The following is a 288358-nucleotide window of genomic DNA, read 5'->3' as shown; positions in this document are numbered from 1 at the left end:
GGTAGTAGAGGGCATGATACAAAGTGTGGGAAGAGCTGCTTCAATCCCAGCCGGCAGAGGGCAGTGGAAGGGTGCGTTTGCTTAACTGGAAGCAGGAGCTTCCCCATAAGAGAGAAAGAGAAAGAAAAATCCTGACCAGGCTGAGCAGAGCCGCCTTCCTGTTTGCAGGCCAGCCTGATTCTTTCAGGCCTCTGCCTTCTCCCTGTTCTGACGCCATTAAAGTCCAAGCTGATATAACTAAGCTGATATAAGCTTTCCCTCTTGCTATTTTGCTCTTCTGCTTTTAGCTCTTGGGGAAGTCTGAGCCTGATGTTCTCATAGCCAGTCCCACCCTCTGCCCCCAAAGGCATGCGCTTCTCAAGACTCATCTTTGAGCTTGCTGTAAAGTGTTATTAGTTTCCCTTTCAATATAGCAAGTCTCAAACTGCGTCCTGGCTTATTAGTGGCTTTGTGTGTATAGTTAATAGACCATCCACAACAGGTTATTTTTAAAAAGTCAACCTTAGAAAGTAACCCTACAGCAGATCTGGTTGTATTATAGGGTTGCCAGTTGGGAAATGCCTGGAGATTTTGAGGACAGGACCTGAGGAGGGCAGGGTTTGGAGAGAGGAGGGACTTCAACGCCATAGAGTCCAATTGGCAAAACGGCCATTTTCTCCAGCGGAACTGTGAAAGGCGGTGTCCTGCATTGACTACTCGTCAGCATGGTGTAGTGGTTAAGAGCAGTGGTTTGGAGCAGTGGACTCTAATCTGGAGAACTGGGTTTGATTCCCCAGTCCTCCACATGAGCGGCAGACACTAATCTGGTGAACTGGGTTGGTTTCCCTACTCTTTCACATGAAGCCAGCTGGGTGACCTTGGGCTAGTCTCAGTTCTCTCACAACTCTCTCAGCCCCACCTACCTCACACATTGTCTTGTGGGGAGGGGAAGGGAAGGTGATTGTAAGCCGGTTTGAGTCTCCCTTAAGTGGTACAGGAAGTCAGCATATAAAAACCAACTCTTTTTCGTGAACATCATTGGATACTTGTGATTTCTAGTATTACGCAAGATAAATTATATTTATCTTGGAAACTTAGTCTGCTGCCTCTCCAGAGGCCTGCATGAGGTGGCTCGCAAAATACAAAGCAACACAGCAATAAAATAAAAACCACTAATCAAATTATCTATATTAAAATAAGCTGTGAACCTACCAGGGCTGTGTACAAAGAACCCGAAAAGGGATGATAGCAGCTTAAAATGGTTTCCAAAGGATAACCCGCTGGCTAGGAGTAGGCTATAAAATATAACGTTAAAAAGTTGGAACCCTTCAAGTACAAGTCTGGGCAAAAAGCAGTGTTTGAAAGGGAAACAGGATCCTTACGCTCGATTCGTTCCCGCTTGAGAATTCACAGAATCATAGGGTTGGAAGGAGCCACCAGGGTCATCTAGTCCAACCCCCTGCACAATGCAAGAAATTCACAGTTACCTCCCCCCACACACACCCAGTGACCTATACTCCATACCCAGAAGATGGCACACACACACAAAAAAACCCCTGCAGGATCCCTGGCCAATCTGGCCTGGGAGAAAATTGCTTCCTGACCCCAAAGTGGCGATTGGCCCTACCCTGGACATGCAAGAAAGGGCCATGAGAACCAAACACTGACACAAACCTTCCTGCCCTCCCTCTCATGATCTGCCTATGGTCATAGTATCAGCATTGCTGACAGATGGCCAGCCTCTGCTTAAAAACCTCTAGGGAAGGAGAGCCCACCACCTCCCGAGGAAGCCTGTTCCACTGAGGAACCGCACTGTTAGGAAGTTCCTCCGAATGAAGAAGCATGGGTGCAGAATTTCTAAGGTCACATGAAACTGCCTCTGATATATCTCAGAAGGCAGCATCGGGTCAATGGATTAGGATGTACAGGTCCCAGAAAATATGGGTCATTGGTTTGAAATCAGACCAGCCATGCATAACTGATAACGTTCTCTTCACCGTGCATCCGCTGTGGTTTCCACAGCACCTGGAGAGCTTAGCAGGCCTCAGCTAGAAGTCAAAACCAGAGGCCACAGAGCCTTCGTGACATGCTTATTTCTCAGGTACTACCTGGCTTAAAGACGAGCTAACCGCAGGAGGTTGACGGCTGCTAAGATTCCTAATACCTGCCTATTTTAGCAAGGTCTAATCTGTTGAGATCTTCTGGCCCCACCAGGCTAATCTAGTTGAACCCTTTTTAAAATATATAGTCAGGTTTGAGAACGGACACCCCTTCCTGCAGCCAGAAAGAAGCATGCTATTTAAGGAGGCGAACAGCAGTTCCGGGTGTCTCTTGAGAACGATTGAGACACCCTCCTTCCCCCCCCCCCAAAAAAAAACCACCTTGAGGAATGGATGGACCCTGGGCCTGTGGAGCACCTGATAGTTTGCAACCAGAAGAGATTGTATTAGATCTGGCACACAAGGGGGGGGGGGTGGCCAGTTTTGAGCATGTTCAAGAATTCGGAGCTAATGAAGAATGCAGTTGTGTCTTCTGTAGGCCCCAAAATGCATCAACGGGAATGCAGGGTATAAATCACCCCCTAACGTGGATTGTCTCCATTGTCTTGCTGTGGTGACAAACCACAATGTTCAGTATCAGGGACAGGCATGTTTTAAGATACGACAAAACTTGGGTTGCTGAATCTCATGATTCAATTTGAAATGTCAGGTGTTGAGCCTCATTCCTAGGCCCTCCAGAGGAAGGAGTCAGAAAGAGAGAGGCCAGAATGCCAAGAGTTTTCTCATAGGTGTGAGAGCTTTTGCTGTTAGCTGTGCCCCCACATGAGAGCCAGCATGGTGTAGTGGTTAAGAGTGGTGGACTCTAATCTGGAGAACCGTGTTTGATTCCCCACTCCTCCACATGAAGTCTGCTGGGTGACCTTGTGCTAGTCACCGTTCTCTCTGAGCCTGACTTGCCTCACAAGGTGCCTGTGATGGGGAGAGGATGAGATTGTGATTGTAAGCCGCTTTGAGACTCCTTACGGTAGTGCAAAGCAGGGTATAAAAACCAACTCTTCTTCATCCATCAACCTGTTTCCTAGTCATGCTCATTCTGCCTAGCCTACCTCGCAGGACTTTGATAAGAATGGAGGGGGAGAACTGTCTATGTCAACCTGAGACCCACCCTGAGAAAGTTATTTTTAAAATAATAAAATGATTTATTGTGTCAGAGGTGCTTGTGAAAATTGGTACACTTGGTGAGCTACGTAAAGTCTTAGATGGCAGCTATAAAGATCCAGTCAAAAAAGCAAGTGATCCCGTCTGAGTGGGAGTGGACCGGTCCTGACAAGTGAAAGAAAAATAGCGCACATAAATCCTCCACACAAGATCAATTCCTTTCTCTGGTTCTTGTAGGTTATCCGGGCTGTGTGACCGTGGTCTTGGTATTTTCTTTCCTGACGTTTCGCCAGCAGCTGTGGCAGGCATCTTCAGAGGAGTAACACTGAAGGACAGTGTCTGAATTCCTTTCTCTGTTAAGCCTGCCACTCCTACTTGCTGTCTAACCCAAGTTTGGTAATCTCAAACGTGCCAACGAATACCAGTTCAGCAACTTCACATTGGAAGCTCCCTCTGAAATGTTGGATCGAGTGGGGATTCAAACGGGGAGCTCTCTGGAAAGCAAACCCTCTAACCGCTGGCTCCCATTAGGGATACGGAGGGGTCTCCGAACGAACCTCATCCCTGATTTCGCATAACACATCTTTCCCATCACGAATCTCTTATGTCTTGTCTGATAAGGGTCTTGCCCTGGGTGGGGGAGACAATAATCTTTTGTTTCCTCAAGGGAGGGGTCCGGTTCTCACATGCCTTGCTCCTCCGCTGCTTTTAGGCACTTCTCCCTTGGGGAACTGGGGAATCAATTGTGCGTCTCCAATCTCAGCAGCGGGCCTTGTCAGCCGCCTGGCCATGCTGTCCCTTTTGCCGACTCTGGTTAAGTGGAAGAGAGAGCGAGAGCTAAGAGTTTTTAGCTGGTGTTAGCGGAAACAGGAGGTAGCATAGGGTTGCCAACCTCCAGGTACTAGCTGGAGATCTCCTGCTGTTACAACTGATCTCCAGCTGACAGATATCAGTTCCCCTGGAGGAAATGGCCACGTTGGCAATTGGACTCTGTGGCATTGAAATCCCTCCCCTCCCCAAACCCCGCCCACCTCAGGCTCTGCCCAAAAAGCCGCCTGCTGGTGGCAAAGAGGGACCTGGCAACCCTAAGGTAGCTTCTTGAGTTGCCTGTTTACAAAAGCTGCCATTGGCAGCTGAGAAGGGTCACCTTGTATGTTACTAACAAAAAGGGAACAAAAAGAAAAACTCAACCTTAACTAGACAAGGAACCTAAAAGTTGAGCTGAAAATTATAACAAAATACTGATATTATTTATTATGCAAGATAAAGGTAAAGGTCTCCTGTGCAAGCACCGGGTCATTCTTGATCCATGGGGTGATGTCACATCCCGACATTTTCTAGGCAGACTTTGTTTACGGGGTGGTTTGCCAGTGCCTTCCCCAGTCGTCTTCCCTTTACCCCCAGTAAGCTGGGTACTCAATTTACCGACCTCGGAAGGATGGAAGGCGGTGTCAACCTTGAGCCGGCTACCTGAAACCAACTTCTGTCGGGATCGAACTCAGGTCATGAGCAAAGCTTTGGACTGCAGTACTGCAGCTTACCACTCTGTGCCACGGGGCTCATTAAATTAAAAACACTGGGTCTTAAGTATACAGGCTGATCAATTAAAAGAATATAGAAAAATAGTTGCTATTTTTCCAACATAGTTGATGATTTAAAAAAATCAATGTAAATGACCAATAAATAACCCAAATGCGTTTCGGCGTATGTGGCCTTCTTCAGTGGTCATATATACATTTACGTATTTAGGAAGCACATCCAGAAATACATATACATATAAAGGTATGCTGTAAAGTAATAACTTTAATAGGAAGGGGGAGGGAAAGAAAAGATTTTTTAAAATTTACTCATCAATTGATACCCAAAATGTTAATTTTTTTAACCTCTGTATTGTGTGGTTCGTTGTCACTGGTTGTAAAACATGGAATTTTCACCATTTAAATTGGCTAAAGAGGTCTAAATTTCAAAAGGTGTCCATAAGCAAGGTTTTAATCACAATCCTAGAAATATAAACATTTCCCCACAGGATTCTTGTCCTCTGTCTCATACAAAGGGTTAGGTATAAGGGCAATCAGCCCTGCAGCGTTGCCCTTGGAACGTCTCCTTGCTTGAGAATGAGAATAGGACTCCTCACGCCGGAGCCGTGATCATTTCAAAGGCTCGAGCCTGTCTGATATTCTTTCCGAGCCCTGCAAAGTAGGCTGATCTCTGGCTGTCCATTTGGATTATGCGTTATCTGTATTTTGGACACATCAGTTGGTCCAGGGTTCCAAAACTCTGGTTTCCTATGTCAACCCAGCCCAACTCGACCTGCTAGATGGTCCTGTAGAAGATGCAGGCATAAGACAACTGTGGTGACCCCACTGGTCAACCCTCTCGGTTCTTCTTCCCCCAGAGACCTCTGCTGTCTTGTAGCACTGCTGACACTTCATTCCCAACCCCCCCCTGCATTTCCAGAGAGAGCTGCAGTCAATTGACTCAATTCTGTTTTCCCCTGTGCTTTCTCCAGAAACAGAGAGGCCCCTGCCCTCTTGGATTGTCTGTTCCGAGTCTCCCCTGACCTCCTTTATCGCTGTCTCTGCCTCTCCCTTCTTCTTCACCAAGGCCCCGAGATTAAGAATCGTAATGAAACAATGAGCTCGATAATAAGGCCCTGATGGGATTCATTACGGAGAATGGAATATTGAACTAAACGAATCACTCCAGCCCATTTCGTACAAAGATCCCAAAAGCAAGTCAGCGGTACATTAATTAATGACCTTAGCCCCGTAATTTGGCCAGAACACAAGCATTGCGAGGGACTGCAAGGGTTCAGATTGCCAAGGGACACGGCTCTCGGAGATACGGCTGGGCAAAGGAGCAGCGTGCCACAGCGTCGGAATGAGGCAGGCACCGGGCAGTCCACGCCATCTTGGCCGAGAAGAGTCAGAATGGCGTACGCCACCTGCGCCTTACAGGCACGTCTTTTTCGGGGTTTTGGCGAAGCCAATCAGGGCACCCGCTCGTCCCTTGGGATTATTTCAGCTGCTAACAGAACTCAGCCAGAAGAGGGTAGGCCTGTGAGGATGCTTGGGGAAGTTAAGCGGGGGAGGGGGTGGTTTGCTGTAATGTTGCATTTTGAGCCGGGATCCCAAATTGGCAATCTCAGGGCTGCTTCTCGCCCAGTCTCCAAGACAGTGCCCCTGGAGGGCTGCAACGCCATGCCGGATCTGGAAAGAGCTGATCTACTGCACGATATCCGCTTACCGCTGGATATAGCAGGGATGACACTTGGGATTGTAATCGAAAGATTCTTTGCAGGACCAAGTGTGCCTATTGGTATGTCTGAATGCGAACACCAGTGTCTGTTGCCATAGTTGTAAATCAGGGGGCTGCCTGGGGCAGCGGCTTCTTCCTGGTGCTCTGACGTAAGATCATCACGACCCTCGATCTACCGTCCACACGTTTTAGTGTTCAGGTCACCATTTGCAACTGCTGCAGTCCAACCAGCAGTGACACTTGTGTTACTTCCAAGATTAAGGTTTGTTGTGGCAGAAGCTTTTGTGAGCCAGGCCCCAACACACACACACATTATAGAGGGAAAGGGTGGAAGGGGATTTCTGATGCCGCCCCATTTAGAATATTGTTTACAGTCCAGATGGCAGCATCTTGTTCGAGCTCAAAAAGATGCAGGGCTGGGCAACCTAGAGGATGGAAGGGTCTCCTACATGGAAAGTCAATGGTGTTTGTGGCTTTTGGTTTAGAGAAAAGATTACTATGGAAGGGACAAGGTAGAGAATGGGGAAATGGATAGGAAAGCACTTTTCCTGTTTCTGTCATGGGAATTTCTTCACCAATTGAATGTCCATGTGTTATGAACATTTGAAAGACGCCTGTCTGGGTTGGGAAGGAGGGGGATTCAAGTGTTTCGACCTCCCTACACTGATTGCTCCTTGACTCTGCAAACCAGTTCTAAGGTTTAAGGAGAATTGCAGAGGATGAGAGAGAGAGCGAGCGAGCAGTTGTATCTGAAAGGCTAGGAAATGTGGAGGGTAGAGGGTCTCGGTGGATCCCCTACTTTGTTCTTTTACAGTTCTAGAATTTGTGACATGCCACTCCTCCTGAATTCTCCCTAAAAGGAGAATTTCAAAAATTAATTCCATAGTTGGTGCCTCTCCTTGTAAGTTGCAGAAGTCAGGTCCTTCAGCTCATTTGTATTTCCCCCATGTTACTGATACGCACGAGCGTTTGTGTGTGCCGTGAAGTCACAGCTGACTTATTGCAACTCCATAGGGTTTTCAAGGCAAGAGACACTCAGAGGTGGTTTGCCATTGCCTGCCTCTTATGCCTCTAGATATAATATGAGGGAAATACGTGATTGCATATAGGATTGAATTGAGATTTGTGTGTGTATGGTGTTTTACTGATGCATGCGTATCGGTGTACATGTAAAACACCACGCAAAAACAATGATAAACCACACACACACACCAGATTGTTGTTTTCTTTGCAATGTTTTATTAGGACACAAGTACAGATCAGTAAAGATGGAAGGACACAAATGAATGGAAGGAGCCAAAGGGTAGGGTGAATAACACATGGTCTTTCTCGAGTTCAGAAATAAAAAAACGGAATAATGGAGGATTCCTAATGCATTGATTTCCCCTTCAGAAACAAGACTTGGAGCTACAAAATTCTGGGAGAAGTTTGGACAAGGAGACTTTTGGAATCCTCCCAGGAAGGCGTGACGGAGCCCTTTTCCCATGATTGCTCCCTTTCTTGCATGCTTTGGGCGCTCTAATCAGCTGCAGAAATTCCACCGTTGAAGGTTTTCCTGGCAAGACAGTGCAGTGTCAGGGGGAAGGTTCACCTGTCAAATTGTTGGCTGACCTGTAGTTGTCAAATAGGTGTATGTCGGGGAGGCTAACCAAATGAAGGAAGGACCCCCGTATCTTCAGGAGCAGCATCACAGCAGGGTTTTGTTTTGTTTTTAAACGCTTTTATGAAAGAATAAGAGATGCTGCACCATATCATTATGGGGAAACCCCTAACTGCCAAGAAGCCTTATCAATGATAATATATTGTTAACATTCAGATTAGTAGTCTGAACACCTGGCAACAGTTTCTCTTCTAGACGAGTATTAAACGTTCAGGAGCCTGTCCTCTTTGGGGTCTGATCCTCCTCCTCATTGCTTGCAGTAATCATACAGGAGCATGCTCCCCTCCTGAGCAGTCATAAACCGCTTTCTCTTCTCTATCGAGTACACCCCTTTTCCGGTGCTCACAGAAGTCGGGCATTATGGGGACAGATCTTCCAGGTCTTCAGCACCCGTCTAGCTATTAATTTTCGAAAACCCACGACTGTGCAGAGGGAGGTTGCAAAGCCCGCCCAATTTCCCTAGGTTGTTTTCCTTTATAAATCATTGCAGATGTTCCCCCTCACCCACCCTCCGGTGCCGCCACCTGTCAGTCCATTACCCTTCCCTGGAATCTTTTGGGTCAGTTCTATCCCCCAACCTTTTGCCCCATCCGACAAAGTCTTCTTAATGAACTAAAAAAGTGCTAAGTCCTTCTAAGAGCTGGTCACATGACACACACACCCTTCACTGGCCTTAGTCTGGTCTTACTCCCCACCACCACCACCAACCCCCCATCCCTGCACCCATCCCAGTAAGCTGACACAGCGTCTCTAAGTGTTAGCAGCTTTGGGTGTCTAATAGGATTAGCCGAGTTTAAAACTGTCATTTGAGTGAACTAAACCCCCTTGATACCCTGCCTTGCACCTTCTTAACCAATTTGCCATCAATTAGGGTAATTGGGAAACTAGCAAAGGAGTATAGAATTAATATTTTAAAGTGATGAAGTGATTATGGTCCCTGGCCTAGGAAGGAAATCAATTTGCCATCCGCGCTCGGAGAGGCAATCATCATCATTTGCCAAATGATCAGCCCCCCCGTCCGCCTCCGCCTCCTTCTCGCACACCATCTCTGACGATGTCTTAAGGAGGTTAGGTGGGGAAACTGGAGGAGGAGCGCCCAGCCGTGGTATGGAAAAATTAAATCCTCATGCCACCAGGGTAGGCAGAGGGCATTTGAGTCTGCCTCTTCCGTCCTTCCTGCGTCTCTCACTCCAGGACACCTAAATTTAGGCTGCTTTCAACTGCAGGAAGTTGGCAACTTTGCCCAGTAGCCAAAACAGGCCCGTTAATCTCGGGCCTGGCCTACCCCTTACCGCCGAAAAAGTGGTAGAATCCTGATTAGATGGCATAATTGCAGGTGATAGTCTGGGGATGTAATTTTTATGTTTTAAAAATAAACCCCCCCCTCTCTCTCTGTCTCTCTCTCTCTCTCTCTCTGTCTCTCTCTCTCTCTCTGTCTCTCTCTCTCTCTCTCTCTCTCTCTCTCTCTCTGTGTGTGTGTGTGTGTGTGTGTGTTTTCCTTGTAGGGAGGGGGGGCATTTCAAAATTTCAGCCCCTACAGGCTGACATGGTACAATCAATTTTACCATTGCAGGACTCTACCACTTTACTTTAATGCATAGGTAGACATAGGTAGGGTTGCCAGGTCCCTTTTCACCACCAGCGGGAGGTTTTTGGGAGCCTGAGGAAGGTGAGGTTTGGGGAGGGGAGGGACTTCAGTGCCATAGAGTCCAATTGCCAAAGCGGCCTTTTCTCCAGGGGAACTGATCTCTATCGACTGAAGATCAGTTGTAATAGCAGGAGATCTCCAGCTAGTACCTGGAAGTTGGCAACCCTAGACATAAGTGTTGGACTTTTCCACTCTCCTATAGGGATGCTTCCAGAATTTTCCTAATCAAAACTTCTCTGGATGTAAACTTTTTTTTTTAATGGTTGTCAAACCGAGATAACAGCCTGACAATGGTACAGGCACTTGCACATGCACAGTGTGCCTCCCCTTAAAGTTCCTAACATCCCTTTTGCTTCTTTTCTCCCCTCTGTTACTGATGCGCATGGGCAGATTGACAAAACGTGGCACAAAAACGGGATTCTTTGATGTGATCGTATGTCTGGTGGTATCAAGATTCCTGGGATATTTTACCCAGGTGGGGTAGCACATGACTGCAACAATAAAACGCTGTTTATAAAATGTCACATGCTATTTTACAAACCATTTGTTTATTTATTTAATATATAAACAAGTGAGAATCTGCAAGGAATTGTGGGGACGTCTCATTTCCCCTTCCCCCACTAGTTCTTCTTTCCCTTCCCCGAGAGCCCCTATAATCTTTCTCCTTTTCCTGCCTCCTGCGCCCAGCGCAGTCTCCAAGTTCCACATGGTACCCCGGAGGCTGCGGCGGTAGAGCTCTATCCCGTCATGGTCTCCAAGTCCCATGTGGAGTCAGGAGACCATGGCAGTAAAGCTGACTAGCAGGTAGTGAGGGGGGAGAGGGTTCTTTAAAAAAAAAAATGGCTTCAGGGCCAAAGCAGCCTGGATCATGCTGAAAAAATCCATGCCGCCCTTTTTTGGTTAAAAAAGGGATTTTCGGTCTGGCTTTGCCGAATGCACACACCTAGCGCATCCTTCCCCCCTTGCTTCTTTCCCTCTTCACGCTTCTCTAACAATCTTAGCCTTCTTTCTCACCTCCTCTTCTTTCAGTCCTCCTCCTCTCTCTTTCTCCCACATTTCCCTCTCTGACAACCTTTCTCCCCCTCCCCTTATCTGTCAACTTACCCCTCTCTCCCTTTTGCCCCCACCCTTCTCCGTCAGTCTATCCCCCTTTCTCTAACCTACCCATATTTCCCCCTTTCTCCCCCTCCTCTTATCTGTCAACCACCACCCCACCATCACCACTACCACCACACAGCTCCCTCATTGCCGGCTCAGCGGGGGGGGGGGAGTGAGGACTCCTATGCCTCCCCACCTAACTCCCTGGGTGACACCTTGGTAGAGGGGGGCACTGAGGACTCAAGCAACCCCCCAATTCCCTTCCAGCAGACAGGCAGGCATGCTGGCTTGGCAGGGGGTGGCGGCGGCAAGGACTCCTGTGCCCCCCACTGGATCCCTTCCTTCTCGGCTCAGTGGGGGAGGCCTTCGAGACTCTCAGGAGGGGGAATCCCATCTCCCCTCCCCTTTCTTGCTGGGCCCAGCATGCCCCCCAAGTTCCACTGCTACTGCTGGGCCCAGCATGGCTCACAGGCTGCGCTGCCACCAGTCCCCGAGCAGCTCCCAGGCTCCTCCAACATCACCAAGGACCACTGGAGGTAAGCACAGATAATGCTCTTTTATTTGTGTGGGGAGGAGGGGGAGGGGGAGGGGGGAATTAAGATTTTTCTGCAAATTTAGGGTATTCCCCAAGTTTGCAGAAACATCTATTTTGGGTAAGCGTGGCCCCAATCTGCAGATTTAGATATCCACAAATGGGGGCCACACCTGAGAAATAGTATAAAGATTATAAATATAAAGGATAGCTTTCTTCTGTACCCCCTCCCTTCTGTTGGATGGGGAAGGAAGGAAAGGAAAGCCTCAGGAAAGCACTGCGACAACAATAATGCACAAACATTTGCAATACAATTTAGAACTCTTACAAGTGTTTGGTAGAATGTGATTTAAAAAAAAAAAAAGCATTTATGTGTCCTGTTTTGGGTTTGCTCTCCAAGTATGATTTGACCATTATCTTCTCATCATTGGTTGTAACCATCTTAGAACCAACTACTGGAGAGGAGAGGATCAGTGGAGAAGAGTCCCTGATATGGTAAAACCACAGACAGAACCATGACTTTAGGTGGCAGGGCAAAACACCACCAGAGCTGCCTAAGATACTGGGATTCAACGGTAGCAGATTCCCTCAAAGGGCATGGGGACAGGGACCTTCAATGAGGGCCCAATTTAAATGGATTTGTGAGACCAAGGATGGAAATGTCAAAATCATCCATGTTCACGCTTCGACCCTGAGAAAGGCTCAAAGAACATTTTGCCTTTACTCTTTTGCTCTGAAAATGTTCACCATCAAATGTTTGGCTCAGCCTCCAGTAGTGAAGAAGAAGCAGAGTTGGTTTTTATATGCCGACTTTCTCTACCACCTAAAGGAGACTCAAACTGGCTTACAATCACCTTCCCTTCCTCTCCCCACAACAGACACCCTGTGTGGCAGGTGGGGCTGAGAGAGCTCTAAGAGCTGTGACTAGCCCAAGGTCACCCAGCTGGCTTCTTTTGTAGGAGTGGAGAAACAAACCCGGTTCACCAGATTAGAGTCCACAGCTCATGGGGAGGAGTGGGGAAACAAACCTGGTTCTCCAGATCAGAGTCCACCGGTCCAAACCACCACTCGTAACCACTACACCACGCTGGAGATCCTAAACCTACATTCTCTTTTTGCATATTTACCACAAGTTGGAGGACCACATAAGATTGAAGTCTGTCTGTCTGTGTCTGTCTGTCTGTCTCTCTCTCTCTCTCTTTCACACACACACACACACACACACACGTTACACCCTAGGAACTGAATCTTCTCTCAAACTGCTTTCGACTTTTGCAAAAGCAATTATCTCTCCAGGGTCCAAGACCAAATGAATTGACATTACTGATCAGAAATGGCGGTGGACAGTGCTGTGAAGTCACAGTCGACTTATGGCCACCCTGTGTGGTGTCCAAGGCAAGAGATGAGCAGAGGTGGTTTGTAATGGCCTGCCTCTGCATAGCAACCCTCGTCTTCCTTTGGTAGTCTCCCATCCAGTTTCTAACCCGGGCCGACCCTTCTTAACTTGCAAGATCTGGCAAGATCATGCTAGACTGGTAGGGTTGCCATGTCCCCTTGACCACCAGCATGGATGTGAGGGCGATCTGGCTGCGACATCTGTCACCCCATTGATCGCCAGGGTTGATTCTGCTGATCTGGCTGGCTAGGCAGGTGTCCCCTACCTCCCTCACCGCTCCATGTGCATCCCTCCCGAAGCTGGAAGAGGAAAACCATCCCAGATTGCAGGAGTGTACCGTTCTTCAGTCAAGGGTATATGATAGCTGTGCTCCCCTGCTAGAGCCTCCCTGACCACCAGCACAGGATGCTGGTTGCCACATCCAGGTTGGGAAACTCCTGGAGATTTGGGGATGGAGCCTGGGGAGGACAGGGACCTCAGTGGGGTACAATGCCATAGAGCCCACCCTCCAAAACAACAATTTTCTCCAGGGGAACTGATCTCTGTCATTCTGGATATGAGCTGTAATTCCAGGGGATCCCCAGGTCCCCCTCCCCCCCCCCCGGAGGCCGGCATCCCTATCCCTGGGCCATCTAGGTCAGAGGCTGCTCAGATTTATTAATTTATTTTTGCCGTCAAGTCACAGCTGACTTATGACGACCCCCTGGTTAGGTTTACAAGGCAAGAGACGTTCACGGGTGGTTTGCCATTGCCTCCCTCCGCATCACAACTCTGGTATTCCTTGGAGGTCTCCCACTCAAAATACTTGCCAGAAGTGACCCTGCTGAACTTCTGAGATCTGACGAGATCAGGCGACCCTGGGCTGTCCAGGTCAAGGCGGCAACCCTGATATCCCTTGATTATGATGGGATTTTTCTCTGCCCCGGCGGGACTCCTCCCTGATTCCCGCTTAAGGCTGAGAATGTCTAAAATAAATTGAGGAATTTTCGAGCATGTTCGATTCCTCGCTGTTCGATGCCTCTCAGTCTTTTCCTCGTTCATGTTCCTGATGTGCAAATGTTCCTTGATCATGGCTCAGAGGCAGAGCATCTGCTTGGCATGCAGAAGGTCCCAGGTTCAATCCCCAGCATCTCCAGTGCAAAGGCAGAGCTTGCACAGAGCTTGCTTTAGGGGAGGGGTTGTGGCTCAGTGGTAGAGCCTCTGCTTGACATGCAGAAGGTCCCTGGTTCAATCCCCGGCATCTCCAGTTAAAGGGACTAGGCAAGTAGGGGATGTGAAAGACCTCAGCTTGAGACCCTGGAGAGCCGCTGCCGGTCTGAGTAGACAATACTGATTTTGATGGACCAAGGGTCTGATTCAGTATAAGGCCGCTTCATGTAGGCTGCCAGAAGAACAGTTTTGGTGAGATCCTAACAGATGAGTGCTTTGAGATTCTTTTTCCACGGTGTTTTACTGACGTGCACGTGTGCGTGGGTCAAAACACTGGGCAGAAGGACTCTTGAGATATTCTTTGAATGACACAGATTTCCCCCCTGCTGAGGTTTGATCAACGCATCTTTGTCAGCACACCAACCTACCCTTTACACCCATTTAGCATCTGTGCTGCCAGTAGGAAACCATCCCCCTTCCCCCCTTTCCCAAGGAGGGGCTTATTCCTAAATTGTTAATTTAATGGGCGGGTAATTGAATTAATTAAATGAATTTAAATGGAACCCTAGCCCTCAATGTGGCTCCTGGCAGATGGTGGAAGTTCCTGAGTAGTGGCGAAATCTCCTGTTTGAAAGGATGCCAGCAGCACGGCTCTGCGAGGAAGTTGCCGGTTCATTCTGGAGGTTCATCGTGCCTAGAAATATACACTCTGCCTACGCTCAGAAGTACCGTTTTCAGCCACCTTAAGGCTGAGAGTTTTAATGCCTATAGAAAAATCAGGATATAGGACAGCAAGAGACTGGATTTGTAGTCAGACACATTCACGACATTTCAGTGCTGAACCTCCATGTTCACAAGCAGCATACCTATTTTTATTGCACTGAAGCTTGATACTCATTGGGGTTATAATCTGCTGTGGAATTTTGCTGCCCTGTGATTTCGTAAGGATTATTGTCTTTTAAAAATACAATTTGAATCTTGGTTTGGGGTTAATTCTTTTATTCGGATGGATGCTGTATTTCCGTTTACTGTTTGCCATCCTTTGCATTTTGGAAAAAACAGGGTATACATTTCTGATATTATCTGAACGTTTCATGCGCCTCCTGTGAGCTTCTTAGAACCATCTGGTTGTTCGCTGTTGGAAACAGGATGCTGGACCAGATGGATCTTTGGTCTGATCCTGCAGGACTTCTCCTTATTAAATAGGGACGAGATAATCTTGTAGAGGTGAGGTCCAATAATGGTGGTTAGCCATCATGGCTAAATAGAACCTCCAGGTTCAGAGGCAGTCTATCTCTGAATTTGAAATTGGGGGACCAATGGGGAAGGTGCCCTCATGCCCTGCTTGTGGTCTTTGTAGGGGTATCAGCCTGGCCACTGTGGGAAACAGGATTCCGCATCGGAGGGACCGTTTGCCTGATCCAGACCCAGGGTTCTTCTTATATGGAGAAGTTTATCAGTGACCATTTGCCATGATAGCTCAATGGAACCTTCATGTTCAGAGGCAGTCTACCTCTGAGTACCAGATGCTGGGGAGCGAAAACAGGAGAAGGTAGCTTTCATGCTTTGCTTAGGGGCTTCCTGAAGGCCACAGTGGAAAACAAGATGTTGATGTACCTTTGGGTCTGATCTGGCAAGGCTCCTTGGATGTTTTTGCAGAGAAGCCGATAAAAGGCTTTTAGCCAAATATAAATAGAAACCTGAAAGTGAAACCTCCAAACACAGAGGCAGACTATCCCTGAATACCAGAGAGTGAGGACATTCAATCAGCTTCATGCTCTTCTTGCGGGCTTCCTTGAAGGCATTTTGCTGGCCATTATAGGAAAGACGATGCTGGATACATTTGGACCAGATGGGTCTGATCCAAGAAGGTTCTACTACATGTGTTTTTAAGTTTGATCATTTTATTACATAGGGTACTTCATATGTTTATGGGACTCTCCATAGGTAAGAGCCCCTGCTTTGCATGCAGAAAGTATCCAGTTCAATCCCCAGTTCCATTTCGGAGAGGACTTTGCACAAGACCCTGGAGAACTGTTGCCCGTCAGAGAAGACAATGCTAAGCTAGGTGAACTCAAGGGCCATTTTTTGCATGGTCAATTTTGATGCTCGCTCAAAGCTTTCTAAAAATGTGACTTTAAAAATGCCTTTACACAGTCCCGACGCAAAAGGAGAAGTTCCACTCCCCCCACTCTCCTGCTCCTTTGTTTCTGTTTGCATAGCTATTAGCATATGCACAGCTAACACGCCTCTGTTGTTTTGCATTGTTCCTTGAGGGTGATTCTTTGTGGCAAACACCAAAGGTCGGGTTAAATGGGCTCTTTGGTAACGCAAAGCAGGTAAGCACCGGCTTCGCAGTCACTTCCGGTATGACGGTTCAGTGTGCAAAATTTAAAAAAAATATATGCGGGGCAATTCAGCCTGGAACGGGCTGCTAAATACCATGCAAAAATGGCCAAGGTCTGGCTCCATATAAGGGAGCTTCATATATTCAAGGGGCAGCCCCCAACTCAATGGTAGAGCACCTACCTTGCATGTCAAAATGTCTGGTTAAAAAGACTGAAGAGGCATATGGCTGGGGGAGTGGATCCCCATCTTCCCAACACTGTAGAGGCCCTCTGAAAGTTAGAGTAGACACAAAGGAGGAGGAGGACAAGGAGAAGGAAAAGAAGAAGAATTGTTATTTATACCCCACTTTACCTTTAAGGCGTCTCCAATCCAATCACCTTCCCTTCCTCTCACCACAACAGACACCTTGTGAGGTAGGTGGGGCTGAGAGAGTTTGGAAAGATCTCTGACTAGCCAAGGTCACTCAGCAGGCTTCATGTGGAGGAGTTAAGGTTGCCAACCTCCAGATAATAGCTGGAGATCTTCTGCTATGACAACTGATCTCCAGCCGATAGCGATCAGTTCACCTGGAGAAAATGGCCACTTTGGCAATGGGACTCTATGGCACTGAAGTCCCTCCCCTCCCCAAACCCCGCCCTCCTCAGGCTCCGCCCCAAAACCCTCATGCCAGTGGTGAAGAGGGACCTGGCAACCCTAGGAGCAGTGGGGAAACCAACCCGGTTCACCAGATTCGAGTCTGCCACTCATGTGGAGGAGTGGGGAATCAAACCTGGTTCTTCAGATTAGATTCCTCCGCTTTTAACCACGACACCATGGTGGCTCTCAGTAACAGATGGACCATGCTTTGCAAGTCCATGAATAAATCTACAGCTATATATTTGGACTTTTTGCTAGAAAGATCAGTGACAGAGCACACAGGTTTCTGCATGCAGAAGGTGCCAGGTTCAGTCCCTGGTATCTGCAGTTAGAGGATACCATATAGTAGGTGTTGGGAACACCCTTTCTGGGCTCAAGACCCTTGCCTGTGGGAGTAAATATTTCTGGAGTACATGGTCTATGGCAGGGGTGTCAAACATAAGGCCTGCGGGCCGGATCCGGCCCCTTGAGAGGTCTTATCCGGCCCGTGAGCCAGCCGAGGCAGCCCCCCCACACACACACACTCACTCTTGATCTGGGGTGGTGAGACACGGCCCAGCCCGACCAAGTGATATTTATGTCATATCCAGCCCTCGTAACAAATGAATTTGACACCCCTGGTCTATGGGTCAGACTTGGTATGTAGCAACGTGCGCTTGGATTGTGGGGATCAGCTATAGCTCAACGTCTTTCCTGCAGAAGGTCCCAGAATCAGTTCCAGCCTAAAAGGATCTCAGGTTGCAGGCACTGGTAAAGGCCTCTCTCTACTTGAGATCCTGGCTGCCGATCAGAGCAGACAATTCTCTGGGCTAGAAGGCCCCAATGGTGTGACTCGGCAGCTTCTTATGTTCCTGTGTCGGGGGGCACACAAAAGGATAACCATTTTGTTATCGCAAAAGGAAAACTTCCCTCGAGGGGGACATGCACCGCCTTGAATTTTTACCCATGACACCCAAAATGTCCCAGGCCCAACTCAGTCAGGGTCTTCTATCCCGTACTATGGCAATACATGCCAATTCCATGAGATTTCCAGCTCTGAGCAGAGGCTAGTAGTCCATGTGCCTCTGGGTCCCACCAACTTTTCCTGCTGTCCCTTCAGCCTTGTGCAGAAGACAAAAGCCATTGTGTTGCTTTGGACCCCCCCCCCCAGTGCTGTCCGGGCTGTTCCTCTCTCGTCCTCCCTACCCTCTCTCTCTTTCTAATTCTTTCCCTCTCCTGTAATGAGGGGATTACAAAGAAAAACTACAGCAGGATTCTTTTGTGTGGGAGACAATCATAGTGTGTGGGGGGAATCTTGCTTGGCCCATCATTAGAGAGCCTTTCCACCCCCCACCCCCATTCCCAACCCCACCCCACTCCGGTCCTTCTGCTGGGTGGACACTTAGAGCAATTACTTCTCTGGAGAGTGACTGTCAATCATTCTTAAAGGGGGAGGCCACCAATTAATAACCTCGTCTTAATCCCGTGGACTCATTTCCAATCTGCAGGGCCCGTAGACATCTGCATCTGATTCTAAATAAAGAATCTCTCAGGCTTTAAGCAAAGTTGGGTCCGTGAGAAATAAGGCAACTGCTGAGAACTTTGGCAGCCAAGCCGAGAGACTGGCGCCGTGGAACTGCCTGTCGGCCTTCCAGGAGGGACCCTGCACAGAGTTAAATAATCTTCTGCCTGGGGCAATTTGGGTCCGTGCAGGTAACAGAGGCAGATAGATAGATAGATAGATAGATAGATAGATAGATAGATAGATACTGACTTCTTGCATTGATGAATTGTTTCTCCATCACCGATCCAAGTGACATTTATTACCAAGCAGGTAACACAAGTTTTTTTTTCATTGATCATCAATTTCTTAGTTGTAGAATTGCTTCTCCTCCAATAATTGTAATGACTGGGTTGTATTGCTGAATGGAAAATGGGGTGTTTTGTATTTACATAATTTACTAGTCGCGAAAGTGATTTGCTTCTCCACCAACAGTTAAAGCAACTTAAATATATATTACTGAGCAGATAATGTTATATATATGTCATATACTTGTTGCAGTGGTGACTCACTTCACCACCATGAAGTGACTTAAAGACATATATCATTAAACTGGTAATGGGGTTCTGAAAAATAAATATCTTTGTTGTTTTGATGAGTTATTTCAGCCATACACCAAATTAATTCTGCCCAAATTCCAGGTGAGGAATGTGGGCTAGAGGGGCTTTTTTTTCCTAAAAGGGTAGTTCCTTTTTTTAAAAAGATGGAAATGCATACGGGAAGATAAGATGTGATTCTGAAAGGCCAGAAGTAGCAAGCCTTCACTATCAAGTTGCTCTTAGGCATCCTGCCATTTAATGGTGGAACCCTAAGAACATTTTTCTGAGAGTAAGCCCCATTGAATAGACCTGAGTAGGATTCTGAGTAGACCTAGTTAGGATTGCTCTCTAAATAACTTCCGAATTTGCCACCAAAGAGATGCAATGTAAAGGTGGACACCAATGGCCTAGGTTACTATAATCTCTTCTGTTCGGTGGCTGATTCTGACCGGCTGAAGGCAGAAAATCACTCGGTGTTCACCCCGATTGGCCCAATTGTAACCCAGCAAGAATGCAGCCCCCAATAGGACACTATTCTTCAATAAGTACAACTGACCACTCTATACTTCCCCCAGGTTCTTTCTTGTATCTCCTCTTCCCTCCGATATTGAAGATCTTGTGAAATCTACTATCTGCTCGGTCAGTTGATTCTGATGCACCCAGCCTAAGACATGCCTTCCCTTGCTGCATAACAATTTGAAGAAATCAAAAGTGCATTTAAGAAATAAACTTTAAAAAGAAAACAAATCCCCCGAGAAATAGCTTTCCTTTGCGACATCTTTCCTTCCAATCTCTAAGCTTAAGCACTTAAAACCAAAAAAAGAAATTAAAAAAAATTCCAGGGCAGTTGTGGAGTTTAGCCTCCTGAATGAGAACATAACTGGAGGAGGCAGTATGGAAAGAAATGAAATTGATAAACCAGCTGTTTGTGCAGAATGAATTCAGTGAACCCCTTGGTGCTCTACAAAGATCGAGCACGAATTTTGGAATTGTCACTCCCTTCTTAAGCACAATTACTTTGATGTGAACGATGGGGTCAGGAGGCATATCTGTAAAAGGTCAGCTTTGGCTCAGATTTTTTTTTATGGGGCTTTAACTTTCTAATTGGGGAACGATTCCAGAGAGGTGGAATGTGGATTCAGAGTCCTGCTTGTCAACAGAGGTGAAATGCAAAAGAATGCAACCAGCACTTTTACAGAAATGGGAGACAAGCTAGAAAACCACGAACCCTGGAGCTCCTTAAAACAAACAAAATTACTGTGGTGCGAGTTCCCACACTCCACAATCAGAGGTAGATCATGAAGCAAGGTTCATGGTAGACATCTATTAAAACTAGCATCGTGAGAAAGAAATTCATCTGACTTATGGGTAGAGATATGAAACAGAGAGAAATTCTCCCGCGAAAGCTTCCAGCGTGGAGAAAAATGCTAGTTGCCGCAAGTTGAAAAATTCAGCAAGGCGATCGAAAATTCGGCCAACTTGGCTGGTGGGTTTCTTTCTGTCTTCATTGGCCTGGCTGGCACAAGCTTATAAACTGATCGTGGCTTTCCTTTGGATGGTCATAGCGGAAGTCAATCTGGGACTCCCTGATTTAAAAAAAAGGTACTCCCCAAAGCAAAAAAGCCTCTCATGTCGCAACAAATATGTCATGCCAAGATCTAAACAGTTCGTTTAGGAGTGTCCAGTGTCGGCACCGGCCCAATCAGTGTTTGTCTTTTCCTTGGAATGGCAGATCCTCTCTCTCCCCAGGTTGCTTCTTAGAACATGTTTGCAAAAAATAATAGTTTGAAAAACAGTTTGCAGGTTGCGGGGAAACCGGTGTGTGGGAAGTCTGATTTCACTTGTGTCATTCTTTGGAACCTTGTCTTCATCTTGAAGGCCTCAATAGCACTATTGTGGATGTTTAAAATTTGTGTATAGGAAAGAGAGAGACACGTGCATACACCCATGCTGCAGAGTATGGAATCAAGGATCAGGAGGACATAACCGGTCACCGAGGTCCAAAGAAGTTGCTAGAATATTAAGGACAGGCCAAAGAAAATCCTCCATCATAGAATGAATTGTTAACTGGCGGAACTCACAGCCACAGGGCGTAGTGATGGTTGCTAGCTTGAATGGCTTTAAAAAGGGATTAGACAATTCATGGAGAAATGATCTGTCAATTGCTATCAGCCATGATGGCTGAAATGAATGGAACTTCCACGATCAGTACCAATCTGTCTTGGAATACCAGCGGCTGGGTGCCGGGGCAACAACAGAGAAAAGCTTCGGCCAGTTTATCCTGCTTGTAGGCCTCCTTGGAACACCTGGCTGACTATGGTGGAAAAGAGGATGCTAGATGACATGGACCTTAGGTCTGATTCAGCAAGGTTCTGGTTATGTTCTTATGAGAGGTACCCAAGACCAAGCCAGACAATGAAAGCCACAAATGGATGCCTTGAACAGAACAGAGATGCATTTTGAGCGTCACAAGTGAACACACCTGAAGCTGCCTTATACTGAATCAGACTCTTGGTCTATCAAAGTCAGTATTGTCTACTCAGACCGGCAGCGGCTCTCCAGGGTCTCAGGCTGAGGTCTTTCACATCCCCTACTTGCCTAGTCCCTATGCCAAAGATTGAACCTGGGACCTTCTGCATGCCAAGCAGATGCTCTACCTCTGAGCCATGGCCCCTCCTAAATTCCCAGATAAATCACTGTCTTTATTTTTGCCTTTTTGGGTTGCCCTGTCAAATTTTTGTGAGCGTGTATTGTTGGAGTAGTTATTCTTTGCATTTGGTTCTTTTGGTAAGATTTCTGAACAGTGCAATCCTAAAAACACTTTCCTGGGACTAAGCCCCACTGAATAGACCTGAGTAAGATTCTCAGTAAACCAGCTTAGGATCGTTGTCATAATGTGAGTGTGGAATGCATACCTTTCGTCTCTAGTGAGCATTCATAATAATGTACATGCTTGAAAACTAAGCCACTGTGTTATGCGCAGCCTGCATACACCTGCAGCTATGAGGTAGCTTTTGAATTGCTGACATATCAGAGAGCCAGTGTGGTATAGTGGTTAAGAGCGGTGGACTCTAATCTGGAAAACCAGGTTTGATTCCCCCCTCCTCCGCATGAGCGGTGGACTCTAATCCAGAGAAACGGGCTTGATTCCCCACTTCTCCACAAGAAGCATGCTGGGTGATCTTGGGCTAGTCACAGTTTTCTCAGGACTCTCTCAGCCACACCCACCTCACAAGGTGCCTGTAGCGGGGGGCAGGGGGAGACAATTGTAAGCCACTTTGAGACTGACTCCTTAGAGAAAAGCAGGGTATAAAAACGAACTTTTCTTCATCATCATCATCATCATAAGACAATTATATTTTTCAAGTTTATCTCTCAGCAAAAGAAACAGGTCCATTTTGGGCTTTAAATTCAATGGAGTGTCTAAATGTAAATAACAGCTACAATTGAGTCTTTAGCAATTGGAGATCACAACTGGGGGCACTCAGGAAGTGATTTTTGGTATAAGAATTAGGGTGTTACAATAGGGTTGCCACGTCCCTCTTCGCCACCAGCGGGAGGCTTTTTGGGGCGGGGCCTGAGGAGGGTGGGGTTTGGGGAGGGGAGGGACTTCCACGCCATAGAGTCCAGTTGTCAAAGCGGCCATTTTCTCCAGGGGAACAGATCTCTATCGGCTGGAGATCAGTTGTAATAGCAGGAGATCTCCAGCTAGTACCTGGAGGTTATACCAAAAAAATCACTCTACTGTAAAAAGTATTGATGCAAATAAACAGTAGTAGGCGAAAAATGAATCAGACAACGGGCAATAGATAGCAAGCAACAAAACAGCCAAAGCTGTAATTATAATACATAACAATGAAAATATGCAACAAGGCTAAGCAACCGAGGTTACAAAGCTGAGACTAACAACATGAGGAAGAAAAGCAACCAGCTAAAAAAGCTGATGAAGTGCAAAAAAGTTCATGTAAGACATAGAGTCATGTTCTAGTCATTATCAATGTGTCTTTAGGCGACGGAGATGCAGATGGTAACGCGGCTCCTGATGTATTCCAGCGTTTTCGCTACAAAAGTAGCTTCATCATGGAGCTCCCTGACGGGCTGCTAGCTTGATAAGTCGACTTATCAAGCTAGCAGCCCGTCAGGGAGCTCCATATTTATCCTAGGATAAATTATTATATTATTAAGCCTTTTTTGGCTGATGAAGCTACTTTTGTAGCGAAAATGCTGGAATACATCCAGAGCCGCGTTACCATCTGCATCTCCGTCGCCTGAAGACATATTGATAACGACTAGAACATGACTCTATGTCTTACATGAACTTTTTTGCACTTCATCAGCTTTTTTAGCTGGTTGCTTTTCTTCCTCATGTTGTTACGTCTCAACTTTGTAACCTCGGTTGCTTAGCCTTGTTGCATAATATTTTCATTATTATGTATTATAATTACAGCTTTGGCTGTTTTGTTGCTTGCTATCTATTGTCCGTTGTCTGTTTCATTTTTCGCCTACTACTGTTTATTTGCATCAGTACCTGGATGTTGGCAACCCCATGTTATAAACATATCCCTGTTTTCATTGGTGGAATGTTGGAGGGTATGACTCACAGCCAGAAGTGCCTGCAGAGCAAAGCATTCTGGGTAACTTGTGGAAGCAACTCAAAAACTATGGAAAGTGAAAATTAGGGGGGGGTCAAAATAAACCTTGTAAGTTCATTTTGGAAGCACCTTCCTTCCTATCCTCTGATCACAGTGATCATTCAGACCTAAGAAGAAGAAGAAGAGTTTTACTGGGACCTTCCTACTACTTGGGAAGCTAAGGAGTATGAAAGCTTTAGACAGGGCCAGCAGAGGAGGAGGAGGAGTTGTTTTTTACATGCCGACTTTCTCTACCACTTAAGGAAGAATCAAAGCAGCTTACAATCACCTTCCCTTCCCCTCCCCACAACAGACACCCTGTGAGGTAGGTGGGGCTGAGAGAGTGTGACTAGCCCAAGGTCACCAGCTGGCTTCGTGTGTAGGAGTGGGGAAACAAATCCAGTTCACCAGATTAGCGTCTGGGGAATGAAACCCTGTTCTCCAGATCAGACTCCACCTCTCCAAACCACCACTCTTAACCACTACACCACGCTGGTTTCCAATAAGCAATGAACAACGATATAAGCAATGAACAATGATCAATCCATTTCATTCCTGATATAGTTATGCCTGTAGCTAATAAGCTACAATCTCTGCTGGGTAGTGGTGATCCAGCTATCACAGTTCCATTCGTGACATTATTTTGGGTTTATTTGAATTTAAGAGACACAAGGATAATTTAAAGAACATATATACAAGTAAACACTTATATAAAATGGAAAAGAAATTAATAATTCTGCCTAGCAGTTCAGTGTGGTTAGCTCACATCCCATTGGCTAAAAGGTGTACCATTAATAAGGTTGCCAGGTTCCTCTTCGCCACCGGACGGAGGTTTTTGGAGGCGAAGACTGAGGAGGGCGGGGTTTGGGGAGGGGAGGGACCGCAACGCCATAGAGTCCCGATTGCCAAATCGGCCATTTCCTCCAGGTGATCTGATCTCTATCGGCTGGAGATCCGTTGTAATAGCAGGAGATCTCCAGCTAGTACCTGGAGGTTGGCAACCCTAACCATTGAAGGAAGTGGCAGTCTAGCAAATGAGCAGCAGGGGAATCTAAAGGTCAGCGTTGGCCCCTCATTGGGGTGCAGGCATTGGGAGAGATCCCAACAATGCCAACTTCCTCACTCCTACACACGAAGCCAGCTGGGTAACCTTGGGCTAGTCACAGTTCTCTTAGAGCTCTCTCAGTCCCACCTACCCCACAGGGTGCCTGTTGTGGGTAGAGGGAGGGAAGGTGATTGTAAGCTGGTTTGATTCTTCCTTAAGTGGTAGAGAAAGTTGGCATGTAAAAAACAACTCCTCCTCCTCCTCTGCTGGCCCTGTCTAAGGCTTTCATACTCCTTAGCTTCCCAAGTGGTAGGAAGGTCCCAGTAAAACTCTTCTATGAAGTGAGTTCTCTTGTGAGGGGGAGAGTCCCAAAGACTCGCAGCTGCCCTTCATAAGAAGCGATTTAACTCACAAATGTACAGGTTGAGCAGGTAGGAAGCAAGTCTGCACTCAAGGGAAGTTTCTGCCCAGACCATATCAATCCGGCGTCTTTAGAAGCTGCTGTGGTCACAATGATAGCATCACAAAAAAAAAAAGAGAGAGAGGCAAAATACCCAACTAAAAAAGATAGGGTCAACCAAGGAGGCTGTCGTATTTTGGTCACATCATGAGAAGGCAAAGAGTCACTGGAAAAGACAGTCATGCCAGGGAAAAGTTGAGGGCAGCAGGAAAAGAGGAAGACCCAACAAGAGATGGATGGACTCAATAAAGGAAGCCACAGCCTTCAATTTGCAAGATCTGAGCAAGGCTGTCAAAGATAGGACATTTTTGGAGGACGCTGATTCATAGGGTCGCCATGACTCGGAAGCGACTTGAGGGCACTTAACACACACACACAAACCAAGGAGGTTGGGAACACAAAAAACAGAAAAAGTATGATGATGCAAATCAACCGATTCAATTAGGTACACAAAAACATAACGCTAATATTTTAATATATGAGCACATCAAAAACAAGAAACAAATATGCCCGTGCAATAAGATAACACACAATGCTAGGTAAAAATAAAGCACATTGCCAAACAAGTTTCTGGAAGGAAGATAACCCAATAAAAAACTTCAAATATATGATAAACCCCTTATGCTCAAGCAGGCTTCAATTATTTCTACACATCTAGTATCTCTGGTCCAGTTAACAGCATCAATATATGTGTGTGAGTCTAATATTTGATATTTGTTTGGCGAGAGAGACACAGAAGGGTATTGATTGTGTTATGAGCCAGCGTGGTGTAGTGGTTAAGAGCGGTGGTTTGGAGCGGTGGAGTCTGATCTGGAGAACCGGGTTTTATTCCCCCACTTCTCCACATGAGCAGCGGAGGCTAATCTGGTGAACCGGGTTGGTTTCCCCACTCCTCCACACGAAGCCAGCTGGGTGACCTTGGGGCAGTCACATTCTCTCAGCCCCACCTACCTCACAGGGTGTCTGTTGTGGGGAGGGGAAGGGAAGGTGATTGTAAGCCTGTTTGAGTCTCCCTTAAGTGGTAGAGAAAGTCGGCATATAAAAAACCAACTCCAACTCCAACTCCTCCTCCTCTTCTTCTATATGACTGTTCTAATTACGGGTATAAGCGACGGGTATAAGCTTTGGGACGAAACGTGTTTGGCAATGGATTTTATTTCAGCTAGCATTTTGTGTCACTTTATTTGATTTGTGTATATATTAAAGTATGGTTCTGTTTTGAGCACAGAATTGAATTGGTTAGTTTGTATATTGGCTCATACTATTTTTTTCCTGGTTTTTTTATTTTTTTATTTTGTGGTCACAATATGACCCTAAACATGTTTATTCCATTGCAAGTCACACTGAGTTTTAGGGTTGCCAGGTCCATCACAGCCCTGGTTTTCCTTGGAGGTCTCCCATCCAAATCCTTGTCAGGGTTGGGGCTGAGAGTGTGTGACTAGTCCAAGGTCACCCAGCAAGCTTCCATGGCAGAGTGGGTCATGTGGAGGAGTGGGGAATCAAACCTAATTCTCCAGATTAGAGTCCACTGCTCTTAACCACTACACCGCGCTGGCTCTCGATCTATCAATAGTCAGACAGACAGATATTCTGTCATGACAGCTGACAGATGTGTTATGCTGTCTGATTGAATGGTTTTCTATATTTTGTAATCTACCTTGAGCCTCAGTCGGAAGGGAGAGCAACAAATGAAGTAATTACAGTAAATCAGTCTGTCTTTGGCACCACAAAACTCTTGTTCCTTTTGGCTGCCACAGACCCCCCCCCCCCCCCGTTCAGTTTACATGCAAGAGGGCAATCATTGGTAAACACATTTAACAAGGAGAAGGGGCAAAAAAACTCCAAAGATTTAAAAAAAAAAAAAAACCTTACCAAAAACTAAACTATACCTTATTGAAATCAGGAATGAACATATTTCCCCTGTTTTTTAAAAAAATATCCACTCTGTGCTGAGTTCCATTCCTCCTGATTTCCAGTTCAGCTAAGAGAATTTCTACAATAAATTCCAGAAGCCGAGCATCCACATTTAGCTGCAGATTTCAGTTTATTTATTTTTTTACTTATTATTTCCCCTTGCTACCCGGCTCTCCCCAGCCGAGAACCAGGCTCCGAGCTGCTTACAAGAATATAGATATCCGATTAAATAAGTAAAAGCATTAAAATGATTTAAATAGCCCTATAAAATCATATGAGCATTATCCTAGTTTGCCTAAGGCGCCTCTAGTGCGCAAAGCACAAAACACAAACTTCAGCTAGGCGAGCAGGTGTAATAAATCCCAGATTGAATAGGGAAAGATTCTGTTGATTTGCAGGGTTGGTCTTTTTTTCCTCTTGAAGATCTCAATTCACCTGTGCATATGGATGCAACATAAGGGGAAAACACCTACTTTTCCAAGTGATTCTCATGCTTCTCAGCATGTTCCTTGCACTGGCAAAAGAGACACAAAAGGAATCCTCACACAGGGCCATGTTGTATACATGGTATACATAGGTATATTGAACATAGGTATCTTGAACATCCCTCCCGCCCAGCACTCCGTACAAAATTCAGAAATAAAAATAGAACGATGGAAAATTCCTCATGCTTCACTTATTCCACTTCGGGAATAAGTAAGGGCAACTCAGAACTCCAAACATTTTGGGGCAAAACTGGATGAGAAGAATTCCACAAGAATCCCTCTTGAATCTCTTTAAGTCCAATTAATATATTGTTAACAGCTAATCTCCAAGCTTCAGAAAATGACTGATACTTAACTGTGGACTTTTAGTAAGCCACTAATTTAATCATGGTTAGCAATGCTTCAATTATTCCTTCGCCACTCAAATATGTTGCATTTGGGATTTCCTCCCCCAAATTATCCTTACCTCAATCAGTATGTATGAAAAAGGGATTCTTGTTTTGAAACTGGAATTATTATTATTTTTTTACAAACAACCAGGCAGAAACATTTGGACACAGACTCCTTTGGAAGCATCTGCCAACTCGATTCAATAAGACGATTGTCCGTATGGAAAATGACAACAGATCAGACAAATCCATGCATTTATTAAAAGATTTCCTAGGCTGCAGCTAAGTGGACTCTTGCAGCAGCTTCGAAACCACACATCCGTAAAGTAGGATGCATCAAAATTATTCGAAGCAACCAACCACAAAGCACTAGATGACGAAAACGATTACAAAATCAAACACCACATCCAAAAGTGTCAGGAAAAAAAGAATCAGGGAAATAATCTTACAATAAAGCTGATTTTGCTATAAATGATGACGTATTCTCCAGGCACTGCAAAACATACAAACAAACAAGACCAAGGCCTGTTTGGTGACCTCCCATTTCCTGTGAGTAGGGTTGCCAACCTCTAGGTTGACTTATCACAGCTACTCTGTTTTACAGCTCTGATTTTACAACCTTGTTTGTATTAGGCACGAGTCTTCAGCCTTCGGGGTAGTTCTGACACTGGGATTCATATGGTTAGGATCACTTGTGGCATTTTGTGGTATAACCCTTGTATTTAAACATTGTACTTGTATGTTGTTGTGTGTGTGTGTTAAGTGCCGTCAAGTAGCTTCCGACTCATGGAGACCCTGTGAATCAACGTCCCCCAGAATGTCCTTTCTTTGACAGCCTTGCTCAGGTCTTGCAAATTGAGGGCTGTGGCTTCCTTTATTGCGTCAGCCCATCTCTTGGGTCGTCCTCTTTTCCTGCTGCCCTCAACTTTTCCTAGCATGACTGTCTTTTCCAGTGATGCTTGTCTTCACATAATGTGACCAAAGTACGATAGCTTCAGTTTAGTCATTTTAGCTTCTAAGGACAGTTCAGGCTTCATTTGATCTATAACCCAATGATTTTTTGTTTTTGTTTTTTTGGCAGTCCACGGTATCCGTAACACTCTCCTCCAATACCACATTTCAAAGGAATCTATTTTCTTCCTTTCTTCACTGTCCAGCTTTCACACCCATACATAGTAATAGGGAATACGATGGCATGAATTAATCTAGTCTTGGTGGCCAGTGACACATCCTTACACTTCAAAATCTTTTCTAGCTCCTTCATGGCTGCCCTTCTTAGTCTCAATCTCCTTGTTATAGACTTTAAGATTTGTATGTTCAAGGTATCTTGCCAGTTACAACGTTATGCTTAATTGGTTATGCTTATAGCATTTAATAACAATAGAGACAGTATATGTTATTATATGTTGCATCTATCTTCATTCATAGTAAGAACAATCTTGAAATAACTAATGAACAATTTGATTAAATAAGCAGATTATTTAGTTAGCCATTAGTGCTGGTAATTTTTTATTCAATCACTTGAATTCAGCACGAGTTCCCTCCTTTTTTCTTGAATTCTAAAACCTCCAGGTAGTAGCTGGAAATCTCCTGCTATTACAACTGATCTCCAGCTGATAGAGATCAGTTCACCTGGAGAAAACGGCCGCTTTGGCAATTGGACTCTATGGCATTGAAGTCCCTCCCCTCCCCCAAACCCCGCCCTCCTCAGGTTCTGCCTCCCAAAATTCCCACCGGTGGTAAAGAGGGACCTGGCAACATTACCTGCGAGAGAGGGGTATCCGGGGAAATAGCAGAGCTAATTGGGACTCAAAAGTAGCACAGTTATTCAACATTAATCAAAGAACAAGTTATAACAATAACTTGGAGTTCCATAGATAGGTATAATGAGGCCGGCAAACGTTTATGTAATAATACCCTCTAGTCTAGAAGCTGAGTTACCTACGAAATGTTTAAAATGCGTAAGGTTTGGCTCCTTAATAAGCCAGGATAGAGCCATATTTCAAAAGTTTTTTTGTGGATCTGATGTGTTCCCATGCATTCAAAATTGGTAGCCATCTATTTATGGACTGTTGATAATTTTGGTGCTGAGAAGAAATTTTGCCCAAATCTTAAAGTATTATTTTTATTGATAATTAGTTATTTTTTAAAGGAGCCTAAGGTGGCTATATTCCATGCTGCGCTCACATATCTGTGCGATGGGGCTGCCGACTCAGGGCGGGGAAATTCCTGGAAATTTGGGGGTGGAGCTTGGCAAGAGGGGTCTTGGGTAGGGCTGCCAACCTCCAGGTACTAGCTGGAGATCTCTTGCTATAACAACTGATCTCCAGCCGAAAGAGATCAGTTTCCCTGGAGAAAATGGCAGCTTTGGCAATTGGGCTCTATGGCATTGAAGTCCCTCCCCTCCCCAAACCCCTCCCTCCTCAGGCTCCGCCCCAAAAACCTCCCGCTGATAGCAAAGGGGGACCTGGCAACCCTAGTCTTGGGGGAGACACCTGTGGGGTATAGTGCCATAGCGCCCACCCTCCAAAGCAGCTATTTCCTCCAGATGAACTGATCTATGTAGTCTGGATATCATTATTTCAGGAGGCCTCCAGGCCCCACCTGGATAGGGTTGCCAGGTCCCTCTTCGCCACCGGCGGGAGGTTTCTGGGGCGGAGCCTGATTAGGGAGGGGTTTGGGGAGTGGAGGGACTTCAATGCCATAGAGCCCCATTGCCAAAGCAGCCATTTTCTCCAGGGGAACTGATCTCTATTAGCTGGAGATCAGTTGCAACAGTGGGAGAGCGCCAGCTGCCACCTGGAGGTTGGCAACCCTACACCTGGAGGCTGGCAACCTTAGTGCAATCACGTGTGAAAGAGGAGCGACAGGTAGTCATTTGGCCAGGGCCCCCATAAACTGGAGCTGACCCAGCCTATTTCCTTGCCCCCTCTCCCAGGAACAGCCATGCGAGGGGGAGAGAGGAAGCGGAGAGTCGTGTTAAAGCAGATGTCCAAGGCCAAGATGATCCAGGGATTGAAACAGGATCACGGCTCTGCGTTGGCCGGCGGCCAGCATCTAGCACATGCGGCGCAGCCGACCTGGGAAGCGGCGGCTGATTTTAGAGCCGCGGATCCCTCTGGAGGGCTTTGTTGGCAACATGTGACGGTGAAAACTAAAGTAAATAAAGCAACCAGTGCTAACACAGCACAACTAAGAGCCAAACCCAGCACTGAAGCCAAGATAACAATGAGGTACAGTACTAGGGTTGCCAACCTCCAGGTGCTAGCTGGAGATCTCCTGCTATTACAACTGATCTCCAGCCGATACAGATCAGTTAACCTGGAGAAAATGGCTGCCTTGGCAATTGGTCTCTATGGCATGGAAGTCCCTCCCCTCTCCAAACCCCGCCCTCCTCAGGCTCCGCCCAAAAAAAACCTCCCACGGGTGGCAAAGGGGGACCTGGCAACCCTAACTATTGATATGCCTGTATTATTGTATCAATTCGCAATGACAATAACACAGTAGGAGGTTGATAGTTCAAAGCAGTCTGTTTATTAGGCCCAATATACACACCGGGTGAAAATTGCCCAAATGCGCAGGACAATTCACACAAACATCAAAGGAGTGCAAGTACGGATATAATCTTTGGTAATGGGAGGTGCAAAGTCGTAATACCTGGCGTCAATACATACAACCAATAATAGATATTTAAGGATTTGAATACCCTATTAGAGATTTGGAGGCGTTACACAGAAGTGGTGATTTCATTCTCACTAATGAGCAGTGAAGACCCTCATGGTCAGGTGCTTTTCTATTTGATCCTAAATTACTGCAGTTCTTCTTATCTTGGACCCTGGCAGCTGCCAAGGCTAAGGGAGTTTTCCTAGCTGGCCCTTATGAGTGGGGTGGGGGGGGGGGCAGCTTATGAAAACATACTCGGGCCTTCTATGGATTCTCTAATTAGCTTCTAACGAGCAAAGCTGGGCCTCTTATACTCAAGGCCTTTAACATATATATGTGCTTGGTGTGACTTTGATCCTAGATGCCAACTCTTATACACTGAGTATGGCATATTCATAAATGCAGAGTATACTTTATTGATTACAAAGAATATATTTCAAATCAGAGAATACGTTTCCAATACATTTTTAGTAAATGAATACATTTCTTCAGTGAAAGAATACATTTTCAATAACATATAATGATTTCAGGCATTTCACTATTGCCCAGTTTGAGTTGCTGACTGTACTTGGTACATTTTGCAGAAGGCTTTATTTAATAGTGTTTCATTGAGCCATATAACTGGTCGTATTTATATGGTGGTGTGGTTTTTCTATTGATTGTATTGTTATTGTGGTACTGTGTGTCACACATACCTGCCTATATGATGTGGAATAAGTCACTTTATGTAATTATATATTATATATACATAGTGTACCTCACTGTTATCTTGGCATCAGTGCTGGGTTTGGTTGTTAGTTGTAACATGTGACAGTGAACAGATCCGGGCCCCCTCTGGGAGCCCCCGGGCCCTCACCCACACCCTTAACTTGTGGTAGGGTCGGCAAGCTCCAGGCGGCACCTGGAGACCCTCCCGCTATTACAATTGATCTCCAGATGACCAAGATCAGTCCCCCCCCCCCGAAGAAAATGGCTGCTGTGGAGGGTGGGCTGTATAGCAATATAACTCGCTGAGGCTCCTCCCCTCCCCAAACAACACCCTAGGCTCTACCCCCCCAAAAAAAATCTCCAGCTATTTCCCAACCCAGAGTTGGCAACCCAACCTTGTGACCCCATCACGGTTGAAAAAACAAAAGTTAATTTTGAAGGCTCTAGCAATTTTTTGAAAAGACCTTACAAAATCTACATGTGCCAAGATTTCAGCCTCCCCCCCGCCCAATACCATTTTCCCAAACATGAAACGGCTCCAGGAGATGTTGTTTCCCCCGTGGGAGGTTTGCAACTGCCGTATCCAGTGCACATAAGGTTGCCAACCTCCAGGTGGTGGCTGGAGATCTGCTATTGCAACTGATCTCCAGGCGACAAAAATCAGTTCACCTGGAAAAAATGTTTGTTTTTGAAGGTGGGTATGGCATTATGAATTATTGAAGTCCCTTCCCAAACCCCGCCCTTCTCAGGCTCCATTAGGGTTGCCAGCTCCGGGTTGGGAATTACGTGGAGATTTTGGGGGCGGAGCATGAGGAGGGCGGGGTTTGGGGAGGGACTTCAATGCCATAGAGTCCAATTGCCAAAGCGGCCATTTTCACCAGGGGAACTGATCTCTATCGGTTGTAATAGCAGGAGATCTCCAGCTGCTACCTAGAGGTTGGCAACCCTAAGCTCCACCCCCAAAATTTCCAGGTATTTCCCAACTCGGAGCTGGCAACCCTAAGTGCATGTGCAGCCCCCAAAGGGGCAAAGAAGAAGAGTTGGTTTTTATATGCCGACTTTCTCTACCACGTAAGGAAGAATCAAACTGGCTTTCAATCACCTTCCCTTCCCCTCCCCACAACAGACACCCTGTGAGGTAGGTGGTGCTGAGAGAGCTCTAAGAGAACTGTGACTAGCCCAAGGTCACCCAGCTGGCTTCATGCGTAGGAGTGGGGAAACCAACCCGGTTCACCAGATTTGCGTCCGCCGCTCATGTGGACAAGTGGGGAATCAAACCCTGTTCTCCAGATTAGAGTCCACCACTCCTAACCACTGCTCTTAACCACTACACCACACTGGCTCTCTAGCATTATATCCTACTCAGGTAGGGTTGGAAGCTCTGGGTTGGGCAATACCTGGACATTTGGGGGTGGTAGACGCTGGGGAGAGCGGGGTTTGGGGAGGGCAGGGACCTCAGCAGGGTCTAATGCCATAGACTTCACCCTCCTAAGCAGCCATTTTCTCCAGGGGAACTGATCTTGGTTGTCTGGTGATCAACAGTAATGGCAGGAGATCTCCAGGTGCCAGCTGGAGGTTGGCAACCCTAAGCTCAGGTCCTTCCCCTCCCCAAACCCTGCCCTCCCCAGGCTCCACCCTCCAAAATCTCCAGGTATTTCCCAACCTAGAGCTGGTAACCGTACTGAGTCCCTTGCTAAGAAAATCGTTATGCCAGCCAGTGAGTTGGTCACATTTCTTTTTGCAGGAAATCCCAGGGGGTTATGTTTTAATTCTTCTCTCTCTCTCAACCCTCTCTTATATTTTTTTATTTAAAGGTTTCTACTAGATCCCCACAGATTAAAAAAAACCACAATTGTGGGTTGCTGGGTTGTTGTTGTTTTGGGGTTTGTTTGTTTTTTGCTAATCCTGATCAAGCATAGCAGGAAGATTTCAGAGTCTGAGGATAAAAGGCTTAAAGGGAGAATGTTCCGAGGTTTGAAAATGCTTATCACAGCCAGTCTCCTTGGCATCAGGATGAGCAGGGACACACACATGCACATGTACACACATAAACTGCCCCTTTATCACAGCGGTAACAGGGCAGAGTCTTGATCCAGGGAGAAAACATGGCAGATCTGCATGGGCCTTTTACGTAGGGACGGTTCCCCGCGGTCACACCCACCGACTGCTTCGGGGCTTCCTTTTGTTTATGCTAGGGTTGCCAGCCTCCAGGTACTAACTGGAGATTTCATGCTATTACAACTGATCTCCAGCTGATAAGAGAAGTTCCCCTGGAGAAAATGGCCGCTTTGGCCATTGGACTCTATGGCGTTGAAGTCCCTCCCCTCCCAAAATCCCACCCACTTTAGGCTCTGGCCCCAAAACCTCCTGCTGGTGGTGGAGAGGGACCTGGCAACCCTAGTTTATGCATGCCTTTTCCAACAGTCAGAGGTTGCCTCGCTCCCCGTGAGTTTTGCCCGGGTTTTCTGGATGCTGTTTTAGTCTGAATCTGGAAAATGCGGGCAAAACGCACGGGGAGAGCGAGGCGAACTCTGACGGGTGGAAAAGGCATGCATGATCAAAAGGAAGCCCCAAAGCAGTCGGCGGGGTGACTGCGGGGAATTGTCCTTGCATAAAAGGCTTTATGCCTATTACAAATCAAGAAGTATGGTGGTGTAGGAGATTAGGTTGTTGGATGAGGACTTAGGAGATGCCCGTTTAAATCCCCACTTGTGACATGAAGCTTAGCTCCCTTTGGGGGGGGGTGTCTGTTGGGCCAGTCTTCTCTCTCAGCCTAGTCTACCTCACAGGGTTGTTGTGAGAAGAAAACAGAAGAGGGGGGAACTGGGGCCTGAGATTCTCAGAGGAACAGCAGGCTCTCTGCAGCAGCAGTGTGTGAAATAGGCTTGCCAGCTCCGGGTTAGGAAATACCTGGAGATTTTAGGGGCAGAGCCTGAGGAGGGCAGGGTTTGGAGAGGGGAGGGACTTCAGTGCCATAGAGTCCAATTGCCAAAGCAGCCATTTTCTCCAGGGGAACTAATCTCTATCAGCTGGAGATCCGTTGTAATAGCAGGAGATCGCCAGCTGGTATCTGGAGGTTGGCAACCTTATTGCAGGCAGTGCACCGCTACTTATGTCCATCTACCCGCCCACATGAGGTTTCACTTCTAGAGACCTGAAGTCCGAAGAAGGACAGGTCTCGTCATTAAAAGCAGCTCACAAAATTTATAAAAAGTATTCCCCCTCCAAAAAAAAAAGAAAAGAAAAGAAAAGTGAAAGAAAACAGGAAAAGCAATTTACCTGGTATATGGACAACAAAAGGGATAAATCTGGGGTGTAGAATTCATTTGTTAAGAGGGGAGGACATGACATAAATGTAACTTCGTCGGGCCGAGCCATGTGTACCATAAAATTTAATGCCAGGTACCAGAGATACAAACTTTATAGAAGACTCTGGTTTCTCTTCAGATCATATAAATCTTTCGCCTTATTAGAAGACACAGGCCAATTAATGATATCATTTTTTACTTAAAATACAAACATGCTTAACGTAATAACACCCTTACAGTATTTTCTTTTATTTAACAGTCTTTGATCATTGACGCCTCAGGACTGGGAGGGTGGCTGCCTGGGCAAGCTTGCGGGCCGGATAAAAGCTCTCAAGGGGTCAGATCCAGACCCTGGGCCGCATGTTTAAAACCCTTGTAGGGTTGCCAACCTCCAGGTACTAGCTGGAGATCTGCTATTACAACTGATCTCTAGCCGATAGAGACCTGATTCAGTATAAGGCAGCTTCATGAGTGACAGATGCATTGCTAATGCACAGGAGGGAAAGGGCACAAATGAACTGAGAGGTGTGGCTGATCGCACATGCACAAAATTTGGAAATAACAAAATGGAGTGGGGGTGGGGATTCCTAAAAAATCGGTTCCCCTTTGCAAGCATGACTAAGCAATTCGGAACTCGAAAGTCCAGGGAGAAGGAGAACGCCAGGAGCCTCTAACCGATGTCTTCTTGGACCTCCAGAGGCGAAGATGTTCCTCAGTAAGTGCGACGGGGAACTGAGCGAGTTGCGGAAGAGCGTGGACAGCGAGGGCACGACCCCGGAGAACCAGGACGAGGAGCAGCCCAAGAAGAAGCACCGCCGCAACCGCACCACGTTCACCACCTACCAGCTGCATGAACTGGAGAGGGCCTTCGAGAAATCACACTACCCCGACGTCTACAGCCGCGAAGAGCTGGCCATGAAGGTCAACTTGCCAGAGGTCAGAGTTCAGGTGAGAACAAGACATGCGACTGACCAAGGGGGGCTCTCGTCCCCCAAAATTTATGCTAGAGTAAAACCTTTTATGAGCCCCGTGGCACAGAGTGGTAAGCTGCAGTACTGCAGTCCAAGCTCTGCTCACCACCTGAGTTCGATCCCGACGGAAGTTGGTTTCAGGTAGCCGGCTTAAGGTCGACTCAGCCTCCCATCCTTCCGAGGTCGGTCAAATGAGGACCCAGCTTGCTGGGCGTAAAGGGAAGATGACTGAGGAAGGCACTGGCAAACCACCCTGCAAACAAAGTCTGCCTAGGAAACGTCGAGATGTGACCCGGTGGACTGACCCGGTGCTTGCACAGGGGATGACGTTTTGTGAGGAGGTTTTTAAAAGAAGGCTTAGACGCTTTGACTTATCCTTTTGGGAAACAGATTTATCTTTCGGGGGATATATCCATCAATGGAACGATCCTTCAGGAAGCCTGGTCTTCAGACATTCAGCGCACTGCAGGTTAAACAACAACAACAGTGCATTGAATTGTGCTTGGAAATAAATTCATAGCCAATGAAGCAGGTTGAGCTTTGGGGTTGAATTAGTTACCCATCTTGCAGCTGCATTCTGAGGTAATGGTCTTTTATGCATGGCTTATTCACTCGCCCTCGGATGACTTCGGGTCTTCATGCTGATTAAGCATGCTGTTTCCGACCGTCAAAGGTCGCCTCTCTCCACCTGCGTTTTCCTGCGTTTTCACATGTGAGATAAAACAGGTCTCTGAAAACCCGGGCAAAATGCGGGGAAATGCAGGGGGAGAGCGAGGCGACCTCTGACGGTCGGAAACGGCAGGCACAATCAACACAAAGACCCGAAGTCTTGGGGTGTAGCCTGGGGAGGGTGGGGTTTGGGAAGGCAAGGGACCTCAGCAGAGTATAATGCCATAGATCCCACCCTCCAAAGCTGCCATTTTCTTCAGGGGAACTGATCCCCTTTGCAGAAGAACCTACCTGCTGACTAAAGCTCTGTTGGATATAGGGTTTACATTGATTAGGTTAAATTTTTATGGCTAAACCAGAATCAATATACTCTGAATCAATGAAGGCAGTCTCTGGCTGATTGCTTTTTCACTGTTAAATCACATCTGATTTATGGAGACCCCCTGTAGGGTTTCCACGCAAGAGAGGCTCAGAGGTGGCTTGCCGTTGCCTGCCTCACGTTCCTGGTATTCCTCAGAGGCCTCCCATCCAAATACTTACCAGGGTGGAGCCTGCATAGCTCCTGAGGTCTGATGAGATCAGGCTAGCCTGGGCCATCCAGGTCAGGGCGGATAGATTGTCAAACCGAGCTAATTCCAGACCTATCAGTAGCACCACCTGCTGGGCAGTTGTTGACCTGCATGGCATGGCATTCAGCATTTCTCTGCTTCTCAAGGGCCAAGATTCAGCCTCAGCCTCTTGTGCCCTTCAGCAAGTGAGATGGTAATAAAGACTACATTGCTCTGAGCATTTGAGAAGTAATTTCTCCAATCAACCCTAACACAGTGTGCGCCCACATGCTAGGGATGAGAATTTGGTGTAGTGGTTAAGAGCGGTGGTTAGGAGTGGTGAACTCTAATCTGGAGAACTGGGTTTGATTCTCACTGCTCTCCATGAGCGGTGGACTCTAATCTAGTGAACTGGGTTGGTTTCCCCACTCCTCCACAGGAAGCCAGCTGGGTGACCTTGGGCTGGTCACAGCTCTTAGAGATCTCTCAGCCTCACCTACCTCACAGGGTGTCCGTTGTGGGGAAGGTAAGGTAATTTTAACTGGTTTGATTCCTCCTTATGTGGTAGAGAAAATCAGCATATAAAAACCAACTCTTCTTCTTTCATTATTTTGTATTGTCTCTAGAGGGCAAGAACATATGGTCACTTTAGCGTCCTTTATTCCCTGTTTCAGCCAGGATTTAGCCAGGATTGAAAGCATGAGTTTCACCAAACGTGCGTTCTATCCTGGCTGAATCCTGGCTGAAACAGGGAATAAAGGAGGCTAAAGTGACCATGCATTTTCACCCTCTCTCATATTGAGACTATATTTACCAGGGTGTTCTTTACTAAAACATTGCACAAAAAGAAACAAGATGCAGTCACATGTATGATCATAGTCAGATTTTTTTTTTTTGCCATGTTTTATCAGTGTAGTACTGGGCAATGGAAGAAGAAGACATGACTGAAGAAAGGAACAGTGGCAATCTGTGAATATACACACTAACTGGTACAAAATTCAAAAATAAAGATAATAGAGAGAGATACGCTGATGTACCAATTCCATTTTGGAAATGAGACTGGGTAACTCAGAAGTCCAAAATCCAGGGATGAAAATCAGATGAGAATTTGGGAAGTATCTCTGTTGCTAGTATGCTCACAATTGTCTATTCGGATTTAATCATTTAATGGGGTGAAATTATTCTTTTCTGTGTTTAAATCACTGTCAAATAGAGCTTCTAACGCAGAATCTATCTGTGAGCATGTGTTCTCACACATCTGCAATTTTGCAGAAGCTTTGGGCAGTTTTTACTGTCTTGCTCATTTTATAGATTATACCATTTCATTGCATGGCTCTTCAGTTTTGTAGTCATGGTCCAGTTTTTCTAGTGCATTTTCTAATTTTGAAACCCAGTTCTTACTACATTTTACATATGTTGTGCATTATATATATATATATATCACAAAAATCACAAAACCACACAAGGTTGGAAGAGACCACAAGGGCCATCCAGTCCAACCCCCTGCCATGCAGGATCCCACAGTCAAAGCGCTCCCGACAGATGGCCATCCAACCTCTGCTTAAAGACCTCCAAAGACGGGGACTCCCCCCCCACAGGCAGCGCATTCCACCGTCGAACCGCCCTCACCGTCAGAAAGTTCTTCCTAATGTTTAGGTGGAATCGCTTTTCTTTTAGTTTAAATCCATTACTCCGTGTCCTAGTCTCTGAAGCAACAGAGAACAAGCTAGTTCCCTCATTTACACGGCATCCCTTCAGATATTTAAACGTGGCTATCATGTCACCCCTCAACCTTCTCTTCTGCAGACTAAACAAACCCAGCTCCTTAAGTCTCTCCTCATAGGGCATGGATTCCAGACCTTGAACCGTTCTGGTCGCTCTCCTCTGGACACGCTCCAACTTGTCATATATACGCATACACACACACACACACACACATATATACGCATATATACACACACACACACACACAAGGAGCAATATACATATATATATGTATATATGTATGTATACTGGTTCTTTTGTATTGTTTAATAAATTATATTATTTATTTAAAAAATAGAGCTTCTAATGCAGAACTAAGCATAGGTTTGCATCCAGGCTAGATGTTTCCTCCAGTGCAAAAATTTTCAACCACAGAGTGCAATTTCCTCACCTCCTCCCTCCCTCAGCAACCTGACCCCCCCAACCCTTGTACCTGGGGAGAGAGGCCCCCCAAGAACAGAACTGGGGGGCATTTCAGAATGCCACAGGAGGAGGAGGAGGCAGGAAAATTGCCCTTCATGGGCAGAAATCCTTGCATCATCAGAAATAATCTAGATTGGATCTGAGCCATTAATAGGGTTGCCAGCTTTGGGTTGGGAAATACCTAGAGGTTTTTGGGGTGGAGCCTGAGGAGGGCGGGGTTTGGGGAGGGGAGGGACTTCAATGCCATAGAGGCCAATGGCCAAAGCAGCCATTTTCTCCAGATGAACTGATCTCTGTCAGCTGGAGACCAGTTGTAATAGCGGGAGATCTCCAGCTAGTAACTGGAGGTTGGCAACCCTAGCCGTTAATATGTACTCAAGATCAATTAAATTCAGAGTACAAGAGTCTGTATGATCTTACGCAAACTACACTGATGGTTTGAAAAATTATTTCCCAGTTGTTGACAAGACCCCCTATGGGCATGGGTCATTTAATGCCTAATTTCCAATCTGTGAAGGATGACCACCCCCCATGTCTTATGGATAGGGGAAAGAGGCTTAGATGGGGCAGCCGGTGCAGCAGTGTTCAGTTGCCGCCTCTCTCGTTGCAGGTCTGGTTCCAAAACCGGAGGGCCAAGTGGCGGCGGCAGGAGAAAATGGAGGCCAACTCGATGAAGCTTCACGACACCCCCATGCTGTCCTTCAACAGGCCCCCCATGGCTGCTAACGTCGGACCCATTGGCAACTCTCTCCCCCTGGACCCATGGCTCACATCACCTATCTCCAGCGCCACCACAGTGCACAGCATCCCAGGTTTTATGGGCCCCACCCAAGGCCTACAGCCCACCTACGCTGGTCACTCTTTCCTCAACAGCCCACCAGCCATGCCCCAGAGCATGCAACCTATGGCACCCACGCCGTATCAGTGCGCCACACCTTTTGTGGACAAGTACCCTTTGGAAGATGTCGACCAGAGGAGCTCCAGCATTGCTTCCTTGCGCATGAAAGCCAAGGAACACATTCAGACCATTGACAAAACATGGCAACCAATCTGATGGGGGGGGGGAGGGGGTTGATAGGTCAATGCCAAACAACCGAATCTGTGGCTCTCCATAGTAGGTGTCTCTGGGACACAAAGAATACCTCTTTGCCTCTTCTCTTCACGGCACTTGCAAATGGCTACTGTGTGATGTATCGCAGGCTAGAAACTCGCCTTTAAATTTACTTGAAGGCCCAACTAGGTGGGTTTACATCGGTCAGGACGTGGCGTCGGCCTTCTGTGGTTGGACGCCATCTTGAACGGGCACCTGCATTCCACAGTGTTAACTGTAAAACAAACCAAGCAACCATCCCACGAGGGGGCAATGAGGAAGTAGTAGGGGAGAACATTTGCGATGGGTATGTCTCCTCCTAGTGGGTGTTCGTTGTGTCCTCCAGGAGACTCAGGAACTCCATCCCTGTCACAAAATCGTCTTCTGCCTCTGACAGAGGAAAATTGTTACGTTAACCATGGCTGTGATGAAAAGGCAAAGGGCTCCGAGATAATAGGACCAACAGTCATCCCCGTTCTCAGTGTTTAAGTGGCCGGTCCTCACGGTGGGCTGATGGGTTGCCGGCACTGGAGAAGAACATCTGGCGTTACTAATAAGGGGACAATCCGGCTGCCACCTCTACAAACTGGCACCAGCCCTGATAAACCCTTCCAAACCAAATGGACAACCTACGGGGTTGAATGTTTTTACTGACCAAAGGTGGTACCGAACAGACCTCACCACGAATCCCCGTTTATATTGCCGCTCCCCTTTTGATCCTGTTTTGTGCTTCTCCCCCTTTTTCCTTCCCCTGGGTTTACTCCCTTTCAGAGTTTTGTCTCCCGTGGTCATTCTCAGTGTGATTTTTATACTGCAGAGTTCACCAAACAGAATTGATGAAAGAAAGAAAAAAAAAAGAGAGAGATTTAGTTTCTTGGACAATGTCTCAATTTCCTCTTTCCTCCTACAGCATTGTGGAACAGCAACCTTGATTTTTTCCCCAGTGTACACAAAATATTTAGAGTAAAAAATGGGAGACACAATCCAGCCTAAATGAAACACTTTAATTCCAATGGCGATCAAGGTAGACTGGCCCATTAATTTAATGGGAGAGTTCCTGAGGGGCTGCTGCCCAGAATAACCAATCTGACACCCATGGTAGTCTAAGGTTCCCAGCCTCAAGCTTGCAAATGCTAGAAGATTTTGGGGGCTCCACCCTGGGGAAGGTGGAGTTTCAGAAGGATACGCCATCATTCCTGGGTGATGTTCTAGGAATTTCCCCTATTCTCTATGGTAAAGACCAAAGAGATTGGGGAAATTCCTAGAGTGTCACCATCAATGCCTTTTACCTCCCCCATTTTTATTACCACAAATTATTGATGGGATTGAGGGCAGTGGTGGGGAATTGTCAGGGGTCAGCAGGCAAATGGAAAGATTATGGTGGCCGCTGCCAGCTGGAATGGGGGACTGATCGGTAGTCCTAGACTGGCCCTCTAAACTGAAAGTCTTCTTTAACACATCCTTGGGGGTGAGGCTGACGACATATGCTCCCAAAGGAAGGAAAATCCAGGCCGAGGGAGTTGGGAATGTTTAGTCTGGAGGACAGGAGGTTGAGGGGGGGCATAAGGACAGAATCCTTATGGGTGACGATTCCGGGCCCCAAAGGAGACTTAGTACTGGGGACGTTCTATCGGCCCCCTGACCAAATGGCTCAGGGTGATCTTGAGATGGAGAATGAAATTAGGGAAGCATGTGAAGGTAATGAAGTAGTAATAATGGGAGACTTCAACTTCCCTCATATCGATTGGATAAATGTATGCTCCAGTCAAGCCAAAGAGATAAATTTTTTAGATATCCTAAATAACTGTGCCCTCGAACAGTTGGTCATAGACCCAACTAGAGGGGAGGCGATCCTGGATTTAATACTCTGTGATGCTGCCAGTGATTTAGTGCGGGATGTGGATGTAGTTGAGCCAGTTGGCAATAGTGATCACAATGGCATCAAATTTAATTTATATGTAAGTGGTAAAGTGACTGGGAAACCTCACACAATTACCTTTGACTTTAAGAGAGGGAACTTCTCTAAAATGAGAAAACTGGTAAAGAGGAAGTTGAAAGGAACAGTTAGGAGGATTTAATCTCTTGAAAAGGCTTGGGGGTTACTCAAGTCCACATTACTAGAGGCTCAGCTAGCTTGTATACCGCAGGTCAGGAAAGGTAGTAATAAGTCCAAGAGGTCACCACCATGGCTAACATGTAAGGTGAAGGAAGCAATTAGAGAAAAAAAGTCTTCCTTCAGAGGCTGGAAGGTTTGCCCAAACGAGGCGAACATGAGCAAACACAAACTTGCACAAAGGAAATGCAAGCAGATAATTAGAGATGCAAAAACAGATTTTGAGGGGCTTATTGTTAAACACATCAAAACAAACAATAAGAAATTCTTTCAGTATATTAGGAGTAGGAAACCAGCTAGGGAAGCGGTTGGACCATTGGATGACAATGGGAGTAAAGGAACTCTGAGGATAAAGCGATTGCTGAAAAACTAAATGAATTCTTCTCATCTGTCTTCACTGTTGAAGATACAGGGCAGATTCCTTCTCCTGAACAGAGATTTTGGAGAGGGGAAAATGAGGAACTGAGGCAAATAGTGGTAACAAGGCAGGAAGTCACAGGGACCAGACGGTATTCATCCTAGAGTTCTTCAAGAACTCAAATGGGAAATTGCTGAACTTCTAACAAAGATATGTAATATGTCCCTTCGATCAGCCTCTGTACCAGAGGACTGGAGAATGGCCAATGTAACACCCATTTATAAAAAAGGTTCCAGGGGGGACCCAGGAAATTACAGGCCAGTTAGCTTAACGTCTGTTCCGGGTAAATTAGTGGAAAGCATTATTAAAGATAGAATTGTCAAGCATATAGAAGGGCAAGGTCTGCTGGGCAAAACCCAACATGGCTTCTGTAAGGGTAGGTCCTGTCTCACTAACCTTTTAGAGTTTTTTGAAAACATCAATAAGCATGTGGACAGGAATGAGCCTGTGGATATTGTGTATTTGGATTTCCAAAAAGCTTTTGACAAAGTCCCCCACCAAAGACTGCTAAGTAAACTTCATAGTCACGGGATAAGAGGACAAGTCCTCTTATGGATTGAGAGCTGGCTGAAAAATAGGAAGCAGAGAGTAGGAATCAATGGTCAGTTCTCCCAATGGCGGGATGTGAGCAGTGGGGTGCCTCAGGGATCTGTGTTGGGACCGGTGCTTTTCAACCTGTTCATCAATGACCTGGAGTTGGGGTTAAACAGTGAAGTAACCAAGTTTCCTAGGGAGGTGGCGAGCTCCCCCTCACTGGCAGTCTTCAAGCAGAGGCTGGACAAGCACTGGTCAGGGATGCTCTAGGATGATCCTGCATTGAGCAGGGGGTTGGACTAGATAGCCTGCATGGCCCCTTCCAACTCTATGATTCTATAAAATGGGCAATCACCCCAGTTTCTATGGCATTTTATTTCTGCACATGCTCAAAGGCAGTTGATTGTTGTTTCATCTGCGGCAAGGCTCCAACAATATATCGGTTCTGTATGCAGAAAGTCCTGGGGGCACATTAAAGGACCTCGGGTAGCCTGTTCTTGGTAGAACAGCTCCGTGTGGCCACCAAATGTGTTAGAGATAGGGCTGCTGGGTCCTTCTTCGCCACCGGCGGGAGGTTTTGGGGGCGGAGCCTGAGGAGGGCGGGGTTTGGAGAGGGGGGGACTTCAGTGCCATAGAACCCAATGGCCGAAACGGCCATCTTCTCCAGGGGAACAGATCTCTATCAGCTGGAGATCACTTGTAATAGCAGGAGATCTCCAGCTAGTACCTGGGGGTTGGCAACCCTAGTTAGAGATCAGGAGGCTGTTCTCAGGACCTGCAAAAGGCATAATTGACCTGGTTTCGGTTATCCTCATTCTCCATTCTTTGCTTAAGGCTACAAGGAGCTGCTTGCAGAACTGACCAACGGTCCTCACAAGAATCCCAAGCAGCGGCGACAACGAACAGCCCCTGCTCCAGGCTGATATCCAGCCCCCAATTTCTGCCCAGCCGCCCTAGGCCCCCTTTCTTTCTCTCTTTCCCCCGGCCTCTCTGGCCCCGCCGGTGCCCTGCGCCTCGTCTCCTGCCTCTCCGGGTGCGTGTCAAACCCGATTCCGTATTGCACGCATGGCTTCCCCCTGGGACAAAAGGCCCGGCCAAAGCCCCTTTCTCCCAGGCCCCGGCCTGCCCCGGGAAAGACAGGGGGCCTCCACACACCCGTTTTGGCTTGTTATCAGGAATCTGTCCTCCCATCACTCTGGGGGACTTTTGAGGAGGGCGGCGGGGGGGGGGGAACCCTCTCCCCATAACCGCTTCCAAGTCAGACTGCAGACAAGTTGATTCTTGCAATGATACTGTCAGGAGTAGGGCTCGTTCCCAATACAGAGCGTTAAAGAGCGTCACCCTTCCGTTGCCTCAATTTGCCAAGGCAGCCACACACAACCCCTCTCCCCGGTACCACTATTTTGCTCGGGCTGTATCTGCATTGGGGAAGGGCCGTAGCTCCGTGGTAGAGCATCTGCTTGGCATGCAGAAAGTCACAGGTTCGATCCGTGGCATCTCCAGTTTAAAGGGACTAGGCAAGTAGGTGATGTGAAAGACCTCTGCCTGAGACCCTGGAGAGCCGCTGCCAATCTGAGTAGACCAGCGGTTCCCAAAGTTCATGTCCTTATCCACTCATTGCAAACCGAGACAGATACAGCGGGTGGCCCAAGGCAGTTTTGTGAGTCTGTGGCAGAGGAAGGATTTGAACCCAAAGTCTCTGGGCCACTGCACCATGCCTCCTTTCAAGTACACATGTGAGTGTATCGTCCCCTTTTCCTGGAGTCTCTCTGTGCGTTCCCCCTCCCCAGAATTCCAATTTAACTATGGGGATTTCAAAACCAGTTTTAAAACTGAAGCTTATGCCACCTGCTAGATAACGCCTGCCTCTTACCTAGGGTTGCCAACCTCCAGGTACTAGCTGGAGATCTCCTGCTATTACAACTGATCTTCAGCCAATAGAGATCTGTTCCCCTGGAGAAAATGGCTGCTTTGGCAATTGGACTCTATGTAGGGTTGCCAACCTCCAGGTAGTAGCTGGAGATCTCTTGCTATTACAACTGATCTTCAGCTGATATAGATCAAATGGCTGCTTTGGCCATTGGCCTCTATGGCATTGAAGTCCCTTCCCTCTCCAAACCCCACCCTCCTCATGCCCCGCCCCAAAAACCTCCTGCCAGTGGCAAAGAGGGGCCTGGCAACCCTACTCTTACCCCCCATAACAATGTGACGATACGCACAGCCGCATCAAGATATTATTTTGCTGAGGCACAACTGGGCTCTTGAGCATCGGGAAAGCTTTGTGTAAAAAGAATCATGATATGACATACACAATCAGGTCCAATTATTGCTTCGTAGGGTTTTATCAATGTTCACATGTTCAGTATTGTGTTAGCATGGCAGGGGGAATAATAGAAACCATGCACAAGCTCTACACAGAACCGGGGGATTACTAGAACAACTGGTGAATCTTAATAGGATCCAAGTTTTAACATAAGACGGTGTGTCAAGCTCAGAATTTTAGACTGGGGCAAGGACAACGGAGAAGAAGAGTTGGTTCTTATATGCCGACTTTCTCTACCACTTAAGGAAGAATCAAACAGGCTTACAATCACCTTCCCACAACAGACACCCTGGGAGGTAGGTGGGGCTGAGAGAGCTGTGACTAGCCCAAGGTCACCCGGCTGGCTTCCTATGGAGGAGTGGGGAAACAAATCCAGTTCACCATCTTAGTCTCTGCTGCCCATGTGGAGAGAGTGAGACTGGGGGCAAAAACAAACAAACAAAAACACCCTTCTTGAGGGAGCGTGGATTTGAACCCAGGTCGCTCATCATTCCACTGCACTGGCTGTCATTCTGTGGCCGAGGGAAGTGCAGGATACCATCTCCTATTGCATCCCTGAACAAATGTGCAATAGCACGGGGCTCTTTTTCTTTTCATATCTGGAAGGGGGTCGAAGGAAAGAATGCAGCCCATGCTCAGGAGCACGCAGAAGAATGTGGATGCAAACAAACAAAGCAATAATCCTAACTGGTTGGGGGGCTAATAATGAGGCACAAAAAATAAAATAAAGCTCGTCTCTCTGCCCCCAAGCCAATATTGTCCCTTCCATCAGTGCTGTGCAGAGACCTGATGCTCTGATCGCATTAATTTGCAAGCCCGTCCCTCCTGTCAATCAGCTCTTCTCCCCCACCAGTGGTTCAAGCTGGCCCCATTACCCACCCTGACAGGTCACCGGAGCAAGTAAGTGCACGATCCCTTCTCCCCCGCCGGCCCCACGCCGCTCAGGCTGGCCTCCAAATTATCCCTCCCTGCGGGGTAGGCGCTTCGGGGGAAAAGGGACCCGCTGCAGCGGCACTAATAGGGCTTGATCGCCGCCAGCCAACGGGGTCAGGCGGGGCTGTGCTTTCTTCGGCGCTTGGCACAGAGGCCTGGGTGCAGCTGGCGCCAAAGTTGGAAGCCTGGCGAGAAGGCTCAGGGGGGACGGCCACTTCCACAGCTGGTCAGCGGCCCCCAGTCCCCTTTTAATGGGGCATTAATCAGGTCAAGCGGCCAGGCCCAGCCGCTCGGAAAGATGTCCGCCCACGACATGCAGCCTGCCCCCTTACACAAACAACTGAAGCCGCTTTATACCCAGGCAAACGATTGGTCTAACAAAGCCATTGTCTACTCTAACTGGCGGTGGCTCTCCGGGGTCTCAGGTGAAAGCCTTTCCCATCACCTGCTACCTGATCTTTTTAACTGGACATGCTGGGGATTGAACTGGAGACCTCCTGCATGCAAAGCGGACGCTTCACTACTGAGCCACAGACACATCCCACAAAGGTTTGACCTAAGATGGGGATCTCCTCCCTCACCTATAAGGAGGGTTAATCCTTGGTGGACAAACCAAGGACCTTCTGATTGCATAGTGTAGTGGTTAAGAGCGGTGGTCTCTAATCTGGAGGACCAGTTTGATTCCCCACTCCTGCACATGAGCAGCGGAGGCTAATCTGGCGAATCAGGTTGGTTTCTCCACTCCTCCGCATGAAGCCTGCTGGGTGACCTTGGACTAGTCACAGTTGGCCAAACTCTCTCAGCCTCACCTACCTCACAGGGTGTCTGTTGTGGGGAGGGGTAAGGAAGGTGATTGAAAGCCTGTTTGATTCTTCCTTACGTGGTAGAGAAAGTCAGCATATAAAAACCAACTCTTCTTCTTTGCTCCTTTGGGGGCTGCACATGCACTTAGGGTTGCCAGCTCCAAGTTGGGAAATACCTGGAAATTTTGGGGGTGGATCTTAGGGTTGCCAACCTCCAGGTAGCAACTGGAAATCTCCTTCATGTGAAGGAGTGGAGAATCAAACCCGGTTCTCCAGATTAGAGTCCACCGCTCCAAACCACTGCTCTTAAACCACTACACCACACTGGCTCTCAGTCAGTTTCAGCAATGTTCACATGTGCATGATGCCCAGTCTCTCCACCCCCCAGGTAGCCCACTTAGCCCTTCCCCCTTCCTTCTCACCCACTTTTTTCTGTCTCTTCCCCCAGTCTTCAGCTTCATTTCCCTTTCTTCCTTATCTTCCCTTTCCCTCGTTCTTCTTTCCCTCCATCACTTCCTATCTTTTACCATTTTTAATCTCCCTCCCTGCTTTGGATGATACTAACCAAGACATAGAAGGCCAAATAATGACGCTCAGCATTGCCCCTGCAAACATGGGGCTTCTCCAGGCTTTCAAAGATATCTCCCCTCTCTGTATGTAGCCCCATTGTGCACATTTTTTGATCCACAACCAGGGGGCAAGTCTGGAATTACATATATAAAGGTGAAGGTTAAATGGTGGAACCCCCTGCCCAGGATGTGGGGATGGCTGCCAACTTGGAAGGCTATAAGAGGGGAGTGGACACGTTCATGGAGGAGAGGGGTATCCATGGCTACTAGTGTAAATGAATACTAGTCATGATGCATACCTATTCTCTCCAGGATCAGAGGAGCATGCCTTTTATATGAGGTGCTGTGGAACACAGGCAGGACAATGCTGCTGCAGTCGTCTTGTTTGTGGCTTCCTAGAGGCGCCTACTTGGTCACTGTGTGAACAGACTGCTGGACTCGATGGGCCTTGGTCTGATCCATCATGGCTTTTCTTACGTTCTTAAGGGAGAAAGATACTTGAGGCTCGGGCACCCTCCCACAAAAGAGGCTGTTGTGTCTCTGCCCAATTAATTGCCAACTTACATATTTCTTATCAGCCTTCTCTGGAGCCAATGATTCTGTACAGAGTGCCTGAACTGCTCCCAGCACCCCACCCCCAGGAGGCATTTCTACCTGCTCTGTCCGTCTCAGGGGTCAGAGCAGCTCTGCCAATAGGAGTCAACACCCCCTTCTTAATGGCTGGCTCCTTGCCAACCAGCTGAGCCATTCATAGGCATCACCCCACTTCTCACACCACTGGTCTCTTCACACATTAAAACCCAATGATACATGTATCTTAAGTTTATTGCACAGATTGGATTTAACAAAACAAAGAACGGTAATTCCATGAGCCGACTTGTCCCCCCTCCCCAAACACACAGACACAGTAGCAGCCAACCACAAATCAGGAAACGGAGAAGATACACCATCAACATTCAGAGCAATTACACAAGGCAGAAAGCCAAAAAAACCTTTCTGGCACCTTCCCCAAATTCACATTTTTTAATGTTTGCCAAGACGTATTATGCAATAGATGTGCCTTGTACCCCTGTTGGATCCTCCCCCCCCCCCTTGCCCGAGAAAACCTCAGAGTGGGAAACAGAGTCCCAATTTAAAGCCTTTCAGAATTTGCAGACCGCGTCTTCCATTGTGACCCCCTCCCGCATTAAGGAAGCTGCGGAAGGGAAGAGCACCAAAGAGCCAAGAAACCCATTAAAGCAGATAGGCCGCCTACGCTGAAATACCCTCAAAGCCTCCGTATTTCCAAATCGTACCATCAGGAGGCGAGCCCGTGCCAGTTTCCCCATTATCTACCTAAAAGCACTCTCGACAATGCTGGCAAAGCACGCCCGAGCGCATTGCGGGAATGGCATCTGCAGGTCCCCACTGGGTTAACAAAGGCTCAGGTGGATCGCTGTACCTGGGCCGGGATAGTGAGAACTATCAGACCCTGCCACAAACTCCATACAACCACAATCTGGGGGGTGGGGCTGTGCCTCAGTATGTCCTGTCCATACACATTCCATCTCCGTGATTTGCAATCACCTTTTCAAAACCGCCGTGGGGTTCTGGCGTTGCAAAATCTGCAATCTCGGGGAAGGCCTAAATGTATTTTGCGTGCCTTCCTCGGCTCAGGCAACTTTCAGAAAATGGGAGCAACCACATGCAGTTTCCAAACAAAATCGGGCGGGGGGAGGGTTGGTGGTTCAGTATTGCCATTTGTCCCGTTGTTGTCTTGGATTGGTGCTGTCTCCCTCCCCACCCCCGGTCTGCCCCCAAAGCATGCAACGGACTTTTAAAGGCCTTCAGAGGAATTTAGTCAACTGGCCCAGATCAGGGGACAAGCAGCAATTCTCTTTCATTTCAAATACCAAGTAGTTGCTTAGCGGACCCAGGAAGAAGTAGCTCGCCTTGGTTTTTGACTCGTTGAGCGGAAATATTTAAAGGTTGAGGCAGAAAAAAACTCTTGACTGCAGCTCTCGAATGGCAATAGTAATTAGGAGGGGAAGAGCGAGACCATTCAGGTGTGTCTCCCTGCCCTCCTCCCAGAGAATCCTTTTTTTTAAAGACAGGAAAAGAAAGTTTAGATGCTTGAGAGGTTGAACGGTTTTGATCCTGCGAACTGCCCCCCCCCCCCGTGGGCTGCAAATTCTCCAGAGACCCCCCAAAGCAGTGGCGCCCTCTGCTAGAGCCTGAGGGAAATACACAAAGCCCTTTTGGGTGGCAGCGAATGAACCACCAAGCTCTTTCTTTGGGGAGGGGAGGGAGGGAGAACAGAAAACAACTCGACACGTTTTAAAAAGCAAAACAAACCCTTTCCCAAAGGCGTTGCATTGGAAGCTGCGTGGCCAGCTCCTGGGGTGGGAGAAGAGACCCAAGAGACAGAAAAGAAGAGGCATTCATTCACCGATGTACAATCAAGTCTCGTTCTGTATTTCACGGTGGGGGGGAAACGAGAAATCCAGTCTTTTATTTTGGGCATTCGTCTTTTTTAAAACACGAAGTCGTCATGGGGGGGTCTTCATTCTCGATGGCTCATTTCACGGCTTCTTTGGATACTGCGGGAAAGGGGAAAAAACACAGAATAAGGACACCTGTAAATGAGAAGGTAGATTTGCGACTGGTTTTCAGAGGTAGTCTGCCCCAGTTCATGGAGGTTCCATTCGGCCCTTTTGGCTCATAGCTGTTGTTGGACGCATCCTCTGTGAAATTTGTCTAATCTCCTTTTAGAAGCCAAATGAAAATGGTGGCTATTGCTATTATCTTGTGGCAGGGAGTTCCACAAGCCAAATAACTCACTGAGTTAAAAAAAAAAGAGACGTCCTTAAAAAAGGTTCCATCCTAGGCCTCTCCAGTTAAAAAAAAGTATCTCTGGTAACAGAACTTGAAGAGCTGCCTGTCGGGGGTAGGCTACCCCAGGCAAGATAGACCAGTGGTCTGATTTGGGGTTAGGCCATCTCGTACATGTGTATAATCAGATACGTTTATGGGCCGAAGTCTCAGAAACTGAGCACACGTTTTGCACACAGAAGGTTCACCTCCCGAGATCTCCAGCTAAAGCAAAGCTTCTTAAACTGGGGCAACTGAATGTGGGGGTCGCAAAACAAGCACATCCATCTCATTAGTAGGCAAATTTGCTTCCGTCTTTAATAAATGGTAAAATTATACGTATCCCAAAGAATTGTTTTTAAATAAATTTCTTTATGATTTATTATCAGTAAATGTTTGATTTGTATACCTATTTTATACACCTATATACCTGGGGTCGCGTAAAATATTTCTCGGGCAAAAAGGGGTCTGGAGTGGAAAAAGTTGAAGAAGCTTTGACCTAAAGGACCTCGGGAAGAGGGCGGGCTAGAACCCCCGAGAGCCCCCTCCCCTGATAGGCAGCCAAGACAGACAGGCCCAAGGCCCAACTCTACACAAGGCAGCTTCACAGACTTGACCTTCCGAAGACGCATGGAGACTAAGAATAGACTTTGTACCTTCCCCCCTCCCCGCCAGATATCCCAGCCTGTGTGTTTCATTGGCAGGAAAGCACAATGCCTCCCTAATCCACTTTGTACACTTTGGCTAAGCCAGAGCTGAGCCGAAGCGCTGGACTTCCATGGTGGGTGGAGGGGTCATACACAGTGAGGACAGAAAGGGAGTCCTGAGATCGGAGTTTACACACCCGTGGCGACATATTCCTGATTGTGCCAGATGTCATTATTTATTACAGCTACTGGGTGGAAGGAGGGTGGGGAGAGAAGAAAAAGAAGAAGAGTTGGTTTTTATATGCCAACTTTCTCTGCCACTAAAAGGAGAATCAAACCGGCTTACAGTCACCTTCCCTTCCCCTCCCCGCAACAGACACCCTGTGAGGTAGGTGGGTCAGAGAGCTAAGAGAGCTGTGACTAGCCCACGGTCACCCAGCTGGCTTCATGTGCAGGAGTGGGGCATCAAACTGGGTTCTCCAGATCAGAGTCCACCACTCCAAACCACTGCTCTTCCCCACTACACCCCCCCAAAAAGGTAGCATCTCACACCCAATTGTAATAAGCCATACAACAACCTTGTAAGGCAGACCATGCTAATGATACCCCAAAATACAATGCCAATTCGAAGAGCTTCCCATAAATTATCACACTCTTGTAACAGCCTTGAAAGATAGTCTGGTAAATCATGGTGAGGCCAGCAAGGCAATGACTTAAACAGGATATAAATGTGGGGTGAAGGGGAGAGAAGAATAATTTTCCTGGGGTATTCATGAGTTTCCTTTTTACCCCAAATTGAACAGATGCTTGACCACGTAAAACTGCACTGGCTCACAGCCACACTTGCTCTTTCTTCCTTTGCCCTCCCTTCTTGTGGAACTCCCTGCCCCAGGATGCGGTGATAGCTGCCAACTTGGAACCTTTTAAGAGGGGAGTGCACATGTTCATGGATAGGGTTGCCAACCTCCAGGTATTATTTGGAGATCTCCTGCTATTACAACTGATCTCCAGCTGATAAGAGATCAGTTCCCCTGGAGCAAATGGCTGCTTTGGCAAATGGCATCCCTCCCCTCCCCCAAACCCCGCCCTCCTCAGGCTCCGCCCAAAAAACCTCCCACCGATGGCGAAGAGGGACCTGGTGACCCTATTCATGGAGTATAGGGCTATCCATGGCTACTAGTCAAAAGGGATATTAGCCATGCTGCATCCCTATTCTCTCCAGTAGCAGAGGAGCAGGCCTATTATCTTGGGTGCTGTGGAACACAGGCAGGATGGTGCTGCTGCAGTCGTCTTGTTTGGGGGCTTCCTGGAGGCACCTGGTTGGCCACTGTGTGAACAGACGGCTGGACTTGATGGACCTTAGTCTGATCCAGCAGGGCTTTTCTTATGTTCTCTTGTTATTCTGTCCCCCCCCCCCCACTCCAAATTGAGACTGTCACTTCCTTGGGACACTGCCCTGACTGAAGCTTTTCTGCTACTCTGGGAAAGCATCGCGGATGTGGAGGGTGGATTATTATTAATTTTAAAAAGGGGCTTGTACTGCAATCGTCTTTGCATTCCTGCAGTGTCTTGGCCTTCCAAAACACAGACGTCAACTTGCTGCAGTCCTTCAAAACAACCCTAGAAGGTGGACCTGCATGACTGTTCTTAGACAGCCAGCGTGGTGTAGTGGTTAAGAGCGGTGGTTTGGAGCGGTGGAGTCTGATCTGGAGAACCGGGTTTGATTCCCTGCACCTCCACATGAGCAGCAGAGGCTAATCTGGTGAACCAGGTTGGTTTCCCCACTCCTCCACACGAAGCCAGCTGGGTGACCTTGGGCTAGTCACAGCTCTCTCAGCCCCACCTACCTCACAGGGTGTCTGTTGCGTGGAGGAGAAGGGAATATGATTGTAAGCCGGCATTAAAGAGGGGGAGAACAAAATGGCTTCCACATCACGATTGTGGGATTTTGCCCTGAAAACGCTTTGTTTTATTTCTGGGGTTGAACGCGGGGTCTTGTATGCGTGTTGCTTTGGTTTAAAATGCGGGGGGCCCGGCTTAAGAAAGGAGGGGTGCTGGAGAGGCGATTGAAGTGTATTATGAGTGGATGGCAGCTGTACCCCAGAAGGTGGAGCTGACTTGTCTGGGGAGAGAGAGAGTTTGTTCTCTGTGGATGGGAGGAGAGTTGAGTGAGTTGTTGTGGAGCATGCGCGAAAAGTCTGTTCTTTGGGGACGTTATTTGCCTAAGTGGCCAGTGAGAAAATAAGACTTTGAGGCTAGGCCGATTTAAGGAACTTTAGAAAAAGAATAAGAACTGTACCTATCTGAAACCATTACGCTCATGATCTTTACTTCTAAATAAACCCGTTATACTTCCTTTTTAAAAAATTTTTTATTGCTTTTATAATTAAACACAAAACAAAAAAAAAGAAAAATACAAAATAAAACATAACATACAAAAACATATATAGAGCACTATTACATCTATTACTAATACATTGTTTACTATCTTTTAAAAAGTATATAGTGCCCAAACCTCTACCACCCACCTCAGTGCCCTCCACCTTTGGACTTCCGGAGAGGTGTTATGACAGTATATAAAAACTTATTTTTATAATCATTGTTTAAAAAAAGCACATAAATCTATAATTCATTAACTGTACCTTTAAAATATTGTCGCAGGCTTTCACGGTCAGAGTTCATTGGTTCTCGTAGGTTATCCGGGTTGTGTGACCGTGGTCTTGGTATTTTCTTTCCTGATGTTTCGCCAGCAGCTGTGGCCGGCATCTTCAGAGGAGTAACATTGGAGAGACACTGTCCTTCAGTGTGACTCCTCTGAAGATGCCTGCCACAGTTGCTGGCGAAACGTCAGGAAAGAAAATACCAAGACCACGGTCACACAGCCCGGATAACCTACGAGAACCAATATACCTTTAAAATCCATTTTTGCCAATTTATCCCAATATGCGGGGGCTTTTGACCATATTTGTTTAAATTCATCCATATCTTTACCATGTAAAGAGTCTGTAATTTTGGCCATCCGCATATACATCCAAAGCTTTTCTCTCCACTCTTTGATTGAAGGTTTATTTATTTGCTTCCATTTCTTAGCAATTGTAATCCTAGCCGCGGCAAAACTATATTGACATATGACTCTATCAGCATAATCTATATTCTTATCGGGAATACCCAATAAGCAAAAGGCAGGATCTTTTTTTATATTTGACTTAATCAAATTGTTAGTTTCTTTTAAAACTAATCGCCAAAATCTCTTGATTTTTTTGCAAAACCACCAAACATGCATAACTGTACCTCTCAGTTCCGCACTTCCAACAAAGACCCTCCTCCTCTTTTTACGCTTTTTACGCTCATGATCTTTACTTCTAAATAAACCCGTTATACTTCCTAATATGCTGACCATACCTACCGTTTTGAACAGGACAGTCCTGTTTTTATCATATTTCCCGGCCGTCCCCATCGTTTCAATTAAAATGTCAATTTTGTCCCATTTTGCACCTCATTACACTTCCAACATTTGTTTCCTTTGGCTCTGACATTTCTTATGCTGCATGCAGGCATGGCTGGGTACATTCTCAAAGAAAAAGTGCTCCGATCGGGTTACACTAATATTACATAACCCCTGTCCCATTTTTGCCATCCCAATGTCCCGTTTTTGTCTTAAGGAAATATGGTCAGCCTACTTCTAAATAAACTTTATTTGTGTTTTAAAAAACTGTTTTATTTACAGTAAAGAATCCACTTTTTACCTCAGAGCCTTCCCGGTGCACTGACCGTTCTGTCATTCTACCAAATGTAACTAAGCCATTCTGTTTTTGGGGGGTTCAGATAAGAAGTCTAAAGCAAGAGCCTTTGGTGGCAGCGGAAATAAGTAGGAAACGTAGGAAAAGCTAAGGAGGGCAAGGGCTGTCAGAAACGAAGCAAAAGATTACAGTGATGCTCTAGGAATTTCCCAGAGTCTCTATGGTAAAGACCACAGAGACCAGGGGAGGCAACCTAGAGCATCACCCAGAAGTGATATCACATCCTCTCCCAACTCCGCACTCCCCAGACACTGTCCCCAAAATCAACTTCTGACATTTGCCAAGGCAGTGCTCAGCACCTGATTTCCAGAGGTATTGGTCAAATGTGCCAAATCCCTTGCCTGAAACTGGAGAAATCCAAAACCTGATCCAAATCTTAACTGCTGAAGGCAGTTTCCTAAATATCCGCGCCCGTTTTCCTACTCTATAAAAAGATTCCCTGGGAGTTGAATATAGAAAAGAAGGGAGATTGTTGCTACCTTTGACTCAGGGAGTGTGACTGTTGGCCAGAGACTGGAGAACTGAGCAGAAGAAGGAAAAGAGAAAGATACAGAAGTAATATTATGTAATGCGCCAAGGAAAGATGCAGAATATGGTAGGCTGATGACATTGCTTTTTTAAAAAATGCTTCTAGTCCTCATTAGAGAGCCAGAGTGGTGTAGTGGTTAAGGTGTTGGACTAGTCAAAACCCCCCCCCCCCACTTGTGCTGTGGTGGGTGACCTTGGGCCAGTCACTCACTTTCAGCCCTGACCCTGGCTAGTATTTGAATGGGAGACCTCCAAGGAATACCAGGGTCATGTATCGGAGGCAATGGCAAGCCGCTTCCCAACCTCTCTTGCCTTGGAAAGTCTTTGGGGTCGCCATAAGTCAGCTGTGACTCGACGGGGGGGGGGGGGAGGAAGGCCCCATTAAGGAATCTTGAAAACAAGAGGACAGTGCCTAGAAAATGCTCAGATCTAGGTATGAAAGGAGCTCCTCCCATTCTTCTCCCCTGGTGTTCCAAAATTTCCACCTGCTGCAATCTACTTCCTCTGAATCCTGGCTTAACTCTAAAAAGTCGGAGCTGTGACATCTGTAGTTAAACACAGCGGGTCGCACCGGACTAAATTTTCCATCAGCGGGACAGAGTTTGCCCGCCTCCCCCCTTCCCACTGCAGTCCCACTGATCTCCGTGGCTCCGGGTAAAAAATCTAAATAAACAAAACATAATGCTGCTCCTGGGAGAAAGGAGACCACAAGAAACAATCAGTGCGCATGCGGGAGGGGTGGGGGTTGCAGCAGGAAGGGGCAATAGGTAGAAATGGCCCATTTAGTCTGAAATTCAACCCAACTTCTGCGACAACTGATGAACATCTCCCCCCACCCCATTACCAATATGCACACACAAACAAGGATAAAACACTATCAAAAGCAACCACAATGCAATTGCATGCATGACCCTGCTCACATGACAGGTAGGGTTGCCAACCTCCAGGTACTAGCTGGAGATCTCCCACCATTACAACTGATCTCCAGCCGACAGAGATCAGCTCCCCTGGCGAAAATGGCTGCTTTGGCAATTGGACTCTGCGAAATTGAAGTCCCTCCCCTCCCCAAACCCCGCCCTCCTCAGGCTCCGCCCAAAAACCTCCTGCCGGTGGCGAAGAGGGGCCTGGCAACCCCGAATGACAGGCTAGCAATCCGCACACGATTTACTAATTTAATAATAATTTAATAATTTAATAATAATTAAAGCAATAACTAAAGCAACCGTGTGATCACAGCAAGACTCCTTTTTAAAGAGAGAAACATTAACAGTGTGGCACTGATAGTGTGTGTTGGGGGGGTGAGATGCAAGTGATCTGAAAAAAGACCAGGAAATTCGGAACTCCAAAATCCAGGGAGCAATTTGGAAGCGTTCCAACCTGCATGAGGACTCAGGAAAGAGGGGGGGGGGGAATGCTCTATTGTCAAGTCACGGCTAGGATTTAGCACACCACGGCATTACCAGAGTTGCTTCACCCAACACAGCAAGGCAACCCGGCTTCCGGACAACTCCTCTGCTCTGACAATCTGCGACACGGTGCAAAGACAAGAGTTTTACGTGCGGAAGATTCCAGCTGAACTAAGTAAGGGGGCTGTCGATAAACAGGTTTCTAGACAACCTAAGTGGTAGTCCTAAAACCCATCAGGGATAGGGTTGCCAACCTCCAGGTGGTGGCTGGAGATCTCCCGCTATTACAACTGATCTCCAGTCGATAGAGATCAGTTCCCCTGGAGAAAATGGCTGCTTTGGCAATTGGACTCTACGGCATTGAAGTCCCTCCCCTCCCCAAACTCTGCCCTCCTCAGGCTCCGCTCCAAAAACCTCCCACCGCTGGCAAAGAGGGACCTGGTAACCCTAGTCATGGATTGGTGTGGTCAGGAACCTTTCAACGTCTTTGGTGAATCAATGGAAGGGCTGTGGGGGGGGGGGGAGGGGGAGTGCCACCCAAAAAACTTTTAAAAGAAAAGAAAAATACTTACAGGAAATTCTTACAATAGAGTTTCTGGGAATTCCTAGAGCTACCACTTTCACTTTCAGGTAGCTCTAGGAATTGCTAGGAAATCTATGGTAAGAACTTCCTATAAGTAGATGAGGCCTTGTTTTTCTTTTGTTTAAAAAAATTTTTTTTGGGGGGGGGGCGCTGGCCGGCAGACAACAGGAAGTGGGGGCAGGGAATCCCCCACCTCCACTGAGGGGCTTGGCCGCCCTAGTGACACTGCAAAGCATCCTGGGTAGCGCACTTCAAATCCCCTTCTGCTGCATAGCTAGGGTTGCCAACCTCCAGGTAATGTTGAAATATATATATATACAGCATGAAGGCTCAAATAGTACACCAATCCTCAATTTACTATTGGTCAAGAATTATTTAAAGAAAAATATACATACATTACCAACGGGAAAAATGGGTAAGAAAAAAAGGCATTAAATTCATGCCTAGATGCACAATATGCTAGTTTAGTTAACAGATCATCTAAAGGCAGACAGACCATCTAGAAAGACACTAAACATAAACATAACCAGACAATAGGGTTCTGGTACGGTAAAGCACTACTAGCACCCACACTGGTTCTGAGAAAAAATATAGAGCGCATACATGCAAACATGCAAAAAATATATAGAGCATACATGCAAACAGTAAAGAAACCCTCCAGGTACTAGCTGGGGATCTCCTGCTATTGCAAGTGATCTCCAGCCGATAGAGATCAGTTCACCTGGAGAAAAGGGCCGCTTTGGCCATTGGACTCTATGGCATTGAAGCCCCTTCCCTCCCCAAACCCGGCCCTCCTCAGGCTCCGCCCCCCAAACCTCCCACCGATGGCGAAGGGCCCCCGGGCAACCCTGTGCACAGCCGTCTCGTCTCAAGCTGGCCTACCTTCCCTGGAAGCCGCCGAGGCGGCGTTGAGGGCTCTGCCGCTGAGGTCGCTCAGGACGCTGTCCACAGCCTGGTGGTGCCTCAGGAACCACGGGCGGATGAAGCGGCGGTAGAGGAGGTGGGAGCCGTTCCACGAAATGGGAGCCATGCACCAGAGCAGGAAGAGACACTTGGGAGAGAATTGAGGGTAAAGGGGCAGGGAGAGAAGAGACGTTGCCAGAAGAATCGGGACCAGCGACGGCCTTGAGAAGCCAATGATGAGCCCTCCCTGGGGTTGCCAACCTCCAGGGAGTAGCTGGAGATCTCCCGCTCTTACAACTGCTCTCCGGCCGATAAGAGATCAGTTCCCCTGGAGAAAATGGCCGCTTTGGCCATTGGACTCTACGGCATTGAACTTAGGGTTGCCAACCTCCAGGGACTGGCACAAATTAAACAGTAGTAGGCTAGAAAATATTAAATAATAAAGCAACAGACAATGAAATGCATGACTTATCAAGATAACAGCCCGTCGGGGAGCTCCATATTAACCCTAGGAATAGAAATACTAAGCCTTTGTAGCTGATGAAGCTACTTTTGTAGTGAAAACGCTGGAATACGTCGGAGCCGAGTTACCATCTGCATCTCCGTTGCCTGAAGACGAACTGAAACTGACTAGATATTCATTTAACGTATTATATGAACTTTTTCGTAACTACTTATCAGCACTTTTGGCTGGTTCTTCTTATCGTTGTTGTCACTCTCCTGCTTTGTAACCCCGGTTGCTTAGCTTGGCTGTAATCTTATTCTAGTTGTAATATAATGACAGCTTTTGCTGTTTTTGTTGCTTGCATTTCATTTTTCTATTGCTTTATTATTTAATATTTTCTAGTCTACTGTTTAATTTGTGCCTATACTCCTTACAGTTGAGTGAGTTGTTTGCATAACCTCCAGGGACTAGCTGGAGATCTCCTGCTCTTACAACTGATCTCCGGCCGATAAGAGATTAGTTCACCTGGAGAAAATGGCCGCTTGGCCATTGGACTCTATGGCATTGAAGTCCCTCCCCTCCCCAAACCCCGCCCTCCTCAGGCTCCACCCCAAAAACCTCCCGCCGGTGGCGAAGAGGGACCTGGCAACCCTAGCCCTCCCATAGCAATTAAACATCCGCCCAATATCTGCACACCAAACCAGATATAATGCTGGGAATCAGGGATTGGACCCCTGAAAGTGTATTTTATAAAATAAAAAGCTGTTTGTCTACTGGCTCTTCTATTCTAAAATATATATATATTTTTAAAAAAGAGAAGAGAGCATCCAGATTTTCCTTCTCTGTCCCAAACAGTCTTTGGTACATAAACATTACTGTTGGTTGTTAATGCGAACAATAATCTTATCACTTCTTTTGCACGCAGCACCACTCAAAGGGCTGATTCCCACATTACAAAGCCTTCATGTCCACAGGAGGGGGAAGGTTCAACCCCATCTCCCCACACACCGGGGTCCTGACCTGAATCCGGCCTGCTCATGTCATGCCCACAAATTGAGTTCTGAGGCTGAAACTTCCAGCACACGACTAATTCACAGGACCGGGGCAGACATGGGAGCGGGGACAAGAAGCATCTTTAATGTGTGAATCAGCCCTGATCCAGGTCAACCTGTGTTCTCATTCAAGACTTTTCAGAACTGCATACTTGGGGGATTCTTTTAATACCTTGGAATATCCATCTACCACCTTCCCTGCCGCCATTTTCGTTTCCATCCTCAGCATCCGGCCTGATGGAAGCGTTCCGAGGGACTCAGAAGCTTGCCAATTATGCGATATTTTGAATGATCATAATGAAATATCACTTCCACTCACATTTCAGTTCCAGGCTAAGACACATTTACTCAAACCAGGCTTCTAGCTAGAATTTTAACCCAGTTGTTTGCTTGTATTGACCCTGATCTAGCTTCTCACCCAATTTACGGCCCGCGTTTTTATCAATGATCAGTTGACGCAGCTGGCTTTAGTGAAGGACTGCTGGTTTTAGCAAATATAGCGGTATGGATGAATGGCTAGACACGTTTTACTGAAAGTTTTTTTTTAAAAATCATTAGATGCATCCTTTTAAAATGTATCTTTTTATTGTTAGGCTTTCGTTCTTCAGCAGCCTTGAGTGAGAGGCAGGAATAAGGCAGCTAAATAAATATCGTATTTTAGATTCCCCCCCCCCAAAAAAAAAGGGGGATGAGAATTGTAGACACATCCCTAGAAACTAACCACACTTAAGCACAAGGCCTCCAGTGGAAACTCGCCTTGACCGCCCCATCCCACCTTCAAAGAAGTGACAGGAGGGGCAGATTTTGGCCGTCTGGTGGCGGGGACAGAGAGCCAGTCTGCATTCATCCTCGGGCCTGACGTACAAAGAGGGGTGGGCCCAAGGGAAAGGGGGCTTATAGGGTCTGGGCCGGGCAGTCCCTCCATCTTTGGAAGCAAACGGGTGACCCGTTTTCTGTTTGGCCCGTCCCCTCCCGCCCCACAAGCGCCTGACCCTCAGCTTACCTTGCCGGCGTAGTAAAACGGAAACCAGTACAGGAAAGTGTCGGAAAAGAACTCGGCCACGCTGAAGAGGCCGTAAACCACCCAGTAGGTCAGCCACGTGGTGTCGTCGTCCTTGTTGGGACTCTCGATGGCTTTGATGCTGTATCGGGAATCGAGAGATGGCGACGAAGACGAAGTCAGGCCGAGGAGATCAAACACCCCCCACCCTCATTCCCCCCAGTCTCGGTAACGCTTTTGATTTTGCAAAGATCTGTCACGGGCTTGGTTTAGAGCGGGCAGCGAGGAGATTGGTTTCTCTCTCTGCCGAAGATACCCCACATTTGCAAGGATAAAACGGAGGTGCAGAGAGCCACAAAAACCACCCCGAGGTTCCGTGGGAGAAAGGATGGGACAAAAACGTTACTGGCAAAATCAACAGGTGGTTCTCTTTGGACCCCGGATCTTCTCATTCTGCTTCCCAGCTTGGCCGACAACCCCATAGGAACCCCACCACTACCACGGAAATCACAGCTCTATCCCCCCATCTGGTTTTCTGGCAGAAAAAAGTAACACTTGTATTGTGTTGTTTAGCCAAGGTTGCCAACTGATCAGTAGGGTTGCCAGGTCCCTCTTTGCCATCGGTGGAAAAATTTTTGGCCGGGGTTTGGGGAGGGGAGGGACTTCAATGCCATAGAGTCCAATTGCCATAGCAGCCATTTTCTCCAGGTGAACTGATCTGTAGCGGCTGGAGATCAGTTGTAATAGCAGGAGATCTCCAGCTAGTACCTGGCAGTTGGCAACCCTACTGATCAGGAAACTAAACATCTACACAGCGCCTGGTCTGTGCCTTTCGTTTCCAAGCAGGCTGGAAAAATACCAAGGGTGAAGCTGGTTTCCCCTTTCCCAAAATTTACTTAAGAAAAATAAAGCTATATTCAGTAGGTTAAATGAGGAATTCTGCTCTTTCCCTCCCAGAAACCCCAGAGGCTCCGTTTCACCAACTTAAAAAAATATCTCAGCTCTACTACTTGGTCAAACAAGATGCTCATGTGTGATTTTAAATTTCTATCTGGTGGGCGGGGCCGTTCTCTGCTCCTCCTGTTTTAATCCTCACAACCACGCTGCGAGGTAGGACATACAGAGAGAGTGACTAGTCACCTCAATGAGTTTCATGGCAGAAGGGACCTGAATCCAGGACTCCCTGCTTAGTCCGATATTTCACCCCCTAAGCCACACTGGTCTCCTCCAAGATCGCTCCTGAATCGTGATCCCCCAGGCAAAAGAAGAGGGACATAAGCCTAAAATGGGTACTTACGAAGCGTATGCTGGATAGACAAAGCCGATGAGATTGCACAGGAGCGAAGCCCCATATCCAAACATCAAGTAGAGCCCCACGAAAGCAATGGAGCCTGTGGAGGTTGAAGGGAGGTGGTTGGCAAAGATGTACTGAGAATTTCTTTATCATTTAACACATATTGATTTGAATCAGGATGACAAGTATCGACAGGCCACGGTCCTCATAATCAAAGGAAGCAGAGCCTCCAGGTGGTAAAAATAGAGTTACTCTTACAAGCCCCCCCCACCTGCCTCGTACTCACACCAAAGATTACCACTGAGCACCGCTCAAATCTCGAACCAGCGTGGTGTAGTGGTTAAGAGCAGTGGTTTGGAGCGGTGGACTCTAATCTGGAGAACCGGGTTTGATTCCCCACTCCTCCACATGAGCAGCAGATGCTAATCTGGTGAACTGGATTTGTTTCCCCGCTCCTACACACAAAGCCAGCTGGGTGACCTTGGGCTAGTCACAGTTCTCTTAGAGCTCTCTCAGCCCCACCTACCTCACAGGGTGTCTGTTGTGGGGGAGGGGAAGGTGATTGTGAGCTGATTTGATTCTCCCTTAAGTGGTAGAGAAAGTCGGCACATAAAACCCAACTCTTCTTCTTCGAATGAAGCAAGCAGGCTATTTTAACCTCTCCCCCACTCAATTAAAAGCCAACTTTTACCAAAGTGAAGCATTCTTCCAAGTCCAGCTTGCAACGCATTTGCTGTTCAGACTATGCAGCTTAGAGGAAACGAAGAGGCAGGCCGTGCGCCGCATACGGTCATGCACATGCATCAACACTTATAAGGTTGCCAACCTCCAGGTGGGGCCTGGGGATCTCCCAGAATTACAGCCCAACAGACATGATCCTAGCCAATGCCTTTACACAATGTTTGGCTTCCTGCCCAGAGAAATGCCGATCACCGCTTTGGGGTCAGGAAGCACTTTCCCTCCAGGCCAGATTGGCCAGGGATCCTGGAGGGTTTATTCCCCCTCCCCCATCTTCTGGGGCACGGAGTAGGGGTCACTGGGGTGTGTGGGGGGGGAGGAGGTAGTTGCGAATTTCCTGCATTGTGCAGGGGGTTGGACTAGATGACCCTGGCGGTCCCTTCCAACTCTAGGATTCTGAGTTCCCTCGTTTGTTTATTTATTTACTTCATTTATACCCCCACCTTTCTCCCCCACCCAAAGCTGCTTAGATCATTCTCCTCTCCTGTTTTATCCTCACAACAACCCTGTGAAGTAGGGGAGACTGAGAGTGTGTGACTGGCCCAAGGTCACCCAGCAAGCATCCATGGCAGAGTGGGGACTGACTCCCAGACCTAGTCCAGCACTCTTTTGAGCCTTTGGGCACATCTGGAATTCTGGCAGGGCATGGTGGGCACAGCAACAAAAACAGGAGGTGGAGCCAGCCACAAAAGGATTGCCACAGCTTAACTTCAGTAACATGGTGCAGATTCTTGTGGTTTCCCCACTCCTACACATGATGCCAGCTGGGTGACCTTGGGCTAGTCACAGCTCTCTTAGAGCTCTCTCAGCCCCACTTACCTCACAGGGGGTCTGTTGTGGGGAGAGGAAGGGAAGGCGATTGTAAGCCGGTTTGGGTCTCTCTTAAATGGTAGAGAAAGTCGGCATATAAAAACCAACTCTTCTTCTTAAAAAATCTGCATAGCCAATTAAATCTCCAACAGTCCACCAGAACCCTTGCCAGGCAAAAGCTCTACCTGCCTTCCCCCACTTCCTAAAAACACTTGGTGGATGCCAGAAAAGGTTTCAGCAGGTGCCATGGCGCCCATGGGCACCACGTCCAGGACCCCACCAACCGCCACACCACAAGTGGTTGCAAATGGAGATACAGAAGGCAAACAGAGCCGAAGTCAAACAAAACGGGAAAGCCATCTAAAACTCTTCCCCAATACCAGTCACGGCACTCAAAACCAAAATGAAAACAGAAACACGATGTATTTTGCAAACAAAAGCCATGTTGCTTCCTTTGAAAAGCTGGTCGAAACTGGGCTCTGCATTTGCTGTGGCTGGTTATTTATTCTTTAAAGAAATTCACAGGGAGCTTCAGTGTTACTACAAGTTAATCTGACTTTTGGATTTTATAAATATGTTTAAAAATAATTTTTGACCTTATGCCCATGGAGAATATACTAATGATTCCTCTTCCTTGCTTCCCCATTTTCCCCCCAAAGGGCTTTTAGATATTTCTTACTGGCCATCATGTTATGATTATAATATTAGGATGTGTGATAAGTTATAATTTTATACTGACCATTGAGGAAGGCCTATCCAGGCCGAAATGCGTCTGGTCCTTTTTGGATCTCATATTGGTCAAAGAAAAATTATATATTGCAGATGTTGATGTTTGATATATACTTAATGTGTAAGTTTTTGCCTTTACTAGGAGTTTTATGCTTTTAATCTACATGTGCACCTTATTAAAATGTATATATTTGTAATTTTAACATTTTCCAGCTCAACCTCTTTGGTTTGCAATCAGTATTTTGGTTGAGTTCCATCAGGATTTCCCCCCCCTTTTGTTGTTATTTGGTTATTTATTCCATTAAAGGGCCCATCTTGTCGACATGCTAAACAACATAAGCCAACAAACGCCTTTCCAACTGGGGGGTTTGCAAAGCAACAAGGTGGCCACAGCAGGCTAGAAACTGCTGGAGTTACGCTCAGTCAGGGAGGAGGGAGGAAAAACAATTACCTGGAACAACCCTCTCCCCCCCCACCGCCAATGAGAGATCAGAAAATTATCTCAGAGAAGAGGGTCTTTAATCACCAAAAGGCAAAGTTCACAACGGCTGCAAAGCCAGCCAGGAAAACAGTTGGAACGGTTTTCAACAGCCATCGATCGAGAGTGCAAAGGGCAATCTCAACATCGGGTTCTATTCCAGGAGGCTGAAGTTGGTTCCTTATTCCCAGTTCGTTCCCTATTCCCAGTTCCTTATTCACATTTCCTAGTTTCTGAATGATTTTGAGGACATTTCAAAAGCTCTGCACCCCAAGATATGGATTGGACCACCACATATCATACACCCCCACATTCAGGGGACTGTGCCCTTCCAGATGGCGCATGCTGGGTCCTGGTCCAAACTCCGGTTCTTGTGCCAGCGGCTCCCAAGTGGGGTGACCCAGGACAGAGGCCCATACAGACCCTGCACCCCAAAATAATCTTTGGACCACCCCAAATGACACATCACCACACTCCAGAGACTGTCCCCTCCAAGAAGACATACAGCGGTGCCCGGTCCAAACACCGGTTCTGGTGCCATTGGCTTTTTTTGGGTCCACCCCCCGAAACTGGTATTGCAAAGAGGTTTTGAATAAGGAACTGGAGCTCTGCACCCCAAAATATGGATTGGACCACCACATATCATACACCCCCACATTCAGGGGACTGTGCCCATCGAGATGGCACATACTGGGTCCTGGTCCAAAGTCCAGTTCTTGTGCCAGCGGCTTTCAAGTGAAGTGCCCCAGGACCAAGGCACATGCAGACACTGGGGCTCAGCTGCCCCCAAAATAATCTTTGGACCACTCCAAATGACACATCCCCACACTCCAGAGACTGTCCCCCTCCAAGAAGACATACAGCGGTGCCCGGTCCAAACACCGGTTCTGGTGCCATTAGCTTCTTTTTGGGTCCCCCCCCCCAGAAACCTGTATTGCAAAGAGGTTTTGAATAAGGGAGCTCTGCACCCCAAAATATGGATTGGGCCACCAGATACCATACGCCCTCACATTCAGGGGGGACGGTGCCCCTTCGAGATGGCGCATGCTGGGTCCTGGTCCAAAGTCCGGTTCTTGTGCCAGCGCTCCCAAGTGGGGTGACCCAGGAGAGATGCCTATACAGATACTGCACCCCAAAATAATCTTTGGACCACCCCAAATGAAACATCCCCACACTCCAGAGACTGTCCCCTCCAAGAAGACATACAGCGGTGCCCAGTCCAAAAACCGGTTCTGGCACCAGTGGCTTCTTTTTGGGTCGTCCCCCCACCCCGAAACCTGTATTGCAAAGAAGTTTTGAATAGGGAACTACTGTCCCCTGCAAGAGGACATACAGTGGTGCTCGGTCCACACACTGGTTCTGGTACCACCTGTTTCTATTTGTGGTGGCCCCTGAAAATCTTGTATTGTGAAGAAAATGTTTTTGGACATTTGTGAGTCTTCTGCACCCCAAAATTAAGTTTTGAGCACCACATATCATACACCACATATCATACATTCAGAGTACTGTGCACTTCAAGGGGTACGTGCTGGGTCCTGGGTCAAAGGCCAATTCTTCTGCCAGCTGCTCCTAAGCATGGTGGCTCCAGGGACAAATGAGAAGTTATCAGCCCTCTAGCATATGTGTTTAAAGGTCCACTTGCAGGGTCACCTGACAGCAGTTACCTAAGTAATTACTATTCTATTCAGGGATCTTGGAATCATTCCTCTTCCTGGGAAAACTCCACCCAAAACCATTTCACTCATCTGGAAATGTATAGCTAATACTTAACAGTACTTTTTCCGAATAATCTGGGTATTCTGTGTCTCTGTTTCTATCACCTGTCCTTTCTAACTAAACGTTCAAAGGTAATATTCATTGTCCCTGGCAATAAAAATAAAGGTAATATTCATTGTTCATTGTCCCTGGCAATGTTTCGTTGCCAGTTAAGGTTGTGTTAGAACAGTTGCAATGTCTAGTGTGCAAAGCTCTGTCTCTCAGCTTTTCTATCCTCAAATGTCGTTCCCTCAGTGGTCCAATGTGGTGGTCCAATTTATATTTTGGGGTGCAGAGCTCCAGTTCCTTATTCTTTGCAATACAGGTTTCTGGGGGGGAGTGGACCCAAAAAGAAGCCAAGGGCACCAGAACCGGTGTTTGGACTGGGCACCGCTGTATGTCTTCTTGGAGGGGACAGTCTCTGGAGTGTGAGGATGTGTCATTTGGGGTGGTCCAAAGATTATTTTGGGGTGCAGCTGAGCCCCAGTGTCTGCATGCGCCTTGGTCCTGGGGGCACCTCACTTGAGAGCCGCTGGCACAAGAACCGGACTTTAGACCAGGACCCAGCATGCGCCATCTGGAAGGGCACAGTCCCCTGAATGTGGGGGGTGTATGATATGTGGTGGTCCAATTCTTATGTTGGGGTGCAGAGCTCCAGTTCCAGTCTCTGGAATGTGGGGATGTGTCATTTGTGGTGGTCCAAAGATTATTTTGGGGTGCAGTGTCTGTATGGGCATCTGTCCTGGGTCACCCCACTTGGGAGCCGCTGGCACAAGAACCGGACTTTGGACCAGGACCCAGCATGCGCCATCTCGAAGGGCACCGTCCCCTGAATGTGAGGGTGTATGGTATCTGGTGGCCCAATCCATATTTTGGGGTGCAGAGCTCCCTTATTCAAAACCTCTTTGCAATACAGGTTTCTGGGAGGGGGACCTAAAAAGAAGCTAATGGCACCAGAACCGGTGTTTGGACCGGGCACCGCTGTATGTCTTCTTGGAGGGGACAGTCTCTGGAGTGTGGGGATGTGTCATTTGGGGTGGTCCAAAGATTATTTTGGGGTGCAGCTGAGCCCCAGTGTCTGCATGTGCCTTGGTCCTGGGGGCACCTCACTTGGGAGCCGCTGGCACAAGAACTGGACTTTGGACCAGGACCCAGTATGTGCCATCTCGATGGGCACAGTCCCCTGAATGTGGGGGTGTATGATATGTGGTGGTCCAATCCATATTTTGGGGTGCAGAGCTCCAGTTCCTTATTCAAAACCTCTTTGCAATACCGGTTTCTGGGGGGGGGTGGACCCAAAAAGAAGCCAATGGCACCAGAACCAGTGTTTGGACCGGGCACCGCTGTATGTCTTCTTGGAGGGGACAGTCTCTGGAGTGTGGTGATGTGTCATTTGGGGTGGTCCAAAGATTATTTTGGGGTGCAGGGTCTGTATGGGCATCTGTCCTGGGTCACCCCACTTGGGAGCCGCTGGCACAAGAACCGGACTTTGGACCAGGACCCAGCATGCGCCATCTGGAAGGGCACAGTCCCCTGAATGTGGGGGTGTATGATATGTGGTGGTCCAATCCATATCTTGGGGTGCAGAGCTTTTGAAATGTCCTCAAAATCATTCAGAAACTAGGAAATGTGAATAAGGAACTGGGAATAGGGAACGAACTGGGAATAAGGAACCAACTTCAGCCTCCTTTTGATTCCCCACTCCTCCACATGAGCAGCAGACGCGAATCTGGAGAACCGGGTTGGTTTCCCCGTTCCTCCACATGAAGCCTGCTGGGTGACCTTGGGCTAGTCACAGCTCTCTTCGAGCTCTCTCAGCCCCACCTACCTCACAAGGTGTCTGTTGAGGGGAGGAGAAGGGAAGTTGATTGTAAGCCAGTTTGATCCTCCCTTAAGTGGTAGATAAGGTCGGCATATAAAAACCAACTCTTCTTCTTCTTCTGTTTGCAACAGGTATCGTGAGCGTCCAGGCCAAGAATCCCTTGCCACACACATACACAGCTGGCAATGCAACACCTTGTGTTTCTCGCAAACCAGACCAACCTGTCTAAGACCTCCCCGGGCAAAGACATCACCTGGCTCACTTGCTGTCTTAATTTCTGCCTTTGCCTCTGTCAAAGCAACATCTTTCTAAGGCTGGCCATTTATTTTTGTAAAAAATCTACCTCCATTCCTTGTGTCACGCACACACACAAACTATCATACTAAATAAGCAGCACGGAAGTTTAAAGGAAGTTGATTTAAAAAAAAAAAAACAACCTTAGCAGATCAATGCCCCCTCCTGCCCACCAACCTGTTTCCAACTGTGGTGGGTTAGCTAAATGCCTCAGAAGGCCCATAAGTAGAGGCAGAGAGACCCAAGCCTCCCCTATTGTTGACCTCTGCTTTTCAGAGATAGGCTGCCTTTGAACATAAAGGTTCCATTTGCCATTATAATGGGGGGGGGGAACCCAATCATGGACCAATCTTTCAGAAATAGCTGATCTCTTAAAATCATCTCTAACTCCAGCGCCAGCGTGGTGTAGTGGATAAGAGCGGTGGTTTGGAGCGGTGGACTCTGATCTGGAGAACCGGGATTGATTCCCCACTCCTCTACATGAGCGGTGGAGGCTAATCTGGTGAACCAGGTTTGTTTCCCCACTCCTCCACATGAAGCCAGCTGGGTGACCTTGGGCTAGTCACACTCTCTCAGTCCCGATTACCTCACAGGGTGTTTGTTGTGGGGAGGGGAAGGTGATTGTAAGCCAGTTTGATTTTTCCTTAAGTGGTAGAGAAAGACGGCATGTAAAAACCAACTCTTCTTCTTCTATATATAGACCTTAAGGTAACCATATCTTTGAAAGATTTCTGAGGCCTTTCTCCCATCTCTTGGTTGCGCTTATCCAGTTAATTGTAGAATTCCCAGCATTGATGCCAGCATATGTAACCCTAGCTGTGGCAAAAAAATTATCTATGGTTTTAATTATACTTCCTTTTTACTGTACTCCTCAGATTTTGTATCTGTATGTATGAGGAAAGGTTGAAGGAGCTGGGTATGTTCAGCCTGAAGAGGAGACGACTGAGAGGGGATATGATAACCATCTTCAAGTACTTGAAGGGCTGTCATAGAGAGTAGGATGCCGAGTTGTTTTCTGCTGCCCCAGAAGGTCAGACCAGAATCAACGGGTTGAAATTAAATCAAAAGAGTTTCCATCTAGACATTAGGAAGATTTTCTAACAGATAGAGAGGTTCCTCAGTGGAACAGGCTTCCCCAGGAGGTGGTAAGCTCTCCTTCCCTGGATGTTTTTAAGCAGAGGTTAGATGGCCATCTGTCAGCAATGCTGATTCTATGACCTTAGGCAGATCATGAGTGGGAGGGCGTCTTGGCCATCTTCTGGGCATGTAGTGGGGGTCACTGGGGGTGTGGGGAGAGGGTGGTTGTAAATTTCCTGCATTGTGCAGGGGGTTGGACTAGATAACCCTGGTGGTCCCTTCCTACTCTATGATTCTATGTTTGGTTGTTTCTGTATTATTGAATTTATTGTACTTGTTTTGCTCACGACCTGTTGGTCCGCGAGCATAAAGAACAGAGATAAAGGAATAACTAATACCTCCGCGGCAACAAGTTTCACGACACGTTGTGCGAAATAGCATTTCTTTTGCCATGAATGCGCTCTGTCACTGCTTTTCTGCAGCTGTCACCTCCCATAACTACCCAACCCCCAAGAGAAAAGGATGTACCTCACAAAGGTGTGCTTTCCCTTGGTTATCCCAGTATTTATTTACTTCTTTTATACCCCAACTTTCTCCCCAGTGAGGACCCAAAGTGGTTTACAACACTCTCCCCGCCTCCATTTTATCCTCACAACAGTCCGATGAGGTAGGCTAGAATGAGAATGTGCGACTCCCACAAGGTCAGCCAGCAAGCTTCTCTGTAGGAGCAGGGATCTGAACGTGGGCCTCCCAGATTCTACTCCAAGCGGCTTTGCTCTCTCCAAGACGCCAACCTGACCCATGCGGCCAGACAACCAAAAGAGAGCACGTCCATCGCATGTTCTAAATTGGACTGCAAGTATTTCTCACATTCCTGCACTGCCACCTGGGAACTGTCGTTCAATCTGGTGAATTCCGAGCACCTGCCGACAGGAGGACCGTCACCAACCATCCAAACTGCAGCTGAGGAGCCTGGGGTATATGTAACCCAGGCAAGTCTGCAAGTTGTGAGCGTATGCCAGTGGTGACTTACCAGGCCAGATGCCATGCCAAATGCCAGCTGTGTAGCTTGAGACGCTGTTCACTTTTGCTCCAGTTGAGCATCTCACTTGCTAGCACCAATGATTTGCTCACAATTCAAAATGAGCATTGCAAGCATAAAAATTTTGATTTCCCAACAAATTATGAGGTGCCAGGGGAGGGGGGAGAGGGAGTCATAGAATCATGGAGTTGGTACCACCAGGGACATCTAGTCCAACCCCCTGCACAATGCAGGAAACTCACAACTACCTCCTACCCCCACCCCCAGTGACCAAAAGATGGCCAAGATGCCCTCCCTCTCATCATCTGCCTAAGGTCACAGAATCAGCATTGCTGACAGGTGGCCATCTAACCTCCTATTAAAAACCTCCAGGGAAGGAGAGCTCACCACCTCCCGAGGAAGCCTGTTCCACTGAGGAACCGCTCTAACTAAAACAACTGAAATAAAAACAAGACCCTCCCTTTTGTGGACTGGGCAAAATTAACTGGGGAGAGGGGATGAGGAGGCAGTGAAATTAGCCATCCTGGAAGAATGCAAAGTTGTACTTTTAAAACATACATCTTACAATATAGGTTACAAATAGGGAAATGTGTACAGGGGCAGGGCAAGAACCAATGGAAGAAGCCCCAGACCAAAGAGATACATGTTCGTAATGGAGGGGGGGGGAAATAGGATGAGCCCACCTGTAACTCCCCTCCCTCCTCCTCTAAGAACATAAGAAAGGATCAGACCAAGACCCATCAACTCCCGCAGTCTGTTCACACAGTGGCCAACCAGGTACCCCTACGAAGCCCACAAACAAGATGACTGCAGCAGCACTGTCCTGCCTGCGTTCCACAGCACCTAATGTAATAGGCATGCTCATCTGATCCTGGAGAGAATAGATATGCATCATGACTAGTAACCATGGATAGCCCTCTCCTCCATGAACATGTCCACTCCCCTCTTAAAGCCTTCCAAGTTGGCAGCCGTCGCCACATCCTGGGGCAGGGAGTTCCACAATTTAACTATGCAATTTAATTTTTAAAAAATTTAAATCAATTTAAACTTTGCAGGCTTTCCTTTTAATTCTGGGTGGGCCATAATTACGGGGGGGGGGGAGTACACTGCATATGCTCATTAATAGATGCATTAATAGAGCAATAGCCACCAAACCGGACAAGGATATATTTGTGTAAAGTGCCGTCAAGTCACAGCTGACTTAGGGCAACCCCGTAGGGTTTTCAAGGCAAGAGACTTACAGAGGTGCTTTGCCATCGACTTCCTCTGCCTAGCAACCCTGAAAGGATGGGGAGAACAAAAACGTTTAAGTCCAGGCTATGCTCAGCTAAAGAACCTACATCTCCCATCCCCAAATAGGAACGGGAACATTTCTGAGCATGTGCAGAGCCCCTCTCATCCAAACACTGCAAGCCACACAATCAAAATGGGATGATGAGAGGGAGATCATGAGAGGGAGGGCATCTTGGCCATCTTCTGGGCATGGAGTAGGGGTCACTGGGGCTGTGTGCGGGGGAAGTAGTTGTCAATTTCCTGCATTGTGCAGAGGGTGGACTAGATGACCCTGGTGGTACCTTCCAACTCCATGATTCTATGGGAGCAATTAATAACTATTTTTGAGATTAACAGAGCCCCTCTCATAATAGAGGGCTAGAGCACCGTGCAGAGTTTCCTAGGGGCAAAAGAAACGACCAACTCTCTGCCCCAAAGAGCTTACAATCTAAACAGAGACACTGCCTAGGTGGAAAGCGGCGAGATGGAGGAAGTTAAGCAACATGGTGGAGAGAAGGATTTGTTGGCCAATGGCCACCAAAGGCTAGCCCACCAGAGCCCCAGAACCTGAGTTGAACACCAACAAGCTTGAGATTTAAAATCTGCCAGGGCAGACCACCAGACCACATAGTTCAGGAGGGAAGGTATATCCAGGGCCCTCAAGTACCATAGCCACACTCTTAGCCACAGAGCCTATTTTTCTCCAAGGGGGGGAAATTTCCTCCCTTACCCCCTCTTTCCTTTTATATCATCTATTAATCAAAGTGTGTGTGTGTGTGTGGGGGGGGGGCGTTAGCTGTCCACACAGGCCTTGCAGCGGCCCTTTATACTTCAAAATGAGCGCCATCTGCCAATTTCACAAATTTTATGGGTGTCTTATATTCCTGGAAATTATTGATTGATTTATATATGTTATTACTGATTTTATGTGATTTTATTGTACTTATTGTGTTGTGAGCCGCCCTGAGCCCGGCTACAGCCGGGGAGTGAGGGCGGGGTATAAAACTAACTAAATAATAAATAAATGCTTCTGAACAGATCCAGAATCCCTAAACACAAGAATCCCCAAACATAACCTTTGCTGTGGCAAATTTTTTATCTGTTTTTTAATGATAATGATAACTGCACTGCTCAGATATTGTATTTCTGTATGTTTGATTATTTTGTATTATTGAATTTATTGAATTTGTTTTGCTCAAGACCTGTTGGTCCTTGAGCATAAAGAACAGGAAAAAAGGAAAAAGAGCCGCAAATAGTTCTGACCAGGTCCAGAACCATTTTTTTACACAAAGTTTCCAAGCAGTCCCTTAGCCCCAGAGCCTACTTACCCCAAAGGAAAACAATGCTTCTGAACAGGTCCTTAACCCTTTATCCCCCCCAAAAAGGGAAGTGATGCTTTTGAACAAGCTCACAGTCCCTCCACCCCAGAAAATATCCCCCCCCCATATATATAGGGAAAGCAGTGCTTCTGAGCAGGGCCAGAATCCCCCAACACAACAGTTATATTTTACAAGTTTTAAGGAGCAAAGCAAATGCATTTCCCCATTTCAGAAACTTCAGCCTCCCAGGGAAGACTGGCGGCACTGCTCACCTGCAGCCAGGTAATAACATCTAACGCAGTGACCCTTATACTTCAAAATGAGCGCTATCTACCAAATTTAATGGATGTCTAATGGGGCTGGCAATTATTGATTTACTGATATATGTTATTACTGATTTTATTGTACTTATTGTGTTGTGAGCCGGCCTGAGCCGGGGAGTGAGGGTGGGTATAAAACTAACTAAATAATTAATACAATTCTCTTTTTACAAAGAGAAACAAAGTTTCTAAGCAGCTTCTTAGCCCCAGAGCCCACTTACCCCAAAGGGAAACAATGCTTTTGAGCAGGTCCTTAACCCCTTTCCTTCACGCCCCCCTCGCCCCGCCCAAAAGGGAAGTGATGCTTTTGAATAAGTTCAGAGTCCCCAGAAAATATCCCCCCCCCCAAAATATGGGGAAAGCAATGCTTCTGAGCAGGCCCAGAAGTGTAACAACGGTTAAGGTTGCCAGGTCCCTTTTTGCCACCGGCGGGAGGTTTTTGGGGCGGAGCCTGGGGAGGGCGGGGTTTAGGGAGGGGAGGGGCTTCAATGTCATAGAGTCCAATGCCCACAGTGGCCATTTTCTCCAGGGGGACTGCTTTCGATTGGCTGGAGATCCGTTGTAATAGCAGGAGAGCTCCAGCTAGTACCTGGAGGTTGGCAACCCTAACGGCTCCGCTTTTCAAGGCTGAAGGGCCAAAGCAAACGCGCGTCCCCCTTTCAGAAAGTGCAGCCTCCCAGCGGGAGACGGGCGGCGCTGCTCACCTGTGGCCAGGTAATAACGCTTCACGCCGCTTCTGGCTTCCAGGTGAGCCAGGAGGTCGCCCAGCAAGCCCGGCCGCTGGAGAAACTCCTCGAAGCGCTGCTGCGCGGCGCCCATCGCGGCTCCTGCGGTCGTCGAAACGGCCCAGCCAAGAGCAGGACGCGGCTAGATCCGCTTAGCGCTAACGGGGGGCCGGGCGGCCAGACCACGCCTCCCGGGGCCGAGGGGGCGTGGCCGGCAGGTGGCAGGTGGCCCCGCGGAGCGGGCAGGTGCGCGCAGCCTGACACGCGTGGACACACACGAGGCTGCCTGATGCTGAATCAGAGCCTTGGCCCCTCGAAGGCAGGTATTGTCGACTCCAGTGGTTCCCAAACTTTTCGGGCCACCGCCCCCCTTGTTTCCCCAAACTCAAGCCCGGCGCCCCCAGCCTAGCCTATAAAAAGCATTGTTCAAAACAGGGGTTTGCAAAACTCACAAAGAAAGAGAATAAGAATACAATTTCAAAACAGTAACAATTAATTGCACATCTATTCAAAATCAAATTAAAACTTTTTAGTTGAAATTAATTCAACTAAACTGATGAACTTGATCCAGTGGTACCAGCTCTTCAAAGTCTGGGGAATTTTTTTTTATAGTTTCCACCAAATTTTCCAGCATGGTGCCATAGCTTGATCTATTGTAAATTAGTGAACAACACAGGTAATGTCCATAAACATTAGGAAGAATTTTCTAACAGAGCAGTTCCTCGGTGTAACAGGCTTCCTCGGGAGGTGGTAAGCGCTCCTTCCCTGGAGGTTTTTAAGAAGAGGTTAGATGGCCATCTGTCAGCAAAGCTGGTTCTATGACCTTAAACAGATAATGAAAGGGAGGGCATCTTGGGCATCTTTTGGTCACTGGGGGTGTGGAGGGGGGAGGTAGTTGTGAATTTCCTGCATTGTGCAGGGGGTTGGACTTGATGACCCTGGTGGACCCTTCCAACTCTATGATTGTAAGGGGCCCACTTATAGTGCTCCCCTGCTGCCCCCTTGCCTCTTAGTGCCCCCCTAGGTAATCCCACCACCCTCCAGGAGGTGGTACTGCCCACTTTGGGAACCACTGGTCTACTCAGATCGGCAGCGGCTCTCCAGAGTCTCAGGCAGGGGTCTTTCACATCACCTACTTGCCTGGTCCCTTTAACTGGAGATGCCGGGGATTGAACCTGGGACCTGCTGCATGCCAAGCAGAGGCTCTGCCACTGAGCCACGGCCCCTCCCCTCCTTCCTGCAGTTTGGGAGGGAGGGAGTAAGAGTGCCTCTGCGGATGTGCAGAGAGCCCAGAGACGCAAGGATATGTCTGAGGCCCCGATCCAGCCCTTTGGGGGGCATAAAAACGGCCAGGTGTGCTTCCTCGAGAGGAAGCCTCAGACTGGACTCGGTGGGGCTTACTTCAGATAGGGTTGCCAACCTCCAGGTACCAGCTGGAGATCTCCTGCTTTTACAACTGATCTCCAGCCGACAGAGATCAGTTCATTGGGAGAAAATGGCCACTTTGGCAATTGGACTCTATGGCATTGGAGTCCCCCCTCCCCAAACCCCGCCCTCCTCAGTGGCAAAGAGGGACCTGGCAACCCATAACTAAGCACAGGGTCACGGGGCAGGGCCGCGCAGGGTTCTTTTTGGGGGGATGCAAGACCCCCATTGGGATCAGTGAAGCTTGCTTCTGAGTAAACCCAGCCAGCCTGTTATGTCTTCAGTACACCACACAGCCAGCCATTCTCTGCATGCTTACTGGCGAGTAAGCCCCGCTCAAGGAACGAAAGAAAGGATGCTTTTTTCATTTGCTATACATTTTATTATATGTGTGTTGACTGTAAGAACCCATTTTTGGGCTTTTAATCTACATGCATTGTACAGCTATAATTAAAAAAGAAGGGCGCTTTCACACAGGCTGAAAAATAGTTTCGTTTCACGTTCAATGCACCTTAACGATTGCTTGCAAGTGGATCTTGCCATTTCACACAGCAAAATCCAGCTGCAAAGTACATTGAAAATGGATGGAAAGTGCATTATTTGGCATGAGTGAAAGCGACAGAAGAAAGAAGGGATGCTAATAAGTAAACCTCTCCGTGCACGGATGTACACTATGCTTACGAAAAAAAACACTCTACACACAGGCAGAGTACGAACGTCTTTTTTGTATTCCCTCCCTTTTCCTCCAACTAGAATGTTAAATATAAATATTTCGCATCTCGGCTTCCCTAGTTGAACGCTGGGGGGGGAAAAAACATTGTGTTGGGTTCTTTGGCCGTAGTCCTGAGGATCGGGAAAGAAGGATATCGATCCAGCAAAGCAATAGATAACTACGTTCTGGGGCTGAGACATGGCATGGTTGTTGTAAGGCGGCGTTTCAAGAGAAAACTACAGTTCCCCCGAGGGCCTGTGGTTATCGGCCGCTCTCCCGCCCTTCGGCCCGCGCAAGGGACCATGGGATTCGTAGTTCAAATTTCCCCTCATCGCCCGGTCGCCATGGCGACAACGCTCGACTCCGAACACGTGGGGGAAGCCGCTGTTAAGCGCCCGGGGGCGGGTGTGAAGGGAAAAATCGAGGCCCGGGCTTGAGAGGGGCGAGTAGGCCGCAAGCCGGTATAAAAGTCAGACACGCCTTAGCCCGGGGACATCATGAGGGGGGTCGCGGCTGCGGAGCTCGGCCTTTGCTGCCTCCTCCTGCTGCTGCTCTGGTGCGGCTTCTCCCGGGGGCGCGGAGGGCTGCGCATGTACGTGAGCAGCTGGGCCGTGCGCGTGCCCGGAGGCGTGCCGGAAGCGCAGCGCCTGGCGCGCAAGCATGGCCTGCTCTACCTGGGCCAGGTGAGGGAGGGAAGCCTTCTAAAAAAAACAGGTGTGGGGGTCGCCGCTGCACATAGAGCAAAGAGGAGGAGAGGGGGATCAACTCTGGGTTTTGAAATGGCGTGGTGCAGAGCTCCTGAGCATGTGCAGAGTGCCTTACGTGGAAAAAAAGGCTGGTGTTTGAAAATGATAAGCAATTATATCCTTCTGAGACAGTTGGGACCTATGTGTTTTACATGGAGGTGTTTTGATAGGGTTGCCGGCCTCCAGGTAGTAGCTGGAGATCTCCCACTATTACAACTAACTGGTCTCCAGCCGATAGAGATCAGTTCCCCTGGAGAAAATGGCCACTTTGGCAATTGGACTCTATGGCATTGAAGTCCCTCCCCAAACCCCACCCTACTCATGCTCTGCCCCCAAAAACCTCCCCGCGATGGCAAAGAGGGACCTGGCAACCCTGGGTTTTGAGAATGTGCAAAGGACCTTCTCTGAATGGTACCATCTTTTCTTTTTTTAAAAAGACACCCCACATCCTATAAAAAGGGATGGGGGGGGAGGGAAGCAGCTAGTCCCATTAGGTGGCTTTTTTATGGCTTTCTCTCCCCCCCCCCATTTCTGGAAACTGAACAGCTGTGAGAAATTCCAGCCAAGCTGGTTAAAATCAGGAAGGTTTTTTTTTTTTAATGAACATCCAACTGAGCATATGCAGAGTGCTCCTATCTGTTGCAAATAGGGTTCCCAACCACCAGGTAGTAGCTGGAGATCTCCTGCTATTACAACTGATGTCCAGCAGATTGAGATCAGTTCCCCTGGAGAAAATGGCCGCTTTGGCAATTGGACTCTATGGCATTGAAGTCCCTCCCATCCCCAAACCCCACCCTCCTCAGGCTGCACCCCAAAAACCTCCCGCCGGTGGCGAAGAGGGACCTGGCAACCTTAGTTGCAAAGCATTGTTTAAAGGTCTCTCTGCAATGGTGATAAAATATGAGTTGCCCTAGGGCCTAGAAAAACTGGGCGTGGGAGGAAGAAGTGAAGAAAGCTGCCCTTGGAGTGGGTGGGTGCGTGGGTGTGAAGAGGCAGCTCCAAACCCAGCCAGTCATGCACTTTCTTTCTTTTTCCAGAGAAAAGCTGATTTGGCTGCCACTTTGCACTGAGTATGATTGAATAATCCAATTGCGTTTGGTACCAAGCCCCAGCAGAAACTGTCTGGGAGGAGGTGAGGCCAGTGCTGTAAATCTCGCAGAGATGCAGCGGGCAGCTTCTTCACTTTGGTTTGCTCAACCTCCAGGTACTAGCTGGAGATCTCCTCTTATCACAGTCATGTCCAAAGTCCGGCCCGGGGGCCAATTGTGGCCCCTGGGCCGGTTTAATACGCCCCCCCAGCCTGTTTTGCAGAGAGAGAAAAGGGGGCCCGTGGGGGCTGTGCCTGTGCTTTGCATCCCCGACTGAGGGCAACGCTTGGGCCTTGATTGGGTCGCCTTGATTGGCTGTCTCAGCCCCACCCCCCAGAATGAAGGCCAGCGAGTCTGAAACCCTAGAGAGGCCACTTCCTTCTTACCCAGAGCCCTCGCGTGGGGACACGGCCTTTGTTGTTCTGAAGCATGGAAAAGCAGCAGCAGCTTCTCCCAAGTGGGTCAAGGGGGATCCTGAGGATGGGATGGGTTGGGGGGGGACTCGAGGGTGGGAAAGGTGGCGGGGGGAAGGGAAATGCAAGGGAGGTTAGAGGCTGGCCCCAATCCGGGAAAGGAATGACACCCCCCCACACACACACACACAAACACCGAAAAGCCTGGGAGTGGGGGGACTGCTCCGTCTGGCTCTCCTTTTTCCTCCTTCCTCTCTGCAGAAGGCTGGGGTGGGGGGGAGATGCAGCCCCTTCCCTGCATTGCAGAGGCCTCGCGAGGGATCCAGATTTGCAGGGTGGGTGGGAGGGAGGAGGAGAGAGACTGGATGGGTCTTGAGTGGGGGGATTGTGAGTCAGGGAAAGGCAGGGGGGAGAGGGGGCTGGATTTGGGGGCGGGAAGTGTGTGGAGTCAGACCCCCCCCCCCCAGCAGGTTCTCTCCAAGGCAAGTGGCTGCTTCGAAAGAAGGGGTGGGGGAAATAAATGACTCCTGGCATGTATCGTGTTTGGAAACGAGGTGCGTTCAGATGGGGCTGAGACTGCAGAGGACACCTGTGTTCATTCCGGAGGTCAAAGCCCCGAGCAGAGATCAAAGAGGTCAGAAGGAAAGAAGAAGAGAAGGGTTGGTTTTTATATGCCCACTTTCTCTACCACTTAAGGGTGGCTTACAATCGCCTTCCCCTTCCCCTCCCCAGGTAGATAAGGCTAAGAGAGCTGTGACTAGCCCAAGGTCACCCAGCTAGCTTCGTGTGGAGGAGCGGGAGAAACAAATCCAGCTCACCAGATTAGCCTCCACCGCTCATGTGGAGGAGTGGGGGAATCAGACCCGGTTCTCCAGATCAGACTCCACCTCTGATGGACCCCTCCACTACACCACGCTGGCTCTCATGGGGAGAAAAACTCCACATTCCTCCCTGCACGGGAGATGTCAGAGTGTTTGAATCTTGGACTCCATGAGAATTAAAACCAGTTTATTTCCTGGCTCAGATGAGGGGAGGACAGAATACCCCCAGCATGGTTGAAGGGAGAGAGTCGACAGTCCCAGAGAGGCACATGAGCGGGGGGGGGAGGTTTAGAAGCTGGGGGGCGTCCGGTGAGCTTAAAGGGGCTTTGGGGAAAGGAAGGAATGTAGCCATGGTTTTTGTGGTGCAGTCTGTGGTTATGGGCATAATAAGTATGCCGTTTGCAATAAACTTTGCATAAAATAGTTAATTTGCATTTAATTAATTTAATTAGGAATGTCAGGCAAAATGGTCGGCCCTCACGCATGTTCACTTCATCAAATCTGGCTCTCTTTGAAAAAAGTTTGGACACCCCTGTCTTATCACAACTGATCTCCAGCCGATAGAGGTCAGTTCACCCGGAGAAAATGGCTGCTTTGGTAGTTGGACTCTATTGCATTGACATCCCTCCCCAAACCCTGTCCTCCTTAGGCTCTGCCCCAAAAACCTCCCGCCAGTGGCGAAGAGGGTCCTGGCAATCCTACTCTTCACTGGGATTGCTTACAGGAACTGAGAATTTATTCCCTTTTTGTAGTGTACAAGTTTTGGAATGTTTACGCCCAACTGTTACGTTGCTTACTTCGTTAAAATATTCATGCCCTGTCTGTCTTCATGAAGTCAGGGTGACTTCCAGTTATTACCCGTATATACTCGAGTATAAGCCGACCCGAGTATAAGCCGAGGTGCCTAATTTCACCCCCAAAATGGGGAAAAATTAGGCACCCACGTATAAGCCGAGGGGGAAATGCACCCCCTCCCCCCCCCCGCAGGCTTACTTGACCAGGCTCCAGGCGTGCAGGCAGGCGGCGGCGGCCCCCTCCCTGCGCGCAGGAGGCCCCACAGGGTCAGCTGGCAAGCAGGAGGACCGGCCCGGGTGGGGTGGGGAAGAAACCGCTGCCGCCCAGCAGAAGGCGGGGTGGGGGGTAAAGAAACGCCGCCGCGCAGAAGGCGTGATCGCAATCGCACAGAAGGCACGATCGGGTGGGGAAGAAACCGCTGCCGCCGCGCAGAAGGCGCGATCAGGTGGGGTGGGGTGAGAAGAAGCCACCGCCGCTGCGCAGAAGGCGCGATCAGGTGGGGTGGGGGGTAGAAGGCGGGACAGCCCGCCCATCAGCTGGCTGGTGGGAGCGCGCTGGGAGAGGGCCCGCAGGCGAATTACCGTATTGACCCGAGTATAAGCCGAGGTGAGTTTTTTAAGCCAAAAATCATGGCTAAAAAACTCTGCTTATACTCGAGTATATACGGTAAAACCACAGCCATTAAAAATAGATGATGATAAGCCTTGTAAAATCCAACTCATAAAGAGCCAGTCCTCCAGGCTAGTGCTTTTTTTTAAAGGCCCAAAGCAAGATGCCAATTAGAAATAACAATAATCCGGCATCCTAAATCAGTTGGGAGGGGTGAGAGGAAGGGCTTTTATGGGCCAGGGGAGCTGTGTGTGTGTGTTAAGTGCCGTCAAGTCGCTTCTGACTCATGGCGACCCTATGAATGAAAGTCCTCCAAAATGTCCTATCTTTGACAGCCTTGCTGAGGTCTTGCAAATTGAGGGCTTTATTGAGTCAATCCATCTCTTGTTGGGTCTTCCTCTTTTCCTGCTGCCCTCAACTTTTCCTAGCATGACTGTCTTTTCTAATGACTCTTGCCTTCTCATAATGTGACCAAAATACGATAGCCTCAGTTTAGTCATTTGAGCTTCTAGGGTCAGTTCAGGCTTGATTTCATCTAGAACCCACTGATTAGTTTTTTTGGTAGTCCACGGTATCCGTAACACTCTCCTCCAACACCACATTTCAAAGGAATCAATTTTCTTCCTGTCCGCTTTCTTCATTGTCCAGCTTTCACACCCATACATAGTAATAGGAAATACGATGGCATGAATTAATCTAGTCTTGGTGGCCAGTGATACATCCTTAGCTTCAAAATCTTTTCTAGCTCCTTTATGGCTGCCCTTCCCAGTCTCAATCTGAGGGGGTGGCAAATTATTTGGGTCTGATATCTCTGGTGTCGATGAGATCTTATTTTTGCAGAGGCAAAGTGCTTTGATGCCAGCGTTACAATTGGAGCTTGCTATTTGGAACATTACAGGATTTTTTTTTTGTTCCTGATGGGCAAGTTTGATGTAGCTCCCATTATGAACGGATTGATTTTGCTGTTGTTCTGAACTGCCTTTTAAACAAGACCTGGCACACTTTGAGCAAGTTGCATTTTTGCTTTGACATGTTTGGATGCACAAATATCCCCTCTCCAGTTTTCTTTTAGTTTCTTTCACCCTTTGTTTTCTCAATACAATCTTTTTTTAAAACTGTGTTTATTTCGTTTCAAAAAGATTACAAACAAGGATAATAAATAGAAAAATAATAAGTAGAAAACAATATCATACAATACAAATATAAAAGAAAAACAAAATAGAAAAAACAAGTTCTGGGTGATCATATAAAATTTTGATAGCATTTCAATAATTTCCTTTTATTATAGACTAGTCTATCTTCTTAATAATAGGTACTCTTAATTTTTGCTTACTCATTCATTCTCTGATGTTATTACTTTCTCGATTACATAATAACGCTTGCCTTCGCTAAATATTCAACTTGTTTTAGCATTAGTCCTCACTTATTTTAACAATAATTTCTATTGTTTACTTCTCCAATCTAAAATTATATCCAACCATTTTCAATTTTATTTATACAACAATTTATGAAAAACATGAATAGTAAACTCCTGGCTCTGCCTACGTGGTAGGGCTGTAGAAGACCTTACCCATTATGTCCTGGCGTGCCCTTTATATATTGAACCCCAGAATAAGTTTTTGGCAAATATTCTACCTGCATTACAATCATTATCTGATGCTGATAAATTAATTTATTTGTTATCAGATAGGGATCCCTCTATTTCCCCCAAAAATGGCGGGTTATGGCCTGGCGGCCAAGAAAATCATAGGGGGTTACCGCACTTTGTGTTCCCAGCGATGTATTAAGAGTTTGAAAATGTTGTAAAAAACATCGCTTTAAAAGGGTTTTTGGATACCACGGCTTATAAACGGTTGGAAGACGTCTTCACAGCTAAAGGGGCCAACCAAAGTGCGAACAGTATTTTTAATAACGTTTTCAAACTCTTAATACATCAGTGGGAATACATAGAAAGTGCGAACAGTATTTTTTATAACGTTTTCAAACTCTTAATACATCGCTGGGAATACAATTGCGGTAACCCCCATAGAGAAGCGAATATAAAACGGTGGGAAGCTGGATAGAATTGAACGGGCACGTTTTAATGTACTTTTTCTTTTTTAATGATATTGGCCTGTCCATTTTAAAATTGCTGTTACTGTATTTTTCGCTCCATAAGACACACTTTTTTCCTCCTCAAAAGTGAGGGGAAATATCTGTGTGTCTTATGGAGCGAATGCTGGCTGGGCGCGTGCGTGTTGGGACGGCGCGAGCCAGCGTTCCCCGCCCCGACGGCCAGCTGGGAGGTGGGCGGGGCCGCACAGAGCGAGCCGGCACACGCGCCCAGCTGGCTCTGTGCGGCCCCGCCCGCCTCCCAGCTGCCCGTCGGGGCAGGGAACGCCGACTCGCGCCATCCAGATGCGCACGCGCCCAGCCGGCTCTGGGCGCCCCGCCCGCTGGGAGGCGGGTGGGGCGCACAGAGCCGGCTAGGCGCGTGCACTGGCTCACTCTATGCGGCCCCGCCCGCCTCCCAGCTGGCTGTCGGGACGGGGAATGCCGGCTCGCGCCGTCCCGACGTGCACGCGCCCAGCCGGCATTTGCTCCATAAGACAAGTTTTTAGAGGAGGAAAACAAGATTTTTTCTTGTTTCCTCCTCTAAAAACTAGGTGCGTCTTATGGAAAGGTGCGTCCTATGGGGCGAAAAATACAATATATTGTTTTTAGATTGTAATGGCCTATGGTCTTATACAATAAACTATTACTAGTATATGAATAGTATAATTTCCGATTCTTTTGGAACTCTTCTCAATACGGTCTTGTTGTATTCACACATCGAAAGGGGTTCTGTAAGCAGTATACATCAAAAATCATATAGATGTGTCACAATGACATCTTGGCACACATAACGATGAACACTGGTATGTTTTGTGTGAACAATCCATCATGAGACAGTAGAAAGTGGCACAGGACTCATGGATTCAATTTGCTTGGGAGGGCAGGGGAGAGGTGAATTCAAAACAAGAGGTATGACAAAATGAATTGACTTTGAATTAACGTTCCCTCCACGTCCATTTTGTGGCTCAGGTGAATCAAGGTGCTGTTTTTGAACCTTGTGTGTGTCCTGTTGCTCTGGCAGGTGATCGAAGGGGGAGATTATTACCACCTTGAACACAGAGGTGTGAAACGGCAGTCTTTAAATCCGCACTGGGGTTGGCATGTGCGTCTGAAAAAGGAGCCCATGGTGAGCAATTTCTTGATGAACGATTTGCAGGGCGTCTCCCTCATAATGTAAATGACCTTTTAGCTGTGTGGCAGCTGACTGCAATCCCTCTCCTGCTGTGATTCGCCCAGTGGCTTAGAGCAAGCTACTCTGTCACATCCTCAATGGTGTCAGACCTCAGTACCTCATTGCGTTCCTTGCATAAGGGACTCCACTCCAAACGTAGTCGCAAGTATAAAGTTTTATTAAGAAAGCCAGCGAGTTCAGCAAGTCATAGAAACTTAAGGCTAGAATACAGACATGGGGAAACACCGGTACATTTATAGGGTACATAAAATAGGATTGATTAGGTTCAGGGCATAATACAAAAGGACGAGGTGCAGCAGAGTTGTCTTGATGGCTCAGATACAAGGAAACAATACGGAAGGTAACTGCCGGTAACTACTCGTTGAAAAACCCATATATGAAACTAATGCGTGAAATAGCTAGGTGATTTCCAGGGCTCCCAGGCATTGTTCCGCGGGACCTGGTGACACACTAATGATTAGCTGGGCAGGTCTCCATTGAGGTGTAGATGCCGGGGGGTGGGGAAAGGGCAGAGGCAGAAAGCCAGAAAGCCTTAGCTGACCAATGGCCTCCCTCGCAGGCGTGTTGTGAGGATTACACCAAGATATGAAATGCTTTCAACATTCAAAATGTCCCCTCAAATGCCGAGCAGGGGATGTGCTTTTGTGAAGTGGGGCTGGCTCTTCACAATTGAGCTTTCCTGTAAGAACATAAGAAACTCCCTGCTGGATCAGACCAAGGCCCATCAAGTCCAGCAGTCTGTTCACACAGTGGCCAACCAGGTGCCTCTAGGAAGCCCACAAACAAGACAACTGCAGCAGCACCATCCTGCCTGTGTTCCACAGCACCTAATATAATAGGCATGCTCCTCTGATAACTAGAGAGAATAGGTATGCAGCATGACTAGTATCCATTTTAACAAATAGCCATGAATACCCCTTTCTTCCATGAATATGTCCACTCCCCTCTTAAAGCCTTCCAAGCTAGCAGCCATCACCACATCCTGCGGCAGGGAGTTCCACAATTTAACTTTGCGTTGTGTGAAAAAATACTTCCGTTTATCTGTTTTGAATCTGTCACCCTCCAGCTTCAACAGATGACCTCGCGTTCTAATATTATGTGTTGTGGGCTGACCCCAGGATGTGGTGATGGCTGCCAACTTGGAAGGCTTTAAGAGGGGAGTGGACATGTTCATGGAGGATGGATGCTACTCAAAATACTAGTCATGATGCATACCTATTCTCTACAGTATCAGAGGAGCATGCCTATTATATTAGGTGGAGTGGAATACAGGCAGGATGCTGCTGCAGTCATCTTGTTTGTGGGATTCCTAGAGCCACCTGGTTGGCCACTATGTGAACAGACTGCTGGACTTGATGGGCCTTGGTCTGATCCAGCATAGCTTTTCTTATGTTCTTAAGGCGCTATTGTCAGATACCGAAAGATCAACGCTTTTGTATTTATGGATCGCCTGCTCTGGAGGATTTACATCATTATAGACTGCCCTCCGTATACGGAACCTAGGGCTAAATTCCTTGCTGGGTTGGTTTCTGGCTTAAATACTAGCTCTAGTGTTGAGAAGTGAATATTTTTGTTAACAGTCTCTGATGGGTTTGTTTCCTATAAGACCTCCCTGTTTGCCTTGGCAGCAAAGAAAATAAGGTCCAACATATCTGCTAAGTGAGTCGATCCTGTGAGCTGATTTTAAATCGTTGATAACTCTTACAGGTTTGCTGGAATTTCGTTGCAATTTTTAGCTAACATTATTTTGCATTTTACTGATTTAGCTAACATAGTTTTGCATTTTACTAATTCAGAATGTTTTCCTTTTTTATTATGTATATTTATAATTATTGGAGGTAATTGTTGACATTTGTAACGGCCTATGGCTACATGCAAATAAAACTCATTCATTACGTTCTTATATTCTCTAAAGTAGAGACACTTTCTTGCAACTATCTGGTAGGATCTAGTGACATTTAAAATGGGAAACAGAGTCATGGAGTTCTGGAGCGATGCTTAAAGCCCTTTTCAAAAATCGGCCTTAGGTCTATTGGTTTGAGCAGCAGACGTTGAAGAGGCGGTCACGGAGGACTATTACCGTGGTGCCCACTGACCCATGGTTCCAGAGACAGTGGTATATGGTAAGTGGCACATGGCACTGGCAAAATGAATCCCCCAAGACAGCAGGTGTGGGTGAGCAAAGAGCCCGGAGTGTGAGGAAGCAGGTGCCAACTACAGGGGAGTCATTTTGGAGGAAACATTTGGAAAGGATGTTGAATCTGCTCGTGTCCTAGGAAATGCTGCCCCCCTCCCAATGGGGAGGCAGGGTGGCCTAGTTGTTAAAGTGCTGGGAGACCCAGGTTCCAGTCCCCACTCTATGGAAGCACGCTGAGTGACCTTGGTCCAGTCATACACAATAGCCTAATTTCCCTCACGGTTGCTGTGAGTATAAAATGGAAGACAGGGAGAACAGGGGTTGTGATACATCAGTTCCATTTTGGAAACGAGACTGGATAGCTCTGAACTCCAAAGCTTGAGGAGATGCTGGAATGTGGAGAAATTCGGAAGTATTCCTGATCTTTCCCTCTTTCTTGTGAAGCCTTTCTCTTTTTCCTTTTCTTTTTTAGAACAACGATGTGACTCCAGATCTCAATGTGCTGGCTGCCTGGAGCCGAGGCTACACCGGCTTGGGGGTGGTCGTGAGCGTTTTGGACGATGGCATTGAGAAAGACCATCCCGATCTGACAGTCAATTATGTAAGTAAAGCCGGTGTGTGTGTGTTGCTGAGTTACTGTTCAGTGCCTTCTATTTTCCAGTGGGGTGGTTTAAATCATGATTTCTGATTAAAATCCAGAAGTTTCTGGATCATTAAAAAATGTCAAACAGGAATCTTTTCCATCAATTGTAAGTGGGATTTCGGATCTCCCAGGTGTCAATTGCTGATAGGCATGGGGTTGGGGGGGGGGGTTTCACTTAGCTGATTTTGTGTGTAATAATTCCCCCCTCACTTTTCTATTCTACCTAGAATCATAGAATCATGGAGTTGGAAGGGACCACCAGGGTCATCTAGTCCAAACCCCTGCACAATGCAGGAAATTCACAACTATCCCCCCACACCCCCAGTAACCCTCTCCTCCATGCCCAGAAGATGGCCAAGATGCCCTTTAGCTATGTGCAGAGTGCATGTGCACGTCAGCCAAAATAATGTGAATAGAATCATGCATATGATTGCATCAAGGTTGGGGTTTTTTTTTAGAAGAAGAGTTGGTTTTTATATGCCGACTTTCTCTACCACTTAAGGAAGAATCAAACTGGCTTAGAATCACCTTCCCTTATCCTCCCCACAACAGACACCCTGGGGTATTTTTCACGGTGGATTTTGCTTCGGTTTTGAATCGGAGCAAACAATAAACCGATTTAAATAGCTTTTTCATGGCAGCGCAGATTCTCCCCCCATCCCGAGGCATTTTCAATTTTTCACGGGAGAAACAGCGCACTTCTCTGCGCTTCTTACGTCTGCTGCCGCTCATGACTCACTGCTCCAAATCCACCTAATCCCGCCCACTCTTCCCATGATCCTGTGTGTGTTTGGGGGGGGGGCATCCTGAGAGTGCAAATCCAAGCCAAAACTCCCATCACCCTTCTGAAGAGGGGCAGCCAGTCTGCTCTGGGTCTCCCTCCAGCCGGTGCGATCCTGTGTGTGTGTGTGTTGGGGGGGGGGGGCATCCCGAAAGCGGCAAATCCAAGCCAAAACTCCCATCACCCTTCTGAAGAGAGGCAGCCAGTCTGCTCTGGGTCTCCCTCCAGCTGGTGCGATCCTATGTGTGTGTTGGGGGGGGCATCCTGAGAGCGGCAAATCCAAGCCAAAACCCCCATCACCCTTCTGAAGAGGGGCAGCCAGTCTGCTTTGGGTCTCCCTCCTGCCGGTGCGATGCTGTTAGAGTGGCAACTCCCCCAGCCAATCACCGTTCTTGGGGGAGGAGAAAGGAGACGTCCCGGGGAGCGAAGCAAACATTTTTTCATGGGCATCCTGAGCAACAAAACGCTCTTCTACTGGAAAGTACGGCTCAGAAGTGGTTTGGATTGCCTCTCTTTTAACCCGGCTTATTTTGCTCAGTGGGGGAAAACACGGATCTGCAGTGAATAACCAAAATTTGCCTCCGACGCAAATTAGCATCGAAACAGCAGCAAATCTCCGTGAAGAATACCCCCCTGTGAGGTAGGTGGGGCTGGGAGAGCTCTAAGAGAGCTGTGACTAGCCCAAGGTCACCCAGCTGGCTTCATGTGTAGGAGTGGGGAAACCAACCTGGTTCTCCAGATTAGCTTCCGCCTTTCATGTGGAGGAGTGGGGAATCAAACCTGGTTCTCCAGATTAGAGTCTACCGCTCCAAACCCCTGCTCTTGGCTCTCCAGTGCTTTTTATCAGTGATTTATCAGTGCGCAGGCACGTATATGCACATCAGCCTCAATTAATTCCCATAAGGATCTTTCAGCTGGAGTCTGACCAGACCCGGGCTAATTTAGCTCCGACAAGGCTGCTGTATTGTGCTCCTTCAGACCACACCTGGGCACTCTCAGAGCTTTGTGACTGACCTCCATCAGCCTCAATGAATTCCCATAAGGATCTTTCAGCTGGGGTCTGACCAGACCTGGGCTAATTTAGCTCCGACAAGGCTGTTGTATTGTGCGCCTTCAGACCACACCTGGGCACTCTCAGAGCTTTGTGACTGACCTCTTTCTGCAAATTCTACTGTCCGTTCCCGTCCAAGTGTCTTCTGTTATTTCTTTTAGGATCCCCTGGCGAGTTACGATTTTAACGACAATGATCCAAACCCTCAGCCACGCTACGACGCCTGGGATCAGAATCGGTGAGGTCCTTATCCTGATTTGGGAACTTGACCCAAACATCCTTGTCGAGAGCATGGAGCGCGGGGGGGGGGGGGTTCACTGGGGGGTGGAGGTAGTTATGAATTTCCTGCATTGTGCAGGGGGTTCGACTAGATGACCCTGGTTGTCCCTTCCAGCTCTATGATTCTAAGACAGTATGTGGGTAGAAGAAGGGGGCACAGACTAGAAATGAGCAGATTTCCCCCATCCCATTCCTTAACTGCGGGAGAGAATGGAATTCCTGAACATTCCACTTCGTTCTGTTACTGTTTAACTAGGAAAGTTTCTGAAATTAATTCTGGAATTGGCACATTAATTACAAAACTGGTTACATCTTTCAGTCCCATCCGTTTGTTTTTGTTTTTCGCCGCTGTTTTCTCCATACGCACCAAGGGGGGAAAAATAATCTTGATGCGATTGTGCATAGGATTTTTGTTTTGTGTGGTGGTTTCCTGTTGTGCGTATTCTCTGCTGCCCATTGGTGAAACACTGCACAAAAGACATTCGCCTACAGCTGTCCATAAAAATCGCATCAAGACATTGTCCAAGTAACGTACACATGAATAACACATAGGCAGGGGAAGGTGGCAGGGATGTGTGAATGCTCAATGCAGGGTATGAAATGTGGAAATAAGGGATGGGATATGGGGAAGGCTCTGAATGGTTCATTTCCACTTTGGGGTCGTTGTGGGTGGGCAAAAGGTGGGCAGCTGCTTGGGTACTGTGTGAAACAGGATGCTGGACTAGATAGATAGGGGAGGGGTTGTTGCTCAGTGGTAGAGCATCTGCTTGGCATGCAGAAGGTCCCAGGTTGAATCCCCAGCATCTACAGTTCAAGGGACTAGGCGAGTAGGTGATGTGAAAGACCCCTGCCTGAGACCCTGGAGAGCCCCTGCCAGTCTGAGTAGTCAATACTGACTTTCATGGACCCAGGGCCTGATTCAGTATAAGGCAGCTTCATGTGTTCATGTATAGACCCCTGTTCCAACAGGCCTCTTCTTATGTTCTTAGCTTCAGGACAGAAGGTGAATTTGAGCATGGGTCTCCCTGATGCTCTAACCACTACGCCACACTGCCTCTCAGTTTGTCTGATACTAAGGATACTTAGAATATACAGGGAATAGTCTTACAGTCATGCCAGCTTTTAATTCTTCTGCCCAGGCATGGTACTCGCTGTGCTGGAGAGGTGGCAGCTGCTGCCAACAATGGCATTTGTGGAACTGGCATTGCGTACAGAGCAAAAATTGGAGGTAAGCGACCTATAGTTTTGGGGATGGGCTGATAGAGGAGTGAGCAAATTTCCTCCATTCGGTTTCTTTATTTGTTCCAATTTCTCCCTGCACTGCAATCCACTCCTCCTTAAATCTCACTTAATTTGGAGAATTTGGGAAATTCTCTAAATTGCCCAGTTTGCCAAAGATTTGTGTTCCTTTCTTCGTGCACATCTGTTTATCTGCCTCCCAGACTGTGTTACCAATATGTGCTGATAAAAACACTGCCCCTAAAGCCTATCTTGATGGGATCGTATGTGCGATTCATTTGATGTGGGGTTTTCCCTGTTGCACGCAAGCAGTCTTGAACGTTGGTGAGGCGCCGCACAATAGGAATCTCGACCCAACTGCGTGTACGCTACGAAGAATGCTCATTTGCTGTGTTTTAACGATGTGCACATTGGAATTGTAGAGCAGGGAAGACACAGGTGGGCTGAAGGAACTGACAAGTGTGCCTGCCCAAGGCTGTGCAGTGGTTCTGTGTTTATATGTCACATGTCACTTGAAGCTGCCTTATATTGCATCGGACCACTGGTCCATCAAGATCAGTAGGTGATGTGAAAGACCCCTACCGGAGACCCTGGAGAGCTGCTGCCGCCAGTCTGAGTAGACTTTTTTTAATATAAATTTTTATTTTTATTCTTTTGAAACATGATGAAGAAGAAGAGTTGGTTTTTATATGCCGACTTTCTCTGCCACTTAAAGGAGAATTAAGCTTGCTTACAATCACCTTCCCTTTCCCTTCCACAACAGACACCCTGTGAGGTAGGTGGGGCTGAGAGAGCAGTGACTAGACCAAGGTCACCCGGTTGGCTTCATGTGGAGGAGTGGGGAAACCAACCCGGTTCACCAGATTAGCGTCCGCAACTCATGTGGAGGAGTGGGAAATCAAACCTAGTTCTCCAGATTAAAGTCCACCACTCCAAACCACCACTCTTAACCACTATGCCATGCTGGCTTTCCAACATGCACACCAGACAAGCACAATTACAAAGACGATTTGAACACATAACTGTTTTAGAAATAGTAAGGGTGAATCTTTCCTCTCATCTTTCCTCTTTGCTCTTTTTAACATGATAAAATGCAGATAAAGAAAGAAGGTAGAATAGAATAGTTACATCTCAAGCAAGATTTGCTGCATACTAGATTAGTCTTTTTTATTTTTTTTATTTTTATCTATGTTGCTATGTAATATTAAGATACAATAGTCTGTGTAGACAGGACTGATCTTGATGGACCAAAAAAGGTCCAATTCAGTAAAAGGCAGCTTCGTGTAGCATGCTCCAGGACCTTCAGTGCAGTAGAGAAAATACTTTCGGGAGTGGCTATGGCTCAGTGGTAGACCATCTGCTTAGCATGCAGGTTCCCAGGTCCCAGGTCCAATCCCCAGCATCTCCAGTTAAGGATCTGGCATTAGGTGATGTGAAAGACCTCAGCCAGAGTCCCGGGAGAGCAGCTGCCACTCTGAGTAGACAATACTGACTTTGATGGACCAAGGGTCTGATTCAGTATAAGGCAGCTTCATGTGTTCATGTGTACTGAGACTGGCAGCAGCTCTCTGTGGTCTCTGGGAAAGGTCTTTCGCGTCACCGACATCCTGGTCCTTTTAACTGGAGGCTCCAGAGATTGAGGGCAGCAGGAAAAGAGGAAGACCCAACAAGAGATGGACTGACTCCATAAAGGAAGCCACAACCTTCAATTTGCAAGATCTGAGCAAGGCTGTCAAAGATAGGACATTTTGGAGCACTTTCATTCATAGGGTCGCCATGAGTCGGAAGCGACTTGACGGCACTTAACACACACACACACACACACACACACACACACACACACACACACACACACACACCAGAGATTGAACCGGGGACCTTCTGCATGCCAAGCAGATACTCTACCTTTGAGTTACAGCCCCTCCCATGTTGCACTAGGCATGTGAGGAAGAACAAATCAGGGCTTGTTCAAACTGGTCTGAGAGTTGCGTGGAGCCTCCCGGTACTCTGGGGGTTACGGGAAAGCGTTTTGCAATCAAGAAGACGGTCCAAGCAGTCAACCGACACTCAGCTCTTCTCTCCCAGGCGTGAGGATGCTGGATGGGGCTGTGACGGATATCGTGGAAGCCCAGTCCTTGAGTCTCCATCCCCAGCACATTGACGTATACAGTGCCAGCTGGGGCCCAGAGGATGATGGGAAAACGGTGGACGGCCCGGGGACTCTGGCCCGGGAAGCTTTCTACAATGGGATCATCAACGTAAGCTGTGTCCCAACGTCCCCCTGTGTTTGGAGGAGCGATGCATTAGATAAGGCCAAAAAGAGCAGAGAAATGGGGCTACATCAAGCAACGTGTCAGCAAACAAAAAAGGGGGGGAATATGCAAGGTGACTGGTGACAGCTTTATTGTTGTGTACACTCCTATGCGTTTCTCTATTAAAGCTTCATCCGGGGGATCAAGAGTTCTTTTTGCTGAACCTTAGCAAAACACATAGGGGCTGTACATGACCATAAAGCGGACAATAAAGATTTGGTTCAGCAAAAAGGAGCTCTGATCCCCTGGATGAAGCTTTAACAGAGAAACGCGTAGGGGCTGTAACATGACAATAAAGCTGTCACCAGTCATCATGCATCTTCCCTCTTTTTTTCTCAGTTGACTTTTGGCGATCGGGTAGGGTTTTCAAGGCAAAAGACCTTCACAAGTGGTTTGCCATTGCCCGCCTCCGCGTCACGACCCTGATATTCCTTGAACGTCTCTCATAGAAATACAAGCCAGGGCTTAGCTTCTGAGATCTGACAGGACCAGGCTAGCTGGGGCTTTCCAGGGCAGGGCGAGACATTTGTACCGAATGGTTAATTTCTGGCCCCCTCCCCCCAACCCTGGTGTCGGTGCCCGAGTTCCAGCCTGTTTTGCCAGGGTTCTGATTCTGTGATATGTCCCCTCTTCCAGGGCCGCGGCGGGCTGGGCTCACTCTTTGTCTGGGCCTCCGGCAATGGCGGCCACCGTTACGACAACTGCAACTGTGATGGTTACACAAACAGCATCTATACCTTGTCGGTGGGCAGCACAACGGAGAATGGCTGGGTCCCCTGGTACAACGAGGCCTGCGCTTCCACCCTCACCACCACCTACAGCAGCGGGGCAAAGGGGGAAAAGCAGATCGTAAGACCCTTCTCTGCTACTACCGCTGTGTGTTAAGTGCTGTCAAGTCATTTCCGACTCATGGCGACCCTATGAATGAATGACCTCCAAAACATCCTATCCTGAACAGCCTTGCAAACGAAGGGCTGTGGCTTCCTTTACAGAGTCAATCCATCTCTTGCCAGGTCTTCCTCTTTTCCTGCTGCCCTCCACTTTTCCTAGCATTATTGTCTTTTCCAGTGACTCTTGTCTTTCTCATAATGCGACCAAAGTACGACAGCCTCAGTTTGGTCATTTTAGCTTCAAGGGAACTTTCAGGCTTGATTTGATGTGTGTGTGCTCTAAGCTCTTCAGGTCTCTCTGACATCTTGTTCCGTTGTTTAAAAATTTCCACAACAGTTTCTGCAGTGAGCAGTCACTGTTTTCCAATCATGTTGTATAGCTCAGCTCTAGTTGTTTCCTGGGGCTCTACGCTTGGAATGGGAGTGGGATCTGTGTGTGTTAAATGCTGTCAAGTTGCTTCCGACTCCTGGAGACCCTATAAATCAATGTCCTCCAAAACATCCTATCTTTAACAGCCTTGCTCAGGTCTTGCCAACTGAGGGCCGTGGCTTCCTCAATGGAGTCATTCCATCCCATGTTGAGCCTTCCTCTTTTCCTGATGCCTTTCACTTCTAGCATGATTGTCTTTTCCAGTGACTCTTGTCTTCTCATAATGCGACCAAAGCATGATAGCCTCAGCTTGGTCATTTTAGCTTCCAAGGGAGCATTCAGGCTAGATTTGATCTGTGTGTGCATTACATGCAGTCAAGTCACTTCCAGCTTATGACAAAAGCCACTACAAATGATTTTTGGAGAGATGCACACTACTGCCACCAACCCCTGGCTGAAGCATCTTTGATATGAAGACAGAGACGCTGTCATGGTACCAGTACTTTGACTGTACATCTGTGGGTTAGGCTAGTGAACTCAAACAGTGTAGCTTAAAAAGCTTTATTGATAGAAAAGTTCAAGAAAAGGATAAAAATGCAAGTTACATAGTCAATAGTCAACGGCAACAATAAAATAATAAATCTAGCTGGCTACCTAATACTTAAAAAGGTAAAGGTCCCCTGGGCAAGCACGGAGTCATTCCTGACCCATGGGGTGACATCACATCCCGACGTTTACTAGGCAGACTTTGCTTATGGGGTGGTTTGCCAGTGCCTTCTCCAGTCGTCTTCCCGTTACCCCCAGCAAGCTGGGTGCTCATTTTACCGACCTCGGAAGGATGGAAGGCTGAGTCAACCTTGAGCCGGCTACTTGAAACCAACTTCCATTGGGATCAAATTCAGGTTGTGAGCAGAGCTTTTGACTGCAGTACTGCAGCTTACCACTCTGTGCCACGGGGCTCGGGGGATCTTGAATACAGGCTCCTTACCTAAGTTGTTATAAGCTGGATCTTAAAAGCTAAAGATGTTCTTCAAAGCGACAGGATGACATGCTGAAATCAAGGTAAGAAGGTTGCTTAGCTACTACTGATTGAACATAAGGGAAAGTGAACCTAGGACAGGTGACTCCAAACTCCCAATCAGGATGGACATTTAGGAGAAGTCTCTAGATGGTGTAAACCGGTCTAAACCAGAACGAGGCTCTCAGAGGAGACGAGAGATCTCACCCCTCCCATCTTCACAGAGATGTTCTCACCCAGTTAATGAAGAGTGGTAGAAGTTGGTGATCTTGATAGCCAGGGCTGTTGATGGTACAAGCTACAGCAGGTGTAATGGGAATGAAATGAGCTAGGCCCGTGTGGGGAAAAAAATACAAAATTGCTGATTCCCAGGAACACAAAAATGGAGAACACAGGCAGCAAAAATCAAAATGGTTCTTCTGTCTTGACACTTGGCTAGACCATTCCAGCTGCCTACTGACTCCCTTTCGCCCCTCTCCAGGTAACAACAGACTTGCGGCACAGATGCACCAGCAAGCACACCGGCTCCTCTGCCTCCGCCCCTCTCGTGGCCGGTATGATCGCCCTCGCTCTGGAGGCCAAGTAAGAACAAGAACCGCTGTGGATTTCTAGGAACATTGAATTTTAAATCACTGTGGTGTTTTGCCTCTTCACGGCCTCTTTTTTTTGGGACAGCTGCCTTTTTGTTCAATGGCAGGGGAGCGTTGTTCGTTTCTCCCACCTGGATTTTTTACAGTTTTGTTTTACTATTTTACTTGCCTGTTTCCCTAGTGCTGATTTGCTTTATCTGTCACAGGGGTCCCCAGCTTGGTGCCCATGGTGCCTGCTGACACCTTTCCCGGCACCCACCAAGTGTTTTTAGAAAGTGGGCAGGGCCAGGTAGGGCTTTTGCCCAGCGAGGCTTCTGATTGGCTGAACCCCTGATTGGCCATTGGAGATGTGATTGACTGTGCAGATTTTTTTTTTTAATGTTGCTTTGGCAGCAGCTGCTACCACAACACAACAATCTTCACTGTGTGCCTGAAGGTAAGCCGCAGCCCCCATTTTATGGCAGTCATTTTGTGGTTGCCCCCACCATGCTGTGCCGGAGTTACAAAGGTGTCTGCAGGCTCGAAAAGGTTGGGGACCCCTGATCTGTTATGTGTATTTATTTACACATCTTGCTTACCACACAAGGATTAAAAATGGAGTCATTCGCCCTCTCCTTTCTCTGCTCTTCTATGGGACTGGCAAAGTTTTCCTTCTTTGTCATCAGTTTCAGCATGGGGGTGGAGACAGGGCAGGAAATGGCAGGTGTGTAGGATTGAAAGACACCTGTGGGATTGAACCCAAGCTCCCTTAACAGAGGGGTATTGGCCAGCGTCCAGGGTAGTTAGGTGAAGGAATGTCTCTGCCTGCGCTAGCTGGAGAAGGGGTGCGAACTTTTAGATTGGGGAAAACAAAACTCCCGAAGGGCTGGGAACGTGCTGTAACAAGAAGGTTCTAGAACAACCGTCCAAAGTCCCTGAAAGCGTCCATGTGGTTTCAGCCCGACAGTGCAGGTCGGAGTCTTGAGGGCTGCTTGCCACAATTCTCGGGAGCTGATTCTGTGCCGCAGGCAGGAGGCTCCTTCTCAGTCCTTCTTTGTGTTCTAGCCCAGCACTGACCTGGCGGGACATGCAGCATCTGGTGGTGAGAGCCTCCAAGCCAGCCCACCTGCAGGCGGGGGACTGGGCTGTGAATGGAGTGGGACGCAAAGGTGAGGTTGGAGCAGGCTGCTGTGGGCTTAACTAGACTGCTTGGAAGTGGTAGACTTGCCCCTATCTGGACTGGCCCAGAACTGGGATGTGGTGGAATTATCTGTCTTCCCTTTCCGGGTTTTATCAGCCGCTTTTGGCTTTGGTTTTGCATGCTTCTCTTCCACCCAAAAAGTCATGAACGGACAAAATCTTCAATCAGTTTTCTTGTATGGATATAGCACTCGAAGGCTTAATCCGTGTTAGATCAAAAAAATTTTTTGAGGATACAGGTTGAGCAGGTGGAAAGCAAGTAGGTTATGTCAGGCAGGCAGGTCTAAAATTGCAATCAAGGGGGACTGTTTCATAGTCGTTAGGATGTCAGACTGGTGTTAGGGAAACCCAGATGCAGTTTCCCATTCTGCCACAAAGCAATCTGTGTGGCTTTGGACCAGGCTGTCAGTCATCACTGCTTCACAGTTTTGTTAGGTAGACTTTTATCTTAAGAGCAGATTTTTATCCCACCTTTCCTCCAGTGAGCTCAGGGCAGTGTGCCTAGTTTTCTCCCATTTTATCCTCACAACAACCCTGTGAGGTAGGTTAGGGAGACCGATAGGGAGAACCTGGGCCAAGGTCAACCAGTGAGCTTCGTGGCAGGTTGGGGGTTTGAGCTTAGTCTGATGCACCTTCTACTTCAGTGCACAGGAAGCAGTGTGAATCATAAGATGAAGGATGGAATAAAAATGTGATAGAAAGTGAGTGATTTCCCTCCAGCCAACACACATTGTTATAGCTTTCCAGGGTCTACCCTAGAAAAACAGAAGTCAGGGTATGTTAGAGAAGGGACAGAGGACTACCCTAGAATAACAGCAGTTGGGGTATGTGAGAGAAGGGACAGAGGACTTGTGTATACACCTTTATGTTGTAACCTTGATCAATCCATTGCTGTGCAAAGCATGCGTGTGGACACTTTCTTTTTAATAAATTTCGTATTATTTTGAATGCTGGAAGCTTGGTCCTTCATAACCATGATGAGCCCCACTCAAACCAGTATTAAAAGAGCACCAGGGAAGGGATGTGATTGGTCAGTAGATCACTAGATCCTCAGAAGCGTGCAAGTGCAGTAAGCCATCCCTGCGAAGTCTCGTCGGAGTGGAAGTAGGAGAAGTGGGCACCAGGCAGAGCTTATGGACAGCAACACAGATGGAGTGCTAGGAGAGCTGGCTATCTTTGTGGGAAATACTGTAACTGACCAGCTGGTGGAAGCAGAAACACCAGTGAGAAGCGAAGAAACCCTCCAGGAATTGGGTGAATCCGGGACAGCACTGTGCCACTGGGCAGAGACTTGAGATGGAGTATCTCAACCTCTCAGAGGACCCAAATCGGAATAGCATCCTGTAGCTCAGTGGGGCGTTCTGTGACAACTGCCCAAAAAAGGAGCAATCTTGGTATGTTCACATGTGCCACTACATCAACACTCTTTTTCTGTGCAGTGCATAAAAGAAGCACTCATGTGCTCCTGCTCCTTGCTAAAGTACCATACAAAGAGAATCTCGATATACTATACAATTGCGCCAAGATTTGATTTTTTTGCAGTACCATAAAGGCATCACAAAGGCGACACAAACAAAGGAAAGAAAGTGTAGAAATAGAAAGTGTAGTAAAGCTAGATGAGAAGTTTAACCAAGAATAGCCATAATAAATGTTGTATAACTTTTAAGTTGATAATGAAGAAGTAAATGAAAAATTAGGATAACAAAAGCAGATATAATGACAGTGGTCATAGAACAGTATGTTAGGTAGACTGATTTTCCTTTAACGTTATAAAATGTGAGTTTCTGGAAAAGGCAATTATTTACTGGAACCACGAGGAGGGTGAAAAAAAGACTGTGTGGATGTGTATGTTTGTTGTTGTTTTGTTTGTTTTATAAAACTTCAAACAAAAAACATTAAAAAAAGGAAAGGTGAAAACCATAGCAAACGGCACACACACTGCACTGTACAAAATTCAGAAAGTTAAACGCTAGAACACAGGAGACTTCCTAGTGCATCTGTTCCCTTTTGGAAGCCTGATCAGGTAGTTCAGAACTGAGAAATTTGGATGAAGAGAGAGTTTTGAAAACGTCTCTAGTTACAGCAAGATTTCTCTGTTGCTTCCTTCTTTCCCTCTTTCCTTTTCAGTGAGTCACCATTATGGATACGGGCTCTTAGATGCTGGAGAGCTGGTGGATCTGGCCCAAAAGTGGACACCAACTCGGCCCCAGCAGAAGTGTTCCATCAGCGTTATCCACAAGCCCCTGTAAGACACGCATAAATCTCTGTGTCACTTGGTTAGTTAGGAGATTTAGGACAGGCAAAACTAAACTCCTTTTTTTGCCTCGTGTAATTAATTTAAGGAACTTGCTGCCATATATAGTAACTGGATACTGGCTAAGGTTCCAACCATATGTGATGCTGGAAGATTTACGATGACTCCTGATTATTATCAATTTTTTTTAGTGGAATGGGGGCAGGGGGGCACTGTGAATTTTTGCAGTGTTTTTGGAAGCCAAGCCTAGTCCATTTTGTCCATTAACGGCACACACACACACCCTGCTCAGAAAATTACTTGACTTCTGGTTGGGTATCTGTCATGGTACAAAGTGTGTGTGTGTGCTGTATGAGGATATGGGACGTTGACCTGGTTGAAAGCAGAATGCTGATGCTATGATCCCATCCCCCTCTTCCCAGAGGAGTTCTGCAGCTTTTAAAAAAGCGACTGAGGTTTTTTTAGAAGCAGTGAATGTACTTTCAATCACAGAAAGGTGCTAGCAGCAGTTTTGTTTAATGTAAAGGCTGCCACATGATAACTAACTCACTTGCAATCCACTTCAATGCACTTTAGTGATTGTCTGCAAGTGAATTTTGCCCTTTGACAATGGGTTTTTCCTGCATTTTCATTTTCCTCACTTGTACATTCCTGTTTCTTTGCGGTTTTTTCCTGTTCCGCACGTGTTTTGCTCCCTCTAGCGGTCGATTCTATATTACATCAGTTTATGCCGGCATTGAAACCTGCAGTTTAAATCTGCAGGGTGATATACTGGACATAAAAGGATGTAATATATAAATGGACCACTAGAGGGAGCAAAACACTTGCAGAACAGATCACCCCCCCCCAAGAAACAGGAACTTACAAGCGAGGAAAATGACAATGCGGAAAAGCCTGAAGTAAAATCCAGTTGCAAAGTGCATTATATTCAGCATGTGTGGAAGTTCCCAATAAGAAAAATTCAATCAGTGTTTAAAGCTAGAGGAAGCTTGTTGATTGCAGTGTGAAGGTGATGGGAGAGGGTGGCTGGGCTGCTGGTTTCCGGCACATCTAACTGCACTTTGGGTCTCTCGGCAGGGCAATCGGCTCGAGGCTGTCCGTCTCCGCCAACACCTCTGCCTGCTACGGGAAGAATGCTGACATCCTCTCTCTGGAGCACGTCCAGGTGCAGCTTTCACTCAGCTACAGCCGGAGAGGAGATTTAACCATCTCACTGACCAGTCCGATGGAGACCAAATCCACCCTAGTGGCTGTCAGGTGAGTTAGAGCCAGGGTGGAGAAGTGGTTCGTGTTGAACTGGGACGTGGGAGACCTGGGTTCCGATATCGTCTCAATTGTAATAGCTGAATGGGTGGTCTTTGTCTCTGTCTGTCTGTCTGTCTCTCTGTCTCTTTGTCTGTCTCTTGCTCTGTCTGTCTCTCGCTCTCTGTGTCAGTCTCTCGTTCTGTCTTTGTGTCTTTCTGTGTGTGTCTCTCTGTGTTCGTGTCTCTCTTGTGTCTTTGTGTGTGTGTGTGTGTCTGTCTCTCTCTGTGTGTCTCTGTCTCTCTCAGACTTGCCTACCATGCAGGGTTGTTGTCAGGATAAAACAGTGGAGGACCCTTGTGTATACTACCTTGAATTCCTTAGAGGAAGGAGTGGACCAAAATGCGACGGATAGATATTTCTGTCCAGGAGATGTGAAGCCACCACTTCCCATTCTGTACTTCCCTCGTGATGTCCCAGATTGTTTGTTTGTGTGTGTGTGTGCGTGCACTGGACCCCATTTCTCCTTTGTTCCAGTTTAACAAGGAAGATTTCTAAAGTTAACAGCAGAACTGAAGCACACCTTTGTCTCTTGAGAGCCAGTGTGGTATAGTGGTTAAGAGCAGTGGACTCTATAATCTGGTGAACCAGGCTGGTTTCGCCACTCCTACATATGAAGCCTGCTGGGGGACCTTGGGCCAGTCATAGTTCTCTCCAAACTCTCTCAGCCCCACCTACCTCACAAGGTGTCTGTTGTGGGGAGAGGGAGGGAAGGAGATTGTAAGCCGGTTTGATTCTCCTTACAAGGTAGAGAAAATCGGCATATAAAAACCAACTTATTTTCATCAATGGTGGATGTGTAAGAAAGCACAAAAATACTGGAAGATGATACATGCAGAATTACAAGTGATGTTTCAAGTGAACTTAATGTAGAAGCCAAATACTTCTTGCTCGGAATGACTCCATCTCAAATCAAACCAATTAATAAGGAATTATACCAATACTCAATGACCGCTGCTAGAACCCTGTTCGCAAAGTACTGGAAAGACAAGAAGATACCAGAGTTAACAGAGTGGATTACAAAAATGTTTGAATAGGCGTCTATGGCAAAATTAATTAATTTGCTTCAAAAAAAAAAGATAATAGATAACTATAGAGAGGTGGCAACCCTTCTGTGATAGATATGTTTTACCTTAGTATCAGTGCTCGTATGTAAAGAAATAACTGTAGACCAAGATTATAATTTTTTAGGTAATTGTCAACTTTATTGTATAACATGTATGATTGTGAAAGACTATATATTCTGAATAGTGTAGATAAACTAACCACAAGTTGTCAATGGAATATTATTTTTTGATGATGTTGATGGGACTCGGTCCAGACATGGGCCCAACTATGTGTTAATGCCTTGCCTCCCCCTTCCTCTACTTTTCTCTTTCTGTATCATATATAAAAATTAATAATAATAATTTTTAAAAAACCCAACTCTCCTTCTTCTTCTCCTTCTCCTCCCTTGTCCGATCTAGCAATGCACTCAATTCACAAGCGCACATCAGTGAAACATGGCACAAAAGCAATCATAATATGATCACATCAAGTATTATTTTTTTGCGGTATTAAGGGCGGGGGAGAGATGGAAAAGAACTGCTGTAGTGGGAAGCTGCAGGAAGCCTTACATGTGTAATGTACAAAAATTAAAAAATAAAATATGTTAAAAGGGAAGATTGCTAGTGGTTTGGCATTGGGCATTCATGTCTTTGTTTGCTAGGCCTTATGATACTAGTAGCAGCGGGTACAAGGACTGGTCCTTTATGTCCACACACTATTGGGATGAAGACCCTCGTGGCGTCTGGACCCTTCTGCTGGAGAACAAGGGAGATGCATACAACACAGGTAAACTGGCCAGCTTCCCCCAACTCAGGTAAGAGCTGGTCGCCCCCAGCCTTCTCCTGGTTTAGTAACTTTTTTAAAAAAAATTCTCTTTGTAATGCTCAGCACCTTTACCGTTTTTTTTAGTAGATTTTGCAGAACTTGGCCTCTTCTCCCCACCATTGGTAATGCCGGGGAGAGAGAGGATGCAGAGGAACCTTGAGCTGAGGCTCTGTATAACAGGGGTGTCAAACATATGGCCTGCGGGCTGGATCCGGCCCCTTGAGAGCCAGTGTGGTGTAGTGGTTAAGAGGCGTAGACTCTAATCTGGAGAACCGGGTTCGATTCCCCACTCCACACGAAGCCTGCTGGGTGACCTTGGGCCAGTCATAGTTCTCTCCAAACTCTCTCAGCCCCACCACCTACCTCACAAGGTGTCTGTTGTGGGGAGAGGGAGAGATTATAAGCCGGTTTGAGTCTCCTTAAAGGTAGAGAAAATCTGGGTATAAAACCCATCTATTCCTTCTCCTCCTCTTTCTCCTTCTTCTTCTCTTCCTCTCCCCCTCATGAGCCAGCCGAGATAGCCACCCCCTCCAGTCCTGTTCTGGCCTGGTTAGACATGGCCCGACAAAGTGACGGTTATGTCATATCCCGCCCTCATAACAAATCAGTTTGACACCCTTGCTGTATAACATTTGGAAATAAAAAACGGAATCGTGAAAGATCCCTAGTGCGTTGTTTCTACTTCGGAAACAAGGCCTAGGTGCCACTTGGATCTTCAAAATCTGGAGGCTGAGGATTTCAGGGGCACATTACTGCGGGACATGGTCCCGTCTTTCTGGAGCTCACATTTCCATCTTCTTCCACACCCCTCCAAAGGCTTCCTCACCCAATTTGTATTGAAGCTGCACGGGACAGACGAGGATATGTCAGCGAGAAAGGCAGCCACCTCGGTAGTGAGCGAGTGCGTGAGGCGAGACGAGGATGGGACGTGCCAAGGTGAGCTGTTTGGGGCATTTCATCTTGCTTTCTGTTACTGGCGAAAAGACCTTTTTTTGGGGGGGGGGTGTTTTTTGCGGCCGGGGAACGTCCTTCAGCTCCTTGCCACAAGATGTCGCAAAGGCTGATAATGTCAGCAGAACTCTTTTTACGAGGTTCCGCTTCCAAACTCTGCAATCGGCTTTTCCTCGAGGGCAGATTTTCAGGGTTGCCACTGAATTTCCACATGACGTAGCCAATGGGCATTATGATAAACTGTCCCCCCCCCAATTGCTTTTGGCTCTACTGAGGAAATATAGGGGAAGAGGAATAATTTTCAGCAGGGAAACTGAGAGGAAATGTTAAGCCCCTTCTCCATCACTGGGAATTTTAAGTCTAAGCCCCTGTGTATCAGATTTTGGAACAAGATCCTCAGTTATTGGGTATATTTTACATATTTTTGTCCAGAGGGATCTGTGACTGAGTCAAGATGGGGGAGAGTCATCCAGAGTCCGAGTCACTCCCAGATCATCTTTAAAGTTTAATGTAGCTACTGTGTGGATGGGGGGAATAGAATCAGATTGGAAGAGTGGGTTTTAATTAAAGGTAAAGGTAGTCCCCTGTACTGACATATGGGGTGACGTCACATCCCGAAGTTTACTAGACAGACAGTGTTTACAGGGTGGTTTGCCATTGCCTTCCCCGGTCGTCTACACTTTACCCCCAATTTTACCGGCTTCGGAAGGATGGAAGGCTGAGTCAACCTTGAGTCGGCTACCTGAAACCGACTTCCTTTGGGATCGAACTCAGGTCGTGAGCAGAGCTTTTGACTGCAGTACTGCAGCTTACCACTCTGCTTTGGTAAAGTTGTGATTCTTTATTTCCGCACACTGAACTTTCCCCAAACAATCTATGGCCATTTATTCATGGTGATTAGCAGCACGTTCCAGGCTGAATTGCCCTGCATATTTTTTTGAATTTTACATGCTGAACCATCATTCCAGAAGTGACTGCGAAGCCGGCGCATACCTGCTTTGCATTACTAAAGAGCCCACTTAACGCGATCGTTGGCATTTTGCCGCGAAGAATCCTCCTCAAGGAACTATGCAAAACAGCAGCGGAGTGTTAGCTATGCGTATGCTAATGCCTATGCTAACAGGAACAAAGGAGCAGGCGAGTGGTAGGGGTGGAATTTCTCCTTTTGCGTCGGGTCCGTGAATAGGCATTTTTAAAGTCGCATTTAAAAAAAGAGCTTTGAGCGAACATCAAAATGTGTTCTTCAACAGTATTTGCACATCAATAAACCAGCAGTAGTTATGACATAATGTAAGCACTTGCCCTATCGAGAACCACTAACCACAGCAGGAGACGAGGTTGTCCAAAGAAGCTGGTTTAATGGTCGCATAGGTAAACAGAGCATAAAGAACCCAAGACAGCAATGGAGGAAACTAGCTTGCACTTGGTAATATAAAAGCATTGAAAAAAGCACTCAACAGTACAGCTTCAGGAGATTACAGATTACAAACGGTACAGGGGCGCCGCAGTTCCCACGGACTTCTGTCAGCTTCAAAGGGACCAAGAATGCAAAACAATCCTTGAAGGCAAGTTGGTGAGAAAATGAATCTAACTGAGACACAGGCCTGACATTCTGCTCCCCTTAGGGCCCCCTCCCATTCTGCAAGGGGGATGGTTTATCGGGGTAGGCGGTGTGGAAGGCGTGCACCAAGTGTGGGGCAGAGACATCTCGTGCACGCACCCATTCATCGTAGGCAGGGGGGAAGTGTTTCCAACGAACCAGATACTGCAGAGAGCCGTGACGTACACGAGGGTCCAAAATTTTTGACACTTCAAAATGCTTCTCCCCCCTACCATCACAGGCTGCTCAGGAGGCGATTCCGGGTGCCAATCTGAGGAGGCGACATGAGGCTTGAGGAGACTGACATGGAAGACAGGGTGTATACGCCTCAAGGTCTTAGGGAGAGTCAGTTCCACAGTGACGGGGTTAATTATCCGGGCAATGGGATATGGCCCCACGTACTTGGCACTGAACTTATGGCAAGGTCCACAGGTGGACCACAGGTTCCTGGTGGAAAGGTACACTAAGTCACCAATCTGAAAGTCTTTGCTGGGAGAGCGATGCTTATCTGCTTGAGCTTTATATTTGCGTTTGGCTCTGTCCAGATTTTTTACTAGCCAGGGCCAGGTGGTGCGGATAGCTTGAGTCCAAGAGGCTACATCGACATTTCCCTCCTCCCCCGTTACATCTACATGACCAATAGGACCGAAATCCTGACCATACACAGCGTAGAAAGGACTAAAGCCTGTGGATTGATGTACAGCATTATTGTAAGCATATTCTGCAAAAGGCAATAGTTCAACCCAATCATCTTGGTGATAATTGACATAACGTAAATAACATTCCAATACAGCATTGACACGTTCAGTTTGCCCATCCGTTTGGGGGTGATAAGCGCTAGATAAACCCTGTTCCACCCCCACCAACTTGAGAAACGTCTTCCAAAATTTAGCCACGTAGGTACTTCCACGGTCGCAAGTTATCTTACGGCGAAAGGAATGTAGACGGAAAACATGTGACACAAAAAGGCGGGCCAACTTGGGGGCGGAGGGGATACCCGCACACGGAACCAAATGTACCTGTTTGGAAAACAAATCAGTAACAACCCACAGTACAGTTTTCCCCTCACTAAGTGGGAGATCGGTCATGAAATCCATGGCAATTACTTCCCAGGGTCTGCTGGGAACTTCCAGAGGTTGTAACAGTCCTGGGGGCTTGCCTTGGGATCGTTTGACAGTGGCACAAATGGGACAGCTGCGAACAAAGGAATCCACATCCGTACGCATGCCCACCCACCAAAATTGCCTGCGTAACAAGTGAAGGGTTTTCAGGAAACCAAAGCGCCCTGCCGTCTTACCTCCATGGGCCAATTGCAGGATCTCTCTCCGAAGTATTTTCGGCACGTACAATTTCGAGTCTTTGTACCAACAACCACCTCGTTCAAGCAAGCCTTGGGGTAGAGTCTGAGAGGTGCATTCGGCTAGGCATTGAGTACAAAGGGAGTTCAGGAAGGAGTCGGGCAGTATCACACACACCCTGCAGAAGAGGGCGAATCAGGAGTCATCGTCGGTGGTGACGGAGTGGGGGGGGAACCGGTTGATGTGGGGCCCTGGTGACAGGCGGCGCGGGTGAGGGAGTCGGCTCTTTTGTGCTCGGCACTCCGTTGTTCACTGCTTGGGTCTGGGACTGGAGCAGAGTTTGGGACCGAGTCCTTACAGCTAGCACGGGCAGAGCTCCTCTGTGCGCCGGGGTGAACAAAGAGTCTGTAGGACGGTCAATCTTTACTGGATATTGGGGTAACCTGGAAAGAGCATCAGCAAGCACGTTTTGCTTCCCAGGCACATGTTTAAGTACAAAACGGAATTGAGCAAAGAAGTCAGCCCAACGCTGTTGTTTTGCGGACAGTTTGTGGGTTCCCGTGAGGGCTTCTAGATTTTTGTGATCGGTCCAGACCTCAAAGGGGACCCCGGACCCCTCCAAAAATTGCCTCCAAAGAGTGAGGGCATGATGGACGGCTGCCGCCTCCTTTTCCCAAATTGGCCAGTTCAGTTGAGCGTACGCACATTTCTTAGAAAAATAAGCACAGGGGTGAAGAAGACCGTCAGACCCCCTCTGCAGAAGAGCCCCCCCCCATGGCCACATCAGACGCATCAACTTGCACAACAAACATTTGGTTTGGGTCGGGATGCTGCAGTACAGGTTCAGAAGTGAAAAGCTGCTTGAGGGTTACAAAAGCTGTTTGACATTGATCAGTCCAATGCACTTTGCCGGTAGGCAATGTAGCAGAGACCCCTTTACCCTTCGTTTTAAGAAGGTCGGTGATTGGTAACGCCACTTGAGCAAAGTTGGGAATGAAACCGCGGTAGAAATTGGCAAAGCCCAGAAACTGTTGCACTTGTTTACAGGTGGAGGGAGGAGTCCAATCAAGTCCGATTGAACTTTAGCAGGGTCCATGCTGAGGCCCCGATGGGAAATTATGTATCCCAAGAAAGTTAATTGTTCCTGGTGAAACTCGCACTTAGACAACTTTGCATAGAGCTGATGATTGCGTAGACGTTGCGATACTTCTGACCAGAGTAATGTGTTCATCCATGGATTTAGAATAAATAAGGATATCATCAAGATAAACCACCACGCCGCGATATAACAAATCATGGAGGATCTCGTTAATGAGTTGCATGAAGACCCCCGGGGCCCCTTTTAACCCGAAAGGCATCACAAGAAATTCATACATTCCGAAACAGCTAGAGAAGGCTGTGAGGGGTTCGTCTCCGTCACGAATCCGGACCCGGTAATAAGCCTCAACCAAGTCCAATTTGGTGAAAATGCGCCCCTCTTGTAATTGCCCCAAAATGTCTGAGATCAACGGTATGGGGTAGGCGTTGGTTTGGGTAACTGCGTTGAGTTTCCGGAAGTCAATACACAAACGTAAGTCACCCTCCTTTTTACGGACAAAAAAAGCAGGGGCTGAGTTGGGGGCGGTTGATGGCCAAATGAACCCTCGAGCAAGATTTTTATCCAAAAAGTCTCGCAACACAGCTCGTTCAGAAACGCTCATAGGTGTCAGGCATATCAGTGTTGTTCGCTTTGTTCACATCCTGCCATCCAGACTCAAGGAATGTTATCCCTACTGAACCGCAGCCAAGGTTGCAAAGACTGTTATGCCTAACACTTTCTGTTTGGTGTTCTGGGAACCTACTTCGTTCTGGGAACCTACATTTGTTTTCAATATGTAATCTCTCACCCTTTCTGTGCATCTATATTACCAGGTTTCAGCAAGACAGCCCCATAGCTGTCACCCTTTCCTTTATGCTCTGTTATTCTATTTGACCAGTAAAGACCAACTTCTTTGGACCTAATTGTCTATGTCGTGGTTTCTGGTTCTTTGGACCAAGGGCTTACATTGTGACAGCTATCCCTCTCTGTCTACTTTCCTTCGTCAGGCTGGAGCCCAGGAGGATTCGCCTGCCACTCGGTTGGGAGCGTGGGGAGCGCTCCCCGGGTGATTCGTCTCAAATCAGCTGGTTGTGATCCCCGGACTACGGGTGTCTGGCCCAACCCTGGAAGGTGACGACCCCAATCTTTTATGGGACGTTGTAGCCGAGCTGAGCAGGACTAGCGCGGAAGTTAGTCGCCTTATTGGATTACTACAGTCCCAATGGCGTTCTCTAGTGACTATTCCTTGGATGTCTGAACTTGAGGATACCAACGCCTGTCTAGACCTCCAAGTCCTTGATCGGTTGGTAGATGATGCCCAACTAGCAGCGGAGGATTTACAAATACTAACCGGTCTGTTGGATAAACTCATTGCTCGTGAAACTCACTCAACAGGAGCCATGGCAGGTGCTGCACTGACAGGTTTTTCTGGTGCCGAATGCAGCCGACTGTCAGGCAGAGGCGAGACGGATCACTATCCAAACAGCGCTTCTATTTGTGGATCTCACCAAGGATACTACGGTAGCCACTCTGTCACAAGTGTTGACCCCAACTTTCGGGGCTGATGCACCTGCACTCGCGGTCCAGATTCAACCGCTATTGGGGGGGGGGGAGTCCGAACCGCTCCTCGCTCTCTTGGAGAAGGAACTTTTACCGCTTGTGACCGCGGACATTGCCTTGAAACTTGAGACCGCTCAAACTCTCGCGGACAGAGAAGCCGCGGCGGCGGCAGAAGCCAAGGCTCAAGCCGCACGGGACAGGGAGCAGCAGTTGGCTGCGGAACGAGCACGGGCGAGTGTGCGCCCCAAAGATACCGGGCAGACCGGCCCTTCGTGGGGACCAACGTTCTCCCCGGCTTTTGCCCCGTCTCGAACCACCCAACGCGCACAGCGCCTCGCAGAACGGCTTCGGGGATCCGACAGTTCTGACGATGAGGACTTATATGGAGACAACTCGCACTGGGCCACGGGTTTCCAGACCAGCCGGGCACATCGTACGGGGGAACCTGAGGAAGAGGTACACTTGTTGCGAGCGCAGAACCGAGAATTATATGACCGTGTAGACCGCCTCCAGGAACAAATGGAGCGTTTGTTCCAGGAAAATGAACGGTTACAGCGGGCGCAGGTACCTCCGGCGCAGCCCATCCTTCCCGGGCCCGCTGCACCAGTTCATCTACCAGTTCAACCGGTGGTGCCAGCCCAACCCCAGCTAACCTCCCCATGCAACCACTGGTACCCGGAGCGCCAGTTGCCCCCGCCCCCGGGGCACCGGTACAACCGGGACAGCCCATACCCGGTCCATGGAAGCAACCTCGATTGAAAACGACCTATGATGGCTCGCTCGAGACTCTACCCTGTTTCCTACATCAAGTGGACAGTTATATGCGGGAACAAGGGCACTTCTTTCCCACAGAGGATTTGTAGCTTTCTCTATTTGTAGCTTCTCTATTGACGGGGAAAGCCGCTGACTGGATGGTCCTCCAATTTGACACTCGGTCTCGGTCTATCCGCTCCCTCAACAATTTTATGACTGCCTTGCGGAGACGATTCGAAGACCCTTTTATGGGAGAACGAGCCAAAGCAGAACTTCTACAACTCAGACAGGGCTCTTCTCCAGTCCGAGAATTTGCTGATGAATTCCAAAGACTAGCCAGTAAAATAGTAGACTGGCCGGAATCTACCCTAATCCACTACTTCAGGGAAGCTTTACACCCTGACATTTTGAACTGGTCATATATGCGAGGCGATCCTAATACCCTCGAAGATTGGATTCTACTGGCGGAAGAAGTTGAAAGCCGCCGGCGTTTCATATCCCTGGTCCGGCAACGACACAAGGATAAGAATGCTCAGAAAGCCCCATCAAGAGTGCCGCTCCCCAGCCTGCGGAAACCAACGCGACCACCTCAGGATCGCGAATCAAGGTTCCAGAGGGGAGCTTGCCTCGTATGTGGGGAATTGGGCCACTTTGCAGCGACTTGCCCTCAACGACCGGAGGCCACCCGCCCCAGCATGTCACTCCGAGCTCGAGGAAGACCTCAACGCAGAGGCACCGCGGCCACCCGCAGCGCAGCGCCGGGATGACCCACACCCTCTGCACTTCACGTTGAGGAATCGGCTAACCTCTCTGCACCAAACGACCCCACAGGGTCTCGGATTACAAGTGCCCCAGTGGGGGACAACTCTCCGTCTTCGGACGAAGATCAATGGAATGCTCCAGCTCTAAACCTGGAATCCCCTCTTGATCTGTCAAAAAACGGATTCGGTCTGTGGTGAGTGGAGCGTCTCCACAGACTCCTGCAGATTCTTCTGCTAAACCCAAAGCTCCCGTCAAGGTGAGTGAAGTGGAAACCACTTTTTATGTGGACGCAGTGTTACAACACTATAAAGGGGGCCCCCAACTGCCTGTCAAGGCACTTATTGACTCTGGCTGCGGTCGCACTTTAATCAGTGAAACCACATTCGCAGCTCTCAAAGTCAAGTCCGAGGCACTACCCGCTCCTGTCCAATTTGCCCAGATGGATGGAAGCCCTTTCAAGGGGGGACCAGTCAATCATCGCACACAGGGAGTGGCGATGGGTATAGGTTCCCATTGGGAACAAATAGACTTTATCATAGCCCCCATTCGGTTTGAAGTTGTCCTAGGGATTAATTGGCTCAAGGGCCATAGTCCTTATATAGACTGGGAGACGGATACTATTTCCTTTACCAATCCGATGTGTGAACAACACCGGCAAGGAGTCGCAGTGACGTCTCCACCTACTCCAGCTTTAACTTCCAATGCCGCATCGCCCCCGCTTTTGCCCGATGCCTACAGAGACTTTGCAGACGTCTTCGATATTAAAGCATGTGATGCCTTGCCCCCCCATCGTACCACTGACTGTGCCATTGAGGTAGTTAAAGACTGCACACTGACTAAAAGCAAGATTTACCCCATGAGCGTTTCCGAACGCGCTGTCTTACGTGACTTTTTGGATAAAAATCTTGCTCGAGGGTTCATTCGGCCATCGAACGCTCCCAACTCAGCCCCAGCGTTCTTTGTCCGCAAAAAGGAGGGTGACTTGCGTTTATGCATTGACTTCCGAAAGCTTAATGCAGTTACCCAAGCCACCGCCTACCCCATCCCGTTGATCTCAGATATCATAGGGCAGTTACAGAAGGGTTGTATTTTCTCCAAGTTGGACTTAGTGGAAGCTTACTACCGCGTCCGAATTCGTGAAGGGGACGAACCCCTCACCGCCTTCTCTAGCTGTTTTTGAATGTTTGAATTTCTTGTGATGCCGTTCGGGTTAAAAGGGGCCCCGGGGGTCATCATGCAACTCATTAATGAGATCCTCCATGATTTGCTGTACCGCGGCGTGGTGGTTTATTTGGATGATATTCTTATTTATTCAAAAACCATGGAAGAACATGTTGTTCTGGTCAGAGAAGTTTTGCAACGCCTACGTAACCACCAGCTCTATGCAAAACTGTCTAAATGCGAGTTCCACCAAAAGCAGATAACGTTTTTGGGCTACATAATCTCTCATCGTGGCCTTAGCATGGATCCTGCTAAAGTCCAATCAGTACTGGACTGGACTCCACCCTCCACCCGCAAACAAGTACAGCAATTCCTGGGCTTTGCTAATTTCTACCGAGGTTTCATTCCTAACTTTGCTCAAGTGGCGCTGCCAATCTCTGACCTCCTGAAAACAAAGGGCAAAGGGGTTTCTGCAACTTTGCCCTCTGCCAAAATACTGTGGACGGCTCAGTGCCAGGCTGCCTTTGTGGCCCTTAAACGACTTTTCACGTCTGAACCGGTCCTGCAGCACCCGGATCCGAACCAAATGTTTATTGTGCAGGTCGATGCGTCTGATGTAGCCATGGGGGGGGGGGCTACTCCAGAGAGGACCGGACGGTCTCCTGCATCCCTGTGCCTACTTCTCGAAGAAGTTTGCACATTCCCAGCTAAACTGGCCCATTTGGGAAAAGGAAGCTGCAGCCGTCCACCATGCCCTTACACTGTGGAGGCAATTCCTGGAGGGATCCGGGATCCCCTTTGAAGTTTGGACCGATCACAAGAACCTAGCTGCCCTCACTGGGCCCCATAAATTGTCCGCGAAACAACAGCGTTGGACAGACTTTGCTCAATTCCGTTTCGTTCTCAAACATGTGCCCGGGAAACAGAATGTGCTTGCGGATGCCCTATCCCGGTTGCCTCAATACCCAGTAAAACGTGATCGGCCAACAGACTCTTTATTTACCCCGGCGCAAAGGGAAGCCCTGCCCCTGCTGGTTGTGCAAACCCGAGCCCAAACCCAGCTCCGGCAGAAAAACCACACAGCAGCCGACAAAATATCCAGCCCGAACCAGCGGGCTCCCTCGCCTGCCCCCCTTGCGCCACCTGTTTCCAGCGCTCCGCAGCAACCAGTCCCTCCTCTCCCTCCACCAGCTCCTAATTTGTCCTCTCCTACGAAAGGAGAGGGGATGATCATCTCCAATACCTTCCTGAACTCCCTTCAAACTCAGTGCCTAGCCGAGCGCACTGCCCAAACCTTGCCCCAAGGTGTACTTGAGAAGGGGGTTGTTGGTACAAAGACTCAAAACTCTACGTGCCTAAAATACTTCAACGAGAAGTTCTACAGTTAGCCCATGGAGCCAAAACTGCAGGGCACTTTGGGTTTCTGAAAACTCTCCACTTGTTGCGCAGACAGTTTGGTGGAGGGGAATGCATTCTGATATAGACTCCTTTATTCGCAGCTGCCCCATCTGTGCCACAGTCAAACGATCTCAAGGCAAAACCCCAGGACTGCTGCAGCCACTGGAAATTCCCAGCAAACCCTGGGAAGTGATTGCCATGGATTTCATGACGGATCTCCCCCTTAGTGGGGGAAAAACTGTACTCTGGGTTGTTGCTGACTTATTTTCCAAACAGGTACATTTAGTTCCGTGTGCGGTTATTCCCTCCGCCCCCAAGTTGGCCCGCCTCTTCATGTCACATGTGGTCCGGTTGCACTCGTATCCGCGCAAGGTAATTTGCGACCGCGGAAGTAGTTTTGTGGCGAAATTCTGGAAGGCGTTCCTTAAACTGGTGGGGGTGGAACAAGGGTTGTCAAGTGCTTACCATCCCCAAACGGATGGACAAACCGAACGTGTTAATGCTGTGTTGGAATGTTATTTACGTTGCTATGTTAATTACCACCAAGATGACTGGGTAGAACTATTACCTTTCGCGGAATATGCATACAATAATACTGTCCATCAATCTACGGGCTTTAGCCCTTTCTATGCTGTGTACAGTCAAGACTTCGGTCCTATTGCCCCGGTTGAAATACCTGAAGGGGAGGGGGATTCCGATATAGCCTCTTGGGCACATACCCTCCGCACCACTTGGCCCTGGCTGGTAAGCAACCTAGAGAGAGCCAAGCGCAAGTATAAGGAGCAAGCAGATAAGCATCGCTCCCCCAGCAAAGAATTCCAGGTCGGGGAATTAGTGTACCTTTCCACTAAAAACCTACGATCCACCCGACCTTGCCATAAGCTCAGTGCCAAGTATGTTGGACCCTATCCCATTGCCCGGATCATCAATCCTGACACTGTGGAGCTGACCCTCCCCAAAACCCTGAGACGTATCCACCCAGTTTTTCATGTCAGTCTCCTAAAACCCCATATCGCCTCTTCAGACTGGCATCCAGAGCCACCTCCGGAGCAGCCAGTGATGGTGGGGGGGGGGGGAGGAACATTTCGAAGTGTCAAAGATCCTAGATTCACGTATACGGCATGGATCCTTGCAGTATCTTATTCGATGGAAACATTTCCCCCCTGCCTACGATGAATGGGTGCGGGCCCAGGATGTCTCCGCCCCGCACTTACTAACCGCCTTCCACACCGCCTACCCGGATAGACCGTCCCCCTCGCGGGTCGGGAGGGGGCCTTAAGGGAGGCAGAATGTCAGGCATATCAGTGTTGTTCGCTTTGTTCACATCCTGCCATCCAGACTCAAAGAATGTTATCCCTACTGAACCGCAGCCAAGGTTGCAAAGACTGTTATGCCTAACACTTTCTGTTTGATGTTCTGGGAACCTACATTTGTTTTCAATATGTAATCTCTCACCCTTTCTGTGCATCTATATTACCAGGTTTCAGCAAGACAGCCCCATAGCTGTCACCCTTTCCTTTATGCTTCGTTATTCTATTTGACCAGTAAAGACCAACTTCTTTGGACGTAATTGTCTATGTCGTGGTTTCTGGTTCTTTGGACCAAGGGCTTACAATAGGGTAAATCCTGCTTTTAGCCAGTGTACAGTCTTTTATCACTTCAATTGCACAGTCCGTGGGACGGTGGGGGGGGGGGGCAAGGCATCGCATTCTTTTATATCAAACACATCTGCAAAGTCTTGGTACACCTCGGGTAATGGCGCCGGCAATAACGTATCAGAGTTTAAGGCTGGAACGGGTGGAGATACAACCGCGATCTCACGCCGATGATGTTCACATTTAGGGTTGGTAAACATAATCGTGTCAGCATCCCAGTCTATGTAGGGACTGTGACCCTTGAGCCAATTAATCCCCAAAACAACTTCGTATCGGATGGGAGCTATGGTAAAGTCTATTTGCTCCCAATGGGAACCGATACCCATCGCCACCCCCCGTGTGCGACGGTCGACTGGCCCCCCTCTAAAATGGCTACCGTCCATTTGGGCGAATTGGACGGGGGCCGGTAGGTCTTCGGACTTGACTTTTAGGGCTGCAAACGTGGCCTCATTGATTAAAGTGCGCCCGCAGCCAGAGTCTATGAGCGCCTTGACACGTAATTGGGGGCCCTTTTTATAGTGTTGTAACACTACATCCATATAAACAGTGTTTTCAACTTCACTCACCATGACAGGAGCCTTGGGTTTTGCAGGAGATTCCGCAAAACACTACATCCACTCACCACAGACCGTATCCGTTTTTTGACAGGTCAAGAGGGGATTCCAGATTTAGGGCTGGGGAATTCCATTGATCATCCTCGTTGGAAGGAGAGCTGTCCCCCACTGGGGCACTTGTAATCCGGGATCCTACGGGGTCGATTAGTGCAGGAAGGTTAGACAATTCTCTGACGTGAAGTGCAGAGAATGTGGGTCGTCCCGGCGCTGCGCTGCGGTTGGCCGTGGTGCCTCTGCGTTGAGGTCGTCCTCGAGCTCGAGGTGGTATGCTTGGGCGAGCGGGTTCTGGGCGTTGAGGGCAAGCCGCTGCAAAGTGACCCATTCCACCGCAAACGAGACAGGTCCCTCTTTGGAATCGAGATTCACGATCCAGAGGGAGTCGGGAGCCGGGTCTCCGTGAGTTGGGAGTCGAAGGTTTGGTGGGCGGCTTTTGTCTGCCCTTCTCCTTGGCTCTATTCCAGACTAGCGAAACAAATCGCCGGCGGCTTTCAACCTCCTCAGCCAGTAAAATCCAATCTTCGAGGGTATCTGGGTCACCCCGCATATAAGACCAGTTCAAAATGTCTGGGTGCAATGCCTCATGAAAGTAGTGGATAAGGGTAGCTTCAGGCCAGTCCACTACCTTACTCGCGAGTCGTTGGAATTCATCTGCAAATTCCCGAACTGGAGAGGAGCCTTGCCTGAGTTGTAAAAGTTCCGCTTTGGCTCTCTCTCCCATAAATGGATCTTCAAAGCGCCGTCGCAAGGCGAACATAAAATTGTCGAGGGAACGAATGGAGCGGGACCGTGTATCAAACTGGAGAATCATCCAGTCGGCCGCTTTTTCCGTTAACAGAGAGGCAACGAAACGGATGCGGCTATCTTCCGTAGGGAAGAATTGTCTTTGCTCCCTCATATAAATATCCACATGATGCAAAAAACAGGGTAAGGTTTCAACTGAGCCGTCATAAGTAACCTTCAGTTTCGGCGGCTTCCATGGCATCGGGGGCACAGGCGGTTATCCAGGAAATGGGGCCCCTGGTAATCCCGGTGCACCCGGTAAGGCAGGTGCAACAGGCACTCCCCCGGGTGCTGCGGGGCCAGGAGCGACGGGACCCCGCCAGGAGCTGTGGGACCTTCGCCCGGAACTACGGGTCCACCACCCAGCGCAACGGGACCCCCGCCAGGAGCTGCGGGGCCTCCGCCGGGAGGAACCGCCGGAGCAGCTGGTTGTTGCGGTGGCTGTTGTGGTGTCACGGGAGCGGGGGCAACTGGTGCAGCTTGAGCCCATTGTAACTGGTTGTGGCCCTGGAAGAGGGCAGTCGCCCGTGTGGCTACCGCTTTTGCTTCCGCTTGGCAGAGCTTGGGGGGTGGTGTGACCGCGGTCGCCATGTCGGCAGAACGGATTGGGACCACGATCAAAGTCAGTTGCATATCGCAAGTAGTGAGTCCGGCCAAAAGGCTAGTCAATAGTTGTAAATCCTCAGCTGCCAATTGAGCATCATCCACCAACCGGTCAAGGGTCTGGAGGTCTTGGCAGGCCCTGGTATCTGCAGTGTCAGACGTCCAGGGGACCGTTGCGGCTAGGGAATGCCAATGAGCCCGAACAAGTCCAGTCAAGCAATTGACTTCTGCATCGGTTCGATGTAGCTCAGCTATAACGTCCCATACAAGTTCGGGGTCGTCAGTCGGTGTTCCCAACAGAAGGGACCACGGATGGAAGCCTTCCAGGGCTCCTAGCAGGAACCCGCCACCCGGGGATCACATCCGCCGGGCTCGGGGCGAACCACACGGGGCTCCAGCCACAGGTAGATCACTCGGAGAGCACTGCCTTTGCTCCCATCCGAGTGGCAGGCGAACCCTCCGGGGCTCCAGCCTGACAGGTGAAAGAAAAAGGATTGCTGTCTTAATGTAAGCACTTGCCCTATCGAGAACCACTAACCACAGCAGGAGACGAGGTTGTCCAAAGAAGCTGGTTTAATGGTCGCATAGGTAAACAGCATAAAGAACCCAAGACAGCAATGGAGGAAACTAGCTTGCACTTGGTAATATAAAAGCATTGAAAAAACCACTCAACAGTACAGCTTCAGGAGATTACAGATTACAAACGGTATAGAGGCGCCGCAGTTCCCACGGACTTCTGTCAGCTTCAAAGGGACCAAGAATGCAAAACAATCCTTGAAGGCAAGTTGGTGAGAAAACGAATCTAACTGAGACACAGGCCTGACACATATGTATGTATTAAATGTATGTATTAAATGACAGCCACTGTCACACTGCGATCCTTTCAGAAGTGGGAGCCGTCCAATCAGGTGTTTCTGACTGATGCGAGAATTCTGCAAGTTCTCTCCCTTGAGCTCTTTATTTTTTTGGATACCTCTGCCTGCTACTTACCAAGCAAAGCCAGAGTGTGTAATAGGAAAAATGTACTTAGGACAGTCTCAGACCACACACACATAACAGTAAAGCATATAGGTTTATTGAACTTAAAGAGTTTGTAAGGCAAAGAGAAAAATAATACTTAGACAGATTTAACAACATCCCACATAGAGACTGATACACAGACAGACAGAGCCGCTCTGGGTCATTCCAAAGGAGAGACAGAATGATTTCTCCCTGGGAAGGACAAGGACTGGGCATTTGGACCGCCCTTTTATAAGCTGGACCGTGAGGAGAGGGTCTCAAATGACCCCTCCCTGTCACATTCTTTAGGAAATGAGTTTCCACAAATCATGACTAGATTGTTTAGAAGTATCTTGTTCCATAATAATTCTTTCAGTGTCCAAGTCTGATATCTGATCTGTCCATCACTCAATGTTCATAAACAATTTCCTCCCTTGCATGAGCAGACAAGTTGTCGCCTGGTTGAACGGCCTTGCTATTATAAACATAAATTTTGGGCATCTGATGTGCTGTGGGTGATTTAACTGCTAGCAATGCAAATCTCCTGTTACTTTCTAAGGTCAGGAACCTAAAGGGAAAGTTGGGGTCAGCTAAAGGGCTGCTTTCTGAAAGCCTTAGTCAGGTTTTGTGTGACTATAGGTTATAATATTAAGGTATGCATGTGGTTATTTTTAACCCAAACTCATTTAATATAAACTAATATATTTAATATGAACTAATGTTCAATAAAAAAATTTCTCGCGACACTGACCTGCCTTAACCTTTCTTTTCCCAGAGTGCACCAGCCCATTCTACACTTTCCACCACCTGTGCCTCTCCTACTGCCCGCCCAGGTATTACAACCACTCTCGTCATTCACGAGACCCCAGCGGAGCCGCCCGCACAGTCCAGGCATGTTTTGCCTGCCACGTCTCCTGCTACACGTGCCAAGGAGGAACAGCCGATAACTGTACCGCCTGCCCACCCTTCAGTGCCTACGATAAGCTCACCCACACCTGTTCCCAGCCGCTTCGCACCTACCTGTACCGTGGCGGAAACCTTTTTCAGGGGCCTCAGCACCTTCTGCTCCTGGTTGTGGTGATCCTGCTGTGCGTGGGTCCCGTTTTCGTCAGCATCCTCTGCCTGGCGTCCCGCTTGTTGCGTTTCGTGTGGCAGAAGAAGCCGGAAGCCGCTTCGGAATCCGAGGCCGCTGCCTTGGAACTGGTCCACTGCAGCGGTGTCGGCTCGGAGGAACAGACAAAGGAACTGGGACAGAGGCTTCTTCCGTGAGGCACCGGCTACGGTCTGTTCTCCAGAAATACCCAAACGCAACTTGTATTGTTATTTTTAATCTCCCTAAATTAATGCTGCGTTGCCTGAATGTAATAAACAGCTGGCTTCGGCCAGTCTTGCTTGTAGCTGGGTGTCCACTTGCAGTAAAAGCAGTCTCTGCAGGACTGAGGTCCTAGTTCAGAAGAGCCTTGTTAAATCTAAAGGTCCATGTCTTCTCGTATCACTTTTCCAGCAGCGGCCACCCAGATGTCTCCGGGAAGACTGCAAGCAGTAGAACAGGGAGGTAAAGGTCTTCCCCTGGTATCTCTCCCTAGCATTTGGTTAGAGGCAGAGTATCTCTAAACACGGAGGGTCTATTGGACTATCACGACTGGTAGACCCTGCTAGATCTTTCTTCTCTGAATTTATTCAATCCTATTTTAGTAAAAACAAGGGGGGATTCACAAGAAACCTGTGGGAGCACTCATCCCATCACTCCAACATTGGCTTCCTCCCATCTATGCTTGCCCTCTTGTGTAGTGGTTAAGAGCGGTGGTTTGGAGTGGTGGACTCTAATCTGGAGAACTGGGTTTGATTCCCCCCTCCTCCACATGAGTGGTGGAGGCTAATCTGGTGAACTGGATTTGTTTCCCCATTCCTACGCATGAAGCCAGCTGGGTGACCTTGGGCAAGTCACATTCTCTCAGCTTCACCTACTTCACAGGGTGTCTGTTGTGGGGAGGGGAAGGGAAGGTGATTGTAAGCCGCTTTGACTCTCAAGTGGTAGAGAAAGTCGACATATAAAAGCCACCTCTTCTTCTTCTACTACCATGACATCAAAACCAAGGATTTCATTGTACTCACCCGATTCTCATACTGGATCAGAGAATGCTAATCTCTTTGTGTGAATGGGGCAGGCCAGATTCCTACATTCCGGCTTGTTTTTCTGCTTTGCTCTGGTGTGAATAAAAGAGCGCTGAATTGGATTATAAAGCAGTGCAGCATAATCCCAGAGGTTCCTATTTCAACCTGGAACGGTGAACCCAGGAGAAGCAAGCTGCAGGGTGATGTTGGCCCTACATCTCCTTTAACATACATAGAAATTGTGAAAACAAAGTCAGGGGGAAATGCAACATATACATTCGGGGGGGGGAATTCCCTATAATTGATGATTAACGCAGTACTTTTAGCACTCTCTCTGTATATATATTCCCAGCCACCTTTTGAGAGCCAACATGGTGTTGTGGTTAAAAGCAGCAGACTCTAATCTGGTGAACCCTGTTGGTTTCCTCATTCCTCCACATGAAGCCAGCTGGGTGGCCTTGAGCTAGTCACGGTTCTCTCAGAACTCTCTCAGCCCCACCTACCTCACCAGGGGTCTGTTGTAAGGGGGGGGGAGGCGATTGTAAGCTGCTTTGAGACTCGCTGTGGTAGAGAAAAGTGGGGTATAAAAACCAACTCTTCTGCCCGTTATGCTGGTACTCAGAGATATACTATCTCTAAACATGGTGGTTCCACTGAGACGGCAATAGGCCTTGAGTTTGTTTGATGTTCCCTGTTTGAGCCATGTAATCCAGCAGCCAGTACCTTACTATCTGACACAGGAAAGTATGAATGGAGAGGGGAAAGAGGGTGTTACCATGTCACCAACATGATGCTTGGATTAGTTCACAGCCAATGGTTAAATCGGGTGTCGAACTCAAATGTTGCAAGGGCCGGATATGACATAACTGTCACTTGGTCGGGCTGGGCCATGCCTCGCCAGCCCAGATTGGAACTCAGGGGTGGGGGGTGGCCTGCCTCGGCTGGTTTGCAGGCAGGATAAGAGCTCAAGGGGCCAGATCCAGCCCTCGTGCCTTATGTTTGACACCGCTGGGTTAAATGGTCCCCCATCGTAGTTTTGGGATATGTTACCTGTAGTGACCATGACAAATTTGTGACCAGAGGAATGTTGCGCTCCCCTCCCCCCGTGTGGTGTAGTGGCTAAGAGCGGTGGTTTGGAGCGGTGGACTCTGATCTGGAGAACCGGGACTGATTCCCCACTTCTCCACATGAGCGGCAGAGGCTAATCTGGTGATCTGGATTTGTTTCCCCCGCTCCTACACACAAAGCCAGCTGGGTGACCTTGGGCTAGTCACAATTCTATTAAGAGCTCTCTCAGCCCCACCTACCTCACAGGGTGTCTGTTGTGGGGAGGGGAAGGTGATTGTAAGCCAGTTTGATTCTCCCTTAAGTGGTAGAGAAAGTCGGCATATAAAAACCAACTCTTCTTCTTCTCCCCACACCACTGTTCCAGTCAGCTTGAAGGTTAATACATTGGGATTTGAGTTCTGATTTTTAGGCCCATGAAGCAGTGGGAAGAGAAATACAGTCTGCACGTATTCAATGCAACTTTTTATTTGTTCAACCCTTGAATTTTTTAAGGGACTCATGGGGCTGTGGCAACCCAGTTTTAAAAATGAGAGGTACAGGGGCTCAAAAGGGAAGGCTGCAGGGTATAGCCTGATCTCGTCAGATCTTGGAAGCCGAGCAGGGTCGGTACTTGGAAGAAGGAAGACTCTGCAGAGGAAGGCAATGGCAAACTACCTCTGCTTCTCACTTGCCTCGAAAGCCCCTTGCTGGGGTAACCACAAGTCGGCTGCGACGTGACGGCACTTTACACACACACAGGGGCTCAAAGCCTCTCTTGAAGTCGGAAGCTTCCGTTCCTTCTCCCAGTTCCAGATGTGAAGGGGGAGAGAGACGGGTGTTTTGGAGGTGCTCAGAAATACCCTATACAATAACTGACCTGCCACCCAGCAGTGAAAATACTGCAGGACTGAATGCTAGCAAACCCTGGGAGAAATTAAATGCTGTTCTCTCTGTACGTACTCAGAAGTAGTCTAAGTATGCCATCCCATGTTCCACAATGGAACCCAAACAGCCCTGGTGTGTTTGTGTGTGAAGTGCCGTCAAGTCACTTCTGCCTCATGCCGACCCTATGAATCAATGTCCTCCAAACTGTCCTATCCTTGACAGCCTTGCTCAGACCTTGCAAATCGAGGGCCGTGGCTTCCTTTATACAATCAACCCATCTCCTGTTGGGTCTTACTCTTTTCCTGCTGCCCTCAACTTTCCCTAGCATGACTGTCTTTTCCAATGACTCTTGTCTTCTCATAAATGTGACCAAAGTGTGACAGCCTCAGTTTAGTCATTTTAGCTTCTAGGGTCAGTTCAGGCTTGATTTGATCTAGAACCCGCTGGTTTGTTTTTTTGGCAGTCCACGGTATCAGTAACACTCTCCTCCAACACCACATTTCAAAGGAATCTGCTTTCTTCCTATCAGCTTTCTTCAATGTCCAGCTTTCACACCCATACATAGTAACAGGGAATATGATGGCATGAATTATGGCAATAATATATGGCTTCGTGGACATTTTCTTGTTGAAATCCTAACTGCACTCCTGTAAAGTAGACCAGTATTCTAATTCTCATATGGCAGAAAGTGTCATCTGAATTAGTATACTCAGTTCATGCCAAATCAAGATTTGGATGCATGTTGTCCTGGAGTATGCCTACTTCTCTTAGTCTGACAGAGATGGCTTCTATACATAGAAGTTCCGTTGTACAATCACAGTGCTGCTCTGGAAAGCCAGTGTAGGGAAGAGAAAACAAATCAGGATATCTTATTTTGAAGTTTGTATCTGGCAGAGGAATCATTTACCCCTTTGGGACAATCCCTTCGAGTGTTGGGACAGGAGCAGGGTGGACGTAACCTGATGGGGCAGGCAGGAAAAGGAAACCAAAGCCCACCTCGTAGAGGCAGAAGAGGTTGTAGGCGGTCATGGAGAGGCTGGGGAAGAAGGACAATCCGAACCCAAAGCCCCGGTAAGCACTGCAGAGATGCAAAGTCACCCAGTAGCAGAACCTGTGGGACAGAAGAGACAGGAGGAAGAGGAAACGGTGAAACGGGGACAGCAGAGCACCAAAGCTACCTTGTTGTGGTCCCATTTGCTGCTCTCTAAATGCACATTTTCCCCAGCCAAATTCTCAAAACTCAAAAATAAGCCCCCATGCAGAGTTTTGAGAATTCAGATGGGGAAAATGCGCACCTAGAGAACGGCGAATCCAAGGCAAAACCTCCCATGCATTTTCACCCTCTGTCTTACATTTTTACTTCTGCCTAAGCACCATCATTTATTTTACTTACATTATTTAGAGTCTACCTTTTTTGCTGGGACTCATGGTGGATTACACAGAATAAGTCAATACAATCAGCAGGACGGGACATTCAGTAGACATGGAATGTAGCTCTTTTATTAAATCAATTGATCAATTAGATAAGCCACATCGAGCGTTTTCTGGCCAGAAACTTAGAATCTAGGAATTTTTTTTCCTTTCCTATTAAAGTTTTCCTCACAAGGCAAATAAAGAGGTGATTCTTATTAGGAAAACAGAATAGGGAGAAGGATTTTTTAAAAATGCTGTTTAATATGGTTTATGAGGAGCCCCGTGGCGCAGAGTGGTAAGCCGCAGTACTGCAGTCAAAAGCTCTGCCCACAACCTTGAGTTCGATCCCGACGGAAGTCAGTTTCAGGTAGCCTGCTCAGGGTTGACTCAGCCTTCCATCCTTCCGAGGTGGGTAAAATGAGTACCCAGCTTGCTGGGAAGACGACTGGGGAAGGCACTGGCAAACCACCCCGTAAACAAAGTCTGCCTAGGAAACATCGGGATGCGACGTCACCCCGTGGGTCAGGAATGACCTGGTGCTTGCACAGGGTACCTTTTTAATGTAGTTTATATTTATTGGTTTTAATGTATATGTACTATGGCCTTTGTATTATGGTTTTAATGTTGTTATCCACCCTGAGCCCGGCTTTGGCTGGTGAGGATGGGACAGAAATCTAGAGTAATAAATAAATAAATAAATAAATGTATAGAGCAGATTGATGTCCCTTCTAGGTTTTCCCCTGGAAGTGATGTCACACCATTGCCAAATGGCCATTTTTAAAAACATTTTTTATTCTGCTAACGGTAGAAATAAACAAGAGCCAGCGGCAGGGGATCCCTTGTGCCGGACGGGAAGATGGCGGCCCTCCTCTCCCCCCTCTGCCTCATTTTATTCCACAATGACCCCAGGAAGGAGCCTTATGTTGAGTAAGACCATTGGTCTGCCAAGAGAATTGGGTCTGCTCTGACCAGCAACACATTCTTGCTCCTGCTCCATCTCATGACATCCATATTTTTCAAATTTTTCTCATATTAATAAGCAGGGTGGGGGTTACAATACTTTTTTTGGCAAAGAATGTATACATCTTGTTTCAAAGACGAGAAGGGAGACTTTAAAAAATCAAATAGCCAAAAAGAGTCAATTAAGCAAACCTTAAAATAAAAAAGAAAAGGAGGGATTCTCAACCCTGAAAACAAATTGAATAACCTAAAAGAGTTAAGAAAACCTCAAATTAAATATAATTAAGAAAACTTAAAATGGGTTTTAATTATCCATAAATTACACATACACCAGAAGGAGAAGAGTTGGTTTTTATATGCCGACTTTCTCCACCACTTAAGGAAGAATCAAACTGGCTTACAATCACCTTCCTGAGAGCCAGCGTGGTGTAGTGGCTAAGAGCGGTGGTTTGGAGCGGTGGAGTCTGATCTGGAGAACCGGGATTGATTCCCCACTCCTCCACATGAGTGGCAGAGGCTAATCTGGTGAACTGGATTTGTTTCCCCACTCCTACACACGAAGCCAGCTGAGTGACCTTGGGCTAGTCACAGCTCTCTCAGCCCCACCTACCTCACAGGGTGTCTGTTGGGAGGGGAAGGGAAGGTGATTGTAAGCCGGTTTGAGTCTCCCTTAAGTGGTAGAGAAAGTCAGCATATAAAAACCAACTCTTCTTCCTTCCCCTCCCCACAACAGACACTCTGTGAGGTAGGTGGGGCTGAGAGAGCTCTAAGAGAGCTGTGACTAGCCCAAGGTCACCCAGCTGGCTCCATGTGTAGGAGTGGGGAAACAAATCCAGTTCACCAGATTAGCCTCCGCCGCTCAGGTGGAGGAGTGGGGAATCAAACCCAGTTCTCCAGATCAGAGTCTACCGCTCCAAACGGCTGCTCTTAACCACTATGCCATTTTGGCTCTCATAAATAAAACTTGCTCTACTGTACATATGATACAACAAAAAATTGGTCCATGTCGGTCAGTACCTCAGGACACTAGTTGCTGAGGGAGGCAGCAACTGAGGTGGCTCGGGCCTCCACTCCTCTGCTTCTGGACCCTTGGTGGGCCACGGTGGGAAACAGAACACTGGACTGACCCAGCAGGGCTCTGCTTTGGGAATCCAGGCTGGAGGACCGAGAGAGACAGCGGTTTACCTGCCGACAGAGAAGAGCCCAGCACAGATGGGGATGAGGCGGAGATGCTCCTGTGGGAGGAAGGTGGCCGTCACCACCAAGTTGAGGCAGAAGATGGCGAACTGGTCCACAGAGGCTGCAACAAACATCTGGTGGAGCAGGACGGTTCGGGAACGGGCATCCAGCGGGCTAAGGCTGTCCAGACACAAGGCTGAAGAGGCCCTCAAGGCAATGCCTACAGAGGGGGAAGAGAAGAATCCCTCTTTGGGAACTTTGGCAACCTCCAGGTGAGAGATCAGTTCCCCAGGGGGAAATGGCCCCTTTGGAAGTTGGACTCTATGGCATTGAAGTCCCTTCCCTCTTCAAACCCAGCCCTCCTCAGGCTCCACCCCCAAAATCTCCAGGTATTTCCCAACCTGGAGCTGACAACCCTAAAAAAATGAAATCAAAATATTCATGGAAGGGGCGTAGAATCTCGGGACCCACAGAACCGGTTCCTGCATATTCTCCCCCCTTTCCTTCTTGGGCTACCGCTTTCTGCTCAGTTGTATTTGAATGTTACTAATGGAAGTATTTGTCCTGACCTGGATCTTGTCAGATTTCAGAAGCTATGCAGGGTCAGCCCTGGCAAGTATTTGGATGGGCAACCTCTAAAAAATACCAGGCTTGTGATGCTGAGGCAGGCAATGGCAAACCACCTCTGAATGTCCCTTGCCTTGAAAACCCTATGGGGTTGCCATAAGTCAGCTGTGACTTGACAGCACCAGAAAAAATGGAGGTATTTATGGACTAGGGAGGTGTAAATCAGCCCTTTTTTATCCCTTTTGGCTTTGAGATGTTGTTGGAAGCCTTTTTGTTGCTGGTGTTCCAAAGTCAATAATTTCATTTTTGGTGTTTTCACATTTTAATTGTGCTCAGCGGAGTGTTCTGCTCTTCCTAAATTCTGGTTTAACTCTTCAGAATTCCTGAAAATTCTTCTGGAATTGCATTGTGAAACCTTGCTACAGTAAATATGGATCTCTAGCAGGACCCCCCCCCCCAAATTACCACAGTAAACAAGAAATCTTAAGGCAATCGTACACACGATTGAGCAGTGTTTCGCCAGTGTGCATATATGCTCTTGCATATTTATAGAACACAGCACAAAAAGAATCTTGGTAAATCCTATCGAAATTGCTTTCTTTTGACAGCATTTTCCCAATGCTCCCATGCCACTGCCTGAAAAGTATCTGGACATCATGGTATCCATTTTTTATGAGTGTCTTATCAATGCACACATGGGCATCAGCCATTTAGAAGGCAGAAACACAGAAGGATGCAACGGCTGCCCATATGCAATGTGATGTATAAGAGAACCGATTTAAAAACTCATTTGGTTCCACTTTGGAAACGAGGCAATTTGGATACGTGAGCAACGAAAGCTCTGGAGCAGTGAGTTAAAATGTGCTGGAAGGTTTTCTCCCCCTTCCCCGCACCAACATCTAATTAACAAAAGGATGTTTTGTTTCCGAAAACCGGCAATTAACGAGGCCCAAACAATCTTCGCCACACAGAAGCTGCTCTCGCACACGTCCGATTAAGACAGGAATGTGCAGTTTGGGGAAAGGGCCCTGGAGTTCAGCCACCCCGCAAACACTTTTCCCGTCCGGGCATTTAGAGAAATAACAAAAGGACGGCATTTGTCTAATTAAAATGGAGGAGGGGGAAAGTGCGGGGGGGGGGGAGGAGAAGTCGAGCTGCCGGGTTGGAGAAGGGAGGATGGTGATAAAGAGGCCGAAGAATGCACAGGCCTAGAGGACGGGGCATTCTTGGAGTTGGAGGTCACATAGCTGAACCCTGGCAAGAACGCTTTGCATCCTATGAGTTCAACCGTGGATTTTGGAATTTGAAATGACCACCTCATTTCCAAAGTGGCACTCAATGTGCTCTTTTGTTCTTTATTTCCAAATCATGCTCAGGGCTCAGCACATGCGTGGCTGGTGCCCGTTTTACCATTTTTAGTGACCATTGGGTAAACAGGATCCATTTTATCTCCCCGTCTCTTCAATCTGTATGCAGAATATATTATAAAGAAAGACGGATTAGATTTAGATGAAGTGGGAGAGAAAACTGGGAGAAGGGAAATTAACAATTTGAGATATGCCGATGATACCACATTACTGGCAGAAGATGGCAAAGCCTTGAAAAGACTAGTGCTGAAAGTTAAAGGAAAGTGCCAAAGTAGGACTACAGCTGAACATCAAGAAGGCAAAAGTAATGACTACTGGGGGATTACTCAGCTTTAAGGTTGACAATGAGGAAATTGACATTGTTCAAGAGTTTCCATTCCTTGGCTCCATGACCAACCAAAAGGGAGACGGCAGCCAAGAAATCAGAAGGAGGTTGAGACTGGGAAGGGCAGCCATGGAGCTAGAAAAGATTCTGAAGTGTAAGGATGTGTCACTGGCCACCAAGATCAAGTTAATTCATGCCCTTGTATTCCCTATTACTATGTATAGGTGGGAAAGTTGGACAATGAAGAAAGCTGATAGGAAGAAAGTAGATTCCATTGAAATGTGGGGTGGGAGGAGAGTTTTACGGATACCGTGGACTGCCAAAAAGACAAATCAGTGGATTCTAGATCAAATCAAGCCTGAACTCTCCCTAGAAGCCAAAATGGTTAAACTGAGGCTATCTTCTCATGAGAAGAGTCACTGGAAAAGACAATAATGCTAGGAAAAGTGGAAGGCAGCAGGAAAAGAGGAAGACCCCATATGAGATGGATTGACACTATAAAGGAAGCCACGGTCCTCAGTTTGCAAGACCTAAGCAAGGCTGTTAACAAGAGCATATTTTGGAGGACATTGATTCATAGGGTTGTCATGAGTCGGAAGTGACTTGACGGCTCTTAACGCACACTCAAAAGGTCCCGTCCAGAACTGCTCACATTTCTGCAAGAATCCATGTGAAACACTGGACTGATGGCCATTTGGAAGGGATGCAGGCAACTACACACAAACACAAAGGCCTCCCCTAGGGTTGCCAGATACGGGTTGGGAAATACCTGTAGGGGTGGAGCCTGGGGAGGGGAGGGACGTCCATGGGGACGTCCATAGAGTCCACCTTCCAAAGCAGCTGTTTTCTCCAGGTGAAGTGATCTCTGTCGCCTGGAGATCAGTTGTAATAGCGGGAGAGCGCCTGCCACCACCTGGAGGTTGGCAACCCTAGCCTTCCCCTACAGTTGTTTCTTTCCCTGTGGCTTATTTTCCCCATTTAAAAAGTGTGCTTTTCTCAACATTATGTGCAATGGTTATGTATGGGTGGTGTAAAAAAAGGCGTGCAGAGACCAGAGAATAATTTCCAAGTATGATGTCCAATGAAACCCTTGAGAACATCATCCAGAATTTAAAAAATGAAAATGGCTAGAGCGGCTCCCCCCTCTGAGGACCCCCACTCCCAACTAGCAAAACCCACATCCAGCTTCATCCCCTTCCTGTTTTTACCAAGCAGGATAGGAATGCCGGCGATCAAGAGGCAGCGCAGGGCGAACGCGATGCGGCTGGCGAGATCTGGACAGGTGGGCGCTTGGAGAGGCAGGAAGTAGTAAAACCCGTAGAGGAACCACGGCCCGAGCAGCAGGGCCACAAAGGCGGAAGCCGCGGCCTTCATGTGGTCACTGGAGCAGCCGCGACAACACTTGCCTCCCCTGCCACGGGAACACAGGGCTGAGTCCTCCAGCTGGGAAACGGGGTTCGGGGCTTTCACCTCCAGGAAGGGCTGGTTCTCGTGGTGGTCGGGCAAGTCCTGAGACTCAAGTTGGCCCTGCTGTAGCACAGATGTCCGTGGGCTCCCCGATAGCAGCTGGGCAGCATCCAGAAACGATGTCTCATTGGGCATCCTGATGGCTACAGTCTGGTCCCCATCCTGAAAAGAGGCACCCTCCACCAGATCTCTGGGTCCATCCACCATTTCTGGTGGCCCAGGATCCTCCTGGGCTACAGAAACCTGAGATCCACCCACATGGTCCACCGTTACCAGTTCTGCAACTTCCACCATGACGAGACAGCAAACGTTCTCCTCTTTGTCCTCCTCGTCCTCAGTGGAGTGCAGCTCTTCCACCGAAGATTCGGGGCTGTCGGAGACGGGGGCCAAGGAGATCTGGGTGTCCAGGTCGAGAAAGGGCGAGAAGGAGAGGCGGCTGGGGTCGATGTCACGGAGCTGGCCGATGATGTCTGCGAGGGAGTCATGGACGCCGTCAAACTCTTTCAGCGGACGCTGGCTGGCTGGCCTCTGGGCAGTCATTGTGGCTGGACCCTGGGAGAGCCGAAGGAGGCAAGAAACCAGTGAAGGTGTCTGGAGACCCTAGGCCTTAAAGAAGACTAGAACCTTGATGGCCAAATATTTGGCTAAATCCTTCTTCACCTCATTGTTACAATGCTTTATAGAAGCATTAGTATATAAGAAGAAGAGTTGGTTTTTATATGCTGACTTTCTCTACAACTTCTTCACCTCATTGTTACGTGACCCCACCCCCCAAATCTGACATTGCCTCATTTGGCTCCGGACTCCAACCGGACTACCCCAAATATCTCTTTCTCTGATCCTAACCCCCCAGCGTTGTTAATCACCCAATTTTCTCCTGACTGGCCCCAATCTGAACCCTAGATCCCTCCTCTTCACGTACTTGTCTCCATTTCCCCCCACTTCACCCTGAATCATCTTTCTGCTCAGACCAGTCCCCATTCATCGCAAATACTCCTGGTATACCCCCCAAAACCCGAAGTCCCCCTCTAGATCTCCCCTGAGCCCTACCACAAAATCCCCCCAACAGAAAAAGACCCCTGCACAGCCTGCTCCCCTCTTCTAGCCCCCCAACGTCTGCATTTCTCCCCCCTTTCCCCAGCTCACCGTTTCCCACTCCATAGAATCATAGAGTTGGAAGGGACCACCAAGGTCATCTAGTCCAACCCCCTGCACAATGCAAGAAACCCACAATTGCCTCCCCCCTACACCCCCAGTGACCCCCACTCCATACCCACTCCCAGACTAAATCCCCTTCCCCATCTTGGCCCCTCATTCCAGCCTTTGCCCTGCTCCCTCCCCCATCAGATCTGCCCCCCCCTCCTCGCCCCAGTATACCTCCCATATTAGGTCTCCCTCCCCAAACCGACCCCCCCCCCACGATCGGCTCTGCCCTCCGACCGGCCCTCCCCAGTTCAGCCCCCAGAACAACCCCCACGGGAGATGCGGCCAAATCGGCCCCCTTTCTCAAGCCTGACCCCCCACGACCTGCTCCGCTTCTCAACCCCCCCTTTCCCAAACGGACTCTCCTTTTCCAGCCCCATTTCTTCACCTGTCCGTCCCCCCAAAATGCTCCGCATCAGCCACCGGGGCTCCCTTTCCGCGTCTGGCGGTACCCCCTATGACCGCCCCCCTTAACCCTCCCCCAGACCCACCTGGGGCGCCGCCACAAAGGCCCCCCCAAGCCGCAACCAACTTCGCTCAACTTCGCTGCAAACTTTTGACTGATGCCGAGCGCGCCCCCCGGCCCCGCCCCCGCCCCGCCCCCGCCTGCCAACAGCCAATCGCCGCTCTCGGATCCGAAGCGGAGGCTTTAGTCGTGCATTCCACACACACCCCCCCCCCCCAGTTTGTCTAGAGTATGGGAGGGGCTGGGTTCATTCAAAGATTGGGGGAGGGGGCACAGATCCCCTAGCAAGATTGCTAAGTTTTCCCTACAGTTTGAGGAGGGGGGTGAATCTATTCCGTTTCATTTCATGGGGTGGGACTTGGGGTACCTTTTCTAGAAGGAAAGACCACACAAAAATTGGAGGGGGGGGTAGAGGGGTTTAAAGAAATGGTGATTGAAGGGGTCGTGAATAGGGTTGCTGGCTCTGAGTTGGGAAATACCTGGACAATTTTGGGGGTGGAACAGGATTGCCAACCACCTGGTAATAGCTGGAGATCTCCTGCTATTACAACTGATCTCCAGACGATAGAGATCAGTTCACCTGGAGAAAATGGTTGCTTTGGCAATTGGACTGTATGGCACTGAATTGGACTCTATTTAGGGGTCACCCCATGAACTTTGGTAGTAGATTCAGGACCGCTTCACACAACACACGGAACTCATTGCCACTTAGGGTTGTCAGCCTTCAGGCTGGAGATCTGCTGGATTACAACAGATCTCCAGGTGACATAGATCAGTTCACCTGGAGAAAATGGCCACTTTGGAAGGTGCGCTGTATGGCATTATGTGTGTGTCGTCAAGTTGCTTCCGACTCACAGTGACCCTATGAATCAGTGTCCTCAAAAACATACTATTGTTAACAGCCTTGCTCAGGTCTTGCAAACGGAAGGCTGGGGCTTCCTTTATAGAGTCCATCCATCTCATATTGGGTCTTGCTCTTTTCCTGTTGCCCCCAGCTTTTCCTAGCATGATTGTCTTTTTCAGTGACTCTTGTCTTCTCATAATGTGACCAAAATATGATAGCCTCAGTTTAGTCATTTTAGCTTCTAGGATCATTTCAGGCTTGATTTGGCCCACTGATTTGTTTTTTTGGCGGTCCACAGTATCCATAAAACTCTCCTCCAACACCCCATTTCAAAGGAATCTACCCTCTTCCTATCAGCTTTCTTCAATGTCCAGCTTTCACACCCATACATAGTAATAGGGAATACGATGGCATGAATTAACTTGATCTCAGTGGCCAGTGACACATCCTTACAGTTCAGAATCTTTCCTAGCTCTTTCATGGCTGCCCTTCCCAGTCTCAATCTCCTTCTGATTTCTTGGCTGCAGTCTCCCTTTTGGTTGGTGGTGGAGCTAGAACAATTCCAGTTTCCTCACTGTCTGCCTTAATGTTGAGTAATTCTCCTGTAGTCATTACTTTTGTCTTCTTGATGTTCATCTGTAGTCCTGCTTTGGCACTTTCTCCTTGAACTTTCAGCAGTAGCCATTTCAAGTCTTTGCTATTTTCTGCCAGTAATGTGGTATCATCCGCATATCTCAAATTATTAATGTTCCTCCCATCAATTTTCACTCCACCTTCATCTAAATGTAATCCAGTTTTCCTTATATGTTCTGCATACAGATTGAAGAGACAGGGAGATAAAATACATCCTTGTCTAACACCTTTGCCAATGGAAACTATTCTTTCTCCATATTCTGTCCTAACAGTAGCCTCTTGCGCAGGTTGTGCAATGTGCATCAAAACAATCAGATGCTGTGGCACACCCATTTCCTTTAAAACCAGCCATAGCTTTTCACTATCTACATGGTCAAAAGCTTTGTGGTAATCTATGAAACACAAGCAGATTTTCTTCTGAAACTCTCTCGTATGCTCCAGTATCCAGCGTACATTTGCGATATGATCTCTAGTGCCTATTCCTTTTCTGAATCCAGCTCGATCAGGCATTTCTCGTTCCACATATGGAGACCATCTTTGTTGTAAGATTTTGAGTATCACTTTACTTGCGTGAGAAATTAGTGCAATTGTTTTCCATATTTGTTGGCGTATTCTTGTTAAGATTTTGATGGACTCCGGTTCTGTGGCTTAGAATAGCTGATGGTGATTTGTTTCTCTCAATTGCTTTGAGTGCAGCTTTCACTTCACTTTCTAAGCTTCTTCAAAAGTTTCTCCTTGGAAGGAATCTCTCATCCTTTCATTTCTTCTGTATAGTTCTTCAGTGTATTGTTCCCACCTTTTCTTTATTTTGTCCTGTTCAGTTAATGTATTTCCCTGTTGATCTTTCCGCAGGCCTAACTGTGTTTTAAATGTCCCTTTGATTTCTTGGAGGAGCCCCGTGGTGCAGAGTGCTAAGCTGCAGTACTGCAGTCAAAAGCTCTTCTCACAACCTGTTCGATCCCGACGGAAGTCGGTTTCAGGTAGCCTGCTCAAGGTTGACTCAGCCTTCCATCCTTCTGAGGTCGGTAAAATGAGGACCCAGCTTGCTGGGTGTAAAGGGAAGATGACTGGAGAAGGCACTGGCAAACCACCCCGCAAACAAAGTCTGCCTTGGAAACGTCGGGATGTGACGTCACCCCATGGGTCAGGAATGACCCAGTCATTGCACAGGGGACCTTTACCTTTACCTTTTGATTTCTTGGATCTTGTGGAAAAGCGCTCTTGTTCTTCCTTCTTTGTTCTCTTCTATTTCTTTACACTGGTTATTATAATACTTCACTTTGTCTCTACATGCAGGTCGCTAGAACGCTTCATTTGGACTTTCGATTCTGTTTCTGTCGCCTTTTACTTTTGCTTCTTGTCTGTCTTTAGCAATTTTACAAGTTTCCTCAGTCATCCATCAAGGCTTCATTTCTTTTGGCTACAGGCATAGTCTTTGCGCATTCTTCCTTGATGTTATGGCATGATACTGCGCTGAAATCCCTCCCCTCCCCAAAGCGACTTGACAGCACTACACACACACACACACACACACACACATACACACACACACACACTGATGTAGAGAGTGGAATGGCATTTCTGACATTGATGGCATATACAGTGTTAGAAGATGAACAAGTGAATAGGGTTGCCAGGTCCCTCTTTGCCACCGGCAGGAGATTTTTGGGGCGGAGCCTGAGGAGGATGGGGTTTTGGGAGGGGAGGGAGTTCAATGCCATAGAGTCCAATTGCCAAAGCAGCCATTTTTCTCCAGGTGATCTGATCTCTATCGGCTGGAGATCAGTTGTATTAGCAGGAGATCTCCTGCTACTACCTGGCAGTTGGCAACCCTACAAGTGAATGACCCTGAGCTAGTATGGCTGGTGGTGTGTTAGGTCCAGTAACTGTGTTGTCAGAGTGGCTATGGGGGCAGGACTGGTGTCTTAGTTTGTTGCAAGCCCTGGTTTGGAGTTCATGTTAGGAAGGGTATTGCTAAGGATGAGACATTGTTTAAGGTTAGGAGGTTGTGGGCAAGAAAAAGTTTGCCTCCAAATGCCTCTGAGAAGGGAGGATGATTATCCAGCATAGGTTGTAGGTTGTTAATATTAACTGATTCTGATGGGAATGTGTGTGTGTGTTAAGTGCTGTCAACTCGCTTTCAACTCATGGCGACCCTATGAATGAAAGTCCTCCAAAATGTCCTATCTTTGACAGCCTTGCTCAGATCTTGCAAATTGAGGGCTGTGGCTTCCTTTATTGAGTCAATCCATCTCTTGTTGGGTCTTCCTCTTTTCCTGCTGCCTTCAACTTTTCCTAGCATGACTGTCTTTTCCAGTGATGCTTGTCTTCACATAATGTGACCAAAGTACGACAGCCTCAGTTTAGTCATTTCAGCTTCTAGGGTCAGTTCAGGCTTGATTTGATCTAGAACCCACTGATTTGTTTTTTTTTGTTTTTTGGCAGTCCACGGTATCTGTAACACTCTCCTCCAACACCAAATTTCAAAGGAATCTACTTCCTTCTATCAGCTTTCTTCATTGTCCAGCTTTCACACCCATACATAGCAATAGGGAATATGATGGCATGAATTAACTTGATCTTGGTGGCAAGTGACACATCCTTACACTTCAGAATCTTTCCTAGCTCCTTCATGGCTGCCCTTCCCAGTCTCAATCTCCTCCTGATGGGAATATAAAGACTCAAATCTCCATTCCTACTCTGCCGTACCTTACGAAAGGAGCTTTGACTCTTGAAAGCTTACACCATGACAATCTTATTGGTCTCTAAGGTGCTGCTGGACTCAGATCTAACTGTTCTACAGACTCATATGGCTAACCTCTGAAACAAAGAAGAGTCTTGTAGTTCTGGAGGTAAAGGAAACGTTTCGCCTTAATAAAACGTGATAAATTTTAGAAAATGTGTTAGTCTTGTATGGAATCTAAGGAACTTTTTTTTTTTTTTGCTGTGAAGTTACAGTAGGGTTACCAGGTCTTTCTTTGCCACTGGCGGGAGGTTTTTGGGGCGGAGCCTGAGGAGGGTGGGGTTTGGGGAGGGAGTTCAATGCCATAGAGCCCAATGGCCAAAGTGGCCATTTTCTCCAGGTGCACTGATCTTTATTGGCTGGAGATTAGTTGTAATAGCAGGACATCTCCAGCTAGGACCTGGAGGTTGGCAACCCTAAGTTACAGCCGACCTATGGCGACCCTGTAGGGTTTTCAAGGCAAGCAATGTTCAGTGGTAGTTTGCCTATTCATAGCAACCCTGGTCGTGACGCTGGAAATTGCAGACCACTTCTGAACCTCACTTGCCTTGAAAACCCTACGGGGTTGCCATAAGTCAGCTGTGACTATCTTGAATAATGCCCCCCCGAGCCTTGAAAATAAATTCTATACACTATAATAGACTCGATTTTTGGGGAGGGGGGAACCCAGAAATAGCCAAATACTCATTTACCAGTATGGCTATTTGGTTTATTTCAGTTTACCCCCCCCCCCCAAATGGGGCCAATGAACCTGAACCCGAAATTTACTGGACAAAATTTTTTGCACACCCCTAGATGCTACCCTGTGTCAGCAGGGCTTGGGGGGGTGTCTGCTGAGCAACTTAGCTGCTGCAAAACGCATTATTTCTACATTATAAACCCGCCTGAGAGAAAGTGTTCTTTAAGCAGCTGTTGTTTGAAACCAGAGAACCCACAACTCCTGGTTAATATTTATATTCTTTCTGATTTCTTTTTCCCAAGCAAATCATTCTATTCCCGTCAGTTTACCTGATTATCCCTCAATTGTCAGCCTAGGCTTCGGTAGATTTATACCAGGCCCAAATTCCATACCCACAAGCCCCTTTTTAATTCCCCACTGGGAACCGCAATGCAGTGGAGTTGGCAGGAAATTATATTATGTGTGTGTGTGGGGGGGGGGTAGATTTTGGGGGACGGTGTCTAGTCCTCAGGAAATCCGAAACTGCCCCTTGGCCATATTAGTATGTCTCTTATTTTGCTGCCCTCACTGCCCTAAGCCTACCATCTAAGGGAACCATTTCCCCTGCTGCTAAAAGCTTCCTCTGTGCACCAGTCACAAATAGGGTTGCCAGGTCCCTCTTTGCCACTGGTGGGAGGTTTTGGGGACGGGGCCTGAGGAGGGCGGGGTTTGGGGAGGGGAGAACTGCCATAGAGTCCAATGGCAAAAGCGACCATTTCCTCCAGGTGAACTCATCTCTACCGGCTGGAGCTCAGTTGTAATAGCAGGAGATCTCCAGCTAGTTCCTGGATGCTGGCAACCCTAGTCACAAAGTATGGCCTGGATTCCACAATCCACAGATGCAAATTTGTTCCTGGGGTAGTTGGTGGGGAAGGAGGCAAAGATCCTTCCGAGGTCGGTCAAATGAGGACCCAGCTTGCTGGGGGTGAAGGGAAGACGACTGGGGAAGGCAACGGCAAACCACCCCGTAAACGAAGTCTGCCTAGGAAACATCGGGATGTGGTGTCACCCCATGGGTCAGGAATGACCCAGTTTTTGCACAGGGGACCTTTACCTTTTAGATATAAGAGCCAGGAAAGAACTCTTCATCCTTTTCCCCCTCTCCACAGCAGCATCTGGCCCACACGGCTATTAGATCATACAAAAGGATTGCTGTGGGGAGGGGAATGTGGGAAAAGTCTGCAACCACCAGACCCTTCCACTGATGGATCGTGGGATCCTGCCCTATATGAAGTTCATAATGTTGCACATGCACATGCTGTTCAGTGCGTCTGTTTCTAGAAAATGAAACCGTGACCTTTTTTGCTCAGGAAAAGATTGTGAAGGGGAGACAGGAAAATTGGAAATATGCAACTTGTTTTCTGAAACAAGTTTATTGATAAGGAGCGCTCAAAACATCCTAGAAACATGGAGTCATGTGATGCAGGAAACAAGTAATGCAGCCATTTCCCCACCCTCCTAAAACTCAGCCTAAGATTCCTACCAAATGAGACCTTCTCATTAGGACATTAGGAAGAACTTCCTAACAATTAGAGCGGTTCCTCAGTGGAACAGGCTTCCTCGGGAGGTGGTAAGCTCTCCTTCCATGTGTGAGAGTTCCCAACCTCCCTGTGCAAATTCCATAAAACCACTTGCTCAGACTGTCATGCAGAAACAAGGATCTTTATTGAAAGCTTCAGGTGGTACAAGTCTTACACTGGTAAAGTTGCAAGTGAATTCAGATTCACAAAGACAGAATTATAACCCCTACAGGGAAGCAGATGTCAAACGTGTATTATGGGAACCTACGAGATAATTGTGCATGGTACATAACATCAAAAGAACTCAGAGCTTGTTAGTACTATCTACCCACCAAGGCCACAGTGGTGGAAGGAAGTCAGTAAGAGCAAGGGAGGGACGTGGGAAGGAGGAGAGACATTCCAACCAGGGGCCCGTCAGACGCTGAGCCTGAACCAAGGAAAGGCAAGAGGCCTGGACTGCTTTTACGAGTCCGGGGGGGGGGGAGCATACAAGGTAAATGCATACAGACCCTCACACCATGGAGGTTTTGATGAGAGGGAGGGCATCTTGGCCATCTTCTGGGCATGGAATAGGGGTCACTGGGGGTGTGGGGGGGAGGAAGTTGTGAATTTCCTGCATTGTGGGTTGGACTAGATGACCCTGGTGGTCCCTTTCAACTCTATGATTCTATGTCCTCTACAGGAGGAGCGGGGGACTGCATATGCCTCATACTGGCCTTTCAATAACATTATGAGTCCATCTGTGGCTGGTCTGACATTCCTGTCCTACAACTCCCCACCCCCCACCAACACACCAGCAAGGCACTGGATCTCTGGCCTCTCATTAGGGTTGCCAACCTCCAGTTAATTAATAGCAGAAGATCTCCTGTTATTACAACGGATCTCCACTTGATAGAGATCAGTTCACTTGGAGAAAATGGCCGCTTTGCCAGTTGGACTCTATGGCATTGAAGTCCCTCCCCTCCCCAAACCCCACCCTCCTCAGGCTCCACCCAAAAAATCTCCCGCCGATGGCAAAGAGGGACCTGGCAACCCTACCTCTCATTAGGGTTGCCAGGTCCCTCTTTGCCACTGGCAGGAGGTTTTTTGGGCGGAGCCTGAGGAGGGCGGGGTTTGGGGAGACGGGGGACTTCAATGCCATAGAGTCCAATTGCCAAAGCGGCCATTTTCGCCAGGTGAGCTGATCTCTATCAGCTGGAAATCAGTTGCAATAGCAGGATATCTCCAGCTAGTACCTGGAGGTTTGGAAATTAGCACAGAATCACAAGCGTACAAAAGTAGCAAAATATTATTAAGTGCTTACACATAGATGACAGACAATTAGTGAACAACATGATAAGAATATAAAGGAACTATATACATGAATGTACAAGCAGTTTTGATGCAGTCTCTATGCAACAATGGCAAGCAATATATTCTTCTTAGTGTATTTTTTCATAAGTCCATATGATGGTACATGGTCAAATGAATCCCAATAGATTGGGAAAGATGGGGGACGGCCGTTTCAAAGTCTTTTCTTCAGCCCCAAATCCATACAGTCCTTGTTATCCTAGTATTTTCAAATAAGATGTGATCTAAAACATTCACTAGTTCCCAAAGGGATACTAACAAGTGTTGCCATACACTAAGTTCATCTATGTGTAAGCACTTAATAATATTTTGCTACTTTTGTACGCTTGTGATTCTGTGCTGATTTCCAAATCTATTGATACTAGCACAGAGGTGCCTTCTTTGGTTAGTACCTGGAGGTTGGCAACCGTACCTCTCCTGTAGATTTCTGACTTGTGCGCTGTATAAGGAGACTCTGCTGTTTCTCAAAGCATCACCATCTCCCGGATCTGGCATTTTTGACTGGAGATCATGTTCCCGTTTTCCGGTTCTCCACGCTGTTGCAGAAAAAGCTGGATATTTACAAGGTGGGTTATAAATTAATGGTGGCTCGTCAGCCCTGCCAATCTACCATCAGGACTGGCCCAAGACGAAAGAGGCTGACATTATGCTATTCCCTTTTTTCCTCCTCCAGCTAAGCTCATGGAATAAAACAGGATAATAATAGTGTACAGTTCTGGAGGAAGCAGAGATTTGGCTGTCAGGTCTAAGGTTAGGTCTTTCCAGGCCTACAGGAAACAAGAGCGAGCTGGGAAGGGCACAGAGCACGCTTCATCAGGGGCTGGTCAGTCACTCGAGCTGGCTCTAGCTACCCGATTTTGGGATTGCCGTTCGAGGGATGGCTGCTGCCGGTCAGATGCAAGGGGGTCTCTTTGCTGATGCAGCCGCTGCTGCTGTTCAGGCTGGGTGGGGCAGGCCCATTCTTCTTGGCTTCCTTCTCCTGTGCTGTCTTCTTCGCCCTTCTCGCTGTCTTCCGAGTCACTCCTCACGTCTTTTTCCTTTTTTAAAATAGTAGAGTTTTATTTTTAAACCCAAATATAACCAATAAACAGATTATGACATTATATATGGAGCTTACTTTTTAAAATTCCATTTCAATTATTAACTTATTTTAATTACATTGCTCTATGTTCTCAGTATATTTTCATATCGAATAATATATTTATTCTTAAACATGTATTGCCCAAATCTTTCTTATTCTATTTTAATGTAATTCTTTCCTTATTTTTAGCTATACAGTTGGGGGGAGGGGGTAATCTATTTTTCCTGAAATTCTGAAATTGATCCGTTATGTATAATAGATGTTAGTTTTGCCATTGTTGAGTATCCTGTTAGTTTATTCATCCATTCAATCAAATCTGGGTATTTCTCTGCTTTCTACTTTGCTGCATATATCACTCTTGCTGCCGTCACCATGTACTTAAATAATTTGTTATGTATTTTGAGGATATTGTTTGGCAAGATATTTAATAACATATTTTTCAGGTCCAATATAAACTTAAGTTTTAGTATCTTTTGCATTTCATCATTTATTGTTCCTGGGCGGGGGCTAGTTGTTAAGACCCTTCGCAAGAAAAGTGTTCAACTGGAATCTACAGGGTTCCAATCATTCTTTATTTTGAGATCTGCATAAATCCCAAACAGCTCAGGGTTACTCACAACCTGAATAGATGATATCCGCAGTCCTTTTCTAGGTGAGAGTCCTGTTTATAGCTATCCGTGAAAACATAATGGATTCACACACCTCTCTATTCCTCAGTCTCATCAACAGTAAAAAAAAAAAGGCGCCTAGTTTTCCTGGGCGAATTAGAACCTAACCTCTGACCAATCAGTGAACTAATACAGAAACATGTGACTACTGAGTCCCCCTGACTACAATAACTAGCATGCACCTTTCTTAATGGGCAAGTACTATTTCCTAGCATATTACTAATACAAAACATGAACTGCAAACTACACATACTAGAAAGCTACTAATTCTGCCTGGGGGCAGCACATTTATCATTATCATTTTCTTGCTTTCTTACATGTCCACCACATATGATAGAATCTTGCATCTGTATTCTGGCATTTCCAGCTGTTCCTGTTAATGTCTTTTGTTAGCTTTTGCTATATGTTTAGGTGTGATGATACCATCTAAAATCATTTTGTACCAATTCTCTTTCAATAGTTGACATTCTGTAAAGTAAATTTCTTTAGTCCAAAGATTCTCCCACTAACTCGTATGTATGTTTCCTCCAAAGTTTTGCATTCAATTCATCATGCAGTTTTTTATTTGCTCTGTTTCGGTATCATACTTAGGGTTGCCAGGTCCCTCTTTGCCACAGGGTTTGGGGAGGGGAGGGACTTCAATGCCATAGAGTCCAATTGCCAAAGCGGCCATTTTCTCCAGGGGAACTGAGCTCTATCGGCTGGAGATCAGTTGTAATAGCAAGAGATCTCCAGCTAGTACCTGGAGGTTGGAGGACCAAAACAGCACAGAAACAATATATGCAATGCTTAATTTTATAAGTGAATAAAGTGCAAAAGTGACAATAAATATATACAATATAATTCAACAAGATACAGGTAAGTAATATATCTCAATCCAGCATATTCAGGACTTGGAAACCTCTCAAGTCCATTCAGATGTAAGTCCAATATGTCCAGTAGTTATATAGGAAGAATATTTCCTTTGTGGGAATCAGTTGTATGTCTTTTCAGACTATATTTCAGTATGTTAAAAGTCAAGCAAACAGCCACAATGAAGGATGACAGATATTTCAGTATGCTGGAAGTCAAGCAACAGCCACAATGAAGGATGACAGGACGTGTTGTCTAGATCATAATCAATCACGTTTCGCATATGGCTTCGTCAGCTACATGTATCTGTGTACAATAAAATCTGTATAATAACATATTTATTACAATATTTTTAGTACAATAGTTCAAATAAAAAGCTAAGCCCTCAATTATCCATTGTTTATAAGATTCATACTGTAAAAAGCCTAAAAGGTTATATAAATATATAAATATTTTATTAAATAAATATATCTTACCCAAGAGTATAACTTCAAAACACCTTAGTAGGTAGCATCTCATTAGGGACCAGCAGCAATGTCTATTCAGGTCTCCATTAGGACAGAATAAAGTTGAATAAGGCTAGAACGTAACTAAAAGGATTGTAGAGACCCTTAATTAGCTGCAGCTGAACAGACCACTGTTAGGTCAAACAGGATTCTTAAAGGGAAAGTACTGAATTATTGAAACACAAGATAACAAATCATAAGAAACAGGAGTAATCAATTTCATTATTCAGACCATCTGGGGACAGGGTTCTCAGAAGAAAAATAAGTCTGGTTTCCATTTGGTGTAGGAGTTTTTGAATGTTTTGAATATCAAAAGGACGCCCCCGGTATTGCCATAGAACACAGAAGGACATATCACTGTCGCTATGTCCCTTCTCCAAAAAGTGTGCAGTGAGTGGGGCTTCTAAATTCTTCGCATGTATTCTGGACCTATGTTCGGAAATTCTCGTACGTACTGATCTAATTGTGGAACCAATATACATCAGACGACATTTACACAGGACGCAGTATACAACCTGCTTAGAGGCACATGTTGAGAAATGTCTCAAAGAATATTTAAATCCAGTAGTCGTGGATGTAATTTCTTTTACTGGCAAGCATAAATTACAAACCGAACATGAGCCACATCTATAATGGCCAACAGGTGAAGGTAAGGCAATGGAAGAAGAAGAAGTAGAAGCAGTTGGTATCAACATGTCTGTGTGTGTTAAATGATCCTGGATAGCTCTGGGGCGGCATAAGCCGCACAGCGGGGGAGTTTGACATCCCGCAATAGATTGTAATAAGTGCCAGTGTTTTTTTACTATATTGTTAATCATATTTGATTTGGGACTGTATTGTAATGACCAGGTTACAGAATTCAAGGATCGCGTTGAACTTTTTGAGACGAGAAGATCTCGTCTGTCTGCATGATCAGCCCTAAGTTTGGCTGCCTGTAAAACCTGGGATGAGATATCCTTTATTAGCCAGAGCACTACTCAGTTGGGAAGCAGTATATAAATAGTCAGAATGCAAGGTTGAATTACGTTTAACTCTCAAAAAATGGCTGTAAGGTAGATTCTTAATCAAATGGGGAGGATGAAAGGAAGAAAAATCCAATCCTGCATGTTTAGTTAAAGGTTTAGCATAAGATCTTACTGCTAAAGTAGAATGTATTGAAACAAAAACCTCCAAATCAAGAAATGGAATGGAGATTTCGCTACAGTTGCCTGTAAAAGAAAGATGAGGATGGAGGGTATTGATCCATTCATGGAATTGCTTAAAGGAATCTGCAGTTTTAAAATTAAAAAATAAATCATCCATAAAACGCCTGTAAATTAAGATTTCTTGAGAAAAAGGATTATTATGAAATAAAAAATTACTTTCAAAGTGAATTATAAATATATTAGCTATTGATGGGGTCAGGCAACCCCCATAGAAATGCCATTTATTTGTAAGTAGAATTGATTTTTGTACCTAAAAAAGTTGTGCTCAAATAAAATATCCAAAAGCTGTAACAAAAAATCTGTGGGGGGAAAAAGATCTGTCCTGGTATCTAGTAAGTCCTGGATAATGTGACCAGCCTCATTCAAAGGTATATTAGTGTATAGTGAGGTCACGTCTAATGTGGCAAAAACGCTGTTAGATGAAATTATAGTGCCTTCTACCTGAGAAAAAAAATCCCTCGAATCTAAAATGAAAGAGGGAGTAACTGAAGCAAATGGTTTTAAGTAATGATCTAAGTATTGTGCTATGGGTTCAAGCAAAGACTCCAAACCTGAAATAATAGGACGTCCAATGGGGGGGCGGGTAGGTTTATGCACTTTTGGGAGGGTATAGAAAATGGGAGTTCTGGGATACTTATTAATCAAAAATTCTGCAGTATGCTGATTAATATATCCAGCTGAGAGAGCCTCATAAACAGACGTCCTAATTATTAGATCAATTGCTTTAGTGGGATTGGTTGAAAGCGGACGGTAAAAATTAGAGTCAGAAAGTTGGCGTAAGTTCTCATTATCATAGTTGGTGTAATTCAAAATCACTATGGATCCGCCTTTGTCCGCCTCTTTTATAATAATAGATCTGTCCTTGTTCAGTTGATCTAATATTGATTGTTGCTCTGCAGTAAAATTAGCATGAGCAGGAATATGTTTCTTTTCCATAATAGCAACATCTCTCAGAACTAGATGTTGGAATGTTTGAATCAGATGAGTATGGTTAGCGGGAATGAAAGAGGACGCGCGTTGGAATGGTGATCTAACATAGGAGGAGCCCTGAAAGAATTCTTTTAATTTTATCTGCCGAAAAAGTTTGAATAAGTCAAACTGTGTATGAAAAGCTGAATATTTTGGCGTGGGGGCAAAGCCTAGACCTAGATTGAGTACTTCAAGCTCAGCCTCAGACAAAATCCTATCTGATAGGTTGAGTACTAGGTTCTCCCGTCTTGATTCCCGCCTTATTTTTTGCGGACCGATGGCCGTCCAAAAAATTACAGACCTCCAGGCTCCCGCCAACGAGGCAGGAGGAATCAAGACAGGAGAACCTAGTACTCAACCTACCAGATAGGATTTTGTCTGAGGCTGAGCTTGAAGTACTCAATCTAGGTCTAGGCTTTGCCCCCACGCCGAAATATTCAGCTTTTCATACACGGGTTGACTTATTCAAACTTTTTCGGCAGATAAAATTAAAAGAATTCTTTCAGGGCTCCTCTGTGAGCTCTTGACCCAAAGAACCAGAAATCACCACAGAGACACTTAGAATCCAAGCAGATGGCTTTTACTGGTCAAATAGGCAATACAGTGCATTGAGAATAAGATGACAGCTATGAGTGACTTGCTCGTTAGTTGGCAATATAAAGCTTGAAAACGGCGGGAGATTACAAAGCACACAAAGCATAAACAGAGCACACTTTCCCAGGAGTAGAGTTCCCAGGCTTTGGTATGTGGAGCCGTCCTTGAAGTTTGGACGGTTCAGCAGAGGAACAGAGGCAACATAGAAACCGAGATAACAGCCTGACATCCTGCTCCCCTTAAGGCCCCCTCCCATCCTGCAAGGGGGCTGTCCTGTCTGGGTAGGCAAAGTGAAAGGCGTTGACGAGTTTGGGAGCGGAGACATCTCGTGCGCGAACCCATTGTCATAGGCAGGGGGGAAGTGTTTCCAGCGGACCAAGTATTGCAAGACCCCACGGTGAATACGGGAGTCTAGGATTTTGGAGACCTCGAAATGTTCTCCCCCCCCCACCATTATGGGCTGTTCAGGAGGCAGTTCTGGATGCCATTGCTGAGAAGCAAAATGGGGTTTCAGGAGGCTGATGTGGAAAACGGGGTGCACACGCCTTAAGGTTTTTGGGAGAGATAGTTCCACCGTGACAGGATTTATGATGCGAGTGATGGGGAATGGGCCAATGTACTTAGCATTGAGCTTATGGCACGGACGGGTGGAACGCAGGTTTTTAGTGGATAGGTATACCAGGTTACCCACTTGTAGATCTCCACCGGGGGACCGATGTTTATCAGCCTGTGCTTTGTATTTGCGCTTGGCTCGGTCAAGGTTGCTAATCAGCCAGGGCCATGTGGTGCGGAGGGTGTGTGCCCAAGAGGCAATGTCGGTATCCCCCTCCCCCTCCAAATCTTCTACTGGGGTGATAGGACCGAAGTCCTGTCCATATATTCCATAAAACGGGCTGAAACCAGTGGACTGATGTACAGCATTATTGTAAGCATATTCTGCAAAAGGCAACAGTTCTACCCAGTTATCTTGGTGGTAATTGACATAACAGCGCAAATAACATTCAAGTACAGCATTAACACGTTTGGTTTGGCCATCCGTTTGGGGATGGTACGCACTAGACAATCCCTGCTCCACCCCCACCAATTTGAGAAAAGCTTTCCAAAACTTTGCAACAAAACTACTGCCGCGGTCGCAGATTATCTTGCGCGGAAACGAATGTAGTCTAAAGACATGTGACACGAAGAGGTGGGCCAATTTCTGAGCGGAGGGGATCCCCGCACATGGAACCAAATGTATTTGCTTAGAAAATAAGTCAGTGATAACCCATAAAACAGTTTTTCCCCCGCTGAGAGGGAGATCCGTCATAAAATCCATAGCAATTACTTCCCAGGGTTTGGAGGGTGTTTCAGTAGTCCTGGGGGCTTGCCTTGAGACCGCTTGACTGTGGCGCAAACAGGACAGCTGCGAATAAAAGAGTCAATATCAGAACGCATTCCCCCCCACCAAAATTGTCTGCGCAACAGGTGAAGGGTCTTTAGGAACCCAAAGTGTCCAGCAGTCTTTACTCCATGGGCCGAGTGTAAGACGTCTTTTCGGAGAGCTTTGGGTACATACAATTTCGAGTCTTTGTACCAAGAGCCTCCTTGTTCGATTACACCAGGAGGCAGGGTTTGATTAGAGTGTTCCATAAGGCAGTATTCCCGAAGGGACTTTAAGAAAGAATCGGAGACGGGGACCCCCCCCTTGTTTAAAGGGGCAGTAGGAGCAGTTAGGGGGGTTGACGAGGGGGAAGCGCTTACGTGCTGCAGTGCGCAGACTGCAGGCGGCTGGGCGGCCAGCTGGGTTGGAGGAGCTGGAGCGTCGGTCATCGTGGTTTTCCGTTGCGGAGGCAGCTGGGCAGCCGGTAGGGTTGGAGGAGTTTGCACGCTGGTGACTGTGTGTTGTCGCTGGGGCAGCTTTTGGGATCGAGTTTGTACAGCCAATACGGGTAGGGCTTCCCGTTGTGCGGGCGTAAATAAAGAGTCTTTTGGCCGATCGAGTTTCGTCGGGTATTGAGGCAATCGGGAGAGAGCATCCGCGAGAACGTTTTGTTTTCCTGGAACATGCTTCAGGACAAAATGAAACTGAGCAAAGAATTCCGCCCAACGCTGTTGTTTCGCGGATAACTTATGGGTCCCTGTGAGGGCGGCTAGATTCTTGTGATCGGTCCAAACTTCGAAGGGGACTTTAGACCCTTCCAGGAATTGTCGCCATAGAGTAAGTGCATGGTGAACAGCTGAGGCTTCTTTCTCCCAAATGGGCCAGTTCAATTGGGAGTGCGCAAATTTTTTAGAGAAGTAAGCGCAGGGGTGAAGGAGACCATCTGGTCCTCTTTGTAGTAGCCCCCCCCCCATAGCTACGTCGGAGGCATCAACTTGTACAATGAACATTCGGTTAGGGTCTGGGTGCCGTAGCACAGGTTCCGATGTGAAAAGGCATTTGAGGGCTACAGAGGCGGTCTGGCATTGATCAGTCCACAGTATCTTACTGGAGGGCAATGTGGCAGAGTTCTCTTTACCTTTGGTTTTCAGAAGGTCGGTGATGGGCAGTGCTATTTGGGCGAAGTTAGGAATAAATCCGCGGTAGAAATTAGCAAAGCCCAGAAACTGTTGTACTTGCTTGCGGTTGGAGGGAGGTGTCCAATCGAGGACGGAACGGACTTTGGCCGGGTCCATGCTAAGGCCATGGTGGGAGATTATATATCTCAAGAAAGTTATTTTGCTCTGGTGAAATTCGCATTTAGTCAGTTTTGCAAAGAGCTGGTGGTTGCGTAGGCGGTGTAGAACTTCTCAGACCAATGTGATGTGCTCGTCCATGGTTTTTGAATAAATAAGAATGTCGTCTAAATAAACCACCACCCCGCGGTATAGTAAATCATGAAGGATTTCGTTGATGAGTTGCATGAAGACCCCCGGGGCCCCTTTTAACCCGAAGGGCATCACAAGGAATTCAAACATTCCAAAGCAGCTAGAGAAGGCAGTGAGGGGTTCGTCCCCCTCGCGGATACGGACGCGGTAGTAGGCTTCTACTAGGTCCAATTTAGAGAAAATACGTCCCTCTTGCAGTTGTCCCAAAATATCTGATATTAGTGGTATAGGATAGGCGTTGGCTTGAGTAACTGCATTGAGTTTTCTGAAGTCAATGCAGAGGCGTAGGTCGCCCTCCTTTTTCGGACGAAAAACGCGGGGGCTGAGTTGGGAGCATTCGAGGGGCGAATGAACCCTCTGGCAAGGTTTTTGTCTAAAAAGTCCCGTAGTACAGTGCGCTCGGAAGTGCTCATAGGGTAGATTTTACTCTTGGTTAGTGTGCAGTCCTTCACCACTTCAATTGCACAGTCAGTGGTCCGGTGGGTGGGTAAGGCATCACATTCTTTAATGTTGAAGACATCCGCAAAGTCCTGGTATACAGGAGGGAGGGATGGCGGTGATGGGACATCGGAGATTAATGCTGGAGCGGGTGGAGATTGCAGCGCAACTTGTTGCCGGTGCTGGTCGCATTTGGGGTTGGCAAAGGAGATCGTGTTCATCTCCCAGTCTATACTGGGACAATGACCTTTAATCCAGTTAATTCCCAGAACCACTTCAAATCGGATAGGGGCTATGGTAAAGTCTATTTGCTCCCAGTGGGAGCCAATTCCCATCGCCACCCCTATGGTGCGATGATCAACTGGGTCCCCCTGGAAATGGCTCCCGTCCATTTGGGCAAATTGGACGGGGGCTGGTAAAGCCTCGGACTCGACTTTGAGTGCTGCAAATGTGGCTTCGTTTATGAGAGTGCGACTGCAACTGGAGTCAATGAGTGCCTTAACGGGTAGTTGGGGACCACCTTCATGGTGTTGTAAAATTGCGTCCACATAAACGGTGGTTTCTACTTCCTTTACTTTAGTGGGAGCATTCGGTTTAGCAGGAGAATCTGCAGAGGTCTGTGGAGACGCTCCACTCACCACAGACCGGAGCCGTTTTTTGACAAATCAAGGGGGGATTCCAGGTTTAAAGCCGGAGAATTCCATGGGTTCTCTTCATCAGAAGAGGGAAAGTTGTCCCCCAATGGGGCACTTGTAATCCAAGACCCAGCGGGGTCATTCGATGTAGGCAGGATGGCTGAGTCTCCAGCGTGAAGTGCAGAGGGTGTGGGTCTTCCCGGCGCTGCACTGTGGGTGGCCGCGGTGCCTCTGCGTTGTGGTCGTCCTCTGGCTCGGGTTGTCGTGCTGGGACGAAAGGGTTCAGGGCGGTATGGGCAGACTGCTGCAAAGTGGCCCATTTCCCCACAATTGAGGCAGGCACCTCTTTGAAATTGGGTTTTGCGATCCTGGGGTGGACGCGCAGGTTTCCGTGGATTGGGGGGGGGTGCCTTGGGCTGGGGCTTTTGGACGCTTTTCTCCTTGTGTTTTTGGCGGACAAGGGAAATAAAGCGTCGGCGGCTTTCCACCTCTTCGGCTAATAGAATCCAATCCTCAAGAGTTTCGGGATCACCCCGCATGTACGACCAGTTCAGAACGTCAGGGTGTAAGGCTTCCCTGAAATGGTGAATTAGGGTGGCTTCGGGCCAGCCCACAATCTTGCTTGCCAGTCTTTGAAATTCATCGGCAAATTCTCGAACTGGAGTAGAGCCTTGTCTTAGTTGTAACAGTTCCGCTTTGGCTCGTTCCCCCAAAAAGGGGTCCTCAAACCTCCTCCGTAGAGCAGTCATGAAATTGTTGAGGGAACGGATAGAGCGGGATCGGGTGTCGAATTGGAGGACCATCCAGTCGGCTGCTTTACCTGTCAAAAGGGAAGCCACATAGCGCACCCAGCTGTCCTCTGTAGGGAAAAACTGTCCTTGTTCTCGCATATAGCTGTCCACTTGATGCAAGAAACAGGGTAGGGTTTCGAGAGATCCATCGTACGTAGTTTTCAATTTGAGTTGTTTCCAAGGACCGGGCATAGGCTGACCCGGTTGCACGGGTGGCCCGGGTGCAGGTAAAACGGGACCTCCGGGAGGCGGAGGTGGCGCAGGTACATTAGCGGGTGGTTGGACTGGCACCCCCTGACCCGGTATTGGGACGGGCTGTGCCTGGGCTATCAGGGCTTGCTGTAACTGCCTGTTGTCCTGAAGCATACGTTCCATTAACTCTTGGAGCTGATCAACACGGTCGGATAGCTCTCGATTTTGGGCTCGTAAGAGGTGAACATCTTCTCCTGGGCCACCAGTACAATGAGGTTTACTTGTCCGAAAACTCGTGGCCCATTGAGAACTGTCTCCATATAGGTCCTCTTCCTCAGACTCTCCGGAGTCTTGGCGTCGGTCTGCAAGGCGGCGTGCGCGTTGGGTCATGTGCGACGGGGCAAATACCGGGGAAAAAGACAGACCTAACGGATGGCCGCTCCTTACAGTGTCCTTGGGGCGACTGCCTGTCCGCGCCCGATCCGCAGCCAACTGTAACTCCTTATCCCTTGCGTCCTGAGCCTCGGCTTCCGCCTTAGCCGCTTCAGCAGCTTCTTTATCCGCGAGAACCTTTTCGTTTTCAAGTCTCAGGGCTGCAGCTGCGGTAACATGCGGTAAAAGTTCCGTTTCCAGGAGTGTGAGTATGGGGTCGGGTTCCCCGCCCAGCAATGGTTGTATTCGAACTGCAATCGCAGGTGCATCGGCCCCAAACGTCGAGGCCAAACGTTGGGCCAAGGTGGCTACCGTGGTATCCTTTGTACAATCCGCAAAGAGGAGAGCCGTATGGATAGCGACCCGCTTGGCTTCAGCTTGACAGCTGGCTGCATCGGGTATCAGGGAAAAACCTTCCGGCGCGGCTCCTGCCATGGCACCTTTTCCCAGGGCAACAGGACGCATTAGAGCCGTGGATGGGAGAGTCTCCCGGGCAATAAGTTTGTCCAATAATCCGGTTAGTACTTGTAAGTCCTCAGTTGCCAGCCGGGCATCATCCAGCAACTGATCAAAATCTTGGAGGTCTAAACGAGTATTAGTATCCTCCGACGTTAACATCCAGAGAACTCTCACTAGAGATTGCCACTGTGTCTGTACCAGTCCCCTCAAGCGGCAAACCTCTAGGTTAGTCCTAAAAGTTCAGCGACTATGTCCTGTAGAAGGGTAGGGTCCTCAAATGAGGACTCCAGGGTTCCAAGAAGTAGTAGTCACGGTTCACTCGGAGAGCGATCTGCTAGCTCCCATCCGAGTGGCAGGCGAACCCTCCAGGGCTCCAACCTGACTAGGGGATCGTTGAAGAAGGGTTGTAATGGATAGCTGTCATAATGTGAGCTCTTGACCCAAAGAACCAGAAATCACCACAGAGACACTTAGAATCCAAGCAGATGGCTTTTACTGGTCAAATAGGCAATACAGTGCATTGAGAATAAGATGACAGCTATGAGTGACTTGCTCGTTAGTTGGCAATATAAAGCTTGAAAACGGCGGGAGATTACAAAGCACACAAAGCATAAACAGAGCACACTTTCCCAGGAGTAGTGTTCCTAGGCTTTGGTATGTGGAGCCGTCCTTGAAGTCTGGACGGTTCAGCAGAGGAACAGAGGCAACATAGAAACCAAGATAACAGCCTGACATCCTCTTATGTTAGATCACCATTCCAACGCGCGTCCTCTTTCATTCCCGCTAACCCTACTCATCTGATTCAAACATTCCAACATCTAGTTCTGAGAGATGTTGCTATTATGGAAAAGAAACATATTCCTGCTCATGCTAATTTTACTGCAGAGCAACAATCAATATTAGATCAACTGAACAAGGACAGATCTATTATTATAAAAGAGGCGGACAAAGGCGGATCCATAGTGATTTTGAATTACACCAACTATGATAATGAGAACTTACGCCAACTTTCTGACTCTAATTTTTACCGTCCGCTTTCAACCAATCCCACTAAAGCAATTGATCTAATAATTAGGACGTCTGTTTATGAGGCTCTCTCAGCTGGATATATTAATCAGCATACTGCAGAATTTTTGATTAATAAGTATCCCAGAACTCCCATTTTCTATACCCTCCCAAAAGTGCATAAACCTACCCGCCCCCCCATTGGACGTCCTATTATTTCAGGTTTGGGGTCTTTGCTTGAACCCATAGCACAATACTTAGATCATTACTTAAAACCATTTGCTTCAGTTACTCCCTCTTTCATTTTAGATTCGAGGGATTTTGTTTCTCAGGTAGAAGGCACTATAATTTCATCTAACAGCGTTTTTGCCACATTAGACGTGACCTCACTATACACTAATATACCTTTGAATGAGGCTGGTCACATTATCCAGGACTTACTAGATACCAGGACAGATCTTTTTCCCCCCACAGATTTTTTGTTACAGCTTTTGGATATTTTATTTGAGCACAACTTTTTTAGGTACAAAAATCAATTCTACTTACAAATAAATGGCGTTTCTGTGGGGGTTGCCTGACCCCATCAATAGCTAATATATTTATGATTCACTTTGAAAGTAATTTTTTATTTCATAATAATCCTTTTTCTCAAGAAATCTTAATTTACAGGCGTTTTATGGATGATTTATTTTTTAATTTTAAAACTGCAGATTCCTTTAAGCAATTCCATGAATGGATCAATACCCTCCATCCTCATCTTTCTTTTACAGGCAACTGTAGCGAAATCTCCATTCCATTTCTTGATTTGGAGGTTTTTGTTTCAATACATTCTACTTTAGCAGTAAGATCTTATGCTAAACCTTTAACTAAACATGCAGGATTGGATTTTTCTTCCTTTCATCCTCCCCATTTGATTAAGAATCTACCTTACAGCCATTTTTTGAGAGTTAAACGTAATTCAACCTTGCATTCTGACTATTTATATACTGCTTCCCAACTGAGTAGTGCTCTGGCTAATAAAGGATATCTCATCCCAGGTTTTACAGGCAGCCAAACTTAGGGCTGATCATGCAGACAGACGAGATCTTCTCGTCTCAAAAAGTTCAACGCGATCCTTGAATTCTGTAACCTGGTCATTACAATACAGTCCCAAATCAAATATGATTAACAATATAGTAAAAAAAACACTGGCACTTATTACAATCTATTGCGGGATGTCAAACTCCCCCGCTGTGCGGCTTATGCCGCCCCAGAGCTATCCGGGATCATTTAACACACACAGACATGTTGACACCAACTGCTTCTACTTCTTCTTCTTCTTCCATTGCCTTACCTTCACCTGTTGGCCATTATAGATGTGGCTCATGTTCGGTTTGTAATTTATGCTTGCCAGTAAAAGAAATTACATCCACGACTACTGGATTTAAATATTCTTTGAGACATTTCTCAACATGTGCCTCTAAGCAGGTTGTATACTGCGTCCTGTGTAAATGTCGTCTGATGTATATTGGTTCCACAATTAGATCAGTATGTACGAGAATTTCCGAACATAGGTCCAGAATACGTGCGAAGAATTTAGAAGCCCCACTCACTGCACACTTTTTGGAGAAGGGACATAGCGACAGTGATATGTCCTTCTGTGTTCTATGGCAATACCGGGGGCGTCCTTTTGATATTCAAAACATTCAAAAACTCCTACACCAAATGGAAACCAGACTTATTTTTCTTCTGAGAACCTTGTCCCCAGATGGTCTGAATAATGAAATTGATTACTCCTGTTTCTTATGATTTGTTATCTTGTGTTTCAATAATTCAGTACTTTCCCTTTAAGAATCCTGTTTGACCTGACAGTGGTCTGTTCAGCTGCAGCTAATTAAGGGTCTCTACAATCCTTTTAGTTACGTTCTAGCCTTATTCAACTTTATTCTGTCCTAATGGAGACCTGAATAGACATTGCTGCTGGTCCCTAATGAGATGCTACCTACTAAGGTGTTTTGAAGTTATACTCTTGGGTAAGATATATTTATTTAATAAAATATTTATATATTTATATAACCTTTTAGGCTTTTTACAGTATGAATCTTATAAACAATGGATAATTGAGGGCTTAGCTTTTTATTTGAACTATTGTACTAAAAATATTGTAATAAATATGTTATTATACAGATTTTATTGTACACAGATACATGTAGCTGACGAAGCCATATGCGAAACGTGATTGATTATGATCTAGACAACACATCCTGTCATCCTTCATTGTGGCTGTTGCTTGACTTCCAGCATACTGAAATATCTGTCATCCTTCATTGTGGCTGTTTGCTTGACTTTTAACATACTGAAATATAGTCTGAAAAGACATACAACTGATTCCCACAAAGGAAATATTCTTCCTATATAACTACTGGACATATTGGACTTACATCTGAATGGACTTGAGAGATTTCCAAGTCCTGAATATGCTGGATTGAGATATATTACTTACCTGTATCTTGTTGTATTATATTGTATATATTTATTGTCACTTTTGCACTTTATTCACTTATAAAATTAAGCATTGCATATATTGTTTCTGTGCTGTTTTGGTTCTCCAATACTTCTACAGCACTGAGCCTTTGTTTTCTCCACAGTACCTGGAGGTTGGCAACCCTAATCTGAGGGTGTACATCAAAGGGTACCCAGGGGCTGGAAAAGGGTTCTCAATGGTTCTGCCCTGCCCTGGATAGTCCAGGCTGGCCTGATCTCGTCAGATCTCGGAAGCTAAGCAGAGTACCTGGATGGGAGACCGCTGAGTAAGATCACAGTCGCTATGCAGAGGCAGGCAATGGCAAACCACACCTGTTCTCTCTTGCCTTGAAAACTCTACGGGATCACCATAAGTCAGTTGTGACTTGTCGGCACTTTACACACACACACACACACACACACACACACACACACACACACACTTTTTCCTGAGGCTTCTGCACATGCTCAAAGGCATCCCAACCATACCCCAGAACTTCTTCACAGAATGCATACTTGCATCCACTATTGGTCAAAACGTTCATCTAACTATTTTGATGATGACATTTAGCATTTGTGTGGTTCTTTCAGGGTTCAAAGCTGTTCTCATATTAACCTTTGAACCAGCCCTGTAAGGTAGGCCGATATTACTATTCCGCATGTTGCAGTCATGGGTGGGGCTGAGGGGGGGCAGGTTGCTGCTTAAAGTTATTCACAAAAATTGAACCAGGAAACTGAACCCTCCTGGGAAAACACACTTGCTCTTTCCCAATACAACAATATTAAGCAAAGGACTGAATTTTAAAAATATACCGCAGAAAGGAATTGGGCTATGGAAATCAATCTTTTCGTGTACTAAGGTGTCACAACTCCATAAAGGGAATTACATTTTTGGAAGAGAGGTTGACCCCTCCCTCAGTTTAGCATCTGGATTTAGCCCTGTGGAGAGGGGAGAAATAATAACAAATGCTTCTGAGCACATATGGAGAATGTATACCCATAATGAGGGTCCACAAGCCACCCTTACATATGGTTTTTTCCCCCAAAGACCCATGATTTTTTTATTGGTCTTTGATGAGCATTCTCCTCCCCTGACCGCTCTCTGCACCTACCAGGCCAAACACAAGCAACTTGTACACCAATTGGATGATAAGGTAAGACCAGAAGATGTGTAGCAGCTGCAGGAGTATCAGGAGAGCCATCATGACGTAGTAGCCAAAAAATGGTTGGTAGAGTTCCATGAAGTAATAGTATGTGTGGTAGAGCAATCTGGGGAAAGAAGGGGGAATCATGAGAGGACAAAGCTCTCTAACACCTTTGCCTTTGTCAGCTCTTTGGGGAAGGACCTGCATTTGCCCATCTGTGATGCTCTCTAATTACTAAACAAAGGGACAATGCTGTAGAATGACCAATATAAGAAGTCACAGCATGTGCAGCCAAAATTATTAATAATAATACATAATGCGTTTCTGGGAAGAATGTTATTATACACTCCCTTTAAGTAACTTGTGAATCAACTGAGGAAGTTGATTCACACGAAATGGCTTATACCGGAATACTGTCTTATCTCAAGTTGCATACAATTATATACTTGGGTGCTAGCCCTTTGGAACCTTAGGCTAATTGCATTACAACGTGTTACAGCGAAGCTGCCAGTTCTCCAGACAGCACAACAGCCATGTTTCTGCTGCTACTCCTACACTTGAACATCAGAGCAAACTACTAACCTTTCATCACAGTTCATGACTTTAACTCTGTTTGGATAAAGCTGCAGCTGTATTTATTCACTTTATAACGTTGTGTTGTATTGTTAGTTATTGTTTTGTATCTTGTGCGGGTGCTCAATGTTAGAAGTATATTATACATCAATATAATATTTTTCTACAGCACACCAGTATATTATTATCATTTGTAGTATTATTAATAATAATTGTAGTATTATTGTCATTTGTAGTATTATTAATAATAATTGTAGTATTATTGTCATTTGTAGTATTATTATTAATAATAATTGCAGTATTATTATTGTAGTATTATCATTTGTATTATTATTATTAATAATAATTTTGGCTGCACATGCTGTGCTCTCTAATTACTGGCATGCCAAAGGTCTGGAGGACCTCCCCAGACTTCTCCTCCTCAGCTGAGTTTCCCCCAAATTGGATCTCCCATTTGTAGAACCAACATGTTAGGAACCTCAGTTGATCTCTTTAAAAAAATGTATACATACTGCACATGCACCCATTGCCACTAGTGTTGGTTCCTTCAGTTCATGTGCTTCTCCCACCCTACACATTCTCAACGCTCCTTCGTGCATTGACAAAGCAAGGCAAGAAAGCAATCTTGATGTGACTCTACCTACAAAGGTATCAAGATTCCTTCAACGCTCTATATTTCACCTGTGCCCAAGGGAGGAAGTGTGCATCAGTAAAACACCACACACAGAAGAATCTCAGATGTCATCACATGTACGATTACATCTAGTTGCTTTTTTGCACTGCTTCAGCTTTCAAGTACAAGTACGTGCAAAGCAGTAAAGCAGACAGGGAAAGATGCTTGCATATTGAACATGTGGCAATTTTGCTCTTAAAACTGGATACTCACACTATGCTATATATATGATTGGGGTAGGGCTAACAAGAAATGTCTACCCCATCACATCTAGCTGCCCCTCAGTGCCTCATAACCATGGCTGGTCCTCTCCACCTTCGTTCATCTGTCTGAAACCCACCAAAGGCGGCAGCTTTAATGAGACAGAAGGGGCTCAGCGATGGGACCCAGAACTGAAACTTACTTGTAGGGGTAAATCACCAGGCGGGTGACGAGGAAAATGATGGTGAAAACAAAGAACAGAGTGTTACAAATCCAACGCCATTTCAGGTAGTTGAAGATCTTGGAGGGCTAGGAAATGGGACACAAAAAGCATAAAAAGTTTTTTTAAATACCCTTGATGTGCAGCAGTTTCCAGACAGACAAAAGAAAGTCCTCCTTCGGACAGGGCGCATTCTTTATTTACTTTTTTTTTACACCCAGCCTTTCTCCCCAAGGGAGACCCAAAATGGCCTTCATCCATTTTATCCTTATTAACTTGGTGGAATTCCCTGCTGTAAGAGGTAGAGTTTCAATCACTTTATGAGAGGACTATATACATTCATGGAGGAGAGATGTATCCATAGTCTTAGCCATGATCTCTCAACTGAACCTCCACAGTCAGAAGCAGTATACCTCTGAATGTCAGTTGCTGGGAAGAGTTGACAACAGGAGGAATCTTGGGCCTCTGCATCCCAATTTAAGGGCCTTCTGGTACATCTGGTTCACCACTAGGATTGCCAGCTAAGAGCAAGAGACTGGGGGGGGGGGGAGGGTCCCATGATGCCATTTCTGGCTGCATGACCAGAAGTCACATCACCGAGTTGCAGGACCCTCTAGGACTCCCTAAAACAGGTAATCTTTAGTGTCCCATCCTACAGTGATGCCAATTCCACTTATGCAGCCAGAAACGGCGTTGTGGGATGCCGTTCCAGCTACAGTCCTCAGCAGAGTTAGGGTGGGGCAACAGAGTGTGGGGGCAGGAATTCCCTCGCCCTTGGAGGGCTCTTGGCAACCCTGTTGGCCAACATGGGAAATAGGATGTTAGAGTAGATTGCGTAGAGTAGATTGACCCTTTGCCTGATCCATCAGAGGTGTTCCTATATCCCTCTGCCCATACTAAGTATAATTTATTTGTATATGGCCATAGGCCTTTACAAAACATCGTGAACAAATGTCACACATTATAATGCAGATGAACATAGTAAAAGAATAAAATCTAAAAAGGAATTTACAATAATATGAACAGCCTAATAATGATAAATATTATTAAAACAAGTTCGTCATCCACAAATAAAATCATTTTTGGAAATCTGCTCTTGAAGTATCAGCTTTGGCCCTTGTTTTCCTTGCTGCCAAGGCATACAGTGATGGTCTATGGCAAAGTGGGCATCATAATCTGATAGCAAGAATATGACTTTCTCCTTCTCAGAATGGAAATTTACACCAGATAATATCCCATCGAGAAACTTAGGGGGTTACCGCACTTGTATTCCCAGCGATGTATTAAAAGTTTGGAAATGTTATAAAAAATACTGTTCGCACTTTCTATGTATTCCCACCGATGTTTTAAGAGTTTGAAAACGTGATAAAAAATACTGTTCGCATTTTGTTTGGCCCCTTTAGCTGTGAAGATGTCTTCCAACCATTTATTAGTCGTGGTATCCAAAAACCCTTTTAAAGCAATGTTTTTTTTAACATTTTCAAACTCTTAATACATTGCTGGGAATACAAAGTGCGGTAACCTTGTTTGTTCTAGACTGCACATAAAGTAGTATGTAATGGGGTAAATCGTACCGCACTTGCATGTCACAGATACATAAGCGTTGGTCCTCAGGAATTTGTTTATTCTGGCCGGCCAAAACAGCCATTGGCATTGTTTCAAACCATAAAGATGTAAAAGCTGCTCTGAGGTTATGGTTAGAAATCTTAACTAAATAACGGGATCTAAAGGGGTCATTTTTAAATGATTTAAACCACAGTGCAGACTGTGATTTCAGAATTAATGTTCTATTTATCAAAGCATCGCAGTTATATACCCAGTCTCTAAGGTGCGAGTTATCTACTGAAGGACTTCACAGGTTGTCGGGGATGGAATATTGTGACAGTCAGTTATTGAGAAAGCTTGTTCATGGTGAGTCCCTAGAAAGCATAGAATCAAATGATAGTTTACTAAACGAATTTGATTTATCCGTTCTGTTTCCCCCCCAATAATTTTAAGATAGCAAGATGGACGTGGGCTCTGAGAGAAGGTAAGCCCCCTTGCACATAACAATTTAGTTCTTACAGTGGCAGGTTTTAAAGAGGTTCTAGTCCCTCTAGTTCAGTGGTTCCCAACCTTTTTTTGACCAGGGACCACTAGGACTTTTTTGTTCGGTGCAGGGACCCCAAGGTGCAAAATAAAAATTCTGAGAATTTGAAAATAAACTTTAATCATAACTGTTAGTTAAACATTAAACTTAGAATAATATTTGAATATATATATTTTTATAATAGAGAACTTTTAATTGAAAATATTAATTTATTATGGGTTTATAACTTTGTTTCGCTGACCTTAATTTAGTTCTCGTGGACCCCTGGGGGTCCATGGATCCCCGGTTGGGAACCAGTGCCCTAGTTACTGGAATGAAGTGACATGGTGTGCATTGTGTTAGAGTACTCCATTGTTTCTTGCTAGTAGGCTAAAAAGATGTATACCTCCTGGAATCACTTGCACCTTCTGCTCTAGTTGAACAGGTTTCTCAATAAGGATAGGGGACCCAGGACACCTCCCCTTTTGCAGCACCAGAGAGCCTCACTCACCTCCAGGAAACAGTCAGAAACATCATGGATAATCATGAGCAGGGTGCCACAGCGGAGGAAGTTGGCACAGTATGAGAAGCCGATGAGGATGATGGCAGCAGCATGGTGGACGATTTGCTCTTTAAAGTCCTGCAGTGGGGGGAGAGGAGATGGCTGAGGGACCACTGAGGGCACAGGACCACCCCACCCCACCCTAGTGCAGAAGGAGAAGCAAGCAACACTTGGCATTTGCATTTTGCTTCACTGGGATTCAAAATGGGCAGGAGCAGAATGTCAGGCTGTCTGTAAACTCCTCATTTCGCCTTGACCTCAAGGTTGTTTTCTGGTGCAGCTGCCAGTTGCTTTGCTTCGCCTTGCTTCCCAGGGTCTGAGGTTCGTGGGAGCCTGGTGTTTCCAGACTGCTTATGTTATCATGATGTGACTGTGATTCTGTGTCTGTAATTCTCCATATAACCAAGTGCAACCCCATCCCCCTTCGTTCCTGCCTTTTGATCTATAAGCTCTGCATACCACTTTTCAATAAACCAACTCTTTTGGACCTTTGTCTCTTGATGTGGCTATTGGATGTCCAGGGGAAACAAGTGCTTACAGCCACGTTATAACCGCGGCAAATCAAACCACTTTTGAGACGTTCTTTCCTTTTAGTGCGCGTTTTGTGGCTCAGAGACCCATGAAGAATAGTTTGCTTCAGTTCATTTGTCCCTGCCCATGACGGCCTCTTGCCACTTTCCCAACAACGGTGATTGGCTGGGGGAGGTTCATGCTTTGTTGACAGCACCACCCCTTTTGCAGCAATTTGTGTGGCGGCCACCAGGTGTCGTTTCCTTTCAGTCTTCTGACTGCGATCCACAGCATCATGATTGGTTAGTGTTGGTTGACTACTTTCGTGTATTACCTGGTGTGTTCAAATTGTCCCGCTTGATTGCTGGCGGGTTAGAGCCAATCGCATAAAACGACAAGGTCACATGCCTCCCCTTGTCAAATGGCGACTTGGTTTTGGAATGACCGATTCATTTCATTACCTCGTAGGCCAGCAGGCAGAGTACCTGAGCACAGTGTCCTTTTTAGCGATGACCGGGAACCAGAAATCTATGGGTGTTCATGGTGTTTCATGGCGGGAGCGAGAAACACTCGATTTACTGACCGTATGGGGCGAGCATACAATGCAGCGGGCTCTACACACTTCGCATCGGAACATCGATGTGTTTGAGAAGATAGCCGCAGAGATGGCGCAGAAGGGCCATCACTGATCTGCACTTGAGTGCCGTACGAAAACAAAAGCTCTTTGACGAGATTACAAGAGAAGAGTGGCGCATAATAACATCTCGGGCAATAGCATGAAAAAATGCCTCTACTACGACCAGCTGCACATCATTCTGGGCGCTGACAAAACCATTCGCCCACTTAGAGTTGCCCGGAGCATGAACATTGTGCTTGTCATGGAGGAGCGTGCAAACGATGCCACAGTTTCCCCTGGCTTGGAGGAGCTCTTTGGAGATACCCTTCCCACCATCAACCATGAAGATATATGAGCCTCCTCTCCCCTACCTCCTGGTGAGTATTGCGCTTAATATCTCCTTCTCCCCATTTTGAATGATTGTTCCCTGCTGTTCCCTTGGTGATAATTCAAATTCCCTTTTCCAAACTGTTCACAGGATGCTGTGGGTGTCACCACTCCGCCCGGGAGCCAGGAACCAGACCCGGACGAAACACAGCTTTCTGTAGACCAGAGAGCCAATGATACTGCACCAGGTAATCTTTCGGGTGTGTTTGTGGGCTCCCTATCAGAAGGTGTCTGTTACACTTCGGTGGGGTGCTGCTTTTTCAGGTTCTTTGTTGCCTCGAGTGCCCATGAGAAAGCCTCCGTACCGCCCCAGTAGGACCCTGAACGTGCACTAGTAGGGGTGGGACAAGCTTGCAAGGCGCCAGAGGAGTTAGGGAGCGTCTTGGAGAGCAGGGTGCTGGGAGATCAAAGGTGGCCCTCTGCGGTAGCGTGGAGGGGCCACAATGGGCATTTGTGCCGTGGGAGTCTTGCCTGGCATTTGCCGCTACCTGGATTTAGCGGTAACGGGCTGATTGTTTGTCTACATGACAAGCTGCATGTCTCCACCGTCCCACTCCAAGCGCCTCAAGAGCTCAAAGAACGCCGAGATGAACATGAGCCACTTGCGGTCCAGTTCCTGAGAGAAAGAGGAGGCGCGCAAGCGCACCAATTGCCATGGGGGGAAGTGCTGCAGGCTCCGCGAGTCCCATTCCAGGTCGCGCTCCAACACTGCTCCAGCATGCCGGGAGAGGGAGCGATGTTGGGAGCGTGAGCGCACATTCTCCCCGCCCGACTTTTGGGTAGAACGGCCCGCTCGTCATTTGGCGAGCGGGGGATGCTGCCGGGGCGGAGGCTGCCCAGTAAACGAGGCGCTGTGGCGGCCTCAATGGCTTGCAGTCCCCAAGACAGAACCTCGGCTGGTGGGCGGTGGTGAGCCACGACGGAGGGGGGCAATTCCTGAATGGCCGCAAGCATGTACAGGCGCCAGCCCCAGCAGCTGCAATACACTGGTGGGGAAAGGGGGTTTAGGTTGCCTGAGGAGAAGGTGCCTAAGAAGGGAAAACCCGTGCCTTGAGGCCAGCGCTCGCTGGGCGGAAGAGCCAGTGCAGTTCTAAAGCGCAGCCATCAGGGTAGACCTGGCCTCCGGAGACCCTTTGAAGCCATTTGATATGCCTTGTCTGTGGAGGGGGAAATGTATCTCTCCTCAGAGGCCATGTCTACTCACTTTTTTTTAGTACTTATACCAGGACTCCGAGGATGGGTGGAAAGTCCCCCCTCACAGGCCACAACTACCTGTGGCCTACCAAGGTGAGTCTGCCCGAGGTCAGCTTTAACAATAGGATTTTATGGCGGTACACCAGGCCTCCAAACGAGGACTCATGTAGGGGAGGAGGAAATGGCAGGCCATTCAAATGTTATGTTTAGCGAGACATTTCCTTACTTTCACTTATCAGGTCAAGTTTCATTCAGTGTGGGTACAGTTCTATTCAAACTCAATGCTTCGATTACAACTCATTATTCACCTCATGTGAGCACTTGTCCCGTGACAATCCCATAAACAACATCTGTAGACAGGTAGTCCGAAAGAGAGTTGATTTATTGGAAGATCTACAGGTTAACAGCAGCTAAGATTCAAGATGGCACTAATGGGAACTAAAAGCACAGTGCAGGGCATATATTGAAAGCATAGAACAATTCAGGATGCCATGGCAACCCTCCCCCCACAGAGTCCATAGTCAAAATACATAGTTGGCAGTTGTTGGCGCTGACCTTGGCCAGCACCTGGAGAAAGCACAACATCTCTGTCAGACCATGCCTGGTTTTCACTGCACACGGTACAGGCAGGGCCTGACACTGCAGGAGTGCAAAATAATTCGTGACTTCATAGGGGGGAAAATGACTGGACACATTTTTTTGGGGTTTATTGATTTCCTGGCAATTGCATTGGCTGACTAAACACCAGCTGGTGGAATTGGGAGGATAAATATCAATCTATTCTGATCCAAAAGGTTTATGAACTTGGGACATGCGGGCATGTCCTCAACCCTCATCACCCTCTGTGATTCTTCCACCTTAAGGGACAACCGTGCATGACTGAACCCCTGCACGATGGAAGCTAACCTTGTTTTTGGACTCTGGTAACTTTGGGGGGACAACTCTGTCTTTGTAATTTTCTTGCAAGCCTTTGCGTATTTTGCCTGAATTTAAGATTTATTGTGAATTTAGAGATTGCTAAAAAGGTTTCTTGTTGTGTTCTTTCTGCCTCGCGAATATCTTTCTTTCCTGTAATGAGCACAAACCTTTAACTAAATTTCTTAAACTTTATATTGAAGTGCTGTGTAACCTCTGTGGGGCCTCATGGCTGAATCCATAGTGCCTTAATTTGTTTGAAACAACCTACTTATTGTTTTGTGGCAACAATCCTCCCCTGGCAGAAGCTCCACTCTGCAGTGTCGGTTTTTGCCTGTTTTGGGTTTTGGGAAAATAACTAGGGAAGAGCTGCTCTCAACGTCTCCCCGGGAAAGCTAAACCTTTTGGTATTGGGACCTGGTGGTAGACTACCTGTGCTGTGCTCAAGAAAAGACGCTTGAGCGGGAAAATTTTTCTACTCATGAACAAAAGAGGAAATGGTCTGGCGGAGGCGTGAGTGTATAAAGGGTGTGCCAACCTATTTGCCTACTGTCTCAGAGATTGGGCTCTCACAATAAATTTCAAACGTTGTACTGATGATATTTGACACAGTTTAATTATGCATTTCTCCCCACCACAGTACGCCAACATGACACTGACATGGAGACAATTTTTATTTCTCTCCTTAACTCAGGAAACCAAGGAACACAGTTGAGTTCATGGCCCACGGCACAATCAGCAGCAGACAGGATGCTTGAAAGAGAACAGAACAGGGTGAGGCGAGTTGCACTGCTCACAGAAGTGGGTAACCAGATGCTTCGCCATTCTGAGCAGGAGGAGCTGAGTGCAGCGAGACGCCACCATGAGATAATGCAAGCAGAGGAGTGCTGCTTCCTCGCTGATCAACACAGGTTTGATTCAGAGTCCAATGATACAAAGAGCTTCCTGAAGGAGGTCAGGTTGCAGCGCTCTACTCTCAGGAAGGCGATGGCCATGAACCGTGACATTATGTTGAAGGCAGTGGAGGCTATTCTAGTGCTGGGAGGGAAAGTGGGGGTGTACCCATCAGGATCCGGCGGCGGTCCAAAGTTTGTCTACACTTGCTGGGCCTGCTCATGCCACTGTGGAGCGTTGCGGTGCTTTTCCAATACGGTTGGACGTGAGGGGAGGGTCCCAGGAATATGTCCCTGAGCAAATACCAAATCAGGCTTTGCAGCAACCCTCCGTGCCAGCCACAGCAGCTGCCATTATGCTCCCGGAGAATCAGAACAGGGAACCGGGAACAAGGAGCATCATGACTGCAGTGTCACGGGACCACAGTGGTGTCCACGACACACTGCGTGTACCCCCAGGGAGGCCAATGATTGGCTCCCATTCCAAACGCGAGGGGAAATTAACTAGTGAGAAGGGTAAGAACAACAAAAGTAAAGGCAGAAGGCCCCCCACCAAGGGTGCATCGAATTTGTCATCCAGGACACAGCTTTCACGTGTGGTGAGAAGGCGGGAATGTTTGAACCTCTAGAAAAAGACAGGCCAAAGACCAAACAGACATGAGCTCCAATCTTTGCTTAGGGTTACCAGGGAAAACTTGTGAATTATGAAATAAACGTTGTCTTTCCACTGATTTGTCTCCACAATAAATTTGATTCACTTCTCTATCTCTGTGTGTGTGTGTTTTTTCTGAAGGCTTCTGAGGTCAGGTTCAGAGATGGTCTGGTCTGGGTGGTGTGCTTTCCACTTGCAAGCTCCCTGTTTCACTTGTCTGACTCTGCCTCTACAGGGTTTAGTCAAGGGTGCTATGTGGAACACCTTTCATTTTGCAATGTTGAGCACCATCTACTGTGAATTTACCACACTGACCCAGACGTGACATGTTTCTGAATCAACAGGACACAGTCCAATGTGTACTAGTTCAGCCCTAGGGGCCGCTGTCCATCACCCTTTGTCCAGATTTGATTTTGTACAGCACAAGGAAAAAATGCAGTGTTGCACGATTGCTCAGACCAGACAATTGCCTTCCCTTCCACAAAAGAGACAACCAGTGCTGACAGACCTCATTTATAACCTTGAGTAGCGCTATAGATCTGACACTTAATGGGGTGGGTTACTAGAACTTTCACCAACTATTTACTTAATTACCACAACAACACTGGTTACTCATTTCAAGTAACAGTGCGGAATGCAAGGCGGGTCAACCTTGCGCCAGTCCACTGAAACCAAAATCACCTTGGTTTCAGATCTTTAGCACATGAGCAAGAAATTTGCTATCTACACAACAAATTCCACCTATCTGCCATACACCAAACAAGGTAGAGGTGGGGGGCCATGATGGAGTGAGAAGAGGGGAACAGCATGTTGCAAGTGGCGTTTTCCAGGGTCATGGGTGAACATTGCATGGATCACTGAGTCAAACTCAGGGCGGGATCAGTCAGTGACCTGCTCACTAAATTGTCAGGATAAAACCAGGCCATGTTCTGGGCCTCCTAAATCCAAAGGGAGGCATCCGTTAGCATGGACAGATGAACGGATACTGTGCAACTTGCCCAACGTTGAGAGTTTGGGGACATCAGCTTTCACAGAGAAAAAGTGCTGTGACATTTTTGGGCAATTTAAACATTCGCGCCAAATAAGCGCGCACACACGCTCCCGTCATTCCCGCCCCCCGGTCTTTCAGTTCCTCTGGGGATAAAATGGCGGCTAGGAGGACTGGTGTGTGGCGCAGGGAAGAGGTGGTGGGCATGTTTCACTGCATCAGAAAACGGGGCTTAACCGAGACCTTGATGACCGCCAGGGTGCAGCAAACAATGCCAGTTAGAGGAAGGGTTCGCCAAGCCTTCCTGTTGATCGCAAGATCAATGCGCTCGGCGGGCCACGCACGCTCCGCCACACAAATACTCAGGAAGTTTGAAGTGCTATGCACGGCATTTTACAGATATATTGAGTGGGGCGGGGCGTCTGTGGAGAGCGGAGGCCTCCCCATTATGTTTTTATGAATGAGGTCTTTGAAGCAGCCGGCAGACCCTCAATGGCTCACTATGGTGAGTCTCCATGAAGGGCCTTTTTTTTCCTCCAAGGGAAGATTTTGCATCTATGCTTCAAATGCAAGAGGAAGTCATGATGGCTCCTCCGCAGATTTGTCACCTTGGAAACAAATGGGTGTCATTGGCCCACAATTAGGGAAAGGAATGTTGCCTGGAAGGCAGCTGTGACTGAGCTTGCCACTTAGTTCCCACATTCTGCAAACACAACATCACATCACACCATTGTGAGCCTGCTAGGGGGGCCTTATTTCGGTATGGGGCCATCACATTTTTCATATTAACCCCTGTTAGCCCGCAGCCAGAACAAAGCTTTGTTAGCAAAGGGAAGCCAAGGTTGGTTTTCGTGAATGTCTTTCACCTCTGTGAATACTGAACTACAGATGTGACCTGCGTAGCATCCTAAGAAGGGGCTTATCTACAATAGTCAAATTCACTCAACCAAATCTGATGTTGGATATTCCACTGCATTCTTAAACACATATGAGTTGGTTTGATTTTTTGGCTGCACTTACATTCATGGCTTCACACACAAACTCACAGTAAAAATCAGACAGCAAAACAAGATTTGACATCCCAAACTGAGTAAACATTATAACGCACATCCAGGCATTAGAGGTGATTAGCGAATACAGTCCATTTCATATTTACAACAGTGAAATTAAGGACTTGCCCTAACCAGCAAACAACGAAGGACATTTTCATCTGCTCAGAATGCAATTGGACTGTATGGTATTCAAGCCCCTCCCCAAACACTGCCTTCCTCAGGGTCCGCCCACAATACCTCCAGGCGGTAGCACAGCGGAACCTGGCAACCCTGACCAGGGCTCAGTGACACTGCATCAGCTTGCAATACAAAAGGTCCCAGGTTCAATCCCCAGCATCTCCAGTTCATAGGCTTGTGAACCTACAACTTTCCAGCTGAGAGCTGCTATTAGTTCTACTGTACAGCTGACAGAAATTAGTTCTCTCGTAGAAAACGGCTGCCTTGGCAATTAGACTCTATGGTGTTGAAGTCTCTATAGAAGTCTCTATAGATGCACATTTCCCCCATCCTAATTCTCCAAACTCTGCATGGGGGCTTAATGTTTACTTGTGAGGATTTGGATGGGGGATATGTGTGTCTAAAGATTTAATCTAAAGAGAGAACTGATCTCTATTGGCTGGGAATCAGTAGGAGATTTCTAGATAGTAACTGGAGAGTGGCAACCGTAGCTGTGGCCCATTAAGAATCTCACATGGAAATAATTTGTGCATGTTTATTAGGTGCCGATACATTGTTGCTCGCTGGTCATGTAACACCCGTGCTTTTGCAGCTTCCAATAGACCTATTCATGGTACATATGAGGTATTCATGGTCGTTATTTACAATTACTGGCAGTCATGCTGCATACCTACCCTCTCTGGAATTAGAGCAGAATGGCTATTGCTTTGGATGCGGTGGGTGGGAGAAAGGCTTGATGCTGCTGTTGCGTTTGTCTGGTAGATATTAAGGATTCCTAATCATTTCAATACACGCCTATCAAGGTTTCCTTTCTTGCAGATGTGCAAGCAGAGTAATGAAAAAACACCGTCCAAATTCCTGGACTTTGAACTTTGTCCAGACGAAATGAGGGCTACTCCAGAACGTCCATTGAGCCACCGTTTGTGCCACATGTGATTGAAGGAGTTGAAAAAGTTTGAATATGTTGTACATTTATTGAACCATTTGTAGTGGAAGCTTTATCATTAAACGGTAGTTATGTTTGCATATTTTAGTGGACAATTGCAGTTTCAGTCTAACGCAATTCCCCCCCCCCCCAGATGAGCCTGCTGCTCTTCTGATGTGCTGAACAGGCATAGTGACTGCTAGCTGGCCATCCTCTCCAGAGTATCTGGAAGCCTACTGTTATAGTCACCTCCCCAATGACACAGGTAAACTTCAGATTCCACGCAGCATAACAAATTATGCTCAGATCGGTTTTAGCACCTGCATCTGGACACTTGAAGTTTCGCAATGAGCGGCTGCACAAAACCTGTATGTGTGCCTTTGGTCTCAGGCACCCAATTAGATTTAGCAACCTCTCATGGGGCTTAGCCATAGAAGGGGCTTGCAAGCAACTTCCTTGCACATGAACATATGTATTTGGTTTTCCAACTCTACTTTATAAAACCAATACATACATTGTGGGTTGATTTTGCCTAAACCCTTAGTGCGCCGTGGAACTCCATGGCACCAAGCTTGCAGGTGACGTTCTGGAACTGTGGAGATTGCTGGCGAGGGGCCTAAGGTAGGATTAGGGCTGTTGAAAAAAAAATTCAGTAAAATTCAGATTCGGCAAAATTCGGCCCGTTTTTATTCAGGAAATGCCGAAGTCCGAACTCCCCCACTTCGGGTCCGTGCATTTGTCCGGAGTTCAGGGAAAAATTCAGCCGAATAAAGCCATTAAAATCACAACCGCACCTTTCTGTGGCTCTGGGGGGGCATTTTTGGGGGTAGAGATCCCAAACTTTCAGTGTAGCTTCAAAGGACCCTTCTTGCAATAACCCCCAAGTTTTGTAAAGATTGATTGGATCAGCAGGGGCTGAGATATGGGCCCCGAAAGGGGTCCCCCCTCCTTAATGTTCATTTGCAATTAGCAGAGCTTGCCGCCCACTCGAAGCTCCCAGCCCCGACAAACAGCTGGGCTGCGGGAAGCAAGAGCGGGGCAGATGCCAAGAAGTTTGCAAACCATGCAAAGCAACACAACCATGCAAACCATCACGTTTGCAACCATGCAAAGCAACACCTGACACCTGGGAGTTTGCAAACCATGGAAAGGGACAGAAGAAGTTTGCAAACCATGCAAAGCAATACAACCATGCAAAGCAACACGTTTGCAACCATGCAAAGCAACACCTGATGCTTGGGAGTTTGCAAACCATGGAAAGGGACAGAGGCATGCTAGTTAAGCATCAGGAGCAGGAGGGGGTGGAATTTCCCCTTTTGCATTGGACTCGGGACCAGGCAAATGCATTCTTTAAGTCACAATTTGAAAACAATTTTTGAGCAAGCATCAAAATAGACCTAACCGATCTTATGAATGAGGGAAAACCTGAGGACACACAACTGAACCCCCCCCAAACCAGGGAGAGAGAGACTCGAGGGGGCACACCCCCCCAGACAGAATGGGCGAAAGCCCCCTTTGGCTTCCCCCCACCCACAGAAACTGCTCCCTCGCCACACACACACAGACTCTGCTTCCCCCCCACACACACACACAGGAGAAAAATTATAGATTAAAGCCCCAAAAGGGGTCTTACTGTGGATGTCTTCTGTTCCATCAGGAGGGACTTGGAGGACTGGGTAATCCAATACGGTTCCATTTAAGCACGGGAGGTTTTGCCTTGGATTTGCCGCTGTCGAGATGCCCATAGGATCAGCTGATCCCATTCATCCCAATAGGGAAAAGGGGGGGCCATATATCAGCCCCCGCTGATCCAATTTTTACAAAACGTGGGGATTCTTTCAAGAAGGCTCATCTGAAGCTACGCTGAAAGTTTGGAGGCTGTACCCCCCAAAATGCACCCCCTGCAGCCACGGAAAGGAGCGAATGTGTGCTGTAAATGGAATAAAAATGCACATTAAGGGGGGACCCCTTTCGGGGCTCATATCTCAGCCCCCCCGATCCAATCTTTACAAAACTTGGGGATTCTTGCAAGAAGGCTCCTCTGAAGCTACGCTGAAAGTTTGGGGGCTGTACCCCCTAAAATGCGCCCCCTGTAGCCACGGAAAGGAGCGAATGTGCACAAGCACCCCCCCACGGGGATTTCTCTCTCACACAAACAGATACTCTCTCTTTCTCTCCCCGGCCGGGCCGCGCAGCAGCTGGGCTCATGCACTCAATCGCGACTGATTGGCTAGAAGAAGACCCAGCTTGGCCACCAATTGGCCCGGGGGAGAATGCTGCTTACTAACTAACGGTTATGCTGCTGCGCCGAACCCTGAATTTGCCGAATTTATTCACCAAACACCCCGAACTCGCTGAATTCGACTCCCCGTTTTCCCGCCTTTTTTGAGTTTGGTTCCATCAGAACTAAAAACCGCCGAATCAGGGGAAATCCGGCTGTTTTTCGGTTCAGGACCAACCGAATCGACAGCCCTAGGTAGTATGGGAGGGTAATGTTTTCTGATTAGGGAAACAGCACCACACCCACAGCTGCAGAGACAAGTACCATTTATGATTCTATCTAAGCCCCCCCTTACAATCAATTAAAAGTGGAGGGTGGCTCACAGTTATATATGCCGCTGTCTAGGTTGATCGCAATGCTTTCCGGCACCATCTTGTTCCCCCTATTATCACTTTGTGTGGCCAAATGGGAGTAGTGATAAATCAGGGGCTTGTGTGGGTGGAGGACACTGTACATTCCATTGGTACGGCTGCATTCCAAAAAATTATGGCCCACTTCCATGATATCGTGTTGGTAGGTCTGTCAGTGCAGGTATTGTAGAAGTCGGCCGCTACATACGTGGTTTTGATTGTGGAACCAGAGATCTACAACCCCAAAGTATGGATTGGACCACCACATGTCATACACCACCCCATTCATGGCACTGAGCCCTTCAAGATGGCCCATGCTGGGTGGTGGCCCATAATCTGGCTCTTATGCCACCGGCTCACAAGTGGGGTGACCCTGGACAGATGCACACACTGAACTGAATTATGTGCACACGACTGCCAATTGTTCAAGTTGTTTTCAAGGAGTATCTTTCCTCTTCTGGGGTTCTGGTCCAGCCAAATAAATTAAGGAGTGATGTTGCTACCCTGGAACAAGGCAACATGGTGACAGGGAGGGGGGTGCATAATGCAAATTTCAGTCACACATTCAGCTGGAGGCACTTCACAGGCGGATGCCTGTCCTCAGATTGCACAGTTCATTCCATTTGTTCAAATGCCCAGTCTGTCTCCTCCGTCATTGTAGAAGTCTGAACTTTCCGTCGGATCATTCTGATGTAAATTACTCATCCTCAATGCCCGGGGAACCTGCTGGAGTTCGGAATAGTTGTCATGTAGAAATCACAAATTGGTTCTTTGCCCCTTTGTTGCTCTGTCTGTGGCAACAGCATGGATTTTAAATGGCACCAAACAATGCAGATATGCTGAGGTGTTGACCCAATCATTGCTTTCCCCCCCCTTATGGGGAAGCTCATCCATTGTAGAAAGCTATTTGCTAAGATGGTAGTTCCTGCGAACCTAAGCGCTGCCCTGCATGTTCTCCTCATCTCAGTGGTAAACTCCATTGAACTTTTCCATCAATACTTGGATGCCATGGAACTGATCACTCGTGCAGCCGCTGAGCTTCAAAATCCAACTTGTGCACTGGGATGTATCCGCAGGGAACGAGGAAGGTGTTCTCGCTGAGGTCGTAGGTTTGCCCTTGCTAGAATGCCCGTCCCACGTCGGTACTGGTGTTATGATAGAAGTTTGGATTGGTGGGAAAATTTTGTCCTTGCGTCTTGGGGTGACGAGCAGTGGTTGGCGAACTTCCGGATGACTAGAAACACATTCACAGAGTTAGTGGAGTCCGTCAGGGGACTCCTGGAGCAGGAGGCCACCAACATGCGGGCTCCCATTCCCGTAGAGAAGCGGGTCGCGGCGTCTATCTGGTACCTGGCCAATGCAAACACCTACAGGCAAGTGGAGCAGCAGTTAGGTCTTGGACTATCAACGGCGGGAAAACTCGTGCTAGAGTTCTGTTTGGCATTGGAAATCACACTGTACAGAAAGACAGTTTGCATTGGACCTGACGTGAGCAAGGTAAGTTAATCGCATGCTACAATAAATTCCAAGCCGACACCCACCGTTGTGGCATGCATTCGTGTGTTTCTGCATACAAATTTATGTTCCCCTAAACCCCCCCCCAAAGAACTCTTAAGCAGAGACACATGCAGTCCATCAGCGATTATCAAGCCCAACATGTGTTAAAAGCAAGGACCGCTGATTGATGTGTGCACCTCAAAATCTCGACCGTAGATGGGGTTTTTGTAACTGTCAGCCTTCCTTCCCTAGATTGCAAGGCTGCCACCTGCATGACTTCATGGTAAGGATTGAGTTTGCCCCAAAGTGCGCTAGTGTTCCCAATTTTTAAGATATTAAAAATGTCTGCAGATACAGGTTGTGAACTGTCATCTGCGGGAACACATTCAGCGTTGTCAGGTCCAAACGGTCGTTCTGCAATTTGGGCAAAGCCCCCCTGTGTACACAAAAGCACGGTCTGCCTTAACATCCCCTCACCTATTTCTCTGTTCCTCACCACTGTATTGCAGATAATGGCCAGCTTCGCAGAGCTAGGAATGCCTCACTGCGTGGGCGTGATTGATGGCTGTCACATTCCAATTAACAACCCCCGAGGAAGGGTTGAAGAATACGGCAATCGGAAAAACTACTCTTCGATGCTGTTACAGGGAACTGTAGACCATATTGGCCGATTCATCGACGCTGAAACTGGTTGGGCTGGGAGGAACAATGATGCGGGGGGGGGGGGTTGCACAAACTAATCTGTGCCGTGCAATGGACTCAGGATCCTTTGTGCCAGGAGTTAGTGTGCCCGCTCTTATGATCGCGGAGTTAGTGTGCCCGCTCTTATGATCGCGGATGGTGCGTACCCAATGCGGCGCTGGCTACTGACCCCATACAAGAATCCAAGCAGCAGACGGGAGAGAAACTTTTGCTACCGCTTAAGCAGAGCACACAATGTGGTAGAGAGAGCCTTTGGAAGATTAAAATCCCGTTGCCGTTGTCTCTCCGCACTCCTAAAAGTTTCTCCTGTTCATGCCATCTCAGTTATAGTGGCATGCATGATCCTTCACAACATATGTGAGGACAGGGTACACTCGGTGCTCCCCACAGAGGACCCTTCTGTGATTATTTGTAGACAAGATGTTGATCAAGAGATCAACAGCAAAGGCGATGAAGGGTTAATCAAAGTTTCCCTGACTCTCCCGCTGGGTATCTTGCTGTGCTCTTCCCCTCTTCATGCCTTTTTGGTTGCACTAATCATCTCCCCTGCTCCCATCAGGTTCCGGGCATGGGAGGCCAAGGCAGGGTAGGCGTGGTGCATTATTCATAGCGACCGCAAGCATGGTGATCCACCGGTGCAACTAGAAAGTGACGGGACAAAACCCATTCAACATCTGCATGGCCACAAATCATTTGCGGTTTACTGTGCTACGAACACACAGGGGGAGACTGTCCTTCTTCTGTGTAATGCCCACTTCATTCCAAACTCACCCAGCCAAGTCATGTAGGTAAGCTTCCTCATCCAGCACCGTTCCTTATTTGGGCGTTTTTGACAAGGGAGCTGCAGACCAGATGCCCCACAAACGTCCCTCCCCTATTCAACCCCCACTCTCTCCAGGCTCAACATACTAATCTCCAGACATTTCTCAAGCAGGAATCGGCAACACTGTAGTAGCTGCCTGTTAAGGAAGGCAGCTTTGTTCAAGTATTCTGATTTTTCTGATTCTTCTCAGAGTATGAGAATCTTTGTATCGCTGCTGTGGAAATAAATAGTAATGCCCGTCTCACATCTTTGTTTCTGGTTTTAGTACGTCTGGAAAATCAATAATTCATGCAATTGCTCGCAAGCATTCCTAGATTGCTCTCATTATTACAATTATATTTTGACAGTAGGGGCATAATGGAAGACTGAAATGGCTGTGGAATTGGGCCCCATGCCATAGCCTGCCCATGGCCCCCCAATAGAGAGAGGGAAGGAAAGAACAGGGTCATCTTGGCTCCTATGTGGCTCTTGCCCCCTTGCCCTGTGGCAGTAGGGGACCCTGGCTTTGTACAGGGCATGGAATGCTGGCTCGCATGAAGCAGGGGCTGCCAGCTTGCAGAGGCAGCCTGCTTCCACTTTGTCTGAGGAAGGTAGCAGCAATGATAAATGTCTTGCTTGCAAGCGGGATGTTTTGGCATTGGCTTTGCTAGGTCCCTGCTCGCCACCTGTGGGAGATTTCTGACCACTATCCATTGGTACCAGTGTCCATGAACAGCCCTCTCCTATGTACCTGCGGAAACCATGGCAAGATCAAAAATGGGCAGGCCAGGAAATTCATGACACTTATGTCAGACAGGAAACAGGATTGCCTCAATTCGCTAGCAGGCTAGAACAACCACATTGAATGTAACATTGCAGTAGGCATAACGTTTCAGCAACAGTGAAATCACTGAATGAACCGCGATGTTTGTAAACTGACACTGTCATTAATAACATATAAACTGCGATGAGGACATGCAAAAATCAATAAAATGGGCTTTTCAAATGTAGGTCTGCACTGCCGTTTTCCGTTCTGCTTACAAGTTGTAGAGCAAGAGGAGAGAGGTTGGCAGCAACATGCAACCACCTGTAAACATGCATCTACCGACTGCTATTCTGACGGAATTGGGGGGGGGAGCGACAATTTCGAGTCAGTGCCCGTGCACGTCCGGGAGAGTGTTGTCACATCACCAGCAAGAGAGTGACATCTAGAGGCCAGATGGAGCGAAGCAGCATCATGGGCAAAGTGGGCGGGGCTGGGTGAAGGGGGAGGGTGGTGAGTCATGAGCGGAATGAAAGGGACAGAGGAAAGCGGTGCAGAATACTGCGCAGTTTTTCCCGTGAAAAAACAAAACCGCTTAAGGATTGGGGGGGAAGGTCTGCTGCCATGAAAAAATAATTTAAATCGGGGTTTTTTTTGCTCCACGGCAAAAGAGAAGCAAAATCTTCCGTGAAAAATGCCCCTGTGTGACTGGCCCAAGGTCATTCCACGGCTGAGTGAGGATTCATACCTGGGTTTCCTAGATCCTAGTCTGACACTTTAACCACTACACCACGCTGGCTCTCTACTATTTATTTACAGAATGTATATCCCACCTTTCTGCCCTTACAATGGCCGCCAAGTTGGATAACAATTGCTTGCCATGACTGGGTAGTAGGGAACCCTAACCCAACACCTTGAATTGTGCTCGGAAACAAATTGGAAGCCAGTGGAGATAGGCCAAGACTGAGTGATATGGTTCCTATGACCCATTCCAATCAACCTCTGGCTGCAGCATTCTGGATCAGTTGAAGTTTCAGAAAACTTTTCAAGTCAGCCCCACACAGAATTGTAGTAATCTAATCTAGTCAGCCCCACATAGAATTGTAGTAATCAAATCTAGATGTAAAAAGGGCATGCACCACAGTGATGCCGACTTATATACCGACTTTCCATACCACTTAAGGAACCGTACCATTTAAAATATTGTCGAAGGCTTTCACGGTCAGAGTTTATTGGTTCTTGTAGGTTATCCGGGCTGTGTAACCGTGGTCTTGGAATTTTCTTTCCTGACGTTTCGCCAGCAACTGTGGCAGGCATCTTCAGAGTAGTAACACTACTCTGAAGATGCCTGCCACAGTTGCTGGCGAAACGTCAGGAAAGAAAATTCCAAGACCACGGTTACACAGCCCGGATAACCTACAAGAACCGTACCATTTAAATCTGAATCCTTATGGATGTTTTTTCGATGCAAGGTTGTAATTCCCCATCTCACATCATCAACCAGGAGGGGATCCAGTGGGCTGATACTGGAAAGGCACATAAAGACGGGCTTTCTGTAGACCCTGTCTGACGCTCTTCACTCACCTTCCTCTTCACGTCAAACGGGAGGGTGATGACCAGGGAGCCGTAGAAGGAAAGCTGCAGCATGTATAAGGCAAAGATGGAGGGCAGAAATGGCTGGAAAGGAAACGAGAAAGGAGGGGCGAGTCTGAGTTATCCCATCAACACCCAAAGTTCGGCTCAAGTGATCACCTGGTTGCCCTCTATGCCACCAGCATCCAATGGCTGTGGCTTCTCCTGAGGCAGCAATGGGGGAAACCTGCTTGAAACTCACAAGGAGTGACTCCTCCCCCTGACCAGAGAAGTGCCATGCCAGCAGCAGCAAAGATTTAGCATCTTCACAGGGAGAAAATGTCAACAGGTCCAAGCCAACACCTTTGGGGGTGCTGCTCTAGTCCCCCATCTGGCTTCCAGTGCCTCTGGATAGCCCATAAGCAGCATCTGACTATTCAGAGGTAGACTCTCTCTGTGCCTGGAGGTTCTGCTTTACTATTATGGCTTGAGGGGGGGGGGGCTTTCAAACACCACAATCACCCATAAACTGTCTTAAGTAATCAGTGAAATACCAGCAGAGAAGGGTGCCAGATGCAGACCTATTGGGGAGGCTGTTCCAGAGCTGCCTTTGAAAAGACCTCTTTGTGGCTACCCACTGTACCACTGATGGTAGGGGACTTATAGAAGAAGGCCTCTGATATGAAAGAGAGGTCTATCAGTTGCTATTAGCCATTGTGGAAAAAATGGAACCACATTTTGAGGGAGGATACTGAATGCCTACATAGGAGGATGAGATCCTTCAGACACTGCCTTCAGAGACCTTTAGGGGTCAAAGTTCATGAATGAGGCTTAAAAAAAGGAGTAAAGCCAGGTCAGATGGAGCAGCCCTTTACTGGCAGCTGTGCTTTGGGATATCTGCAGTGTCTGTATGCTTGTTTCCATGTTGAGGATTTCTTGGCCACTTACCTGCTGTGGATACCCAGTCCAGCACTCACGAAAGTCCCAGAACCAGGATTTCTGCAACGAGACACAACTTTGGAGAACCGCATCCCACCACCCCAGACACTAGTCACAAGGGAGTTTGACACAAACAGGAGGAGTCGTCAAGATGGAAGTGTGAAGTGTGGGATGTCGTTCGCTCAGTGCGAGAACACCATTGACCTGAACAATCTGGCTGTTGCTCTGGTCCAGAGGTATCGCAAATGGCTTCATAGAGACCACAAGAACACATTAACTATGTGGCCACTGGGCTGAGAGCAAGTGACTACCCACGGTCACCCATCACAGTTACAACTTAGGTCCTCCTCTAAACTTCTGTCTGCCGTTGCCATTTTATATCAAATTTTTGAAATTGGCACTATTACACCATCGCCTTACCCCTACTTCTAAGCAATAGTCCCGGTGTCATGGTGTACTTGAGCAGGGGATATGATAGTACATCTTCAAGTACTTGAAGAGCTGTCATATAGAGGATGGTGCCGAGTTGTTTTCTGTTGGCCCAAAAGGTCGGACCAGAACCAACGGGTTGAAATTAAATCAAAAGAGCTTCCGTCTAGACGTTAGGAAGAATTTTCTAACAGAGCAGTTCCTCAGTGGAACAGGCTTCCTCAGGAGGTGGTGAGCTCTCCTTCTCTGGAGGTTTTTAAGGGGAGGTTAGATGGCCATCTGTCAGCAATGCTGATTCTATGACCTTAGGCAAATCATGAGAGGGAGGGCATCTTGGCCATCTTCTGGTCACTGGGTGTGTGTGAGTGGGAGGTAGTTGTGAGTTTCCTGCATTGTGGAGGGGGTTGGACTAGATGACCCTGGTGGTCCCTTCCAACTCTATGATTCCAGGGGTCCCCATCATTTTGAGCCTGTGGGCCCATTTGGAATTTAGACACGGCATGGTGGGCTCAGCAACAAAATGGCTGCTATTAAATGGCTGCTGCCGGAGGTGGAGCATGCTGCAAAATGATAGCTACAGCTTAACTGGTACTCTACACACATACAACTGTGCTATTTTTCAATCTTTCAGTTTTGAACCTCTGCTGTGACTGGATGGGGACTTTGGGGGCCATGTTGGGGTGCTTTCTGGGAATGATGGCAAGTTGTGTTCCATCGGCCAGATACTGGGACATTCCACCTTGCGCTCAACAAAATAGGCAGCCCCCCCTTCCCAAGTAGGTGCCACATCACAAACACCCAGTTGTGGGGACCATCAACAAACCAGCAGGCTGCCATTTTGGAAATGGTTTATATTAGTTCAGGATACTTCTGTGCCACCTCTTGAGAGTCCTGCTCAAGAAGGCTGACAACTAAAGACCACGGTACATTAAAAAAAAAACTTAAAATAACTGGTTGGAGGCTCCGTACTCACATCATACAGGACAGCCAGGACTGTGGTGAAGGATGTGATATAAAAGGTGGTCCTCCAACTGCAAAACAAGCAGAGAAACAGAAGTCAGGGTTCAGCTGGGTGGAAGAAGCCAGGGGAAGGGGCTTTGTGGACTTGTCCAGCGCCACCTCTCAGAACTTAGTCAATCACAGGACTTTCAGAGTGGAATGATCTTTCTCATAACACACGCATTTAAGGGCCCACCAGTGATACTCAGCGGCACTAGATGCGGGATGGAAAGAAAGTCATTATTTATGTGAAGTTAGCTTCCAGGACTCTCTACTGCAAAACACAGCAACGGCTTCCCAGTTTTAAAGGGGCACTAGATCACTTCATGAGGGACACTTCTGCTCAACAGAACCTCCTGTCAGCACTTGTCCCATGACAATCCCATAAACAACATCCACAGACAAGTAGTCCAAAAGAGAGTTGATTTATTGGAAGATCCACAGCAGCTAAGAGTCAAGATGGCACTAATGAGAAATAAAAGCCTGGTGCAGGGCATATATGAAAGGGCATAGAACAAATCAGAAGCATTGGATGCTATGATAACCCCCCTCCCCTTGAGGCAAGAGTTTCACAGAGTCCAGAGTCAAAACACATAGTTGGCAGTTGTTCCAGCCGACCTTGGCCAGCACCTGGAGAAAGCACAACATCCTCTGTCAGACCATGCCTGGCATTTCCTGCATTTCCATGCCTGACATTCTGCCCCCCCAAAGGCTCCCCCCTTCCATTACTCGGACGCTGGCCTGTGCGGGTAGGCAGCATGGAATTCACGGACCAGACGAGGGGCGGAGACATCGCGCGAGCATACCCACTCATCTTGAGCAGAACTGAAGTGTTTCCAATGAACCAGATACTGGAGGGATCCCTGATGGATACGCGAGTCCAAGATTTTGGCAACTTCAAAATGTTCCCCCACCACCACCATCACAGGCACCCCAGGCGGTGGTTCGGGATGCCTGACACCTCCATGTTCAGAGACATTCTTTTTCTGAACACCAAGTACTGGGGACATTCCACAAATGAGGGCTGTTGACAGAAGTATTGGGCTGGCTGAGGGGTATCGGGGTATCGGGCTGGCTGAGGGGGTCACACATGCGCAGCCACGAGCGAGGCGATCCAGTCACATCCAATTTACTTCCGGAAGTGCCGCAGCGCAATGTGACGATTTACCATTCAAACCCCCCATTTGAGTGGTAAATCATCCCTTTGTGCTGCGGTGCTTCCGGAAGTACACCAGAAGTGATGGGATCACGTTGCTTGTGGCCGCGCTCGTGATTCTTGCTGTGAGCTGGCCGATGGATTCCAAGCCACCTGGCAACCCTAGGTAGAAGGCCCTTTGGTCTGACAGAGCAGTTCACATCAGAGAAGTACCAGAGAAGTAATTTAATGCTCCAGGAACCCCAAAGTTATTTATTTACAAAATTATTTACAATCACGGACACCAAAGCAACTAACACATTTAAAAAACACACATTAAAAACGTGGCTTAAAAACCAATTAAGATCAAAGAAACACACATCATTAAAACCAAAGCTAAAAATAAACATACAACAACAACAACATAAAAACAGCAATTAAAACACCAGACAGAATTAAAAAATGGCCACAAAAGGGGACAGACAAGGCTCCCCTGCCATCTGCACTCCTTGAAGGCAGATATACGCGCATCCCTCGTGAACGTTGCCTCTATCCTTGTCAATCTGGAATGGTGGAAACAGTTGAACATGTTCTCTTACATTCCCCATTTTATCAAGATATTTGCAATATGTTTATCAGCCCAATCCTGTCTAGCTTCCCAGACAGAGCTAGAGATAGCTACACAACTCTTTTATTAGATGACCGTGCCAATGATATTACCTATCAGGTTGCGAGATTTTGTGCCAGGGCATGGGTAATAAGGCAGAAGAAGATGTCATAATGTCTGCATGATAAGTAGACTATTTTATTAAAAGCTGGTGTAATTAAATTCTTGTTTTAGCTGATCAAATATTAGACATTATTTTAATTATTTATGATTTTTTTAATGTAACTGGTCTTTGACCGTAATCAATAAATGATGATGATAAGTCTCCCTGGTATTGGTGATGCTATGTTTAGTAATTGTTTTCTACTGTGTTTTAACCTTAAGTATACATTGGGTGTTGTAAATTGATTATTTGGTGTCGTATTATGTATTATTGTTATGGTTAAGCTCAAGACCTTTGGTCAAAGGAGCTAGTAAATAAATGGAATAGTAATCAATAAATGATGATGACAAGTCTCCCTGGGGGGGAAGAGCCTCAGAGTTTTGGTGCCATGACGGAGAAGTCCCTGTCCCGGGTTGCCACCGGCCTAATCTCAGAAGGCACCCAAAGCAGGGCCTTGGAGGATGACCATAGTGGTCGGGTTGGTTTATAAGGACGTAGGTCCTTCAGTTACGCTGATGCCAAGGCATATAGGGTATTAAAGGTCAGCATCAGCAACTTGAATTGTGCCCGGAAACATATTGGGAACCTGTGTAGATGGGTCAAGACTGGAGTGATATGACCCACTCCAGTCAATATCCTGGCTAAAGCATTCTGTACCAACTGTAGCTTTCGGACAGTCTTCAAGGGCAGCCCCACACTGAGTGCATTGCAGCAAAGAAGATGTTCCCTCCTCCTCCTGGATTCATTTCTGCCCTCCTTCAAAAGCCCACCATCCTTTCTGGCTCACCAGGCTTCGCAGAATTTCTTTGTCAGGCTGGGCCGGTCTTGGATGAGCCGAGATCGAAACCACCTCTCCACCTGCCGGGGCTGCAAGTCGCACTGCTTGGCCAGACCGCTCAACTCCCTCTAGGAAAAGAAGGCCCGAAACGACAGTGAGAAAAAGCCACGTCCGTTCCATGAGAACTAGTTTTGTACATCCAGAGCATCTAAATGCACCATCTCAAAATGTTTCCCTGCATATAGAAAACTAATATATCAAGAGGAAAGTACACCAAAACCTTCTTCCCTATCCAGACGTGCTAATTTCCACCGGAGGGGGGGGGATTTTTACTTTTTACATTTAGCACATAGTGAACAATATTTTTTTTCCATCTGGCCCATCTCTTCAAAGCTACAGGATAGTGAATACACACATCTGGTACATGCCTAGTGTGGAAATCCTAATACACCATGCAGGCAGGTGGGGGGAAGGTACCCGGAAGAAGAAGAGATGGTTTTTATACCCCGCTTTTCTCTACCATAAGGAATCTCAAAGTGGCTTACAATTGCCTTCCCCCCCACCACGACAGTCACCTTGTGAGGTAGGTGGGGCTGAGGTAGTTCTGAGAAAACCGTGACTAGCCCAAGGCCACCCAGCAGGCATCATGTGGAGAAGTGGGGAATCAAACCTGGTTCTCCAGATTAGAGTCTGCCGCTCATGTGGAAGAGCAGGGTTCACCAGATTAGAGTCGGTCGTTCTTAACCACTTCAGCATGTGGGCAGGTGTGGGTGGAAAGGGAGGTGTGACCAGGGGGACAGTGGTAGGCAGAGAAGGGGCCCATGGGAACTCTTTGCCTGGGCCCCCCTAAAACCTGGAAACAGCTATAGATGAGACACTACATAAACTCACCTCTTCTGGTCTCTTTTGGTGCCTGCTGTAAAAGGCTTCCAGAACAGCATTTGGAGAAGGTTTCCTGCACACTTTCTCCTGAAGTCCCATTTTTCTGCTCAGGGGCAAAGCAATGATCCTGTGCATGAGAGAAGAGAGGGATCCAGTCGGGCATCCTTTTCACAGCCTGATTTCTGGGCCAGCATTCAGCACAGGAAGTGAACTCCAGGACCAGCATGTGCTCCTGATACTTAGGGAAATTCATCCCCCCCATTTTATTCTCTGATTATCCCCTAGTTTCTCTTGGTGCTGCATTCCACACTTCCTAAAATCCTGTTAAATGTGGGGATTTTTTAAAAATTGCTTGCAGATGTCTTTTGCACAGCACGGTTTGAAACAGTGGGATGCACCTAACAAAATCTCAGTTAGCTAGGGCTGATGGGAGTCTTCTCTTAGTGGGCAACATTCACTGTGCAGCATATATCCCAATCGCAGAAGGGGCTTTAATAGAACATCTGCACCCCTGAAAACACAGTCCTCAAGTTAAAATTTTCCAGTGTGAAGATCTCTAGAACGGTGCTCAGTAGGGTTGCCAACCTCCAGGTAATCAACCAAAATAATCACCAATACCGTAATGTATATGTCAGCAAAAACTATCAGTATTAGGCTCTATCAACAATCTTTTATATAACAAAAACCTGAGTAACTCTATCTATACATACAAAAACACATAGTGCAATAGTGTAAATCAACACTGCAACATGTAATCATAGAAAACACAAGTGACATACAAAACCATACAACAACCTATATACAAAACAGAAGTCATCCAAAATTTTCAATAGTCCATTGGACATTTCCTCCAAGTATAGTCCTGGACGGACCTAATAAGGTAAGTTTCTTTCTGTCTTCTTTCAACAATTTCTTCACTCAAACTGAAGCCAGAAGATGCTGACAAGCATGGAAATGTCCTCCAGATTAGTAAACGTTTTCACCACTAGGTGGCTTCATCAGCCTTGGGAAACTTGCTCAGAAACTGTAGCACCGAATAAGGCTGATGAAGCCACCTAGTGGTGAAAACATTTACTAATCCAGAGGACGTTTCCATGTCCGCATCTTCTGGCTTCGGTTTGTGTGAAGAAATTGTTGAAAGAAGACAGAAAGAAAAGAAGTCACTTACCTTATTAGGTAAGTGTCCAGGACACAGTTAGGACACTGTCCAGGACTATACTTGGAAGAAATGTCCAATGGACTATTGAAGATTTTAGATGACTTCTGTTTTGTGTATAGGTTGTTGTATGGTTTTGTATGTCACTTATGTTTTTCTATGGTTAAATGTTACAGTGTTGATTTACACTATTGCACTGTATGTTTTTGTATGTATAGATAGAGTTATTCAGGTTTTTGTTATATAAAAAATGTTAATAAAGCCTAGACTGGTACTTTTTGTTAACCTCCAGGTAATAGCTGGAGATCTCCTACTGTTACGACTGATCTCCAGCTGACAGAGATCAGTGCATCTGGAGAAAATGGCCACTTTGGCAATGGGACTCTATGGCATTGAAGTCCCTCCCCTCCCCAAACCCTCCCCTCCTCAGGCTCCGCCCCCAAAACCTCCTGCTGGTGGCGAAGAGGGACCTTGCAACCCTAGTCCTGAGAAATGCTATGGGACAGAATGCAGGGCCTTTTCAGCCATCTTCTGGTGGAAGCATGGGAACATATCTTCCAAAAAAGGTGCAGCAAAAAAGGGGTCCCTGCTCTTTTTGAAACTGTTGGCACATTTGGCATTTTCGCATAGTACGGTGGGTGCAACAAAGGGTTGCCAACCTCTTGGTACTAGCTGGAGATCTCCTACTATTACAACTGATCTCCAGCCAATAGAGATCTGCTCACCTGGAGAAAATACAATAAATCAATAGGGGAGAGGTACCCAAAGCACATATATACAGAAAAAATACCACTATACACCTAAATGTGATCAATTATATAATTTCAAAAAGGTTTTATAATTCCAAATGTACACTTATAATATTCAAAATACTTCTGGTGAAGATGATGCAAAACAAGGACATAATTGTGAAAGCTTGCAAGGATAATTTGAATTGTTTGGACAAGTATTTTCAATATTGTAAGTGTACATTTGGAATTATAAATCACCTTCTTGAAATTATATAATTGATCACATTCAGATGTATAGTGGTATGGCTGCTTTGGCAATTGGACTCTATGGCATTGAAGTCCCTCCCCTCCCCAAACCCTCCCCTCCTCAGGCTCCGCCCCCAAAACCTCCTGCTGGTGGCGAAGAGGGACCTTGCAACCCTAGTCCTGAGAAATGCTATGGGACAGAATGCAGGGCCTTTTCAGCCATCTTCTGGTGGAAGCATGGGAACATATCTTCCAAAAAAGGTGCAGCAAAAAAGGGGTCCCTGCTCTTTTTGAAACTGTTGGCACATTTGGCATTTTCGCATAGCATGGTGGGTGCAACAAAGGGTTGCCAACCTCTTGGTACTAGCTGGAGATCTCCTACTATTACAACTGATCTCCAGCCAATAGAGATCTGCTCACCTGGAGAAAATACAATAAATCAATAGGGGAGAGGTACCCAAAGCACATATATACAGAAAAAATACCACTATACACCTAAATGTGATCAATTATATAATTTCAAAAAGGTTTTATAATTCCAAATGTACACTTATAATATTCAAATTACTTCTGGTGAAGATGATGCAAAACAAGGACATAATTGTGAAAGCTTGCAAGGATAATTTGAATTGTTTGGACAAGTATTTTCAATATTGTAAGTGTACATTTGGAATTATAAATCACCTTCTTGAAATTATATAATTGATCACATTCAGATGTATAGTGGTATGGCTGCTTTGGCAATTGGACTCTATGGCATTGAAGTCCCTCCCCTCCCCAAATCCCGCCCTCCAGAAGCTCCGCCCCAAAAACCTCCCACCGGTGGCAACGAGGGACCTGGCAGCCCTCGTGCAGCAACAAAACGGATGCTGCGTGATGGCGGAGCCAGCCACAAAAATGATTGCCACTGCTTAACTTCAGGAGCACAGTGTAGAGCCTTATGTTGTGCTGGCAGCTGTCGCCAAAGCAACATTTGTTTTAAAAAATCTCTTCAATCAAATCTCCAATAGTTAATCAGAAATCTTGCTGGGGGTAAGTCTTACCTGGCCCCACCCACTTCCTAAAAACACTTGGCAGGCACCAGAAAAGGTGCCGGCGGACACCATGCCATCCGCAGTCACCACATTGGGGATTCCTGCCTTGAGTGCTCTAGATATTGGCATAAGGGCTTATTATTCTGCTGGAGTGTGAACTTCTGAACTTCTGGTGTTAATATATGCTTTTTTTGTGTGGTATCTGACTGGTGCACAAGCAAACATCAGTAAGACGCTGCAAAAACGCAGCCACGATGCAATCCCATGTCGGATTCTTTTTGTGTCTTACTGATGTGCCCATGGGATCCTGTGCATTGCTAAGCATCACTCAGAAAGAACCTTGATACAACTGTACATGAAAATTTTGTTTTATTTCCAGCTTTTTACCTATGCACATTTTTGACAATGTGAAGAAAGGACGTCTAAGCAGTAGCAAGCTGAACACAGCCAGTGCTTCTGTAGAGTATTTAAAAATAAAAGACAAACAGCAGAGGGTTCCTGACATGTCAATTCCTTCTTGGATCCAAGAATGCGTGATTTAAAACACCATATGCTGGGTGGGGTTCAATCAAATGGCCCTAAATAACGGGGGTGGAAGTCAGCTGAAATCGAATGGCAAAAAAAATGGAATCTCCCCCCCCCCCAGTATTTTCCAGGAGTTTTTTACCAGTAAAAAAATAGCGGCAATTAAAGGGAGCCAAAAAGCAGACTTTTGATTTCTGTGTAACCAGTTATATATATATCCTTTGTGTTAATGTGACCCATAAATTATTCAGGTGACATTAATTGCTTGGATCCTACTGCCATATACTTTGTACATGGTTTAATTGCTATGTCAGAGAGGGATCAGGTGTGTCCTCAGCAAGGTTCTTTAACCTAGATAAGCAATACGACTTTGTTAAGAGCATTAAGAAGAAGTTTTTATAAAGATGTAGCCCAGGATTCACAATATTATGAAGGGATCTGATTATTTTATGCAGAAGACAAGCAGATGTAAAATTTAGAAGAGTTCTTTCTATATGCGTGTAAGCTCCTGACCCTTCGAACCAGAAATCACCACAGAGTCATATAGAATCCAATCAGATGGCTTTTACTGGTCAAAAAGGCAATACAGTGCATACAGGGAACTATGGCAGCTATGAGAGTCTCACTAGCCGAACGATAATATAAGGCAGTAAATGGCGGGAGATTATACAACATCAGCATACACAGACAGAGTCAACTTTCCCAGGAGCAGTGTTCCCAGGCCTTGGTATGTGTGGTCGGCCTTGAGGCTAGACAGTACAGTACCAACACAGAAACAATACTGAAACCGAGATAGCAGCCTGACATCCTGCCCCCCTTAAGGCCCCCTCCCAGTCGGTAAGGGGGATGGCCTGTCCGGGTAGGCAGTGTGAAAGGCATCGATTAGTTTGGGGGCGGAGACATCTCGTGCGCGAACCCATTCGTCGTAGGCAGGGGGGAAGTGCTTCCACCGGACCAAATACTGTAGGTTTCCATGGTGAACACGGGAGTCAAGGATTTTGGAAACTTCAAAGTGCTCTTCCCCCCCCCACCATAATGGGCTGTTCGGGGGGCGGATCGGGATGCCATCGTGGGGAGGCCGTATGGGGCTTCAGGAGGCTAATGTGGAAAACGGGATGCACACGCCTCAGGGTTTTCGGGAGAGCTAATTCCACCGTGACAGGATTTATGACCCGTGTGATCGGGAATGGGCCAATGAATTTAGCATTGAGTTTAAGGCACGGACGGGTGGAACGTAGGTTTTTGGTGGAAAGATAGACCAATTTACCCACTCGCAGTTCGCCCCCGGGGGAACGATGTTTATCAGCTTGTGCTTTGTATTTGCGCTTGGCTCGGTCGAGATTGTTAATGAGCCAAGGCCAAGTGGTACGGAGGGTGTGTGCCCAGGAAGCAATGTCAGGATCTCCCTCCCCCTCCACAGTGCTTGTGGGAGTGACAGGACCAAAATCCTGCCCATACACTGCATAGAATGGGCTAAAACCTGTAGATTGATGTACAGCATTATTGTAGGCATATTCTGCAAAAGGTAACATTTCTACCCAGTTATCTTGGTGGTAGTTAACATAACAGCGTAAATAACATTCAAGGACAGCATTTACACGTTCAGTTTGACCATCGGTTTGGGGATGGTATGCAGTAGACAATCCTTGTTCTACCCCCACCAACTTGAGAAATGCTTTCCAAAACTTGGAAACAAAGCCACTGCCGCGGTCACAGATTATTTTGCGCGGAAACGAATGTAATTTGAAGATATGTGTCACGAAGAGGCGGGCCATTTTTTGAGCAGAGGGGATTCCTGCGCATGGAACCAAATGGATTTGCTTGGAAAACAAATCGGTAACAACCCATAATACAGTTTTTCCCCCGCTGAGAGGGAGATCAGTCATAAAGTCCATAGCAATCACTTCCCATGGTCTGTTGGGTGTTTCTAGAGGTTGCAGTAGCCCCAGGGGTTTGCCTTGTGAGCGTTTCATTGTGGCGCAAACAGGGCAGCTGCGAATAAAAGAGTCAACATCGGAACGCATTCCCCCCCACCAAAATTGTCGGCGCAATAAGTGGAGAGTTTTTAAGAATCCAAAGTGTCCAGCTGTTTTTACTCCATGAGCTAAGTGTAAAACGTCTTTTCGAAGTGCCTTAGGTACGTACAATTTAGAGTCTTTGTACCATGAGCCCCCCTGTTCCATTACCCCAGGGGGTAGGGTATGAGTGGAGCGTTCAGAAAGGCAGTGGTCCCGAAGGGTATTTAAAAAGGATTCGGAGATGGGAATCTTGGCGGGACCCCCCCCCCCGGCTATAGTAGTTTTAGGAGTAGTTATGGGGGTAGAGCTTACGTGCGGTGGTGCGCAGGTTGTAGGCGGTAGGGCAGCCGGTGGGGTTGGAGGATCGGGATCGTCGGTTCGTTGCTGTTGCGAGGGCGGTTGGGTAGCCGCTCGGGTTGGAGGTGCTGGAGAACTGGATCTGGGATGCTGTTGCTGAGATCGTGTTTGCACGGCCAGTACAGGAAGGGCTCCCCTTTGCGTAGGGGTGAACAGAGAGTCAGTCGGTCTCTCGAGTTTTACCGGGTATTGTGGTAACCGGGAGAGGGCATCTGCGAGAACGTTTTGCTTCCCAGGAACATGCTTTAGGACGAAACGAAACTGAGCGAAGAATTCAGCCCAACGTTGTTGTTTCGCTGATAGTTTATGGGACCCTGTGAGGGCAGCTAGATTCTTGTGATCGGTCCAAACCTCGAAGGGGATATTGGACCCCTCTAAGAATTGCCTCCAGAGAGTTAGGGCATGGTGAACGGCCGCTGCCTCTTTTTCCCAAATGGGCCAGTTCAATTGTGCGTGCGCAAATTTCCTCGAAAAGTAAGCGCAGGGGTGAAGGAGGCCATCCGGACCTTTCTGGAGAAGGGCCCCTCCCATAGCTACATCGGAGGCATCGACTTGCACAACAAACATTTGGTTTGGGTCCGGGTGCTGTAATACGGGTTCGGATGTGAAGAGGCGTTTGAGAGCCACAAACGCAGCTTGGCATTGATCAGTCCACAGGATTTTTGCGGAAGGTAAGGTAGCTGTGTTTGCTTTCCCTTTGGTTTTTAGTAGATCAGTAATGGGTAGGGCCACTTGGGCGAAGTTAGGAATGAACCCTCGATAAAAGTTTGCAAACCCCAAAAACTGTTGCACTTGCTTGCGGTTGGTGGGGGGAGTCCAATCGAGAACGGCTTGGACTTTGACAGGGTCCATGCGAAGACCTTGGTGGGAGATTATGTATCCTAAAAATGTGAGCTGGCTTTGATGAAACTCGCATTTAGCCAGTTTGGCAAAGAGTTGGTGGTTGCGCAGGCGCTGCAGAACTTCTCGGACTAGAGTTACATGCTCTTCCATGGTTTTTGAATAAATAAGAATGTCGTCTAAATAAACCACCACCCCGCGATATAGCAAGTCATGAAGGATTTCGTTGATGAGTTGCATAAAGACCCCCGGGGCCCCTTTTAATCCGAACGGCATCACGAGGAATTCATACATACCGAAACAGCTAGAGAAGGCAGTGAGGTGCTCATCTCCTTCGCGGATGCGGACTCGGTAGTAGGCTTCCACCAAGTCTAGTTTGGAGAATATCCGGCCCTCCTGTAACTGTCCCAAAATATCAGAAATTAATGGGATAGGATAGGCGTTGGTTTGGGTAACCGCATTGAGTTTTCGGAAGTCAATGCATAAACGAAGGTCGCCCTCCTTTTTTCGGACAAAAAACGCGGGGGCCGAGTTTGGGGCATTCGATGGGCGAATGAACCCTCTGGCGAGGTTTTTGTCAAGGAAGTCCCGGAGAACAGTGCGCTCGGAAGCGCTCATAGGGTAAATTTTGCTTTTGGTTAATGTGCAGTCTTTGACCACCTCAATTGTACAGTCCGAGGCTCGGTGGGGGGGTAAGGTGTCACATTCTTTAAGGTCGAAGACATCCACGAAGTCTCGATAGACGTTAGGTAGGACTGGAAGCGCTGGGACATCGGAGGCCAATGCTGGGACGGGTGGATATAACAGCGCAAAGTTCTGCCGGTGCTGATCGCACATAGGACTGGCGAAGGAGATAGTGTTTGTTTCCCAGTTAATGCTGGGACTGTGTCCTTTAATCCAGTTAATACCCAAGACCACTTCAAAACGGATAGGGGCTATAGTGAAGTCTATTTGCTCCCAGTGGGAGCCAATTCCCATTGCCACCCCTATGGTGCGGTGATCAACTGGACCCCCCTGGAAATGGCTTCCGTCCATTTGGGCAAATTGGACGGGGGCGGGTAAAGCCTCAGAGTCGGCTCTGAGTGCAGCAAAAGTGGCTTCGCTTATGAGAGTGCGACAGCAACCGGAGTCAATTAGTGCTTTGACGGGTAGTTGTGGGCCACCGTTAAGGTGTTGTAAAACTGCATCCACGTAGACGGTGGAGTCCACTTCTTTGATTTTGGTAGGAGCATTCGGTTTGATAGGAGGATCCTGAGAGGTCTGTGGAGACGCTCCATTCACCACAGACCGGAGCCGTTTTTTGACAAGTCGAGGGGAGATTCCAGGTTTAAGGCTGGAGAATTCCAAGGATTTTCCTCATCCGAAGAGGGAAAGTTGTCCCCCAATGGGGCACTTGTAATCCGAGACCCGGCGGGGTCGTTGGTAGTAGGCAGGGAGGCTGGGTCCCCGGCATGGAGTGCAGAGGGTGTGGGTCTTCCCGGAGCTGCGCTGCGGGTGGCCGCGGTGCCTCTGGGTGGTGGACGACCTCTGGCGCGGGTTGTCGTGCTGGGATGAAATAATTCATGGCGGTGCGGGCAAACAGCTGCAAAGTGGCCCATTTCTCCGCAAGTAAGACAGGCACCCCTCTGAAATCGGGCGTCACGTTCCTGGGGCGGACGTGGAGGATTTCGTGGGACGGGCGGTGGTGCCTTGGGTTGAGGCTTTTGGGTGCCTTTTTCCTTGTGCTTTTGACGGACGAGAGAAATAAAGCGTCGGCGGCTTTCCACTTCCTCGGCCAATAGGATCCAGTCTTCGAGGGTATCGGGATCGCCCCGCATGTAAGACCAGTTCAGAACGTCAGGATGCAAGGCTTCCCTGAAATGATGGATCAGGGTGGTCTCGGGCCAACCTACAATTTTACTTGCCAGTCGTTGAAATTCATCGGCAAATTCTCGAACTGTAGCAGAGCCTTGTTTTAATTGTAAGAGTTCCGTTTTGGCTCTTTCCCCCAGGAAGGGGTTCTCAAACCTCCTTCTCAGGGCAGTCATGAAGTTGTTGAGGGAACGAATAGCACGAGAGCGGGTGTCAAACTGGAGGACCATCCAGTCAGCCGCTTTACCTGTCAGAAGGGAAGCTACATAACGCACCCGGCTATCTTCCGTGGGGAAAAGCTGTCCTTGTTCTCGCATATAACTGTCCACTTGATGCAAGAAACAAGGCAAAGTCTCGAGAGATCCGTCGTACGTAGTCCTCAATTTGAGTTGCTTCCAAGGGCCGGGCGCAGGTTGGCCCGGTTGCACGGGTGGTCCGGGCGGAGGAACAACAGGAGCTCCAGGAGGCAAGGATGGAGCAGGCACATTAGCGGGTGGTTGGGGTGGCTGTATGGGTACCCCCTGACCCGGTATCGGAACGGGCTGTGTCTGGGCTATCAGGGTTTGTTGTAATTGTCTGTTCTCCTGAAGCATACATTCCATTAGTTCCTGGAGTTGATCAACACGGTCGGAGAGCTCCCGATTCTGGGCTCGTAAGAGGTGAACCTCCTTACTTGGGCCACCAGTAAGATGAGGTTTACTGGTCCGGAAGCTTGTGGCCCATTGAGAGCTATCCCCATATAGATCCTCGTCTTCAGACTCTCCTGAGTCTCGACGTCGGTCAGCCAAACGGCGTGCGCGTTGGGTCGCGCGCGACGGGACAAACGCCGGGGGAAAAGACAGACCTGATAGCCCTTGTACATTGTCCTTGGGGCGCGTGTCCATGTTCGCCCGATCCCTAACTCTTGCTGCAGCCGCCCTGGCTGCTTCAGCAGCTTCTCTCTCTCTTGCGACCTTAGCCGCTTCGGCGGCTTTCTGATCCGCAAGAACTTTGGCGTTCTCAAGTCTTAGGGCAGCCTCTGCCGTAATGCGCAGCAAAAGTTCTGTCTCCAGGAGTGAGAGTATGGGGTCGGGTTCCCCGCCCAGCAGAGGTTGTATTTGAACCGCCAGTGCGGGTGCCTCGGCTCCAAAAGTCGAGGTCAAAACTTGAGCCAAGGTGGCTACCGGGGTGTCCTTTGTACATTCCACAAGGAGAAGAGCGGTGCTAATAGCGACTCGCTTGGCCTCAGCCTGACAACTGGCCGCATCCGGGACCAGGGAAAAACCCTCCGGCGGGGCTCCCGCCATGGTAGAACTAGAGGAAAGAGTCTCTCAAGAAATAAGATTATCCAAAAGTCCAGTTAGTATTTGTAAATCCTCAGTTGCCAACCGGGCATCGTCCAGTAATTGATCCAAGTCTTGAAGATCTAAACGAGTATCAGTATCCTCCGACGTCAACATCCAGAGAGTCCCTTTGAGAGATTGCCACTGTTCCTGTACCAGTCCCCTCAAGCGGCAAACCTCTAGGGTAGTCCTGAAGAGTTCAGCGACTATGTCCTGTAACAGGGTGGGATCCTTCCGAGAGGAATCCAGGATAATAGGTCACTCGGAGAGCTTCTCAGCTCCCATCCAAGCGGCAGGCGAACCCTCCTGGGTTCCAGCCTGACTAGTAGTACAATGAAGAAGGAGATTGATAGCTGCCATAATGTAAGCTCCTGACCCTTCGAACCAGAAATCACCACAGAGTCATATAGAATCCAATCAGATGGCTTTTACTGGTCAAAAAGGCAATACAGTGCATACAGGGAACTATGGCAGCTATGAGAGTCTCACTAGCTGAACGATAATATAAGGCAGTAAATGGCGGGAGATTATACAACATCAGCATACACAGACAGAGTCAACTTTCCCAGGAGCAGTGTTCCCAGGCCTTGGTATGTGTGGTCGGCCTTGAGGCTAGACAGTACAGTACCAACACAGAAACAATACTGAAACCGAGATAGCAGCCTGACAATGCGTAATTGTCACCTTCGCTATAAAAATGTGTATTGTGAAGGTTTAGAGAACCAGTGTGGTGTAGTGGTTAAGAGCAGTGGTTTGGAGCGGTGGAGTCTGATCTGGAGAACCGGGTTTGATTCCCCACTCCTCCACATGAGCGGTGGAGGAGGCTAATCTGGTGAACGGGATTTGTTTCCCCGCTCCTACACACGAAGCCAGCTGGGTGACCTTGGGCGAGTCACACTCTCAGCCCCACCTACCTCACAGGGTGTCTGTTGTGGGGAGGGGAAGGGAAGGTGATTGTAAGCAGGTTTGATTCTGCCTTAAGTGGTAGAGAAAGTCGGCATATAAAAACCAACTCTTCTTCTTAAGCAGGGTTCTGTTGGTGTTGTCCAGTCAGCAGAGACTTTTATATTTTGGTGAGCATATCTCGTGCGCTGGGCTCCCCGGTTTAAAGCCTGGTTGACTTTAGTCTTAAAGAAAGTGTAATCATTATGCATTTGTATCAAGCTCAGAGCATTAGGAATATTTACAGCTCATTCCTGAGCTTTATGGCTGCCGAGGATGGCATGGCCGAGGCGCTGCTGCGCTGCCTCCAAAGCGGTTTCCCAGCTGCCGAAAGGCTAAAAAAAGCGGTTTCCCAGGAAAAACCTGGTGCAGCACGCTGTTGGTGGAGGGGGCGTTCCTGGGCTGGAAGGGCTTAGGAAGCTGACTAACATCAGCTCTGCCCCCAGAAACATCCCCCCCACATACACACCAGGACTGCATTTCTCTTCTGGGATTAGGGTCGCCAAGGACCCAGTGTGTGTGTATTAAGTGCTGTCAAGTCGCTTCCAACTCATGGCGACCCTGTGAATCAACGTCCCCCAGAATGTCCTATCTTTGACAGCCTTGCTCAGGTCTTGCAAACTGAGGGCTGTGGCTTCCTTTATTGATTCAATCCATCTCTTGTTGGGTCTCACTCTTTTCCTGCTGCCCAAAACTTTTCCTAGCATGACTGCCTTTTCCAGTGACTCTTGCCTTCTCATAATGTGACCGAAATACGATAGCCTCAGTTTAGTCATTTAAGCTTCTAGGGTCAGTTCAGGCTTGATTTGATCTAGAACCCACTGGTTGTTGTGTTTTTGTTTTTTGGCAGTCCACGGTATCCATAACACTCTCCTCCAACACCACATTTCAAAGGACCAATGATGGTGGGTAGGGCTGTTGAAAAAAAAATTCGGTTAAATTCGGATTCGGCAAAATTCAGCTCGTTTTGATCCGGAAAGTGCCGAAGTCCAAACTCCCCTGATTCGGGTCCGTGGAATTCGGTGCCCAGTTCCGAGTTCGGGAAAAATTCAGCCGAATAAAGCCATTAAAAACACATTTGTGCCTTTCCGCGGCTCCAGGGGGCATTTTTGGAGGTAGAGGTCCCAAAATTTCAGCGTAGCTTGAGGGGGCCCTTTTTGCAAGAACCCCCAAGTTTTGTAAAGATTGGGTTAGGGGGTCCCAAGATATGGGGCCTGGAAGGGGTCCCCCCAAATCGCCCACAAGAATAAAGGCATTAAAAACACATTCGCCCCTTTCTGCGGCTCTGGGGGGTCATGTTTGGAGGTAGAGGTCCCAAAATCTCAGCATACCTTGAGGAGACCATTCTTGCAAGAACCCCCAAGTTTTGTAAAGATTGGGTCAGGGGGTCCCGAGATATGGGGCCCGGAAGGGGTCCCCCCAAAATTGCCCACAGGAATAAAGGCATTAAAAACACATTGGAGCCTTTCCACAGCTCTGGGGGGGGGCATGTTTGGAGGTAGAAGTCCCAAAATCTCAGCGTACTTTGAGGAGACCCTTCTTGCAAGAACCTCCAAGTTTTGTGAAGATTGGGTCAGGGCCCCCCGAGTTATGGGGCCCGGAAGGGGTCCCCCATCTGCTCATTGGAATAAAGCCATTAAAAGGGATGTGCTAAAACGAATGACAAGTCAGCCCATTGGAAGCAATGGGAGAGGCTGCCCAGCCCATTGAAGATAATGGGAGAGGGGAATGTCGGTTGACTTGCATTGACTCCACTGAAATACATTACAGGGGATGTACTAAAACAAATGACAGGCTAGCCCATTCGAAACAACAGGAGAGGCTGCACAGCCCATTGGAAACAATAGGAACCAGCCAGAGAGAGACTCACTGACCCACAGTTAACTCCACACGAAGTTCACAACCAGTGAAAACAGTAGAAAGCACAGTCCCACACAGAGGCAATCAAGCCCACCCCCCTTTGGCTTCCCCCTCACACACACACACACACACACACACACACACACACACACACAGAATCTCCCCCCCCCACATACACACACACAGGAAAAAAATTATAGAGAATTATAGAGAAAAGCCCCCAAATGGGTCTTACTGTGGATGTCTTCTTCTCTTCTATCAGGAGCAGGGACTGGGAGGACTCAGGAGTAATCCTATGCAATATGATTCTAGCAGACTCACACACACATACTGTCTGACATGAGAGGTTTTGCCTTGGATTTGCTGCTCTCTAGATGCACATTAAGGATTGCCTGCTCCCATTCATTCCAATGGGTGGATGGGGGGGGGACCCCATAACTCTGGATTAATTGCCTTTTAGTCAGACCCCCGGGCCGGGGCAATGGTACGGCCCAACTGCCGAGGCAACCAGACCCCCAGGCTGGGGTAATGGTACGGCCCAACTGCCAAAGCAACCACCAGACCAGACCCCCGGGCCGGGGTAATGGTACGGCCCAACTCGAATGTGTTTTTAAAGGCTGTAATGGGCAGATAGGTGGGGGACCCCTTCCGGGCCCCATAACTTGGGACCCCCTGCCCCAATCGTCACCAAACATGGGGGTTCTTGTAAGAAGGGTCACCTCAAGCTACACTGAAAGTTTGGGACCTCTACCTTCAAACATGCCTCCCCCAGAGCCGCGGAAAGACCCAAATGTGTTTTTAATGCCTTTATGGTTATGCTGCTGATTCGGAGCTCCTGAATTTGCTGGATTTATTTGGCGATTGCCCTGAACTCACCAAATTCGGCTCGTTGCTTTCCTGCCTTTTAAAAATTTGGTTCCATCCGAACTAGAAACCGCCGAATTGGGGAAAATTCAGCTGTTTTTTGGTTTGAGCCTTACTGAATTGACAGCCCTAGTGGTGGGCAAAACCCCGTCAATCCACCCAGCTTCCCGTCGACCAGCTGAGGGTTGGTGGACAAGCGCCTGGGAGTTTGAGTGGTAAAAGACCCCTTGCAATGCCTTTACACCCAGAGGTGCAGCACTGCGACGGGCTTTTTACCACCCAAAATCCCAGTTGGAGTGGTAAAAGGCCTCTTGTGATGCAGCACTTCCAGGTGTAAACCAGAAGTGAAACGATTGCATTGGCGCAGCCACACGCGATCCCTGCCTCAGCTCTGCCCAAAAAACCTCCTGCCAGAGGAGAGGGGGACCTGGCAACCCTACCTGGGATTTAGGACCCAGAGAGACTGTGGCAGCAGGAGATAGGACCCAGAGAGACTGTGGCAGCAGGAGAGTGGTGTGCAGCTCCACAGCACCCAGGTGCTGATGTAACTGCCCCCGCAGCCAGCATAAGTGCCTCTTATCACAGAATAAGAGAGCCCTTACGCCGGTGGCAGGGTCACGCCGCATCCAAAGAACTTTCAGCCCATTTCTCAGGAATGGGCTGTTAGTTTTAATAGCATAGAGTCCAATTGCCAAAGCAGCCATTTTCTCCAGGTGAACTAATCTCTATTGGCTGGAGAACAGTTGTAATAGCAGGAGATCTCCAGCTTGTACCTGGAGGTTGGTAACCCTAAGGGAAAGGAAGCAGAAAAGACAGCCAAAGATGGCTGCAGTATTTAGAAAAGCTACTTTGGAGCAGTCAGTATTTGCATAAGTTGCATCTACCTGTCTCTACTTCTTGATGGACTTATTGCATCTGTCTGTCTCTACTTAGATGAAGGACTATCTTTTCCCTTATACTCCTGTGAGCCGACTACATTAGTCAGGCAGCCATTTGTTGGCTAGCCCACCAGTTAGGGTGGCCCATCTAGCATTGACCTGGGCCTTGTCCATGGTGGCTCCGGCTTTGTGGAATGGGCTCCCTGAAGAGGTGAGGGAAGATCCTACCTAGGAGATCTTCAGGAAGCGCTGCAAGGCTCACCTATTTGCCAGGGCCTTGGAGGGGATGTAAACAACAGGCATCTTTTCAGGCGGGAGGGATTTGGGGCTCCTTATATTATGTTGGGTTTTAGCTGGGGATGTTTGAACTATTATTGTAGGCTGCCCTGAACCATGAGGAATGTTTTAATAAATAGATTCCTCTCCCTATATTTAAAAGCCATCAGCTATTCATCTGCCATTTCAGACTTTAAAAAAAGAAAAAAAGGGGAAATGAAGATTAATTTCTTCTTGACACTATAAACAGAAAAGTTGCCAGGTCTCTCACGCAATTCACCAATCTACTTGATAGCAGATAATGCAGTATCCGCTTCTCAGAAAGTGTTGTTAGCTGTTTTATCCGGGGAGTGATATATTTATTTCATGCAATATTGTTTTGTGTACATGCTAAAACAATGTGGTCTAGAGAGTCTACTTGGTCTGGGCATTTGGTTCGTCTGCAGTAATTTTATTGTATCTCCCTTGCGTCTCGGCTGAGTTGAAGGCATTATACCTTGCCAATAAAACAGCTCATGTAAAGTTGTGGATTTCTAACCAGTGGAAACAGTCTGGCAAGGAAAAAGTACCATTAAAGGGTACCTGGAAGAAGAGAAGTGAACATTTATTATTTGCGTCCTTGAGCACTGAAGACCAATCCTCATTTAAGATCTATTTTGTAACTGTGTACAGCTTGCTTTCCAAATACTATTCCTTGCTGTTTTCAATCGCTCTGTTGGGAGGGAAAATCTTTTGTCTAACCTACTACTCCAGATGGACACAGAGAGATGTGAAATTAAAAACTGAAACAAATCAGGAGCTCTTGATGGCTAAAGAAGGAGTACCAAAATTTACAACAGACCGAACAGGAGCTTCAGGGCTAGAATCAGCTAAGGAGGCTTTAAATCTCCACGAAGCTGAATTGAGATTAAATCTCTAGATCATGCCCAAATTGATCACCGAGGGAATGGACAAAAATATGTTCAGCGGCAGCAAAAGTGAAGCACGTGGAAGGCAATCAGCAGAATTCACCTTTGGTTGCTGACTCCTACGGTTGAACTGAAGTGGCATGAAGAAGGAAGAGAGAGGACATGTATGCATAGTTGTTGTTTTTAGTTTCCCTGTGTTCAGCGATGTATAGATTCCTCTGCTTTATGAGATCTGTGATTTTTTTTTAAAACTATTTTTATTGCAAAAGTAAAATATTCTGTCTCTTCCCTAGAAGCAATGAGACTTCACAGTAAAACCAGAGAGGTCTGTTTGGGATACTGTTTTGCCCGTCGACAGCAAGGAGGAAGTGCTCTCTGAAAGGGAGCCCCTTTGAACAAGATGTCTGACCAAGGAATACTCGACACGTTGAGATGCTCGCAATGGGAGCCCACTTGCCTTTCAAAGGCCAGCCGCAGACCGATGAGGAGGAAAGTACAAGGGATGCCGAGGAGGAGATGCTGGAGCTGAGGGTAGTGGATCTCGTCGGTCTCTTTCATGTCTTCCCAGGTAAATCTCAGAGGGAGCCAAATTTCAGGTTTCCAGAACCACTCGGTCACAGACAGCATCATCCTAGAGGAAAGTAAGAAAGAACAAACCAGGTGAAAATCAGTATAGTTCCTTGTTGGAGAAATTATGGTACGCGTGCCAGAACCGGCACGCCGAGCCCTCTCTGTGGGCACGAGTGGAGCCGTCGCCAGTCTCTCTCCTGTTCAGGCATAGGCTTGAGACCTCAGTCTGCTTTCCTTCTTGGCCTCCGCCCCTCTGGCATTTAAGTAGGCCCCCATCCTCCTCCCAAGCCCTGCCCCGAGTCCTTATTAGGACCAGGCGGCGCACGCCTGTCCACTTCCTGTGCGCGCCCTGCCGCCTCTTAGCTGGGTGGTGGCGCCGAGGCTAGCTGGCCGCCCGGCTCATGCGGGGGCGGCGTCTTCCCCGCTCTCCTGCCGGCTCCTGTCCCTGCCGACTCGGGGTTCTCCTGTCTCCCCTCGTTGGGCGAGGTAGGTGGGGCCACGGCCCTCATTCCCCTGTCCTCTCGGCCTGTCGGCGGGGCGTCCCTGTTCCCCTCCGTGGTCGGCTCCTGAGGGGAAGATAAGTCGCTGTGGGAAGGGACCGAATGTAAGCACTTGTCCCGTGACAATCCCATAAACAACATCCGTAGACAGGTAGTCCCAAAGAGAGTTGGTTTATTGGAAGATCTACAGGTTAACAGCAGCTAAGATTCAAGATGGCACTAATGAGAACTAGCAGCATGGAACAAGGCATATATTGAAAGCATAGAACAACTCAGGCAACCCCCCTCCCACTGAGGTAAGATTCCCACAGAGTCCTGAGTCAAAACAAATACTTGGCAGTAGAGCTGACCTTGGCCAGCACCTGGAGAAAGCACAACATCCTCTGTCAGACCATGCCTGGCAGTTTCTGTTCACTGCCCAGGCTGGGCCTGACATTCTGCCCCCTCAAAGGCCTTTCATTTTCCGGGCGCTGGTTTGTGCGGGTAGGCATCATGGAATTCACGGACCAGGCGAGGGGCGGAAATATCGCGTGAGCTTACCCACTCGTCATGAGCAGGACCAAAGTGTTTCCACTTCCAGGACCCAAGTGTTTCCTGACACCACCGCCATCCCGCCCGAGTCTCTTGCCTCCCTCTCCCCCGTTCCCCGTGTAGAGGTGGGTCCTCCCTGTCGGGGAGGGGTAGCCAGGTCCGAGCGGATCCCGGCAGGGTCCGTCTCTTGACACAGACTATCTCTGCCACCTAAGGAAGAATCAAACCGACTTACAGTCACTTTCCCTTCCCCTCCCCACAACAGACACCCTGTGAAGTAGATGGGGCTGAGAGAGCTGTGACTAAGCCAAGGTCACCCAGTTTGCCTTATGCGGAGGAGTGGGGAATTAAACCCGGTTCTCCAGATTAGAGTCCACCGCTCCAAACCACCGCTGTTAACCACTACACCACACTGGGGAAAGAAAGAATCTTGCCACGGTCTTGTCTTTTTATGTGTCCAGTCTCTCCTAGCAGTGTTCAGTGCAACTGTGTTGCATGGGGGGGGGGCAATAAGAAGTTGCAAAATGGTGCTTGTTCTGCCTAGCCAGCTGCCCTCCCTAAGCCTCCGAGAAAGTTGGTATTCGGGTCTCCCATCTTGGAAGGAACAGGTTATGTCTTCATCATGCTAATAATTTTCCATATCACACCTGGCCCTGTGGGCCACCTATGGCTCCATCCGGCTAGTGCAGGGTTCCCTTTCTCTCCCCCTCTCCCTCAGGCCACTGATCCCAAACGATTTCAATGCCATTTGCAGCTGGGTTTAACTGTGTGAAATGGCACAATCCACTTGCTAAGGATTGTTAAAATGGATTGAAAGTGCACTATTTGGCATGTGTGAAAGCGCCCTCAGTATGAATCACTGCACAGTTTATCCACCGACTGACTTCCTTCAGTTATTTCCCTATGCTTCATTGGGGTGGGGGGGAATTGGAAGTGTTCCGGATGCTCAAATCTGCGCCTTAATTCCAAATATATGGAGATTTGGCCATTTATGCATGGTCAGTTTTGATGCTCACTCAAATCTCTTTTTAAAAATGCAACTTTAAAACTGCCTATTCACGGTCTCGGAGCAAAAGGAGAAATTCCACCCCTCCCACTCACCTGCTCCTTTGTTCCTGTTTGCATAGCCATTAGCATGTGCATAGCTAATGCGCCGCTGTTATTTTGCATGGTTCCTTCAGGGGGATTCTTCAGGGGGATTCTTCAGGTTAAATCGCCGTGTTGGCATTTCACAATAAATAAGTGGGTTTTGGGTTGCAGTTTGGGCACTCGGTCTCTAAAAGGTTCACCATCGCTGGTATAGTTCCTTCGAAGTGCTACCAAATGTTCCTGGAACGTTGGCGGTGAGAGAAGGTAGGGGAGGCAGACACAGCCAAGGAATTTTGGAATATTCAGTGGTGCTGGCCACCAGCCTGAAAGACTGAAATCCAACAGGAGCATCTACACATTTTGATTCTGCCACATATTCACCTGTACATAGACGCAATCCTGCGGAAGTTGGCTGATTGAAAGTTCCCGCAATAGCAAACAAAGGGGATTTTTTGCGAAGCTCCTGTGGGGGCATTTTTGGGGGTAGAGGTCCCAAATTTTCAGGGTAGCTTTCAGGGACTCTCTTTGCATGAACCCCAAAGTTTTCTGAAGATTGGGTCAGGGGGTCCAGTGTTATGGGCTCTGGAGGTGTCATCCCTCCCTCCTCCATAGACAAGCATTAGCCAATTAGCGAACAGAATTAGACTCTTACCTTCCTGCTTGTGTATGGAGGCATGTGGGGGCGTCCTCTTCCAGACCCCATAACTTTGGACCCCCAACCCTATTTTCACCAAACTTGGGGGTTCTTGCAAAAAGAGTCCCTGCAAGCTACCCTGCATGCTTGGGGGCTCTACCTCAAAAAATGCCCCCCCCCGGGCTGAATTTATTCGGGAAACCTGAAAATAAATCAAATTCCCATATTTACCTGTATGGGAATTTGGCTTATTTCAGGTTTTCTGGAAAAAATCGGGCCCAATAAAGCTGAAACCGAATTTTACCTGATTTTTTTTTGCACACCCCTAGATGGTGTCTTGCTGTATTCAGCTTCTTTTTGTGGGGTGTTTTGCCAATGCATTCCTGGGCATTGGATATAGCGCAACACGCACACACATCAAATTTGCTTTTAAAATTATTTATTATTTATTTATGCAAACTGCTTTCATGCTTGTTCACCAAAGTGCCTGAGATAATTTATACAACAAAATCCAACATGCAACTCTTGTACAATATAAAAAGGTAAGGGTAATCCCCTGGGCAAGCACTGGGACATTCCTGACCCATGGGGTGACGTCACATCCCGACATTTACTAGGCAGACTATGTTTATGGGGTGGCTTGCCATTGCCTTCTCCAGTCGTCTACACTTTATCCCCAGCAAGCTGGGTACTCATTTTACCAGCCTCGGGAGGATGGAAGGCTGAGTCAACCTTGAGCCGGCTACCTGAAACCGACTTCTGTCGGGATCGAACTTAGGTCGTGAGCAGAGCTTTTGACTGCAGTACTGCAGCTTAACACTCTGTGCCACGGGGCTCCTCGTACAATACACCAAATCCTAATTTGAGAAAGCTGAACAGTGTAGGGATTCCCCCCCACACACACACACATGCAATTAATTAAAAGAAAACTCATAGCATTCAATTGAAACCAATTAAAAGGACCTCAGAAAACAGAAGAGAGGAAAAAAGCAAAAAAACACTCAATCAAGGAATTAAAAACCAGCTGACAGCACCGATATGCATGTTAAAGAGCATATTAGTGCCCAGAGGAAGGAGAGCATTCCAAACCATGGGGGAAAATAAACAAGGGCCCAAGATGAAGAACATAGTCCCTATCTGGAGGCAGGATTTTATAAATCTGCATGGACACGTTGGGGTATGTGCAGTGAGAAGAGACAAAAGAATGGACTTAAGCAATGTGACAAATGTTGCATTGCACACCATGCTCTGTACAATGTTTAGAGCTCAAGCATGAAAAAAAATGGAGGACTTCTCATGGTTTGGACCTTATTTAGAAATAAGATCAGGTCAACCCCAAAACACAGAGAACATTTTGGAGGAAGAGAATTTTGGAAGCATTTGATATAGGCTTTGGTTTTCAGCATTCTAAGTCCTGGGAACAGCACGAGACAAGACAGAAGTGTAGAGAATTCAGGGAAGCTATCAGGGGAAGTGTCAGGCCTTGCCTGTGCTGGATACAGAGAATACCAGGCATGGTCTGACAGAGGATGTTGTGCTTTCTCCAGGTGCTGGCCAAGGTCAGCTCTACTGCCAAGTAATTGTTTTGACTCCGGATTCTGTGGGAATCTCACCTCAGTGGGAGGGGGGTTGCCATGGCATCCTGATTGTTCTGTGCTTTCAGATATAGGCCCTGAACCATGCTCTTAGTTTTCATTAGGGTTGTCTTGACTCTTAGCTGCTGTAAACCTGTAGATCTTCTAATAAATCAACTCTCTTTTGGACTACTCGTCTGTGGATGTTTGTTTATGGGATTATCACGGGACAAGTACTTACAGGCAGACTAGAAGGTGTTGGCTCAGGATGATTCAGAGAAACCCGCTCCTGTCTTGGGACTGGAATAGAGGTGGGGAGATGCCCACACTGTTTTCCTCATCCCAACTGTATGTGTAACTCATAAGCGTAGCCAAGACATGGAGCAATTTCTGCCTCACCCAATTTTGATTTGGCCATACGGCTATTTGTAGAGTTACCAGGTCCTTCTTCGCCACCGGTGGGAGGTTTGGGGGGCAGAGCCTGAGGGGGGCGGGGTTTGGGGAGGGACTTCAATGCCATAGAGTTCAGTTGCCAAAGCGGCCATTTCCTCCAAGTGAACTGATCTCTATTGGCTGGAGATCAGTTGTGATAGTAGGAGATCTCCTGCTACTACCTGAAGGTTGTTATTAGACTGAGCAAACCGAAAAATAATATAACAGATACACTAACCACAATCAAGTAATTAGAACATAAGCCTAGACTCTTTCAATATTATGGCATGTATTATAACTCATACATAAAAAATATCAAATGCATTTCAAGATCCTTGTTTGATTTTCTATACTTGCCATTCTTTATGTATGTTATATATTGACTGCTACAATATTGAATGACTTACTCTTTGCTTGATATTCTTTATGTATGTGTTATAATACATGCCATAATATTGAAAGAGTCTAGGCTTATGTTCTAATTACTTGATTGTGGTTTGTGTGTCTGTGATTTTAACGCACGAATAGGGCCAGATGATAATACTCTCTTCCAAAATCTTATAGGGAATTTTGATGAATCTTTCCTGAGTTCCCTATGGTATACTAGAACTTCCAGGGACTCGGTAATCAATTCTTCCGGCTTAAGTCTGGCCCAATTCGCTATTCAGAGGAACCTAATAATAGTAAATGGGCGATCACAGATCGACCCTAATGGAGATTTCACTTTTTTTAACCAAAATGGTGCCAGTGTTATCGATTATTTTCTGGTTTCATTAGATCTCTTACCTCTAATCAGTAATATGGAAGTCTGCGATTACATGGGCAGTGACCATCTCCCTATCTCTCTTTCAATCAACCAATTATGTGTTCCACACTTAATACCGTCCTACCATCAAATATTGCACCAATCCCAAAAAGCCCTAGCTCGTGTTTACTGGAGCCCTGAGCTTGATTACTTGGTGCGTGGCAAAATGCAGCTTTTGGAGGTGACTTCGTTGAAAGCTGCCCTCCTTGAGCAAGAGTCTGCAGCTACTGTCTTAAATGTTTTTTTCAGATTAATTGATTTATTTAAACCTCTATTTACTAAAGAAATCACCTCAAGCTTGCACGCTCTATACAAACGAAATTCTTGATTTAACCGCGAGTGTAGACTACTCAAACGAGCAATAACCAGGAAACATAGAGAATTCAGAAGGAACAACACTATTTCAGTATTGAAGGAATTGTTAACTATTAAAAAGAACTACAAGGACTTGGTAAACTGGAGGAAAAAGAAGCCCTATATAAAAATTGGAGGAGCTTGATTACAGCTATAAACAACAATGATAATTCAACCTTCTGGCGGACTGTGAATTCTTTAAGTAATGGCTATGTCAGAGTCCCCGCATGTATCCCGTCTTCGGTCTGGGTAGCTTACTTCAAGAGCCTCTTCTCCTACTCTGTGGAAAACCAGGGTCTTATACCTGTAGCACCTTCTATTTTGCTGAATTCCTGGGCCAGATGTGTCTCCTAAGGACATTAAACCGCTCATTGATCGCCTACGCTCAGGCAAAGCCCCAGGTCCTGATCTAATTCCCTACGAACTTTTTAAAGTCAACAGCGAATGGTGGGCCAACATTCTTGCTCTTGTATTCACACAAATTAATGCATCAGGAGCTATCCCAAAATCTTGGAGACATACCATTATCGTCCCAATCTTTAAAAAAGGTCAGCGCTCTGACCCAAGCTGTTATCGTCCAATCAGCCTTTTGTCTTGCTTAGGCAAATTGTATTCCTCCTACTTATTAAAGAGGCTGTTGGACTGGGTTGAGAGTAATGACATCCTTGGCTGGGAACAGATTGGCTTCAGAAGGGGTTGGTCTGTCATGGACCACTGTTTAGTGCTCTCCCATCTAGCCGAGAAATATTCCTCCCCCCGAAATGGCACCCTTTATGCGGGTTTTATGGATCTTAAGGGAGCTTTTGATACCATCCCGAGGGAGAGGCTATGGTTGAAACTATCACATTCTACTATGGATAGGAGGTTACTATGGCTTATCCAGCAATTTCATACTGACCTCACAGCTCAGGTTCGCTGTGGCAACCAAGGAGAACTAACCGAGCCTTTTGAACTGGCCAAGGGAGTTAGACAAGGTTGCCTCCTTGCTCCTCTCTTGTTCAATCTATACCTGAATGATATGGCAACCAATTTCTCAGAGTTTTGCCACCCCCCAAAGCTTGCAAGCCATTCCACCCCGATTCTACTCTATGCTGACGATGCAGTTCTCCTGTCCCGCACAAGAATTGGTTTGAAAAGATCTTTGCAAACTTTTTCTGAGTACTGCTCTAGGGAAGGTCTTAAAATAAACCATCATAAATCTAAGATCATGATCTTCACTAAGAGGAGAAAAATGCCTCTTTTTCGCTGGGTATTAGATGGCTTTGAGGTTGACCAAGTCAAGGAGTTTGTTTACCTTGGCATTCTGCTTTCCCATAACCTAAATTGGAATGCCCATCAAAAAGCAGTGTCCAACAAAATTAAACCTGGGGTTGGTGCTATTGCCAATTTTTTTCACACCAAAGGTGGCAAATATATTCCAGGGGCTATTCAGGTTTTTAACCTGAAAATTACCCCAATTATCCTCTTTGGTGTTGCCATCTGGATTACAGTCATCAATGAATCTGTAGATCGTCCACTGCTTCAGTTCTTACGAAAACTCCTAAATGCCCCTCAATGTGTTGCTGGCGTTACTCTTCGTTCCGAGTTTGGCCAAATGTCACTTGAAGCTAGGGCGTGGTTGGCCGCCTTTAAACTACACCTTAAACTGTGCTTTAGCACTGAGGGGTTCCTAGCTTCTCTGAAGCATGACCCTTTCAAATCCTCATGGCAAAAAATCTTAGATGAGAAACTGGCGTTGCTGGGCTTCTCGCAGGATATGTTATCAGATCTTGGGAAAACTGAAGCTTTTGCCAAAATTAAAAAGCGCATTAAAGAGCTCGATTATAACAGCACTACTTTTCGTGCTCGTCGTGTCTGTTCATCCCAGTTCTTCGGAATACCCCCTCCACGTGGTCTGCCTGCCTATACATATTATCTGACAACTCCGCGTCTCTGTAGAGCTTTTTGCTTGGCTAGATTGAATGCTAATCCTTCTATGGTAATGCAGGGCAGAATTCTGAATATACCATACTCAGACAGGATCTGCCCTTGCTCTTCTGGCTCTATTGACACATTAGTCCATGCCCTTTTGGAATGCCGCTTTTACGAGGAACTTCGATCGCACTATATTTCCCCCCTTTTAATATACAAATCCAATGCCTCTGTGACTGACATAATGCCTTTTTTACTAAGCGACAGGGACCCTAAGGCTACATTGTCAGTGGCAAGATTTGTTTCAGTCCTTATATCCCTCCAACACTAGATATATGCTGCTCAAGATCAATTGATCAAGGAGCTTCTATGGGATAAAAGGAAGGAAGGAAGGAAAGGTTATATTATTTTTCGGTTTGCTCACTACCCGGAGGTTAGCAACCTTATCTATTTGGCACAAGGATGGAGTGTCTCAAGACCACAGCTTTGCCTCGTGGTTGTGCAAGCCTTGGAGATTGCGAAAAGTCTTTACCAACCTGTTTTCATGGCTGAAAGCAACAGGAAAGAGAAAAGGCAAAAGCTGGAGAGAGAAAAGTATGTCACACAGGAGAACTTTCCAGGGAGATGTCAACCGATGAGGTAGATTTGTATGGGACAAGGAGGTCCTTTGCATGCCCTGATCCCAGACAATTTAGGTCCTGAAGTCTGGGAATTCTTGTTCTTCTTAATTACCATTTTAACGACAAGAAGCATAAGCAGTGAACATCGTATACTAAAAGGGAAGCCTAAGGTTGACTACCTCAATTACAACATAATTTCACTCTGAGAATTCCTAGCAGCGTTGGCCAGTTGTACAAATTTCTCCCATGCCATTACCCCAAAGAGAATGTAGTGGAACAAGTCCATATGAACGGCGCCCAGATTTCAGTCTGAATGGTTCTACCAGCACCACCCACTTTTAATTTCAGCATTTATTTGTTTAATTCATTTGTACCCTGTCAGTCTCCCCAACAGGGACCCAAAGTGGCTGACATAATTCTCCTCTCCCCCATTTTATCCTCACAGGGTAGGTTAGGCTGAGAAAGTGAGACTCACCCAAGATCCCCCAGCGAGCTTCCGTGCCACCAGTGGGGACTCGAACCTGGTTCTGTCAGATACTATTCCGACAGTCTTAACCACTATACCACACTGGCTATCTTTGCCTCTGAAGGTAGGAGCACACCCATCAGGACTTTCCAGGGAGATGTCAACCAATGGGGTAGATTTGTATGGGACAAGGAGGTCCCTTCATGATTGCGCTCTTAAAATGTCACAATGATCAGGGTTATCCTCCTCCTCAGTAAGGACCTGAGGTTTGTCTACAGCTGAGGACATATTAGGAACAAAGGTTGCCAGGGCTAAGTAGGGTTGCCAGGTCCCTCTTTACCACTGGTGAGAGGTTTTTTGGGGCAGAGCCTGAGGAGGGGGGGGGTTGGGGAAGGGAAGGACTTCAATGCCATAGAGTCCAGTTGCCAAAGTGGCCCATCCAAGTCAGTATTGTCTGCTCAGACCAGCAGTGGCTCTCCAAGGTCTCAGGCAGAGGTCTTTCATATCACCTACTTGCCTAGTCCCTTTAACTGGAGATGCCGGAAATTGAACCTGGGACCTTCTGCATGCCAAGCAGATGCTCTACCACTGAGCCATGGCCCCTCCTAACTAGGGTTGCCAGGTGCCTCCTTGCCACCGGTGGAAGGTTTTGGAGGTGGAGGCTGAGGAGGGTGGGGTTTGGGGAGGGCAGGGATTTCAATGCCATAGAGTCCAATTGCCAAAGCTGCCATTTTCTCCAGGTGAACTGATCTCTATCGGCTGGAGATCAGTTGTAATAGCAGGAGATCTCCAGCTAGTATCTGGAGGTTGTGGTATGAACGACTCACTCAAACTGTACAGTTAAGCTGCAAAAAAACAAAAACAAAAAAACCAGAAGTCGGCTCCGCAAACTGTGATATAATGCAAGAAAACATCAAACACTCATTTAAACAATGTAACAGGACACAGTGAAACAGTGAAAAAGTGACTGACAATAACAATATTTCACAGTGGGTAGCCGTGTTAGTCGTGTATACAAAAAATGGGCCCAGACAAGCAACAAGTAAAGGACAAGTGAAGATGGTGCAAGCAAACGAACGCAACAGCAATGAGTCACAATAATTTCAAAATGCTAATGATAAGGTACAATGTCCAATAAAGTCAACTTGACTCTTGGCTGGGTGCTTGCGCAGTCAGGCAAATCGGAGGAAATGCCTTTCCGGATATACAATAGCGCTTTCGTCACCAAAAGTGACTTCTGAGCAGAAGTTCTGTGGTAGGTCACTTTAAATGCAAAGGCTGTTCAGTTTGTCCCCTAAGCCTCCCTGTTAAAGAATTTAGATCAGCTTCCTCAGATTTCCGGTTCACTCTACAACATTTTTCTAATTGTGGCACCAGCAGAGTGATTTATGCAGTAACCTGCAGTTGTTCTCTTTTGTACATAGGCAGCACCATGAGACAGGTGCGTCTCCGTATTGGAGAACACCGCTCACGCATACGTGCGCATAATCTTGAAGCACCACTCACTAGCCACTTCTTAGAAAAAAAGCATAGTGAGAATGATTTGAGATTCTTTGTTCTATGGGTATATAAAGACCATCCACACAATGCCAATGATGTCCAAAAAGTTCTTTTGCAACATGAGAAGCGTTTCATCTTTCTCTTTAACTCCCTTGCTCCTTATGGACTTAACACTGAGTTCGATTTGTCTTGCTTTTTATGAATGCCCCTTTAAGGAATGATTGCCCCTTTAAGGAATGAAAATGAGGCTGTGTAAGAAAACCCTCTTAATTACACACCACCTCATTACAAGACCAAACCAGAATGAGTTAGCAGCCCTGTTTGGGAGCAGAGAAGTTTGAAGCTGTAAGCTGCATTGCATATTCAAAGGTAACATGATATTTTATGTCTGTGTGTAACTTTTAGCAGTATATAAGAAATTTCTACAGTTAATCTTGTATTTTACAATCAGGCTGAAGAAGTCACTTTTGGTGACGAAAGTGCTGTTGTATATCCGGAAAGGTGTTTCCTCCGATTTGCCTGACTGCGCAAGCACCCAGCCAAGAGTCAAGTTGACTTTATTGGACATTGTACCTTATCATGAGCATTTTGAAACTATTGTGACTCATTGCTGTTGCGTTCGTTTGCTTGCACCATCTTCACTTGTCCTGTACTTGTTGCTTGTTTTGGCCCATTTTTTTGTATACAATATTGTTATTGTCAGTCACTTTTTCACTGTTTCACTGTGTCCTGTTACATTGTTTAAATGAGTGTTTGATGTTTTCTTACATTATATCACAGTTTGCAGAGCCGACTACTGTTTTGTTTGTTTTTTTAGTATCTGGAGGTTGGCAACCCTAGGGCTAAGAAATGTATTAGCCTGAACCATATAATCAACAGATACATCTAGAAGCACCTGAAACCTATTACTGGTATTCATTCCAAAAGTAAAGAAATCTCCCCGCTTACTTTGTTTGGTAGAAGGAAGGTTATCAAGGTCTAAGTCAAAAGGAAAACTTCTTTTCTTACTCATGTGTGTGTGTGAAGTGCCGTCAAGTCGCAGCCAACTTATGGCGACCCTTTTTGGGGTTTTCATGGCAAGAGACTAACAGAGGTGGTTTGCCAGTGCCTTCCTCTGCACAGCAACCCTGGACTTCCTTGGTGGTCTCCCATCCAAATACTAACCAGGGCTGCTGTGAGAGTCCCCAGCTAGTTGGGCAAACTTCGCCAAATCAATTGCTCAGACTTGGATGCAGAAACAAAAGATTTATTGAAGGCTTCAAATAGAGAAGACAGGCTCATGGATTCAAAGTTGCGAGTGACTAGCTTATCGGGGTTACAGTATTTATCTACTACAGGGCATGAAGGTTCACACGCATGGGAGACATGGGAGGTTACAAGGCAAACCGGTGCAGCATAAAACATCAAACAGTCCTAGAGAGACAGTGAGGGCTATCTGCATTTCAAGGCCGGAGTCAGCCCGAGGGAGTGAAGGCAGAAGGCACAGCAGGGGAGGAGAGGTGGCACTGGGCAAGAAGGACGAGGCGGGGGTCTCAGGAAGATACACAGAGGTGCGAACTGCTTGTACGAGTTCAAAGAGGGAGAGATAGAAACAGATAGGAGCCAAAACCAGATGGCCCTCACATTCTGCCCCCCTTAAGGCCCCCCTCCCGCGAGTTCGGGAGGTCGAGGCTTCTCGGGATAAGCGCAATGGAATTCGTGTACGAGCCGGGGGGCGGCCATGTGGGGGGCTGCAACCCATTCATCGTGCGCGGCGCCTAGATGTTTCCACCGAACAAAGTAAAACAGCTTTCCCTTTTTCCACTTGGAATCCAAGACCTTGGACACTTCCATGTGGGTATCCCCACCCACAACAGTGGGCACTTCTGGTTTAGAAGGGGGGTGGAACTGGGGAGCGGAGACGAACTGTTTGAGCAGACTGATGTGAAAAACGGGGTGTACCCCGCGAAGGGTTTTGGGAAGATCCAGCTCCGCAGTTACCTCGTTAATCACCCGAGTAATGGGGAAGGGGCCCACATAACGGTCGCTGAGTTTTTTACAGGGTCGGAGGGAACGCAGATTCTTCGTGGAAAGATAAACCTGTTCCCCCACCCGGAGTTCCCATCCCTGTGACCGGTGTTTGTCAGCCTGTTCTTTGTATTTCCGCTTGGCCCGTTCAAGGTTCTTCTGTAGCCAGGGCCAAGTGGAACTGACCGCCTGCACCCATTCCTGCATCTCGGGCACTGCCTCGAGTTCGGGGGAGACGGGGGCGGCACCGAAAGGGCCGAAATCGGTTCCGTATACTACACGGAACGGACTAAACCCCGTGGAGGAGTGGGGGGCATTGTTGTATGCGTATTCAGCGAAGGGTAACAGGTCCACCCAGTCATCCTGATGGTAATTAACATAACATCGGAGATAGCACTCGACCACGGCATTCACCCGTTCGGTTTGGCCATCAGTTTGCGGGTGGTAGGCAGACGAGAGACCCTGTTCCCCCACCCCCATAAGCTTCAGGAAGGCTCGCCAGAATTTGGCAACGAACTGGGCCCCTCTGTCGGAGAGGACCTTCCTAGGAATCGAGTGAAGCCGGAGGACATGGGCAACGAACATCTTGGCCAACCCCTGCGCCGACGGGAGCCCAGCGCAGGGGACAAAGTGGACCTGCTTGGAAAAGAGGTCCGTAACAACCCACAGTACGGTCTTGCCCCTGCTGGGGGGTAGATCGGTGATGAAATCCATGGCGATCACCTCCCATGGCCGGGTGGGGATCTCCAGAGGTTTCAGAAGCCCTGGGGTTTTGCCCCCCCTGTTTTTGGCGGTGGCGCATGTGGGACAACTGCGAACGTACAATTCTACATCCCCTCTCATGCCCGGCCACCAGAACTGCCACCGTACCAAATGCAACGTCTTGACAAACCCAAAGTGACCGGCCAGCTTGGCCCCGTGGACCAGTCCCAAAACCTCCCTGCGAAGAGAGGCTGGGACATAGAGTTTCCCTTCCTGCACCCACCAGGACTCTCGCTGCTCCATACCGGAAGGGAGCGTCTGCTGCTCTGCTTCCTGTAGGGACGCTTCCCGGAGGCGCTGCTGGAAAGCCTCCGGGATTCCCTTGAGCGAGGGACCACTGGGGTGGCGGGTTTGAGACCGGGTGGAGACTGCCAAACCCGGGATCTCTCCCCTTTGCTCAGGAGTGAATAAAGAGTCCACAGGACGGTCAAAATCGTTGCGGTACTGGGGCAGTCGGGATAGGGCATCGGCTAGGGCGTTTTCCTTGCCGGGTACATGTTTGAGGGTGAACCGAAATTTGGCAAAGAATTGGGCCCAACGTATTTGCTTGGCGTTGAGCTTTCTAGCTCCTTTGAGAGCCTCCAGATTTTTGTGATCGGTACACACTTCAAACGGGAATTCTGCCCCCTCCAGAAAATGCCTCCACACAGTGAGGGCGTGCTTAACTGCCGCGGCTTCTTTCTCCCAGATGGCTCAGTTGATTTCGGACTGGGTAAACTTCTTGGAGAAATAGGCGCATGGCTTTAAAGCGCCATTTTCGTCCCGCTGCAGGAGGGCCCCTCCCATAGCTACATCGGAGGCGTCCACCTGGACCACAAACGGTTTGGTGCAGTCCGGGTGGGCCAGGACCGGTTCGGACGAGAAGAGTAACTTCAAGTCCTCAAAAGCCTGTTGGCAGGGAGGGGACCACTGCAGTCGGGCCGAAGGCAAGGCGGCATTGGCACCTTTTCCCTTAGTGCGCAGAAGGGAAGTGAGAGGAAGAGCCACTTGCGCAAAGTTGGGAATGAAATTGCGGTAAAAGTTGGCGAACCCCAGGAACTGCTGCAGTTGTTTGCGCGTAGTAGGGGGTTCCCAATCTCGCACCGCCTGAACCTTTCCGGGATCCATTTCCAACCCCTGGTGAGAGATTACATAGCCTAGAAAGGTAATGGAAGGCTGGTGGAATTCACACTTAGACACTTTGGCATATAACTTGTGGTCCCGTAACCGCTGGAGGACCTCCCGCACCAGCCGGACATGCTCTTCCATGGTTTCAGAATAAATGAGTATATCATCCAGAAATACCACCCCCCCCCCCCCGAAACAACAAATCATGTAACACTTCGTTGATTAACTGCATGAACACACTCGGAGCCCCAGAAAGTCCGAACGGCATGACTAAATACTCAAACATGCCAAAACAGCTCGAAAAGGCCGTTTTTGGTTCGTCCCCCTCTTTTATGCGAATGCGGTGGTAGGCTTCCACTAAATCCAGTTTGGTGAAAATCCGGCCCTCCTTCAATTGTGCTAGTAGGTCTGGAATGAGAGGGAGGGGGTAAGCGTTAGACTGCGTGACAGCGTTGAGCCTCCGAAAGTCAATACACAGTCTCAAGTCTCCCGTTTTCTTTTTGACAAAAAAGGCGGGGGCGGAGTACGGAGCTTTGGAGGGGCGGATGAAGCCCCTTGCCAAGTTAGTGTCCAAATAGTCCCGCAACACTGCCTTTTCACTGGGGCTCATGGGGTACACCTTTCCCTTGGACAACTTGCCGTCCCCAACTATTTCAATCGCACAGTCGGTCTCCCGGTGTGGTGGCAGTTCGTCACACTCCCGCACATCAAACACATCCGAATATTGGGAGTATTCCGAGGGTAGGTTGGGGGTATTGGAAACGGGTCCTGGGGAACCCACTAGGGCGGTTGCCGGGGTCCCGGTCATGCGGTCCCTGTCATGCATGGCGCAGGGATCCTCAGGGAAGGTAAGGGTCCGCTTGACCCAATCAATAGAAGGGTTGTGGCCCCGTAGCCAGTTCATTCCCAGTACTACAGGGGCAACTATGGGAGCAATGGTAAAGTACAGCCGTTCCCAATGCTCCCCTACAGTCATGACTATCGCGGTAGTCCGGTGAGTGACAGGCCCCTTTTTAAAGTCACTCCCGTCCATCTGGGAGAAGCGGAGGGGACCCGGGAGGCGCTTGCGGCGGACCTGCAATTTCCGGGCCGCCTCCTCGCTAATCAATGTGCGGGCGCACCCCGAGTCCACGAGCGCGGGGAATTCTAAAACTGGGCCCCCCGTGGGTAGTGAGAGGTGAACCCGAATATAAACATTATCTTCCTGGGCGCTTACCATCGGTGGAGCTCCTTGCACGAGGGTCGGTGCGGTCTGCTGAGGAGCCCCCCTTACAGCAGACCGACGGCGTTTTTTGCCGGCACATCCCACTCTTCCTCCTCGCTGGACGAGGGGGACGTGGTATTTGTAATCCGTGACTCGGCGGAGTCAGAGGTTGCACTGGCAATCCGGGGTCCCGATGGACCGGTCGAACTGGCGATCCCATCCAGGGCGTGCGCGTGCAGTGCCGAGGGGGTGCTCCGACGTCCTGGAGCGTTGCTTCGGCGTCGCGGCTGACCCTCTGCGGGGGCTTTCTCTGGTTCGCTCGGGACGGGGCGAATGGAAGCCGGGCGTCCGGAGCGGGATGGGCATTGGGAGGCGAAGTGACCCTTTCCTCCACAGACCAGGCACACCCCTGCCTCGAAGCGCTTGCGGCGCTCCGCTGGCGTGGGGCCGCTGCCGCCTGGGGTGCGAGGGTCCCGGATCCCACCTGCCTTGTCTCCTCTTGGTTTGAAGTCGCGGCCGGAACGTTGCTTGGACAGGTTCAGGAGCTGCTTCCGATTTTCGATGTCGGCAGTGTGGCGCACCCAACCCTCAACGTCAGGGGGGTTGCCTTGCATAAAGGCCCAATGCTGCAGGTCCGGGTTTAGGCCCTCCCTGAACAACTGCACCCGGGTAGCCTCACTCCAGTCCAGAATCCGACTCGACAGAGACTGGAACTCGCTCGCATACTGCGCCACTGACTTGGCCCCTTGGCGTAGTTGCATCAGAGCGGCTTTGGCCCGCTCCCCCAGATTCGGGTCCTCGAACCGGTTACGGAGTGCGATCATAAAGTCATCCAAACTCTGTAGCACCGGGGAGCGGAGCTCGTACTGTAACACCATCCACGCGGCCGCTTCGCCTTGCAGGAGGGAGGCCACATACTGGACCTGAGACTCCTCGGAGGTAAAGGTCCTGCCCTGCTCCCGCATGAAAATGTCCACTTGGACCATGAAAAAGGTCAACTGGTCCCCCGACCCATCATACGTGATCTTCAGGTCCCGGCGGGCCGGGGTGCTGGGAGGAGGCGCGGGGGGAGCCGCCGGTGTCCCATCCGGAGGGTTACCCGGCGGGGGCTGTACCTTCAGCGCGTCCATGGCCACGGCCATCTCCTCCATCACGAGCTGCATGGCATCTATGCGCTCCACCATCGCCTGGCGTTCCTCCTGCCACTGTCTCCGCTCCTCATCCATCAGAGCGTCCCGACGAGCGGGGTCGTCCTCGAACCCCGTACCAGTTAAGGCCAGGCGGCGGTGCTTTGCCTCAGTCCGGGAAAGCGACCAACCTTTCGGCGAGTCCAGCCAAGTGTTAAAGGTGGTCTTGGGACGCGTGCCTGGTCCTGGGCCCGGTCGGGGCGCACCTGGCACCTTCTGGTCCGGTTTGTCTTTCGGGGCCGGCTTGTCTGGGGCACCGCTTCCATCCGGCGAGGCCGGAGGGGTCGTTTTTTCCTCGTCGGCTGACATAGCTGTCCCGTAGGGTACAGATGCAGAACGAAGAGGCAAGGACTCGCAACTTAATGTGAGAGTCCCCAGCTAGTTGGGCAAACTTCGCCAAATCAATTGCTCAGACTTGGATGCAGAAACAAAAGATTTATTGAAGGCTTCAAATAGAGAAGACAGGCTCATGGATTCAAAGTTGCGAGTGACTAGCTTATCGGGGTTACAGTATTTATCTACTACAGGGCATGAAGGTTCACACGCATGGGAGACATGGGAGGTTACAAGGCAAACCGGTGCAGCATAAAACATCAAACAGTCCTAGAGAGACAGTGAGGGCTATCTGCATTTCAAGGCCGGAGTCAGCCCGAGGGAGTGAAGGCAGAAGGCACAGCAGGGGAGGAGAGGTGGCACCTGGGCAAGAAGGACGAGGCGGGGGACTCAGGAAGATACACAGAGGTGCGAACTGCTTGTACGAGTTCAAAGAGGGAGAGATAGAAACAGATAGGAGCCAAAACCAGATGGCCCTCACAGCTGCCCCTGCTTAGCTTCTGAGATCTGACAAGATCAGGCTAGCCTGGGCCTTCCAGGTCAGGGCTTTCTTACTCATACCAGATGGCAAATAGTGGTTCAGTATTATATTATTATAATAAAATACAGTATTAAAACTGGGTACACAGCCCATTCCTGAGAAATGGGCCGAAAGTGGATAGGAGGCAGCGTGACCTCGCCGCCAGTGTAAGTGTGTGTAATTGCGTGATAGGATTACACGCATTTATGCTGGCGGCGAGGCCAGTCCCGGCAGTGGCAGAGCGCCGTGGGACCGCGCCTCCCCCCTCCACCGGTGCAGCAGGCCACAGTGTAGAGAGGCCGCACCGGCACAGGGGGGCATTCCGGGGGCAGGCCAGGGGGAGGAGCCGCCGGTTAGGTGGCTTCCTATCCCGTCTCGGCCCTGGCCGCCGCCGGGAATGCCAGCTTTTGAGGAGGCCCACCTCGCTGTTCAACGGGGCTTTCCCGTGGCATGCACGAATCGGCTCAGGAATGGGCTGATATATCTATAAAATAATTAAAAGAGCTAACGGTAGCTGACAGTGGCTATTTAAAACAATCAATTAATTCTTTATAGTAACTTTATACAATAACTTAAAATACAATAAAATACAATAACTTAATAAAAAACCACCCATCTGGCACTATTTATATATATATATATATGTGTGTGTGTGTGTGTGTGTGTGTGTGTGTGTGTGTGTGAATTTATATGCCTTAACTTGGCTTTTACTACGGTCTGCACTACTATTAATGGTTAACTACTAGCTATAGGCTGGCTCACCCCACCCCACCCCAAAAGGCAGGGTGAAGTGAAATAGAAACTTCAAAAAATCAAAAGAAGGTTTAAGAGAAGGTTAAAAAGTTCAAAAGAAAATTTAAAATAAATAAAAATCAAACAGAAATAAAAAAATAACAGAAAAGGAAAAGATGAGCTCAATTAAATTGAAATGCTCGCAAAACGCAGCGAGACCTGGCAATATTCCTAACTTTAATTAAATAACAAAAGCTCCATAGAACACAAAATATAAAATACTACTTAAACAGATAATAAATAAACCACCACCACCACCCCAATCTCCAGTTTGAATGAGATCACATGAAGCTGCCTTATACTGAATCAGACCCTTGGTCCATCCAAGTCAGTATTGTCTGCTCAGACCAGCAGTGGTTCTCCGAGATCATCTCAGGCAGAGATCTTTCACATCACCTACTTGCTTTAGGGCAAAAGGGCACTTCCAATGTGAATTCAGAGAAAAGAAGGCTTGCCCTGGCCTAGCTGAATGGGAATGTTCAAGTGTCATTTGCATCTGTTTTGAAATGGATTTCAAATCCTTGAGTTACACTTGTTCCATGCCTCTAGTTTCTGGCTCGGAAGTTAAGAGTGTGCTTTGGCACAGTGCCTTCCCAGATGAACCAAGCTTGATCTGTCACTTCCCTTCCACCCAAAGGTTTTACAGTAAGCTCAAGAAGCCCTGCTGCCAGTTACAAAAGGCCCATTCTGGTAACCTCCCCTCCCCATAAAAATGAATGTGGCAAGATGTCAGGCTGTTATCTCGGTTTAGATGTTTCCTTTCGTTCCTTTGCTGAACCGTCCAGACTTCAAGGACGGCTCCACATACCAAAGCCTGGGAACGCCACTCCTGGGAAATAATGCTCTGTTTATGCTTTGTAATCTCCCGCCGTTTCTATGCCTTATATTTCCAACTAACGAGCAAGGCAACTCATAGCTGTCATCTTATCCTCAATGCACTGTATTGCCTATTTGACCAGTAAAAGCCATCTGCTTGGAATCTGATTGTCTCTGTGGTGATTTCTGGTTCTATGGGTCAAGAGCTCACATTATGACAGCTATGACAGCTATGAGTTAGCAACCTGGTTAGCAACCTTGACCGAGCCAAGCGCAAATACAAGGCGCAGGCTGACAAGCATCGTTCCCCCGGTGGGGACCTGCAAGTGGGTAACCTGGTATACCTTTCCACCAAGAACCTGCGTTCCACCCGTCCGTGCCATAAGCTCAATGCTAAGTACATTGGCCCATTTCCCATCATTCGCATCATAAATCCTGTCACGGTGGAACTGTCTCTCCCCAAAACCCTGAGGCGTGTGCACCCCGTTTTCCATATCAGCCTTCTAAAGCCCCACGTTGCTTCCCCGCAATGGCACCCGGAGCCGCCTCCTGAACAGCCCATAATGGTGGGGGGGGGGGGGAAGAACATTTCGAAGTCTCCAAAATCCTGGATTCCCGCATACACCATGGGGCCTTGCAATACCTGATCCGCTGGAAACACTTCCCCCCTGCCTATGACGAATGGGTTCGCGCACGGGATGTCTCCGCCCCCAAACTCGTCAATGCCTTTCACAATACCTACCCAGACAGACCAGCCCCCTTGCCGGATGGGAGGGGGCCTTAAGGGGAGCAGGATGTCAGGCTGTTATCTTGGTTTAGATGTTTCCTTTCGTTCCTTTGCTGAACCGTCCAGACTTCAAGGACGGCTCCACATACCAAAGCCTGGGAACGCCACTCCTGGGAAATAATGCTCTGTTTATGCTTTGTAATCTCCCGCCGTTTCTATGCCTTATATTTCCAACTAACGAGCAAGGCAACTCATAGCTGTCATAGCTGTCATAATGTGAGCTCTTGACCCATAGAACCAGAAATCACCACAGAGACAATCAGATTCCAAGCAGATGGCTTTTACTGGTCAAATAGGCAATACAGTGCATTGAGGTGATTTCTGGTTCTATGGGTCAAGAGCTCACACAACCCCATTTTCATAGCAAAGCCCCTGCAAAGTAGGCCCGGGGGAGAATGTGACCGGCTCAGTTTCAAGGCCTGCAGGCGACACTTAATTCTTTCAAACCTCAGTGTACTCCACATGGACTTAATACTAATATAGATGTATCCAGTTTCTTATGAGGAATAATGGAACAATATACCTTTAAACCACCCTATCACAACATCATTTAAATAGGGGTGGAGTCGCGTCTGGTTAGGTGACTCACTAATACAGGAGGCTATGCACCTATGCGTGGGTATGTTTGTTGCTTTGTGGAGCAATTTGATTTTCTTTGTAATATATGCTAAGAGTGAGTTGTAATGTTTTGCAATAAGATTCTGTATTAGGTGCAAGTCATTTGCTAGCTGCTAATTTGTTTTAACCAACTGGATAAATGTTATACATATATGTTTCTTTCAGAACACATGTTCCATGAAATATTATCATATAATTGCCTTTAATGAAGAACCTGCTGCAAAATGGGACAACTTACCGGTGGCCCATTATATTGGCAATTTTGAACTTAGCACTTGATTGATATCATATTGATACATAGCATTATACTTGATTGACATGTTATATAACTACACCTGCTGTGAAAAAAACCTGTACTTTGTACATTTGTGACAACTATTGGAATGCTTTTGTTGTTACTAGTTTGGAATATATTCACTTGGCATACTATTTGTGTGTTTTCTTGCCAGTAGTGCTATTGTGATTGTTAAACCTCCAGGTACTAGCTGGAGATCTCCTGCTATTACAACAGACCTCCAGCCGATAGAGATCAGTTCCCCTGGAGAAAATGGCTGCTTTGACGATCGGACTCTATGGAATTAAAGTCCCTCCCCTCCCCAAACCCCTCCCTAATCAGGCTCCGCCCCAAAAATCTCCCACCGGTGGCGAAGAGGGACCTGGCAACCCTACCCAGGAGAATTTTAAAACTCACTTCCAGAACTGGCACATGCACACATGTCTGTCAGCCACAAGCAGGTGTATTGATAAAATGTTATACAGAAATCTTTTTTCCCTGTATGGGGTTTTGATAGGGTTGCCAGCTCCCTCTTTACAATCGGCGGGAGGTTTTTGGAGAGGAGCCTAATGAGGGCAGGGTTTGGCGAGTAGAGGGATTTCAATGCCATAGAGTCCAATTGCCAAAGCGGCCATTTTCTCCAGGTGAACTGATCTCTATTGGGTGGAGATCAGTTGTAATAGCAGGAGATCTCCAGCTAGTACCTGGCGGCTTAAACAACAATAACAGCACGAGGGCTCAATAATTATACAATATATTTTACTTTCTATTTTACTTGTTTACTTATTCACAGTCTTATTGTTTCTTTTCACAGTACCTTGGTTGCTTCACCAGAGGAGCTTAACAGAAAATTGTAACATAAATAACAGTCTTATTGTTTTTCTTTTCACAGAACCTTGGTTACGTCACCAGAGGGATTCAATATAGCAAAAGAAGAAGAAGAAAGTCCTTGGTAATCAGACAATCCAAATCAAATCAAAAGTCCTTGGTAGTCAAATAATCCAAATCAAATCAAAACGGCACCTCCGGATTGGTGTTCGTTTTGCAATTACTGCTTGATCAGTTGATTCCTTATATGTAATAAATTCTTCAGAAGAAATTTCTTGCAATTGTCATAATCATTTTTGGGGTCTTTCAACCTCTCACAGGTCAGAGACCTCTGAAATACATATTTATATAATAATGACAGAAATTTGGAACGTACATTAATACAACCATATTTACCAAAAATATTTACAGAAATATTTACAAAAATTCATGTTATAAGCAATGACATAACTCACCCAATATTCTTTGTAATGGTCCCCAAACGGGAGCTTCTTGCTCTGTAAAGATTCATGCAGCCTATCTGAATCACATAGTTTAAATTTACTTTGGGGCTAGTGCAGCTGAAACAGTTTGCAGGAGGCAATTAGCTTCACCAATATCTCTTAAAGAAAACATGCCAGATCGAATTCGTTATTGAGACCTGTGGGGGCCATGGTTTTGAACAGATACACCATTTTCATTTCCTGTCTGCGTAATATTCTGGTTATGTCCTGTTGGTAATAAGCACGAGGGGTTCTGTCCCTGGGATCGGTCTGCCATGACAAAAGTGAGTCGCGGCTTTTTTCCGCTGCCCGAAGTTGAGCCTGCCTAATTATAGAATCGTTGTAACCCCTGCCTTGCAATTTGTCCTTAAGATTAGTGGCAGCATGGACATAATCTTCTTCAACAGTAGAATTACGCTTCAATCTTAAAAGCTGACTGAAAGGCAGATTCCGGCGTAAATGAAGCGGATGGTGTGACTTAAAATGGAGCCCTGCCCCTACATCAGTCGGCTTGTGAAAAGGCTGTACCGCCAAAGTGTTCTCCAGAAAGGAAATTGCATAGTGGACAAATGTTCCTGTAAATTGTAGATGGCTATTGAGGGTGTTAATCCATTCCAAAAAAATTGGTAAAGGAGGAGGCTGAATCTAAAACTAAAAATAAATCATCAATGAAACGAAAATATTTCAAAACATGTCTCTTAAAGCAAGCGTTGTTCATAAAAAGTTCACTTTCAAAAGCGATCATGTACAGATTGGCCAAACTAGGAGTGCATGCCGCGCCCATCGCGACTCCCTGGATTTGTACATAAAACTGGTTCTTGCACCTGAAGAAATTGTTCTCTAATATAATATCCACCAGTTCCATCAAAAAATGAGTGGGTGGGTCTTTTTCCCTACGTTCATTAAATTTAGATTCAGCCAATACTCTCAGTCCCTCTAATGGGATATTAGTATAGAGGAACGAAACATCTAGGGTGACCCATAGAGCTCCGATGGGTATGTTGCAATGTTCTATCTTATTGATAAAATCTCCGGTCTTTTATATATGAAGGTGTGTTCTTGCTGAATGGCTGTAAGAAAAAATCTATTTTTGAAATCTATATATACTGCGAGAGGGCTTCTAAAAGGCTACCTATGGCTGAAATAATGGGCCTTCCGGGGGGATTAATCAAAGTTTTATGAATTTTGGGCAAAGTACATTATGGGCACTCAAGAATATTTAACCATCAAAAAGTCAACCGTAGCCTTACTGATCAGGTCCAAAGAAAGTGCCTCTTGAACAACCACCTTGATAACATTAGCAATTCTAGACGTTGGATCATGATTAATGGATTTGTAAAATCTATCCTCAATTGCCTTTTGATTTCATTCTCATATTGTGAGACATCCATCATAACGATGGCCCCGCCCTTAGCCTCCCTGCATACTATGGATGTATCAGCTTTTGACTAATGCACCCATGTACTCCTGCGCATTGATTAACCATTACAGAAAAGAGTCTTAATACAATCTACTTAGACTCAAGATAGCTTTTCTGCAGAGACGTATCAAAACACACACGCACATCAGTCATATGGAAAGATTAGAAGATACAGGAATCTCTGGAAACTGTGGTGAGCAGCATGGCATATTTCACAAAACCGGAAAATTAAGCACCAAGCAGTGGAGGATTCGTAGTTCATTGGCTTTGCTTTGGAAATGTGAGAAAGTACTTTGGAATGGCAAAATCCCCGGGAGAAATTCAGAGGGAGCGAATTCCAGAAGTATTCCAAATGCCACAGCTGGGGATGTATACGTGCGCATTGAAGTCTCAAATGTTTAGCTTCTGCCAATTGCACATGAACCACCTGTGATCACGTGGCAGGCACTCTGTACAAGCCCTCCCACAAAAAAATTGAGAAGGCTGAGCATTGAGCTAGCTACGGAGAGCACTCATGAGGGATACAAATGGGATGAGGTCTAACCCCCAAGTCAGGATGTTCTTCTGCTGAGAGCCAGAAGGGTTTGTGGCACAATTCTAAGTAGATTCAAACCCTTGTAAGCCAATCACTTCCATGGATGTAGAAGGGTGTCCCTCTGTTTAGGATAAGCTGTTAGCATGATGCCTAGGACTGGAGACATCTTGAGTGCTAATCCTCATTTAACCATGAATAGGGTTGCCAACCTCCAAGTACTAGCTGGTGATCTCCTGCTATTACAATTGATCTCCAGCCGATAGAGACCGGTTCACCTGGAGAAAATGGCCCCTTTGGCAATTGGACTCTATGGCATTGAAGTCCCTCCCCTCCCCAAACCCTGCCCTCCTCAGGCTCCGCCCCAAAAACCTCCCGCCGGTGGCGAAGAGGGACCTGGCAACCCTAGCCATGAAGCTCACTGAGTGATCTTAGACTGGTCCTTTCCTCTGACTCTCACCTACCCCTATATTCTTTCTGTACGCGCGTACATCTGTTCGTCAATGCACATTCACTTTAAGAATGAGATCTGGGACCAGTATGTAGATAAATGTGAGGTTTGTCTCACACATTCGGCTTTATATGCAATTAATGTAATGTGAGATTTACTCAAAGCGCATAGAAGGAACAATCAAGTGTACTCTGTACACAGATTTTGTACATGCGTTCGCTATGACTTGAACAGGGCTAGTATTAGCCTCTACGGATGACTGATGAAACTCTTACAATTGCTAAAAAAGCAAAAGTAAAAGGTGACAGAAAGAGAATCAGAATTCTTAATGCAGCTTTCCAGTGACTTGCATACAGAGACAAAGAGGACTACTATAATAATAAGTGCAAAGAAGTTGAAGAGAACAACAAAAAAGGAAGAACAAGAGATCTGTCCCACGAGGTCCAGGGAATCAAAGGCAAATTCAAACCACAACTAGGGATTTTGATAGATCAACACGTAAATACATTAGCTGGTTAGCACAAAATCAAGAAAAGATGGAAACAATACACTGAAGAACTACACAGAAGAGATGAAAGGATGACAGATTCCTTCAATAAAGAATCTTTTGAAGAAGAACCCACAATTTTAGAAAGTGAAGTGAAAGCTGCACTCAAAGCAATGGGGAGAAACAAATCACCAAAAGTAGATGGGACATCAATAGAGTTATTTCAAGCCACAGAAACGGAGTACATCAAAATCTTAACAAGAATATGCCAACAAATATGAAAAACAAAACAATGGGGCACAGTCTGGAAACAATCTACATTCCAATTATGAAAAAAAGAGACAGCAAAAGCTCCAGCAACTATTGGACCATCACATTAATTTTCACGTGAGTAAAGTGATGCTCAAAATCTTATAACAAAGACTGTCCCCATATATGGAATGAGGAATGCCAGAAGTCCAAACTGGATTCAGAAAAGGAAGAGGAACAAGAGATCATATTGCAAATTTACCTCGGTTACTGGAGCCTATGAATTTCAGAAGAAAATCAGCTTGTGTTTCCAAGATTACAGCAAAGCTTTTGACTGTGGAGCTTGATGGCACTTGATGGCACTTTCAAGAAGCTTGATGGCACTTTCCACCACTATAAAGTCACTATCAACAGAGTTGCAAAACTGGGTCCCTATCCTCTCCCTAAAATTTAGACTTTATTTGCATGCGTACTGGGAGGGGCTGTATTTTCCAAATTAGATCTTAATCATGCTTATTAACAGCTGCTTCTTGATGAAGAGTCTGAAGATTTGCTTGTAATTACACTCATTTTAGTTTCTCATCAGATCTCATCAGATCTCAGAAGCTAAGCAGGGTCAGCTCTGGTTAGTATTTGGATGGAAGACCACCAAGGAAGGCCAGGGTTGCTGTGCAGAGGAAGGCACTGGCAAACCACCTCTGTTAGTCTCTTGCCATGAAAACCCCAAAAGGGGTCGCCATAAGTCGGCTGCGACTTGACGGCACTTTACACACACACACAGTTATACACACCTCCCATTTGGTGTGTCTTCTGTTCCTAGAATTTTTCAAAGGGTTGTGGGGGCTGTTACAAGGAATCCCTAATGTTTTAGTCTATCTGAATGATATTATGATCTCTGGTATAGATCAGGAAATTCATTTAAATACAGTGAAGATAGTATTGGAGACTCCAAAAAAGTGGTACTCAAACTGTGTGTGGGTTAAGTGCCGTCAAGGCACTCCCGGGAAAAGTAAAGTCAGCATCAGGCTCTGCTCCACACAGTGTCTCCATTGCTGTGACTGGAGTCGGAGGCTAAGCTCCGCGGCCTGGTCCCTGCCTGCACACAACAGGACTCTACCCCCACATCCAACCTAGACCGCTTAGACAGCAGGGTTCCCCTCTTATTTTGGACTTAATTGTTTTAATAGGCACTCCCCTTTTACAGTCTAACTGCAAGAGGATCTGCAACTTGGGGGGGGGTCTCATAAGGAACCTGGGTTGAGCCACAACATTAGAGGTTCTCAGGAAATAATTGGTTTTTATACCCCACTTTTTCTACTGTAAGAAGTCTCAATGTAGCTTACAATCACCTTTCCTCCCCTCCCCCACAACAGGAACCTTGTGAGGTAGGTGAGGCTGAGAGAGTTCAGAGACGACTAGCCCAAGTTCCCCCAGCAGGCTTGATGTGGAGGTGTGGGGAATTGAAGCCTATTCGCCAGATTAGAGTCCAATGCTCATGTGGAGGAGCAGGAAATCAAACCCAGTTCTCCACATTAGAATCTGCTGCTCTTTACCACTACACCATGCTGGCTCTCGTTGCTGCAAGGAAAGGGTATTGCTGCAAGGAAAGCAGAAAATGAAGTGCCTATAAACTTCATTTATAGGGAAATATATATTCTTTTCTATGTATGCGCACTCACATGCTTATAAGATGCTATGCTCAGCTATAAGGGCTAGCATCAAACACAGATATATGCTTATGCACATATATATAAAGGTAAATGCCCCATGTATAAGGGGTGAAGTATTAATCTTTGGTTCAAATTCATTGATGTGTGATCACGTACTTAGCAAGAGCTGGCAGCCATTTCTATAAGGTGCCAGCGAGCTCATCTTCACTAAAGCCTGGTACTGCTAGCCGCCCAAATGAGGCCTAAGCAAGTGATTTAAGACACCAGCCGTGTCAGATAAGAATGTTAAGTTTCGTTTCTTCATTAGCAGATCATGTAGCCATCTATGTAAATGCCTCAAGACCATGCTAAAAGGGTATGCTAATCACCCTGTATACTATTCTATTGTGTGTTGGTCCTTATGTTATACGTAACCCTAATACCTGCCCTCTATTCTAAGTCTATAAAAGATGTTGAATTTCTTTGTTCTTCATGTAAATTGTCCAGCGCCTCATTAAGGGCAATTTGCATCCGCTTCTGTTTATTGGGTCCAATAAAAGAATCGTTTACTCTGCTAACCTCTTCTGAATTACTTTATTGGGACAATTAAAGGTAATCCAGGCATATCAAAAAGAGCAATCTCCCCCAGCTCAGCAGTATATCATTCTCAAATTACTAAAGACTTTATAACACTGGAGACATCACCCAATATCCTGACATACTCCAGAGGTGCCTGCCCAGCCCAAGGACATTGCTATTTCGTTAACCCCCTCCCGGTTCCTCAGGGCATTAATTAATTTGACCTCCAGCCTGTTTCAGGAGTTACATTGCTTCACCCAGACATTTATGTCCATGCAGATCTTGCTCACTTCAACCTAATTAAAGTATGATAATCACATTGCCTCACCCAGGCTCTTTGTGCCCCCGCAGATTTGGTTCACAATAGCCTAATCAAGGCATTTCCCCTAAATTCTCCCGTGAAAGTTGGACAGCAGCTAACTTTAAACCAGCCAGTGAGATTTAAGCTTCTTATCTTGACCAGCGTGGTGTACTGGTTAAGAGCTGCGGACTCTAATCTGGAGAACCAGGTTCAATTCCCCACTCCTCCACATGAAGCCTGCTGGATGACCTTAGGCCAGTCACAGTTCTCTCAGAACTCTCTCACCCACATGGAAGCAGGGAATGGCAAAACCACCTCCAAACGTCTCTTGTCTTGAAAACCCTACGGGGTCACCATGAGTCAGCTGTAACTTGACGGCACTTTCCACCACCATCTTGACCCAATCTGAAGTTGGAATGGTCAAACTCCCACCTACCCTGGCGACCTTCTGTCCATAAAAGAAGGACCCCCAGACCCAGCAAATGGTTCCTCAGATCTGAGATCCAGTCAGAACTCTGGTTTCCTTCTGAGAACCCCTCTGCACTTGGCAGGCTTTTCCTCCTTGCTTTGCTGGCTCTTCGCTCTGCAACTTGGATCTCCACTTCATCTACTCCCCAGACCTCTCTAGGCCTCAAGCCCTGGATTTAAGGTTGTATGTCTCTTCAAACGTCCCCATTTCCTCCCTTGTTTCTTTTATAAAGTGCACCCTCTTGCTGGTGTGTGTGTGTGTGTGTGTGTGATTGCTTAGGGAATCCGTTCTCAGGTGCTTAGTGCAGGTTCTTTACATTTTTATTCTTTTTATTGTGGGGTAGCCCTACTGAGACCCACCCTGGTATACAGAGACTTCAAGGTCTTGCATTCTCCTTTCTGGAACACTTTTAAAGCTCACTTTCCCTTCTCTGGGTCTAGTTTCAGTAACACCCCGGTATTTCAAGAATGAAAGATGTAACCTGCAGCTCAGTTTGTCGGCTGGGTGTAGATCTTAACAAAAAATAATCAGCACGTAGGCTAATAGTAAATCACCATTTCAATGCAGTAGTCTGCCAGACATTACACATTTTTCAAGTAGTTCAAATAAGTGTCAAAAGATAAATCTTCAAAAAAAAATTTAAAATTTACCTTGTTGTTAATAGTCTTGTCTTAATTTTGCAATAATTGTTTATAAATTAACCAGCCTATTTTCTTATTCTCTCTCTCTCTCTCTCTCTCTCTCTCTCTCTCTCTCTCTCTCTCTCTCTCTCTCTCTTTTTCTCTTTCTTGATTTCTTCCCATGACTTTATTTTGGCTTGTTTGTTTATCATGTCCTGATATCTTATGAAGTATGTTATCCTCTTTTTTGCATTGCTTAAATATGTATAAATTGGAGACATCATTAATGCAGGCAATGGGCTCAATCTAGAAGGTCTTCATCAATCCTTCTAGAATCATGTGTCTTTGTCCAAATCTCTCTCTCTCTCTCTCTCTCTCTCTCTTTTTGCTTTCCATAAATAGTAATGTGATCTTATCAGCTCTTCAAGAATGTTCTCTTGCCCAATTGGCATCCCTAGGGTGACGAACCTTCCAAGACTTCCTTACCTTTAGGTGCAAAGATCGAACAGCAATCAATCACTCCTTTTGATCTCTCTGAGATCTTCCCCCTGTCATAACATCTCATGTCACCTTAGTGATCATCTTAGGGTATAAGAACTGGTCCCTTGGCCTCCTATGTGTGTGTGTGTGTGTGTCTTGGATCCGTCCATACACCCCCACTTGAATGTGGTGTCCTTTATTCTCTCCCAGAAACGCTGGTCGTTTCCCCTATTCAGCGCTCCTTTTTCTGGACATCCCCTTCAAGACTGGTAAATATTGCCCATCCCTGAACCCCTATCCAACTTCCACCCTTCCACCTCTTAGCTCTTACATGATTTGTGTGTGTGTATCTATTGCTTGAAAAGTACATTCTTTATGATTTTATACTTTAATAAATTACTCTTTTGATTGTACAGCTGCATGCTTATTTGAGAGTTTCCCCCAGGATTTATCCTGGAATACGTAGATTACAGATCCCAGTTACCCCCCTCTCCTAGCTCTTTCTCCTCAGCTAATTCCTCCAACTAAAGGGGAGGCTGCCTATTGAGGGTAACAGGGAGGAGAAGAAACAACACTACAAAAAGATTCTCAGTGCAGTTAATTGTACACAAAAACAGCAAGATTGTGAAGGTTTTAGAAATCTCCCCTCCCTTCCCCATTCATGTAAACTGTGAAGACACAAAGGACCACAAATGATGCACCTAACTGAGCATGCTCAGACGTTGAAAATTAGACAAAATAATGGAGGATTCTTCTTGCGCAAGTTGAGAGCCAGTGTGGTGTAGTGGTTAAGAGTGTCAGACTAGTATCTGGAAGACACATTCAAATCCCCGCTCTACCGTGGAAGCTCGCTGGGTGACATAGAGCCAACCACACTCTCTCAAACTTCCTTACCTCACATGGTTGTTGTGAAGATAAAATGGAAGAGAGGAGAATGATGTAAACTGCTTTGGGTCCCCACTAGGGAGAAACGCAGGGTATAAATAAAGTAAATTTTAAGAAATAAGCATTAGAAACAAAACCTGGTCATTTTGAAATCCAAAACACTTAGAGAACTGTATTAGAGGAGAATTTCGGAAGCACTCTTAAACGTGATGTGGGATGGAGTGGGATTCTGGAACAATACAGGGATGGAAATGTGGAGAGGTGTTTGTGTGAACCATCTGTACAGCACCTCACATGCCGACAGAACTCGACTGAGAAAGAACAACCTTGTAGCTCTGGAGGTCGGAGGAAACACTTGACCTTCACAAAATACCTACTCCAGTGCCCTCCAGTGGTCAATTTTGGAAAATGTATTAGTCTTGCATAGAAGCTAAAGAGCGCTCTGACCTGGATGGCCCAGGTTAGCCCTACCTGGTCAGATCTCAGAAGCTATCAGAGCCAGCTCTGCTGAGTATTTGGATGGGAGACCACCAAGGAAGTCCAGGGTTGCTATGCAGAGGAAAGCAATGGCAAACCACCTGTGTTAGTCTCTTGCCTTGAAAAACCCATAAGGGGTTGCCATAAATTGGCTGTGACTTGATGGCACTTTACACACACACACACACACACACACACGATGAACAGTCAATCAACACTGATCCCAAATGGGGCTAAATATCCAAGGACAAATCTTTGGTCAGGTCCAGCAGGGTTCTTTGCACTTTTGTATTAAAAAAGCAGTTGACAAAGTCATGGAAGATGGATCTAGCAAGAGCAATGGGCCCTGAACCCTAAAACAGGAACTCCATGTTCAGGAGCAGTTAACCGCTGATTTGAAGAACACTGCTGCCTTCCTGCCCTGCTTGTATGTCTCCAGGGAGCATCATAGTTAGCCCCTGTCAAAAATGAAATGCAGGAGTAGCTGGACCATTGATCATCCAACCCAGCAGGGCTCCTGTGTTCAGTCTCTTAGGGCAGGGGTGGGGAAGGTCAGGCCCGGGGCCCGGATAAGGCCCGCGAAATCCTTTGGTCTGGTCCTTCATGGGTCCTGGCAGATCTCTAGCTCAGAAGGATCTAAGACTGGCGATCCGCCCTCTCCCATGGACAGGAATAGCCTCTATTCAAAGCGGATGTGAGTTTGTTTTGCTGAGAAAAGGAACCTTTTTTCCCCCTTGCAGAAGAGTTGTTAGCTATGGAGCTTGTAGGACCGCCCAAGATACTGTATTAACCCTTTCCCACCCAGGCCATGGAGAAACGTATTCCCTCTGTACTACAAGAGGGCTGGGGGCGGAAGTGGTGACAATGGAGGGGTTAAAGGGGACAGGGCCAGAATGAGCATGCGCGTGTGTGTGTGTGGGAGTTCTTAGCCAGTGTGTCCTCATTTCACCCCTGCAGGCGGAGGTAGCAGGAGCCAGCTGTAGAACCCTGCCCTGACCATGCGGAGCAGGAGCAACTTGGGTGTGTGGCTGGACGGCTACACCCGGCTGGTGCAGCAGACCATCCTGTGCCACCAGGAGGGTGAGTGCGCCACTGGTTGGATGCCTGCCTGCTTGCCCGTGCGAGGGGCGGTCATCTGGGGCAGTTGCCTGCTTGGGGCTTGGTCGGCTAGTTTTTAAGTTTATAATTTTGTATGGCCCACAAATGATGTTATATAGCAATGGCCCTTGGCGAAAAAAAAGGTTCCCCACCCCTGTCTTAGGGGACTGTGCCTGGGACAGGTAGAGCACAGAAATCTGGCCCAGCAACGCAGAACCTAATGAGGGTAGCGCTCTGAACCAGCCAAGAGCTGGGAGAGTTAAGATTTGACCCGGGAGGGGTGTTGTCAGGCTGTTATCTCGGTTTCTCTGTTGCCTCTGTTCCTTGGCTGAACCATTCAGACTTCAAGGACAACTTCACATACCAAAGCCTGGGAACGCTACTCCTGGGAAAGTGTTCTCTGTTTATGCTTTGTGTGTTCTGTAATCACCCGCCTTTTTCAAGCCTTATATTGCCAACTAACGAGCAAGACCCTCATAGCTGTCATCTTATTCTATATGCACTGTAATACCTATTTGACCAGTAAAAGCCATCTGCTTGGATCCTGACTGTCTCTGTGGTGATTTCTGGTTCAATGGGTCAAGGGCTGACATTATGACAGCTATATCCCCTACAACTCTTCTTCAACGATCCCCTAGTCAGGCTAGAGCCCTGGAGGGTTCGCCTGCCACTCGGATGGGAGCTAGGAGGTCGCTCTCCGAGTGAACCGGGACTGCTACTTCCTGGAACCCTGGAGTCCTCATGTGGGGATCCTACCCTTCTACAGGACATAGTCGCTGAACTTTTTAGGACTACTCTAGAGGCTTGCCGCTTGGAGGGACTAGTACAGACACAGTGGCATTCTCTAGTGAAAGTTCTCTGGATGTTAACCTCGGATGATACTAATATTCGTTTAGATCTCCAGGATTTTGATCAGTTGCTGGATGATGCCCGGCTGGCAACTGAGGACTTACAGGTACTAACCGGATTATTGGACGAACTTATTGCCCGTGAGTCTCTCCCATTCACGGCCCCTACTACCCAGGGAAAAGGTACCATGGCAGGAGCCTCAGGTCTTTCCCTGATACCCGATGCCGCTAGTTGTCAAGCTGAAGCCAAGCGGGTCGCTGTCCATACAGCCCTCCTCTTTGCGGATTGTACAAAGGACACTACGGTAGCCACCTTGGCCCAACGTTTGGCTTCGACATTTGGGGCCGACGCACCCGCTATCGCGGTTCGGATACAACCATTACTGGGCGGGGAACCCGACCCCATACTCTCGCTCCTGGAAGCAGAACTTTTACCGCACGTTACCGCAACTGAAGCTCTGAAACTCGAAACCCGAAAGGTTCTCGAGGATAAAGAAGCTGCTGAAGCGGCTAAGGCAGCAGCCGAAGCCCAAGCCGCAAGGGAGAAGGAGTTACAGTTGGCTGCGGATCGTGCGCGAACCGGCGGTCGCCCTAAGGACACTGTAAAGAGCGGCCCTCCGTTAGGTCTGTCTTTCTCCCCGGTGTTTGCCCCGTCGCGCACGACCCAACGCGCACGCCGCCTTGCAGACCGACGCCAAGACTCCGGAGAGTCTGCAGACGAGGACCTATATGGGGACAGTTCTCAATGGGCCATGAGTTTCCGGACAAGTAAACCTCATCGTACCGGCGGCCCAGGAGAGGATGTTCACCTGTTACGAGCCCAGAATCGAGAGTTATCCGACCGTGTCGATCAACTCCAAGAGTTAATGGAACAAATGCTGCAGGACAACAGGCAGTTGCAGCAAGCCCTGATAGCCCAAGCACAGCCCGTCCCGGGTCAGGGGGGACCAGTCCAACCTCCTGCACCACCTCCACCTCCCGGAGCTCCCGTTCTACCTGCACCCGGAGCTCCTGTGCAACCGGGTCAGCCTGTGCCTCCGGGTCAACCCATACCCGGTCCTTGGAAACAGCTCAAGTTGAAGACTACGTATGATGGATCTCTTGAAGCTCTCCCCTGTTTCTTGCACCAGATGGACAGTTATATGCGAGAACAGGGACAATTATTCCCTACCGAGGACAGCCGGGTGCGCTACGTAGCTTCCCTTCTGACAGGCAAAGCGGCCGACTGGATGGTGCTCCAATTCGACACCCGATCCTGCTCTATCCGTTCCCTCAACAATTTCATGACTGCTCTACGTAGGAGGTTTGAGGACCCCTTTCTGGGGGAACGGGCCAAAACCGAACTGCTACAACTAAGACAGGGCTCTACTCCAGTCCGAGAGTTTGCCGATGAATTTCAAAGACTGGCGAGCAAAATTGTGGGCTGGCCCGAAGCCACCCTAATTCACCATTTCAGGGAAGCCCTACACCCCGACGTCCTGAACTGGTCGTACATGCGGGGCGATCCCGATACTCTCGAGGATTGGATTCTATTAGCCGAAGAAGTAGAAAGCCGCCGGCGCTTCGTTTCCCTTGTCCGCCAAAAACACAAGGAGAAAAGCGCCCCAAAGCCCCAGCCCAAGGCACCACCCCCCGCTATACGGAAGCCGACGCGTCCACTCCAGGATCGCGAAACCCGATTTCAAAGGGGTGCCTGCCTCATTTGTGGGGAACAGGGCCACTTTGCAGCGGTCTGCCCTTACCGCCCTGAACCTTTTCGTCCCAGAACGGCAACTCGAGCTAGGGGACGACCGCAACGCAGAGGCACCGCGGCCACCCGCAGCGCAGCGCCGGGAAGACCCACACTCTCTGCACTTCACACTGGAGACTCATCCGTTCTGCCTGCATCAACTGACCCAGCCGGGTCTCGGATTACAAGTGCCCCATTGGGGGACAACTTTCCCTCTTCGGACGAAGAGAACCCATTGACCTCTCCGGCTTTAAACCTAGAATCTCCCCTTGACTTGTCAAAAAACGGCTCCGGTCTGTGGTGAGTGGAGCGTCTCCACAGACCTCTGCAGATTCTCCTGCTAAACCGACAGCTCCCACTAAAGTAAAGGAAGTAGAAACCACCGTTTATGTAGATGCCATTCTACAACATCACGAAGGTGGCCCCCAACTACCCGTTAAAGCACTTATTGACTCTGGTTGCAGTCGCACTCTCATAAGTGCAGCCACATTTGCAGCACTCAAAGTTGAGTCCGAGGCTTTACCAGCTCCCGTCCAATTTGCCCAAATGGATGGGAGCCATTTCAAAGGGGGTCCAGTTGACCATCGCACTATAGGGGTGGCAATGGGAATTGGCTCCCACTGGGAACAAATCGACTTTACCATAGCCCCTATTCGATTCGAGGTGGTCCTGGGAATTAACTGGATTAAAGGTCATTGTCCCAGTATCGATTGGGACACGAACACAATTTCCTTTAACAATCCCAAATGCGATCAACACCGACAACAAGTTGCAATGCTGTCTCCACCCGCTCCGGCATTACTCTCTGAGATCCCATCAACACCAGCCCTTCCTGAAATATACCAAGACTTCGCGGATGTTTTTAACATTAAAGAATGTGATGCCTTACCCCCTCACCGGGCTACCGACTGTGCAATTGAGATGGTGAAAGACTGCACATTAACCAAAAGTAAAATCTACCCAATGAGCACTTCCGAGCGCACTGTGCTTCGGGACTTTTTGGACAAAAACCTTGCTAGAGGGTTCATTCGCCCATCGAATGCTCCCAACTCAGCCCCCGCGTTTTTTGTTCGAAAGAAGGAGGGCGACCTACGCCTCTGCATTGACTTCCGAAAACTCAATGCAATTACTCAAACCAACGCCTATCCTATACCATTAATTTCAGATATCTTGGGACAACTACAAGAAGGACGTATTTTTTCTAAATTGGACCTGGTAGAAGCCTACTACCGCGTCCGCATCCGAGAGGGGGACGAACCCCTCACTGCCTTCTCTAGCTGCTTTGGAATGTTTGAATTCCTTGTGATGCCCTTCGGGTTAAAAGGGGCCCCGGGGGTCTTCATGCAACTCATCAATGAAATCCTTCATGATTTGCTGTACCGCGGGGTAGTGGTTTATTTAGACGACATTCTCATTTATTCAAAAACCATGGACGAGCATGTCACATTGGTCCGAGAAGTTCTACGCCATCTACGCACCCACCAACTCTTCGCAAAGCTGGCTAAATGCGAATTTCACCAAAGCAAAATAACTTTCTTGGGATACATAATCTCTCACCATGGCCTTAGCATGGACCCGGACAAAGTCCGTTCCGTCCTCGAATGGGCACCTCCCTCCAACCGCAAGCAAGTACAACAATTCCTGGGCTTTGCTAATTTTTACCGCGGATTCATCCCAAACTTCGCCCAAATAGCACTGCCCATCACCGACCTTCTAAAAACCAAAGGTAAAGAAAGCTCGGCCACATTGCCCTCCGCTAAAATACTGTGGACTGATCAATGCCAAGCCGCTTTTGTGGCTCTCAAACGGCTTTTCACATCAGAACCGGTGCTACGGCACCCAGACCCTAATCGAATGTTCATTGTGCAGGTCGATGCCTCCGACGTAGCCATGGGGGGGGGCCCTGCTGCAAAGAGGACCTAATGGTCTCCTTCACCCTTGCGCATATTTCTCTAAGAAGTTTGCACACTCCCAATTGAACTGGCCTATTTGGGAGAAAGAAGCCTCAGCTGTTCACCATGCTCTTACCCTTTGGCGACAGTTCCTAGAAGGGTCCAAAGTCCCCTTCGAAGTTTGGACCGATCACAAGAATCTGGCCGCTCTCACAGGAACCCATAAATTATCCGCAAAACAACAACGTTGGGCGGAATTCTTTGCTCAGTTTCGTTTTGTCCTGAAGCATGTCCCAGGAAAACAAAACGTTCTCGCGGATGCTCTCTCCCGATTGCCTCAATACCCAGCAAAACTCGATCGGCCAACAGACTCTCTATTTACGCCCGCACAAAGAGAAGCCCTGCCCGTATTGGCTGTACAAACCCGATCTCAAACGCTGCCCCAGCGACAACACACAGTTACCAGCGGGCAAACTCCTCCAACCCTACCGGCCACTCTCCTACCTCCGCGACGGGACGCCACGATGGCTCCGGCTCCAACTCCTCCAACTCGACCGGCCGCCCGGCCGCCTGAAGTCTACGCACAGCAACACGTAAGCGTTTCCCCCTCGCCAACCCCCCTACCTGCTCCGACTACTACGTTAAACGAGGGGGGGGTTCCCATCTCTGATTCTTTCATAAAGTCCCTGCGGGACCACTGCCTTATGGAACATTATAATCAAACCCTGCCTCCTGGTGTTATTGAACAAGGGGGCTCTTGGTACAAAGACTCAAAATTGTATGTACCCAAAGCGCTCCGAAAAGACGTCTTACACTTGGCCCATGGAATGAAAACCGCAGGGCACTTTGGGTTTCTAAAAACCCTTCACTTGTTGCGCAGACAGTTTTGGTGGGGGGGAATGCGTTCTGATATTGACTCGTTTATTCGCAGCTGTCCTATTTGCGCCACAGTCAAGCGATCTCAAGGCAAGCCCCCAGGACTACTGCAACCGCTTGAAATACCCTCCAAACCCTGGGAAGTGATTGCTATGGATTTTATGACGGATCTCCCTCTCAGCGGGGGGAAAACTGTACTATGGGTTATCACTGACTTATTTTCCAAGCAAATACATTTGGTTCCATGCGCAGGGATCCCCTCCGCTCAGAAATTGGCCCGCCTCTTCGTGTCACATGTCTTTAGACTACATTCGTTTCCGCGCAAAATAATCTGCGACCGCGGCAGTAGTTTTGTTGCAAAGTTTTGGAAAGCTTTTCTCAAATTGGTGGGGGTGGAACAGGGATTGTCTAGTGCATACCATCCCCAAACGGATGGCCAGACCGAACGTGTTAATGCTGTACTTGAATGTTATTTGCGCTGTTATGTCAATTACCACCAAGATAACTGGGTAGAACTGTTACCTTTTGCAGAATATGCTTATAATAATGCTGTACATCAGTCCACTGGTTTCAGCCCGTTTTATGCGATCTATGGACAGGACTTCGGTCCTATCCCCCCTGTGGAGGATGTGGAAGGGGAGGGGAATGCCGACATTGCCTCTTGGGCACACACCCTCTGCACTACGTGGCCCTGGCTGATTAGCAATCTTGCCCGAGCCAAGCGCTTATACAAAGCACAAGCCGATAAACATCGGTCCCCCGGTGGGGATCCACAAGTAGGTGACCTGGTCTACCTATCCACCAAGAATTTGCGTTCCACCCGACCGTGCCATAAGCTCAACGCTAAGTTCATTGGCCCATTTCCTATCACTCGCATCATAAATCCTGTCACAGTGGAACTGTCTCTCCCCAAAACCTTAAGACGTGTGCACCCCGTTTTCCACATCAGCCTCCTGAAACCCCATATTGCTTCTCCGCAGTGGCATCCAGAGCAGCCTCCCGAGCAGCCCATAATGGTGGGGGGGGGGGGAAGAACATTTTGAGGTCTCCAAGGTCCTGGACTCCCGTATTCACCATGGAATTTTACAATACCTAGTTCGCTGGAAACACTTCCCCCCTGCCTATGACGAGTGGGTTCGTGCACGAGATGTCTCCGCCCCCAAGCTCATCAACGCCTTTCACGTTGCCTACCCAGACAGACCAGCCCCCTTGCAGGATGGGAGGGGGCCTTAAGGGGAGCAGGATGTCAGGCTGTTATCTCGGTTTCTCTGTTGCCTCTGTTCCTTGGCTGAACCGTTCAAGGACAACTTCACATACCAAAGCCTGGGAACGCTACTCCTGGGAAAGTGTTCTCTGTTTATGCTTTGTGTGTTCTGTAATCACCCGCCTTTTTCAAGCCTTATATTGCCAACTAACGAGCAAGACCCTCATAGCTGTCATCTTATTCTATATGCACTGTAATACCTATTTGACCAGTAAAAGCCATCTGCTTGGATCCTGACTGTCTCTGTGGTGATTTCTGGTTCAATGGGTCAAGGGCTGACAGGTGTGCGTGTTCAGTTTGTTAGGTTTGGGGGGGTCAAGAATTAGAGGTTGGTGGCTGGGAGCAAGAGAGAAGGGTTAGTTTCCCAGGACTGTGAATTAAAGATCTTGCGGAGATGTCAAATTGTTGGTTAAGTTCCCCTCTCTCTGGCTAACTGCGATGCTTCCCTGTGCTAGCAGGGTTTGGTGGGTCTACTGAGCAACTTAGCTGCAGCAAAACACTGTGTTTCTAAATAATAAACCTTCCTGAGAGAAGGTGCTCTTTAATATGGTTGCCAACCTCCAGGTACTAGCTGGAGATCTGCTATTACAACGGATCACCAGGTGACAGAGATCAGTTCCCCTGGAGAAAATGGCCACTTTGGAGAGTGGACTCGACGGCATTATACTCCATTGAAGTCCCTCCCCGTCCCAAACCCTGCCCTCCTCAGGCTCCACCCCCAAAATCTCCAGGTATTTCCCAACCTAGAGCTGGCAACCCTATTCTTTAAGCATGTGCCGTTTGCAACCAGAGATCCCACAGCTCCTGGTTAATATTTATTTTCTTTCTGAATAAATTTTGGCCAGCAAATCATTCTATTCCTGTCAGTTTACCTCATTATCCCTCAGTTTTCAGCCTAAGCCTGGGTAGGTTAATACCAGGCCCAAATTCTGTATCCACAATCCCCCTTTTAATTCTCCACTGGGAACCGTGGTGCAGTGGAGTTGGCAGGAAATTGTATAATGGGAGGCAGATCCTGGAGGGCGGTGTCTAGTCCCCAGGAAAACCGAAAGTGCCCATTGGCCATATTAGTGTGTCTCTTATTTTGCTGCCCTCGCTGCCCTAAACATACCATCCAAGGGAGCCATTTCCCCTGCTGCGATAAGCTTCCTGTGAGCACCAGTCACCAAGTACAGCCCGGATTCAGCAATCCACAGGTACAAGTTAGTTCCTGGGGTTGTTGGCGAGGAAGGATGCAAAAACTATCCTCTGTGTAGATATAAGAGGCAGGAAGGAACGCTTCCCTCCCTTTCCCCCTCTCCACAGCAGCCTCTGGCCCACGTGGCTATTTGATAGGGTTGCCAGGTCCGGGTTGGGCAATACCTGGAGATTTTGGGGGCGGAGCCTGAGGTGGGTGGGGTTTGGAGAGAGGAGGGGCTTGTTCTCTGTTGCTTCAGAGACTAGAACACGGAGTATTGGGTTTAAACTAAGAAAAACGATTCCACCTAAACTTTAGGAAGAACTTTCTAAAAGTGAGGGCGGTTCGACGATGGAATGCCCTGCCTCGGGGGCGGGGGTGGAGTCCCCATCTTTGGAGGTCTTTAAGCAGAGGTTAGATGGCCATCTGTCGGGAGCGCTTTGATTTTGGGATCCTGCATGGCAGGAGGTTGGACTGGATGGCCCTTGTGGTCTCTTCCAACCTTGTGTGGTTTTGTGATTTTGTGAAATAATGCCATAGAGTCCACCTTCCAAAGCGGCCATTTTCTCCAGGTGAACCAATCTCTGTCGCCTGGAGATCAGTTGTAATAGCAGGGAATCTCCTGCCACCACCTGTAAGTTGACCAACTATGGCCTGGATTCTGCAATCCATAGGGGCAAGTTTGTTCCCGGGGGTGAGGAAGGAGGCAACCCTTACCCTCTGTGTAGATATAAGAGGTAGTAAGTAACCCTTCATCCCTTTCACCCTCTCCACAGCAGCCTCTGGCCCACATGGCTATTAGATCACACAAAAGGATTGCTGTGTTTTCCGAAATACGTTTATTGATGAGCAGCGCTCGAAACATCCTAGAAACATGGAGTCATGTGACACAGGAAACAAGACAAAAATGCAGCCATTTCCCCACCCTCCTGAGAAGAGAGTAAACTGCAGACTCAACCTAAGACGTCTACCACAAAAGACATTGGAAGACCCATGATTGGATCTCCAAGTGTACCTTTTCCTTCTGAAATATCAGACTTTGAGTGGTTTTGATTGGGATCGAGACTGCCAGATGCAGGGGAGAGGAGAGGAATGTAAACTGAATTTCCCAACTGAAAATGATGCCCTGCCATCCTATATGCTGTTATTCTGCCCCACTGGGAAAACATACAGGCTACCTGTACAGTGCCAATATAGTTTCCCAAATGGAGAAATGGCAGTTCCGGGGTCTGCTCGAGGCTTGGAAAATGGCACAAGGGAACAAATGAAGCCCTATGACTGTGAACGACAAAGGAAAACCACACTGAAGATTAAATCCTGGATCTGCCAGTGCTTCATCTAGGATAGGCTTGAGACCCCTCCTTCCTGGGGCAGGGAGAGAACGAACCAGCACCCTTCCCAGCCAGCAGTCTTCCCAATGTTCATCCAGAATACCCTTTTCAAACAATTAACGTAAACCATCCATTTCCCTGTTTTCTTTCTCCTCTGCCTTGCCGACTCCTGTCCCAAAGAGGCATGACGACCTTCTTGGATATGTCCCTCCCGGGGACCTGAAATGCCCCACGCTGGCCTTTCGACAACATTATCAGTCCATCTGTGGCTGGGTCTGACATTCCCTTCCTGTCCTACAACTCCCCGCCCCCCAACAACACACCAGCAAGGAACTGGATCTCTGGCCTCTCCTGTAAATTTCTGACTTGTGCGCAGTAATGAGGAGACTCTGCCGCTTTTCAAAGCATCACCATCTCCCAGATCTGGCATTTTGATTGGAGATCACGTCCCCGTTTTCTGATTCTCAGTGCCGTTGCAGAAAAAGCTGGATATTTACAAAGTGGGTTATAAATTAATGGTTGCGAGTCAGCCCTGCCAGTCTACCATCAGGACCGGCCCAAGAAAACAAAAGAGGCTGACGTTATGCTATTCCCTTTTTTTCTCCTCCGGCTACCGCAAGCTCATGGAATAAAACGGGATAAAAATAGTGCACCATTCCGGAGGAAGCAGAGATTTGGTTATCAGGCTAAGGTTAGGTCTTTCCAGGCCTACAGGAAACAAGGGCGAGCTGGGAAGGGCACAGAGTACGCTTGATCAGGGGCTGGTCAGTCACTCGAGCTGGCTTCAGCTACCTGATTTTGGTATTGCCGTTCGCGGGATGGCTGCTGCCGTTAAGCTGCAAGGGGGTCTCTTTGCTGATGCAGTCCCCGCCGCTGTTCAGGCTGGGTGGGGCAGGCCCATTCTTCTTGGCTTCCTTCTCTTCTTCGCCCTTCTCGCTGTCTTCTGAATTGCTCCTCAAGTCTTTTTCCATCTGCAAGAGAACCAGACGACTTGTCACCAACCTTGGCTATGCTTCTGTTTTGTCCACAAAGATGCCTCCACTCATTTGACCCACTTCCAATATAGGTGTCTTGCGTAAAGTTTGGCTTTGGTACTAAGTAGACTAATTGGCCTGTAGTTTTGGGGATCGGTAATAGACCCTTTTTGGTGTATCGGAACAACAACAGCCACCTCCCATCCGCTAGGTAATCTTCCCGTTTTATCAATAAGTGTAAAGAGTTTGGCTAGTGTTGGGACTCACTTCTACCTGTTCATTTTCCCACCAGGAATGATGAATAATGATGAAAAGGGGAAGTCAGGTACTAAATGTACAAGACCAACAAAATATAAAATAGTACCCAACTATTGGTGTGAACTTATATTCAAAACTCACAGTGTATTTGTATATAAATATAAATTCAATGGTAGCAAAGGTACATATTACATTTGTATATCCTATTAAGATCCTGCTCGGGTTCAATACTGTAATACATTATTCAGAAATATTTATAATAGTGAAAAATTTGGAGAAAAAAAGTTTTTAAAGCGTTTGATTTGTTATTGTAACTTTGTTAGAGAGAAGTTTGGATGTTTGAGAAGGTTCTCAGAAAGTTAACCCCTATGAAACAAGTGAAAGCTAAGGTAAAGGTCCCCTGTGCAAGCTCCGGGTCACCCATGGGGTGATGTCACATCCCAACATTTTCTAGGCAGACTTTGTTTACGGGGTGGTTTGCCCAGTCTTCCCTTTACCCCCAGCAAGCTGGGTTCTCATTTTACCAACCTCGGAAGGATGGAAGGCTGAGTCAACCTTGAGCCGGCTACCTGAACCTGACTTCCGTTGGGATTGAACTCAGGTCATGAGCAGAGCTTTGGACTGCAACACTGCAGCTTACCACTCTGCACCACGGGGCTCCTAAGTGAAACCTAGGAGCTTGTTAACAACACAGATTTTGGCTGCTACATGAAGGAGACAACTTGCAGCATATAATATATGAGGAGGGGCTGTGGCTCAGTGGTAGAGCATCTGCTTGGCATGCAGAAGGTCCCAGGTTCAATCCCTGGCATCTCCAGTTAAAGGGACTAGGAGAGTAGGTGATGGGAAAGACCTCTGCCTGAGACCCCAGAGAGCCGCTGCCAGTATGAGTAGACAATACTGACTTTGATGGGCCAAGGGTCTGATTCAGTATAAGGCAGCTTCATGTGTTCATGGTATAAAAAATTATTTTGTATTCAATCTGTATTATAAGGTGTCATTTTGTAAGACTTGCATTACAAATGTAGGCCACTATATTACTATTCCCCATGTAGAATCATAGAGGTGGAAGGGGCCATACAGGCCATCTAGTCCAACCTCCTGCTTAATGCAGGATCAGCCTAGAGCATCCCTGACAAGTGCTTTCATTTCAACCCATTGGTTCTGGTAATTTCAACCTGTTGGTATTGGGGGGGGGGGGTTAAGATCCCATGATATTTTTTTATTATTGGTCTTTGATGAGCATCCTCCTCCCCTGGCAGCTCCCTGCACATACCGTGCCGCTTGCGAGGAACTTGTACACCATGTGGATGATAAGGTAAGACCAGAAGATGTGCAGCAGCTGCAGGACTATCAGGAGAGCATTCACGAAGTAGTAGCCAAAAAAGGGTTGGTAGAGTTCCATGGAGTAATAGGCTGTGTTGTAGAGCACTCTGCGGGGAAAGAAGAGGAAATCATGAGAGGACGGAGCGCTCTAACATCCTTGCCTTTAGACGGTCAGGTCTTTGGGGAAGGGCCTGCATTTGCCCATCTATGATGCTCTCTAATTACTGGTATAGGGAGGGAAGGTGGCATGGTATAGCCCGATCTTGTCAGATCTCGGTAGCTAAGCAGGGTCAGATTCAGATTTATTAATACGGATAATGCCATTAAAACATTCATATCGGTTACAGGATAAAATGGAAGAAAAAATAAAATAAAACAGGAACTAAAACTATATGCTATACAATTCTTAGATAGTTTAAGCAATTAAAAGATGGGTCATTTGTGCTTGGTAATTAGCAGCGTGTTCCAGGCTGAAGTGCCCCGCATATATTCTTTTTAATTTTTCACGCTGAACCGTCATTCAGGAAGTGACTGCGAAGCCGGCGCATACCTGCTTCGCATTTCTTAAGAGCCCCTTTAACATGACCTTTTGTATTTGCTCGGCCCCCGAACCGAAGCATTTACTGAATGAACCATGAAAAATCACAAACGTGGATTAGCGATGCAAACGACTATTGCCAAGGCCTATGCAAACGAAGGAGCAGGCGAGAGGGGTGGTGGTGAAATTTCTCCTTTTGCATCGGGGCCATGAATAGGCATTTTAAAGGTTGCATTTTTTAAAAAGAGCTTTGACCCTGCATAAATGGCCCTCGACTTAATAAAACATGTTCCCTTTTTAAAGCAGGGTTGGTACTTGGAACAGACACCACCAAGGAAGACTTTGCAGAGGAAGGCAATGGCAAAACACCTCTGCTTCTCACGTGCCTTGAAAGCACCTTGCTGGGGTGGCCATAAGTTGGCTGCGACCTGATGGCACTTTACACCCACACAATTACTGATATGCCAAAGGTCTGTAGTGGTGCCCTGTTTGGGGGACCTCCCCAGCCTTCTCCTCCTCAGCTGAATTTCTCCCAATTTGGAACTCCAAAGTATGGAGCCAACATGTTAGGAACCTCTGTTGTTTCCGTTTAAATTTTTTTGTATACATACTGCACATGCACTCTTTGCCACTAGCATTGGTATCTCCAGTTCACGTGCTTCTCCCACCCTACACATTCTCAGCGTTCCTTTGCATGGACAAAGCACTGCAAGAAAGCAATCTTAATGTGACTCTACATACAAAGGTATCAAGATTCCTTCAATGTGCTATATTTAACCCATGCGCAAGGAAGGAAGTGCACATCAGTAAAACACCACACACAAAAGAATCTGCCATCACATGTACGATTGGATCGTTTTGCTTTTTTTTGCATTGTTTCAGCTTTCAATTATGTGCATGTGCAAATCAGTAAAGCAGAGGGGGAAAGATACCGTATACTGAATGTGTGGCACTTGCGCTCTTAAAACTGGATACTCACACTATGCCATGTATATGATTGGGATAGGGCTAACAAGAAATGTCTACCCCATCATATCTTGCTGCCCCACAGTGCCTCATAACCATGGCTGGTCCTCTCCACCTTTGTTCATCTGTCTGAAACCCACCAAAGGCAGCAGCTTTAATGAGACAGAAGGGGCTCAGCGATGGGACCCAGAACTGAAACTTACTTGTAGGGGAAAATCACCAGGCGGGTGACGAGGAAAACGATGGTGAAAGTAATGAACAGAGTGTCACAAATCCGACGCCATTTCAGGTAGTTGAAGATCTTAGTGGGCTGGAAGTGGGGACACAAAAAGCATAAAAAGTTTTTTAAAATACCCTTGATGGGCAGCAGGCTTCCAGTCAAACAAAAGAAAGTCCACCTTCAGGCAGGGCACATTCTTTATTTACTTTTTTTTATACCCAGCCTTTCTCCCCAAGGGAGACCCAAAATGGCCTTCATCTGTTTTATCCTTACTAAAAGGTAAAGGTCCCCTGAGCAAGCACCAGGTCATTCCTGACCCATGGGGTGACATCACATCCCAACATTTACTAGGCAGGCTATGTTTATGGGGTAGTTTGCCAGTGGCTTCCCCAGTAGTCTACCCTTTACCCCCAGCAAGTGGGGTACTCATTTTACCGACCTCGGAAGGATGGAAGGCTGAGTCAACCTTGAGCCGGCTACCTGAAACAAACTTCTGTTGGGATCGAACTCAGGTCGTGAGTAGAGCTTGGACTGCAGTACTGCAGCTTATCACTCTGAGCCACTGGGCTCTTCATTAACTTGGTGGAATTCCCTGCTGTAAGAGATAGTGTTTTAATCACTTTATGAGAGGACAGGATAAATTCATGGAGCGACATATCATAGTCTTACCCATGATCTCTCAACAGAACCTCCACAGTTAGAAGCAGTATACCTCTGAATGCCAGCTGCTGGGAAGGATTGAAAACAGGGAATCTTGGGCCTTTGCGTCCCTGTTTAAGAGCCTTCTGGTACATCTGGTCTGCCACTAGGACTGCCAGCCAAAAGCAAGAGACTGGGGATGGGGCAGGGAACAAAACGGTGTCCCATGATGCCATTGCTGGCTGCATAACCAGAAGTGACATCACCAAACTGTAGACACTCTAGGATTCCCCCAAACAGGTAATCTTTAGTGTCCCACCTTGCGGTGATGTCAATTCCACTTACGCAGCCAGAAAGAGTGTTGTTGTGAGATACCGTTCCAGACCCTCCATTTCTCCTCCCCCCCACCATTCAGCAGCGTTAGGGTGGGGAAATAGAGGACGGGGGGCATGAATTCCCTCGCCCTTGAAGGACTCTTGGCAACCCTGTTGGCCAACATGGGAAATAGGATGCTAGAGTGGACTGAGCAGAGTAGATTGACCCTTCGCCTGATCCAACAGGGGTATTCCTGTGTCCCCCTTGCACATAACTACGTAGTTCTGACCGTGGCAGGTTTCAAAAAGAAGTTCTAGTCCCTCAAGTAACTGGAATGAAGCATTGTTTTGTATATTTCCTTATAGTTCTCCACTGTTGCTTGTTTGTAGGCGAAAAAGATGTATACCCCCTGGAATCACTCGCACCTTCTGCTCCAGTCAAACGGGTTTCTCAGTAAGGACAGGGGACCCAGGACACCTCCCCTTTTGCGGTGCCAGAGAGCCTCACTCACCTCCAGGAAACAGTCGGAAGCATCGTGGATAATCATGACCAGGGTGCCAATGCGGAGGTAGTTGGCACAGTATGAGAAGCTGATGAGGAAGATGGTGGCAGCATGGTGGACGATTTGCTCTTTAAAGTCCTGTAGTGTGGGGGAGAGGAGATGGCTGAAGGGATGCTGGGGGGCACTGACCCCCCACCCCAGTGCAGAAAGAGAAGCAAGCAACACTTAGCATTTGCATTTTACTTCACGGGGATTTACTTATTATTTATTTGTCAGGTCACAGCTGACTCATGGCGACCCTGTAGGGTTTTCAAGGCAAGAGACGTTTAGAGGCGGTTTGGCATTGCCTGCCTCTGGGTCTCGACTCTGGTATTCATAGAATTATAGAACTGGAAGGGACCACAAGGGTCATCTAGTCCAACCCTCTGCACAATGCAGGAAACTCACAACTGCCTCCCCAACACATCCCCAGTGACCCCTACTCCATGCCCAGAAGATGGCCAAGATGCCCTCCCTCTCATGATCTGCCTAAGGTCATAGAATCAGCATTGCTGTCAGATGGCCATCTAGTCTCTGCTTAAAAACTTCCAGGGGAGAGCTTACCATCTCCCAAGGAAGCCTGTTCCACTGAGAAACCACTCTAACTGTTAGAAACGTCTTCCTAATGTTTAGACGGAAACGCTTTTAATCTAATTTCAGCTCGTTGGTTCTGGTAATTCCTTGGAGGTCTCCCTTCCAAATACTTGCCAGGGTTGAGGCTGAGAGTGTGTGACTGGCCCAAAGTCACCCAGCAAGTTTCCACTACAGAGCAGGGACTTGTACCTGGGTTTCCCAGATCCTAGTTGGACACTTTAACCACTACACCACACTGGCTGTCTATTATTTATTTACAGTTGTTAACAGAATGTATATCCCACCTTTCTGCTCTTCCAAGGGCCACCAAGGTGGATAACAATTTAAAACATATGAGATAAAATTATGGCATAAAACCATTAAAATCAGCACTCCTCCCAAACATACACTTTTAAAACAATTTTTGGAAGAGTTAAAAAAATAGTCATAATATGTACAAAACAATTATCACTGAGATCACTGAGGGAATGCCGAACGAAACAAAAAGGTCTTCACCCGCTGGTGGAAGACAGCAACACAAGGGGCAGATGAATCTCCCTGGGAGAGAGTTCCAGGACTTTGGTGCCATGACCGAGAAGGCCCAGCCCCAGGTTGCCACCTGCCTGATCTCAGAAGCGAGGGGCATCCAAAGCAGAGCCTCTGAAGATGGCTGTAGTGGTCAGACAAGTTCATAAGGGATTAGGTAGTCCATCAGGTACTACCTAATTATAAAAAAAATTGCAATACCTGGAGATTTTTGAGACGGAGCCTGAGAAGGGTGGGGTTTGGGGAGTAGAGGGACTTCAATGCCATAGAGTCCAATTGCCAAAGCGGCCATTTTCTCCAAGTGAACTGATCTCTATTGGCTGGAGATCAGTTGTAATAGCAGGAGATCTCCAGTTGATACCTGGAGATTGGCAACCCTAGCTGAAAGACCTATGATTGGTGTTATTAATTTACATCTACCCACACAGGAGTTAAGGTTTATAAATTTCTGATATAATACCTTGTAAAGTGCATTTCTGGATGTGTTTTTTTCATAATCATGTTTTCTAAAATTTGACCATGGAGGAAAGCCCAAGAAGCCAAAACGTGCATGGTCACGTTTTGAATCAACATCCGTGGTGTTGATTATTGTTGTAACTGTTTATACTGGAAGTTTTATATGTAGCCTGTATTCCAGGTCCAGTGTTTTAATCCATTTCATTGTGTACACCTAATAAATATATTACTTTATATGAATTTTTAGTTTTCAGCTCAACCCTGAGGTTCCCTGATGGCGGCAACAGTAACATATGCAGCAAAATGGAAGACAGAGAAATTCCCAGATCTGACTGAATCGATGAATAAGTTAACTGAATTGCGATTTTGGCAAAACTAGCATCCTTTATACATAACAGACCAATTTCAGAATTTCAGAGAAAACGGAATGTCTTTTTTAATTATATAGTTGAAAATTAAGTTAAAATAGAAGAAGAAAGATTTGGGCAATATATGTTTTACAATAAATGTGTGTGTTAAGTGCCGTCAAGTAGCTTCCAACTCACGGCGACCCTATGAATCAATGTCCTCCAAACATGTCACAATAAATATGTTATTAAATATGAAGATATATTGAGAATACAGAGTAATGTAATTTAGTGAACTACTAAAATGCAATTTTAAAAAGTGAGCTCCATTTAAACTGTAATAATATGATTGTTTATGTTTAAATGTTTATATGTTCGTTTTTAAAAAAAAGTTTTTAAAAAGTTTTTAAAAAACTTTTTTAAAAAGTTTCTTTTAAGAAAAGGCTCTGGCTCTAGTTGATGCCTGGTGTGTGTGTGTGTTAAGTGCCGTCAAGTCGCTTCCGACTCATGGTGACCCTATGAATCAATGTCCTCCAAAACGTTCTATCTTTAACAGCCTTGCTCAGGTCTTGCAAATTGAAGGCTGTGGCTTCCTTTATTGAGTCAATCCATCTCTTGTTGGGTCTTCCTCTTTTCCTGCTGCCAGGTAAGCTAACTTAAGTGGAGAAATGGCCAGTAGGTGGCAGCTTGAGGACTGTAGTTGGCGCATGGGGCGGTGTGGGAACAGCTTTTAGACCTTGAAGGGCGTGATGAACAGGAGATTATCTGGCCACTAGCTGTCAACCACCACTCCCCCCTGCCAAGGCCCGGGCTGATTTGGAGGCCTCAGTAACATCCAGCGAGATTCCAGGGAGGGAATGTTGAAGCAAGTAGGAGTTAATGGATGAGGATTCATTTTTTACCTCAGATGTGGTAAAAAGGTAAAGGTAAAGGTCCCCTGTGCAAGCACCGTGTCATTCCTGACCCATGGGGTGATGTCACATCCCGACTTTTCCTAGGCAGACTTTGTTTATGGGGTGGTTTGCCAGTGCCTTCCCCAGTCATCTTCCCTTTACCCCCAGCAAGCTGGGGACTCATTTGACCGACCTTGGAAGGATGGAAGGCTGAGTCGACCTTGAGCCAGCTACTTGAAACTGACTTCCGTCGGGATCGAACTCAGGTCGTGAGCAGAGCTTTTGACTGCAGTACTGCACCTTAACACTCTGCGCCAGATGTGGTGCCAGATGTGCGCCAGATCTGCTCTTTCAGATGTGGTAAACCACCGATTATAGTGGTCAAGAAAAAAAGGGTAGCTGAGGAACCAGAGAAAAGTTGGGGGACGTTAGGAAGAATTTTCTAACAGAGCAGTTCTTCAGTGAAACAGGCTTCCTCGGGAGGTGGCGAGCTCTCCTTCCCTGGAGGTTTTTAATAAGAGGCTAGATGGCCATCTGTCAGCAATGCTGATTCTATGACCTTAGGCAGATCATGAGAGGGAGGGCACCTTGGCCATCTTCTGGGCATGAAATATGGGTCACTGGGTGTGTGTGTGGGGGTGTGTGAGGTAGTTCGGTATTTCCTGCATTGTGCAGGGGGTTGGACTAGATGACCCTGGTGGTACCTTCCAATTCTATCATTCTATGATTCAATGATCTGGTTACCAAATGAGTGGATCCAGGTTAATGTCCGCCTGTCATTTTGAGAAACAGGCAGTGTTGAGCTGGTAATCTTGAACGTTCTTACTGCATTGAGTAATGTGCAATTACTTAAGGATATTGATAACCATCAGAGAGTAAGCCGATACTAAGACTAAAGGACAAGATAAGCCACGCCTCTCGTGATTTATGAAATACCAATCTGAACGGGGTTTCATAGTTACATTATTATATAGTTCTGAAATCGGAACCATCTTCCAGCAAGCTAACTGCCCCTTTTTCCAAAGAAGGAAAATGAAAGCCATATTTTAACATTAAGCTCCTGCCTTCTGTGAACTACCTGATGTATGCCTGATGTCTTTAATATTATTCATGCTTCCTGTCAGAGTGTAAAGGGAGTTAAATCCCGTAGATACAGTCACAGGACTAAATCCAAGGCACAGTGAGCAGAAACACTATCTCCGTCACAAATAAGAGACAGCTGAGGGGGTAATCGGTCAGGAAGAGCTTTAAAGTTCAGGGCCAGTACCTTGAACTGAACTTTGAAACAAGCCGGCAGCCAATGCAGCTGTTTTAAAATAAGAGAGAAAAGTCCCCACCCTGCTAGCCTCTAACAGTGATCGAGCCGCTGCATTCTGAACCAGTTGGGAGTTTTCAGGTTGTCTTCAAGGGCAGCCCAATTTAAGAGCGTATTACAGTAATCCAACCGAGAGGTTACAGAAGCGTGGACTAGCGTGGCCAGATAGGCCAAGTGTGATAAGAAAGGAAAGTTGGTGAATCAAATGCAGCTGATAGAAGGCCCTCTTGGGCCTTGACACCAACCTGCTTTTCAAACAGCAAGGCAGGGTCCATGAGCGCCCACACGGCTCCATGGGGAGGGGCCATGGCTCAGTGGCAGAGCATCTGCTTGGCATGCAGAAGGTCCCAGGTTCAATCCCCGGTATCTCTAGTTAAGGGGACTAGGCAAGTAGTTGATGTGGAAGACCTCAGCCTGAGACCCTGGAGAGCAGCTGCCGGTCTGAGTAGACAATACTGATTTTATGAACACAAACATGAACACATGAAGCTTCCTTATACTGAATCAGACCCTTGGTCCATCAAAGTCAAGGGTTCAAGTTGATTGCATAGGGCCAAAGGCCATTACAAGAAGTAGACTAAAAGCACCTTAAATTCGTATGACAATCTTTGATAACTTATATGTTTACATTTACATTTTAGTATCAAACTGAAACTCAAGGAGGGAGAAAGAAGAAAAGCAGTTTTTATAAACCGCTGAAGTTTATTAAAAGATTGAACATAAAATGTTTCAGGCCATCTAAAATATACCTTACAAAAAACCAACACCAAAACCGCTTTGAAACTGTAGCTTTGAACGCTTGCCTGAATAGAGCTCACTTCTGTGAATCCAGACAATGTTTGGAATAAACTGTCTGACAGCTTGGAAGCTCTTGATCTCCAATATCCAAATTCTCACGTCTCATTATGTGGAGACTTCAGCGCAAGAATAGGGGCAGGCTTGCGTGGATCCCCGGAATGTCCATTTTGCAAACCATTTTGCAAGCCAGTCAACTAGATAGATAGTCTCAAGAGAGCCAGTGTGGTGTAGTGGTTAAGAGAGGAGGTTGGGAGCGGTGGACTCTGATCTGGAGAACCGGGTTTGATTCCCCACTCCTCCATATGAGGGGCGGAGGCTAATCTGGTGAGCCGGGTTGGTTTCCCCCACTCCTACACATGAAGCCAGCTGGGTGACCTTGCGCTAGTCACACACTCTCAGCCTCACCTACCTCACAGGGTGTCTGTTGTGGGGAGGGGAAGGGAAGGTGATTGTAGGCTGGTTTGATTCTGCCTTAAGTGGTAGAGAAAGTTGGCATATAAAAGCCAACTGTTCTTCTTCTTCAAGATGTAATAAATAATAATAATAACCCAGTGGGCCAATACCAGAAAGGATGGGCTTTCTGGAGACCGTGTCTGACGCTCTTCACTCACCTTCCTCTTCACATCAAATGGGAGGGTGATGACCAAGGAGCAGTAGAAGGAAAGCTGCAGCATGTAGTAGGCAAAGATGGAGGGCAGAAGTGGCTGGAAAGGAAGCAAAGGAAAGAATCTGAGTTATCCCATCAACACCCAAAGTTTGGCTCAAATGATCATCTGGTTGCCCTCTATACCACCAGTATCCAACGGCTGTGGCTTCTCCAGAGGCAGCACTGGGAGAAACCTGCTTGAATCTCAGCCTCTTGGGGGGGCACACAGCTAGTAGCAGAAGAAGTGACCCCCTCCCTGACCAGAGAAATGCCATGCCAACAGCACCAAAGATTTAACGGGATAGGGTTGCCAACCTCCAGGTGGTGGCTGGAGATCTCCCTCTATTATAGTTATCTCCAGGCAACAGAGATAAGTTCCCTGGAGAAAATGGCCGCTTTGGCAATTGGACTCTATGGCATTGAAGTCCTTCCCCTCTCCTAACCCCACCCTCCTCAGGGTCCCAAAATCTCAAGGGAACTCCCAACTCAGAGCTAGCAACCCTATCACAGGGAGAACATTTCAACAGGTCCAAGCCAACACTTTCGAGGGTTCTGCTCTAGTCCCCTACCTGGCTTTCAGTGCCTCTGGATAGCCCACAAGAAGCATCTGATTATTCAGAGGTAGACTCTCTCTGTGCCTGGAGGTTCTATTTAACTATCATGGCTTGAGGGGGCTTTCACAGAATCACAGAGTTGGAAGGGGCCATACTGGCCATCTAGTCCAACCCCCTGCTCAATGCAGGATCAGCCTAGAGCATCCCTGACAAGTGATTGTCCAGCCTCTGCTTAAAGATTGCCAGAGAGGGGGAGCTCACCACCTCCCCAGGTAGCTGATTCCCCTGTCAAACAACTCATACTGTAAAAAAAAATTTCCCTGATATCCAGCCCTCAATTTAAACCCATTATTGTGAGTCCTATCTTTGTTTGCTTGTTTCCATGTTGAGGATTTCTTGGCCACTTACCTGCTGTGGGTACCCAGTCCAGCACTCGCGGTGGTCCCAGAACCAGGATTTCTGCAAAGAGACAGAACTTATGGGAACTGCTTCCCACCATCCCATACACTAGTCACAAGGGAGCTTGACACAAACAGGAGGAGTCATCAAGATGGAAGTGTGGGATGTCGTCTGCTCAGTGCAAGTACACCACTGACCCGAACCATCTGGCTGTTGCTCTAGGTCCAGAGATTACAGAAAGCAGCTTCAAATCTGCACAGTCAATCAAATTTCCAATAGTCAAACTGAAGTCTTGCTGGACAAAAGCCCTACCTGGCCCCGTCCACTTCCTAAAAACACTTGGCAGCTGCCAGAACTGGTGTTGGCGGGAGCCATGGTGCCCACGGGCATCTAATTGGGGACCCCTGTACTTGAGCTAAACTGCTCAAACTGAACAAAAATATTTACAGAGCTTTACTATCTCCGACAACAGTAAATGGGCAGGGGAACAGATTTACAGGTATAAGGAGCAGACACCAAAGGCACACCGAGACAGCTCAGTAGTATGTCTCAATTTAAAATGAAGCTTTTCCTCTTTTAACAAAGGTTCTTTTAAGACTGGACGAGGCAGCAAATGAGTATCGAGATAAATGAGCGTCCTGCAAAACAACACAGCAGCCATGAACACGACTAGACTGGTTCAGACACACCTGATCAGCTCACTGAATGATCTGTTCCCTGCTTGTAATGAGTGACGAGAACGGGAGCTGACTCAGCAAGCGCTCAAAAACACATCAACATGCAGACAGGTTGAGTATATAATTAGTGCTCTCTCTCTCCTGACACCTGGAGAAAAATCAGTTGTCCCATATATTGTGGGGTGGAAAAGTGCCATCCAGTCGCAACTGACTTATGGCAACCTCGATAGGGTTTTCAAGGCAAGAGATGTTCAGAGGCGGTTTCCCAGTGCTTGCCTCTGCGCAGCAACCCTGAACTTCCTTGGTGGTCTCCCACCCCGGGTTCTAATCAGGGCAGACCCTGCTTAGCTTCTAAGATCTGATGAGGTCGATCCAGCCTGGACCATTCAGGTCAGGGTGTCCCATATATTAGGACTGTGATATTTTTCCAGCTTTCCGTTTTGAACCACCGCTGTGACTGGATGGAGACTTTGGGGGGCTATGTTGGGGGGCTTTATGGGAATGATGGCAAGCTGCGTTGCATCACCAGACACTGTGTCATTCCACCTTGCACTCAACAAAATAAGCAGTCCCCTCCCACCCCTTCCCAAGTACGGTAGGCATCCCATTGGAAGCATCCAGTTGAGGGGATCACAGAATCATATAACAGAATCATAGAATTGGAAGGGACCACCAGGGTCATCTAGCCCAACCCCCTGCACAATGCAGGAAATTCACAACTACCTCCCCCCACACCCCAGTGACCCCCCATTACATGCCCAGAAGATAGCCAAGATGCCCTCCCTCTCATCATCTGCTTAAGGTTATAGAATCAGCACTGCTGACAGATGGCCATCTAACCTCTTCTTAAAAACCTCCAGGGAAGGAGAGCTTAACACCTCCTGAGGAAGCCTTTCCATTGAGAAACCGCTCTGTTAGAAAATACTTCCTAATGTCTAGACTCTTTTGATTTAATTTCAACCCACTGGTTCTGGTCCGACCTTCTGGGCCAACAGAAAACAACTCGGTACCATCCTCTATATGACAGTCCTTCAAGTACTTGAAGATGGTTATCATATCCCCTCTCAGTCTTTTCCTCTTCAGGCTAAACATACCCACAAACCAACCAGCTGCCATTTTGAAAATGGTTTATATTCATTCAGGATATTTCTATGCCGCCTCGTCAGAGTGCTGCCTGAGAAGACCACAGTCCATTAAAAAAAACAAAAAACCTTAAAATAACTGGCCGGGGGTCTCCGTACTCACATCATGCAGGACAGCCAGGCCTGTGGTGAAGGATGTGATATAAAAGGAGGTCCTCCAACTGCAAAACAAGCAGAGAAACAGAAGTCAGGGTTCAGCTGGGTGGAAGAAGCCAGGGGAAGGAGCTTCCTGGACTTGGCCAGGGCCACCTCTCAGAACTCAATCAATCATAGGACTTTCAGAGTGGAATGATTTTTCTCATAACACACACATTTAAGGGCCCACCAGTGATACTCAGCGGCACTAGATTGAGGATAAAGAGAAAGTCATTATGTATGTGAAATTAACTAACATGACTCCCTGCTGCAAAATACAGCAACCGCTTCCCAGTTTTAAAGCGGGACTAGATCATTTCATGACGGACAAGTGTCGGGGTTGCCAACCTCCAGGTGGCGAAGAACCAGCACTGTTGGTCCAACGTCCAGTATACTAAGATACCGATATAACTACTATTTAAAGTTCAATAAAGCATTATTTGTCTAAATAATAATTTTTTGTGATGTTATAAGTCGGTCTTTTTATGATACTGTCGCTTTTACTACATTGATACAATAATATTTATGTTGGATACAAAGATAACAGTTAAAAGTCCAATCCATTAATGAGATGCACAATTGTTATCAATCTTCACGCATTCATGTGATCAATCAAATAGACCATTGATGCCACTGGATTCCATGAGAAGAAAATGGGCTTCCGGTATTTATACCCATTTCACCTATTCAGGCTTCATCAATCCAGGAAATCCTTGGGTGGCTCATGGAATCTAGTAGCATCAATGGTGCCTTTGATTGATTACATGAATGCGTGAAGATTGATAACAACTAGTATAATGGACATTGGACCAACAGTGCTGGTTCTTCGCAGTACTACTTTATTTCAGCACAAGGCGTACTTTGAGTTCCCAAACCTCCAGGTTGGAGGCTGGAGATCTTCCGCTATTACAACTGATCTCCAGGCGACAGAGATCCGCTCCCCTGGAGAAAATGGCCGCTTTGGCCATTGGACGCTACGGCATCGAAGTCCCTCCCCTCTCCAAACCCCACCCTCCTCAGGCTCCACCCCCAAAATCTCCAGGTATTTCCCAACCCAGAGCTGGCAACCCTAACAAACGTCTATTTACTGCTCGACAGAACCTCCATGTTCATAGATGTTCTCTTTCTCAACACCAGGTGCTGGGGACATTCAGCAAAGGAGGACGGTTGACAGAAGAATCTGGCTGGCCATCGGGAAAAGGCTGCTTCACTACTTGTATCTGCCTTGTTCTAATCTTTTGGGGGCCTATCTACAACTACTAGCCAAAGTAGCTGATAGAATCCCCCAATTCAGGTGCCAGTCTAACTCTGACCTCCAGTTGCTCATGCAAAAGTGGGGGGAGAGAGCTATTAACTTGATGCCCCACTTGAGGACTTCCCACAAGCACATGTCTGGACGGGCTAGAAGGCCTTTGGTCTGACATGGCAGTTCATGTTGGATACAATTAATCTTACCAGAGAGGTAAGCCAGCGTGGTGTAGTGGTTAAGAGCAGGGGTTTGGAGCGGTGGACTGGAGAACCGGGTTCGATTCCCCACTCCTCTACAGGAGCGGCGGACGCTAATCTGGTGAACCGGGTTGTTTCCCCCACTCCTACACATGAAGCCAGCTGGGTGACCTTGGGCTAGTCACAGTTCTCTTAGAGCTCTCTCAGCCCCACCTACCTCACAGGGTGTCTGTTGTGGGGAGGGGAAGGGAAGGTGATTGTAAGCCGGTTTGATTCTTCCTTATGTGGTAGAGAAAGTCTGCATAAAAAAACCCAACTCTTCTCTCTTCTCTCTCTAATGCTCTAGGAATCCCAAATTTATTTATTTGCAAAATTATTTGCAATCAGGGACACCAAAGCAGCTAACAGGTTTTTAAAAATATGTAATAAAAACATGGCTCACCTGTGAAAATAAAACAAACCGACGTCATTAAAACCAAAGTTAAAACTACACATACAACAACTACAGCAATTAAAACAGCAGACAACATGGCCACAAAAGGGGACAGACAAGTCTCCCTGGGGGGGGAAGAGCCTCAGAGTTTTGGTGCCATGACTGAGAAGTCCCTGTCCCAGGTTGCCACCTGCCAATCTCAGAAGGTACCCAAAGCAGGGCCCTGGAGGATGACCGTAGTGGTCAGGTTGGTTTATAAGGACATAGGTCCTTCAGGTACACTGGTGCCAAGGCATATAGGGCATTAAAGGTCAGCATCAGCACCTTGAATTGTGCCCGGAAGCCAGTGTAGATGGGCCAAGACTGGAGCGAGGTGGTCCCTACAACCCACTCGAACAGTCTTCAAGGGCAGCCCTACATTGAGTGCATTGCAGCAAAGGAGATGTGCCCTCCTCCTCCTGGATTCATTTCTGCCCTCCTTCAAAAGCCCACCATCCTTTCTGGCTCACCAGGCTTCGCAGAATTTCTTTGTCAGGCTGGGTCGGTCTTGGTTGAGCCGGGATCGAAACCATCTCTCCACCTGCCGGGGCTGCAGGTCGCATTGCTTGGCCAGACCACTCAACTCCCTCTAGGAAAAGACGTCCCAAAACTACCGTGAGAAAAAGCCACGTCCGTTCCACGAGAAACAAGTTTTGTATGTCCAGAGCATCTAAATGCACCATTTCAAACTGTCCACCTGTATACTGAAAACTAATAGATCAAGAGGACCAAAATCTCCCCCCTCCCTGCAGACATGCTAATTTTCTCAGGGGGGGTGCATTCCAGTGCTTCTCTATGGCAATTTATGCATGGTCAATTTTGATGCTCGCTCACAGCTCTTTTTTAAAATGCGACTTAAAAATGCCTATTCATGATCCCAAAGCAAAAGGAGAAATTCCACCCCCCACTCGCCTGCTCCTTCATTCCTGTTTGCATAGCCATTAGCATGTGCATCGCTAACGCACCGCTGTTGTTTTGTATGGTTCCTTCAGGGGATTCTTCGCAGCGGGGGCGGAGCAAACACCAAAGGTCGCATTAAAGGGGCTCTTAAGTAAGGCAAAGCAGGTATGCGCCGGCGTTGCTGTCACTTCTGGAATGACAGTTCAGAGTGAAAAATTCAAAAAAATATGCGGGGCAATTCAGCCTGGAACGCACTGCTAATTACCATGCATAAATGGCCTATGTTTAAAAATCCCTCCTGGTAGAAAACAAGAATGTCACAGTGGGGGAAAAAATCTAGCTTGCTTTTTTGGGATATTCTCAATGACTGCTGAATACATTTGTCTGGAAATAGAACCCACTGAACTTTTTCGTCGCAGATTTTTCAGGACTTCTTGATCAGATATGTTCATAGACAGCGACCCACCCTATCACAACAGAGCTGTTCCCGAGGAACCAGCAGCTTCTGTTCTGACCTGCTCTAAACGGGCTGCCAATTTAAAGATCTTACCTGCGACCAAATCAGTCCAGCCTTTATTGACGTAACTAGGTCTGGGAGATGAATGAAGCTCTGTTATTATCTGGCTGCCCGAGTCACATGAGGCTGTTTCGGTCTTTAAAAAAAATCTTTTTGTACTGTTTGGACACGCTGGACAATTGGAGTCAACTCCACCAGAAAATAATCCTCATTTCTCTGTGGATCTGGGAGTCCTGGCTATACCCAGATGTCAATCACGTGTGTGGTGGTGGTTAGGATTTTAAGAAATTGGTCCGTTAGCATGAAAACGGAGCTCAAGTCAGTAGACCTCCGGGTTTTTGTACCATGCAGAAGTTGGGTCACAGTTCTGCCTATGATAGAAATGCACTTTTGGTATATCCGAGCCAAAAAAAAATACTCGAAAAATACCTCACCAGTATTTTTTCAGCTGAAAATTCATTAGAGAATGGGTTATCCCCATTCCCCCCAAATCCGGGTTTGTTTGGGAATGCTGAATAGCAAGAGTTAAAGGGCTTCTCGGTTGCCCTTTTCCCTTTTCCTGCCTTTGGACTGGTTTCCAGGGCAACAGGAGAGGGGGGGATGAGGCACTTATCACAGGCAAATAGGAGGGCATGTTAGGAGGAGTTGTACCGTTTGCCCAATCATAGCTGTTGTTTTACAGGATGTCTGGCTTCAAATGTGGAGTCCAATAACCTTGATCCCCCTATTAGCAGGTTTCCCAGGGAACGTGGGTGGGTGGGAAGGAGGCAGTAGCAAATAGGTTTGCCTGTTAGGGGGAGCAGTGCTCTTTGCCCAACCACAGGAGTTGTTTCACGGCTTGTTTTCTTTCAAATTCTTCTGAGCATGGTCAGATAGCGTAAAAGCAGGCCTTGGCTGCAGCTAGACTCCATTACACAAAGAGTTTCCGGAGTGTGCACTGCTACGCTTGGCTTCAGCTGCTGCTCTGAGCCTCTGGAGGTCTTCTGCTGCAGCCCTGGAACCTGCCTGCCTGCCTGGGGAAGTTCATCGATCATTGAACAAAGTGGTTCATTATAAAAGCTATTTAAAGTTTCCTTAGGTCTTTATCTTTACACTTGGCTCTTTGGGTTCTGAGTCCTCTCTCAGTCTGTGTTGGGAAGTCGGGGTGAAATGCTCTTCCCAACATTAAAACATCACTAGAAACCTGAGCAAGGATGTTGGTTCATAGGGTCGCCATGAGTCATAAGCGACTTGTTGGCACCGAATGAACACAGAAAGAAGCAGCAGGGCAGTTACCCAATTTGACTGGAAGAATTCCCCCCAATCCCTAATGCTGTCCCAAATCCACCGGCACTGAAACCCCTCAACTGAACTTAGGGTTGCCAGGTCCCTCTTCGCCACCAGCGGGAGATTTTGGGGACGGAGCCTGAGGAGGGTGGGGTTTGGGAGGGGAGGGACTTCAGTGCCATAGAGTCCAATGGCCAAAGCGGCCGTTTTCTCCAGGGGAATTGATCTCTATCGGCTGGAGATCAGTTGTAATAGCAGGAGATCTCCAGCTACTGCCTAGAGGTTGGCAACCCTAACTGAACCCTAGTAGCTGTGTGGCAGAGGGGGATGGTGGAGGGGGTGCTCAGTCAGTCCTCAGCTACCCCAATCCAAAACTGCATGCTGAAAACAATACAGCTGCACCCAAACTGTTATTCGTCTTGTTGGAGATGAAAGAGAGAGAGTAGAACGAGGACCTGTGGATCTAGCAGAAACCGGCAGAAACCCCAGGAGCACCCTAAGTAATGAAGCTAATTTGCACAAGTGGATTATTTGCAGAGATGGGAAGCGGCAAAAGGAGAGCCAGTGATGTAGGAGAGCTGTAGCACCTAATAGGTCTGTTGGGCTTGTGCTGGTGCTTGGCATGGGAGGCACTGACCAGTAGGGAGGGGCTGTGGCTCAGTGGTAGAGCATCTGCTTGCACGCAGAAGGTCCCCAGCCTCTCCAGTTAAAGGGACTAGGCAAGTAGGTGATGTGAAAGACCCTTGCCTGAGGCCCCGGAGAACCGCTGCCGGTCTGAGTAGACAATACTGACCTTGATGGACCCAAGGGTCTGATTCAGTATAAGGCAGCTTTATGTGTTCATGTGTCGCTGCAGACATACCTCTTTGCTTGTGCCCTGGAGAAAAAAAGGCTGGTTCCCCCCCCCCCCCCATTTCGAAACAAGGGAGGATGGATGGGGCGCTCTCTTTGGGGGACCACAAAATTGGACCCCCAGACGTAATCTTCTTGAAACTTGGGGCTTCTTCTGTGGACAGGCACCAGGTGCTCTGCTGCAAACATGGTGCCTCCAGCTTAAAAACACCTCCCCCAAGCCCCCAGATAATTTCCCCATAGGCTATAACAGAGACAAATGAATTCGGATTCCCACATAAAATCCGAATACTATACCTGTATTAAGGGTTGCCAACCTCGAGATACTAGCTGGAGATCTCCTGCTAGTACAACTGACCTCCAGCCAATAGAGATCAGTTCACCAGGAGAAAATGGCTGTTTTGGCCATTGGGGGGGGGGGGTCAGGGAATAATGGGAAAGCTAGGGTTCCACTCTTCCACATACACAATTTTCTGCGTGCCCCTTGGTAGAAAAAAAAATCCCTGCATCCTGAAAACTTCACTATCAGGGAAGATTTAGGCTACAACCCTTGTTTCTTGAGAAGCAAGTCCTCTCTGCGCATAGAACTGAAATATTCCTCTTCCCCCACCCCAAATCTCCTTCTCATGGAAATCTAACATGTTTGATAGCTAAGCAGGAGTACTTCACTCTGCCATACCAGATTTCTGTGTGGAAGGATTTGAACCCTTCTCTACACCCCGCATAAACCACTCATAGGTAAGTATCAGGTTAAGGAATAGCTAGTTTAGAATGACCTGACCTTAATTGTGGCTTCTCTAAGGCAAACATTGATATCCTGATGAAAGTCATGATTCGATTAATCTTTAGCCCTTCAAAGGCTGTTTTCTCACAACCCCACCCTCTAATTTGCATCAGCCCACGTCACCTTTAAAGCCTGCTTGAATGTTTGACAGTTTGGCTGGAGACATTTGCAAGTTACTTTTTGCATGTCTTCACGTACAGCCTTTACATACAGGTACAGGTCCCCTGTGCAAGCACCGGGTCATTCCTGACCCATGGGGTGACGTCACATCCCGACGTTTACTAGGCAGTCTGTTTGCGAGGTGGTTTGCCAGTGCCTTCCCCAGTCATCTTCCCTTTACCCCCAGCAAGCTGGGTCCTCATTTTACCGACCTCGGAAGGCTGGAAGGCTGAGTCAACCTTGAGCTGGCTACCTGAAACCAACTTCCGTCGGGATCGAACTCAGGTCGTGAGCAGAGCTTGGACTGCAGTACTGCAACTTACCACTCTGCGCCACGGGGCTCCTATTCCACGGGGCTACTATTTTAGCCTCTACAGATACACAATAGGTGAAGCTGATTTTTTCGGCAGATTTTTCATTTGTTTGTGGGGCAATTTCCGTGCACATTTATAAGCAGCAGGTTGTATTTTATTAAAGCTGTTTCTGTAGCCAGGTCTTCTCAGCTATATGTCCAAACACCAAGAGATTCCTTCTGGAGGCAAACATCTTGGAAATAGCCATTTTCGCTTATTGTTCAGAATTTTCTTTACGTCTTGGTGGTTTGTAGAATCTTTCCCAATGGCTGGCTTTTTACAGTAGTTTTCTGTCTTAAAATTTACACGCATTATTAGATCTGGGATTTTCCCTTCCTGTTTCTGGGTGGGGTCTTTTCTGCACCTGCCCGCCTTTGTTCACAGCATCTCCAATTCACCAACAGGGCAATCCTAAGGGAAGCTGAACCCATTTTAGCTAGGGTTGCCAACCTCCAGGTGGTTAAGCAACAACAAAAATCACCAGTGCTGTATATATGTTGTCACTCAACAACCTGCACAGATGCCAAGAAAAGACCCAAAGAAGTAAACTAAATGGAACAACAAAAAATATAATGAAGTCTCACAAGACTAATAACAAGTGTTATACTGTGTTCGACTTTACACGGTGGAATATAGTCAGTCAAGTCAAATAACTATGTAAATTGTCCACTGAAGTATAAGGAATAAAGCAGCAGTGTTGAAACATAAATTCAGTGAAGCAACAATGAGGCGAGATGGAGTTCGGGTACCACACAAGGAATGACTGGGGGAATGGAAACTACACCCCCAGTTTGAGCATTTTGAACTTGAAGACTGATGAAGATAGCTTGAAACGGACATTTACCGGAACTCCATCTCGCCCCAGGTGGTGGCTGGAGATCTCCTGGGATTATCGCCGATCTCCAGGCAACAAAGATCAGCGCACCTGGAGAAAATGGCCAGCTTGGAAGGTGGACTCTATTGAATTATACCCACAGAAGTCCCTCCCCTCCCCAAACCCCACCTTCCTCAGGCTCCCTCCCCAAAATCTCCAGGTGTTTCCCAACCTGGAGCTGGTAACCCTAATCTAAGGTCATTGACTTCAATTGATCTGAAAGGGTGCAACTATCTTTAGGATTGCACTGCAAATGTACTCAACTCCTCCAACTCTCAACAACTGCATTGAGAATCTCTCTTTCTCTCTCTCTCTCTCTCATTCACACACACACACACACACACAAATGCATTCAGACAAACCTCATAGGATTTGGAAGCTGCTGATAAGAAAAATCAAACAAACCCTTCCGGTCACATTTTTCTCCCACCCTTCCTCCAAGCAGCTAAAGGCAGCAAGCACAGTCCTCCCCTTCTTTTGTTCCATCCTCACAACAGCCTTGCGAGGAAGGCTAGGCTGTGAGAGAGCAACTGGCCCAAAGGCAGCCAATGGGCTTCAGGCCAGAGCAGAAATTTGAAAACGCTTTGCCTTACCTGACTGGTGGCCAAAATCAAGGGTTGCGGGTAGGGTTGCCAGCTCCGGGTTGGGAAACACCTGGAGATTTTGGGGGCTGAGCCCGAGGAGGGCGGGGTTTGGGCAGGGAAGGGACCTCAATGCCATAGAGTCCAATCGCCAAAGCGGCCATTTTCTCCAGGTGAACGGATCTCTATCGGCTGGAGATCAGTTGTAACAGCAGGAGATCTCCAGCTAGTACCTGGAGGTTAGCAAAAATAGACACGTCTGTGTACAATTCACTTATAAGTCAAAAAACCAGAGATACACAATAATAATATTAGTGTGAAATTCTATTATAAGTTATATGTAGCCAAGTATCAAAGCACCAACCAGTGAAAAATACTTCTTCTTACATTATTACAAACAGGTATAAAATACCAGGTAAGTATCTTAACAATAGTATAGGTAACAATGTATCCAGTATGTCATAATATAATATTTTCTTTTCTTTAATTCCACAGATGTCAGGAAGAAGATGGCCGTTTCGGATCTTCTTCAGTTCCTCTTCTGGCACCTTATTTCTCCAGTTGATTTTAATCTACATAAGTCTTTTTCAAAAACTCCCCATGGGTAGTAAGAAATTCCTTCTGCTTTCCATAAGCTAGTCAACTTCCATCTGGTTTCTGAGTTCCGGGAATTTGTAGAAAGCAGAAGGAATTTCTTACATCCGAAACGGCCGTCTTCCTCTTCTACCTGACATCTGTGGAATTAAAGAAAATATTATATTATGACATACTGGATACATTGTTACCTAAACTATTGTTAAGATACTTACCTGGTATTTTATACCTGTTTGTAATAATGTAAGAAGTATTTTTCACTGGTTGGTGCTTTGATACTTGGCTACATATAACTTATAATAGAATTTCACACTAATGTTATTTTGAATCTATGGTTTTTTGACTTATAGTACCTGGAGGTTGGCAACCCTAGTTGTGGGAGACCTGGCAAACATGGCAGCCGCACACTGCAGACGATCAGGCAACTGTGCAGAGGCAGGGGTCGGGGCCTCTGTGCTTGTCCCATTCTCTCTCCCCTCACAGATAGTCTGCACTGGCAACAGGCAGGAGTCTGGGGGGAGGCAGGGACGTGGGGGCGGCTGTCAGCGATGGCGTGATGTCACCTCTGGAAAAACCTTTGATGTCATGCCTTCCTAGGAATTGCCAACAACTCTATGGTAAAACCCCAGTTTCCCCGGGAAGTGACATCAGGCCAACAGCCCGATCGCCATTTCTTAATTTTTCCCCCTCTGTCGCTCTGAGCAGCGGTGGGGAATGGGAGCTGGGGCGGGGCATCCCACCACTGCCACTGGGGGTGGGGGGGCTGGCAAACCTGAGTCATCTGTACCAGGCTCCGGGTAATAATGTCGAATCCTACCCTGCAGTCTTATGCCTTGCGACATGAGGCAAGAGAGAAGTGTTGTGGATTTTATCTTTAAACCATTGCTTAGGACACAGTAGGACTGAGAGTTTGGTTTTAGGTTTTTGTGTAAATCTGCAAACATGCATTTTTATTTTCACTCTTCTAGCTAACTTACAGTTTTCAGCCTTGAGAAGGACAACAAATGAATCAATGGCTTTATGCCCAGAATAAATCCTAGAACAAATGGAACAGAGTTTGCAAAAAATTATTCTTTGGAATGCCCAGAGGTGTCTAACATCACACCTCTAGAGAAAGTGAGTTAGATGGTTTAATAAAGTCATGTAAGGCTCAAGTTATTGTGTCTATACAAGACAGCCATACCCAAAAACACCCCAATCTCGCAAATCTAGGTGGCAGCAAGAGTATCTTATCTATTCTGAAAAGGTTTGGTAAGAATTTTAGAAACTGCATTTCTTTTTTTAAATGCAAGCTAGGTAGAAGGGTTGACATTAGGGTTCCCTATTCTGGGTGGGGAAATACCTGGAGATTTTGACGGTGGAGCCTGGGGAGGATGGATTTTATGGAGGGGAGGGACTTCAGCAGGGTACAGTGCCATAGAATTAGGGTTGCCATGTCCCTCTTCGCCACTGGAATAATGGAATAGCAGGACATCTCCAGCCATCACCTGGAGGTTGGCAAATTTCACAAAAGGGTGAAGGCGAACCATACGTGCTACCTTGGAGAAAGGGCGGGATGCAAATGTAAGGGGAGCAGGGTCAGCCTCAGAACACCCTGAAGGAGGCATATGTAGGGTTGCCAACCTCCAGGTACTGGGAAGAAAATAGACATCACGGTACTAGTATCAAAGAGATTAGGAAATTAGCACAGGAGCAATGTTAATTAACAAAAGTGCAAAATTATTTATAATCTACTTAATAATACACAAACACATCCTAGTGAACATATACAAACATGACCTATAATATGACAATTAAAGTGACAAGTGTACTGTAAAGTCAAAAGGATTCAAAATTCTCTTGAAAGAGTACAGTAAATTCCTTGAAATGAGATATCATGTAGTCCTGTAGAAGCCAAGGTCTTGATGAGGATACGACCATTTCAAATTCTTAATTAATAATTCTTCATCAGTCCTTCAATCAATAGTCTTCTTATATCTCTACATTTTCATCAACAAGTTGTAGGTTATATCACACGCCCCATTCAGGGTAAGGATACATAGTGTAGCTACACATATGTATATGTTCACTAGGATGTGTTTGTGTTTGGGTATTATTAAGTAGATTATAAATAATTTTGCACTTTTGTTAATTAAAGTTGCTCCTGTGCTAATTTCCTAACCTCCCGGTACTAGCTGGAGATCTCCTGCTATTACAATTCATCTCCACCCGATAGGAAAAGTGGCCGCTTTGGCAATTGGACTGTATGGCATTGAAGTCCCTCCCCTCCCCAAACCCTGCCCTCCTCAGGCTCCGCCCCCAAAAGCCTCCCACCAGTGGCAAAGAGGAACCTGGCAACCCTAGGCAGCTGCCAGGGCCCAGGGCTTTTTGGTGGGGCCCGCCGCCACCAACGCTCCCCCATCCACGTGCCTCTCCTGCCTACTCATGAGCATTTTATTATCCGCACTCCCAGCCAAACAAGCTGCCCAGCATTGTTGGGAAAGAGTATGCAGGTGATGCACGTGAGTGGCAGCAGGACTGCCCTAGTACCGTCAGGAAAGAAGAAGAAGAGTTGGATTTTATAGGCTGACTTTCTCTCCCACTTAAGGGAGAATCAAATCGGCTCACAATCACCTTCCCTTCCCCTTCCCACAACAGACACCCTGTGAGGTAGGTGGGGCTGAGAGAGCTCCAACAGAGCTGTAACTTGCCCAAGGTCACCCAGCTGGCTTCATGTGGAGGAGCGGGGAAACAAATCCCGTCCACCAGATTAGTCTCTGCTGCTCATGGGGAGGGGTGGGGGAATCAAACCCGGTTCTCGAGATCAGAGTCCACTGCGCCAAACCACCGCTCTTAACCGCTACACCACACTAGTTCTCGTGCAGGCAGTGTGGGTTGCAAGCAGGGGGAAGGACACGCAGGCAGATGGGGGGCACACAGAAGAAGAAGAGTTGGGTTTTATACCCCGCTTTTCTCTACCATAAGGAGTCTCAAAGCGCCTTACTATTGCCTTGCCCCCTCCACAACAGGCACCTTGTGAGGTAGGTGGGTAGGGTTGCTAGGTTCCTCTTCGCCACCGGCAGGAGGCGTTTGGGGTGAAGCCTGAGGAGGGCGGGGTTTGGAGAGGGGAGAGACTTCAATGCCATAGAGTCCAATTGCCCAAGCGGCCATTTTCTCCAGGGGAACAGATCTCTATCGGCTGGAGATCAGTTGTAATAGCAGGAGGTCTGCCACCACTATAGTGAGGCTGTGAGAGTTCTGAGAGAACTGTGACTGGCCCAAGGTCACCCAGCAGGCTTCATGTGGAGGAAGAGGGGAATCAAACCCAGTTCGCCAGATTACAGGTCCCCGCTCTTAACCACTCCACCCCTTTGGCAGGTGCGGGAGGTGTGACCCGGGGGACCTGGTGGTAGGCAGAGAGGGGGCCCATGGGAACTCTCTGCCTGGGCCACCCCCAAAACCTGGAACCAGCTATAGATGGGACAATACATAAACTCACCTCTTCTGGTCTCTTTTGGTGACTGTTGTAAAAGGCTTCCAGAACGGCATTTGGGGAAGGTTTCCTGCGCACTTTCTCCCGGAGTCCCATTTTCCTGCTGAGGGGCAGAGCAACGTTCCTGCAAGAGAGAGAAGAGAGGGATCCAGTCGGGCACCCTTTTCACAGCCTGCTTTCTAGGCCAGCATTCAGCACAGGAAGTTGACTCCAGAACCAGCATGTGCTCCGGATATGTAGGGAAATTCATCCCCCTCCCCATTTTATTAGAATCATAGAGTTGGAAGGGACCACCAGGGTCACCTAGTCCAACCCCCTGCACAATGCAGGAAACTCACAACTACCTCCCTCCTACACCCCCAGTGACCCCCTCTCAGTGACCCCCATGTCCAGAAGATGGCCAAGATGCCCTCCCTCTCATCATCTGCCTAAGGTTATAGAATCAGCATTGCTGACAGATGGCCATCTAACCTCTTCTTAAAAACCTCCAAGGAAGGAGAGCTTACCACCTCCTGAGGAAGCCTTTCCACTGAGAAACTGCTCTGTTAGAAAATACTTCCTAATGTCTAGACTCTTTTGATTTAATTTCAACCCACTGGTTCTGGTCCGACCTTCTGAGCCAACAGAAAACAACTCGGCACCATCCTCTATATGACAGTCCTTCAAGTACTTGAAGATGGTTATCATATCCCCTCTCAACCTTCTCCTCTTCAGGCTAAACATACCCAATTCCTTCAACCTTTCCTCATAGAACTTGGTCTCCAGGCCCCTCACCATTCTCTGATTATCTTTTAATTTCTTTTGGTGCTGCATGTGTCAAGGCATTAATATTGCAAATTCAGATTAGTGTACAGCACTTAACCGTCCTCCAACAGGAAAACAGATGTCACGGAACAACTAACCGCTCAAACTGCCTGGCGTTCAAATCCAGTGTTTACCGTTTCTAGTGAATGCTTAGCGATATTCGCTTTCCCCTTTGGGCTGACACCGGGGCTTTTTCTTTGGAAGCGTTCGAATGTGCCCGTGCGAACATTTTCGAGCACAGCAAGGGACAGGAATATCTTCCATTCAGAGACAGCGAGGTTATTAGAGGTGGTGACGCAAGGCATGCTGTAACCCGACACCTCCCTGGAAGCAAAGAGACTTCACAGGAAAACCGTCGAGGTCTGGTCGGGACACCGTTTTCCATCCGAGCAGCTGCCCACCGCTTTTGTCTCAAGGCAGCGAGGGAAGCGCTCTCTGAAAGGGGGGCCCCCCTTGGAACAAAGCTCCTGCGCGCCGAGACGCTCGCAACGGGACCCCACTTGCCTTTCAAAGGCCAGCCGCAGACCAATGAGGAGGAAAGCGAAAGGGATGCCGAGGAGGAGATGCTGGGGCTGAGGGTAGCGGATCTCGTCGGTCTCTTTCATGTCCTCCCAGGTGAATCCCGGAGGGAGCCAAAACTCATGTTTCCAGAACCATTGGGTCACAGTCAGCGACATTCTAGAGGCAGGGAAGAAAGGAAAAAACCCGGTGAAAATCAGTATAGTTCCTTCAAAGCGCCACCAAATGTTCCTGGAACATTAGCAGAGGGAGAAGGTTAGAATCATAGAATCATAGAGTTGGAAGGGACCACCAAGGTCATCTAGTCCAACCCCCTGCACAATACAGGAAATTAACAACTACCTCCCCCCCACATCCCCAGTGACCCCAACCCTTGCCCCACAATGCAGGACCCTACAATCAAAGCACTCCCAACAGATGGCCATCTAGCCTCTGCTTAAAGACCTCCAAAGATGGGGACTTCACCACCCTCCAAGGCAGTGCATTCCACCATCGAACAGCCCTCACCGTCAGAAAGTTCTTCCTAATGTTTAGGTGGAATCAATTTTCTATTAGTTTAAATCCATTACTCCGTGTCCTAGTCTCTGGAGCAACAGAGAACAAGCTAGTTCCCTCATCAACATGACATCCCTTCAAATATTTAAACATGGCTATCATGTCTCCCCTCAACCTTCTCTTCTCCAAACTAAACAAACCCAACTCCCTAAGTCTCTCCTCATAGGGCATGGATTCCAGACCTCTGATCATTCTGGTCGCCCTCCTCTGGACACGCTCCAACTTGTCAACATCCTTCTTAAATTGTGGAGCCCAAAACTGGACACAGTATTCCAAGTGAGGTCTGACCAATGCAGAATACAGTGGTAGTATTACTTCCCTTGATCTAGACACAATACTCCTATTGATGCAGCCCAGAATTGCATTGGCCTTCTTAGCAGCCATACCACACTGTTGACTCATGTTCAGTTTGTGGTCCACTAAGACTCCCAGATCTCTTTCACGTGTACTGTTGTCAAGCCAACTATCTCCCATCCTGTACCTGTGCCTTATGTTGTTTCTGCCTAGGTGAAGTACCTTACAGTTCTCCCTATTGGAATCCATTTTATTACTTATGGCCCAGCTCTCCAGTCTATCAAGGTCATTCTGAACACTGACCCTATCCTCCGGAGTATTAACTACCCCTCCTAACTTGGTGTCATCTGCAAATTTGATTAGCATGCTCTCTATTCCATCATCCAAGTCATTTATAAAAATATTAAATAGTACCGGTCCCAGGACAGACCCCTGTGGTACCCCACTAGTCACTCCTCTCCAGGATGAAGTTGTGCCATTAATGAGCACCCTTTGGGTTCGGTTGGTCAACCAATTACCAATCCACCTAACAGTAGCAGTGTCCAGCCCACATTTTACTAGCTTTGTTTCAAGAAGATCATCGGGGACTTTATCAAAGGCTTTACTGAAATCAAAGTACACTACATCTACAACATTCCCTTCATCTACCCTACTTGTCACTCTTTCAAAAAAAGATATGAGATTAGTTTGGCATGACCTGTTTTTGAGAAACCAATGTTGACTGTCAAAAGGTTGGGGAGGCAGACATAGCCAACGGATTGTGGAATATACAATGGTGCTGAAGACTGGCCTGAATGAAAGAAATCCAACAGGTGCATCTACAGGGGTATCTATAGGGAAGGGCCGTAGCTCCGTGGTAGAGCATCTGCTTGGCATGCAGAAGGTACCAGGTTCACTCCCCGGCATCTCCAGTTATATGGACTAGACAAGTAGGTGATGGGAAAGACCTCTGCCTGAGACCTTTGCGAGCCATGGAGAGGGGCTGTGGCTCGGTGGCAGAGCCTCTGCTTGGCATGCAGAAGGTCCCAGGTTCAATCCCCGGCATCTCCAGTTAAAGCACTGGTTCCCAACCAGGGGTCCATGGACCCCCAGGGGTCCGCGAGAACTAAATTAAGGTCCGCGAAACAAAGTTATAAACCCATAATAAATTAATATTTTCAATTAAAAGTTCTCTATTATAAAAATATATATTCAAATATTATTCTAAGTGTAATGTTTAACTAACAGTTATGATTAAAGTTTATTTTCAAATTCTCAGAATTTTTATTTTGAACCTTGGGGTCCCTGCACCAAACAAAAAAGTCCTAGTGGTCCCTGGTCAAAAAAAGGTTGGGAACCACTGAGTTAAAGGGACTAGGCAAGTAGGCGATGTGAAAGACCCCTGCCTGAGACCCTGGACAGCCGCTGCCGATTTGAGTAGACAATACTGCCTTTGATGGACCAAGGGTCTGATTCAGTATAAGGCAGCTTCATGCATATACACATTTTGATTCTGCCACGTATTCAACTGTACATAGTTCCCCGTTTTGCCCTCACAAGAGTCCAGTAAGGTTGGTTAGGATGAGAGAGAGTGGATCCAACAGAGGGTTTTCTGCACATGGAACGTGACTTTCTGACCTGCTGCAACTCAAAACGTTCCCTATAATACTGTTCATGGGGGTCACCTGTCCCCCCAGAACCCACATGTCAAAGGCATTTAGGGCTACCTGAAGACAGAAACAAGAAAGTTCCACTCTCCATAGGATCCGAGCCAGCGACCAGCCCAGCGTCGACTGATGGGTTTCATGTAGAGTTGCCAGGTCTCTTCACCACCAGTGGGAGGTTTTGAGGTGGAGCCTGAGGAGGGCAGGGTTTGGGGAGGGACTTCAATGCCATAGAGTCCAATGGCCTAAGCAGCCATTTTCTCCAAGGGAATGGATCTCTATCGGCTAGAGATCAGTTGTAACAGCAGGAGATCTTCAGCTAGTACCTGGAGGTTGGAAACCCTAGTTTCATGGCTGTCTGGGGAACTGATCTCAGGATCTATTTGTTCATACCATATATCACCGGATCTACCCGTCTTCCTGCATGTCCTCACCATCACCATGGCTTACGAAAACCGTTCAAACCCAGAATGAAACCAAACATAACTTGAAGAGTGGAATGGATCTGATCTGCTTTTTGTTCCCCCTGAACTCCAGTTGAACTACAAGGATCTCAGAAATGTATTCAGGAACGCATCCTCCCAGGTCCAGTGTCAGGTTTTGGGGGGCATCGATCAGATTGTTCCCAGGGTGCCTCTACTCAGTTCTGCCCACCAGCAGTCCCCCCCTTCTGCCCCCTCCTTCCCTCCTGCCTGCTGGGTGTCCTTCCCCTACCTGATCGCAAGTCCTCCCACCACCCATGCTCACTACCTGCAGCCCTTTCTTAGGTGCCATTGGCAGTGCATGCACCTGGGGGCACGGGTGGTGGAGCACTGGCAAATAAGTGGGTGAAGGGTTCGACAGCCATGGGTCCTGTCAGATGCCCTGGGCCCCAGCAGCTGCCCTGCCTCATGGTATGCTGACACAGGCCCTACGTGCACAACTAGGGTTGCCAACCTCCAGGTACTAGCTGGAGATCTCCTGCTATTACAACTGATCTCCAGCCGATAGAGATCAGCTCACCTGAAGAAAACAGCAGCTTTGGCAATTGGACTCTATGGCACTGAAGTCCCTCCCCTCCCCAAACCACGCCCTTCTCAGGCTCCGCCCCAAAAACCTCCTGCAGGTGGCGAAGAGGGGCCTGGCAACCCTATGCACTACCAAGGGGCAATTACATCAATGATTGTGGGGTCCTGCTGTATCCATATTCTTTTTGTGGGGTGTTTTACCAATGCATTCCTGGGCATTGGTACAACACCCTACAAAAAGAATCTGGATACAGTGCGACACGCACTCACATCAAGGTTGCTTTTAAAATTATTTATCACTTCTTTATGCCAGATATTGTCGTGCCTCTCCATCAAAGGGCCAGAGGTGGTTTATACAACAAAATCCAACATGCCACCCTCGGACAATATACCAAATCCTAATTTGAGAAAGCTGGACAGAATCGGACCCCCCACACAGACATCCAACTAATTAAAAGAAAACCCACATCATTCAATTAACACCAATTAAAAGGGCAGCAGAAAACAGGAGGGTGGAAGAAAGCAAAACCACTCAATCAAGGAATTAAAAACCAGCTGAGAGCGCCGATTGCACAATACAACGGTGCACAGAGCAAGGAGAGCATTCCAAAGCATGGGGGGGGGGGGAGAATAAAGAAGGGCTCAAGATAGGGTTGCCAGCCTCCAGGTACTAATGAAATCAGTGCCCTATGCTGAGTATAAGACAATAGCAAACCAACAACAGCACGTAAGCTCAATAACAAAATATAATAGAAAAATGCATAACACATAACAAACACACAATGCTCAAAGCACACTACAGCAGATTCACAAAAAACCCCAACAAGACGTCCAAACAAGTCCGTAAACATTCCTGTGTCAGTAATGCGAAGTCCGTCAATTCCACGAAGACAACGAGCCTTAGCTTAACAGTCTCCACAGACAGGACATCAACTTTATAACGAATGGACAAGAGTTGTTAGCTCCATGGAAGAAGAAATCACTGATGAGACGTGTTCTCTAGATGAAAATACACGTTTCGCCGAAGCTTCATCAGCCTATAAAGAGCAGGTTCACAGTCGAATGCTGTGTGTTTGCTACGTGTTATGCATTTTTCTATTATATTTTGTTATTGAGCCTACGTGCTGTTGTTGGTTTGCTATTGCTAGCCTCCAGGTACTAGCTGGAGATCTCCTGCTGTTACAACTGATCTCCAGCCGATAGAGATCAGTTCGCCTGGAGAAAATGGCCACTTTGGCAATTGGACTCTATGGCATTGGAGTCCCTCCCCTCCCCAAATCCCGCCCTTCTCTGGCTCCGCCCCAAAAACTTCCCGCCGGTGGAGAAGAGGGACCTGGCAACCCTAGCTCAAGATGAAGAACATAGTCCCTAGGAAAGGCTAACTGGAGGCAGGATTTTATCAATCTGCATGGACACACTGGGGTATGTGCAGTGAGAAGACACAAAGGAATGGACTTAAGCAATGTGACAAATGGCACATTGCGCACCATGCTTTGGACAATGTTTAGTCCTCAAGTATAGAAAAAAATGGAGGACTTCTCACGGTTTGGTCCCTATTCAGAAATAAGATCAGGTCAACTCCAAAACACAGAACATTTTGGAGGAAGAGAATTTTGGAAGCATTTGATACAGGTTTTGGTTTTCAGCACACCAAGTCCTGGGAACAGCCGGAGACATTACAGAAGTGCAGAAAATGCAGGGAAGCGATCAGGGGGAAACTAGCAGGAACTGGCTTGGGATGATTCAGAGAAACCGACTCCTGTCTTAGGACTCGAGCAGAGATGGGGAGATGCCCACGCTATATTCCTCATCCCAACCGTATGCATAACTTGTAAGCTTAGCCAAGACACGCAGCCATTTCTGCCTCACCCAATTTTTACTTGGCCTTACAGCTATTTGGCACAAGGACGCCATGCCTCAACCACAGATCTGCCGCGTGCTCGTGCAAGCCTTGGGAAGACGAGAAGTTTTTACCAACCAGTTTTCATGGCTGAAAGCAACAGGAAAGAGAAAAGGCAAATGCTGGAGAGAGAAAAGTGTGTTGCACAGCAGGACTTTCCAGGGAGATGTTGACCGATGGGGTAGATTTGTGTGGGTCAAGGAGGTCCTTTGCATGCCCTGGTCCCAGACCATTTAGGCCCTAAAACATGGGAATTTACTACCTGAGCTACAACATAATTTCACGCTGAGAACTCCTGGCAACATGGGCCAATTCCAAAGAGAACGTAGCAGAACAAGTCCATGCGAACGCCGCCCAGATTTCAGTCTGAATGGCTCCACCAGCACACCCACTTTTAATTTAATTATTTACCTGCATACTTCATTTATACCCTGCCATTCTCCTCAACCGGGACTCAAAGCGGCTTATGTCATTCTCTTCCCCACCGTTTGATCCTCACAATAACCTTGCGAGGTGGGTTAGGCCGAGCGCAGGTGACTCGCCCAAGGTCCCCCAGCCAGCCTCCGTGGCACGAGTGGGGTCTGTCAGTGACTAGTCCGACACTCTTAGCTGCTGTACCACGCTGGCTCTCCTTGCTCTAAAGGTAGGAATGCACGCAGCAGGACTTTCCAGGGAGATGTCAACCGATGGGGTAGATTTGTATGGCACACAAACACTATAATTAAACCTCAAAATACAAAAGTATGTGGCTGACAGCGCCTTCCTGACATCTGAGGACAAAGTCCTCAGGAGGTCAGGAAGGGGCTGCGCAGGCGTTGGGGCCCCCCGCGCCGGCCTCCGGGCTACTTACGCAGCCGTAAGTGGCCCCAATGCTGGTGGGGAGGTCCAGACGCTGGTCTTTTGGTGCTGCCGCGGCAGCGTCACCCCGGGACGCCAGCTTGGCATTCCACCGGCGTATCACCGGCATAAGGGCCAGCGCCGGCGTTCCAGGGGGTGTTCCAGTGTCCCGGGGGGCGTTTCTGGGGCGTGCTGGGGGCGGAGCTGCCTGTAGGCAGCTCCCTGTCCCCTTTCGGCGCTGGACGCGGCAACAAGAATGGCAGTGCTGCGCCTGCTATTTTGCAGGCGCAGCCTCGCTACTCTCTATGGGGCGAAAAGCCCAGTTTTTACAAAACAGAAGCCAGCAAAAGACTTTTTTAAATCTTTCGGTGGCCATGAAACGGCTTTGGAGGTGCCACGGCAGCGCCTCAGCCACTCCGTCCCTGGCCGCCGAAAGGTGAGGAATGCCCTGTGAGGGACATATACCCATAAGTATAATTTATCATGTACAAACATTATGATTACCTATCAATACTGACTAAAATACATCCAAGGTTACAATCCACAATAATTCTACTGGCATCGAATCAAGGGTCCTGTTGCAATCTTTTGTTTGTTCTTCCATATATCGTGGATATTTCTTCAACGATGGAACACCAGTAGATCAGCTATTAAATAAAGCTGCAAATCATCCCTTCAGTAGCGGCAGCTCTTTATATGCAATTTCAGCAGCCAGAATAGTTTATGCTAAGGATTGGAAATCCAATACAACTCCAGATATCACAGAGTAGGTTAATAAACTTTTAGACTTTGCTTTGATGGCCAAATTAACGCAATGGGTGAACCAAAAACCAACAGATGAATTTGCGTTGAAATGGCAACCTTTTTATGAGTATTATTCAAGTAGCATATAAATATCTCAAAATATCAAAATGTATTGAAATATAAAGACTAGGTATGTTTAGATATTGGATAGAGTTTTAAGACGATCTAGGGTTATAGTTTAAAGTTCGAATTTCTGATAAAACGTTTCCCTTTTAATACAGATTATGTTAAGGCTCGGACGATAAAGCATGTTCTGTTTTGCCTTTTCCTTTCCCCTCCTTTCTTTTTTTTCCTGTACCCTTAATATACAAAAAAATTTTTTTAAACATAGCAGCAGAAAAATAGCAACAAATCATCTTCTTCAGTAGGTAAAGATCCCCTGTGCAAGCACATGTTCTTATGTTCTTATGGGTGGAATATAGGGCGGAATATACAGCAGCTTCACCTAGCCATATGCAAAAATAGGCAGCTATTCTGCATTTAGCCTGGGGGACAGAATTGGCAGGCAGCGAGCTTTGCACGCAGGTGATCCTGGGTTTCCCCACCTGTTAAAAGGGAAGCAAGTGCTGGAAAACAGCTCTTGCCTGAGACCCTGCTGAGCCCTTCCTGGTCAAAAGATATAAAGGGGCCGGGTGGACTAATGGTTAGAAGTGGCGTAAGGCAGCTTCTTTTTTTATGGGGCTGGAAGGTCTTGGCTCAGCAACAGAGCCCTTGCTTTGCATTCAGAAATTCCCCAGGTCTGGTCCCCAGCATCTCCAGTTAATATATCTCAGGCAGCAGATACTGGGAAAGGCACAGACTTTGCGGTACATGTTGTCTTCCCCTCCCCCGCCTATGTCACCAATGTGTAAGGATTTTTTTAATTTTTATTTTCTGCTGTCAAGTCGTAGCTGACGTATGGTGACCCCATAGGGTTTTCAAGGCAAGTGGGGAAAGCGGTGGTTTGCCATCGCCTGCCTCTGTGTAGCAACCCTGGTATTCCTTGGAGGTCTCCCATCCAAATACTGACCAGGGCTGACCCTGCTTAGCATCTGAGATAGGGTTGCCAGGTCCCTCTTCACCACCGGCGGGAGGTTTTTGGGGCAGATCCTGAGGAGGGTGGAGTTTGGGGAGGGGAGGGATTTCAACGCCATAGTGTCCAATTGCCAAAGCGGCCATTTTCTCCAGGAGAACTGATCTCTGTCAGCTGGAGATCAGTTGTAATAGCAGGAGATCTCCAGCTAGTACCTGGAGGTTGGCAGCCCTATTCTGAGATCTGATGAGATCAGGCTAGCCTGAGCTGTCCAGGTCAGGGCAGATGGATACAACACTGCAGAAAAAGCAAGGCTGTCTCTCTTGCATGATCCCATCAAGTGTCTTTTGGGACACTGCTCCATAGATGCACATCCTTGCTTCCACACATCAGTAGATCGCTTTGTTTTGTTTTCGTCCTTGGCTGCTTGACCAAAAAGCAAGACGTTTTTAAACAATTACAGAATCCATCGCCCTCAAACGAGGTTGCCTGTTGCTTCCCTGCAAGCATCACTGTTCCGTGATAGTTTCTTTGCTATCAGGGAAAATACGCAGAGTTGTGACTGTGGCGGTGATATGGGGGGGAGGGGTTCCTCTGGAGGTGGGTAACTCTAACGCTTGCAGATTCGTAAAAAAATAATGCTTTGGGGCAAAAAGGAGCTTCCAGTGTGAAGTCAGAGAAAAGAAGGCCTGCCCTGGCCTAGCTGAATGGGAACGTTCCAAGTGTCATTTGCATCTCCTTTTGAAAAGGATTTCAAAGCCTTGAGTCACACTCGCTGGCACCGCTCCAAATTTCCAACTTTATTTTGGAACTACTCAGAGCATCGGGCGGCAATCGAGGCCGCGCACAAAAGCATTCCCGCCTCCGCTACAGCCACTCCCCCCCCCCCGCAAAACGATCACAATCAAAACTTTGTTTTGGGGATACCGAGCGTGATAGATTTTGGGAGCTCCCACCCCGCCTCTTCTCTGCTTCCCCAGGGGCGTTTTTCTTACCATTATCCCCCTCGTTCCAGGCCTCCGATTTCTGGCTCGGAATTTAAGAGTGTGCTTTGGCGCGGTGCCCTCCCCTGATGAACCAAGCTTGGAAAGGACAGCTGGTGTATCTGTCACTTCCCTTCCGCCCAAAGGTTTTACAGAAAGCTCAAGAAGCCCTGCTGCCAGCTATGAAAGGCCCGCTCCGGTGCCCCCACCAATCAAAATGTACATGGCAACCCCATTTTCACAGCAAAACCCCTGCAAAGTAGGCCTGGGTGAGAAGGTGACTGGCTCAGTTGCAAGGCCTGCAGGCGACAACTCTGTCAAACCCCAGTATGCACATTAACACGTGAAGCTGACCCCCCACCTTGGTCCATCAAAGTCAGTATTGTCTACTCAGACCAGCAGCGGCTCCTCCAGGGTCTCAGGCAGAGGTCTTGCACTTCACCTGCCTACCTAGTCCCTTTAACTGGAGATGCCGGGGATTGAACCTGGGACCTTCTGCATACCAACCACTGAGCCACAGCCCCTAGAATCATAGAGTTGGAAGGGACCACCAGGGTCATCTAGGCCAACCCCCTGCACAATGCAGGAAATTCACAACGACCTCTCCCCACACCCCTACTCCATGCCCAGAAGATGCCCAAGATGCCCTCCCTCTCATGATCTGCCTAAGGTAATAGAATCAGCATTGCTGACAGATGGCCATCCAACCTCTTAAAAACTTCCAGGGAAGGAGAGCTTACCACCTCCCGAGGAAGCCTGTTGCACTGAGGAACCGCTCTGTTAGAAAATTCTTTCTAATTTCTAGATGGAAACTCTTGATTTAATTTCAACCCCTTGGTTCTGGTCCGACCTTCCCCAAAACCAGCTCTTTTCCCTCTTTCACTGGAGATGGTGGGGATTGAACCTGGGACCTTGTGCATGCAGAGCAAAGGCTCTTCCACTGAGCCTCAGCCCTTCCCTTAATACCCAATACAGTATTTTGTTTCTAGGAATACACAGGCTTGTCCAGTTCTTTCGTTTCTGTTACAGAAATTCCACTCCGATTTAATTCTGGTTCACCCGGAAGAATTTTGAAATTCACCTTCAGAACTAGCACTTGCACACATCTATGTCAGCCACAAGCAGAGGCATTGATAAAATGCTGTTCTACAGAGATCACAGTGTGATCATATGTACGACTATCTGCTTTCCCCCTGCATGGGGTTTTGACTAATGCGCCCAATGTACTCCCACGTATTGATTAACCATTACACCAAAGAGTCTTGATACAATCTACACAGACTCAAGATAGCTTTTCTGCAGAGAGACGTATCAACGTGCACACGCACATCAGTCTTATGGAAAGTTTAGAAGAAACAGGAAGTGCTGGAAACTGTGGTGAGCGGCAGGGCGTGCTTCACACAACCGAAAATTAAGAACGAACCAGCGGAGGATTCGTAATTTGTTGGTTCTGCTTTAGGGCTGCCAGGTCCCTCTTCGCCACCGGAGGATGGAGCTTAAGGAGGGCGGGGTTTGGGGAGGGGATGGACTTTAATGCCATAGAGTCCAATTGCCAAAGCAGCCATTTTCTCCAGGTGATCTCTATCAGCTGGAGATTAATTGTAATAGCAGCAGATCTCCATCTAGGAGGTTGGAGACCCTAGAAATGTGAGAAGGTACTTTGGAATGGCAAAATCATGGGAGAAATTCAGAGGGACGGAATTCCAGAAGTATTCCAAATTGCACAGCTGGGGGAGGTATACGTGTGTGCAGAAGTCTAAAATGTTTAGCTTCTGCCAATTGCACGTGAATTGTTCGTGATTGCATGGCAGGCACTCCGCACATGCCCTCCCGCAAAAACATTGAGACAGCTGAGCATTGAGAAATCTACGCAGAGCACTCATGCGGGATACAAATGGAATGAGGTCTGACCCCCAAGTCAGGATGTTCTGCTGCTAAGAGCCATAAGGGTTTATGGCACAATTCCAAGTAGATTTAAACCCTTGTAAGCCAATCACTTCCAAGGATTTAGAAGGGTGTCCCTCTGTTTAGGATAAGCTGTTAACGTGCTGGCCTAGGACTGGAGACACCTGGGTTCTAACCCTCACTTAGCCACAGTGAGTGGTTTTAGTCTGGCCCTTTCCTCTGACTCTCACCTACCCCACAGGGTTGTTGTGAGGATGTGGGGAAGCGCCACATACACTGCGGCGAGCTCTTTGGAAGCTAGGTTCGCCAGCTCCCTCTTCGCCACCAGCAGGAGGTTTTTGGGGCGGAGTCTGAGGAGGGCGGGATTTGGGGAGGAGAGGGACTTCAGTGCCATAGAGTCCAATTGCTAAAGCGGCCATTTTTCTCCAGGTGAATTGATCTCTATTGATCAGTTGTAATAGCAAGGGATCTCCAGCTAGTACCTGGACGTTGGCATCCCTATTGGAAGTAGTGCTATGCAACTGCCACCAGCTAAAGAAGCAACCTGGATAGCAAAGGCAAGCCCGATCTCATCAGATCTCAGAAGCTAAGCAGGGTCAGCCCAGTATTTGGATGGGAGACCATCAAGGAATACCAGGGTTGTAACGTGGAGGCAGGCAGGAACAAACCACCTCTGGACGTCTCTTGCCTTGAAAACCCTTGAAAACCCTACGGGGTGAATTTCCTGCATTGTGCAGGGGGTTAGAGGTGGTGCCTTCCAGCTCTATGATTCTGTGATTCTATGAATACCCAAGTTGAAACCCAGAGGCAGGAAATGGCAAACCACCTCTGAACGTCTCTTGCCCCACGAGGTTACCATAGGTCAGCTGTGAATTGATGGCCAAAAAAAGTGCAATTTATAAATTGTGGGTTTTTCCAATTAAATATTTTTGTCCTGCCTTTTTTTTGCCAAACTTGTATCTTCCCAAGAGGCATCAAATCCAAAAACAGCGATCAAACAGAACAGATGTGACCCCCAAAAAAGGGTGGCATCAAACCATATTAAGGAACGCCAAAAACCAGTTAGCAATCGAACCAATTGCAATCCTCAGCTGTAACGTCAAAGAGCAACTCCAAGCCAGCTTTGGTTTTCTATAGGATGGGAATTGCTTAAAATAATTAAACCCACGGCTTCCATTCATTCACAGTTGTGAGGAGGCTCGCATTCTTGTGGGTGGGGTGTGTTAACGGAGTGCTAATTTCCCCCCCAGATTTTATTATCCTCGTGATCTTTACTTAGCTGCTGCTTTTCTTCAGAACTCAAAATGGGTACAACTGACATTTTTAGAACTACGCAGAAATGCTCTGCTGGATCATCAGACCAAGGGCCCGCTTAAGTCCAGCACCCTGTTTCCAAAAATGGCCTCTGCAGCATCTAATTGCTCATATAGACTGCCTCTGGCCAAGGAAGCTCCACTTAGGATAATGACCTGCAACAGTCCCTATCCCTCTATGCATTTACTCACCCCTTCTAGTCCACATTTATTTATTTATTTATACCCTACTTTTCTTTGCAGTGGGGACCCAAAGCCGCTTACAACATCATCTTCCTCTCCTTTGTTTTCTCCTCACAACCACCACCACAGAAGGGGGGGGGAGAGAGAGAGGTACAAGGTCAGCCAATGAGCTTCCACCTATCCTTTTCTAGTCCACAGGGGCCGTGGCTCAGTGGTAGAGCATCTGCTTGGCATGCATAAGGCCCCAGATTCAATCCAAGTTAAAAGGACCAGGCAGTAGGCGATGAGAAAGACCTCTACATGAGCCCCTGGAGAGCCACTGCAAGTCTGCATAGACAATACTGACCTCGATGGACCATTGGCCTGATTCAGTAGCCCTGTTCACATATTACAGGTAACACACATACATTCGGTCTGTACGTGCGTGTGTTCGTCAATGCACATTCACTTTAAGAATGAGATCTGGGACCACTACATGACGAAATGTGAGGTTTGTATCACACGTAAGCCTGCACATGCGTTGAATGTAATGTGAGAATTACTCAAAGCACATCGAAAGAACTATCGAGTATACACTATATACAGATTGTACACGTGTTCACTGTAACTTGAAAAGGGCTAGTATTAGCCTCTACAGATGCCTGATAAAATTCTTAAAATTGCTATAGACAAGAAGAAAAAGAAAAAGGTGACAGCTTTTCAGCGACTTGCATACAGAGACAAAGAGAACTATAATAACCAGCGCAAAAGAAATAGAAGAGAACAACAAAAAAGGAAGATCTGTTCCACAAGATCCAGGGAATCAAAGGGAAATTCAAACCACAGTTTGGGATGTTGAACGATCAACACGGAAACACATTAGCTGATCAGCACAAAATCAAGGAAAGAGAGAAACAATTCACTGAAGAACTATACAGAAGAGATGAAAGGATGACAGATCCCAGAATCTTTAGAAGAAGAACCTGCAATTTTAGAAAGTGAAGTGAAAGCCACACTCGAAGCACTTGGGAGAAACAAATCACCAGGAGTAGATGGGATATCAGTAGAGCTATTTCAAGCCACAGAAACGGTCTATCAAAACCTTAACAAGAATATGCCAACAAATATGATAAACAAAACAATGGTTCTTGTAGGTTATCCGGGCTGTGTAACCGTGGTCTTGGTATTTTCTTTCCTGACGTTTCACCAGCAACTGTGGCAGGCATCTTCAGAGTAGTAACACTGAAGGACAGTGTCTCTCAGTGTCAAGGGTGTAGGAAGAGTAATATATAGTCAGAAAGGGGTTGGGTTTGAGCTGAGTATTGTCCTGCAAAAGTAATGTGCTAATCATTGTCCTGTAAGTATCAAGATAAGTGCTAATGAGGGTATGGTATGTTAATATGGAACCATTGTATCCTGAAGTGATCTATTAATGTGTGTAATCCAAAGCTAATCTGCATGGCTATTGTTGAATGTTGTCTTATCTTGATACTTACAGGACAATGATTAGCACATTACTTTTGCAGGACAATACTCAGCTCAAACCCAACCCCTTTCTGACTATATATTACTCTTCCTACACCCTTGACACTGAGAGACACTGTCCTTCAGTGTTACTACTCTGAAGATGCCTGCCACAGTTGCTGGCGAAACGTCAGGAAAGAAAATACCAAGACCACGGTTACACAGCCCGGATAACCTACAAGAACCAATGAACTCTGACCGTGAAAGCCTTCGACAAAACAAAACAATGACCCACAGACTGGAAATGCTCAATCTACGTTCCAATTACGAAAAAGGAGACACCAAAGACTGCAGCAACTATTGGACCATCACACTAATTTTTCACACGAGTAAAGTGATGCTCAAAATCTTATACCAAAGACGGTCTCCATATATGGAATAGGAAATGCCAGATGTCAAAGCTGGAAGAGGAACTAGAGACCATATTGCAAATTCACCTCAGTTACAGGAACATATGAGATAATTTTAGAAAAAAAATTAGCTTGTGTTTCATCGATTACAGCAAAGCTTTTGACTGTGTGGATCATGAGAAGCTATGGTTGGCTTTAAAACAAAAGATAACACAATATCTGATTGCTTTGATGTGCAACCTGTACTCTGGACAAGAGGCTACTGTTAGGGCAGAATATGGAGAACCAGTACAGAATATGGAGAACTGGAACGGTTTCCAATTGGCAAAGGCATCAGACAAAACAAAAACCTTCCAGGATCCCTGGACAACCTGGCAAGAGGAAAATTGCTTCCTGACCCCGAAGTGACAATCAGCATTACCCTGGGCATGTAAGAAAGGGCCACAAGAGCCAAGCACTAAGCAACCCCTTCTGCCCTTTCTTTCACAGTCTACCTAAGTTCACAGGATCAGCATTGCTTTCGGATGACCATCTAGCCTCTGCTTAAAAACCCGCAAAGAAGAAGAGTGCACTACCTCCCGAGGAAGCCTATTACACTGAGGAACCGCTCTAACCTCCAAAAAGTTCTTCCTAATGTTTAGCTGAAAAAACTCTTTTGATTTAATTTCAACTCGTTGGTTCTGGCCCAACCTTCTGGGGCAACAGAAAACGACTTCGCACCATCCTCCATATGACAGCCCTTCAAGTACTTGAAGATGGTTATCATGTCCCCTCTCAATCTTCTCCTCTCCAGGCTAAACGTACCGAGCTCCTTTAACCTTTCCTCATAGGACTTGGTCTCCAGACCCCTCACCATCTTCATTGCCCTCCTCTGGACACGTTCCTACTTGTCTACATCCTTCTTAAATCGTGGTGCCCAAAACTGAACATGATATTCTAGGTGAGGTCTAACCAGAGCACAGCAAAGCATTACCATCACTTCACGCAATCTGAACATTATACTTCTGTTGATACAGCCCAAACTCGCATTCATCTTTTTAGCTACTGCATCACAGTGCTGACTCATGTTCAGTGTTTGGTCTATTAAGACCCCTAGATCCTTTTCACACATACTACTGCCAAGACAAGTCTCTCCCCTATTACTACAATTATGCAATTGACTTTTCCTACCAAAATGCAGATGGGCCGACGGGGGTATCCTAGAGATACCTGAGGAAGGGGAATACTCAAAACTTAGGGGGTACCCTACAGTAAGAAACAGATGCACAGGAACCCCACGTATCATAGTTAACTAGGGAGTGGGACAGGGTTGCCAACATCCAGGTACCAGCTGGAGATCTCCTGTTATTACAACTGATCTCCAGCCAATAGAGATCAGTTCCCCTGGAGAAAATGGCCACTTTGCCAATTGGACTCTACGGCATTGAAGTCCCTCTCCTCCCCAAACCCTGCCCTCCTCAGGCTCCGCCCAAAAAACCTCCCGCCGGTGGCGAAGAGGAACCTGGCAACCCTAGAGTGGGAGCAGCAGGGCAAAGAGGCCAAGATCTTTCCCAAACATACTCTGAAATGACTGCACCCTGGAGATTAGGGAAAAAAACACCACCAGATAGACTGACACTGTAGATTGAGTCTTAGAAGAAGAGTAGGGTTGCCAGGTCCCTCTTTGCCACCGGTGGGAGTTTTTTGGGCCGGAGCATGAAGTCGATAGAAACGATCCTTAAGTGTAAGGATTTGTTGCTGGCAACAAAGATCAAGATAATTCATACTACAGTATTCCCCATTACTATGTATGGGTATGAAAGTTGGACAAAGAAAGCTAACAGGAATAAAGTGGATTCCTTTCAAATGTTGGAGGAGAGCTTTACGGATACCGTGGGCTGCCAAAAAGACAAATCAGTGAATTCTAGATCAAATCAAGCCTGAACACTCCCTAGAAGCTAAAATGACTAAACTGAGGCTATCGTACTTTGGTCACGTTATGAGAAGACAGAACTCGCTGGAGAAGACAGCAATGTTAAGAAAAGTGGAAGGCAGCAGGAAAAGAGGAAGCCCCAACATGAGATGGGTTGACTCTATGAAGGTAGCCACAGCCCTCAGTTTGCAAGACCTGAGAAAGGCTGTTAACAATAGGACGTTTTGGAGGACGTTGATTCATAGGGTTGCCATGAGTCCGAAGCAACTTGACGGCACTAAACACCCACCCACAATTATTTAATTTTCTTGGTTAATTAATGTAAAACTACAATGGAGACTCGTGATGACCTTACACTTTTCGAGAGTTCCAAGTGGGACACCTCTGTTATCCTAATGATCTCTAGCAACAGCTTTATCCCCAACCCAAAGACTAAACGCATCCCCCACGCAGGTTTTAAAGGGCCGCTTTCTAAAAATCCCATTCAGCGACTGCTTGTGTGACCGTGGAGTTGGAGAAATTGAAACCCTAGGGCACCTACTTCTTTTTTTGTAAAAATTGGAATAAGAAGAGAACCAGGTGGATCACACCCATTCTGACGAAGTATAACATTCCCCGGGAACTCAGGACCGTCCCTTTTCTCTTATCAGATCTAGAGGTGGATGCTGAGAAAATTTATCAGGTGGCAAAATAAATAATGGCTTTAAAACTGTCCTACTAAATGATATAGGCATTTTGCTCCAAGAGGTACTGTTGAAATTGGGTCATTTTATTACATGTATTTTATGTATTTATGAATTTTAGGTATTAGTTTATACATATTTGCTTGTGCATTTGCTTATGGCTTTGTTAATGAGCAATCAACTAAAATGTGAACAACAGCTCTATAAGGCAGGACAGGTTGATTATTACCATGTTGCAGACGGGCAGGGGAACAGAGGGAAGGGGGTTGGTAGGGCCACCTGCGGCAGAGCTGAGATTAAAATCGGAGGGGTTGCGTCCTGCGCAGGGGAAGCCCGCTGGGCATTTCAGGGGCCGGCGCCAAGGTCTCCCTTGCAAGCCCTGGCAGGAGGGCTTCTGGCTCTGCTGGAACACTGTCAGCAGGAACCGCTGAAGAGCCGGGCCCTCCCTGCCCCTCTGGTCCTCCTCGCTCTCTTCTCTCCAGGAGTCGGAATCAGAGGAGGTCATTACAAAAAGGGCCAGGACCTGAATTTCCAAGAAGAAATGCCAGCAGCGTGGCAAACGGGACATTTTCCTCCTAAGGGTGTGTTTAGAGGCGAGCGAAAATCTGCCTATGCACAGAGACGCCGCTCCTCTCGAGCTCCCCCGGCGAGACTGTGGGGCTCTTCGGACCCGGGAGAACCGGATTCAAATCCTGCCTCTGCCACAGTCTTACTGAGCAGCCTTGGGAAAGGCCGTCTCTCAGACACCACCTGCCTTCTGTGGAACAAGGATCTCAGTGGTGATAAATTTTGCCAGGTTGCCCTTCAGGCCAAAGTGCCATTTGCCAACTACGCTGCAACCACTCCAGTCAATTAAATGTTGCATCATGGCCTCTGAGAAGGGAGCAAATTCCCAAGGGAGCCATAAATAATATAGTGGGTTTTTTTCCAGACACACCCAATATATGCGTAGGCCCCAAGCTAGCCTCCCCTTCTAGCCTGGGATCGTGTTTCCCAGCAGCGGAAGGTCACGTGCTCCTGGGACACCTCCAACCAAGCTGCAAAGGTGATGGGGACTGTTCGCATGATCCGTTAGTCAGAGATACACTGCCTTGGCACAGAGAGGTTCCATTTAGCCATCACGGTGAATTAGGGTTGCCAGCTCTGGGTTGGGAAATAACTGGAGATTTTGGGGGTGGAGCCTGGAGAGGGCGGGGTTTGGGAAAGGGAGGGCATCTTGGCCCTCTTCAGGGCATGGAGTAGGGGTCACTGGGTATGTGTGGGGGGGAGGCAGTTGTGAATTTCTAGAGCAAAGCTTCTTAAACTGTGGGCCACGACCCCTTATGGGGTCGCATAACTGAATGTGGGTGGGGGTCGCAAAAAATTGGCCACAGTTAAAGGTTTCTTTATGATTTATTATCAGTAAATGTTTGATTTGTATACCTATTTTACATACCTATATACCCGGTGTCGCGTAAAAATTTCTTGGGCAAAAAGGGGTCGCGAGTGGAAAAAGTTTAAGAAGCCCTGCTCTAGAGCAGCGGTTCCCAAACTTTTCGGCCCACCGCCCCATTGGTTCCACATACTCAACCCCAGCGCCCCCTACCCTATCCTATAAAAAGCATTGTTCAAAATAGGGGTTTGCATGACTCACTAAAGAAGATAATCACAATAAAATTTCCAAACAGTAACAATTAATTGCACATCTATTCAAAATCAAATTAAAACTTTTTAGTTGAAATATATTTAACAAAACGAATGAACTTGATCCAGTGGTACCAGCTCTTCAAAGTCTGGGGGGGAAATTCTGATTGTTTCCACCCAATTTCCCAGCATGGTGCCATAGCTTGATCTGCTGTAAATTAGTGAACAACACAGTTGAAGGGGCCTGCCTCTAGCGCCCCCTGCTGCCCTCTTGCCTATTAGTGCCCCCCTAGGTAATCCCACCGACCCCCAGGGTGGGGGTGGTACTGCCCACTTTGGGAACCACTGCTCTAGAGTCACCAGCATCTGAATACCAGAAGCTGGGGTGGGGGGAAGACGACGGATGCAGTATGCTGTCTTCCTGGAAAGGAACAGGAGGGGCGACTAAATGGACCTTCCTGGACTGGCTATATTTGATCCCCTGAAATTCAGACGTTGCCATTTCCTGCCAAGCTCTGCACAGAAGACAGCTCTTGTGCACCACTAGGGATGCCAGGAAGAGCCCCGTGGCGCACAGTGGTCAGCTGCAGTACTGCAGTCAAAAGCTCTGCACACGACCTGAGTCCGATCCCGACGGAAGTCGGTTTCAGGTAGCCGGCTCAAGGTTGACTCAGCCTCCCATCCTTCCGAGGTCGGTCAAATGAGTACCCAGCTTGCTGGGGGTAAAGGGAAGCGACTGGGGGAGGCAATGGCAAACCACCCCGTAAACAAAATTTGCCTAGGAGACATCGGGATGTGACATCGCCCCATGGGTCAGGAATGCACAGGGGACCTTTACCTTAGGGATGCCAGCCTCCAGGTGGGACCTGGGGATCCCCCAGAATTACAGCTCATCTAAAGACTACAGAGCTCAGTTCCCCCAGAGAACATGGATGCTTTTGCAGATGGACTCTATGGCATTGTACCCCACTGAGGTTCCTGTCCTCTCCAGGCTCAATCTGCAAATCTCCATGAGTTTCCCAACCTGGAGCTGGCAACCCTACCCCCATCCCTCACTGGCAGCCAGGGGGCACCTGGCAAGCCTATGGGTGACATGGTTCAAAGCATGGAGCACCAGCTGACTGGGCACCTGATGCTGGAAAGCATGGTCACTGGCCAGTAGATGCTTGCACAGAGACTGGTCTTTCTTGGCAGGAAACTGCATTGCTGGAAGCTCTAGGGCTTCATTCCTGGTAACGGAGAGGGGGGGAGGAAAGGTCCCCTGGTAAAGCAGGCCTGCCAAACTGCCTTTTCTTTCCCGCTCTAAATTCTAGCTTTGTATGGGGGCTGGCAACCACTCCTCTCTCGCTGTCTGGAGGAGGCGTGAGAGATTTGCAAATGTCTGAGACCCAAAGACTGGATCCCAGGCTGGGGAAGGAGCGAGCCACCAACAAGTTGGATTTGTCTACTGCCTCTTTTCCGATTGCATGGAATTTTGCATCTAGCAAAATTCTATATTTTACAATTTAAGGGTTTTGTCTTTTCCCACAAGAACTTCCTCATAGCAATTCACATGCTGAGTTTGCAGTCGCAGACTTGGCCGGCAAATAAAGTCAAGTCAGCGCCTTCACCTGTAAGACAGCCAGAGTGGTGTAGTGGTTAAGAGCAGTGGTTTGGAGTGGTGGACTCCAATCTGGTGAACCGGGTTGGTTTCCCCACCCCTCCACATGAAGCCAGCTGGGTGACCTTGGCCTAGCCACAGCTCTCTTAGAGCTCTCTCAGCCCCACCTACCTCACAGGGTGTCTGTTGTGGGGAGGGGAAGGGAAGGTGATTGTTAGGTAGTTTGAGTCTTCCTTAAGTGGCAGAGAAAATGGGCATATAGAAGGAGAGGAAGGAGGAGGAGGAGGAAGAGGAGGAGGAGAAGGAGGAAGAGAAGGAGGAGGAGGAGGAGAAGAAGTTGGTTTTTATATGCTGACTTTTTCTACCACTTCAGGCAGAAAGTGAGAAAAATCTACCTGCCTTGCTCTTTTGCACTTAAATGTAGCCAAGCATGCAGAAAGAGAGCAGGGAGATAATCACATAGTGCACCGGTATCTGCGGATCAAAGCTCTGCTAAAGGGGTTTGGAGTGGGGGTTGGTGTTAACAGTTGGCAAACTTGATGAGCCACTGAAGCAGAGGCGCCAAAACCCTTAAAGGTTGTTGTTCTCTGCCTTTTTCAGAATGACATGAGTTTCCCAGAACCGGAGGGGAAGTGTTGGTGTCCAGATGTCAGGCTGGGAGATGCAGTGCAAGCAAGATTCAGACCTGCAGCCCCAGCCAGCTGCAAGCTGAGAGACCTCATGAGATGCAGCCTCCCTCCCCTTTCCTGCCCCCACCCCAACCTCTGGTCACGCTTTGCAAGATTTCACTTTAGAATCTGAGATCTTGAAGCTAAAACTGGTCTCCTTCCG

The 288358-nt window shown here is 47.4% G+C and overlaps 5 protein-coding genes and 1 pseudogene across 7 annotated transcripts; 2 read left to right on the top strand and 4 right to left on the bottom strand.

The window, feature by feature from the left end:
- The first annotated feature begins 18509 nt into the window (after nt 1-18509).
- LOC130473642 (retinal homeobox protein Rx1) lies at nt 18510-40975 on the top strand. 3 transcript variants are annotated; one of them, XM_056845208.1, is made up of 3 exons: nt 18510-18555; nt 36243-36493; nt 40531-40975. In XM_056845208.1, the coding sequence occupies exons 2-3, from the start codon at nt 36251-36253 to the stop codon at nt 40972-40974; spliced, it is 687 nt and encodes a 228-aa protein (XP_056701186.1). In that variant the 5' UTR covers nt 18510-18555; nt 36243-36250; the 3' UTR covers nt 40975. The 3 variants fall into 3 exon arrangements, with proteins under 3 accessions (XP_056701186.1, XP_056701185.1, XP_056701184.1); XM_056845207.1 differs by lacking the exon at nt 18510-18555 and adding an exon at nt 18607-18676 and having other exon boundaries at nt 36243-36481; XM_056845206.1 differs by lacking the exon at nt 18510-18555 and adding an exon at nt 18607-18676.
- A 10265-nt stretch (nt 40976-51240) lies between these two features.
- On the bottom strand, nt 51241-75686 carry REEP6 (receptor accessory protein 6). Its single transcript, XM_056844166.1, has 5 exons — nt 75572-75686; nt 63215-63308; nt 61921-62059; nt 59400-59568; nt 51241-51282 (listed from the first exon to the last, which is right to left on the bottom strand). Exons 1-5 carry the CDS (start codon nt 75684-75686, stop codon nt 51260-51262), a joined length of 540 nt encoding a protein of 179 aa, XP_056700144.1. The 3' UTR covers nt 51241-51259.
- A 2540-nt stretch (nt 75687-78226) lies between these two features.
- Nucleotides 78227-119885, top strand: LOC130473131 (proprotein convertase subtilisin/kexin type 4-like). Its single transcript, XM_056844661.1, has 15 exons — nt 78227-78412; nt 85317-85421; nt 87515-87610; nt 88097-88225; nt 90261-90337; nt 91518-91606; nt 93703-93875; nt 94566-94778; nt 96689-96789; nt 97842-97945; nt 100104-100221; nt 101308-101487; nt 103241-103365; nt 104221-104340; nt 119392-119885. The coding sequence occupies exons 1-15, from the start codon at nt 78227-78229 to the stop codon at nt 119883-119885; spliced, it is 2310 nt and encodes a 769-aa protein (XP_056700639.1).
- Nucleotides 119886-123558: 3673 nt separating this feature from the next.
- LOC130473130 (uncharacterized) lies at nt 123559-130481 on the bottom strand. Its single transcript, XM_056844660.1, has 3 exons — nt 129683-130481; nt 126222-126435; nt 123559-123774 (listed from the first exon to the last, which is right to left on the bottom strand). Exons 1-3 carry the CDS (start codon nt 130479-130481, stop codon nt 123567-123569), a joined length of 1221 nt encoding a protein of 406 aa, XP_056700638.1. The 3' UTR covers nt 123559-123566.
- A 9784-nt stretch (nt 130482-140265) lies between these two features.
- Nucleotides 140266-198682, bottom strand: LOC130473129 (ceramide synthase 4-like; annotated as a pseudogene).
- A 299-nt stretch (nt 198683-198981) lies between these two features.
- On the bottom strand, nt 198982-273786 carry LOC130473128 (ceramide synthase 4-like). The gene is made up of 13 exons (XM_056844659.1): nt 273670-273786; nt 269887-269975; nt 267406-267579; nt 266104-266221; nt 256216-256334; nt 253796-253853; nt 251883-251933; nt 250886-250978; nt 245317-245445; nt 243835-243941; nt 242078-242234; nt 240362-240540; nt 198982-199207 (listed from the first exon to the last, which is right to left on the bottom strand). Exons 1-13 carry the CDS (start codon nt 273784-273786, stop codon nt 198982-198984), a joined length of 1617 nt encoding a protein of 538 aa, XP_056700637.1.
- Nucleotides 273787-288358: the final 14572 nt, after the last annotated feature.

The sequence above is a fragment of the Euleptes europaea genome, chromosome 2, assembly GCF_029931775.1.
Source record: "Euleptes europaea isolate rEulEur1 chromosome 2, rEulEur1.hap1, whole genome shotgun sequence".
NCBI lineage: Eukaryota > Metazoa > Chordata > Lepidosauria > Squamata > Sphaerodactylidae > Euleptes > Euleptes europaea.
Note: the sequence above shows the minus strand (reverse complement) of the source record. Positions and strands in the feature narration are given on the sequence as shown.

Coding starts and splice junctions, on each gene's coding strand:
- LOC130473130 (XM_056844660.1), bottom strand. CDS start 130,481: ATGACTGCCCAGAGGCCAGCCAGCCAGCGTCCGCTGAAAGAGTTTGAC. Junction 126,436..129,682: donor CGGCATTCCTATCCTGCTTG/GTAAAAACAGGA, acceptor CCCCCTCTGTAG/GCATTGCCTTGAGGGCCTCT. Junction 123,775..126,221: donor GGGCTCTTCTCTGTCGGCAG/GTAAACCGCTGT, acceptor TCTGTCCCACAG/GTTCTGCTACTGGGTGACTT.
- LOC130473642 (XM_056845206.1), top strand. CDS start 18,628: ATGAATTGTTTCTCCATCACCGATCCAAGTGACATTTATTACCAAGCA. Junction 18,677..36,242: donor TGACATTTATTACCAAGCAG/GTAACACAAGTT, acceptor TTGGACCTCCAG/AGGCGAAGATGTTCCTCAGT. Junction 36,494..40,530: donor TGCCAGAGGTCAGAGTTCAG/GTGAGAACAAGA, acceptor CTCTCGTTGCAG/GTCTGGTTCCAAAACCGGAG.
- REEP6 (XM_056844166.1), bottom strand. CDS start 75,686: ATGGGCGCCGCGCAGCAGCGCTTCGAGGAGTTTCTCCAGCGGCCGGGC. Junction 62,060..63,214: donor GTCTATCCAGCATACGCTTC/GTAAGTACCCAT, acceptor TTCCCGATACAG/CATCAAAGCCATCGAGAGTC. Junction 51,283..59,399: donor CTCGGCGGCTTCCAGGGAAG/GTAGGCCAGCTT, acceptor CCTTTCCCGCAG/TATCCAAAGAAGCCGTGAAA.
- LOC130473128 (XM_056844659.1), bottom strand. CDS start 273,786: ATGCCGGTGATACGCCGGTGGAATGCCAAGCTGGCGTCCCGGGGTGAC. Junction 267,580..269,886: donor AACGTTTTGAGTTGCAGCAG/GTCAGAAAGTCA, acceptor CCCTGCCTCTAG/AATGTCGCTGACTGTGACCC. Junction 240,541..242,077: donor AGTTCCTCGCAAGCGGCACG/GTATGTGCAGGG, acceptor GTTCTCTTGCAG/ATGGAAAAAGACTTGAGGAG.
- LOC130473131 (XM_056844661.1), top strand. CDS start 78,227: ATGAGGGGGGTCGCGGCTGCGGAGCTCGGCCTTTGCTGCCTCCTCCTG. Junction 100,222..101,307: donor AGCGTTATCCACAAGCCCCT/GTAAGACACGCA, acceptor GTCTCTCGGCAG/GGCAATCGGCTCGAGGCTGT. Junction 103,366..104,220: donor GGGAGATGCATACAACACAG/GTAAACTGGCCA, acceptor ACCCCTCCAAAG/GCTTCCTCACCCAATTTGTA.